General features: G+C 39.9%; 20 protein-coding genes and 1 long non-coding RNA gene across 57 annotated transcripts; 12 read left to right on the top strand and 9 right to left on the bottom strand.

The window, feature by feature from the left end:
• The first annotated feature begins 1,136 nt into the window (after window positions 1–1,136).
• Window positions 1,137–12,690, top strand: ints3 (integrator complex subunit 3). Its single transcript, XM_004073743.4, has 29 exons — window positions 1,137–1,220; window positions 1,982–2,065; window positions 2,246–2,329; window positions 2,405–2,518; window positions 2,602–2,686; window positions 2,769–2,835; window positions 2,933–3,074; window positions 3,156–3,285; window positions 3,582–3,679; window positions 3,783–3,974; window positions 4,057–4,144; window positions 4,876–4,955; window positions 5,039–5,130; window positions 5,213–5,319; window positions 5,479–5,598; window positions 5,779–5,908; window positions 5,996–6,050; window positions 7,027–7,130; window positions 7,202–7,366; window positions 7,448–7,601; window positions 9,130–9,198; window positions 9,279–9,354; window positions 10,416–10,529; window positions 10,645–10,693; window positions 10,774–10,941; window positions 11,046–11,146; window positions 11,231–11,303; window positions 11,651–11,807; window positions 11,893–12,690. Exons 1-29 carry the CDS (start codon window positions 1,137–1,139, stop codon window positions 11,968–11,970), a joined length of 3,060 nt encoding a protein of 1,019 aa, XP_004073791.1. The 3' UTR covers window positions 11,971–12,690.
• A 1,867-nt stretch (window positions 12,691–14,557) lies between these two features.
• Window positions 14,558–15,462, top strand: LOC101171924. The gene is made up of 2 exons (XM_004073744.3): window positions 14,558–14,665; window positions 14,753–15,462. The coding sequence occupies exon 2, from the start codon at window positions 14,757–14,759 to the stop codon at window positions 15,393–15,395; it is 639 nt and encodes a 212-aa protein (XP_004073792.1). The 5' UTR covers window positions 14,558–14,665; window positions 14,753–14,756; the 3' UTR covers window positions 15,396–15,462.
• A 1,270-nt stretch (window positions 15,463–16,732) lies between these two features.
• LOC101164986 (GON-4-like protein) lies at window positions 16,733–31,850 on the top strand. The gene is made up of 26 exons (XM_023959927.1): window positions 16,733–16,800; window positions 17,447–17,677; window positions 17,768–17,991; window positions 18,272–18,346; window positions 18,423–18,473; window positions 18,543–18,596; window positions 20,513–20,608; window positions 20,688–20,780; window positions 21,246–21,401; window positions 22,362–22,572; window positions 22,833–22,934; window positions 23,056–23,096; window positions 23,589–23,701; window positions 23,790–23,979; window positions 24,408–24,494; window positions 24,576–24,753; window positions 24,865–25,015; window positions 25,108–25,255; window positions 25,328–25,444; window positions 26,593–27,342; window positions 27,791–27,877; window positions 28,078–28,266; window positions 28,355–28,498; window positions 30,115–30,377; window positions 30,617–30,719; window positions 30,801–31,850. Exons 2-26 carry the CDS (start codon window positions 17,473–17,475, stop codon window positions 30,912–30,914), a joined length of 3,942 nt encoding a protein of 1,313 aa, XP_023815695.1. The 5' UTR covers window positions 16,733–16,800; window positions 17,447–17,472; the 3' UTR covers window positions 30,915–31,850.
• Window positions 31,851–32,798: 948 nt separating this feature from the next.
• On the top strand, window positions 32,799–36,862 carry LOC101165241 (protein disulfide-isomerase A3). Its single transcript, XM_011480709.2, has 13 exons — window positions 32,799–33,065; window positions 33,245–33,323; window positions 33,417–33,534; window positions 33,616–33,723; window positions 33,791–33,920; window positions 34,091–34,204; window positions 34,278–34,403; window positions 34,615–34,797; window positions 35,646–35,754; window positions 35,823–35,951; window positions 36,245–36,324; window positions 36,416–36,473; window positions 36,549–36,862. Exons 1-13 carry the CDS (start codon window positions 32,905–32,907, stop codon window positions 36,636–36,638), a joined length of 1,485 nt encoding a protein of 494 aa, XP_011479011.1. The 5' UTR covers window positions 32,799–32,904; the 3' UTR covers window positions 36,639–36,862.
• Window positions 36,863–37,742: 880 nt separating this feature from the next.
• On the top strand, window positions 37,743–44,826 carry cct3 (chaperonin containing TCP1 subunit 3). Its single transcript, XM_011480710.2, has 14 exons — window positions 37,743–37,860; window positions 38,995–39,056; window positions 39,591–39,641; window positions 39,749–39,811; window positions 39,911–40,007; window positions 40,097–40,214; window positions 42,530–42,716; window positions 42,801–42,950; window positions 43,022–43,154; window positions 43,640–43,721; window positions 43,797–43,977; window positions 44,060–44,305; window positions 44,408–44,539; window positions 44,621–44,826. Exons 1-14 carry the CDS (start codon window positions 37,833–37,835, stop codon window positions 44,702–44,704), a joined length of 1,614 nt encoding a protein of 537 aa, XP_011479012.1. The 5' UTR covers window positions 37,743–37,832; the 3' UTR covers window positions 44,705–44,826.
• A 960-nt stretch (window positions 44,827–45,786) lies between these two features.
• On the top strand, window positions 45,787–49,820 carry glmp (glycosylated lysosomal membrane protein). Its single transcript, XM_004073745.4, has 7 exons — window positions 45,787–46,075; window positions 46,945–47,109; window positions 47,683–47,781; window positions 47,859–48,023; window positions 48,105–48,323; window positions 48,398–48,666; window positions 48,736–49,820. Exons 1-7 carry the CDS (start codon window positions 45,965–45,967, stop codon window positions 48,908–48,910), a joined length of 1,203 nt encoding a protein of 400 aa, XP_004073793.2. The 5' UTR covers window positions 45,787–45,964; the 3' UTR covers window positions 48,911–49,820.
• A 374-nt stretch (window positions 49,821–50,194) lies between these two features.
• jtb (jumping translocation breakpoint) lies at window positions 50,195–53,219 on the bottom strand. 2 transcript variants are annotated; one of them, XM_023959591.1, is made up of 6 exons: window positions 53,022–53,219; window positions 52,394–52,664; window positions 52,091–52,131; window positions 51,922–52,004; window positions 51,639–51,718; window positions 50,195–50,892 (listed from the first exon to the last, which is right to left on the bottom strand). In XM_023959591.1, the coding sequence occupies exons 2-6, from the start codon at window positions 52,480–52,482 to the stop codon at window positions 50,736–50,738; spliced, it is 450 nt and encodes a 149-aa protein (XP_023815359.1). In that variant the 5' UTR covers window positions 52,483–52,664; window positions 53,022–53,219; the 3' UTR covers window positions 50,195–50,735. The 2 variants fall into 2 exon arrangements, with proteins under 2 accessions (XP_023815359.1, XP_023815358.1); XM_023959590.1 differs by having other exon boundaries at window positions 51,922–52,007; window positions 53,022–53,218.
• A 1,396-nt stretch (window positions 53,220–54,615) lies between these two features.
• Window positions 54,616–59,949, bottom strand: LOC111948156. 2 transcript variants are annotated; one of them, XR_002874076.1, is made up of 4 exons: window positions 59,840–59,949; window positions 56,701–56,870; window positions 55,020–55,133; window positions 54,616–54,947 (listed from the first exon to the last, which is right to left on the bottom strand). It is a non-coding gene; the product is annotated as an uncharacterized LOC111948156 (long non-coding RNA). The 2 variants fall into 2 exon arrangements; XR_002874075.1 differs by lacking the exon at window positions 59,840–59,949 and having other exon boundaries at window positions 56,701–57,521.
• On the top strand, window positions 59,388–100,463 carry LOC101165488 (regulating synaptic membrane exocytosis protein 2). Of its 15 annotated transcripts, none has more exons than XM_023959573.1 (41): window positions 59,388–59,619; window positions 59,885–60,062; window positions 65,982–66,014; window positions 66,133–66,234; window positions 66,591–66,801; window positions 68,335–68,510; window positions 70,075–70,255; window positions 70,343–70,577; window positions 70,653–70,931; window positions 75,030–75,094; window positions 75,196–75,315; window positions 75,397–75,496; window positions 76,843–76,966; window positions 77,039–77,085; window positions 77,177–77,265; window positions 77,350–77,385; window positions 78,759–78,889; window positions 78,964–79,135; window positions 79,233–79,392; window positions 79,507–79,524; window positions 81,476–81,544; window positions 83,164–83,299; window positions 84,173–84,280; window positions 86,381–86,431; window positions 86,527–86,589; window positions 86,665–86,724; window positions 88,639–88,748; window positions 88,964–88,993; window positions 91,074–91,832; window positions 92,329–92,370; window positions 92,511–92,549; window positions 93,395–93,421; window positions 94,301–94,323; window positions 94,409–94,506; window positions 95,063–95,215; window positions 96,201–96,385; window positions 97,206–97,341; window positions 97,479–97,591; window positions 98,245–98,346; window positions 99,052–99,191; window positions 99,275–100,463. In XM_023959573.1, the coding sequence occupies exons 2-41, from the start codon at window positions 59,896–59,898 to the stop codon at window positions 99,461–99,463; spliced, it is 5,079 nt and encodes a 1,692-aa protein (XP_023815341.1). In that variant the 5' UTR covers window positions 59,388–59,619; window positions 59,885–59,895; the 3' UTR covers window positions 99,464–100,463. The 15 variants fall into 15 exon arrangements, with proteins under 15 accessions (XP_023815341.1, XP_023815342.1, XP_023815352.1 ...); XM_023959574.1 differs by having other exon boundaries at window positions 75,199–75,315; XM_023959584.1 differs by lacking the exon at window positions 95,063–95,215.
• Window positions 100,464–103,035: 2,572 nt separating this feature from the next.
• On the bottom strand, window positions 103,036–114,879 carry lrp12 (LDL receptor related protein 12). Its single transcript, XM_004073932.4, has 11 exons — window positions 114,140–114,879; window positions 113,146–113,202; window positions 112,941–113,076; window positions 111,589–111,791; window positions 111,069–111,316; window positions 108,668–108,817; window positions 108,358–108,579; window positions 107,924–108,190; window positions 107,493–107,695; window positions 107,283–107,415; window positions 103,036–106,083 (listed from the first exon to the last, which is right to left on the bottom strand). The coding sequence occupies exons 1-11, from the start codon at window positions 114,192–114,194 to the stop codon at window positions 105,154–105,156; spliced, it is 2,604 nt and encodes an 867-aa protein (XP_004073980.1). The 5' UTR covers window positions 114,195–114,879; the 3' UTR covers window positions 103,036–105,153.
• A 1,837-nt stretch (window positions 114,880–116,716) lies between these two features.
• Window positions 116,717–120,688, bottom strand: wdyhv1 (WDYHV motif containing 1). Its single transcript, XM_004073748.3, has 6 exons — window positions 120,568–120,688; window positions 120,171–120,270; window positions 117,686–117,736; window positions 117,455–117,603; window positions 117,260–117,384; window positions 116,717–117,164 (listed from the first exon to the last, which is right to left on the bottom strand). Exons 1-6 carry the CDS (start codon window positions 120,639–120,641, stop codon window positions 117,025–117,027), a joined length of 639 nt encoding a protein of 212 aa, XP_004073796.1. The 5' UTR covers window positions 120,642–120,688; the 3' UTR covers window positions 116,717–117,024.
• A 2,885-nt stretch (window positions 120,689–123,573) lies between these two features.
• On the bottom strand, window positions 123,574–131,749 carry bop1 (block of proliferation 1). Its single transcript, XM_004073749.2, has 16 exons — window positions 131,578–131,749; window positions 130,984–131,184; window positions 130,814–130,909; window positions 130,288–130,442; window positions 130,094–130,211; window positions 128,487–128,588; window positions 128,203–128,415; window positions 127,966–128,127; window positions 127,814–127,894; window positions 126,599–126,668; window positions 126,072–126,204; window positions 125,801–125,984; window positions 125,431–125,722; window positions 125,272–125,356; window positions 125,090–125,197; window positions 123,574–123,912 (listed from the first exon to the last, which is right to left on the bottom strand). The coding sequence occupies exons 1-16, from the start codon at window positions 131,659–131,661 to the stop codon at window positions 123,759–123,761; spliced, it is 2,238 nt and encodes a 745-aa protein (XP_004073797.1). The 5' UTR covers window positions 131,662–131,749; the 3' UTR covers window positions 123,574–123,758.
• Window positions 131,750–135,375: 3,626 nt separating this feature from the next.
• Window positions 135,376–149,017, top strand: hsf1 (heat shock transcription factor 1). 3 transcript variants are annotated; one of them, XM_011480713.3, is made up of 15 exons: window positions 135,388–135,916; window positions 138,866–138,974; window positions 139,074–139,210; window positions 139,488–139,612; window positions 140,022–140,097; window positions 140,437–140,498; window positions 141,115–141,181; window positions 141,463–141,581; window positions 141,666–141,844; window positions 141,922–142,072; window positions 143,340–143,408; window positions 145,157–145,262; window positions 147,332–147,385; window positions 147,486–147,528; window positions 147,613–149,017. In XM_011480713.3, exons 1-15 carry the CDS (start codon window positions 135,791–135,793, stop codon window positions 147,798–147,800), a joined length of 1,611 nt encoding a protein of 536 aa, XP_011479015.1. In that variant the 5' UTR covers window positions 135,388–135,790; the 3' UTR covers window positions 147,801–149,017. The 3 variants fall into 3 exon arrangements, with proteins under 3 accessions (XP_023815376.1, XP_011479015.1, XP_011479016.1); XM_023959608.1 differs by having other exon boundaries at window positions 135,376–135,916; window positions 147,486–149,017; XM_011480714.3 differs by lacking the exon at window positions 143,340–143,408 and having other exon boundaries at window positions 135,389–135,916.
• A 1,166-nt stretch (window positions 149,018–150,183) lies between these two features.
• On the bottom strand, window positions 150,184–164,950 carry LOC110015893 (collagen alpha-2(I) chain). 15 transcript variants are annotated; one of them, XM_023959604.1, is made up of 30 exons: window positions 164,869–164,950; window positions 164,169–164,236; window positions 164,009–164,080; window positions 161,762–161,797; window positions 161,386–161,442; window positions 160,921–160,980; window positions 159,806–159,841; window positions 158,310–158,336; window positions 157,642–157,938; window positions 157,423–157,578; window positions 157,308–157,337; window positions 157,133–157,213; window positions 156,811–156,906; window positions 156,552–156,596; window positions 156,357–156,401; window positions 156,245–156,280; window positions 156,104–156,166; window positions 155,794–155,994; window positions 155,662–155,709; window positions 155,510–155,536; window positions 155,339–155,377; window positions 154,908–154,967; window positions 153,399–153,437; window positions 153,285–153,329; window positions 153,147–153,209; window positions 153,007–153,072; window positions 152,882–152,911; window positions 152,740–152,775; window positions 151,058–151,102; window positions 150,184–150,582 (listed from the first exon to the last, which is right to left on the bottom strand). In XM_023959604.1, exons 1-30 carry the CDS (start codon window positions 164,877–164,879, stop codon window positions 150,548–150,550), a joined length of 1,950 nt encoding a protein of 649 aa, XP_023815372.1. In that variant the 5' UTR covers window positions 164,880–164,950; the 3' UTR covers window positions 150,184–150,547. The 15 variants fall into 15 exon arrangements, with proteins under 15 accessions (XP_023815372.1, XP_023815371.1, XP_023815362.1 ...); XM_023959603.1 differs by having other exon boundaries at window positions 157,423–157,569; window positions 157,633–157,938; XM_023959594.1 differs by having other exon boundaries at window positions 157,423–157,938; window positions 161,386–161,439.
• Window positions 164,951–174,840: 9,890 nt separating this feature from the next.
• stm-l (starmaker-like protein) lies at window positions 174,841–186,147 on the bottom strand. Of its 4 annotated transcripts, none has more exons than XM_023959562.1 (30): window positions 186,048–186,147; window positions 185,139–185,197; window positions 184,769–184,783; window positions 184,581–184,613; window positions 184,434–184,469; window positions 184,136–184,171; window positions 183,976–184,020; window positions 183,830–183,865; window positions 182,995–183,027; window positions 182,884–182,916; window positions 182,768–182,800; window positions 182,010–182,033; window positions 181,903–181,935; window positions 181,730–181,765; window positions 181,625–181,657; window positions 181,506–181,541; window positions 181,367–181,399; window positions 181,145–181,186; window positions 180,903–180,935; window positions 180,780–180,815; window positions 180,654–180,686; window positions 180,457–180,483; window positions 180,229–180,258; window positions 179,698–179,739; window positions 179,007–179,042; window positions 178,712–178,747; window positions 177,687–178,181; window positions 177,330–177,383; window positions 177,042–177,091; window positions 174,841–175,284 (listed from the first exon to the last, which is right to left on the bottom strand). In XM_023959562.1, the coding sequence occupies exons 1-29, from the start codon at window positions 186,056–186,058 to the stop codon at window positions 177,081–177,083; spliced, it is 1,440 nt and encodes a 479-aa protein (XP_023815330.1). In that variant the 5' UTR covers window positions 186,059–186,147; the 3' UTR covers window positions 174,841–175,284; window positions 177,042–177,080.
• Window positions 186,148–200,209: 14,062 nt separating this feature from the next.
• Window positions 200,210–204,744, bottom strand: LOC101173316. The gene is made up of 10 exons (XM_004073750.4): window positions 204,618–204,744; window positions 204,205–204,266; window positions 204,083–204,109; window positions 203,977–204,009; window positions 203,098–203,130; window positions 201,745–201,777; window positions 201,550–201,582; window positions 201,367–201,396; window positions 201,224–201,265; window positions 200,210–200,895 (listed from the first exon to the last, which is right to left on the bottom strand). The coding sequence occupies exons 1-10, from the start codon at window positions 204,626–204,628 to the stop codon at window positions 200,681–200,683; spliced, it is 519 nt and encodes a 172-aa protein (XP_004073798.1). The 5' UTR covers window positions 204,629–204,744; the 3' UTR covers window positions 200,210–200,680.
• Window positions 204,745–213,026: 8,282 nt separating this feature from the next.
• Window positions 213,027–217,797, top strand: rnmt (RNA guanine-7 methyltransferase). Of its 2 annotated transcripts, none has more exons than XM_023959810.1 (11): window positions 213,027–213,117; window positions 213,595–213,751; window positions 213,836–213,965; window positions 214,047–214,172; window positions 215,262–215,377; window positions 215,457–215,638; window positions 216,821–216,985; window positions 217,065–217,182; window positions 217,257–217,358; window positions 217,440–217,473; window positions 217,586–217,797. In XM_023959810.1, the coding sequence occupies exons 2-11, from the start codon at window positions 213,602–213,604 to the stop codon at window positions 217,621–217,623; spliced, it is 1,161 nt and encodes a 386-aa protein (XP_023815578.1). In that variant the 5' UTR covers window positions 213,027–213,117; window positions 213,595–213,601; the 3' UTR covers window positions 217,624–217,797. The 2 variants fall into 2 exon arrangements, with proteins under 2 accessions (XP_023815578.1, XP_020562704.1); XM_020707045.2 differs by having other exon boundaries at window positions 213,051–213,121.
• An 11,470-nt stretch (window positions 217,798–229,267) lies between these two features.
• LOC101166480 (actin-binding Rho-activating protein) lies at window positions 229,268–236,045 on the top strand. The gene is made up of 2 exons (XM_004073935.4): window positions 229,268–230,580; window positions 233,142–236,045. The coding sequence occupies exons 1-2, from the start codon at window positions 229,838–229,840 to the stop codon at window positions 233,623–233,625; spliced, it is 1,227 nt and encodes a 408-aa protein (XP_004073983.2). The 5' UTR covers window positions 229,268–229,837; the 3' UTR covers window positions 233,626–236,045.
• A 1,305-nt stretch (window positions 236,046–237,350) lies between these two features.
• LOC111948245 (zymogen granule membrane protein 16-like) lies at window positions 237,351–241,479 on the top strand. The gene is made up of 2 exons (XM_023960283.1): window positions 237,351–237,727; window positions 241,288–241,479. Exons 1-2 carry the CDS (start codon window positions 237,486–237,488, stop codon window positions 241,301–241,303), a joined length of 258 nt encoding a protein of 85 aa, XP_023816051.1. The 5' UTR covers window positions 237,351–237,485; the 3' UTR covers window positions 241,304–241,479.
• Window positions 240,336–241,479, top strand: LOC101173797 (zymogen granule membrane protein 16). The gene is made up of 4 exons (XM_004073752.4): window positions 240,336–240,426; window positions 240,504–240,556; window positions 240,706–240,829; window positions 240,979–241,479. The coding sequence occupies exons 2-4, from the start codon at window positions 240,505–240,507 to the stop codon at window positions 241,301–241,303; spliced, it is 501 nt and encodes a 166-aa protein (XP_004073800.1). The 5' UTR covers window positions 240,336–240,426; window position 240,504; the 3' UTR covers window positions 241,304–241,479.
• An 8,571-nt stretch (window positions 241,480–250,050) lies between these two features.
• LOC101174033 (zymogen granule membrane protein 16-like) lies at window positions 250,051–252,189 on the bottom strand. Its single transcript, XM_004073753.4, has 4 exons — window positions 252,062–252,189; window positions 251,936–251,988; window positions 250,721–250,844; window positions 250,051–250,621 (listed from the first exon to the last, which is right to left on the bottom strand). Exons 2-4 carry the CDS (start codon window positions 251,985–251,987, stop codon window positions 250,312–250,314), a joined length of 486 nt encoding a protein of 161 aa, XP_004073801.1. The 5' UTR covers window position 251,988; window positions 252,062–252,189; the 3' UTR covers window positions 250,051–250,311.
• Window positions 252,190–253,160: the final 971 nt, after the last annotated feature.

Genomic DNA, 253,160 nt, shown 5'->3' on the forward strand with positions numbered 1-253,160 from the left:
ACTCAAACTTTATTCTACTCATTCCCAAACACTTTTTGAAAACTGTGTATCGCATCAAGTTAACTGGAGGTCAGTGAGCCAAACCAGATTATAAAGCAGAGATTTTAATTTTAAAGGACATTCAATGATTTAATGTGTGCCTTTGGTTAAAAAATTGCAACAAGGGTCACTGAATTATTTCTGAATTTATGTTGGTCGGTTTGATTTACACATTTCTGAGATTCACCACAAACAGTAAAATAAACAGGTTTTTTTTTTATTACTGCTGACATTACACTACCTGCATCTGCTGTATTGAGATAGTGCCTTTCATCTTGAAAGGAAGTCATGTAAACATATGTCAGAAGTTAAAATATTTAATATTTTGACAAAAAGACTATTTATTTCCACCATTTAAGCAAAATAAAAATAGTACTTCATTTATATTTATCATAACAGTAACTCATATTCATTTGTGTTCAGTGAAAAATTGAGCGTGCAGACTCCTGCCTTAGACCCAAACAATACAAATCTGATTGAATTAACAAGTAATCAGCAGAAACTGAAATATTTAACTGATTTATGGCTCATTTAAACGTATAATACAAGCATTATTACCTTTTTCTTCCTAAGAAATGTCAAAAAGTAATTAAAGATCTGACAGAACATAAATGTCATTGTAATCCGACATTATTTTGCTTGTCTTATGTCAATATTTCATCTTAATTTTGTGTTTCATTTTTGTAAACAACAGAAAGTTTTAACCATGCAGGTTGTTTTAAGAATCACACGCTAGGGATTGGCCCTAAATTTCCTTGCCGGCCATTGGATAGCACTCACGTCACTCAAAAAGTGAGTGATCTGATTGGTTCTTAGGCCATGGTTTCCTCTCAGTGCTTGTACCTGATCTGTGCGGATGTCCGTTATGTTACTGTGGTGGGACGGTGTCACGGAGTAGGATATACAGTCCCGGCTGTCTCCCAACAAGTTTTTAAAACCACATATTGTCAAGCGGAGCGATTTACATAGTTTGCGACCCTAGATGCGGCTCCAGACTGTCTGTTACACCGGCACAAACACTCATAACATTTCTGCGCCCGGCAGCAGTCCCTGCTTTCAACGGCTCCGCGGGGCCCGGTGAGGCGCGGCGGTAGCAGATGGAGCCTGCACCGGCAAAAGCGAAGCCACAGGGCCGGCTCCTAGTGTCCACCCAGCTGGACGCCAGAGACGAGTTGGAGGAGGTAGGCTTTATACGGCAAAGCAGCCAAAATAATATGAATTCACAAAAATAAACTAGAACTAAATTGAGAATATTTAAACAAAATGAAGTTTATTTACCGACCAGCAGCGGGTACAAAGACGTGATGGAACCATCAAGTGCACATTGCTAACATGCTAGCTAGCATGGCTAGCAGCTATATCTCTAGATAGCTGTGCCACAGCGCACGCTAACATTTTGTTGAGGTTACAATCTCAGTGTGGGGCAGTTACTGTGTGTGTCCGTGTTGAATTAGCTCTCAAATATGTTGTGTCGGTGACATGGAGCTCCAGAGTTCATACATGTTTAGCCTAGCTTGCTAATCGCACGTAAACATGAATAAAACCTACATGCCAGGTGCGCATGCGCGGTTTTTCATATGTCAGACTTGACAGTTGGTTTTATTTAATTTCTCTTGTTATACAGAGTATCTATGGGGTTATTGATTACGGAATAAGATCATTGAGCTCATAAACTAGTGTTTCTTCCTTGTGTGTGTGAATCAGTTTGATTTTGGTTTGACCTGACATGGCCTCAATATGTTTAATGAATAAACTGTGTGGTTTCATGTTAGTTTTTTGTTAGCTGCGTTAATATTTTTTTGCTTTTATTGTGTCATCATTTGTTGGTCAGGTTCGTAAGTTTCCGTATTGAAGGTTTGCTATTGTTTATTTATTTTTATTTTTTTACCCAGACTATTGTGTTTGTAATTGTTTTTGTTTATTTCTCCTTGTTTATATACAGAAATTGGAGCGCTGTGTGGTTATTGTCCAGGGTTTGACCAATGGACTCTCTGAGAGAGAAGCCAATGATGCACTTAATGCCAGCGTAAGGAAGAATTCTTTTTTTATTTCATTTAGCAGGAAAAATACAACCTTTATTATTAATCACTGTAATTATAAGACTGTTTTCTGCTATGAATTTTTATGACATAACCATATTAAATACCTCTTTTGCTGTGTGTTATGCATTTATTACGTTTTTCGTTTGGGTTTACCACTACTGCAGGTGTGTAAAGGTCAGCAGCAGCATGAAGAGGTGTGTCTGGGTTTGTTCACTCTCGTGCTCATAGAGGCATCTCAGGCCCAGAGGGTAAGTTTTAGTGGGATCTCTAGGAATCTTTTACATTCTTCTGACCCCCCTGTAACATTATTTTGTTCGTATCAGTGCTACAGAGACCTAACGCTTGTCAACAGAGATGGGATGAATGTAGTTTTGGGGAAAATCAACCAGATTCTGATGGAAAAGTTCCTTAAATTACAGGATACTCCTAGAACACAGGTAAACACAGGATTTCTCATGCAAGGTCTTCAAACTCAGATTTGATGTAGTAGCCATTACTGGGGATTTGGATATGTTTGCAGCTGGTGTGGCTGGTCAGAGAGCTGGTGAAGAGCGGAGTGATCGGAGCTGATGGTGTCATTATGACGCTCCTGAAGCAGATTGCAGGTCAGGCAGATTGCTGTTTATTTATTTATTTTTTTGATAGTTAAGTTCAGTGCAAAATAGTATCAATGTTTGCTGTTTTCAGGTGGTGACATCTCCACCAAGAACCTATGGTTGGCTGAAAATGTCCTTGACATCCTGCTGGATCAAAAGTAAACTTTTCCTGGCGTATATTCTCCTGAAATGTTTGTGGCTGTTACGTATCACCTGAAAATGCCCAAAAGTAACTGTGTATTCTGTTTTGTGAAGGGAATGGGTTTTGAAGAGTGGCATGCTAATAGCAATGTCGGTCTACACCTATCTGCGTCTGATTGTCGATCATGGATCCCCTAATTTGTTGCCTCTCCGCCAGAAAGAAGTTGACTTCTGCATCAGCATGCTAAGGGAAAAGGTACAAGGAGAATAGGGTATCTATATTGCACGTATTTATCTCCTGACTCCGAAACCCCTATTTGTTTGTGTGTCTGTGTAGTTCGTGGAGTGCCAGATCATTGGCAGAGATCTGGTTCGTCTTCTTCAGAATGTTGCCCGCATCCCAGAGATGGAGCTGCTGTGGAGAGACCTGCTTCACAACCCGCAAGTTCTCAGCCCTCAGTTCACAGGTAAACTCATGAGGTTTGCATGTTCTTCCCTTGATTGTGTGGGTTTTCTCTGGGCATTTCTACTTCCTCCCACACTCCAAAAACACGCTTCATGGGTTAATTGGTGACTTTAAATTGCCCCCAAGTGTGGTCTTGGCACAGAGTTGTGACCTTTTCAGGGTGTACCCTACTTTTATCCAACAGTAACTTGTTTGACTCCAGGATTCAGTGGGTTTTGAAGATGGATAGATGGAAGTTCCTCGCATTTTTATTTGTGTTTCCCTTAAGATAAAGTTCCGTCGGCATTCGTGTTGCAGGTATACTCCAGCTGCTGACGGCTCGGACCTCGAGAAAATTCCTGGCTTGTAGACTCACACCTGACATGGAGACAAAGCTGTTGTTCATGACCTCCAGGGTAAGACAATCCTTTCTGGTTTACGTCTCTAGCTGCATCTTTTCTCAGGCGTGTGTTCGTATTTGTGCCTTTGAGCTTGCTTGTTCTTCTGTCACCGCCTCAGGTGCGTTTTGGGCAGCAGAAGCGGTATCAGGACTGGTTTCAAAGACAGTACCTGTCCACTGCTGAAAGCCAGTCCCTTCGCTGCGATCTGATTCGATACATATGTGGTGTGGTCCATCCATCCAATGAGGTGTTGAGCTCAGATATTCTGCCACGCTGGGCGATCATTGGTTGGCTGCTTACTACCTGCACGGTAAAATGTCACAGAAAATAAACCTTAATCTTAAAGTTTCTGTTGTTTAAGGTCTGTTAGTAATAATCTTGTTTATTTGTAGTCAAACGTGGCTGCTTCTAATGCCAAGCTGGCCCTCTTTTATGACTGGCTCTTCTTCAACCCAGAGAAGGACAGCATCATGAATATAGGTAAGACGTGCACTCTGTTCTAAATCACATGACCAAAACACTGTTCCTTTCCTATTGAAACTAAAAGTGGCCTTTTAAATGACTCTGGAAGTCAGTACTGAACACAAAAATGGGTATGCTTTAATAATAGATCAAAAGGTGATCAGAGAGGGAATTAAATATGAACGTTTAGGTTAGGTGTACATACATACATACACACAGCATAGGACAGGTCTGCTGAGCAACAGTAAAATAAAGATTTCCTTATTTATCAAACTTTTTTTTTTAATGTATTTTCCTTTCCCCTTTGCAGGATTTATCAGACCAAAATAGTTTTAAGTGAAAGTGTAATGTGAACTACTAAATTCGTGTAACTTTTAGCTCTTATTAAATAAACTCTGATCCCTTGTTTTATCTCTGTTCACCTTTTGCAGTCTCGCTGTTACGTAGATTTTTTTGTGTGCAATCTAGCGTGCTTTTTTTTTCTTTTTCTTTTTTAACAGCCTATTAGGGCTGCACAATATGAGGAAAAATCGCGAATTGCGATATTACTGATCAATATTGCAATGGCGATATAAATTCCTATAAATTAACAAACAGCAAACACTGGCTCTCAGATACTCACAAGTTGTGTGTGTGTGTGCGTTGAACTTGCGGCCCAGCCTGAGCAAGACCCTGCCGTCAGTGGCCCCCAGGTAAATTGAGTTTGAGACCCCTGATCTAAACTAACTCTGTCATTGTTTTAATTTCAGAACCAGCCATTCTGGTGATGCATCACTCCATGAAGCCTCATCCTGCTATAACAGCCACGTTGCTGGACTTCATGTGCAGGGTAACATGAAATCTGACAGCCCCCAAAACCAGGCGTGCAATTCCTGCTGGTGCTTCAACTCTGCTCTTCCTCCATTTCAACAGATCATTCTACACTTTTATCCTCCGTTAGAGTCTCAGGTCCGTCAGGGCGTCTTCAACTCGCTCAACTTTATTATGGAAAAGAGAGTGCTGGCGTAAGAACAGAGGATCTTTCTTTTCACGCTGGGTTTTTTATTTAATTTACAAACCACTGACTGATCGTTTGTTTTTCCTCAGTCACCTAGCTCCGTTGTTCGACAATCCGAAGTTGGACAGAGAGCTTCGATCGATGCTTCGAGAAAGATTCCCCGAATTCTGCAGCCAGCCGTCCCCTCCCACTGAAGGTACCCCAGAAAAAGACAAAGCAACCAAAGCAAAACCACACAAGTGCCTCACAACATTTCACTGATCCATTTCACTGGTTGGCTACAGCGTGATGGATATTTGCCCTTTTGAGGAAGAAAATGCAGCTGAAAAAATAAAAACGTTCCTGTGTTTTGCAGTGAAGATGGAAGAGGCCGTCTCTATGGAAATGGAAAACCACGAGGGAGATAAGGATGAGGGTTGCTATGACAACACAGAAGCCACTTTTAGTGATGATGAGGAAGAAGTCAACAACAAAGGTAAACAAAATCAAAACTGAATTCTAAGACTTAATTCAAATATTTCAAAATGAATTTTTCAATATTGTTTATCATTACGGTTATATCTCATCTTAAAAAATGGTGAAGACACTTTATTATTATTATTTTTCTTTTAGTATCTGTATTTTCATTCAGTTCTGATTGTTTCTCAATGTGCAGGAAAGAAGCGGGAGTTTAGGTTCCCTCCAATCAAAGAGGCTGTGGTGGAAGAGCCCGCTGACATCACACCCTGGCTTGACCAGTTAGATGACACCATGAAGGAGAAGGTACAGCAGCTTCAGAAGACCAGGTGAGGCCTTGCTAAGAGGTCATACATGCAACATTATCAATGTGTGGGTTGATTCTACTGTTAGACAAAATACCATGTCGTCCTCAGTGACACCGAATCTCAGTGTGAAGTGATGCAGGAGATCGTGGATCTAATCTTGGAGGTAAGTTTCCATTGTGCTCTCATAAACAGAAGATATATTCATAACCATACACTTCTCATACATGAAACTGTGTCCTTGACACAACATACTAAACCTGCTATTACAAACCGGGTTGTTAAAGAGAACACAGAACTTAAATTTGACTATTAAATCAGGACAACCACCTTTTTTCAGTAAAGCTTAAACTTGATCTTAAAAGAGCAATTTTTGTTACCACTGGACAGGAGTACTTATAAATTGGTGGTTCCCAATCTTTTTAAGGCCACGGACCGGTTTAATGTCAGACGATATTTTCACGGCCTGTACAAGTCTGAAGCTGTTTCTGATTCTCTTTTTTTTAGCCTCAATTTTCCTTTAACTATTAAAGGTAACGTTTATATTCATCCTCTGTAAAATATCTGCAGTAAAATATCTGCAGCTTAAACTTTACTTATACTCTAGATTTCCTGTAGGAACCATTAAAATGTGATCTTGACTTTGCCATAACGGTCAATGTAGAAAAAATCAGCTTCAGCCTCGGGTGCGATGGATGGAAAACAAAACTGTTATTAAAACATATTTTCTAGAAGCATGAATCCACCGTTTAAGCAACTTTATTGGCAGCCTCCTTGTAACATTAGACAGCGGGTTGCTGTACATTATGTACTATAATTATGGCGTGTGGGAACAATTGTTGCCATATATCATTTTTGGAGCGAAGGTTTCTAGATTTTATCTGTTATATGCAGATTTCTTTTATTTTGAAGGTACGGCTCTTCTGTTTCTTCTTTGGATCGTTTGTTTTATGTTAACTTTGCTAGCTTGGGGGTTTCAATTTAGCGCACAGTGCTGCCGCCTTAAGAAAGGAACATTCTCGTAATTTAAGTTACAATTTTTTCAACAAAAAAAAACATGTTTTGTTTGTAAACTGAATGAAAACGTACATGTAACTCTTTTTAAAAAATGTTTCATTGGTGAATCACTCTGTGTTGTGCAGGAGGACTTTGATACAGAGCAGATGTCCGCTCTGGCTTCCTGTCTGTCTGAGCTGTTTAAAGAACATTTCCGTGGAGAAGTTCTGCCAGACGAGATCACAGAGGAGTAAGTCTACCCCCTCCACCTGAAACGTGTTGACCGCCTTCTGGCTCTGATCGCCCATCTGTCTCTCCCAGGTCCCTGGAGGAGTCTGTCTGTAAACCCTTCTGTCTGATATTCAGAAACTTAGTCACCATGCAGGAAGACAACAGTGGCTTCTCAGTGCTGTTAGATATGTTGGCAGAACTTTACCAGAAGCAGCCAAAGATTGGGTACCACCTGCTCTACTACCTAAAAGCCAGGTGACCTGGATTTATCATTTATAAACTAATCAGAACTCTCTGCGATAAACACAACTTAATCTAGATTTTCCGCTTCCACAGTAAAGCCGCGAATGGGAAGATGATGCTGTACGAGTCGTTTGCCCAGGCGACAGCTCTTGGAGACCTCCATACCTGCTTGATGATGGACATGAAGGCCTGTCAGGAGGACGATGTCCGACTGCTCTGCTACCTCACACCCTCCATTTACTCCGAGGTACAGAAACCCACCCCACCCCGCCGACATACCAGAAAATAAGTTTATGGTCCTTAATACGGACAGGTGATTGCCTTTCCCGCTCCTATAATCTTTTGATCTATTTTTAAAGTTTTCCAAAGGGTCTTTTAATTATGGTTATGTCTTTTTTTGTTTTTTTTTACTGGTTTGCTTTAGGACATAGTTTCTGCAGAGCGGCAATAGTTTGTTATAAATTCTCCTCTGAGTTGTTGACACAGAACAACACCTCCCTGTTGCTGAGAGCTCAAAGCAGGGAGCTTGCGGCCCACCCAGTGGATTTTCTGCATCACAATACGATCTTTTCCAAACTGCTTTCCCCCCCCTATCAGCTTCTGATTTGCGATTTTAGTAAAGGAATACTCAGAAATGCAATTTTAAGTTCAATTTTCTTAAAATATATCCCCCATCATAAAACATGTTAAAAACAACAAAAACACAAATTTTATTGGAGTGGGCCTTTAATAGGGATGTAACGATTCAATTCTTATCATAGTTTGTGGTTGCAGATGTGAATTACAGTTACGGGGAGAGAATAGTGTCATCCGTTTTGTGTTTGCGTAATTCTTGATTTGTAACTCATACGATACATTTTGTGCGTAACTTTATGTACTTGCAATTGTACAAAAATTACAGAATAAATCTACACACGCTCAACTTTAAATTACAACAACTTGAAACCAACTACACATGCAAATCTTTAAAAAGTAAACACGAAGCACCTGATGAACTCAAAATCACATTTGCGCACAAATCCGATTTCAGACTCTTTTCGCACCTTGAATAAAAAAACTTTAATGTTGTGTTTTTGATTTTAAAACGCACAAGTCAGATTGGACTATTTTCCCTCCAAACACAGTCGATCATGTTTCATTTTGAACAATCCGATTCGCTGACATAAAATCGATCCAAGTCGTCTTTAGCCAAAAATTCCACCAGTGTGACTCAGAGAGAAAGACCTGGTTCTGAACAGGTGAAGTTTTCCAGATTTTTGGATTTCATTCAGATAATCAAGTGTAAATTAAATGTGTCCAAACAAACAAGTATAAATGAATGAATGTCAAATCCGTTCACATTTTAGATTCCTAAAGTTCAGCCCACTGTTGTTTTTCTATCCAAAAAATCCAAAGGGAACATGCTTAGAACATTCTTGCACACTGTATGGTCACATGACTTTGCTAAATTCAGTGTTTCTACACAGTGGACTGGAATAATGGACTGATCAATTTTTGCTGACATCACATGTGTGTTGTCTGCTGTGATGCACTTGGTCATTTTTACATTAAAGTAAAATTAACCCACTGTAAGTCAATCCAACATTAATATAATCAATGTATTTTATTTTGAAATGATTTTTTATTGATACAGGTCAATTAGATTAACAACTTGCCTCAGACATATCGGTCTGATTGGGTTATAAATCGATTCATCGATTAATAGTCTCGATTGATTAATTTTTATTTTGCCTCCTTGCCACCGATCTCTAACCACGATCGTTATCGTTACTCAGTTTCCAGACGAGACGCTCCGAAGCGGCGAGTTGCTCAACATGATTGTAGCCGTTATCGACTCAACACAGGTAAAACCAAATGCAACCCCATTGAAGTGTTATAGCCTCTGACACATGTTGACACACTCATGCTGTCTGTCTGCTTGCAGTTACAGGAGCTGATGTGTCATGTGATGATGGGGAACCTTGTGATGTTCCGGAAAGATTCGGTTCTCAACATCCTCAGTAAGGACTGGTCAATTATTCTGTTTAAGTCGTCGTCACATGGACCCCTTCGGGGGGGTTGGATCCTATGGGGGGGCTGCAGGTTTTTGGGTTGGTCCGTGGAGGGTGATGGCGAAAAGCGCCTCCATCTTGGGGAGAGTGCAGGTGTGTCTTGCAGTTCCCTTGAAGCTCGTGCGGTCACCTCAAAGAACGTCATCGAAATGGAACGTACCACTGTCATGCGTGTGGTAAGGGCATCATGAAGTGTCCGTAACCCCAGATTTACACGGGTCCGTCTGCAGTGCATCTCCGTGACGTTGTGTGGGGAGTCCGTCTACATTTAGATTATTTTTAAACCTAATACTCAGTCCCTTAGTTTTTTGTTTTGTTTATTAGAATTATTTTTATGAACCTTTCCTGTTTACTGCATGCCGACCGTAGTCGTCAGCTTGGGGGAGCCGCTCGCCTGGTTCCAGCCCGCTTCTGGTTCAGACCTGCTCGCAAAAATACAACAGCTGGTGGACAGACGACCCAGAGAGGTTCTGCACGATGAGGATTTTATCCACATCTCATTCAACATGCACTGTCTTTTTAGAAGAACCTTCCATCCCATAAAAGGCTCTGTCCCGCGTTCACAGCCGCAGACACGCCCCCTCTGCCCAACTACGCTGCCCTCTCGCACATCCCCTGACGGTGTTAAAGGCACCAAGACAGTCTTGGAACATCATTGTTATTTTACAAAAGCACAGAGAGCCGCAGTACAGGGATAAATGAGCCGTAACCCTGACATAGGCGATGTAAGCATTCTGATTGAATAATAAACGTTCTGTAGTGTGTGTGTGTTTGTCTGTGCCAACGCAACGGAGACGCACCCCAGACAGACCATAGGAAATCAGCTTTTAGGCTGATTTAAGTTGCAGTACAGGTGATGCCGTCGTACGGCCTTATTACGCCTCACTCTAGTCGTTAATGAGGTGCGAGTGCTGGCTCCTTACTGACTTCGCCTAAATGCGTGTACGGGTGTACGTGTGACACGTTTCCTGTTTGGATTTCCTAACGTCCTTTGATATTTTTATCCACAGTTCAGTCTCTAGAATGGGAAACCTTTGAGCAGTACAGCACCTGGCAGTTGTTTCTGGCACACAGTATCCCCCTAGAAACCATCATCCCCATCCTGCAGCATGTCAAATACAAAGGTGAATCCTCAGAGATCTCACAGAAAGCCTCTGCAGTGTGTCTAAAACGGAAGAAAAATAAAAAGAAATTGTGTGTTGCTATCTAAAAGCTGTGTTTTGCGTATTTATTTTTCAGAACATCCAGAGGCCTTGTCCTGTTTGCTGTTGCAGCTGCGCAGAGAAAAGTACGTCTGGCAAAAACAAGCACGGGACAGGATTCCATTATTTCGGCTCTTGCAACACTTCTGTGTGTGTTTCATCCCAGGCCAAGTGAAGAAATGGTGAAGATGATCTTGAATCGCCCCTGTCACCCAGAGGACCAGTTCACCACCAGCATTCTCAGACACTGGGCATGCAAATACGACGAGACCCTGGCAGAGCACATCAAAGCCCAGCTGATCAAAAACAACAACCAGCCCCGCAAGAGACAAAGGTGAGGAAGAAAGGATGCGAAAAAAGAAGAGCTATGGACGAAAGAGGAGTCGGGTTTAGCTCTGGGAGGTGAAGATTTAGTCCAGTTTCTGTGTTTGTCTTCAGTTTACGCAGTTCGAGCAGTAAACTGGCTCAGCTGACACTGGAGCAGATCCTGGAGCACATGGACAACCTAAGACTCAGTCTCAGCAATACGAAAAACAACTGTAAGAGCACAAAAACACTGCACAAAATTACCACTCTAATGATATTTCTGTTCGAATCTGCAACTGTTGTTTTGTCTTTGGCAGTTTTTTCTCAGACTCCAATCCTTCAGGCACTTCAGCACGTTCAGGCCAGCTGTGATGAGGCTCATAAGATGAGGTGTCGCATGTACAAACACATCAGAAAACATGTTCTGCTCATGTATTTAATACACTCTCTGATGAAAAGGATGTTTTTAACGTGTTTTTCTGTTATTTTCCTGTTGATGGAGGACATATATTAAGAAAATTGAGCTCGAATTTGCATTTCTGAGTATTTCTGTATTAAATCGTCCCAAATAGAATCTCTTTAAAACTGCTTTCTTTCTTCTGCCCCTGATTCACAGTCATTTAAAAAAGGAAATACTCAGAAATGCAATTTTTTCTTACATGTTACATGTTACAAGAACATGTTAAAAACGCCATTTTCATCTAGCTGGGTCATTAACTAAGTCTGTGCTTTTCCAGATTCAGCGACTTATTCGCCCTCGCAGAGGAGTACGAGGACTCTCAGTCAAAACCTCCAAAGTCTCGACGGAAAGCTCCGGCCACATCTCCCCGCTCGCGGAAGGGAGTAGCTCCGCCCACCAACAACGAGGAGGAGAGCGTCTCCACCAGTGCCTCGGTGTGTTCTCCGTCCGCTTCGGTGCGGTCCGAGTCCCAATTTTATAGAAAAAGTCGGATTGTTTTTTAACAAACTTGTTTTTTAGGAGGAGGAGGACTCGAAGCCCAAAGCTCCTAAGAGGAAGCGGAAAGGCTCCTCGGCGGTTGGCTCGGACAGCGACTGATGGACGCTCCAACCTCTCGCATCCGCAGACACGGATCACCAGCCAGCCATCCACCCGCTCGACCACAGGAAGTGGCTCAAGCCAAGCTCAGAGACACTGCAGGCTTCGAATCCGTGACAAACTGATCTCCGTTTCCATGGAGACAATAGGACTGCCAACTGGACTTGGACCCAACAGGTCAAACGTCACTGTGTGGCTATTCTCCCATAATGCACTGGGATGGGACAACATGAACTCTGGAACCAAATGGACTAATTTTTAACAATGGACATGATTGCTACAGTGATGATGAGTGCACCCCCACCCCTTTTTTTTCCCTCTTTTCTTTATTGGGGGGGCTTCTGGGATCCTTGTTTTGGAGGATTCTCACTTCCTGCTGTTTTTAGCAGCTTATTTCCTATTAATCTCACCGCAGTAAAGCTCCACTTCTCTTGTTATATTATGTAAAGATGAATCTGTCATATAAAAACCGATGGTTTAAGGACGCCCTTCGTCTGTTACTTGGGGGACGGGGTGAAGGATGCCGCTGCCGCCGCCGCTCCCATCACCATGGCGCCATGATCCCTTGTGTCAAATGCAGTTCATGAACTTTTCTGACCTTTTGTTAAAACCCACTGAAGATTTGATGGACATAAAATATTTTTTGATACTCTGTGCATCTTTTACATCGTGACATTTAAGAGAAACTCACTCGCTGTAGTAAAATCAGAAAACATAGAAGAGCTTGTCAACATTTCTTTATACCCATGAAGCTTCTTCGAGTATCCCAGAATTTAAACTGTATTGTAAAATTGATTCATGCAGCACCATTTCACCGCTTTGTCCATAAAAATGAAAAGTTGAGCTGCAGCCTCTGACCAACATCACATCCTAATCCTGACCTTTTAGAACAGTTTCAAAGGGTAAAATAAAAATAATTTAACACTTATTCAATTACTTAAAGCTAGACTGTAACGACTATTTTCTGCTCAGTTATTTTCAGTTTCAAAGTCTTTCATACACATTTTGTTGACGTGTTTAAAGACAGTTAACTCTGGAGATGAGCTTCATGAAAGCATCTTTATTTTTACTGATAAAAGTTTCTGAAGCTTTTTTTAAGTTTGATAGCTCTCTAAAACTACACTCAGCCATAAAAGCGTAAAGAATAATAAGTTAATAATTGGAGGGGATGACTGGCTAAAGGGGATTTTTATCCTGGAAAACCCAATCGGTGAAATTTGACAACGGCTTTTTATAAAAATCTTCTTTTTTTTTTTGGCACTATTACTTGCAACAAAAAAGCAAAAATGTCGAATTAACTTTAAATACCCAGGGGTTAAAGTCCGTACTGATTAGGAAGCTGGAAAATTGGGTTTAACTGTTAAAATTCCATCCCGATCTATTTTCAAAGTGTTCCTAGTGGTCTTTTAATTATGGCTCTTTAGTTTTTAGCCTAAATCAAAAATTCTGTTTTGTTTTATAGTTTCTTTGAAACTGTAGAAGTTCATTAGAAATTCACATGTGGGTTGTGGGCGGGGCCTCACCCCACTTCCCCTCATTGTTACCTAGAGCTCTGTTTAGTCTTTTGGCGCGCACAACCAATTTTCTACGTCACAAATGCAGTTTTTTTTCCCCATCTTTTCCTGAATCATTACGATTTCTATCCCTCCACCTATTTCTTAACCCCAGGGGGTCAAGGGCTGCCGGAGTCTCGTCTCTATGGACAAACGTTGGAATGAGACTGGGGTCGACCCTCAACGGGTCTGTCGCAGGGCCAGAGGAAGCCGGAGTGCCCGGAGAAAACCAATGCATGGATGCAGAAAATATACAAAGGAGAACCGTCTCGCTGTGAGGCAAGGACGCTAACCACTTCACCGCCATGCAGCCCTCGCAGTGATTTGAATCAAAAAAATATTCAGAAATTTTCTTTCAGCTTAATTTTCTTCATGTATGTTGTGAATAATCAGAAAAATTCAAATTCAAACAAAGTGATGCATCTCCAAGGGGCAATTACTTTTACGCCACAAGAACATGTTAAAAACACCATCGGGGTGGGTCTTTAACTTGCACCAGGTTGAATTGGTTTCAGGGTCAGAATGGATCTTAGCAGGCTGCTAAACTGAACCCACTTAATCCTTTGAGGTTTTCTTCATCTGATGCAGGCATGTCCAAAGTCCGGCCAAAGTAGGCCAAATGCGGCCCCCGTGTTCACATTTCCACGGGCCGCTGGCTCCTTTCATAAAATCAATAACATGCGGCCCCCCAGCACTTTTATAAAAAACTGTATAGTTTGTTCATTGTGGTTGGCCAAATGAAAATTTCACATTCATCATGAAGAGGCACTATACCAGATGAGACGTGCTATCTACGACAAGCTATGATCGGTGTGAAAACTTGACAAACTGACAGGGATTTGGGGGAAAATATTTAGATCTAAAAGAAGAAATAAAAGGTATGTTAAAAACACTATCGGGCTGAATGGTTGGCCTTTACACATTTCCACCACACCAAATTTGGCCCTCCTTGAAAAAGTTTGGACACCCCTGATCCAATGTCAGCTGCAATTAGCTAGTATGAAGCCTCTGATTAGTGTTATATGAACCACCTGCTGCTTCTGTTATAAGAAAGTTCACTTGGAACCAGTAGCAACAGACTAAACTGGTTGTAGTGAGTTAAGGTGGATAGTTGAGCCTTTAAGAACTGATACTGAAGTCATGTAAGGTGCTTTATGTCATTAGGGCAAATATTTACGTTTATTAGTTCCTCTAAAGGTGAACTTTACATTTTGTCTCCTGTCCTCTAGCATCATGTCAGCAGTCAAATCCCGTGTGTCTCTCCGGTCTCTGGTTCTGACCCCGGAGCGTATTCCGAGCTTCATCAACCCTTTACGCAGTCCGCTCCTGGCATCCCCGCGCCTCCTCCTGAACTCTCCAGACCGGACCAGGTTACTGTCGGACTGTGATGACGGCGGATCTCCGCCAGCAAGCCAGCCCAACACCCCGACGAACCCCAGGGGGTCTAAGAGGTTTACGCTGCGCTTGCCTTCGCCTGCGTTCGGACGCGCCCGGAGCGCCACCGCTGCTCCAGCAGAGTGCGCAGACGTGGATGCCATAACCTGCGCAGCCATGTCGCTAACGCACATCCCTAAGGTGACCACACCTTATGGGTTCCGCGCGGTGCTGGCCACGAGTCCGTGCACCAACCGGCGGGAGTCCCTGTTCCATCGCCACAAACAGGTGAAAGTTACGGTCACGGAGGATGACGCGCAGACTCCAGCGACGCCGCGTCCCGCCACAGCTCCAGGAAGGTCTCTGGGGCCCCGGCTGCAGCCATTAAAGGCTCTCGGTCTGCAGGTGATGAACGAGCTGAAGAAACCCGTGGCCAGTCTGAAGGCTTTGGGTTCATCTCCACGGATGACTGCTGCCCCTGAGTCTCTGTCGGACTGATGCCGAGGGTTTATGGTGGTTTAACATATTTTAATATATTCTTCTATTAAACTGATTTAATCTGAAATTGTTTGGCATTGTTTTTCCTTTAAACAAATCTGGTGTCATTACATATTAACATTTTTGTAGGACATGAAGAAGGGGAAGCTAATAAAACCCTGACTCAAAAAAGCAAGTGACCTTTTAAAATGCTGAAGATTTAAATTCTTTGAACAACTTCTGACTTATTTTTGTGTGTGAAAATAAGGCAGAAACTGTTTTTATTTAAAGGATGCAAATGTTCTGGTCACCTTATTGCCTGGGGGGGCTAGAAATAAACTATTTAAATGTTATTGCCTTTTTTTTTAAAAGTCATTTACGCATTGATTTACTTTACGAAATATAACTACAAATTACTCGTAATTTGGATTTCGAAATCCTGAAAACGCAGTTCTCACATTAAAGGTCTCCGATTAATTCCTTCATTTTTAACACAGGAATTAAGATTTTTGTCCAGTTTGAACATGGCATTGCTGGATGCTTTGTCTAATATCTTATTAAAATTACAAACTTTAAAGGAAAAGTGGCTACATTTTTAAATCAAAACAAGACTGCTCGCTGCCCCACCACCCCATCAGGGCAGTAACCTCCTGCACCACACCCTACATATCTGTTCACTTTATTTTTGCACATACTTTTATATTTTTTTCAAACAATTTAACAGGTTTCAGTTTACTTTATTTACTTCATTTATTTGTTATGCTTTGAGTTACCAGTGCTGAGGGAACCACTGTTGCTGCTGCTGGAACCATCAAGTCAGGCCTCACACAACAATGCATGCCAGTCAGCAGAGGCCTTATATTCAGCAGGCAGCTTATTGGACTAAACCATCGCCCAGGGGACAAGACATTCGTTTGTGTTGCTTTGCTTTAGTTTCCATTTTGATGTTCTTTATTTTCATTCATTTGTGTTATGTTAATTTACCACAGGATGGGCATTAGTTTAGTCTGTTGTATTTTGTCTAAGTCTTTTGAAGTTCCCCCTTGTGTGTCTGATCAGCCACTATATTTGTTCCCTTGTGTTTCAATTAGGAAGTTCAGTTTAAGTAAGCTTGTTTGTCTGTTCAGTTGTCCTCTGTTGAATTTAAAGCTTGAGTTAATTTTGTTACTTTGACCTCTCAAGGGCCAATTTTTGCCCAATTACACGTTTCAAAAATAAATTTGAAAATTTTTGATAAAATTGTTTGCTGTCTTTGTCTTATACTGCTCGGTCCACCACAAAGACCTGACAAAATGGTGAAATGGAAAGAGAGAAAAAAATTTGAACAGTTTGTAAACTTCCGGTGACGTAATCAAACGTCTGTTTCGTCAGCCCTGCGACACCGGAAATGTAGTTCAGCCAACGGAATCGTCCGGTAGTTGTGGCGGTAAGTGTGTCCGCATTGGAAATGAGCGAAATCCTTGAAGTTTCCGTGAATCTTAGCAACACCGTGCTATAAAGACAGCTAACCAGAACATATTCTCCAGTGGGTCATTGGATACTGGACGAAGAAAGCTCTCATGCTAACGTTAGTTGCTAGCCGGGTTGGGGGGGGGGGGGGGGGTGCTCTCTTGGTTTGGGGATGCACACTGATGCACATGATCAGCAGGTCCTCTGACCGGACTGGAGAGCCCCAGAGCCGGCGCGAATTTAGCATCGCCTGCTAAACGACGCGAGCTAACAAACATAAGCTAACAACAGAGCAGCCGGTGGCTCGTGCCCACTTTGCAGATGCTTTTAGCACGTTTTTTCTTTTTGTCTTTTTCTTTGATTGGACCTTGTTTTGCCAGTGTGTCACATTGTTTAAGAAGGACCAGTTGAACGTTTTTATTTTTTTAAAGGTAATACATTTGATTTTAAGCTTAGTTCTATTCTTATTATTCGGAAAATACTTTAAATGCATTTATTTAGAGTAAACACAGATTTAAAGCATTAATTAGCATAATCTTTAAGACTTAAAGCTAAAACAGGTGAAACAAACTGCTTGACTTTGAGTTAAATTTATGGTTTTGTCTAATAACATCTTGGTGCAGGAGGGTGGAGGTCATGTTTCTCCAAAATGAACCCGGTACGCAAACGCCTCAGACTTAGCCCATCCCAAGCACAACTCAGGAGCAGCAGCGCCCCGAAGGCCTCCCCGTCTGACCCTCTTTCCAATGACGCCCCATCGCCTTCGGCTTCTGCTGGAGCCGGAACGGAAGAGGAGGAAGGGTACTTGTTGGTGGAGGAAGACACCGCTGACTCCAGCCTTGTCATCACCATGGGTAACTTACAGAAAACGCCCTTCTAACCACAACGTAAAGCTAATTACAGCTGTGCATTTGGACTGATGTCTGCATGTTTTTGTCTCTCAGAGGAAAGCCAGATGGAAGTGAAGATGCAGAGGAAGAAGCCGGCGAGGAAGAAGAGGAAGGCGCTGAATGAGGAGCCGCCTCAAGACAAAGTCAAGGCCTCGGAGACCGAAGAAGAGGAGGATACAGGGGTGGATGTGGAAATTGACAAACAGCTTGACCAGTCTTTGGAGACAAAGTCCAAACAGCACAACCTGACAGCTGTGAATGTCAAAAACATCATCCATGTAGGTTTCTCCCACCCCAAACTCAATGTTTTTTTCTTTCCTTGACCTTGAAGTTTTTAAAATATCTAAATCAGAGGTGAGCATGGTGAAAGTAAATTTATTTGCAGACACTGTGGTAAAACATCAAACGCAGCTCTTAATTCTGCTACACTACGGTAATGCACAATTGAGACCCTCAAGGATATATGAGTCTTCTTTTCTGATAAAATAAATGGACCTTTTTTGCAGAAACCCAGATATTTGACAGTTTTTTTCACTCATTTTGACTTCTGGTTCTCAGGAAGTGATCACCAACGAGCACGTAGTCGCCATGATGAAAGCGGCCATCAACGAGACCGAAGCTGTTCCTCCCTTTGTGAGTCTCCACCTTCACTGATGCCATTTAAAACCTCCTGTTTTGTATGATTTCAACGAGACTTTTCTTTGTTCAGGAGCCTAAAATGACTCGATCCAAGTTTAAAGAAGTTGTGGAGAAGGGAGTGGTGAGTGTGGAGTCTGTTATCTTTTAATTTACAACTGATTTGGTTCCTAAAGTGACTTTATCTTTCCAGGTGATTCCCACATGGAACATTTCTCCTATCAAAAAGAGCAGCGATGTCAACAAGGTAAAATAAACACACACAAAGACAGTTGTTTGTTCAGTTCAAGGGTCTGCAACCTGAAGCTCTGGAGCCTCCTGTGGCTCTTTTATCCCTTCATTGTGGCTCTTTGGCTTTAACGCAAAAGGCTAATGTTTTGAATAAATCACAGGTTTATAGTTTGGGTTAATTTCTTTAGTTAGGTTTATCATTTATATCATAGATAACTGACAAAAATGATGCTAATAGCTTTAATTTACTTTCAGAGTGGTTTTTTATTTATGCAATTTTTGTATATTATATATATATAGATTTAAAAAAAAATCTACAGATATTTTTCTGAAATTTCTCAGAATCACTTTATTTTTCAAATGTATAGATTAGGAAGCTTATGTTTACAGTCATAGTCAGTGATTGATTGTTTTCAGGTAAATGTTATTTTTGATAGGGAAACGTGCTGTTCCAAAGGGGAGCTGATGGTTTACAGTTATGTCCAACATTCAATAAATGGTCTGAATGATTTCAGTTATATTTATACTAAAGTTTTAAAGTGATACTTGTTTCTATGAGATCCTTTGCTGTGCCTCAAAAAAGGTCAAGTACAATATGATTGTCCAGTAAAAGAAAAGTTGTGCATTTCTAAAAATAAAATAAAAAATAAAAAGGAAATCTAAACTTTGTGTTACTGTAAACACCTAACTATCGGGGCAGCAATCAGCCACAGTTTCAGGAGAAATATCGGGATTGGCTGGAAAAAATTATACCGGCCCATCCCTTAAAAAAAAAAAAGACTCTAAGCCAATGCTGTGATGTTTTATTTTTTTATAGTAAAAGGTGAAAAAAAGACCAAACTCAGATTCTGAAAAATGTCATGATTGATTTATATTTTTTATTGAAGCAAATCTGCTGCAGATTTAGGTGGATCTTAGTTGACATTTATTTTGCGTCTTATTTTGAAAGGAACTTGTTTGTGCTGCTCTTAAAAGTAAAATAAATTTAAAAAAATTACATTTAGAAACACATAACTGTAACATATAACTAATTCAGATTTTCAAAATATTAAAAAAGCTACGTACATACTATAAACGAAAGACTTAAAGGCCACAAATTTGTATTTTCTAAACGGCAAAATAGAACTTTTGGGTTATGGTGCATAAAAAAACAGGCCCAAAGTGACTTTCAGCATTAAAGGTTGCAGACTCCAAGGTTAGACATTTTCCCTTTGTCAGCCAAATTGAAGTTTTTGCCTTGTTATTATTAATATTATTATTATTAATATTATTATTATTAGTCCTTTCAAGCAAGAGGACACACAGTTTTACCCTTAAGTGGGAATGGTTTCAGAGATCTCAAATCTTTTATTAATTAATAATATTTCTTTTTAATTAAAACGTTTTTTAATCAAAATTAAATTAAAATCTTTTAATTACATGTTCTGACGTAATCATGCTTTTTTAAGTTGTGAAAAATTCCTTAAAGGTTAAATTAAAGTTTCAAATGTACAATAAAAAAAGACCCAGTCAGATAAAAAAAAAATCATGTTTTTATCATCTTCCTGTGGCATTTTTCTAAAGAATCTTAGGCTCAAACTTCTTTCTTCTTTATTTTTGAGTATTTCTTAAATCAAATCTTTGGGAATCAGGAACAGACCAAAAAAAAGTCGGTTGAAAAAGGTTGAATTTTTTACGTAGATGCGGGCCACAAGCATCCTGCTCCGTGCCCACAGCTATGGCGAGGAGAAGTGGGGGCGGAGTTACTCAGCGCCACAACTGTATCCTAGAAAATGACTCGGGTTTTTTGATTTTGGCTAAAAACCGCATAATCATAATTAAAAAACCACCGGGAAGGCTTTGAAAAAAGATTAAAGATGATCAGAATTGGATTTAAAAATACATATTTTAAAGTTAAATTGTAAAAATTAATCTTTCTACTCTCATCTTCAGGCTCCTCAGTTTGTGGACATCCCATTAGATGAGGAGGACTCTTCGGATGAGGAGTATCGTCCAGATGAAGAAGACGAGGACGAGACCGCTGAAGATGTGAGGATTTTTGAACAGTGTGGATTATTGATCAGTTCCTAATGCTGATCAATAACTTTTTGGGCAATTTTACTATCAGACATTCCATGAAAGTGACATGGAAAGCACAGCGTCGTCTCCCAGGGGAAGTCGACTCAATCGAGGGGAGGAGGACAGCTGCAGCCCCTGGCAGGTGATGTTTGTCAAAAGATTTCAGACAAAAATCACAACCAGTTGAACTGTAAACAGTTTCATTTTATGACTTTATGAACATAGCTTTCAAATCAAGCAAGTCACTTCATAGTTTTTGCAGGGTAACATAATTATTTATTGTGAAAAACAGAAATCCTGCTTTTGGCCTGGACTTTTAATTTGAAAGGACTTGAAATAAGATAACTGTCAATATTTCAAGGATAAGACATAGTTTGATCATTAAAATGAAGCTGTAAAAGTTCTGTTATTCAGTCACTAAACTAAATGTTTTTGACTTTATAAAGTGAAAGAAAAAGCAGGAGGTTTTCCTGTTTTGGTATAAAATAACTCTATTGACCATCAAACTATTTAAGTATTTCAGGTTCTGTTCAAATAAAACTAAGGCGTGTGTTTGTAAAACCAATATTCTCGTTTTTTTTTTTTTTTTTTTTTTTTTACTCATCAGAGCTCTCGGGTTCAGTTAAGACGCTCAAAGTTGGGGTCAATGGGACCACCCCCTCCCCCCAAAACCCCGCCCCCCAAAGCGGTGACTGACAGCACCTTCCTGGAGAAGCTCCACGCAGTGGAAAAGGAGCTTGCAGACTGTTTGGAGCCCTACCAGGTAACCCCTAACTCTGTTCCACATCACAATCCTTCCTGTTCAGCTGGCACTTAAAGTCAGAAGGATAAAGATGCTGTCCTTAGTATAAAATAAGGAAACATTAGTTATTGGTTAACAATTTGTGTGTTTTATAAAGAGAGAAGCCTGTAAAGCTGTTTAACTGAGCATTTCTGCCTCACAATGTTTTATCTACCTATTTAGATGTGATGCAACACATGGATAGGATTGTTTTAGCTATGCAGTACGCTATTTTAAATGGTTAGCAGCTGCTAGAGTTTAAAAAATCAGTACAAAGGCTGCAGCACCACTTTATTTATTAACGATGGACATTCAGTCGTTTTTGCTATAGCGTTAAAACTGGACTTGAAAGTTAAACCATCTTAAAAATTTGGAGAGATTCAGGCTGTATTCAGACTTTTCCCCAAAAACAGATGTTCAGGCTTGGACTTGTAGGCTCAAAAACTTGTCTCTTTTGGTTTGGGATTTGAAAAAGAAAAAGAGATTGTTTTTTAATTTTATTTTAAATAAGAGTTAAATGGCGAGACAGCAGAATGACAGCTGCTAAGGGACCGTCTACAAACTGCTAGCCCTTGGAAAAAGTGACAATAAAAGAAAATCAACAATCTCTCCAAAACAACTGAAACCAATAAATATTTTCATTAATATGAGCTAATCATGAAAACTCATCATATTCAGCAAACAACAATGATTTTGGAAAGGAGTAATTTTAGGAATTTTTAATGGAGATATGAATCACATTTGATCAAAAATGTTGAATAGTTTTGGTGTTCAATGATAAAATAATGTGAATAAAATAAAAATAGGGGAAGCCTGGATCTGTTTTTTAACTCTGTTCATTTTTTAATGTGTTACAAAGTACCGGATCAGGAGGTTCTCAAAATCAAATACTTGAAATCCGATTGGGGTTGAAACCTAATCTCGCATGTTTGCCAACTCCAGCCGCTGGCGGAGTCAGAGGACGAGGCTGGCGTGATGGCATGTCGAACTCGCTCCAAGCGTCCTCTGAGGGATGTTCCGCTGGGCCAGCTGGAGGCCAAGCTCCGAGCTCCTGACATCACTCCCGACATGTACGACTCAAGCTCCGCCCCCGAGGACAGGGACTGGACGGATTGGCTGAGAAGCTTGATGAGTTCAGAAGTAGATAACGAAGGTGCATAAATCTCCCATTAATGAGACTTAACTTCCTTTTCAAGTGAATTTTTTTAATTGAATCTGCTTAATGATTTTGGGATGAGCCAATCCGTGTCTCCATCACTTAATCTTAACAAATTACTTAGAACCAGCGTCTAAAGGAGCATCCAGGAACTGAGCCGTCACCTTAAAACCAACAAGATCTTCTATCAAGTGTTATTTAGCAGCCAAACATTATGAGCTTATAGTTTAAAATGTTTATTAATGTCTCTCTTGCAGATGAATGTGATGATGAAGATGATCCAGAGTACAACTTTCTGGCAGACACTGACGAGCCAGATGTGGAAGATTACCGCGACGACAAGGCTGTCCGCATCACCAGTCAGTACTCACAAATACAAAAATCTGATTCTATTCACCATCCAACGCCATTTAAACACTGTTATTTGTTTAAATTGAAATGAATGTGGTTGATTTCTGAGAGCATTTCTCTGTCCTGCAGAGAAGGAGGTTAACGAGCTAATGGAAGAACTCTTTGAAACGGTACAAAAATCATTTTGTTCTGTAAAAGATGCGCAACTGTTATTGAACTTCCTCTGCAAATGAGGCGGACAAATACCAGGGACCAGATTCTGCTCTCCTTACTTCAAAGTTAGTCCCCCCACAATCTAGCGGATATGTTTTTAAAATCCCAAGTTGCGATTAAAAAGCCACAATGTGTTCGTGTCACAGACATGATCTGTTCTCCCACTTAAAAGATGTAATTTTCATCATAGGTAAACCTCAACTATGAGAGACATGGGAAAATAAATCCAGAAAATCACATGGTCTGATTTTTAAAGACTTGATTTGTAAATTATGGTGGAAAATAAGTACTGAATACTTTATTATATACACTTTGTTGGCAATGAGAGCAGTATTCTGTAAGTCTTCACAAGATTCTAAGAATAATAATACAATTATCATAGTTTTTTTAGATGTAAAATTAAATCTACATGTGCTAAACATAAGGAGTTTGTCTGTTCTTTGTGTTAGCTCAAAGAGGACCTGGCATCACAGGAAGTGGATGACGAAGGCCATGAGGAAGAGGAGGAACCACAAGAAGACAGACAAACTGTTCATTCACACCCCGCTCCGGACCCGCACACGTGTGTAGCACAACAGGACACAATGTCAGGCGGTTGTGTTTGTGTCTGATTCTTTTTTTTTTCTTTTTGGGGTGTGTGTTGATTTTAGAGAGGCGGTTGAGGCAGAGGCGGAGGAGGAATGGGTCCCAGGGCTACGTACGGTGAAGCAGCAACTGGCTTTTATCAGGAACCGACAGCAAACAAATGCACATTATCATAAATACTTCCAGTGTCCAGAACCGAACACACTGAAGTTGAACGCTCAGCAAAAGATGAGACTACAGCAGCAGCTGCAGCAGGTACATGGTTGTCCCAGGAGAAGGCAAAGCATTTTCCTTAAGACCCACTCCAATAAAATTGATGTTTTTTAAACATGTTCCTGTGGCATTTTTCTAAAGGGAAGATTAAGCTCAAAATGGCATTTTGGAGTATTTTTCAAATTCAAATAGTTGTGAATGAGAAGTGAAAAAGATCTGAAAAGTAGAGAATACTCAGGGGTGGGTTACAAGCTCTATGGTTTGAGTTCTCCACTGTGGGGAGGGGAAGGGAGGCAAATTTTCTGACCAACTCATAGAAACTGTCCTAGAAAACAACACAGGTTTAGGGATTTTGGCTCCAAACAGCGTAACCGTGGGAACGCTTTGAAGATAAACGAAAAGATGATCGGGGTGGGTCTTTAACGTAAAAACTATTTAAATGAATGATTATGTTTCCTTGTATTTGTCAGCATGTTCAGCTGCTGACTCAGATTCATCTGCTGTGTTTGCCTGTGGTCAAACTGCACAGTGAGGCTGAGACCACCAAACAGTTCCTGGTAACTCGCAGCCACCCGAAGATCGCCTGAAGCTTGTTGTTCAGACAGAAACTACCGCTAACGCATTGATCTGATTCTCAGTTTGAGTTGGACATGCTGGCTCAGGGCGGTGAGCTCATCCGATCTGCAGGCCAGCCCGGATTCTGCAGCGCTTTCAGAGCGTCCAATCTGCAGGGGGCGCTGGAGCTGCTGGAGGAGCTGCATCAGACTCCCATCAACTATGAACCGCAGCACCACCCGCCAGATGCCAGAGGATACAGTGAGTAACCAGACGACAGCAACTGGCTGTTCTGATGAGGCTCAAAGAAGAAAAAAACCTGGATCTTAGTAGTTTTGGTTTAGCCGACTCTTTCTGTCTTAATCTGCTCAGTGCGCTGTTTTCCCGTCATGCCTGCTGAGCTGGCCTGGCTTTTTGCAACCCGGCCGGTGTTCCTCTACCCAGAGCTGCTGCCGTGTGCCAGTCTGGATCCGGCGCTGTACTGCCCCCGCAGGACGGCAGCTTTCACTGCAGCTGAGGACTGGTAAGTTCAGAGATCAAAGTTTAAAGCCAAAGAAACTTTTTTTTCGGGGCCCAGAAGTATTTTTAAATAGTTGTGTATTTGTGTTTTACCAGCCTGCTGGTTCTTGGCCTCAGAAATATGGGAGGGTCATGTGACCCGCCTAAACTCGTGTCTCAGTTTCTGTTGAGGAAAACCGTGGTTCAGGTCCGAAGAAGAATCCTGCAGTGCTGCAGGCCCGGGTTTCCTGACAACATTGTCAAGGTAAAAAAAAGAAAAACAAAAAACACCTGAGTATAAGTCAGTGACCTGAAGCTGACTTTGAAATATTTGCAGGCTTTCAGGTATCAGCAGGTGTTGTGGCCAATGCCGGTTGCCTGTCATCCTGTGGATCCTGCAGAGCGACGCCCCCCTGTGGAGAGGGAGGAGAAGGTCTTGCCTCTGTGGCTTGTGGTATGACAGCTGTGTCTGGCGGTGGAAACATCATAAATTGAGTTTTTACTTAAAAGGCATTCAAATGTGCTTTTTTCTGAGCAAACAGGTCATTGTTTTCACTTTCATCATACAGCTTCAGTCTGACACCGACAAAATAAATATAAAAAACAGGATTTTTTTTATTTCTTAAAGTTGCAAACAGATTGAAAATCATTTCTCAGCATTCTCTACCATTATTGGTAGTGTTGCATGACAGTGTTGCCACCACAGTCAAGTTTGTAAAAAAAAGGCTGGGGTCCCTAAACGATGCTCAGACCGGTGCTTCAAAGAGCCAAAAGTGTGACAAAGCAGTGGGACATAGTAAAAGAGACAGTGTGAAGATGCTTTATTGAATTGCTTCTGACAGTCTGCATCTTTGGCTTCCCACACACTAAAGTAAAGGCATATTTCACCGCTCATCGCCATGACGACGGCCTTTTTTATTTCTTCCTTGGAGCATCGTATGCATTACTCCCATCCATAAGGTCCCAGAATTTGTATTTGGAAGTAAGGCAACACTTTAGTTCGCTTTGCATTTGGCATTTTTACTGAAGCTCCGCCTACCCACGCGGCATCGTCCATTCTTATGTGAGCCCGCCCACAATTGCTGGAAAGGTAACATAATTTGAGTTTCGGCACTCATCCTTAGTGATGAGTCTGACATTCACTAATAATCTTATTTCTCCTGTTTATTTCATTTATTTTATTATTTTTGTGGTTTCTTTATGCAGACGTGTCTCATCAGCAGCAACAGCCCCCCCCCCTCAAACAAAATAGTATATTTTTAAAGAAACTGTGACCACAAACCTGAGTAAATTTACAGACTGATGCAGACAGATGGTGTTATTGACCAGTTAAAAGCCATAAAAGAAATACCTGCATGTTACATCTGTCAAACATTTGTACATTTAAAATAAAAACCAATTTTATGTCACTGGTGAACTTCTCAGCTTAGAGATTTGAAGGATTTTGGTGCAAAACATTCATTTTTGCAAAAGCAACACTTATATATTTAGTTTAATTTGTTTACTCCTAGTAAAACTTTTGTTTATTAAAATGTGCAGAAAAGGTTTACATCTACTTCTGAGCATTTGGTAGATTGTAATTTTGTTTTTGTTTTTTCCTAGCGGAGCCTTCCCATCATCTATCTGTCAGTGAAACATGTCAACAGCCCGTCCGGCGCCATCCCAGAGGCCCCCGCCCCTTGCAGGAAAGGGAAACCCCGTCAGAGTCAGCTGGCCGTTCTGCGTTCTGCCTCTGTCACCTACAGCTTTCTCCCCGGATCCAAATACCCGCCGCGTCTACCTGCCAACCTGGACTTCAAACGAATCGGGTTTGTCTTGGTGCAGTCGCCGCTCCCCCCTCCCGTCCCCGACTCCTGCCCCCCGCCGGACAGCCCGACCAGCCCCTCTGTTTCCTCGCCAAGTCCTCCACGGGTCCTCCTTCACCGTCTACCTCTACCAAAGACCGACCCTTTCACGAACCTCACCCCCGTCTCCACGGAAACCACTGAAAAGATCAGAGGCCACGTACAGACGCTAGCCGGCCTGAGGAGAAGGTCGCCTCCTTCGTGTCGAGCTGCCGGGAAACCCGGTGGGAAGGAGATGAAAGCTTCTTCCTTCTTTCAGAAAAGCTCAACCGACGTCCTCAGAACCAACCCCAAAGACGGGAGCGAGGGAGGAGTGAAGGACCCAAACGCAATGTCCGAATGTTCCCCTGGTTCAGGGCGGAGCATCGATTCTCCTCATCCAGAGGGGGCGGAGTCAGAAAGTGAACATGAAGTGACTGTTACCTTGTCCAGATCAGGAAAAGAAGAGCACTGTGGAGATGGAGAGACGTCTTCCGATGAGTCCAGATCGTCTGTCATCCACATTCAGGTAAAACAGGTTTATTTTGCTAAACCAGAACCAAACATGGGCTCTCAGATAGACCTTTTTTTTTTTTTTTGCTCTTCAGCTTCAAAACAAACATTTCATCGGAAATTATTTCGCCAAAAATGTCCTTTTAGACGTTATGCAAACCTCAGTCACAAAGAATCAGCATCTTTTAGGTTGCTAGGGTGGCATTTTTTTCCTGTTTTTGATAAATATTACCAGCTTTGTGCTTTCAGAATAAAGTTGCAAAGAACTTCAGATTTTGTTAACAACAGTATGATCATTATACTGTGTAATCCGAAAAAACTGAGGCCAAAAATCCGCTTCAAATCGGATCTTTGGTTCTTATCGGTTAACTTATTGGACCTAACCTAAAGTTTAAATAAATCTGTCTTTAATTGAAACTTAAATACTTTTTCATTGGAAATGAAATGAATGACTCTGTCCTCAGGAGAAGCTCTCCTCAGAAGAAACGGAGGATGATGACGATCTGAGGGAATCTGAGGATCTGGTGTTTGCCCAGGATTATCTCCACAGAGTAAGAGAAATACTTTTTTTCACTTTCACCTCTTATTTTGACAGTTCTGACACGGCCAAAAAAAACAAAAAACCAAAAAATAAAGCATGTTATTTTATGTCCCATTTTTACATTCATACTGGTTCCAGTAATAACATAAATATGCCAATAATTCAGTGAGAATGTGCGTCATCTGTAACATTTTTCTGTCTTTCGGGCAGGTTTGTGAGGCAGTGCAGGGGTGTTCGAGCCTTGCTGAGCAGCTGTTACAGGTTTTGGATGAATTTTCTGCTGCGGGGGTTCTGGAAGTTCTGTACGGCAGGTTAAGCCGAGTCCTGCAGCCGTGGCCTCAGCTGCTCAAAGACTTTGCTGCCTTCCTGAACCACAAGCAGGCTCGCAAATGTGGACTGGTAGCTGCCATCACTCTCCCATGAAAGTCGCTGTGATTTAAATTCAGTGAACACAATTTTTAAAATAAATCTTGTTTTTCTCGGTCAGCTGTTTGAACAGCAGCTGTTTAAACGCAGCAGGCAGTTTTTACGGCGACTGGGGCGCACCCTCGGAGAGAGCTCATTCCTCTACCAGGAAGTGGTTTCTGTGCTGCAGGGATGCTCCGCCCCTTCATCTGAAGACATGGACAAGGTGATATAACTGAGATCAGTGGATCTTAGATTTAAACAAAACTTTTTAGACAGCTTTTACTTTGGTTTAGAATCCCCTCCAATCATCTTGAGCTCTTTTAAAAGCGTTTCCAGTGGTCTTTTAATTCTAATTATACCATGGTCCGGGTGAATACTCGATTCTGATTGGCTGAAGGGTGTACATTAAAAAGTGATATACCACAGTGATAACCACACGGTGAAAAAAGAAGTTCCGGTCACCTAGCTTAAATGTTTCGTATCACTGCGTCGGCTTCTTTAAAACAACCTTTTGCTTCATCATTTGAACAAAAACAAGCGGTAAGAGGTGAACTTTCTCTCTGAACTGATGCTTTATTCAACCTATCGGAAAGATCAGCATATATATATATATATATATCCCTGAATCTTGACTGCAGCGGTGGTGGGGTGCGACGTGGACTATTTGTTACGTAACAAATAGTCCGCTTTTTGTGAAAAAAGCTAACCAAATTGGAAACAAAACAAGAATAAAGGACTAAAAACTGGTTAATATGTATCGCTTTTGTAAGTGACCGTTGTATAAGCGGGTTAATGGCCTTCGAAGTGTGCATTATTACTTTTTAACGCACTTCACGGAAGTGCGTTAAAAAGTAATAATGCACACTTCGTCGGCCATCAACCCTTACATATCCTATCTCTAGCCAAAATCCCCATTGCTTAGACGTCCAACCTAAAGGCCCGTACACACCGGGAAGAATATTCGCCAGCGTTTTTCGCCACGTTTTTTGTGTTCACACCTAGGCGATTTTCGCTGACGATGAGCCGAGCGAACATGCAATTTCATTCCCTGACATTAGATGGCGCTTAATGTAAACAGAAATACTCCTGTACACAGGGTGGCGCTGCGCAACTTTACGCTTCTTGAAGTCCCTTTTCACACAGAAGAAGAGAGCAAGTATTTACGCTCTTGTCAGAATCAAACAAAGAAAACATGAATATTTCAAGCACCAGTTGCGCCAACTGTTGCTTGGTTCGGGGATATTTTAGAATGTCCGTCATTATTTCGTTGCGGTAGTGTAGACGCTACTTGGTGTCTATCTTCTTCGCTGGTATGTGTGCTCAGAAAGGCAGTTTTGTGTTTGAGCGCCCCCAAGTAGTGTTTTACTGTAACTTCAGAAGCTCCAGACACGTGTGCAAAAGCGCCACTCTCATTGGTCGAATAGATTTCGACGCGGCGCGTCAAACCAAAAAAACGAACCCGAGGCGTTTTTTAAAAAGTATCGCTTTGACGCGTGGCGTTTTTTCGCGTCGGTGTTCACACTAACGTTGGGGCCCTTTGTTTAGTCACGAGGCGTTAAACGTCGGCGAAAATCGCGGGTGAAATTCGTCCCGGTGTGAACAGGCCTTAACACAACCTGTGCAACAAGAATGGCGGGCAACAATTTAAATTTATTTTAAATTTATTTTATTATTATTATTTATTTTCTTTATACATGTCCTGCATCATCAGAAAAATGCCACAAGAACATGTAAAAAAAAATTTTTTTATCAGAGTGGGTCTTTAAGTTCCCAAAAAAAAAAGACACCCTTCAGACATTTAGAACTTAAGTCTTTAACTTCTGCTGCTTCTTCTCTCAGGTCGCGTCTCTGCTCAGTCACCATGCAGACTTGCAGGTAGAGGTCCGGGAGTTCTTCCAGCAGCTCCACATCTGCTCGTTGCCAACAGCAACCGGCTCTGAACCTGCTGATGTGGGCTGGGCGTCTCAGAGCAACGAACACTGCGATGGGAAACGGGTTGACTGTTGCTCAGAAGAGGACAGAGACCAGGAGGAGCAGCGAGCCGTTTGTGCCAAAAACAGTAAATTGACTTCCACTGGAGAGAAGGTCGTCGTTTGGACCCGGTGAGAGCCAAATGTTCTTCAGTAACTTGCAGGGATTGTGGGTGACGCTATTGGTGTTTCAGTGTTAAATGGAGGAACCTAAACGGAGGCAGCAGAGGGTTTAACATCTTAAAGCCTCTCTTAAAGCACCGAAAGTCATTATTCTTCCAGAAAGTTCTACATGTTAAAACCTCTATAAATGTATTTAAGGCATTTAGAAAACACAAAAAAGGCTCATCCATGCCATGTTGTTGTTTTAGCGAAGCAGACCGCACCATTCTAACAGCCTGCCAGCAGAAAGGAGCCAGTAGAAAAACTTTCAGACAGATTTCTGCTCAGCTGGGAAACAAAACGGTCCATCAGGTAAGAGAAAGCGGTTTCTCTTCAGAAGAACCTCAAATTTTATCCTCTTACGTTTGAGCTAACAGGTTGTTTTATTATCAGGTGCAACTTCGTTTCCAGGACTTGATGAAACTGTTTTACACCTCATCCCAAAAATCCACAGCTTGGTCTTCAAAGGGCCAGCCAGTCAACAAACCCGAAGCAGCTCCCGACTAATCCCGGACTAACCCCCAAGTGGATGCCTGGCCTGAAAGGGTCTGCTGCAGTGCTTTAAGGCTGCAGCTGTTAAGCTGCAGGGTCATTAAAAGCACTAACGGTGGATTTTGTTCCAGCAGAGTGTGCTCGACAGCTGTGTCACAGCCTTCAGAATCACTGCATCAGTGCAAGATTGAGCGTTCACAATCATGAGTGATTGTAGTTCAGCTCGGAATGACCGAGAAATGTTAAATCCCGATCCTGGTTCAGTGGAGCAACTCCGCGAATCCTTCAAATGAATGTGGCGGTTTTTCCTGTTCCTCTCACTGCAGCTGTTCAAAGGTTTTTCTGGTGAAATTTCAACATTTTTATTGATCTTCACAGAGTCCAAAGCCATTTTTTAAATTTTATTTATAATAATATATATTCAAGACAAATTTGTATTACATTTTTAGAAATTGTCTTCTTGGAAATGGGAAAAGATCTGATCTTTACCTCAAGAATTAAGACGATTTAAATAAAAAAGTAAATGAAACCAATTTGCATCTTTTAAAACATATGTCCTCACTAAGTGTGCCAAATGTTTAAGATGGGATAGGGGGAAGACCTTACAGTTTTAATTTCATCTGGAAGCCACAAGCAGCAATTTCTTGATGGTATCGACTATAATAAAATTATAACTGTTTTATTACACAAACTCCAGATGAATTAATCTTAAAATTTTTGAATTGCTCTTCACTAATTCTTGAAAAAAACTTTGACTTTACAGTTTTACTAGATGGATTCATGGAGTTTCATCCTGTGTGACAATAGCAAATGAAAAGACATTTATAATCAATGGGCATTTGTTTGTAATTTATCTCCTCTGACCTCAAAGATCTGGGATTTCACTGTGACAAATTGTCAAATATAAAAAAATAAAAAGTTGTTAGAGAAGTCTCAAAAACTTCTGCCTTACGTTGTGTTTACGCCCCAACATTTTTTCACCAGCTGAGCAGTCAATACTAAACTTGGTAATAGAACTAAGATTGGTAATATGCCCAATTTTTGTCTCACATTTTTCTTATTTAACCCTCTGAAGATTTAGTTTATCCAGGCAGCGGCTGCTGTCTGATGCTAATGACAATAGTAATACAAGAAATGCCTACATTGTTTTGTATACGCAATAAAAAGTTAAAAATATGTTTTGAAATGCAAAAAAAGCAGCTTAACACTTCAAATCATTCATAATAAAACATCAGAAAGACTTGTGTAAATTAATACTTTGTAAATGTTATAAAGGGTGCTCCAACATTCCATGAACGTTTTGGTTAAATGTTTGATTATTCATGTTGAATATAAACAAACAAAATTTGATTTCAATAAAAAAAATTGAAACAAACTATTTATTTTCAGTATTTTTATTTTGTTTATACATTTATATTTGCTTAAATTTGGGATTGGCAAGCATTTGGCCAATGAGAAGATTACATCACATGTTTCCTGGTGGACCAATAGGAAGCGCTCATTCCGGTTTCCTTCCATGATGTCCCGCCTTTCGTTTGACACCGGGGGAACGATGCTGTAGTTTTTTTAATATTGTTTTTATTTTAAATTTTTTTTGGTACATTATCAAACATAATTACAAGCTTTACACCCAATTTGTACGCGTAAAAAAAGGCGAATGCTGTAGTTACTATGGAGTTGACCGGATGCACAATGATGTGGTCTTCAAAATAAGAGCACAAAGTTGATTTTTCAATTTAAAAAAATTTGAATGTTTTGAGCCCCGTTCTTCGAAAATTCCCTATATGATTTCTTAAATAATTAAAAAAGATTTTTGTATTTTAGGTTAAATTAGCATATTTAAATCAAGGCATGTTTTTTTATTTTGAAAGTACTTACCGGAAAAAAACTTGTGTCGTTTTATTTTGTGTAGCTTTGTTTTTTTCCCGTCCAAATGACAGCTTCTCAATTCAGACTTCTCCTGTTATAGTTACCTGTAAGTCAGTGGGGCCCTCTGTTCTGCACAATGACGGCCGCGGTTGTGTTTTCTGCCGTGACGTTGGTGCTGCTGTCTTGCCCACCAGCAGCCGTGTCTTCCCGCAGGGATGTGGTCGAGCTCGGAGACGCAGACTTCGACTACCTGGCGACCGAGCATGAAACCATGCTTGTGAAATTTTACGCTCCATGGTAATAGAGCCATCTGTATATAATATATATTCTGTTTTATTTTAATTTGCAATAATCTGCTATATGTCTTCATATTTACCCTATAAAAACTATAAATTTCAATTTTTAGGGATGTGTCCTCCATTTTTACTTGAATGACATCTCTTTCTTACTTGTGATATTTTTCTGACTTCTTTAAGGTGTGGTCACTGTAAGAAACTGGCCCCAGAATTTGAAAAAGCAGCAAAAAAACTGAAAGGAATTGTTAAATTAGCAAAGGTAACCATATTGTCCCCTTCCTTAAATTTGTGGTTATTTTCACTTTGAACCTATATGGAAAAATATGCATTTCATCTTTCACCTCTCTGCCAGGTGGACTGCACTGCAAACTCAGAGACGTGTGGTCGTTTTGGAGTCACCGGTTATCCCACCTTAAAGATCTTTAGGTACGGCAAAGACTCTGCCTCATATGATGGACCTCGCACTGCAGGTATAACCCACAAACAAAAAAAAAGAAATAATAATAATATCAAACGAATCATAGAAAGAAATTGAGCTTATCTGTTGGTAGACGGGATCTATGAGGTCATGAGGAGGCAGACGGGTCCAGACTCGGTTCATCTGAAGAGTAAGGAGGATCTCCAGGCCTTCGTCAACAACTACGATGCCAGCATTGTTGGTAAGGCTGTTCCCTTTCATCGTGCCTTAGAATAAAAATGTTTTTACTTGTTTGTATTTCTTCTCAGGTGTTTTTCCCAGCTCTGAAGGCTCACGTCTGCCTGAATTCCTGAAGGCAGCCGGTCTGTTAAGAGATCAGTTCAGGTTTGCTCACATTACTGACCTGCAGGTAGCTGATGACCATAATGTGGACTCAGAGTGAGTAAACACATCAATAACTAAGAATTGGCTAAATGTTTGGTGTTTTGGTGATATTTATCTGTTAATAACTTGGCACTAATAACAAATCAGTTCCCTTAACTGCTGAGTTTATTCCAGTTAGTTTCTTGTTTCTGTCTCATGTTATTCAAATTTTTACACCTTTCCAGGTGTGTGTTACTGTTCAGACCTCCGCGGCTGGCCAGTGCCTTTGAAGATAGCGTCGTTGTCTTCAAAGATTATCTGACCATCAGTTCTTTGAGGCGCTTCCTCAGAGATCACCTGTAAGGCTTTGCCGTTTGGCTGATCGCGCGCTGACGGGCCGTTACCTCACTTCCTGTCTCTCCGTTTGTGTAGCTACGGTCTGTGTCCTCACATGACGTTGGAGAACAGAGATCGTCTGAGGGTGCGTGACCTGCTCACGGCGTACTACGACTTGGATTATCAGCACAATGTGCGAGGCTCCAACTACTGGAGGAATAGGTAACAGTCATGCCTATTATGGGTAAAGATGTTGTCTTTATGCTCCTTTTTTAAATATTAAGGACTTCCTTTACATTTCGTAGACATCACTGCTGCAAATTTACGCCTTAAATAGCTTCACATTTTTGCCCCGTTTGTGGCGAATTTGGTAAAAAGCAACGTTGAAAGTTGTAGCCTTTTAAAGCATTTTTTCCATGTGATTTGTTGCCAGAGTAATGAAAGTTGCATCCAAATATGCTGGGCGGAGCCTGATGTTCTCCGTAGCCAATAAGAAAGACTTCTTGATGGAGCTGGAGGAGGACTATGACCTGGGCACGTCAGATGCCGGCGATATGCCATTTGTCACCATCAGGACCAAGCTGGGTCAGAAATATGTCATGAGGGAGGAGTTCACGTAAGAGAACGGGTCAAAACTTTCACGATTTAGAGCAGTGATCCCCGACCTTATAATATTTTTGTGGCCTGTATGAGGCTGAAGTGGGCGTACAATTTTTTTTTTTTTAGTCTCCAGTTTAGGATCAAGTTTATCTTCATCTTTTGTAAAATATCTGCAGCTGCTTTAAACTTTATTTTTACACCAGATTTCCTTTAGGAACCATTGAAATAGGTTTCCCATAACTGTCAAAGTAGACGCTAAAAAATTAGACTCATCCGACTTTTGAGGTGTTACGGATAAATACAAGTTTGACTAAAAATTATATTTTCTAAAAATGATAATAAACATGAGTCCACCGTTTGAACAACTTTATTAGCAGCATCCTCGTAACATTAGACAGCCATAATAATAATATTATGGTCTGTGGGACCAACCGTCCCAATAAATCCATACTTGGAGTAAAGAATCCTGTTTTCTTTTATTTTGAAGTTGAAGGCCTTTTTCTTCCAAAAATTTTTGTTTTTTGTTAATTTTGTTAGCCTGGGGGTTTTAATTTGGCGGTCGATGCAGCGGCTTTAAGAAAGTAGCTGAGGGAGTTTTGACACCAAGCGAATTGCGTCAAGAATGAGTCGGATGTGGTGGAGAGGATCCAGTGGTTTTCAAAATAAAACTTCCTTCAGAATCAGATTATAAATAAAATAGAAAACGAGAAAGTTCATGTTTTTTTTCCTCTTCAGGGGAAAGGGGACTACAAATTTAGAGTTCCTGCTTCTAAAATCAACAGTATAATCTCATTTATAGAGTTATTTTTGTTTTGTTTTGTTCTGGACGTTTCAAGCGAGTGATTTGAGCGTTGGCTGTTTCAGGAGGGACGGTCAGTCGCTAGAGAGGTTTCTGGAAGATTATTTCGCCGGTCGTCTCAAACAGTACATAAAATCAGAGCCCATACCCGAGAAGAACTCTGCTGCTGTTAAGGTATAGCAAGCTACATTTTTTTAAACACTAGAACAGAAGGTCATCACCGTGTGCCCTCTCTTCTGCAGGTGGTTGTTGCCGAGTCCTTCAATGAAATCGTGAACGATCCAGATAAAGACGTCCTGATTCAGTTTTATTCTCCATCGTGTCCACATTGCAAAAAACTGGAGCCAATCTACAGAGAATTAGCTGAAACGGTATAAAGCATTGCTGTGTTGCTATTAGAAATCGATCAGACTAGTTTTTATTACTTTGCTTTTACTATTATTTTATTTGATCAATTTCAAAACCTTTTCCACTAAAGTAAAGTCTTTTTTGTGAAGTAGGTCTTTGTTTTTACCACAAGAAATGGAGCTTATACATGTACTTCTGTTATTTATTTATTTTTAATAAATTTCTGAATTTATTGGATCAAGTAAGCAAAATTAAAAATATAAGATTTGTTAGAGAATACAGAGAAGATTTTAACCCACCTTGTCTGTATTTCTAGCTGTATTCCGATCCTCACACTGTGATCGCCAAGATGAACGCTGTTGACAACGACATCCCGCTGGGTTATGACGTTCAAGGGTGAGGAAAGCTTTTTCTTATTTACTGCAGTCTTCAAACAACAACATTCACTCCATGTTTGTCGTTTTTTTTTTTTTTTTATTCCTCTCAGGTATCCCACAATCTATTTGGCTCCAGCAGGTAGAAAGGATAATCCTATTCGATACCAGGTAACTCATTTCTTTCCACTTGCAGCTGTCGGTTGATCTTTTTTGTCGTCTGAGAGTCCAGTGTTGTACTTCCAGGGTCCACGAGAGCTCAAGGAATTCCTAAATTTCCTGAAGCGGGAGTCGAGTCACAAACTCATGTCCAGCGGCTCCAGAGATGAACTCTGATTCAACGGCTCGGTAACTGACTTGCAGAAGACGGAGCTTCTTTTTGGGTTTGTACAGGAACCGCTAGAACATCTGGACCCGGACCAGGACTGCAAGAAGACGAACTTCGTTCCATCGGTTTCATTTGCCAACAGCAGTTTTCTTCCAACGATTATCCTACCACCTATTTGTATTCATGTCATCTATGCATTTCAAGTAAACTGTTTTATTTATTTGCATTTTTACAGAGAACACGATCATTTTTTAATTGTTATAACTTAATCTGTGGAATTTAAACTTTGAACATTTTTATTTATTTATAGATTTATTTATTTATTTATTTGAACTTGAGCCGAGGCAAACACTCAAAGTGAAGTTAATTGATATTTATTAAAAACTTAAATGTTCTTGCCCGAATAAAGCTCTTTTGGAAGTATTTGATATTATAACATTATTATTATTATGACATTAAATACATATTATTTTGTATTTTTAAATCACTATGTTAGGCACATTTTTAGTTGTCATGCTTTTGTAATACTGTGATTAAGGAAACTTTTGACACAAAAAGACGAAGGTTTGAATACATGTTTGGGTTAAATAATAAATAAATTGTAAGAAGTGAAACTCTTCTCTGAGGGTGGACATGGTATATTTAGTTTTTTGTTTTATGGAAGTCTTACAAAAGTATTTGCATATTCAATTATTAGATGAAGATTTTTCTAAACTGTGTTTTTTGAGGACCAAAACATGCATTAAGTTCATCAGTCCTTCTGCAAAGGGTTGCTCTGTATGTGATTTATCTCTAAAACTAATTAAAAATGATTTTTTTTAAATGCAGCCACAAGAAGAACTAATGTTTACAATGTTCAGTGTCGCATCAGTCAATGTTTTTGATTCCTTTAAACAGTCCCTAATTATAAGTATTGTAGATTTTTTATGTGCATTAAAATTTTCTAAATTTAATACAATTGATGTAGTTTTTTTTTTTACATGAAATTGTGAAAATTTGAAGCGTCTGATTGGTTTTCTCCATAAAAGGTGAAAGGTTTCATGTCATTCATTTTGTTCGAAGTGAGACATGTCAATCAAGTGGATACTCTTTGTTGATTGGTCGAACTCAAGAGGCACATCTTCCTCTTTTGTTGAGCCCCGCCCTCTCCCCGTGCCACCCAGAACCTTCCAGGCTGCTGAGGTTCGACTCCCGCTGTCAAAATGATGGGCCAGCAGGTTTTAGTGCTCAGTAAGTATCACATTTACGTTTTTTGTGTACCTTAGTCTTTTAAAAAGCACATTCGTTAGTGGTTGCCGCGGGCTGCAGCTCGGTCCGGGTTGTATCAATGAAGTTAGGAGTGGTTGGCTATCAGACAAAGCCGGCAGAAGCTAAACATGTGCTTGCTACGCCGTAAACCGCGAAGGGAGCTACCGCTGTTAGCATCTCCGGCTGTTTTCCTCTTGTCGGTCGGCTAGCAGCTCCACCCGAATACTCCCATCATCTTTAATTCCCTGTTTTGGAAGGCTAGCGCGCATGGAGATGCTAGGCTAGCTTAGCTAAATCAGTCCAGTTACTCAGCATGAATGTGCGGCTAAAAAGGCCAGCTAGCTAACATTTTGCTGCAGCATCCGTTTGAATATAAAGTTAACGCCAGGAAGTAAAAGTGCATTCTTTAAAACACCTTTTCTTCCCTGATGCAATGTATTGTTTAGATTTTGACTTAAGTTTTGGTTTAGTTGATCATTATTTTTGTTTTAGATAATTTTTAAGAGTAGTTTCATAAGGGGAAAAAAGAAAAAGACATAAAGACTTATGATCATCAAATCTATTTGACCTGTAAATTGATTAAATAATAAACTAAACATAAAAGAAATGTATGCTGTCAAATTGACATAACTGCTCCAAATCTAAAGCAGAAACATTTGCACTTATACAGTCCTCAGCAATGACGCATTAAATATAAGAAGAAAATTTATATATATTTACACCTCAATCATCTCGTAAGACACACTACGTTTCTCCATTTTTGGTATTATGAATAGAAAGGAGCAAAACTTTTTTATAAAGCAACACAGACCAGTTCTTATATAATGTATCAGTGAAAGCAGATTTGCTTTTGCGACTACGGTGGCCCTGAAGTTTAAAAGCAGCATTACAGACCTCTGAAGGGATATTCACAATTTATTCTAAAGTAAATCAAAATACTTTGTCATAACATTATTAAGCGTTGCTGTGTACGCTCAACGTTGTCCGTGCCCTCTACAGTTATTTATTGGTTGAATGTCATACATTGATATATATCAAACTGTTGAGTTTTATTTATAAATTCTGTTCAGATCTGAAGCTCATCTGATTTTTTTTTCTTCCTTTTTTTTCATAAAGACCAAAATGTGAAGAGGGAGTCGGGTCGTAAAGTTCAGACCGGGAACATCAGTGCTGCAAAGGTTGGTTCAGTTTGAAACATATTTCAAATGCTCCTAAAATCTGCTGGGTGTTCTGATTGGTTAGTGATACAATAGCTTAGTGAGTGATTGTTTGTTTGAAGTTGTCGGTTTATTTAACAGTTCAGCAAAATTCAAACCTGTCAAAAGGTTTTAATTATTTCTTAGCTTTTGTTTTTGTGTAGGAATGAATTTTTTAAACCTTTTGATTTATCCAAAAAAAACAGAAACGACAAAAAACTAAAGATAAGGAAGAAAAGCTATGTTGTGTCCATATTCTGACAGAAACTAAAACAAGCCTATGAATATATAATGAATCTGGGCTGACTTGTAAGGACAAAAGCAGTGCTGATGTGATTAAAAGCAGGTTTTTTTCCCCATGAAATGCTTCAACTTCAGTTGTTCTGGTAAATGAATTTAACTGTGTAATTGTTGGCTGGTTAGGGTCCCTCACATATTTTTTAACCAGTTTTTTTCTGTCTGTGATCTCTTCTTAGTTTGTTGTGCCTCAGGTGCTAACGTCTCTCTTTATTTCAGATGATTGCAGATGTCATCAGAACCTGCCTCGGACCTCGAGCCATGATGAAGGTCAGTTCAGCTCACCGTCTTCAACGCTTTCACGCACAATAACCCACAAAGAGTGTGTTTGTCTGTAGTCTGAGGCAATAACATGCGGTTTTTGCTGCTTTTCGTAGATGTTACTTGATCCTACAGGAGGAATTGTGATGACCAATGATGGAAACGCCATTCTTAGAGAGGTTAGATGGACAAAAAATGATGTTTTTCTGCTCAAAAATGTAACTTTTTAAAGTAAGTTGTGATGTTTATGTGTCTGACCCTTTTGTTTGTGGAAACAGATTCAGGTTCAGCATCCTGCAGCCAAGACCATGATTGAGATCAGCCGCACTCAGGATGAAGAGGTTGGAGATGGGACCACTTCTGTCATCATTCTGGGTAAGGAGATGTTCTTTTTTTTCTTCATTAATACATCTGACTGTTATCTGACTTGATCATTTGTAACTTTTTGTTTCCGTCTGCAACAGCTGGAGAGATGCTGTCCATAGCCGAGCATTTCCTTGAGCAGCAGATGCATCCAACCGTGATTATTAGTGCCTACAGACAGGCTCTGGAGGACATGCTTGAAGCTTTGAAGGAAGTCAGGTACACTCAGAACTGGACGATTTGTTTTAGCGAATATAGACATTTTTATTTCCCCATCTCTCTGCTCTCTCGCACTTCTGTTGTCTTGAGTAAAGTCGGCCCGCCGGTCTCTCGCACAGTGCAGATGTGAAAACAGCAGCAAGCAAAGAGGAGCTACTTCTTGCTGCTGGAAGTGCCCCCCCCCCTCCTAACTTGTGCTAGTTGCTTCAGTGAATCAGCTGAACATGTGACAATTTTTACCAGGATCCAGAAAGAACAGAACGTTTAATGAAAAGTGTTGATTTGAAGACAGCGGTGTCGTTACACACTGATGCTACGATGCTAAATGCTACGGTGCTATCATGCTATGATGCTGTGCTAAGGAGCTTTTCCGTGTGTCTCCTACATGTGATCACTGACCGGTTTGAAGTCAGACTATATTTTCAAGGAGCAAACTTTAAGACGTGGCGGATAAATCCAACAAAATTAACTTGTGGAACATTTAAAATATATATATTTTATAAATATAATGACAGACTGAAGCCAGTTTTTATGGAACTTTATTATTAGTGTCTTTGTAACGTTACAGAGGCGGAGTTGAGCTGGAAAAAGCCCCGCCTCCCCTCGTGAGAGCGCCGCGTCTTTACTGCCCATGGCAAGAATCCAAAACATGATCATCTTTTCAGTCTGTTTTTTTTATGATTCCATGTCAAAATGAATCAACTGGAGGCAGAATTAGGATTTTTTTTTTTTTTGTCGATCTGCTCCCCTTCAGTAAATCTGTCCTCGTTTTCTCAGCAGGTTTTTTTATTTGACCGTACAGTTGGTTCACCACAGGTGAAGACTGAAGACTGAAAGCCCTCTTCTCAGGGGGGCGATTTTCAGCAGGAAAACAGACACAACTCAACATTTCATAGACGGCGTGAAAACGGCAAAAGCAGAAGCAAAGATTGATTAAAAAAAATCAAAACGGAAGTTCCTCAGGAAAACATTTGTTTTTATCTGATGTTTTAATTATGTTGTCTTTCCATAAAATCATTTTTTAATATAACACCTATAGTTTTTCTTTCTAAAATATGGAATAATTTGGTTGGTAGAACTTTTTTTTTTTTCATTTATCAGCCAACTTGGCTGGTTAGTCAAAACTTAGATTTTGTTCTCTGGGTTTGTGACTTTAAACTTGGTGCATCAAACCAATCATTCATTCATCTTCTAAACCCGTTTTTGCCCCTTTCGGGGTCACGGGGCTGCTGGAGCCTATCCTGGCCACTCGTGGGTGAAGGCAGGGGACGTTATAGACAGGTCACCTGTCTGTCGCGGTGCCACAAATCAAACACCCACACAGACTCACATTCACACCTAGGTACAATTTAAAGTCACCAATTAACCTACGAAGAATGTTTTTGGGAGGAAGCCGGAGAAAACCCCCACATGCACGCACGGGGAGAACATGCGTCAAGCCACTCGCAGCAAAACAGTTTCAAGGCTGCTTCTACCAAATATGCTCTGCCGAGTGCGTTCTAGTATTTCTCTTTAGGAGGTGCTTAAGCTAGCGGTAGCTCCCAAAACATCTGCTGTATTGATTTCACAGTCAATGGAAACGCAGCCAGTGACAAATCTGTTTGATTTATGTAAAACAGAAGGAACATGAGCATTTTTGCTTTAAAAAAAAATTCTTGTATTTCTATGAACATATATAAAACAAATAAAATGAATAAATAAAAAACTAACATTATGATGGTAAATCTAATCAAAATCACCTTTGGTACAAAAACGTTTTACCTACTGCATGTAGGATGAAAACCCACCTTCCATCTCCTCTAGTCATCGTCCTGGTTCAACACAATGGTTTTCACAATACGAATGACTTTATTCACAAGTTCTAACAAAACACCAGTAAACAGCTAAAAACGATCGTTTTTTCTTTTCTTTTCCCATGATTCTCTAAAGTCACTGCCGCAAAACTCAATGCGGCTCATGAAACTACTGTAATATCAGTGCAAAGCTGCTTTTCTCAGAACCTGTTGGAATTGCATTAATTGGTTCAATTAGTTCAGAAAGGGTGTATCATATTCTGTCAATGGCAACAACTCCAGTCTTAAAGGGTTTAGTAATAGCATCCATAGTCTGGAGTGTTTTTGACTTTTTTTTTATTTATTTTTTTTTATAAATTGAATCCCTTATTCACATCAATTTCTTTCAAGACAGAACCATTTTTTTATTTTTGGTTGCAGGTGTAGTGGAGAAATGTATCCCGTTGAAATAATCTTTTTAATGAATATCACGGCTCAGGAGTAAATCTAAAGGCGTGTCTTAAAGAGTTGAACTTTCTGCAGCACTCCTGTGGACACATCAGATCGCTCCATGATGCTGAAGATCGTCAACTCTGCCATCAACACCAAGGCTCTATTCCGCTGGTCCGACCTGGCCTGCACCATCGCCCTGGACGCCGTCCGCACGGTGGAGCTGGAGGAGAATGGGCGCAAAGAAATCGACATCAAGAACTACGCCAAAGTAGAAAAGGTACTACCCTTGAATAACTTCATATCAAACAGGTGCGACTTTAAATGCGGTGAGTTACAAACGGCTTCCTCTGTGATCCTGCAGGTTCCGGGCGGGTTCATCGAGGACTCCTGTGTGCTGAAAGGCGTGATGATCAACAAGGACGTCACTCACCCCAAAATGAGACGGATGATCAAAAACCCCAGGATTGTGCTGCTGGACTGTTCTCTGGAGTACAAGAAAGGAGAGAGTCAGGTACAGTGCACTGGAGCTCGTGTCCTCAACGGCGCCGTGGTGCAGCGTTTGACCCGCCTGTTTGCCTCTAGACCGACATCGAGATCAGCAAGGAGGAGGACTTCTCCAGAATCCTGCAAATGGAAGAAGATTACATCCAGCAGATCTGTGAGGACATCGTCCGCCTCAAGCCAGACCTGATCTTCACTGAGAAGGGGATCTCAGGTTTGTCCACCTCAGAGCGGGAAGACATAGTCCACACAGAGGGATTGACAAATGTTCGAGTCCCACTTCGATTGTCTTTGGATCTGTTTTTAGGGAGTTCCCAGTGGTCTTTTAGTTAAGATTAGACTATTTCTAGCCAAAAAAATAAAAACGAGCACCGTTGGCAAAGAGCAACCCCGCCCACCTCTTCACTCCCAGTTACTGAAAGCTCTCAGCAGGGAGCTTCTACGTCACAAATACGATCTTTTTCAAGTGACCGTTTTATAATCTGCTCTCGATTCACAGCAATTTAAATTAAAAAAATGCTCAGAGATGCATATTTCAGACCAATTTTCTTGTTATATGTCCATCATCATCGGAAAAATGCCACAAGAACATGTTCAAAACACCATCGGAGTGGGATTTAAATACATTTGTTAAAATCGTCCATCCGTCTTGAAAATATTTGAAATAATTGGTTTAATTCTGACTTCTGGTCGTCTCAGATCTGGCCCAGCACTACCTGGTTAAAGCAAATATCACTGCAATTCGCCGCGTGAGGAAGACTGACAACAACCGCATCGCCAGGTACTTCGATTTCCGTCTTCTATCAGCGAACACGTCTGCAACGTGTCTGAACTCACCTGTTTGTTTGTTTTTCAGGGCCTGTGGAGCTCGCATTGTGAGCCGGACGGACGAGCTGCGTGAGGAGGATGTCGGCCTGGGAGCCGGACTGTTTGAGGTGAAGAAGATCGGAGACGAGTATTTCACCTTCATCACTGAGTGCAAAGATCCCAAAGCCTGCACCATCCTGCTGAGAGGAGCCAGCAAGGAGATCCTGGCGGTGAGGACACCACTGGCACGCAAAAGTTCCGATCGACCCGATTCATTCGCTTGGAGTTCACTCGCTCTGCTTCGGTTTACAGGAGGTGGAAAGGAACCTGCAGGACGCCATGCAAGTGTGCCGCAACGTGCTGCTCGACCCATTCCTGCTGCCCGGCGGGGGTGCGGTGGAGATGGCTGTGTCGAAGCGTCTGACGGAACGCTCGCGGGCCCTGACGGGGATTGAACAGTGGCCGTACCGGGCCGTGGCGCAGGCGCTGGAGGTCATCCCTCGGACGCTGATCCAGAACTGCGGAGCCTCCACTATCAGAGTGTTGACATCACTTCGGGTACAGAAAACACAAAATATCAACATCCTGTTGTTCCTTATGGCTTCGGGAGTTATATTTTTTTTATTTAAAAATTTTAAAAAAATTATATTTTTGGTTCAGGCGAAGCACACACAAGAAGGAAATGTGGGCTGGGGCATCAACGGGGAGAGCGGCTGTCTGACCGACATGTCAACTCTGGGAATCTGGGAGCCGCTGGCCGTCAAAGCTCAGACCTACAAGACGGCGGTTGAGGTAAGAGCGATCGGCGTGATGTTCGCCGATCGACAATGATGACCTCCGCCCTCACTGACGGGTCTGGGTTACGTTTTGCAGACCGCCATCTTGCTGCTGCGCATCGACGACATCGTTTCTGGTCACAAGAAGAAGGACAAGGCGGATGGCCAAGGAGCCGAGTAGATCCTCTGACGTCGACATTTCAACAGCCCAGTTGTGTGTGTGTGTGCGCATTTGTATGTGTGTGTGTGGGGACCAGGCGACTCACTTAAACTTAATAAACACAAAGTTAAGAGCTGGTTTCATTTTTGTGGTTGAAGATGTTTTTTTTTACAAGTTTGTGAATAGTTTGATCATACAAAACTTGGCTCATTGGATGATGTTTAATTGAGACACGTACATTAAGAGACAAAATATAAAAAGAATATACAAGAAATATCAGAAAAGCCTTAGAAATTCTCACCTCCTAGACCAAATTTATTACTGTTCCCTCAAATGAGAACACTTTCAGTTTTTATATCCATGCACACATCTAACTTCACAAATAAATGAATATACCCATAATCATTTAAAAACAAACACTCATTTGATTCCATGTAAATCTTAATCCCCAAATTTATAATCATAAATATTTAGATTTATTTTTATTTGTAAATGTTTATTAATATTTCCACATTTGTTCTTAAACTCCTTTATGTTTTTGGACAAGTGTAAGCTGGTTCTGCTCCACAGCCTAGGATTGCATTTTAGATTAATTACAGAATGTTAAAGGCAAACTTGATTTGTCAAATGAAAGAGTGGAATTTAATTATTCACTAATTCGTAAAAAAAAAAAAAAAAAAAAAAGGCCATCAAGGTTCTATATAGCATCATAAATAAGTTTTATGCTATTATTTAATATAGGCTAAGATCAAATACCCCAAGTTAAATAAAAATGTAATAATATAAACAGCTATAGGCTATAATATAATTTAAAAAATCTCTCCAAACACGATTTTGTTAACTCTAAGAAGCCAGTCAGATTTTTAGTTCATTTATTACTGAACTATTCACAAAAAGTTGTGTTCAAAAGAAAACGTATTTACATTTTTTTTATGACAGGGCAACCATTAGAAATATTTAAAAATGCGAAAGATAAAAGTTTTAGTTTTTCCCATCTCATATCAGAACTGCTGATTTGTCTAAATCTGTCACCGGAAATGATAAATTGTATTATTTTCATCTAGGTTTAGAGTATAGTTTTGTTTTTGATTGCCCAATACATGCTAACAATAATATGTAATCCAAATTCCCCGAATATTTTCGGTATGTGGGAAAAAAAAAGTCAAAACTCATTATTTATGACTGTTTCTTTAAGAAGGCTGGAGGGGGCGGGGCTTCTTAACGCTCAGCTGACATGAAGTGGAGGGTCATGTGACTCAACGCAGAACTTTCACAACAGTTATGGCGGCTGCAGGGACAATGATAGGCAACAGAGTTTTTGTTGTTTTGCTTATTTTACGGTTAAGTTTTTGCCCGTGTTTAGTTGGCGGGACAAACGAATATAAAAGACAGGTAAGACAGTAAAGCGTACCCGGAAGTTCTTTAATTTAGACCCTAATGTTCGACAAAAACCACGAAAAATAAACAGGAAGTGAAAGTTTTGATTACATTATCATATATCATGGCAAAAATGCCACTAATTCACGCCTAGAAATCGAAGTTTTCCTTTTGTGATATTCTTAGTTATATCAATTCATTTGTAGTTTTCAGCAATTTCTTCTATTGTTTGTGCTCTTTCATTTTGATTGCAGATTGAATGATTGGTTTTCCGAAAATATAACTTTGATCCTGATGTATTATTTTCATATGGCGATGTCCCTTAAAACTTGTTTTTTTGTACGCTTTAGTAATCAAAATTTTTATTCAAATGTTTTACTACCTTTCTTTCCTTGTTGTTTACTTTAAATGACGCTGATTAAAAAACGTTTTACCGTCTAAATGACCATTTGTAAATTCACCTTATAAGTTAAAAGGCTTTTGTTCTTTGCAAAAAAAGTTGCCATGTTTATTGCATTTTATCAGCTGAGATAATTTGCCTAAATAATTCTGAAATAATATTCAAAATAAGCTTGAATAAATATATTATAATTATCTTCGTTTGTAGTTAAGAAAATCAATAAAGGACTTTTACTTCGAAAATATTTGCTTTTTTTTTAGTTCTTGTATCCTTCAGGCTTTGTGAATATCACAGTCACGTGAAAATGTAAACTACTGTGAGATAAAATCTCTCAATCAGGATGGTTTACTTTGTGTTTATTTTCTGTGTCATAACAAAATTCAAATTACCCGATAAAATTCTATATTGAAGCAGACATGAATCTGCTGCATTTTCATTAATCTGCAGACAATCTTTTTGATTTTTCTCACCTGTGCTTATTCAGTTGACCCTGCAGTTGAACCCAAACTCAACATCAGTGCCACCTGGTGGTGACTTGCTGCATGTGCGAGCTGTGGGAGATAACGACACGCTGCATTTCCTGTGGTGCAGCCAGGGGGCGCCAACGTTGCTGATAGTTCACACCAACACAAGCAACTCTTTAGTTCAGGTTTGACAGTAGTGTATTTTTTTATGAAGTATTTGTAGTATTAATGATTAAATTAATGAACAAAAAATATACTTTCTATTTTTTCTTTCATCAAATCTCTACAAAATAGCAATTTCTTCACATTTTGATGCACAACTAAACAGTAAATTCTGTTTAGCAGCATTTGCATTCACTATAATCTGTAATTATTTAAATATATATATTTTTCTGTTTAATGAGAATTTACTTAAATGTATATTTGGGAGATAAATAATTTTTCTTTCAGTCATTAATGAAGCTATGATTATCCCTTGTGCTATCCTATGGGGTCCAGATGACCCAATTCTTACATTGACGTGTTCTCCCTACCATGACAGAGGTGGATACAGGTGAAGAGGATTTCATGTAATCCATGGACACCAGTGAAGATCACAAATCATTGAAGAAAAAAGGTTTAGCGCACTGTGTAGTGGGTCTAGATGACCCCAGTTCCAATGTCAAGTGCCTATGATTGCACAAGGGTTACAAGTTTTAAGAGGAATTGAACATCATAATAAGGTGTGTTTAATCTGCATTCATTTTTCGGTGCATTAGGTGAACTGGACTCAGTTTTTGAGCCGTAACGTCAGCGGTGGCCTCAGTGTGGAGCCGCAGAGCAGCATCCAGTACAGCATCGCCGTGGTTTTCAGTCGGGTCAGTTGGGAAATTCTGCTAGCTCAGGTCTCCATGGAAACGTTGGGTTTGCTTCATAAATCTGTTGTGTCCCTCAGCTGCTGGAGTATGACGACGCGAATGACACCGCCATGCCAGATTCCGACTTCTTCCCTCCTTACGAGCTCCAGAACCTGAACTGGAACCGCCTGGAACTATTCGACGCCAAAGCTCGGCTGTGCGGAGAAACCCCCGAGTTCGGGAACGGATCCCTCTGCCTGACGGTTTGAGGACACTTTTTAATTTCTATGTTAACAAAACTTAGAGAAGTATTCATTAATGTTTTGATGAATCGTTCCCTGCAGTTGTCTGTCTTTGACTCCGACGGGCGTGCAGAGTCTTGGCCCCGCCTCCTGCACTCAGCTAACTCCTCCCAGCTTGAGGTTTGGCTGCATGGTATCATGCCACGGTCGGCAAACTCTAGGTTCTTGCTGGAGATGCAGGCGGTGGGCGGAGACTTCCCTCTGAGCAGAGTGGATGTCCGCCAGTTCATTGACGACGAGTTCACGCCGTCAATTTTTAAGGTGACGTACCGGAGGAAACGTCAAACGTCAGAGTCGGAACCAAACATGGACAGCCTGTTCCCTTCACCCGTCAGGTGTCTCAGTGGGTGTCTCCTGTGAAGGGCGGCTCAGACGTGTCGGGTTACGTCCAGTGGAAGCCGGTGGCGTACCGCCAGTCCAACCCAGCCCTGGAGGACGCCACGCCATGCCGCTACTCGGACCCCCAGACTCAGGACGGAAACGCCACGGCAGCTTCTTCCGCCCTCATCCAAGCTTTCTTCTCCCAACCCAACATCACGGGGCTGAACGTGAGCTTTGGCCTGGCAGGAGAACCGTTCTACAACAGCACCAGGTTCCTCAGCTGGTGGGTTCCCTTCTGGTCAACCTTTAACCACGGGTCAGGGTCAGACGACAAACGCATCTTCTGTTTCAGGACGATGCTGGTGGGTGTCGGAGCTCCTCCCGTTGACACCTTCTCTCCGATTGTCCTCGCCATCATGGCCGTGGGTCTTGGGACTCCCATGATCCTCTTGCTGGTGGGCGGAGCCTTGGTTTGCCTCCATAAGAGGAGGCACGGCTCCCCGGCAACCTACCAGCCAATCAACTGATGGATGGAAGGACAGAGACTCTTTTAGAAATGGTTTAAAGACATTTTCTTGCGGGATTCATATTCCAGACTTTAGTCTCTAACCTGGAATAAGCAGAAAGCACCAGCAGGATAGTCTGACCTAAAAAGGATTATGGAACTTTAGGATCAAACTCTTAAATTTAAGGCAGTTTTTTGTGTTTGAATCGGAAATATTTGCCATTTAAAAATAATATATATATTTTTTTCTGTAAGATTTACGTTCTTGGTCAGCCGCTTGCTGATATTTTATTTTATTAGGAGGATTTGTTGCATTTTTTATATAATTAGATGCATTTATACAAACGTTCAGGGAGTTTTGATGATTAATTGTGCCAGTGTTTGTTTGCCAAGTGTTCTAGTTTGGCCATTACAAGTTCAAATTATCTTTTTTTTTTTGTTGTTGCCAAGGATCGAGGTTTATCAAAAACCATTTGATGATTTGAAAGCTGCCCAGCAGCTGATTGGCTCATATATTGTCTAAATAAATCGCTGAAAAATCTGTTTTTTTTGTTACTCTCAGACACATTTGTCCTGCTGGTTAGACAATTATTTTTTTGTTAAAGATAGATTTTCTTACACTAACGTTTTTATTTCAGCTGTAGTTTAGGTCATTTATCCTTCAACGAATAAGCAAAAAGAAGAAGCCAAGTCTGATAAACAAATGAAAGAGACATTTTAGGCTAAATTGTGTCCAAACTGGTAAAAGTATTTAGAAGTTAAGCCTCCCTCGTATTAAGTTATCAAGATATTTGTTTTGAGCTGCTGAGAAAAACAGGAAAAACCATTGAAATTAGCAAATACAAAATATTTGTAGAATTTTTGTGCTTAAAATCAGAATAAGTGCTTTTTTGCTACTTTACAAGGCAAAATAAAACCAAAGATTGACTTTCTGCCTTTTCTCAGTTCCCTTTTTTTTCATAAATCAGAATATTTTTCATTCCATTAACACAAAATTACATAAAACATGTATTTTCAGGTAATTGTCATCGAATTTCAGCTAAATAGGATCCATACATTTGAGCAACACAACCTTTTGTTTGTAAAACACCTGCAGAGACGTTTGACCTTCAGCTCTTGTAAGAATAATTTCGACAAAATGTTAATAAAGGCAAAAATACATTTAAAAGAAAACTTTTGGATTTAAAATAAAAGCTTAAATCAGAACAGAAACAAGGTGGTGGTTCTTCATTTCATAGTCACGTCCTGATTAAACTTAACCCGTCAGCCAATAACACCATCAGTGATCAATAAGTTGTTGACCGCATTCATTCATAAACAGTTTAATGGTGTGCAAACTCCGCCCACTTTCACAACAGCTCAGGTTTACAGCTTTTTTCCTTTAAGAACACCATTTTAAAATCATTATTTAAGGGTCAGAAATCTCAAGTTTCAGAATCCAAACATCGATTTCACTAAGTAACAAACCGTGTTTCTTTTTTTATTTTTTTTAATAAGCAGGAAGACATTTTTCTGTCTTATTTTAGCACAAAGTTGACCCCGAAAGTCCATCAGGCTGGGAGACGGTTGACGCAGAAGTTTCATTTGGTGTTTTGAAAGACAGCAAATACTGGATGAGACCTCATACAGGAATTTAAGGTGGACGATACAAGTAACTCCAACGGATGAAGCTGAAAGCGTCTGAGGATCCTGCAACAGTTCGCCATCCCATCGTCCAAATCTGCGTCTTTAAAGTCAACGTGAACAGCGTTTTGTCTTTCTGTCTCCGGTCATTGTTGCACACCTTCTGCTAAAAATACTGAGGAGAATTTAAAAAAAAAAAAAACAGTGGAGCAGCTCTCGAAGTCCTAGATGGATTCAATCTGCCGTCGGACTTTTTCAGAGGCCCGCCGATCGAGCTGGCGCTGACGGACGACCACGAGAGCCGCGAAGAAAGCTGTCAGCGCCATGGTGGCGGCTTCAAACTTCCAGAAGAGATGCTCCTCCATCGAAGCAGATCGACAACTGAAAAGAAGAAGACGGTTCATTCCTTAATCGTGAATAAATGAATCTAATCTTTTGGATGATTTCAGTTTCGTTTGTTTTTAATTATGCAAATGATCATTAACAGTTTAGATTTCAGAGTAAAAGCTGAGAGATTCATGCATTTTATCAGCTAGAGATTTTAAAGGATGATTTAAAACGGGAGTCTGCAACCTTCAACACTTAAAGACATCCGGGTTGATTTCTCAATGACCATAACCACCGCAGATGGGGGAAAAATGAGACACTGCTTTGTAGTTATGTTGTTTTTACTGTTATGATAATAATAAATGTACCTTTTTTTGGCATATACAGAACATAAAAGGAAAATTTCCTTTTTATCTAAATAATAAATTCTTTATAAGTTTTGATCTAGGTTTACATGACTTCCTTTCAAAATAAAAAGACATCCTGTATCACAGAATTATTTCAATCCAGGACAAACAAACTATAAACAGTTTACTTTACCATTTGTGGTGCATCTCAGTCAGAAATTTGTAAATCTAACAAACCAATTTTAAATTAGAGGTAATTACCGCCCCTGACCAAATTTCTCGGGGCATAAACAACTTCAAATCCTTGAAATTTTTTCAAAAGATTTCTAAAAAAGGTTTCTGAAAAACATTTTTTTCTTCAAGTAGATTGCCACAGTTGAGGGCTAAAAGATCCACTTGGAGCTCCAGAGTCTCAGATTGCAAACGTGGTTCCAGTAAGAATCCAGAACTGACCTTTTGTAGTCTTCCCTGCTGGATTTAGTGCAATTGATCCTCTCGACATATCCTGTTTGTTTGCATGCAAACTGTGTTTTCTAGAAAAACATACAAAAAACGATCGCTTTAGTAGAATTTCCATATAGAGTACACGTGTTAGAATCCCAACATGATCCGATGCTTTTAAATTATAAGTGTTGCAGATACAATAAATGGTAGAACAACATTTCTTTCAGTTTGATATAATATTATTAACATATGGGTCAAAAAAATCCAGCTGTATTCAATTCAAATAACTTACAGAGTGGAAGTCGCTGCAGGGTACGCACTCGTCCACCACGACAAACTCCTCCATGAGCCAGCAGGGAGTGGCCACGGGCTTCACTGCTGCCGCAGAGAACAATGCAACCATTTTCAGCGTTACATCATGAAACAAACAGTTATGGGTGACAAACATGGCTTAGCTTTACCTGCAGTTTTCTCTTCGTTAAGCAGCGCTGCTCCAAACACTCTAAAACCAAAACAACATGAGAAACAGTTAAGGCTACTGATGGACTGAATTTAAAGTTTAAATACAGTAAAAGTCTTCTATATTACTTTCAATCCACATTTGTTTTCTTCTGAATCAGATTCACCACAATCTGAGTAACAATTTACAAGGATAGTTCTCTATTTTAGCGGCTGTGTTTTCCCCCTATAAGCGTAAACCTCAACCTCAGATGAGACGCAGTTACCTCATCAGTTTGCCCTCTGACCCCAGCACACAGACTAACCTGAGAGACACCAGGCCCCAGAAAAGAGCGTGAAGGAGGAGGAACCGCGGCCGACAACAAGCAACCGGGATCCGACAGTCGCTCTCCATCAGTCTGCTTCTCCAGCTGGGTGGGACCACAGCCACCCTGAGTCTTCGCTTTGGGTCAGTGGTCTGTCCGGACTGGTTCTGGGCCTGCGAGCCCTTCTTTGGTTCACAGATGGGGTCCTGTTTGTCTGCTTACATGATGGTCAGACTGGGGGAATCGTTTTAAGGTAGCAGGAAGTTTACACCTGAAAGATGAAACAGTTCTGTCAATCAGTAAGTGATTATTGCATACAAATTATATTTTGGAATATATAACGTATTAAGATATAAAAGGTGAAGACAAACAGAGAAGTTAACAATAACAACCAGTCATTGATCCACCAAACTGGCTAACCCCCAAAACGGTAAATCCAGTTAACTTAATGTCATAAATGGAAACACACAAATTAGAGTCAACAAAAGACAAAATAACGTCATGTTTTCGAGATAGAAATCAATTTAATCTTTACAGACAACAGTCGTCTACTTACTACACTGTCTGGTTAGTAACCAACTAAGCTAGGCTAATATTAGCTCAGTTTAGCTAAACTCCGTCCACTCACCGTAATCCACTAAATCAACCGACATTCCGGAAGCTAGGAGACGTTTACAACAAGAAACTTGTTTATAACGAGCCGAGACTGAAACTAGTCGATAAATCTGATCCGCTTTGGTGGTTAAATGCAAAAACTGCCACCGGACCTGTTTACGGCCTCACGTCGATACAAAGACGTCACAAAACACAGGAAACTCTTCTGGTGTGGTTCTTTCAAAACAAGAGCACGTAAAGTCCTCCCTGGTGAGAAATGACTCACGTGTATAGTTTTGTCATAAACCAGTTAAAATTTTATTTTATTCTTATACATAAAAATAAACATATTTATCATTTGGGATTGCTCAAAAAACAACCAGAACAAGTTGCATAGTTTCATCATAAGAGTTTTCCTCCAAATAGTTCAAGGACTAAGTCAGTTGTTATTCGTAACCAGAATTTTTTTAATGAACAGTGTAAAATTTATCATTAGTTTGCGTCAGATTATACATTACTATCATAAATATTATTATTAATTTTTAGCCTAAAACAGCTAGAGCTATTTATTTTGAAATTCAGACACTTCCGCTGGCGGAAACTGTAAGGATTTTGTACGTATAAGATTTAATATACATGATAATTTATGCCCCGTATGTACAAACCATATTGAAACTCAAAAGTACCTCTTTCATGATTGTAATTTGGTTAAAATCTTCTGGAATGACTTATATGGGTGGCTTTCAACAAAGAAACTTAACCCCAACAATTTTATACCTGAACATTCAATTTGGGTGTATCAAAAGGTGTATCATATGTCTATGTTTTATTTATTACTTATAACCCTGTTTTATGATTTGATATTGTTTTCATCTGCTGCTTAGACTTTGTTCTAGTTTTCTATTTGTAAAGGCTAAACTGCCTTATGTTTTGGGATTGGAATGTTCCAAATGGAAAAAATGCGGTGTAATTCTGAATGATGTCAATTAAAAAAAAAAGGAATGTTGGCGGACGTTAAAGAGGCAGCCAGTAGTTTCATTCACAAGAAGAGACGATTCTCAAACATCAAACCATTTATTAATACATAACGAGATTTGTTTATATTTTAAATCAGTATAGTTTAGGAAAAACAAATATGCACAATAACTGTCCACTTTCATTTTATCAAAGTTCTAATGAAAAAAACATTATATTGTAAATCATCCACAGAGGGATACTGTGTATTTCAGCCTGTATCACCTCAGTTAACTGAAAGACTCACATGATCAAAAGTTAACCCGTGATTCAGAAATGACTAAACCTAAGATAACTAGTTAACCTAACAAGGTTTGTATCAACAAGGTATACACATGTAAACACTCACTTTTTATTTTAAACCGATAACCCTTTTGATTTCTGTATAAACACTTTCAATTAGCAAAATTTTCACTATGCGTCATTGTAAGTGACATTGTTAAGGGAATTCTGAGTATTTTATCATTTTGTCTTTAATTGTTTTAAGTCCACAAAGCCCTTTGCGTTAATGTTTTATGAAAAGTGTTTTATAAATAAAGTTTGATTTGATTTAAGAAACAATAATGAAAAGCTACATCATTTTTTTCTCGGTTTGGTTTATTAGTTCATTTCAAGCAATCAAAACAAGTAATCAAAAACCAACAACAACATAAAAATAAACAAATAAAAAAAAACAAGATTTATCAAACCTAATTCATTATAAAGCCATAAAAAAAACGGTATTCCTCTTGTTGAAAAACAAGTTATTGCATTTCCACACAGCTAAAAAGAAAAATTGCCTTTAGTATAACAGAAATGTCACATTTTTAAAATTATTTTTTATTTAGAGGCTGTGGAGAAAGAAATGTGAACACTTGGAATGCCGAGGGCAGCGACACACCTGTCCAGGTGAAATTTTCTGTCTTCTGTTCAAACTCCGACCCCAACAAAATTTCTCCATGTTGCACTGCAAAGGAAATATCTGTCAGATCTGATATGAAAGACAAAAAAAGGCAATAAAAACATTGCTAATCTCTACCAGGAGTGTGACTCTTCTTCTCTTCAGACGTCGACAGAGTCCAGGAAGCCGCAAGAAACCATTCTTCTTTACAGATGTGACAATGTTCAACCCAGACTTCACAGACACATTTTCCTAAAAAAAAAAGATAAAAATTTCATCATTTTATGGTTCTTTAGAGATGTTAAGATTTTAATCGGGATAGGCACAAATCTAAAGCCGACAACAATAACTTTTCTTAGAAAAAAAGGAGTTTGGCATCATCCAAAAAATTAATAAGGCTCTTTACAACAGGAAGCATTCAGAAAACACAACAAAAACTGCGTAATTTTGCAAAACAATGTAGATGCAACTTTATCTTCTGGTTTATTGAAACACAACCGATTGTTTTAGTTGTTTTGGATCGTCATGACAACAGCCTGGAATGATCAGAACCAGGGAAACATCATGTTTATTGTCACATTCTATGGAAGATGTGAGATGTTTTTTTTATTTTGTGCATTTTATCCAACCTTTCTATTTCAAGAATCCTTTACTCAGCTAAAAGTTAAAGTTTAAAAGTTAAAAGTAAAGTTTTCCTGAAAACTTTACAGACCAAAATCAAAAAACTCAATAAAGAAATATGTGGAAAACGTGTTTAATCTGACACTTTGGCCCCACTGTTCTAAAACTGTCACCACAACAAACTACAGTAATAAAGTTTTATCATAGAAGGCAAAATTAAAGTGTCACGGTCCAGAAAAAGAAGAAAACAACCCTCATATAAATTAGGAAAACAAGCACAAAAAGCCAGGTCTCTTTCTCTTTTTTTTTTTTTTTCACATGACCAGCGTCACAGAGGTTCTGCTGAAGCCCGTCCCAGTGCAGAAACCAATTAAAAACAGGGATCTTTCCCTGCTGGAAAGATGTGTCGCTAACAAGCTTCAATTAGAAAGAGTTATTGTACTTTTGAAGCAACAGAATCCCTCAGAAAGGCCATAACAGAAGGTCAACAGTTTTTTTCAGAAGACAAGCCAAGTTTATTTTATAATTAATTGCAGGATTTCTCAGGTCACCTCATTGCCAGGATGTTAGTATGTTTAAAGATGCTTGACTGAGGGTCTCATTGGGAGGCTGTGGATGCAGGGACAGTTTGGGGACGGCGTCTCAGGATGCAGAAGATGCTGTGCTCTCTCCAGAGCATCATCCATTGAGAGACAAGCTCAGTTTGTTGGCTCGTTCCATGCATTCATCCTAAAGTTTTTTTAAGACATTCTTGTTCTCCAATCTTAAAAAAAAAAAAAAGATTTTCCCAAAGAAATTTAAATTTTAGAGAAATGCTGGAGAGATATGCTGAAAAGAGCAGAAGAAATCCTTTAAAACTGGATCTTAGTGAACCAGAGATAGTATTATTCCATTTTGATGGTACATGTTTTAAGCCTTGACCTCCATCAACTAATCTTCTGATTATTATAAGCAGCTTGCCCTAACATTTTCAAAAGCATGAGTGGATGTTGAAATGAAGACGTTTTATAAATATTTGTGCAAAGGACACAAACTTAAAGGTTTAAACAAGTCCAAAGCAGATTCATTTGTTTATGTTTTAAGCATTTTGGCTGTTCAAAAAGGCTCAGAACAAAACTAAACCTGAATTTAACATCATTACAGTTGATGCTCTTTGTCAGCTTCAGGTCTTTGGTGTCTGTACCCTCAGCTGTCTCACCTGCAGCGTTGGCACAGCAGGAGTGAAGTCAGCCATCCTGCACGCCGCCCTCCACAGAAAAGCGCTGAGCAGAAGGAAAACCGCGCACGCCTTCAGCTTCATCTGTCGGTCGGCTGCTGGTCATCTGTCCTCTCATCGGGAAACAGCCGTCTGCGGGTTTACGCTTCCTCCTGGATGAAACAGACAAAACAAGCAAACTGACAATGCATTTCAGAGGAAAATAAAACAACAATAATCCTCTTAAGTCTGAATTATGCATCACATGATCACATGATGACATCACATTGATCCCTTCAGAGAGCTCGAGCCAACATGACATCCCTCAGAGGTAATGATAATCTGTTATCATGAAAAATTATTAAACTTTTGTGAATATGTTATTTTTCAATGCTGGAATAAATGGAAAATAACTTTTCTTAACCACGCTAAAGAGTCTTTTGTTGGAAAAAATAGTTTGTGTTAAAAGTTCTTAAAAAATGAATCAGATCGCTTGTTTAAATCACAGACTTAAGCTGCAGTGGGATGCTAGTTCAACATGCAAATGTAGAAGAATTGTCAGGGAGAGGACAGAAACTTAAAGCGTGAGTAAAAAGCATACACACACACAAGCACACATATATATGTATTTTTTAAGTAAAGGACAAATTCACAAAACAGAAAAAAAAGCAGGTACAAAATGTAGCTGACAGACAGAATCGTTCACAGATAAACTGGCTGGTTAGTTGTGAACATATATGCCATCTAACTGGTGTGAACAAATTATTTTCCAATATAAAACAGGAAGTACAAACATTCATTCATTTTCTGTACCGCTTTGTCCCTTTCGGGGTCACGGGGCTGCCGGAGCCTGTCCCGGCTACTTGGGCGTAGGCAGGGGATGCCCTGGACAGGTCGCCAGTCTGTCGCAGGGTAGAACATCCACAATCACACACCCATGCACTCACACTCACACCTATGGACAATTTAGAGTTGCCAATTAACCTATGAAGCATGTTTTTGGACAGTGGGAGGAAGCCGGAGATCCCGGAGAAAACCCACGCAGACACGGGGAGAACATGCAAACTCCACACAGAAAGGTCCCCCATTGATGTATTTTTCATGTCCCCCAGCCGGGACTTGAACCAGGGGCCTTCTTGCTGTGAGGCAAGAGCGCTAACCACTGCGCCACCGTGCAGCCCGGAAGTACAAACAACTTTTACAAATTCTGCCAATTAAAAAAAAAAAAAAAAAAAAAAAAAAAAAAGGCAAATTCTGCCAATAAAAAAAACATCTGTGTGTTTCCCTTCTTGTTCTCTGTGAATATCGATCCATCCATCCATCTTTTGAACCCACTGAATCCCTTTTAGGGACGTAGTGTTGCTGGAGCCTATCACAGTTACTGTTGGGTTCATCCTCAAATCAAATCAAATCAAACTTTATTTATAAAGCACTTTTTACATTAAAACAAAACAAAATAACTTGTGTAAATTCATAAAGAAGATAAAATAGATAAATAAATGCAAAATAAAATAAATAACTAAAATAATAAAGAAGTAAAAATTAGCTAACAGGCAGGTTGCTGGTCTGTTGCAGGGTAACACTCACCTGAGAAAAATTTAGAATCATCAGTTAGCGAAGCATATGAAGCACATTTGAAGCATGCAACTTTATGAGAGCAGCTTCGTTTTCCTTCTCCTTAATGCCAGAACCCTCTGCCCCTATTTCAGGCTGGAGCTCAGCCTCTGCAGCTCTTTTTCACTGACAATTACTGTGTGGATGCCAGAGGTAGGGCTGTGGATCGTTGCTCAGGTGCCGATCTGATTCGATTCATGAATCAAGCTCAGCAATTCACAGATCAAAGCACGATTCTTCGTTTTTAATATAATATATTTGTTGCATTACGCATGTATTTTTGCTGGATGTATGAAAAATAAAATTCTATGTATTAAATCACGTCATTTATACCTTTACTTAGAATTAAATAGTCAACAAAATTGATATAAACACAAAAATTTATATAAAAAAGGTGTTTGTCAATGTTGTTTATTTTCACTACACTCTGTTATATTCATAAATCAGCGAAATTAAGAAACCTTCTTATTAAGAAAGATTATTCTTTTGAGGCAGAACTTAGCAACAAATAACAGCAATTTTTTCCCCTGGAATTAGGGTAATTTCAGACAGCATCTGCAGTCACAATTAATTTCTGTGCACCCCATAACTGTAGCTCCAACTTAATGCAAGAAGTTTGGGTAAAGTATGGTCTAAAAAAGTAAACATTTGAATTTTTCTGTTTACAGACTGGTTATACCATGTTTGAACACTAGAGGGGGTATTATCCACGAACTCAGTTTCACGAATCCACAGATTTACAGGTTGGATTTAACGACTACATGTTTATTCTATTCTATTCTAATATATCTTATTCTATTCTATTCTATCTTATTCTATTCTATTCTATCTTATTCTTTTTGCTAAATTATTTAACATTTTCCTTCATGTTTAGGCTATAGGATTTCCCATAGTAATAATAATAAAAACTTTATTCAAATATTCAAACTCGGACGGATGAATGTGTTTGGTTGTATTTCTATCTTTGGCTGCTGGTCTATGTTTAGCCTCTGAGCCCCCCCCCCCTCCCCCCCCCCCCCCCCGCAACTCCACCACCACGGCCCCCACCCGTCAACGACCTGCTGATCTTTGTCGTACGTAACACCGTCACCGCGTGGCCCCGCCCCTTTTCCTATGGAGGATTTATTTATTTTCTCCTCCGTCTCCTCCGCTCACCCGCCAACCATTACCGCCGACACGACTCGTCGAACCGCGGCGGGACAGCGCCACAGCGGAGGAGGCGCGAAAGGATGAGCGGCGGGACGCAGAGCCGACCGGAGCCGCCGCCGCCGAGCACCGGAGGAGGCGACATGACTGCAGAATAAACAGGCAAGAAGACACCGCTGCGCCTGTCGGTGAAAAAGAGGGAGGGTGTGGATGATGCATGGATGATGAATGGATGAACGGATAGACCGGTTCATCATGCTGTGGTGGCGGGCGGACGCGCCGTCCGCGGGGCTCGCGCCGCGCCGCACGCGCACCTGGAGCAAGGAGGTGGACAAAATGTTACAGCGGCGCTGCCTCCCTTCCTCACCCCCCCATCACACACCGCCTCATCACCATTGATCTGACCGCCTGCATCCGTCTCTTCCAGCGGTTCCGAGGATGTCTCGAGCGGCCGGACCTGCGCCGCCCGCCGGGGCCGGGACTGGGACCGGGACCGGGTCAGAGCTGCCGGACCTGAGCCACCTGACCGAGGAGGAGCGGCGCATCATCCTGTCGGTCATGGAGCGACAGAAGAAGGAGGAGGAGAAGGAGCAGAGCATGCTGAAGTAAGCGGGGGCTCTTCAAGTCGTTTCCAAATTATATCACTAATAATAATAATAATAACAATAATAATAATAATAATAATAATAATAATAATAATAATAATAATAATAATGATTTCAAAATCAAATAAATGATTTATGACCTCTGACCCCTTTCTCCAGCTTTAATTAAAAGTGAACACATTTCTGATGAATATTTTCATTGACAGATTTGACAAGTTTTAATTTAAAAACAGGCTAAAATGACAAAGTTGGTTGATATCAAACAAAAAAGATGCCAATGTCAACTTTAGCTCAGATCATTGCTGCTGCAGAAAAATCACTCAAAGTTCACTGAAAGACAGAAGATGTCCTCTAAGTCTGCAGTTTGATGGAAAAATATCAAATTAAAGAGCCTCACCAATGACAATTGCGTTTTTAACGTCTACATGAAGAACATACGTGGACATACATGAAGAAAATTTAGCTAAAATTTGCATTTCGGAATACTTCCTTATTCAAATTGTTAGTAATCTGCAGTTTGATTAAAGAACATCTGAAGAAAATGGGCAAAATAATATCTATTCCAACAGAAATATTGTTTTGGGTGTTTCTGACTTGTACTTGTGACAGTTTTCTCCTAACGGAGGACATATATCAAGAAAATGAAGTGTAATATTGCATTTCTCAGTAGTTCCTTTTTCAAAACACTCTGAATCTGCAGTTTGGTGAAAGAACATCATGAGAAATTGGGAAAAATATCAAATGAAAAACCCACTCTGATGGAAAAGATTCTTTTTAGTGTTTTTAACATCTTCTTGTGGCATTTTTTCTGATGATGGAAAAAAAAATAGAGAAAAATAAGCATAAAATTGAATTTTTTTGAGTATTTCTTTATCCAAATCGTTGTGAATCAGGAGCAAATACATTTTTTTTTAGTTATGTAGAAAACCTCCACTCCATTCCGATGCATCACCTGCAGACAAATGGATCCATGTGGGTGGAGTAGCTGTTTCAGGATTCTCAGGTGTCCTTTAATGATGAGGTCATCAGCGTTCGCCTCACGGGACTGAAGCACCCACTCAGTTTGCTTGTGCTGTACCTCCTTTTTCTTGTGATTGTGACACCTGTGTTGTGCATCTCCTATTTTATTTATGTATATTTTGAGACAGTAGCCATTCATCCGGTGCTGTTGGAGCCCCAGGATCAGTGTTTTCCTGAGTGTCTTACTGCCATCTTGACTTTTTCTCACTGCTGAGCTCCTGTGGTCTTTTCCTACGGATGTTACACCGCGTACGTCTGTGTTTTCCTCGTCCGAGCCGGCACACGGCTCGAAACTGAACGGCTGGATAGCTCCAACGTCGCTCGCCATTTATGTTGCACCAGTAATGTTAGGTCAGAGCTTTGGGGGGCTGTAAGCTAGTGGGAGAGCGTGTGACAAGATTTTTGATGGCGTGCTAAAAACTCAGAGGTGAATTTTTGATGAACTTCTGCAGAAACTAGGTGCTAAAAAGACTCAGGTTTTTAGATTTTGGCTAAAAACATGATCCCATTTAAAAAAAAAACACTAGGAACGCTTTGAAAATAGATCAGAAGATGATCGCAGTGGCTCTTTAAGATATTTGGCGCCTACGATTGGCAAACTGGATGTTCCTCATAATTTGACAATAGCCTCCCAGGATCCAAAACAGGAGTAACTTTAAGCGATTTCTGTCTTTGTTGAGTATCTTTGTCCAATCCGCTCCTTCATCTGCAGGCTTTGGTAACTTAATTGTTTAATTAAGAGGCTTCTTGCAAACAAACACACTGGATTTCTTTTGGAATCAGACTGAATTCTCGTATTTTTTCTAACCCTTGTAGTCCGGGGCCTTTTTGGGCGTTTTTTTGTGATAATACTTGATGTCCAGATTTTTAGCTATAACCCTTGTTTCTTTAAAAAAAAAAAAAAAAAAAAGTATATATATATATATATATATATATACTTTTAAATACTTTTAATTTAAAAATCTTAATGCATTAGGCATCACATGATGAACTGCTATGCTTTAGTTATTGTGTTGTTCTGTTTAATGTTGTGTCGCAGACAAAGATTATTGTATATTTTAGACCAAATTGATGTTGACTGACTCCAATTCTTTGCCGCTTGAGATTTTGAAAGGGGTGCCACAGGGCTCAATCCTAGGACCCCATTTTTTGTTTTTTTTGCAACAATAAATTGTGGGATAATCTGCCACATGCTAAATAGATTTATACCAATGACACCACATTGAACTGCTGCCTTTCCTACATTAGCAAACGTTTGAGATGTTACAGTCTGCTTTTACTGTGGTTTAGTTCCTGAAACTATTATTAAATGTAGGTAAAATCAAGGTTATGGGATTTTAATTCACCTATTTGTAAAGGAACTAAGATTACACTCATACCAACTTACTGTGAGTTTATCATGTTTCTATATTTACATTTTATTTTTATTTTCCAAAAGCTTTCTGTTAAAAACTCATCTCCAACTCGCTCTTCAAGTCAAAGGCTTGTTTTTTAAATTGTAGTAATTTGCTTCTTCCTTGGAGTTTGTCAAACTTTTAGCTTTATATGATTTTAGGGATGTTTATTCATATATTATCATGCATCATATATGAATACTCTAGTTAAAATCTTTACTGTTTTATTATTGCAGCTGCTGTAACCCTTACGGCCGCTAGATGTCACTAAAGACAAACATTTAGACTTTCTTTCAGATTATTTTATTTTGAAGGTTGGAAAATTTCATTCTATATGTGAAAATAAATCTTGTTTATCACATTTTTTATTTTCTTTATTTTTATATGATGGAGAGATTTTTGGGGTTGTAGATTCAACATGAAACATTCAGAAGATGATTTATTAAAGATCGAAGCCGTTTTTGAAATCAGCAAAATGCTTTGGTTAAAAGCTAATTTCAAGAAAAAAAAAAAACACTTTGCCAAGAAGTAGTGTGGGTTTTCTGTGTTTTTTTTTTAATTTTTCCATCTTTTTAATCTAATTTCTGTCATTTATCTTGGTCTTGTCAGTGTTTTATGGTTTTTTAAAATGACTGTTTTCCAGTTATTTCCATCATGCCACATTTCTTGTCTTCTTTTTGTAATTGTTTTAACTATTTTTGGTTTTTTTAATTAAATTTTTTAGCTGCCGTTAATTGCTGCTACCCAAGATGCAATAAAGCCCAGAATAGTATAGCTCAATGACACCCAAGGGTTGGGTTGCACGGTGGTGTAGTGGCTAGCACCCTAGTTTTAAATGAAAACATGTTTCATAGGTTAATTGATGTCCTTAAATTGCAATGCCATGTTAACGTGAGAGATTCTGACCCTGTGACCCAGTGGCGCCTCCAGAAATTTTTCATGGGGGTGGCCAGTGGGGGGCCACATTAAATCTTGGGGTGGCACACAAAAACCATGAGCTATATTTTTAAAATTCATTCTACCAAACGTAGTAAAACAACCTTTAGAAAACCAACAGAAAGATAAATGCCTACTGATATTTTGTAGAACATGAACTTATAGTAGATACTACTAGTATAATAACTAATAGATACTAGTAGATACCATTAGTAGATACTACTACTGATTTATATTTATTTTTTTTTGTTTATATTTAATGCTTAGGTGTGTCTGCTTGGGGTGTTCGGCTCTTGACTGAGAGATATCTATAATGAACAAAAAATGAAATCTGTTGTTCTGAAATAATAATAAAAATATCATTCTAATTATTAATTATATCTGTAGACATTTCTATTCAGACTTATAATCATGAAATGTTTTTATTATTAGGGTAACATAATTCTAACTTCACCAGTTGGTCCAGGAACAGGTGGAGCCAATGCATATGCTGAGTTCTGCCTTGCTTCTCTGACCGATGATGCTGACTGTCCCTCCTCTGATGCCGTCTCATCTTTGTCTTCCTCATTCTCTTCTGTCATTCATGCTGCTCTGTCTCATCTTCCTCCTCCTCACTACTCCTCTGTTGCTCCCCTACCATCTCTTTCACTCCTTCTGCTGCACTTTTATTCTTAAAATAAGAATATATGTTCAATTTCTCTTCATTCTCTGAAAATGGACAGACACAAGCATCAACTAATGACTATAGGTAACTCTGTGCAAACAAAAACACATCAAAATGTTGCGGTAACACAACAACCAGTGCTTAAATAGTGCCATGAAAATGAGTGGCTTGTGACAGGGACATCCTTTTTTTACTTATTAATAAGAAGTAATGACACATCCACCGCCGCTGATGATGTGGCGTATTTGCACCAAGTATTTGCACACTGGGTTTACATGTTTTGCAGACCGCATGTTTTTACACCTTTGCAGCTGTGTTTATTTAATATTTAATATATATTTCTTTATTTAATAAGAATCTAATTTTTGATAATAATTTTTCATAATAATTTTCAGTGATATTTTTAATTATTTAATATAAATGTCATTTGTGATGTCCTTTATTGATGTTATATTATACAGATTATTTCTGAATGTCGTGTTGCTGCCACAGATAAATGAAATTTCCCCATTGTGGGATTAATAAAGTCATCTATCTATCTATCTATCTATCTATCTATCTATCTATCTATCTATCTATCTATCTATCTATCTATCTATCTATCTATCTATCTATTATCTATCTATCTATCTATCTATCTATCTATCTATCTATCTATCTATCTATCTATCTATCTATCTATCTATCTATCTATCTATCTATCTATCTATCTATCTATCTATCTATCTATCTATCTATCTATCTATCTATCTATCTATCTATCTATCTATCTATCTTATCTATCTATCTATCTATCTATCTATCTATCTATCTATCTATCTATCTATCTATCTATCTATCTATCTATCTATCTATCTATCTATCTATCTATCTATCTATCTATCTATCTATCTATCTATCTATCTATCTATCTATACAGATCTAAAGTACAGTAAACAGATTGTTAAAGACCCACGGAAAATATTTAACAGGAAAAGAAACGTAGCATTTTGGGATGTTTGATTGTGTGTGCGTGCGTGCGCTCTCGCGCGCACGCGTGTGTGTGCGTGCTGAAACCGGTGCTCGCGCGATGCAGGAAGAGAGGGGGGATAGCGCGTGTGAGGGTGTGGAGCGCATACACGCGCGGTCAGTCGCCGTTTTGGACTTAAGGAAAAAGTAATAAAGAAAGTTCATCTTTAGTGACTGAGACTGGTTCTTTTATCTGACCGGCCCGGAGGATCTGAGGGTTCGAACGCGGAAGTGAACCACGCGTCTTATTCATTCTGCGTCCAGCGGCTCCTCTGTAGATGTCTGCGCACTCAAAGGCAGCAGGGAGGGGAGGGGGTGAGGGCCGGTTTAGGTAATCAGAGCGATGTGCCAGCTTGCTGGCTGTGCATTTGGGATGAAACGCACAACTGATGCTACCACAGTTTATAGTGGCTACTGGGGTGTCCGTGGGGTGGCCACTGGGGTGGCCAGGTGTCGGAGAGGGGTGGCCGTGGCCACCCCTGGCCACCCCCTGGTGGCGCCACTGCTGTGACCTTCACGTTTAGCTGAAAATCAAGGTTCATTAGAGAGAACAGTTTGTTTTCGATGGCCTTTTTCAAATTTTGTTCAAAAAACACACTAAATCCTGCTATGATCAATGCTTTGCAGAGTCCTTTGCAACTAATTCTTGATATTCAAGCATAATATTGTGCAGCAGTCCAAGCGGAACTTCAGTTCCTAGTTGTATAGGTAAAAACTTACTGTGAAAGACTTCACAGACGTAAGAAAAGCAAAACCCTTCATATCACCAGCTCACCTCATCAGGGTTTTTTTTTTCATTTTTCTGACATTTTGTTGTTTAAGTTGATGTTTTTTTCTGTTCTGACATCACTTTTTGATTTTATTTCATCATCATCCTCACCGTGTGGGGTCCTGCAGGGATCAGGAGGAAGGGAAACCTCCCTCGGCGTTGTGAGTATCTGTGCAGCTGTCCCAAAACTCACCTGTTTTAACTGCTCTCCCTGAAAACTGCCCCTTTCCGTCCCCTTGGCCGCCCTGCGTCAGCTGACTGTCTGTGTTACCTGGACAGGTGGAATCCACTCTCAGGGTTCAGTCAGTTGGTCAATAACGTTGCTGCCAATGTGTCCGAGGTTCTGCAGGTTAAAAGTCCAACTGACAGCGAGTCGCAGACGTGAGTAAAAACCAGGAGTTGGATTGAGCTCAGGATGGTTTTAGCTGAGCCCAAAAACAAAGAAACCCGTAAAATTTTGCTTTTATCAAAAACTGAGTTGAGTTTATTCATGGAAATGCACATAAAAGGGTTCATATATTCGGGTTTTGCTATTCGAAACCAGAAAATAAAAAACTATCAGCCTTTTTTTTTTATCTGCCTCCAAAATCTATTAATTTTAACAAAATAATCCCACGTTTTGTGTAGTTCCTGCAAAATTACCAAAAAAAATAGCTGAGATCTGTCTGCCTCTTCAATCAGCCTAATCTGTATAATCTGACGTTTACATTTCTGATAATCTCTGTGCTCCTCCACAGAAAGTTACATCAGCAGTTCGAGATGTACAAAGACCAGGTGAAAAAGTTGGGGGAGGAGCCTCCGGTGGCTCACACGGCGAGGGCGGAGTCTCCCACCTGCGGCATCTGTCACAAGACCAAGTTTGCAGACGGCTGCGGCAGGGCCTGCTGTTACTGTCAGAGCCGCTTCTGCGCCCGCTGTGGGGGGCGTGTCTCCCTGAGAGCCAACAAGGTTTTTGATTAAATTACTTCTTCACAAAAGTTATTGCGTGGATTTTCTGCCAAAAAGCTTTTGAAGTCAAATAAAATCTCGCCGTTTGTTTAATTGATAATGAAGAAGCAACAAATAAGAAACTTTTAGGACTTTAAAAGAAAAGGATTTATAAATCTTTTTGGTCAAAATACCTGCAGTTTATAGTATTTTTTTCTTTACTTTTATTCAGTAAATTGCTTGTTGGATAGGCTCCAGCAACCTTGACCCAAAAGTGATGAAGAAAGTTCAGAAAATGGATAGATGGTTGGGCATTTTGGTAAATAACTGCAACCTCAATGTGTTCGTCAAACAGAAGGTCATCTTAGCTGGACTGATTGGCCCCTCCCCCTGTTTGTCAGAACAACCATTCTTGCTCTAATACTTTTGTTTTTCAACGTGTTCTTAATAATCCCCATTTTTTTCATTTTTTTTTTTCTGGAGCTCAAGTTATAAATCGACCAATCAGATGCCTTAATAAAAGTAGGTGGAGCCTGCTGACCCCCACCCAAGGTTCAAAACGTTTGATTGAAAGAGATTTTTTGTGTAGCCTGCTTTCAAGTGGTAGGGGTGTGGCTTTCCAACAAGCCCACTCCTGATTGGCGAGAGCGTTTGCCATAGAAACTATGACTCGGACCGGCTTAGACCAATCACTGCTTACTGACGATGTCTGGCTCCAACATCTTCTATGGGTGAAGTCAAACTCACTAGGTCCGGTTCTCTTATAAAGCCAATGAGTCGGACTAGGGATGTAGGGAAAAATCGATTCAGCGATATATCACGATATTTCTTTTCACACGTATCACGATATGTTGTCAGACTCTAGCCGATACACACCATTCAGTTGGACACCAGATGGAGCCCCACCCATATTGAGTAAGAAGCATTGATAGCTCAGTGAGATACTTTCTCTTCATCTGTATGACAAAGAAAACTGATTGTTTTGTATACAGATTTCAAAAAAGTAGTTTACCACAATGTGAATGAAAGTGGGAATATTTTCAGAAGCATGAGGCTAAAAAAGCAATTTTTTAAAATGTAAACTGATATTTTTCAAGGTCTCCTTTTTTTCCCGGAAGCCCCAAACGACTTTTTGGAATTTAGTTTTTTTTTTTCCAGTTTTCTCGTGAGAACAGCATCTACTGTCACGTTATCACGAGAAAAACAATTCTCATTATTTCTCGTTTCTTTAATCGTATTATCACAAGGATTTTTTTCTCATGGGATGACTTGATAGTAGATATCGTCATCACGAGAAAAACAAAAGCAAGGCCGGCCGCAGTTTGTACACCTTTCCTACTTAAAACTGTATTCTTAGCTGCTATAAATGTCCAATAAACCAAGAAAGGACATGCATTTGCTATCAAAACTTTATAAAAACACAATTTTTGCATCTTGTTTAATGTCTCTGCTTAAAGGTCTAAAGATAAAAACTGGATAATTATTCATTTTTGTAGCTTTTTTTTTTTTTTTTTGCTCGGTAACACAATATAACCAAACCCTTCTTTGTTTCAGGTGATGTGGGTGTGCAACGTTTGCAGAAAGCAGCAGGAGATCCTCACTCGGTCAGGGGAGTTCTACTCCAACACCTCACTGCTGTCTGTCGATCATGGCTCCCACGGGGCTCCCCACCCACAAACCCAGGGGCCTCCAGGGCCCAAGGCATCCCTCAGTAATGGAGCCATGGAGCAGTGAGTACAGAATTATTTAAAAAATTGATAAAATACTCATACATGAAAGTTTATTAGATCTATTATACACTTAAAAGCATAACCAGATTTTAAAGTAATTTTACTAAACACATAATATCTGACATTTATGAAATGACAGTAAGAGTTGCTAAATTATAACTGATTTAACCCTCAGTTGTGTCTGCAGGCAGAATAAGCGTCAACAAAACCTTAAAGGGGTATTTTCGGCATGCATTGGTCCTAATTAGATCACAAAACAAACACGTACACCCAACACACACACACCAGTCGCACCACACAATTCACATGGTGTACAGGCACCCGCAGTAATCAGATTAACAGAATAATAATCCAGCAGCTCACAAGGGATTACTGCTGTTGCCAAATACGGCATGCTAACAGACAAGGCTAACAGCAACGGATGTCACTTCCTGTGCGGGAGAGACCGTGGCTGAAGGGGGGGGAGTGGCTTCATGCAGTGTGGGCGGGGCATCCTCTGTGTTCCAGCTGCCTGCAATAAACCTGCTGAGTGTGTGCATTAATGTTTGTCAATGTGCCCTGTGTTGAACCGCCATGAAGCTGCAAACCTTTAAGATGACACGAAAACAGTAAGACGCACATATTTTTTTTTGTCTCTGTCAAAGGAATTTTAACATCATGTGTCATAATACATTTTGACTGGGTTTTAGCACGCACGCATGTAAGATGCTTCTGTATTTAAAGTTTGCGTTTCATGAGGCGGCACAACAAAGACGGTTGGGTTTAAAATGAGCAATTAGCTGCAATGAATTATTTTTCCCACTTATTGAACATCAAAGTGTTAGTTTTTCAAAGAAAAGTCATATTTTGATTGCAAAACTAATTTTATTCGCAAAAAGGTAGTAATAACCTAATAATTTTCAATGTGTACCTTTGTTTTCAAACATTGTAAACAGTGTTCATTGTTTTGCCCAATGACACTTTGGAAATGAACCGGCAATCTTGTGATTAGAGGTCAATCGCTGCACCACTATTACAGTAATAGAAACCTTTTCTATTTTTGTCATTCCAGTGCATATGAGATTGTAGATTTTCTCTATAATTACCAACAATGATTGTTTAATTTAAACTAATAGACAGTTTATTTATCCATGATTAGTAAATTATTCACAACATTTATAAGATCTGTTTGATTATCACTTTTTAAGAAAATTCAGAAATAAGTGTTTTCTTGTTAAAGATTTACTGTTTGCTGTTATTTATTGGGATTATTATTGTATCAGTAAAAGTAAAATATGACTTAATTAATTTGAAGCACCAGTTAATTTGTGCGATGTACACTAATATTTCTATGCAGAGATTTGTTTTAGTATTAATTTATTTAAAAAATAAGAATCAAAGTCATATGAAATAAACAAACACAAATATGAAACTTTTTTTGCTCCAAATGTCAGAAACAATGAGCAAGCTGACTTTAAGTATTATATATAACTGAATATTTAAGACCAAATAAGGAGAAAGGCGTGACCCGTATCTGATAAGCCCCTCCTCCACTCTCTAATGTTGTGTTTGTCGTTTTCGACAGGAGGCGGAGCCCCACTGGTCTGTATTTTGATGCTATGGCGGACAGGATGCCTCGCTCTCCCTCTGACCATGGCCTGGACCGCCGTGCTCGCTTACCGCATAGCTACCATGGCAACGGGGAGGAAGAGCTGCGAGCGAGCCGACGACCCATCAGAGATGGACGAGGCCGCTGGCACTCACAGGTGGGAGGAAGTCGTCATTTTTTTATTTAGATGTGTTTAATGTGTTGTTTTTGAGTTTAGGAAACGACTTTACCTTTTCTGGACTAGGACCACCCCCTGGACCAGGTTCTGGTCGACCGCGAGCTGCGGCGGCGGCAGGAGGAGGAGTTCCAGGCTCGCTACCGCAGCGATCCAAACTTAGCTCGATACCCAGTGAAGCCGCAGCCGAGCGAGGAGACCATGAGGATGCTGGCTCAGGTCGGTCGGGTGCGCCACCAGCGCCGCCACAGTGACGTGTCCTTAGCCACAGCTGAGCCTGAACACCTGGCTCTGAGGCACATAGGTAGGACAGGAATACCCCCCCTCAATTCCTCTGTTTTTTGACCACTCCCGGTCTGAGCCGTGGTTCCTCTCTCAGCCTCCCGTCAGAATCGGCCTCAGGGGCTGCTTGGCTCTGGAGGTCAGAGGTCATTATCTGTGGACCGGACGGTCAACCACATGAGCCCTACGTCCCCCCGCCGCAGCCCCCTGCCGCAGCAACACCTGGATCCCAGCTCCGCCCTCAAGAGGAAGCCGGCCGGAGACAACATGGCACAGAGAGGGTGCATGATGGGAAAGATGCATGTGATCGGCAGCTTCAGCAGCTCGGAGGAGGAGCTCGTGACGCCCGACTACACCAGCTGCGATGAACACGACAGTAAGTCGACTCAACCTGACCAACCTGACGGATGCAGATTCTCATAAATAAACGGTTCTATTTATTCCAGTTTAACTACGAGCCATCTGTAAGGAGAAAAAGGGGAACTGAATAGGCGAAACGTTTGACAAAAAACAGGATTGTGAAGTGAGAAAACTGGTGCCACACTGCTACAGAGGATTCAGGAAAACCAGTTCTGAACTGGAATAATAATAAACATAAAACCTAGTTTATGTTTTCTTTTATTAATTTATTTTCACCAAGTTTTTTTATGATTTATTCAAAAAAATCTCCTTTCATTCATCAAAAATGTTGCTATACTTGATAGAAACTCAGCCAAATCTGCTTTGATGAAAAACAATTAAAATAAAGCAGAAATTACACTTCAGGGACATAAAATTAGGTCATTTCGTTGCTTTTTTTAGCATTTTACATTGATCTGATGACAAAGGAAGCAGCTGAATAGTCACAGAGGTCATTTAAAAGGAAATATAGGAATATCAATTTCAGTTTAATTTTATTTATTTACTAATCTGTTTGCTCAGCTGTTGGACAGAACAAGTTAAAAAAATATATTTATTTATGTCCTCCATCATCAGGAAAATGTCCCAAAAACACAAATTTCATTGGAGTTCATCCATCTAGTGGTAGTGTGAGTGGTATATAACAAAAATCTTAACCTTTAGCTAGATAATTAGGTAAATAAGTAAAAGCCTGCGAATCATGCATATAGTCTCAATCCATAAATATAATTTTTTTGCATTTAGGATGCATTACTATACAGAAACAATTTCACTTTTTGGCCCAAAAAAATAATAATTCACTATTTTAAAAAATCTCAAAAATTTGTTGAAGTTAATTGTTATAATCTAATTTGGCTTTGCTGAGAATTTAAGTTCTATTTTTTTTATTTTGATATTTGAACAGTAAATATCAAAGGAAGCTTTGACTTCTGAAGCTGTAATTTTAAATTGTAAAAATATGATTGTTTTTTCATTTTTCATTGTGGTACATCAATCAATTAATACACCATTCAGTGCATGATTCATACACAAAAACAATAATTTCCAGTGACAATATGTATCACTACAAAATAAATAATAAATAAAATACAACCAATTAATTTGTAGCTGAATAAAAACTCAATAAAAACCAAAAAATATATTACAACAAGCATGTTAAAATGACTAAAACAAGAATAAATTGTAAAAAAATGTACCTACACATGATCATCAACTCAAAAAAGTGAATTTCGAAAAGGTAAAAGGTTTTCCAGGTAACATTTTCTGCTTTAAGAGATAATAAAAGAAAGAGAGAGTTGGATCTCAGAACTTTTTCTCTCCTTTCTAAATGAGCTCAGTGAGATTATCTTCTTACAGCAGAAGCTGGCTTCACCTCCAACCAGATTCACCTGCACTTCCTCCCTCTCACTCTAGAGGGCTTCACCGTGAACTCAAGCCTTCTAAAACCAGCTGGACCTCATTTTGGGAGCTCCTTGAAGTTCTTTATGGCTGCTTTCAGTCCAGGGACAGTTCTTTGGATTTGGTTGTTCCCATAACAACCATAAACTTTAACTGAGTTTTTAAAGATTTCTTATTGACCTGAAGGCTGCCAAACTCAGAGAAACCTTTCTCCTGGTCTTCCACCTTTACCTGTTCTGCTTGCCGCTGCTGATCACCTGGATCAGAACCTGGAACCATCAGGGAATCAGTCCAGTGATATCTTGAAGTGCGTTGTTGGGCCTCCATAATTTTTGTCTGATGTTGCCATCTTTCCTGGAGGTTCTGTTGTTGTTTTTGTTGTCTTCGTGTGGTTCTAAAATTCCAAACATTCTCCTTGTACTTGTGATATTATTTTCTGTCAGGTTTGTGAGTGAGAGTTCTGGCTTTACAACAGAGTTCTGAGATGAGAGGTTCTTGAAGGGAAAAGGATTGTGGGTTTTGGAGTTTCTTAAATCCCAGACGTGGTCCTCGGCTTTGTTCTCCATAACTCAGATCTGTCTGTGGTTCTGTCTGAAAGTTTTTGGATCATTTGCCTGAGCGCGTTCTGTCAGACGTGATGCAGCTGACGCGGGTTTTCCCTCAGGAAGTCAGGAATCATGCTGATGACTTAAGCTGCTGCTTCAGTGTCACAGGGTCAGAGATTATGAGCTCTGATTGGCTCAGAGGTCTCCTGGGCACTCCCCTTTCGTTCACAGCAGAAGTTCTGTGGTGGCCTGAAGATGCTTCGCTGACCGGGCTTCATCCACGAAAAAACTGGGGGAAATGATGCCGCCGTTCCAGGCATGATTGAGTCACCTGGGCTTTGGTTCTGGCTCGTCTTGACCATCAAATCACCGCCACTGCTCTCCTTCAATTGGATTAGGAGAGAAGAGTGTGGATTATCAGGAGTCGCACGGTGCAGGAAGCAGCACGATGGTGGACCATCCCTCAGCTATAACTCTGTGGACTCACCGAGGCCGGACGTGCCGCTCATCTGGAGTCTTGGTGGTTTCCTGTTAGGATGCAGGATTTCTGGGAAATTTGATTTTTTCATTATTATTTATTGCAGTGAAAAAATTAAATCTTGAATTTGAGAAGATTCCAGTTGAAGCATCTGTCTCGATAGAAACGTGAAAACCCCACACCAACAGCTGGTTCTGTTACTGTCAGATCAGCAGCAGGAAGATGGACTCTGGGTCTGGGAACAAGTAATCTCTTTACAGAGACTATGAACTACCTTACAACCTGCAAGCAGAGCTCAGAGCAAACCAAACTCCTGGATTTGGTGAGAGGGAAAGCCAAGAATCTCCTCTTCCTCCACTCAGTCCTGCTCTGATTTTTCATGGCGTCTTCACCAACCTGTGAGTATCTCAGAAGGTGCACAGGAAACCTGTCGGGAAGTTCAGAGCTTTGCGGGGCACATTTATTCTCTGAATGTGGATTTTTGAATGACAGGAAGTCTCACAGGTCACCTGCAGATTCAGATGCTCATTTCAGGTCTTACAGTTGTGTTTGTGTGACTCTTTTAGGTGACATTTTCTAGAAATGTTAAAGACCCACACTGGTTATCCGTTGATGTGTTGTCAAAGCATTCCCAGTGGTTTTCTAATTACGGTTTTGCCATTTTTAGCCAAAAATAAAAAGAAACGGTGTGGTTTTCTAATCTAGGTAATAGTGTTTTTGCAGACTGACAGGAGTTCATTAGAAGTCCACCACTGAGTTGTGGGCGGGACCGTTCCTCTCCCCATTACTGAGAGCTCTTTGTTTACATGCTCTCAGGCTAGCTTACAGCCCCTCACACCCCCAACCTAACATTAGCGGTGTAATAAAACTGGTGAGCATTATCGAAGCTATCCAGCTGTGCCTTTTGATCCAGATTCCAGCTCAGATGAGGAAAAACAAAGACGTTCATGGATCTATTAGTTAGTGTGCAAGTGGATACATCAGAATGGAGCAGAGCGGGGAGCAGGTGGCCCCGCCCAGCAGATTTTCAACGTCACAAATACAATTTTATTGGAGTGGGTCTTTAAATAACCGGTTGAAAAACAGGTTATAAAAATGAAGAAAAAAAATTCAATACAGTCATTTATTAAACACATTTGCAACTTTTTCGAGTTTCAAGGAGTTGAAAGTTTATTTACTATTTTAACGCTTCCTTTTGAAGTACAGTACTTCGAGGGCCAATTACATGGTATGTCTGTTGTACCTAATGGGTACTTACATAGTAGATGCTGTGTGTTTATATAGTACTATTTGCTTCATACTGATATGGTACCTACTGCGTTTTTAAATTATACCTACTTGGTATTCAATTTGGAGCAAGACATCATTTTTTTCGGTTATACTAGTTTCATTTGAACCTTTATTCTGAGTTAAAATAACCCTAAAAAAAGTTAGTCCCCCTTTTTTTTGTACAACTAGTTCCACATAAATATTCAGCAAGTACCCTGTAAGTACCCATAAGGTACAAAAAAGTACCATATAAATACCACCTAACTACCCTGAAAGTACTGTCCTGTTAAAGGAAGTGTTACCAATATTTTTTTTGTAGTCCTCATTCTGTGTTTAGACAGTTGGCAAAGGTCATGCGGGTTTGTTCTAATATTTTTTCTGCCAGGAGACATGGAGAGCCAATGGTGGGACCACAGCTCCTGGCATGGCGAGCCTCCCCCCATGTCTTTGGTGCGTTCCTACCACACACATCAGTACGATAGACACAAAAGCTGCATAAAGACAACAGAAATGAGAAAATATGAATTTTCTTTACTTTTGTCACTCATTAGCAGCCGGTGACGTGGCAACCATCCAAAGATGGCGAGCGCCTGATTGGTCGAATCGTTCTAAACAAACGGATGAAGGACGGGACGGTTCCTGCCGATACGGGAGCGCTGCTGGGGCTGAAGGTTCGACTCTTATTCCTTAAACGTTCCACGTGTTTTTGGAATCAGCTGGAGTGCCTTGCTCATGAGTTATGTCCACCTCAGGTTGTCGGGGGAAAGATGACGGAGTCTGGCCGCCTCTGTGCGTTCATCACGAAGGTGAAGAGAGGAAGTTTGGCCGACACCGTGGGACACCTGAGACCAGGTAAACTCCTGGAGGACTTTTGTGATTTTATTTGTGGTTTTGTTAATTTACTATCAATATTTATGTTACAAACGGATTTTCTAATGTGGCACATGGATGTATGAATAATCAAATAAAATGCAAATTAAAAATAGTGGGAATATAGAGTTTTTATGTGGGGAATAAAGCAATTTCAATAATGAGTGAAGGCTGATTACATCTCCAAGACTGAACAATTACATATAAAACATAAATAATGATGGTTTGTGACAGTCTGCATGGGTTCATATATATATATATATATATAGTACCAGAAAATAGTACCAGAAAAAAATCTTGTCCAATCAATTTTTTTTAATTCCACCTAAAACTGCAACTCCCAAAGCCCCGCCCCTTCACATGTGGTATTATTGAAAAGCCCCATACAGGTGTTAATTTAGTGGAATTCAGCGGTTTGAATATATACTTTGTTTAAAAATATCCTCTACAGAAGGGACATTTGCTTTGCTGGTAATCTGGACGTTAAAGGATCCAGAATGCATTGGGGTCATTTTTAAAACGCTTTAAGAGAGATTCAAACATTATTTTCTCACACAGACACCCAAAAAAACAAACAAAAAAAAACATCTTTGGGATTTACTGTAAAAAGTGAAACAAAAGTGGACAAAAGCAAATCTAGAGAAATGCAGACAAAAAGATTGTGGGCTTTATTTAAGCTCTCTCCAGCAAAAGTAAAGAAGTCACTCAAATGACTTTTATCTTTTTTTCCCCTCTGTCAACCAATTTATAGAAACTTGTAGTTCTGCTATACCACCCAAAAACTGAGATAAAGCTGATTTTATTTTTCTTTTTGTATTATCTTATCAACTGTTAAACAGTACTTTATGCCTCTAATTTATTAATTTTCTGTTTTTTACTACTGTAAAAAAAAGTCTACAGTTTTTATCATTTATTTTTCTAATTTTTAAACTGTTTTATTTTTACTTCTGACTTTTCGGCCAGATTACATTTTTAATAGAGATCCTGATCTTTAGCTGTTTAAATAAAGTTTAAATATTTAATAAAAAAAGTATAAATGTTGCTCTACCTGTTTTATTTCCTTAACATCAAATTGAAGGATGTTTCTTTGTAAAAATAGGCAGTTTGAACCCAAAAAAAACTATTAATTTAAAGACTTCCTGTTGGAATTGAAAATGATTGCCAATATTTGCTTTTGTTTTTGATTGGAATATTCAGTCACATCTTTAGAGTAATTTTTTCATTAGAAACACGAACTGAATTATGGGAAAAATCTCGTTTTAAAGCTAAATCCGGCTGATGGAGACAGTCATAGAAATGTTTCCTTCAAAAAAAAAAATGTTTTGCAGGGGATCAGGTTCTGGAGTGGAACGGCAGGGTTCTTCAGGGGGCCACATTTAATGAGGTCTACAACATCATCATGGAATCCAAACCAGAACCGCAGGTGGAGCTGGTGGTGTGTCGACCCATTGGGTGGGTTTCACTTCCCATTTGACATTTTAGAGACAAAAAGGGTTTGTCTCATTTGACTGTTGTGTTTTTCAGAAACACGTCCAGACCAGCAGACGGCTCACATGTTCACATGGACTCCAGTAAGTATTGCCCAAAACCTCCTAGATGCATTCAAAATTGGGAAATCGCATTCAACGCTTTTATTTCCGCGGTTGCGCTTCCTGTCTTCAGGTTCGAGCTCCTTTGAGTCTCAAAAAGTTGGTCCATCCATCTCCGTCACGTCTCCCATGAGCCCCAGCGTTCTGTCCGGACAGGTCTCTGTAAGTTTACCCAGAATGCAGTGCGCCACGAATGGTTCCCAGCCGTCCATTAACAGTGGTTTTGATGGCGGTGTGTGTTTTCAGGCTGTGAACAAGTGTCCTCTGGTTCCCAGAATTCAGGTAACCTGCAGACCAGAATGGAGAGAGCGTCTGCGTCCCGCGTTTGCTTGTTCTGCAGTTAGTTTAGTCAACAGGATGCAGAGAAATGTAGGATGTTAGTAGTGTGAGGAGATTTAGACTTTTAGAAATCCTGTTTTCATGTTTAAGATGGTATGGTGATTTCCTTATCGGCTAGTCTAGAGCAGTAGTCCCCAACCAGGACACGGACCGGTACAACATTTGGTATCAGGCAACAGAGAGAAAAAAAATCACAGCCTACCCCCCCCCCCCCCCCCCCATTTTATTTATAATCTGATTCTAAAGGAAGTTTTATTTTGAAAAACTACTTTCTCTCCACCCCATTGGACTCATTTTTGATGCATATTATTTCACTCGCTAAATAAAAACCTCAGAGCTTACAAAGTTAACCAAAAACAAACGTACTTTGGAAAATCATGTTTTTTGAGTATTTTACATTTGTTACAAGAGAACAAATGAATTGAATTTAAAATTAAACGTAAAGTTAAAGTCCCAAATGTGTTTCTCTCTGACCGACTTTGAAGGCTTGCTGTCCCGCGTTAACCAGAGAGGGTAAAAATAAAAACAAGAATAAAATCAGGGGACCTTTTTTAATCGTTGCCCCGCTGAAAGGAACTGTGGGGCGATTTGGTTCAGACGGGTACATCGTCCCACTGGACCTCAGATCGCGTCTGTACCGTTGATTTAACACAAGGAGATTTTGGCAACGGAGGCAATAAATAAACATAAAATATGGCTTTTAAAGACATTTAGGTTATGGGATATTGGTTAAAATATTCTTAATCATAATTAAAACACCACGTTTTTATTTTTAAAAAAAGGTCTTTGTTCAATTTGTTATGAATCGGGGGATGATGATATAATCCAGATAAAAAAAGTGCTTTTTTGTGATAATATAGTTAGAAAATAGACAGGGCGGGTCTATAAGGTCTTAAATGACCACTGGGAAAGCTTTTAAAATAGGTCAAAAGATGATCAGAGGGGGACTTTAAGGGAAACAAGAGACTAACGGGGAAAAAAATAAGCCCGTCCGTGAAAAAAATCTCTGACATGAAACCGGTCTGTGGCCTGACAGGTTGGAGACCGCTGCCTTAGATTCCTGCTTTGCTGTCAGGGATTCTTGTGTGGCTCATCACTGTTGGGCGTCTTTAAAACTGTTCATATTCTGCTGCATTCCTTGGTTTGTTCAGAAGGGCTTTCTTCTCCCTGGTGTTATTTTGATCTTTTGTTTATTTTCTAAGGCTTCTTTAGTGACCAAATCCGGTTTCTTCCTCTTCTCTGTACCTCTTTCTTGCCTCTTCTGCAGAGATCTGCTCTGACGTTCTGAGTTGTGATGATGATGTTTTTTTCCGTAGATAAAGCTGTGGTACGACAAAGTCGGTCATCAGCTCATCGTCACCATTCTTGGAGCCAAAGAACTTCCCGTTCGGGACGATGGACGACCCCGAAACCCCTATGTGAAGATCTACTTCCTTCCTGACAGAAGGTAAACTGACAGCCAGGGCTAGTTTTGGGTCAGAGCTTCTGTTCCCGGTTGATTAAAAGTCTTTCTGTCTGCAGCGATAAAAGCAAACGGAGGACAAAGACGGTGAAGAAGTCACTGGAACCTCGCTGGAACCAGACGTTCATGTACTCCCCGGTGCACCGTCGAGAGTTCAGAGAGCGGATGCTGGAGCTGACCGTGTGGGACCAGGCCCGGGTCAGAGAGGAGGAGAGCCAGTTCCTGGGAGAAGTGAGGACATGAAGAGCTTTGGAGGTCAAACGTTGCCGTGGTGGACGCCATTTCTGACTTTGTCTGCTGCTTTTTCTGTGCCGCCTCTCCGCATCAGGTCATGATCGAGCTGGAATCGGCCCTGCTGGACGACCAGCCTCACTGGTACAAACTGCAGCTTCACGACGTTTCCTCTCTTCCGCTGCCCAACGCCTCGCCGTACCCGCAGAGGAGAGGCCTGCAGGCCGAGCCGTCGCAGAGCAGCAGGAGGCTCCAGAGTGAGTGACGGCACGTCAGGCAGCCCGACCATTCCACGCCATCGGCTGTTTTATTCACTTTCAGTTCCGCATGTTCACTCTGTCGCCTTTTTCTTCTGTTTTACGCTTTGCCAGGCAAATATTATCACTCAGGTAAATACACCTGTGTGTGTGTGTGAGTGGCTCATGTCTTGTGAAGATGTCAGCTGTGCCATCATGCTCATTTTTATTTTATTTGCCTATCCTTTGCCATCTTTTTTCTGTGACATCTCTGTTGAATCTCCATTGAATTTATTAATCAAAAGCAGAGAAATGCCGAAATTAGATGAATTTAATCCATAATAGGGATTTTTTTAAAATCTGCTCACCAGAAAATATACTTTTAATTTATTAAGATTAAGATTGTATCTCATTGTATAGAAATAGTTAATTTATTTTAGAGGGATGGAACAACTGGTGTCCCACCTGACTGATGCAAGTCTCCAGATGTTTCGATTGATTAAAACTAACTTTTGTTTGCTTTGTTTGCTCTTGGATTGTGAACTGTAATCTGGCTTTTTAGATAGTTTGCTTTCTAGTGAAGGTGAAACATACAGTATGTCCATTCAATTAATAACTGTTCATGTTGTTTAGGAGCTAAAGAAAATGCAGAAGAAAAATTCAACCATGCACGAATTAAAGATGGAAAATGACTAAAAATGTAGAATATAATATAGGTTTGTTGATGGAGATGCAATAATAGGAGAGCTGAGGCAAGAAGGTAAAAAATTGGGGGAATCTGTCAATGAAAACCTAAAAAAGTAAATGCATTATTATTATAAAAAAGTAAAAAATACTGAATAAAAAATATAGTTTCCTTTTTCTTTTATGGAAAACTAGTGAATTAATAAGAAAAACAGGGGCACGCCTACATATTTTTCGATTTCACTACATTTAAATTATAAATGACATTTTTAAGGTAAAAAATGAAGCGTTCCACAGACGTTTTGTGTTAAAAACCCATTTAGCATAAAGTTAATGTGCAAAATTCAGATTAAAGTTAATTGCAATTCATTTATGACTTATCAAAGCTGTCATTTAAATGATTTCCACAAGTGCACTAATTCTTTGCTTTTTTTAACTACTGATGGCTTTGTTTTGTGAAAAATACAAAGTTTTATATGAATTTGTGATTCCCTAAGAATGTATGTTTTATTCTTTAATTATCAAAAATATATAGTTTATTTTTAGTGTATAGTTTTAATGACTTCTTTGCTTTAAGTGTTTTATATAGTTTTACCAAGTGTGTTAGTATTTGTTTTTTCTGAATGAAACCACAAATGCAGAGGGAGATATGAAATAAAAATAGAAATAAATCAGATTATGGATCTGAAATCAGTAAAATAAACAGTTGGGTCCAAAAAAGAGTCAGAGGTGAACAAAAAATGCAGAGGCCAAAATAGAGAAAATCAATTTACAGACTAACGGTAAACACAACTCAACACATGCAAACATCAAAAAGTTGCATTAAATACAAATAATTTAAGATAAATGCTCTCATCCTTACATAAACAGTATTTCAGGTTCATGTAGGAAACTTTTTGGATGAATTCTGCAAATTTAAAATTCGGTTACTCACGAAGTCAAAAACGTTATAAAGCTCTGCAATAGATCTAATAAAATATGATCTGTCACTTCTGAAAGTAATACATCAGTGTCCACTACACTCACATTGAGGTTTTAGATTCTTCAGACAGCCTTTAAGGTTCTTTGGAGGGAATCTGGGGAGTTTGGTGTTATAGAAAGATTGCAGATGGTTTTAAGTTGGGATAGATAGCAAACAGAAGTTTCCATGTTTGGTTAAGAGGTCAGTGAACGCATCACAGCACATCACATCAAAGTCTATCAGAAATATTCGCTCATAGATCAGACATAAAGATGTTTTAGAACAGACTGAACTTGTCTAGACTGTTGTCATTGAAGAAGAAGCTATCCGTTCCACGTTTGTAATCTGGTTGCTCAGTCTAACGGTTTCAGGTTTGCTGACCTTCCTTCAGGATTACAGACAAGCAGCTTACGGGCTTTAACATCTCGGCTCTGTGTCTCCACACCTCTCCCTCTGAAGGGTCCCAGAGAATCAGTGACAGCGAGTTCTCCGACTACGACTGCGAAGACGGCATCGGGGTAATATCAGGTAAAGTCCACGCCGCCGCCGCCGCCGCCGCCCTTCAGTGGTGAGACACCAAGAACGTAAACAAAGAACATATGAAGACATTCTAAAACATTCTAACGTGAGAAATGTTTGAACATTATGTAATATAAAACCATTTTTGGGGTTTTCCTAAGTGATTTTTATTAAAAAATTAAAGTATTAGTAAATTATATCAATTCCAACACGTTTTTAAATTGTCAGCTCTGAGAGGGATCTGTTGCTGATACAAACTGAGAACTGGAGCGAGTGAGTGTTCAGCACCAATACGTTTTGAAAAGCCACTACACTGTTCATCTGCTCCACCCGTCAGATCTACAACTGTTCATGAGGTTCGAGTTTCAGCCTCTCCATGCAGTTATTTTCTGTTTATTGTTTGTTAAAGAAGTCCCACTACAGTGTTCCCCTGCTTCTTCCTGGTTCTCATAGTGGGTATAGAAAGGAAAGCAGAACCAGTGGGGCGGCCGTGGTGCAGCGGTAGGCAATCGTACGATCATGGGTCAACCCATGATCGTAAGATTGCAGGTTCGATTCCCACATTGCACGCCTGTGTGTCGAAGTGTCCTTGGGCAAGACACTGAACCCCACCTTGCCTCTGGTGGGAGGCTGGCACCAGTGTTCGGCAGCGGAGCCGCCATCAGTGTGTGAATGTGTGTGTGCATGTGTGCATGGGTGAATGGGACTGTGACTGTAAAGCGCTTTGGGCTTTCATAAGAAGGTAGAAAGCGCTATATAAGTATACACCATTTACCATTACCATCAAATGTTGTCTGTGAAAATGATTTTAAAAATAATTCTTGAAGACCTAAAATTTAGTTTTCAAATACTTACTTTTTTTCACTTACTCCCATGTTATTTAAAAAAACCAAAACAAAAATTGAAAACCCTGTTCGGCCTCACTGTTTGAGTCCATGTCGCGATCTTTCTCCACAAAAAGCTCTATGATCTGTTGTAAACGTCTTTAGTTTAATGAGTCTCTCCCTCTCAATGTACAGATGGCCTTGGTCTGTTGCGAAACACTCAAATTAGCCGATTCAGGAATTGTGGAAAACGTGTCGAGTCGACTGAAAATGTATCTTTAACACGGATCAGTGGAAAATAGTAATTACTTAATGTACGTTTGGCTTTTTTTATATCACAACGACAGGCCTCACTTGAGGGACTCGGGTAGAAGTCTGAAGTCCAAATCCCCATGTTTCGGAGTTGTCTGTAAATGACCAAAACGTCTAGTTTTTGTGTGAAAATGTGTTTTCAGAGGAGCAGCCGAAATGATGGAGCAACCAGGAAAAGTTGCAAAAACCTGTAAAAAAATAACCCGTTAAACATTTATCCTCACAGATTCACTAATGATGATCAATTCAGTAAATATTTCCATCCAAGCGATAGCATACACGTGGATTTATACAGTAGTATGATTGTCTCTTTAAAATGTTCTTTTGCTGCAGCACTTATAGCGGTTCTTCTATCTTCCATGTTGCAGTTTGGCTTTAATTCCTGCAGTTCGTGAAACAACTGACCGAGTTGTCTGCTAAATGTGGATCGGCTCTGGATTACGCAGCAGCCCTAACAGCAAATCCTCCGCTTCTGTTTCTCTGTGTGTGCAGATTACAGACAAAATGGGCGGGACTTCCACAGCTCCACCCTGTCGGTGCCGGAGCAGGTGATTTCCTCCAATCACTGCTCCCGATCCGATCTGGTCAGGATGAGGTCACGGTCGCCGAGCCAGCCGCCTCCTCAGAGGTAAGCAGCAAATGAAGTTCAAGAAGCGGCGTGGAATCACGCCATGACTCAGGCAGAAGTTCCTGACAACAGCAAATTATTAATCTGATTAACAAAAACAATGTTAGATCACTATTAGGTGGGATAATAGGAGGGTAAACCAGACTAAACCTGAAATAAACTGGATTATATTAGAGAATGAAGCGCTGAATATTATTTTTGAAACATCACACAGAAATTAGGACTAATGAGGAGTAAGAGCATGTAATTTAAGATTTCCTTTAAAAAAAACAATACCCAAGAGCAAAAATAAAGAAAAAAATTCAAAAAACATTTAGTTATTAAGCAGAAAACTGGACTTTACCATAAAAGGTAAGGTTAACAACAAACTTAAATCCAGATGATGTGAGAATAAATGGAGATTATATGTGTCAAACAGGATATGCCATTTTATTGATCAATAGTCAATGCAGCATTGCAAAAACATACAAAGAGGCCTGGTGAGAATGGATGAGACGAGATTAAGTGAGATTAACGCAAGTGAGATGAGAGAGAGCTTGATGTGTTTGCATGAGATGAAATTAGATTATTTGGTTTACTACTGATCTTTACAATCCAATCTAATCCCATCCAATTTTATTTAACAATCACTTTGAATACAAACTGGATTGCTTCGTTCATAAATATGAATGAAAAAAGACAAAAGGGCTAAAGTTATGATACTTAGATACATCTTTTTGTCTTTTATTTAGCGTTTTTCACTCGTGTTTTTAAAATATGAAGTGGCATCTTCAGTTTGGCCTTTTTTCTACAAATTTTTCATTCTTTTTTACCAAAGTATTAATACTCTCAGTAACTCCTTCCTTCTTGTGACCTCTGACCTTTGGTTGCTAGCGGTAACCCGCTGTTGCCGTTGTACCGTGAGGATGCTGTACGGCTGCTGCGCGGCTCCAAGCTGAGCAGAACTTACTCTGATGTTTGTCAGTACAGCAGTCTGGACAGGTAACAGGGGCATCACATGGCAACACACCTGACCTGGGTCACCTGGACAGCAGCCAATCAGCCCGCATTCTCATTCTATTCAATAAAACGTCACCTTTGGCCACCTGGGAACTGTAAATAAGAGTCAGGACAAATGATTTAAGAACTTGTAACCAATACAAGCCCATAGAGACGACTATGGTTGTAATATTGGGCTATATAAATAAAATTCAATTGAATTGAACACAACAAAGTACAGTAAACCCTTGTTTTTCGCGGGGGTTACGTTCCAAAAAGTACCCGTGATAAGCAAAATCCGTGAAGTAGAAACCTTTATTTTTTTCTCACAATTATTATACAATTAAATACTCTATTATACATTGAAAAGATATAACAGACCCTTTTACAGGCTCAAACATTTGTTTCACAAATAAAGGTACTTTAGAAACATTTTTTTCAACAAATAACTTCTGTACTGTCAAAAAAATTTTAATCATCGATGTGAACAGAAGGCTTCAAATTGCGGAGATTAGCCCCGCCCACCGCGACCCGAGTAATTAGATTAAACGGAAGGAAATTTAAAATTATTATAAAAAAATACAAAGTACAGTCGGACAAATAGTGACTCAGGTCTATTTCACTGCTCTTCAAACTGAGCCGCTGCATCCTGACTCCACTCTGCAGTGTTTTCTTCTTTTGAAGCCCGCGGTGCAGCTGTGTTTGTTGTTCGGGGGAAGAACATAGTGATTGGCAGTTGTTGTCGCTCTTTTTTCTATGGGTTTTAGAGAAACTCAAAATTGCAAGAGAATTTGCACATACGTAATGTAAATTTGGCAAGCTGTTTTACGTACCTGTTCACTTTAAACTGCAACGTTATTGACGCGCAGGTAGAGAAGAAGCGGAGTGACTTTTTAGCCAATCAGAATGCAGAACACAATGCACAATGCAAATCCGTGAAGTAGCGAAACCGTGAAAAGTAAACCGCGTTATAGCAAGGGATCACTGTAATGGTAAGTGGGGTGCATTTCACAATAAACGAGTGATGGATTTAAAAATCTAAAAACTTGAGGCCCACCCTGAGATCAACAAAAGACTCTAGAAATGTGACCCTAGAACCTTCCTGGTTGATAGAGGTTGGGTTTGGGAGTCAGACCACCAATGCGCTCTGCCAGGGGATTGGTTGAATGAGAATATATGTCACAAAGCTCAGTTTGTGACAGTGATGGGACTTTAACAAACAATCAACATGGATGAGGTGAAACCAGAACCCAGGTCAGGTCAGGCAGGATGTTTTTGGACTGGGTGGAGCAGAGGAACAAGTGTAGGAGTATTTGGAAAACCTTTTTGTGCTAAACAGTCAGTGTTTTGGTATTATTACTGGAGTCAACTCCATTGACTGTATCTGAGAACTGGACTGAGTGACGCCTCCCCCCTGGCATTCCAAACAGGAAGTACCCTCTGGCTCCAAGAAGCCAAAATCTCATAGATTTCTATAGAGTCATTCTATTGGTCAGAAGAGCCATTCTTCCTCTGATACTTTTTTAAAAAATGTTCTTGATAATCCACATTTAATTTGTAGTTCAAATTGTAAACTGACCAATCGGAGGTCTCAAAAGTAGACGGAGGCTTCTGGCCCCCACCCCACGTCCAGCATTCAAAACATTTGATTGACAGATTTCTTGTAGTCTGCTTTCAAATGGTAGGGGTGTGGCCTTCCAACAAGCTCACTCCTGATTGGGTAGAGTTGTTGCCATAGGAACATGGAGTCAGAGTGACTTGGAGCGATCACTGGTTACTGACGTCGTTTGGCTTCAATATGTCGGCGTCTGTGTAATGGAAAAAATGGTAACTGAATTGACTTAATTTGGTTGGAGTTGGAGTGAACTATTTTCTATGGGTGACGTCCAGCCGGTCCAGCTCTTAAATACAGTACAGTTCATGGGTAACACTAGGTTAAACTGTAGTTGGCTCGCTGCTATCAATAATAGCTTTAGTTGAACTCCTCAGAGTTGTAGTGTCGCTTGTAGTTTAACAGAATTCAGTTTGTGTTGCAAGTTGTAGTAATTCTATATAGCATAGATTATAGACCTGGTTGTATCACCTGCGTCTGTGTGTACTCAGGAGGTCACTAAGGCGAATGTCTGTCGGCAACTCTCTGGATTCCTATGACAGGTACTGCAGCAGGAAGCTGGTTCAAGTCATGAGTCAAGACCAATAAGAGAACACAAATCTCCATCTTTGTTGTTTGTTTTTCTCTTGTGCGTAAGATACAATGGTTTGCACAACAAATGGACAAGCCATACAGTAAATGGACACTTTGATGACTACAGGTGAGGCTCAAGGACTCATGGGAAACGTAGTAGACTGGAAATCAGAGAATCGTGTGACACTCTTCTGTTCTTTAGTCAAGACGTCATCCCAGACTTTCCCTACGAGCCTGATGCTTTTGAGGAAGAACTGCTGAGGTAAACTTACAGACAGACCGCTGTGGTTGTAGAAGACAAAAGCTGTTGGTTATAGAGGTGTAGATCTAGAGGATGTAGATTGTAGAAAGTTGTATTCATTCTCATGGAGGTTCATTTGCGTACAGGTGTCTACAACACACATGGACTCTTTCCTTTTTTCTATTATCAGATTATCAATGGGCGGTTCTGAGTGCCTACAGTGCCTTATACCTCTGATTTACAGATTCCCAAATACAACCAGGTTACCTGGACGGTGAACTGACGGTGTAAAGGGGGGTTTCCTGTGACTCTGGGTGACTTTTTTTCCACGGTGACATGCAGGTACAGTCGCAGGATGGATCGAAGAGATTACTACACTCGCTCGCGCTCCGCAGACCAGAGAGCAATGGCTGACCGACCCATCTACTCGCGCTCACACTCCACTGACCGAGCGGGATCTTCGCAGCTGAGGTCTGGGCGCTCCGCGCCCCCATCGCCTGCCCTGATCAGGTTGGCGAGGCTGGCGAGCGATCCGAAACGTCTACTTCCTTCCGGAAGTTTACCACTACGTTTTTTTTTTCCCATCAGAATCCCATCACACCTCTAACCTTTTTTCTTTTTGCATGCCATCATTCCTGATGTTTTCCAGCATGTTTGCTTTTTCCTTTGGTGATTATTTGCAGGATTTCTTGCATGAAAAGTTCTTGTTGTTGCAGCTTAATTTCTGCATGTTTGCGTAAACTTTTACCTACATAGTTTGATGTTTAAATAGTAACTTAAAGGCTGTGTCACACACCCACTACGTACATTTAGCGCATTCTGCACGGATGAAAATTGGTCATATGTGAATGTAAGTGGAAACACGCAAAGAACACGTAAATATGTGTAGAACATGAACCGTGCGTGATTATTGCGCTGTTTATATGCAATTCAATTAGGATTTTTGTGTCAAATATGTAATTTAAATGTGACATGTTCGCCGTATACATGATATAAAAGTTATACATTGGTGGCACATGCGTAAAAAGTCTGTTAGACATATGTGGAACAGTAATGAAAGATACAAATTTGTGTATGCATCTCACAAAAATCACGCGTAATTGCGAAACATTTACGTAATAATCGCGTATAAACCAAGTAAAATACACATAAACGGCGTAATTCTCAACAGACCAAAAATTTTGACTGGCTTAGAACTGAATTCACGTCGAATCGACAAATGACGAACACAAGAAACATTTATGAATTACGTAAAGAACTCATGGATCACAAAAGACCAAAATTTCACACGTGGAAAATACAAAAAATTGTACATGGTGGCTGTGTGACACGGCCTTAAGACTTTAATGTTATTTTAATCTGAGGTGCTCCAACTCAAGGATGAGATGTTCAGAACAATCCTGCACTAAAAAGTGATGAGGTCAGATGACCTCCTCTGTTTTTCATTGGAGGTCTTACCTTAAATCCAGAGAGTCTTCCAGGTGCCGTGCAGAAGTACTTATAAGTTGAAATACTTATGGCACTGCATTAAAGCCTTTACTCTGATGAAATGTGTGAAGTGTATGTATATGAGTTTCTGGAATGGTTTCATTACAACTGTGAGAAAAACTTTTGTCTTCAGACGTTTAGGTAGTTTAGAACTCAACCCATTTTCATCTACAGAGAAGCCACGTGTGTTGTTGAGATCTGGAATGGACACGTTCTTAAAAAAATGCCATTTTTTATCACTTGACCAAAACTGTGCCAAACTATAGTCCGTGCTTTGTCCTATAGCACTGATAAAATGTCTTTTCCTGCTCTATTTAGCTCTGTAACCACAGAACATAACTTTGATTTCCAAGACCACCACAAGATCACCACTTTCATAACTTACATTTGACATTACTGTCATGGTTGTTTATTGTGCTGTTGTTGTTTTGTTTTTTTTCCCAACAGGGCAAATGCTCGAGGTGGATCCACCCTCACTAGTCCAACAGGAACGCCGGTCTGTGGCCGAAGAGGACGCCAACTTCCTGTTGTCCCACCAAAAGGAGCAGCAGACAGAAGTATGTTTGCAGGAAAAGTTGCTGACGTCTATTTCACCCTCTGCAGACTGCAAATGAGTCTTTAGAGATCAATCAGATCTTAAGTGTTTGCGAGCTTTATTGATGTTTGACATCAAAGAAACTGGCATTTTCACCAAGATCTTGCTGGTTTCATCCTGCGAGCATCCGGTGGAACCATAAAGGTGAAACCCCTAATAAATACTTCTTTCTTTCAGATGGGGAACCTTCTGACTTTGTTCAAACAGGTACAACTTTTTAGCACCCAAACCCTGTTTGCCTGCTAAGAGCCCAGAACTGTTGGGCTTATTTGGTCTTTGGATTAAAGAAAAGCCAGCAGTTTTGGGAAGAAAAAAAATACTTTTTTGCACAAGTAGTAGAATAACAGATGTTTTTGCCCCATCCTTTTAGACCAGATGTTTACATCAATCCGGCTGCTTTAAAACATTTAACCCTTGTGCTATCCTAGGCACTTTAACATTGGGAGTTGGGTCATCTAGACCCACTAGACCAGGGGTCGGCAACCTTTTTTACTCAAAGAGCCATTTGGGACCACCACTAATAAAAAAGAAAGCACCCGGAGCCACAACCCGTTTTGACATCATTATATATATTATGCATGTATATATTATTCAAAGGTGCCCATTACGTCTATCGTGATCGACCGGTCGATCTTCAATGACATGAGTGTTGATCGCGGGCCAGAAAAAAAAAAAAAGAAGTACTTCTTTAAAATCCACCAAAGTCCTCACTGAGAAGTACGGGACTTGATTGACATGTAGATTGGCCAATCGGACATCGTCTGAAGCATACGTCGCTGCAAATGCACATTATGTTCTTTAAAGGATGATGCCGCGTGTGGGAGGAGCTACTGGTTCTGGTCTGATCGCTGCATGGAGCGATGTGTTTATCAATGCATGGTAGACACTGAAAATGTGAAGAGATCAGGTTTATTATTTTGAAGAGTTCTACTTGGTAATCATGTTTCCATGTGTGAGTTCATAAAATCATCCCAGGGAAAGTCTCTGCTTCAACTCCTGCAGGGAAAGCCGCGTCTCAATCTGACACCCGTGTTTTCATCTCTCTGACAGAGTTTGAAGCCAAAGCCCCTCCTCCGCCTCTCTACCTGCTTTTCCTCTCTACCTGTTCACCTGTTCACATCCTCTGTAGCTGGGATTTGTTTCCCCAGCGCTCCTCAGTGTGTTCTACACAGAGAGCACAAAATACGGTAGTCGGGGCGCTCCAGCGCAGCACAAGGATGAAAGAGCCGGATGCAGGTTATAGCGGGGATACAGCGGGTTAAGCAAATGAATGGAAGAAGGCGGCCCGCTGAAGAAATATTCAATATTGTACACATTTTATTAGTAGTCTGAACTATCTTTTATTTAGAAAAATCTTTTATTTTATCAGTCCAGTACGAAAAAGAACATCAACAAAAGCTGTGTTGGGCAGTTTTTGGCTGGGTCTGGCGGTTTTCAGATGACTTTTCGGCTGGAAAACTGTGACTATCTGGCAACACTGGCGCGAACTCTCTGTCATCAGCGAGTTGGCCTCTGCCCCGCGGCACGTCAAGTTCCCGGCAGAAGATCGGAGTGTTTATTGAAGCCGCCCCGTGTGCCTCTTCCTGCTATCAGCTCTGCAGGTCTCGCCCAATAAATACGAGCTCATTACGAAGCTGTTTTTTACGTGGCTCGCGCTTCGTGCGGAGCCAGCAGCGCCTTTGAAATGCCATGAAAAATGAACAAACCAAAATAAAATTTAATTATTATAAAATACTCATTATTTTCCAAAGTCACAGGGAGCCACAACAGAAGGATGAAAGAGCCACATGTGGCTCCGGAGCCATGGGTTGCCGACCCCTGCACTAGACAGTGCGCTGAAACTTTTTTCTTCAATGATTTGTGATCTTCCCTGGTGTCCATGGATTACATGACATCTTTCCACCTTTATCCACCTTTGTCATGGTAGGGAGAACACGTCAATGTAAGGGTGGGGTCATCTAAGTTAGCACAAGGGTTAAACACATGTTCATTTTTGGCGATTAACTCTGGTTAAGCAGCTTGTTGATTTGTAAGCAGTTGCATATTAGTAGTAGTCAGAGTGTCCGTAGAAAAGTGACATCTTGGTACCTGAGGCTGATTTAAAAAAAATGTATCAAGCATTTCATTAGCTGACAAGCATTTCAATCTGCTGGATTTTAGTGTTCTGAGTAATCGCTAATATGTCATGCAGTACCTGTGTGTACAGACATTCACTCTTTCTCTGTTTTCATTCATGTCTCTCATATTTTTGTTTGTTTTTTATTTGAAATACTTTGCTTTCCATCAGTTTCGGCTTCGCTAGCCACAGGAGCGCCTGCCCCTTCAGTAGTTACTCCCACTCATCAAGCCCCGCCCCCTATGCACAGACAGGCGTCTCTTCCAGTCAGTCACCAACCTCCTCTGATACGTATACAGGGACCTCCTCCTCCTCCATCTGCCCAGGCCCACCCCCCTCCTGCATCTGTGCCTGCACCTGCACCATCAGCTACGCCTGCACCCACTCCTACATCTGTGCCTCGACCCGTCCCCTCGTTCCCACCTGTTAATGCACCTGTACATGCTGCACCTAAGCATGCACCTGCACCAACAACTGTAAATGGACCAACAACAGCAGCTCCACGTGCACCTGCACCTCTACGTGCACCTGCACCAACACCTGTAAATGTACCAACACCAGCACCTCAACCTGTACCTTCGCATGCACCTACACCAACACCTGTAAATGTAGCAACACTAGCACCTCAACATGCACCTGCACCAACACCTGCAAATGTACCAACCCCTTTACACGCACCTGCACCTTCACCTGCCCCAGTACCTGCAAATGCACCAATGCCTACATCTACACCCGTACATGCATCTGTCACTGCTCCAACATTAGCTCCTGTAGTTGCACACACTCCATCTCCAGTCCCTGCTCCAGCTCAGACGCCAGTCTCTACCGTTCAGTCTCCACCAACACCCATACCTGCCCCAACCCCTGTCGCTATGCCCACATTTGACCCTTCACCAGCCCCTTCACCGGTCCCACCCCCACAGACTCCAGGTGTGTACTTCTCGGTCCAAATGATACGTCTTTAATTTGCAGATAGACGTGTGTGTTTGTGTGTGTCTGCACAGCTGTTTTAGTTGTTTCTTTAGGGTCCGTTATGTTAACCTAATCTTGTTGAAACATTTCTATTGGAAATGGTTCTAATGTAGCTTGTAGTGGTTTGTTGATCGTCAGCATATAAAGTATAAAGTATGAGCTGTAAACAACCATGTTATTATTATTATTATATAGTTTTATAACATTTAATTGCCATCTGTCTTTGAAGATGCTGCAGAGAAAAAGCTAAAATACAGTTGTTTTTTGTTAAGTTCTCATGGAAGGAGTAGGTCGAAAAGTGGATTTTAGGAAACCCTTCTAACTTCATAGAAAAACATGTTCGTGTTTGTGTGTGTGTCTGTGTGTGTGTCAGGCATCAGTCATCATTCATATCGTTGATTCATTTGTATATATATCCCTGTCTTTCACATCATATCATCCCTGCTCATGTCAGATCCAGAAAGACGCTCAGCAACACCTGGAGGTACCAGAAAAGGCAAGTCCAGTTTTAGGTCGTAGCGTTCTGTAATCCTCTCAGGTGTCTAGGGGTTGGTAGGTGCTTGACTCAGAGCTGTGTGTCCTGAGCAGTGATGAACCTTCTTACTAGTCTGACTTGTCCCTGTTTGCACGGTTTAGAGGTCAAATGGGAGGACCAACAGAAGAAAACCGCTAATGGTATGGTAACACGTCAGCCCCGTGTCGTTTTCATGTCAAGGAGATGTGAAACTCTTAGTTCTGCATTTAGTTTAGGTACTAGCTACTTTAGAATGCCAATGATCGTAGGGTTACCCAGTGCCCCGTGGTTGTAATAGTACTTAAATATATTAGGAAGTCACGTAGTATTCCGATGTAGTCCTTTTCAGTGTCTTTAATTCGAGCTGATTAAAAAAAAAAAAAACTTGATTAAAGACCCACTCTGATCATCTTTTGATCTACTTTCAAAGCATCCCAGTGATGATGCCGTTTTTAGCTAAAATAAATAAAATCTGTTTCGTTTTCGAGGACATGGTTTCTGCAAAGCGGCAGTAGTTCATGAGAACTTCACCTCTGAGCTGTTGGCGGGACCGTTGATGCAGAGCAACCCCGCCCCTCTTCCCAGTTCCCACTTTGGAACGTATTTTCTACGTGATAAATAGGATCTTTTCACATCAATTTGAATAAAGAAAAACTCAGAAATGCAGTTTTAAAGAAAAAATGCCACAAGAACTTGTTAAAAACACCATTTTCTTCAGAGTGGATCTTTAACCTCCTGAAGGGAAATTTAAAGTATGTTGTAGATTATTTTATGAGATTCAACATTCAGCCCTTGCAGGTGGCTTTAGAAGTTATTATAGGCTAATTAAGCACAGTTTAGTTTCGTTTTTTCGACCTTCAGGACATTTGTATCATATGGATTTGAGAGCTGCTTACTTCCTATCCCTCCATATAGTTTAGATTGAATCTGTGGTTAATGTGAACTTGGTGACTGACCTCTTGTTGGGTTTATTTGTCTTCCTTTCCTCCTTGGTTGTCATATGAAGGAGAGGTGTTACCAGTGAGCAGAGAAGGTAGAGACGAGCTTTCTTCCACTTTAAGCCTTTTCTTTTATAGCAACTAAAAAGTTGGATCTCAAGTCTATGAAATTTCCTGTGTCATAGATGTCAGATAAGGAATTTATGAAAATTTGACACACTTTTATTCATGTTTTTTCCATCCTGCAGCTGCATCTTTCTAGTTTTCTCCTGATTTTGAATTGTTGGAGAACTTTTCATGTCTTTTTTTCTTGATGTTAACCCACTACAGTTTGTTGAGCAGCATTACACTTGATAGGGAGCATTTTTTTTACTTTGTAAAACAACTTTTTGGCTATAGAAACCCATTTGTGAGGAGAAAAATATATAACTTTGAATTCAACAACTAATTACCTAATAAATAGATTTTATTGAAAAAGGCTTTGCACATAAATGTTTAACATATTTTCATTCAAAAAGGACATTTGTTATTATTACTTAAGTGGAGATAAATGAGATTGAGACATGGATGTAATAAGAATGGTTGTTGTGAGGATGCAGAGGAGAGGGTTGGATGGAGTAAGATGCTAGGTTGTGGCGCCCCCTAAAGGAAGCAGCTGAAAAACAGAGAAAATAGTGGTTATTTTTATGATTTTAAGATTAATTTGGAAATGCAACAAACTAAACAAACAATAATGCAATTTATTTATCAAAATACTGTTTTAAAATTGTAATTATGAAGCACTTGCAATGTAATTTGTTTATTTGTGTTGTTGATCATCCAAAGGATTCATAGACTTTTTTAGGGATTGTACTTTATTTTGAAAAGATTGAAACTGATTCTGTGCTGAAAGTTCGCTCAAACTGACTGCATTGACAAAGATCACACGATCTGGCAACTTGTTGTTCTAAATTACCTCCTTTGTGTCTCTGCAGGTGTGATGAAAGACCCCACAAAGGTAGAGAAGCTTCACACGTCACTAGTTTCTACTGGCACACACCTTCTCACCCACCTGTGCTTTACCCCCCCCCCCCAAAAAACAGTTGAGAGACAGCCTCTCCTTCAAATCATCCGACAGCGATGTCAGCGACGTCTCCGCCATGTCAAACGCTTCGGACACCAGGTCTGCTCGCAAGTTGAGGTGAGGGAAGGTCCGAGTCCCTTTCAGTCCTAGCAGGCTGAAGGTTCATCCCATAAAGACACCAACAGGATTTTTCAACCATTATGAGAGATGTCCTGTGGGATAATATTCGATTTCACCTAATCGGTTTTTAAAACCATTTACAATTACCAATATAAAAGATCATAAAATACTTTTTTTCTTTGTGTTTATTTTATTTCTATCCAAGACACTGGGTTCAGAATGACGATTCTGCTCCAACTTTGGCCAATTGCTCTTATTTTGAAAAATGTTCGACCCATTAAACTGTCCCTGCCAATCATTCTTGGATATAATCATATGAATCAAACCAGTCAGACATGGTTAACGTCCTCACTGGTATTTCTTGGGATTTTTGTCAAGGAAAATAGGTTGAAAAACGCTGATCTGGTTCACTTTCTGCACGACTCATCTTCAATTTTAATCTCTGTGTTCGTTTGTTTGCATGCTTCCATCACGCTCCTTTTCATCTTTGCACGATTGTTTTCTGTCGTGCCTTGCATGTTTCTGTTTGCCCCGTCTTCACCACCTGAGACAGTCCGATGGAATCTGTGGAGGTCCCATCAGCAGAGGTGGTGGCAGGAGCAGAGGGAGCACAGGAGGTGGGGGGGGAGTCAGAGGGAAAGGCTCCTCTGCAGAAGAGCGAGTCAGTGGAGGAAGGACAGGAGGAGGAGGAGGCTGAGCCTGCAAAGTAAGATATTGTGGTCCCCCCCAAAGGCTGCCGTGTTCTTGTACTGTGATGATGGACCGCCTCTGTTCACCTGCTTGTTTCCATTGTGATCATGTGACCACTCTTCCCCCCAAAACTTGTCTTTATGCATCACGCTTGCAGATCTGAAGGCCGTGTCACACAGCCGCTACGTACATTTTGCACATATTGCTCGGATGAAAATTGCTCATACGTGAATATACGTGGAAAAAAAGAGAAAAGTTGTGGTCTTTTCATGAAATATTCACAGATGTATCACAAATGGACCACTTTAAAACCACAGAAGAAGTACAAATAAACCAGGCATAGAACAGATAAACCGCCCCGCAAGAGACCCTCACTCAGTATAGACTGCGACAGACATACAATACGCCAACCGTGCACATTATTGCGCTGTTTATATGCAATTCATTAGTGATTTGTAAGATTTACGTAATAATTGGGCATAAACTTCGTAATTCTCACCCGACCAAAGTTTTTGAGCAGCTCAAAACCCGTCGACCAAAAACCTCGACAGACATCTGTTGGACATCAACGAATGAAGAATGCAAGAAACACTTATGAAAGACGTAAATCACGCATGGATCACAAAAGAACGAAACATCATGCATGGAAAATGCACACATTGTATGTAGAGGCTGCCATAACTTCTATAACGCCTAAACATTTGATTATAGTTCTCCATTTTTACAAAGCTGGTTGAACTTTTTCTACACTCTGCAGCTCCAGGTTAAAGCAACATCTTCTATAAAGCCAATGTTTTAAATAAAAACTGTTTTCTCCAAGAAATACGATAAAAAAAAAAACGTTTTTTTTTTTATTTGTGTTATCTCTAAAGTAGCTCAGACGACATTTTCGGAAAAAGATCATTTTCTGAGTCACCACCAAACAGAAGCTGTGTCATGGTTCAACCAAAATAAAAAAAACTCAAAGTCAGATGGGTTTGACTTTTGTGGTTCCGTCACAGGCCTGCCTCAACGCCTGGAGCTCCTCTCGCCAAATCCTCCAGTGTTGGCGGTGAGATCTGCTCACTGGGGAGAAACGACGACGATGACGACGACAAAAAGCGGCGCTCGAGCTTCGGAGCGAGGATGATGGGAATGGTGGGACTGGGAAAAAAGAGCCAGAGCGCCTCTCAGCTCAACCCGGAAGGTCGGTCAAAGCTGTCGAAGTCTCCACTGGTATCGGTGTTACCCAAGGATCTGTTCTAGGCTTCGTGATATTTATGGCAGGGTTACCTTAGCTTTTTTTCCATGGACGGCCTTGTCCCTAATATTCTCTTTTCATCCCTAACTCTACCAAACCAATTTTTCTTGAATTAAATCTTTAAAAGTTTCATTGACCTTTGACCTTGGTAAAAGGGCACCATCTAAAAAACAAAACAAAAAAACCTTAGGACCAGCTAAGGGTCTCGAGCATCGTGGGGAAGTAACTTGGGGGGCCACGGATGTTGGTTTTTAGTTTGTTGATTTTTAACGGCGTTAGCGTAGCGAGTTCCCAAAAAGTGGATTCCCCTCTTGCTCCCACATTTTTCACCAAAATGTTGTGAAAATTATATGTATTACTCCTCGGTTCAAGCTGAACGAAACAATATGATAGTACAGTATGAACACATTAGGAGTGTGGGCGTGGTTAACAAAATCCTCAGTTGCCAAGGAAATCCAAAAATGTACTTTTGCTGATTCTTCTGAAAGTTACATGGATCTGTTTGTCTCTCCCAGGCGACCAAAAAATAAAATGGTTGCTATGGAAACAAAACTAACAGAAAAGCCACCATTTAGAAAATGAATTAGTCATGTGCAGCTCTGACTAAGGGGGCAGGGGCAGAAGGGCAGAATGAGGGGCGTGTGGCGAGGCTGGGTCGGGCCAAACAGTGCTGTTCATGGCTTTAATTTGATTTATTGCTGCTTTTTACATAAAAAAAAGACAACAGCAAACACTGATGAGGGCTTAAATATTGTTCTCCAAGCAGAAGAGGAGAAGAAGAAGAAAGTGATAAGACTTCCTGTCCAGAGAAGTGTGGAAACTGGGTTGGCCGTGGAGTTTAAATCTCGATTCACCCGACAGCCGAGTCGAGATCCTGACGCCGAAGACCCGAAACCTGGAGCGTAGGCATTCCGACTTTACCTCCTCTTTTTATCTGACTCTGTTTTTTAATGCCTTTCTCTCTTTATTCCCTTCATTTTTTTTCTCTCCTTTAATCTGCATTTTCTCTGTTACATTCGTTTCCCTGAACCCTCCTCAGTCTCATTTTCCCCGGAGTGAAGTTGGCGTCAGACAAACAGTTCACTGGCTTCCTGGAGGGATTAGGCCCCGCCCAGCTGGCTGGAAGGCAGACTCTAGCTACGCCCCCCATGGGTAAGAAATATGTTGATGTCTCTGTTTTTTTTTTACCTTATTGTAACGCTTATTTTCTTGATCCTTAATTTGAGAATTTTTTTACCTTTTAGGTTTTAAACATTAGATTTTAGGACATTTTTCTGCCAGTGCTTCTGGTTTTTGTAACTGCCATCTTTCTTATTATTATTTTATTGCAGTTATGCACATTAAAACATGTATTTTCCTTTTTTGAACCATTTTTTAAAATCTATGTTGGACTTTTTTCTAGAAGTCACATTTTGCAAGTCTGACAGTTTCTCACATCTTAATAATAATTTGCAGGTTTTTCTTTAAAATATATTTTTAGTCTGGACTATGTTTAAAAATTAGGCACAAAGACAAAAAGAAAAAGGCCAATATTTTATATTTCTCTTCAGAAAAAAATTATTTAAAATTTGTTTTGATCCAGAACAAAAACTATATGAAGGTTTTATACTCCTCTTTTCTATATGGAGCCTAAATAACCGAAGCATCACTTATTTGAAAAGCCTTTGTAGTTCCAGGAAACTCAAAATTCGCTGAGTTGCTCGATATAATTTCTTCATGTAAAAATATTGTTACTTTATGACACAAAAAGACCAGAAGTTGTCTCCAAAACGAATATGATTTTTGATTTGCTCTCTTTTGATCAGGGGACATCCAGATTGGGATGGTTTACAGGAAGGAGCGTCTGGATGTTGAGGTGATTCGTGCCCGCGGGCTTGTGGGTAAACAAGGCAACAAAAACACTCCAGGTAAGAGAAAATAACAGGTTGCTACTGTATCGTTTCAGTAGTGCACAAGGTATTGTTGTATCCTTCAATAGCTACAAAGGCTGATGAGCGTATAAGCTCCGCCCCTCACCTCTGGTGAGTGTCCACTGCTTCACGGCGGCAGCAGCTCTGGGATTCAATCGTCAGGTCTAGATGACCAATCAAGTGCAATTAAAAAAGTTATCTAGCAAATTATTATTTGAAAAGAAACAAAGACTGTCATCAAACCGATACTGTCTGTCCCAGCCACTGTTGGGCGAAGGTGGGCCACACCCTGGACAGGTCGCCAGTCTGTTGCTGAGCAACCAGTCACTCTCACATGCACACCAAGGGTCACTTTGGAGCAACCAATGCATGTTTTTAAACCATGTTTTTGGACTATGGGAGGAAGCCGGTGTGAGGCAAGAGCGCTAACCACTGCCCCACCGTACAGCCCAAGCAAAACAATCCCCAAGCTAAACTCCTCTGGAGCCGGATCAGCTAAAAAAAGGGGAGGACCAATACTGTTTTTCAGTATTAAATTCCACTTTTCAGGGTGACAACAGTCAATCACAATAAGTGCACCACCCAGTGGCCGAAAAGGGAATAGAATCCCACTTAATTTACTATAAATTATTGTACATAAATACGTTGCTTTTGTGAAGAAACGTATGTTTGCTGAGTCTGACTGGTGTGTCGTTTTGCCAGCTCCTTATGTGAAGGTTTATCTAATGGACAACGGGAAGTGTGTGTTGAAGAGGAGGACTCGCCTGGCGAGGAAAACCCTTGATCCTCTTTATCAGCAGCAGCTGCAGTTTGAGGAGAATCCTGAAGGAAAAGTGCTGCAGGTACGCGTCCGCTCATCTCATGCACGGTGCGCGGGCAGTATTTTGTGGCTAAAGTCCGCTGTGATGTCGCTGTGTCCCTGCAGATCATCGTCTGGGGCGACTACGGCCGCATGGACCACAAATCCTTCATGGGCGCGGCTCAGATCCTACTGGATGACTTGGACCTGTCCAACATGGTTATCGGCTGGTTTAAACTCTTTCCTGCCACCTCATTGGTGGACCCTGCCTTGGCCCCACTGACCAATAAGGAGACAGAGGGCGGCAAGTCGTAGCGTCTGGAGAAGGGACGGACTGCGTCGTCTCGGTTGAAAACGCCCAGGAGCAGGCAGGAGGGGACGTTGCTGAGCAGAGCCTCTGGTGGTCCTCCTGTGCTGCTGCATGCTGCATGATGATGATGATGATGTCATGTTGATGACGTAACAGTGCCATGATGAGGACGTCACCGGGAGCTGGAAGGGCGGAGGCGGCTCCATCCTTTGACCCAGTGCAGGCTGGGCCACGCAGCGAAAGATGCTTGGAAAAAGAAAGGCGGCGCCGAATGACCTCCAGGTGTCACCCAATCACAGCAGCTCCTCGGGAGTCACATGACTGTAAGAGGCATGTCCAAGACATAAAAAAAAAACTGTGGGTCCGGTCCAATAATCAGAAATCTCCTGTAGAAATCAATTTTTTTTAAATTTAATTTAATTTCTTTATATGTTGCTGTAAAACATCACGACGTGAAGGACAGACATGCGATGAAGCTGACGGTTCTGCAGAGGAGGAAGAGTCTCGGCTGCTCACCTTCACCTTAAACTTCTCATCGACCAGCTGGAGGGAAATAACTGAACGACACTTTGAATGTTCTAGTCTAAAGGAATTGTGGGACAGAAAATTTCTTTCCTTTCATAAAGGATGGTCCATCGGTTCCTTCATTAAAAGAGACAATTAAACAAAAACAAAAAAAGCACTGAAGTTCATTTCCTTTAGATGATTTAGGCTGTTTTACCAGCTTTCCTCGTAGCGCTCAGTTAGAAAGCTCCACTCATCTCATTTGACAGTAAAAAAGCCTCTTCGACTGGACCCTCGACCGTCACTTCATCGTTTCCATGAAGGTGCAGAAACATGGAGGCGTGTTTCTTTGTGTTTTTGCATGGAACAATGAAAAGATGAAAAAAAAGATCATTTGAGGCATCTGTAAAAAAAAAAGGGGGGGGGGGGACTATCCAAAAAGTCAGGAGAACATTAAAACATGAATATGACAAGCAGAAAAATAAAAGATTCTTTAAGGTTCTCTTTTGTTCTATTTCAGTAGCCTTGGTTTGGGCCGTGAAGTCTTTTTACGGTTGATCATGATTCATTCAGGCGTCGTGCTGCTCCGCCATTGCAGTGAATTGTTATTAAAGACCCACTCTGATCACCCTTTAATCTATTTTCAAAGAGTTCCCAGTGGTCTTTTAATTATGAATTAAGAAAATGACACAGATTTTTAAATGAATATGTCATGATCTTAATTTAACAACAGCTGTGAATGCTTTGACAATAAATCAAAGCTATAGTGTCTGTTCCTCTGCTCTTGCAAATGACAGTAACAGTGTTTCCTTTTCTTCTGAGCCGATATGATTTTTGAGGATGCAGTCCCTAAAAACAGTGATGGAATGACGGAAACGTGTGACGCTTCAAACATAGAATCCCGTTTCTTTCATGCTGATGTCGTCGTCAGTTACCTGCTGGTTAAGAACCGCCTCCTCCAGACGTCCCACTTTGTCCTGCGTGAAGACCGAAATCCAAAGCTTCTCCAGAACCTGTGCTTCTAAGTGCTGTTGAAGTATATCACCTTCAGATGTGACCAATAGTTTCTTTGACCTTAAATTTAAAATAAGAGCGTCATCTGTTAGCAGCGCTCTGACACAAACCCTTAACCCTTGTGCTATCTTGGATGACCCCACCCTTACATTGACGTGTTCTCCCTACCATGACAAAGGTGGATAAAGGTGGAAAGATTTCATGTAATCCATGGACACCAATTTAAACAGGAAAAAAAAGATGAGATGTTTAAAAAAGTTTTTTGAAACAGCGAGTTGAACGAAGAAGGTGGAAGACGTTCGGTTTACCTAGAAGAGCAAAAATGCTGATGAAGAAATTAAGAAATCAGGTTAAAAATTCTGCCAGGAAAAATGATAAAACTTTAAATTTAAAAGCGTCAAAATATATTTTTATGTCTGCATATTTGATATAGCATTATTAAATTACCATAAAGTATTTTTATTGCTCGTGCACTCCCACATGTCCCTAAACCAGAGAATCAAACCTGGATGTTTAAATTAAAAACCTAGAGACAGGTTACTTTGAGTACACTGTTCTTAGACATTCTGACAAAAGCCTGAACAAACGCAAAGAACAACTATAATTGTCAGAAAAACTTTTGAAAGTTGGATCAGTCACATATAAGGGTGAATTGGTGAGACGCAGGCGCGTTGTCAAGATTTTTCTCCCCAAATGCTGTGGACTGCCCAAGGAGCCTGTTTATGGGATAAATGTGCGCTGTGTGTGTGCAGCCTGAGTGTTATGAGTTCAGGAAATTAACCCTTGTCACTCTGAAAGAAAGTGTTTTTAACCCTTGTGCTATCCTATGACCCCACCCTTCCATTGACGTGTTCTCCCCACCATGACAAAGGTGGATAAAGGTGGAAAGATTTCATGTAATCCATGGACACCAGTGAAGATCACAAATCATTGAAGAAAAAAAGTTCAGAGCACTGTCAAGCGCGTCTAGATGACCCAACTCCCAACGTTAAAGTGCCTAGCACAAGGGTTACACAACAGTGTGTTGTTTGTGTGGACATCCTACAGGCACTGAGGTGTAGCGTGCACACCCTGTGCGTGCAGCATGTTTCTACGGTCAGTAAGCACCTAAACTCCGGCGTTAGAAGACCAAATGATGTCATCACCTGTACGCCATGGGTGTAACCTGCACAAGCCCTAAAAATACTCCACGACAGGGGTGGCGCTGTAACATTTCATCCCTTGTGCTATCCTAGGCAATTTAATATTGGGAGTTGACAGTGCTCTGAACCTTTTTTCCTTCAATGATTTGTGAACCTCACTGGTGTCCATGGATTACATGAAATCTTTCCACCTTTGTCGTAGGGAGAACACGTCAATGTAAGGGTGGGGTCATCCAAGATAGCAAAAGGGCTAAATTGGTAGCACAAATTTTAAATGAAAGGTTAAAATACATATTTCTGTTTTATTGCCGTTAAAAATGTTGCTTTTGTTATTTTTGCAATGCTTGAAGAAGCTTGTATTGATGATTTCTTTTTTTTTTTTTTATAAAGATACTGATATTGAATTAAAAAACTGAGGAACCAAGTGTGGGCGCAAAGCTTTTCGCTGGTGGTGCAGTTGCCCCCACTCGCCCCCTGTAGCTCCGCCCCTGCTTCATAATACACTTACCACAGGAGTGTCCAATTCCAGGCCCCCAGGGCCGGTGTCCAACATGTTTTCAACAGACCTACCATTGAAACAAACTCCATCCAGATAATCAGCAGCAAATGAGGCAAAGTTTCTGGAAAACCAGCAGGAGGCCGACCCTCGAAGCCTGGATTTGGACAACCTAGACTAACCACACGTACGACAATGGTATGTTCCATTTTTATGAAGTCCTTCCAGATAGCCAAACGAGCCCTATGGGGAACTAGAAGACACACCTGTACTCGCTGCCACCACTCTCTACAAGATGACCCAAAAGCCTGCAGCACCTGTACGGCGGGTTGAGGCGTGCATGGGACTAAAGCTTTCACAGAAATGCTAGAGATCAAGAAAGATCTTCTGTTTTCCCTCCAAAGACAAAAAAATGAGAAAGTTTCTGGAATCAATTCACTGAATGTGACCCTTTAATCTTTAGTGCAGTTTAGCCGTTGTTTTTTTTTTTTTTTTACTTTACAGACTCAAAAAACATCAAACAGGCTGAATCATGCAGGTCTGAAAAACATCTACACAACAGCAAAATTAACACAAGAACCATAAACATATTAATAATAAGAATAATAATAAATATACACAGTCACACTCGCACAAAGTCCGCTGAGTACCAAAAACAGTAACAAAGATCAGAAATACAGACATTTGAAAGGCTTCGGTCCAGGAAGGGGGAAACCGTCACAAAACAGGAACCACACGCTTCTTTTGCCGCCTGGTTCTGGTCCCAGTTCAGAACCTTCTCCTTAAAAATATTTCCTCAATGTTTCTCCTCATTGTTACTATTTTGTTTGTTTTAATTTGACTTCTTAAAGCTAATTTTCCTTTAGAACCAATTCAAACTAAGAAAAACCACTGAAGATGAAGAAGGAACCAGAACCTCAGCCAGAACACGCACCATGAAGAACCGATGCTCGACAAGGGTCATGTGACGAACGGATGAGGCCTGATAACGGAGTCAAAATGACTCCTTTTAGGTGTTAAATAAAAACATTTAGTTGTAAATTTAGTCTTTTGTGGAAAAGACGTGCATGTTTGCTTTTTAAACCAAATTTTAAAAAACGTGTTGTCGCAGACTGAAGCACTTTTCATCATCAATACGTTGTTTTATTCCTCAACACGTTAATAATTAGTAAAGGTCTGATATGTTTTATTACAAACATATCAATACAAAGAGCTGCATTAGCCTCTAGGATGGCAAACAGTTTCATAAAATGTTAAAAGCAGAAAAAACTCGTACCTAAACCCTACTTTTTGTGACGGCTGTCAGTAAAGAACCCCTTTTTACCCAAGTATAAATCCAATATATATTTAATATAAAGACCTAACTAACGAAGCAGCCCTGGAGCAGGCCTTGTGGCGCACTCTCATGGTCACATGACCCTTATCTTGTGTTTAAAACCGTTGTGTGACCTTTGACCCATAGCAGCTGACCTGGACTCCCACGGTTTTTGACGTGCAGTCTGCACTGCCGGGACTCCGTTGACGGACGTACCGATGTTTTGCTTACGCAAGGGGGAGGAAAAGCGGGGGTGGTGGTAAATGGATGAACCGGGGAAAGGGGGGGGGGGGGGGGGGGGGGCAATAGCTATGTCCGAATTCCCTCACTACTCCCAGTGCCCCAGATTTCAATGCAGTTCGGACGCATCCTTACTACTTTTTCCCCCCTGACAAATGTGACATCACCCATTTGCCGAAGTAAATACCTAATAAATTTGAACACTTTACGAAGATTTAGGAATCCTTCTTGTCTTAAAGATAAAAACCTAGTGATTTATTGAATATAAATGTACAGATGTTTTTATGACGTTTAAACGCAACATTTGTCAATCTAGTGAGCATTGATGCACACCGGTTTTTGCAGGGACTTCTGGGAAATTTCCAGCGCATTCCAGTTCCAAAATCCGAGATTTTGAAAATGTTGATTCGGACTATGGAACAAAAATGGCAATAGTCCCGTTTAGTGCACAAAGTAGTCAGGGAATTTGGACACAACCAATGACACGTTTCATGATCCTACCGTTCTACTTCAATCAGCGACAAGTCTTGACTGGTTTGTTCATCTTCACATCTATAAAAGCTAACCGTTGATCCAGCTAACATGCTAACATCTGTTAAAACGGGTTCAACTTTAGACCGCTGTAGTGGAAAGAGAAATGAAACATGTTGCACCGTAGTGTTAGTCGGAAAGCTGTGAGAAATGTCAGTGAGCATTTAAGACAAAGGATTAACTTGCTAGCAAGCTAAACGTACAGTACAGACCAAAATTTGGACACACCTTCCCATTCATTTGAATGAGAAGGTGTGCCCAAACCTTTGGTCTGTACTGTATGGCGCAAGGTAAGTTAATCGTGTAATTTAGCATGTTAGCTAGCAATTTGTAGGATAATGGGTAACAATGAACTGTTGAGATGACAGGTTAGTTAATTTGTTACCAATTGAAGGAGTCGACCGTCAAAAGGTATTCCTAAAAAGTTAGCATGTTAGCTGGCAGGCTAGCCCGTTAGCACAACAGAAGCAGCTCGTCATCACTGCTTTCCAGCTTGCCCATGGCCTCAAGACAAGCGTCGGGGATCTGAGCCGTGTGCACCATCCCGCAGTGTTCACAGCTTCCGTCCCGCCCCCCTCTACCACTGTGTCCACGGTTATGGTGGGGGGCGTGGCCTGCGGTGAAGGAAGGGTGCGGCTCCAACAGAGGCTGCTGCACATCACTGATCAAAGACGATGAGGAAGAGTCAGAGTCGGACACAGGGATGAGGAGCTCAACGTCCTCCTCTTCATCCCTGCCCCCTTGTCGCTCTGCTGCATCAGCACCATCGCCTCCTCTCTCCAGCTGGTGGAGAGGGCTGTGATTGGCCGGATTCTGCTGACTTTGGCTGGTTCTGGTCAAGGTCCTGGCAAGGCGATGCAGGTTCTGGGCCAAGCGGTGCAGGGCAGAACCTGATGGAGCTGGCGCCTCCAAAGAGTCCCTGTGACATTCTGGCTCTTGGCTGGATGTAACCACGGTTACCGCGCTGGAAGAAGGCGGAGCTTCTCGGGTCTGGTCGCGGTATCGGTCTGGTGTAACGGAGGTCGCGGGCACCGCCAGCGATACCACCGCCTCGACGGCAGCAGGTGGGGGTGTTTTGTGGGGGAGGGGGGCTACCGGCCCGCACACGGCGCCCACGCCTCGCTCCCTCCCCCGCTCACTCTCCGTGTCCGTGTCATCAGAGTCTGGAGACAGGAGGTCTGAGCCGGAACTGCCGGTGCTCCCAGAGCCGGTGCTGTCGTCTAGATCAGCGGAGACCAGAGCCAAGGAACCCGACCGACGGGACCGGGAAAACGTGAAAAGTCTGCGCCACAAGTTGCTATGGCGACCAGAGTACGGGAGTCTGAGGGAGGTGAAGCCGAGCTGGGAGCGAACAGCGAGGCGCAGATTTTCCAAGACCGAAGCCTGAGGGCAGAGATGGTAAAACAAGTATTTAACAGAGATATCAAATCCACTGCGACTCAAATCCAACAAACCCAATCTGTTTATTTGGTTTGATTTAAATTTCCTGTTTTATTAAATCTCTTTAAGAAGTAGTAGATGTGTTTGAGCCTGTTGGTTCTGGAAGTTCACATCCGAGTTGTGGGTGGGTACGTTGGAGCGGAGCAACATCACCCCCTTTCCTATCACCCATAACCGAGAGCTCTCTGTTTACAGCCTCTCCTTCTAGTTTACAGTCCCTCAGACCCCCAACTTAACATTACCGGTGTAACAAAACAGCGAGCAATATCAGAGCTAGGGCTGTACGATATGAGGAAAACTTGGGAAATGCGATATTAGTGATCAATATTGCGATGATGATATAAAGTATATTCTTTATCATCAGAAGAAGTATATTCTTCAAAAGAAAAGCCTGGACAGGTGCAATTACAGCACATGGTCCTCCTTCAAATTGCTCCAGCGCTGCAACTGCTCCAACTTGCGATAAATTAACAAATAGTAAAATCAACAAAAACATTTCCATTTCACGGCAAAAGTTTAAATTAAATAAGAGTCAAAATACCTTAAATTACACTCCAAACGACCCTCGTCTAATTAGGAGGGCAACAGCGCCATCTGATTGGTCAAATGCATAAAGTTGCCATAAGATTGTTTTAGCACATTTAAGGTTTACCATATATTGCGATTTTTGCCGACTTTTGCGATATGGATATTGCACAGCTTGAAATCGCGATAACGATAAATTTGCAATTAATTGTGCAGGCGTAGTCAGAGCTATCCAGCCGTACAGTTTAGATCCAGACTCCAGCTCAGACGAGAAAAACAATGACGTTCGTGGATCTATTTGTCTGCAGGTGGATGCATCAGAATGGAGCGGAGCAGGTAGCTTGTGGCCCCGCCCATCTTATTTTCTGTGTAACAAATGCAACATTTTTCACAATTTTTGACTAAAGAAATACTCGGACATCTTAATTTTCTTCTACTTTACATATGTCCTCCATCATCCGGAAAAGTTTTTATTGGTCTTTGACTGTGTTCCTTTGGATAGGAACTCTGATCGTGATGCTCTGCGCGGGGATCTACTCCCCATCTACGTTTTCGATGGGAGTTTCAGGTCAAATCATGTTTAGGTGAGTGAGTCACCTGTGGAAGGATTTCTGTACCTGAGTGCCAGAACAAACAGGGAAATCCTCCACGGGTGGGATCAGCCCCTGCGCTATTAGCTGCCCATAGGAGGGCGGGGCCTCCCTCCTCAGAAGCTCCGCCTCCACTCTGGACAGCTGGGTTTCGAATGACCTGCAATAAGGTTTTGAATTGGAGTTTAAACAGAAGCGGCTCAAATTTAACACCAAGGACACAAAGGCGTCTCTCACCTGCGTTCGAACATGCGCAGGGAGTAGAGCTTGCAGGTGCAGCCGAGGGCGATGACCAGCAGGAGGCCGCAGATGAGGCTGCCGATCACCGCGGCAGTGATGACCCGAGTGGGAACAATGACGGGGCAGCTGTCCTCATCGCTGCCGTCGCCACAGTCGTCCTGCGCGTCACAAACCCACGACTCAAAGACACAGCGGTTATTCTGCAGAAAGAAAAAGGGTTTGTTTGCATTTGGATGCATCTGAGATGAAAGCATCAGACTATGAACACAACCTTTCCAGAAATACTAATTTATGTCTTTTAGCCAGTCTGTTTGATCATTTCAAGATACAAATTTGTTGCAGAAAATTGTTATCATTAACCATTAAAAGAAAAAAAACCAAGACATTAAAGTCGGGCGGTTGCATGGCATCGGTCGCACTTTCAGTACCTTGCAGTGGAAGTTTCCGGGTTGACAGAAGAAGCAGTTCTTCTCATCCGAACCATTGGGGCAGTGGTTCTGGTAGTTGCAGCGGTCCGATCGGGGGTAACAGGCTCCATTTCTGGAGCAGGGGAACTCGTCCTCCTGACAGGACGAGCAGTTCAGCTCATCGCGTCCGTTGGGGCAGTGCCAGTAGCCGTCGCAGCGCTGCTGCTCCACGTAGCAGCCCCAGTTGCCCCCACAAGGAACCTCCCAGGGCAAACAGAAGCCCTCCACCTTTAAGAGAAAACCCCCCCCAAAAAAAATAAAAAGACAAACGTTTTCAGCTGCAAAAACGTTGGACTCTACTTCTGCAGAACAAAATGAGAAATCATGAGCACTGAAACATTGCTTATCTAAATGATAACATGCAGTAGAACACTGAGGGAAGAACGGCGGTCTACCTGATAGGTGACATTAAACCCCCTGGCGGTGTTGATTTTGTCGGCGTAGAAATGAACTCTTAGCTGACCCGAGGAGGAAACCACGGCGACTGGACTTCTGGAGTCGAAGGCAGTCAGCACGCGCAGGAGGCGACGGGGGTTCTCCTCCAGGCCGTCGTAGACCTTAACGTAATCGCCGTAGCCCGTCCCGTCTAGTTTGAAGTCTGTAAACCTCAGAATGACCTGGAAGGAGGAGACGCCGCTGATCCATTAAAGGATTTTAAAAGAACCGTTTCAGGCAGAAAACCCTGCATTTCTTTGGATTTGTTACCTTGCGGTGATCTCCGGTGTCTATCAGCCAGGTACAGTTGCTTCCTGGAGGGTAAAAATCTGGATAGTTTGGAGAACTGAAGGAACCATAGAAGTTCCGCAGCCATTCTCCACAGGTGGGAACATCACAGTCGATCTCATCACCGAGGTCCTGAAAAAACAACAACGGGAACAGATGTCAGGTCAAAGCAGCTCAACCACAGACTGGACCAGTGAATCCTAACCATTGACAGTATATAAGAACTGGACTGAGTGACCCTTCCCCCCTGGCGTTCCAAACAGGAAGTGGCACCAAAAAGCCTAAATCCGAGAGACTTCTATAGAGAAATAAACAGCTGTTACTCAGTCATTCTATTGGTCAGAAGAACCAATCCTGCTCTCTACTTCCTTTTTTTAACATGTCCTCATTTTTTTCACAATTTTCTTCTGTAGTTCAAGTTATTCAAGCTATAAACGGATCAATCAGATACCTGGATAAAGAAAGTGGAGCCTGCTGGTCCCCATGCCAAATGTTCAAAGTGTTTGATTGACACACTGGGTGTAGCCTGCTTTAAAGCAGTAGGGGGATGGCCTTCCAACAAACTCCCCCTTGATTGGTGAAACCGGTTTCCAAGGAAACAACAACTTAGACGGACTCGAACCAATCGCTGCTTAGAAGTGATGTCTGGCTCCAACATGGCAGCATTCACATTGAGATGAAAAAGAAAAAGTCGTCTGGATTGACTTCATTTTCTTGGAGCCGGAAGTAAGACCCACTCCGGTGAAAAGTTTGGTGTTTTCAACGTGTTTTTCTGGTTTTTTTCTAATGACAGAGAACATATGTGAAGAAAATTAAGCTTAAAATTTCATTTCTGCATATTTCTTGTAAAACAGCAGCAGACAAAAAAAGGCAGTTTAAAAATGGTTGCATTTGTTTTGCATAAAATATGCTGGGTGGACCATAAGCTCCCTGCATCAAGCTCTCAGAAATGGGGAGGGGAATGGGGGGCGGGGTTGCTCCACACTAATGGTCCCAACTGGAGGTAAACTCCTGTAGAAGCTATGTCCTAGAACAGAGGTTGGGAAGCTTTGGCTCGCGAGCCATATCTGGCTCTTTTGATGGCCGCATCTGGCTCGCAGACAAATCTTTAATTATTAAAAAAAAAAAAAAAGTTTCATTAGACCAGTCCATCTCGGGCGCGATGCAATGCCAGTTTATAACATATGGTCTCAATTCAGCGCCTAATGTATTGCGCATCAAAACCGTAAAACCGCGCATCAAATCCCCAAATCTGTAACGGCCTGAAAACTGTGAATTGCAGTCCCGGCAGATGTGCGCTCCCGTCTTTGAGAAGGAAAAGGGGAGGGGTAGTGGGCTCAGGCAGCAAGGTGAGCGGCGCTCTGATTAGAACACGCTGCCCGTCACACACCACACTGCAGCGTGCGAGTTTTGCTGTACTGACAATGTTTGGCTCCACGTCTGCATGTGAGGAGTCTGTCTCACATCTAAAGAACATTCAGACCTACGATCATGATTAACGGATGGAAGTCTCTACGCCTACATGAAGCTTAAACTCACCACGTATCAACCAGACTAGACCATCAGCAAAACCACCATGCAGCACCAGAAGTCACATTAACGGTAGGAAATACTCATCATTTATTAGCAACAGCATAAAGTAGCGTCCCTTTCCCACACTGAGCCACAGAGACTTTACCTCTTCTAAGATTCTTTATTCTGGTTACTGCAAGTCGTAACAAGCGCCGAACAATTTATCCAGCAACTCCTGAATCCCCCCAACTCACACTCTTTATAATCCCCTGTTCCCGCACCAGCCCTCCTATTTCCCTTATTCGGCTCATAGCTGAACCCTATTGGTCCAAACCTCAACGACAGGCTGAGCGACACAACTGAAGGGCCAATCAGCATCTCTGCTTGATGCGTTCAATGAACTCCGGAACTTAAAACGCGACCCAACAGCTGCCCAATTCAACTCAGTCTTCTACAATAACAATGTATTAAAAAAGAATCCACAGACTTATTGTACTTTAAAAGTTTTGAAATGACATCAAATGAACACATTCCCTTGTATTTTGAGTTTTAAACATATTGTAAGGCTCTCACGAAATTACATTTAAAAATATGTGGCGTTTATGCCTCTCTCTGCCAAAAAGGTTCCCGACCCCTGTCCTAGAATATACCTGTTTTTTTCAAATTTTGGCTAATAACTGCATAATTATATTTAAAAGACCACTGGGAACACTATGAAAATAGATAAAAAGATGATCCTAAAGAGTGAAAGTGTCGATTATACAGTCTGTGAGCATGCTGTATCTTTTGTCAGCAGTTGGGATTATAAACTGAGATGGATTTAACAGGATGGATGGCTTCGGTGGCTTCTGCAGTGAAACGCGCTCTGTACCTGGCAGTCAATGCTGCCGTCGCAGCGCAGGCTGTGGGGCAGACAGGTGTAGATGCGGGTGTAACGGGACAGGCAGGGGAACTGGTTCAGGCTGCACGGCTGGAATGAGAAGGAGGAATCCACACATAGCTCCTCGTCTGAGTTGTCGCCGCACTCGTCCATGGAGTTGCAGCGCCACCAGTCTGGGATGCACTTCCCATTGGAGCAATGGAACTGGTCCACATCGCAGCTAGTTGCTTCTGGCTTACCTGCAAAGAAAAGGGAATATTCGCAGCTACTTGGTAAAAGTTGAGTGAAAATGCTGTCTGTGTTTTCTGTGCGTCTCCCTTTTTTAGTCCTGGTTGGAAGGATTTGCATCCTCCTTTAATCCTGCATTACGTCACTAAATCACTTTGCCCAGTAAACAACTGTTATGCAACGTCAAGAAGGAGCGCCAGCTTATGGACGTCAGGTCAGAACAGGGAGGCTGTCAGTTCAAAGAACAGATGCACAGAGGACGAAGGTGGAGAGCCGTCCTCACCGGTGATGTAGGACAGTCTGAACCCTTTCCCCGTCAGGCTCTCATCCGAATGGAAGTGTATCCAGACGTGGTCCTGGGAGGTGATGTAGGGAGGTGGCAGTGAGGAGCCGCAGACACGAAGGCCGTCCAAACTCCTGTAGCTGCTTATGGACATCCAATCGGAGGTGCAACGATGGGAACCCTGAAGGTCAAAGTCCTGAAAACTTCAGAGGGAAAAATAGGAATCAAACGTTTAGCACGCCTCATTTTGAGCTTCTGCTAAGCTTCTAGTCATTATTAAGACTGAGTGGCTGTATTTGACAGCTTTTCTTTGCACAGATAAAAGCACACAGATATAAAAAGGCTAAAGATGTTTCTTTGAGTTATTTTTAAACATTAGCAGAAATAGAAACTTCCAGGGAGTTGTTGAAGAAGAGAATATAATCCAATAAACTAGCTTAAATGCTAGTTTATTGGATTCGACCCGGGTTGACTGCTCTTAAATGCTAGTTTTTTGCAACCTATCAAGTTTCAGAAACCCAGCTTCATTTAAAGTCAAAAGAAGTAAAAAATGAAAAATGTCGTGCGTCTTTCTTCATTGGATGCTTAAAAATTCAAATTTAAAGAGCCACTCTGAAAGAAAGTGTTTTTAACCCTTTTGCTATCTTAGATGATCCCACCCTTCCATTGACGTGTTCTCCCTACCATGACAAAGGTGGATAAAGGTGGAAAGATTTCATGTAATCCATGGACACCAGTGAAGATCACCAATCATTGAAGAAAAACGGTTCAGAGCACTGTCTAGTGGGTCAAGATGACCCAACTCCCAATGTTAAAGAGCCTAGGATATGTATCAGTGGCATTTTTTATTCCACATCAATGGTACCACCCATAATTTAGAAGTGAATTTCGAATGAACCCCTGTCGCTCTGCAGAATATGTCCACGACAATGACACAGGCTTCTTGTTGTTGCTTTAAAACAGTGTAATCATAATTAAAAGACCAGTGTGAGCAATTTGACAAAAGATGATCTTTATGGGTCTTTAAACATTTGCAGACATGAAAATGTTAAGAAATTAAGCAGAATTTTTTGTAAAAAAAAAATGGTGCTCAAATGCTTAAATTGTTAATTCTATAGACTATTATGTTTAATATTGTTTGATCATTTTAATCTTCACTTTATTTTTAAAAATCTTGATGATGTTTAACTTTTCTTTTTGCTAACTACCATATTGGCTTCTTTATTTAAAGTCAAATAAGTAAAATATTTTTTGTTTTCTAAAAGTCTTGTTTCTTTCTTCATTGGATATATAAAAAAATACAATTTTAAAATAAGAAAACCTTTCTGGCAAGAGCAAAACGCCCGTCTCACCTTACGGTGATGGAGTCTCCGGGGCGAGCTCTGATGATCCAGCTACAGTTCAGTCTGGTCGGGTACTGGAACGGCCAGCCGGGGCTGGTCACGATGCCGCTGGACGCCCGGAGGAGCTCGGCCACCTCGCTACAGGCTGAAAACAGAGAAAGACGTGCTCTTTTCTTTGACCAATACATTTAACTTGGAATGGATTTACACTCACCACTGGAAAAGCCAGATGCATAGACGTTGTCGTTCCTTTGAGAAGCAGCGGTGCATGCTGGGAAAAGCACATCAGAGAAACCATTAAATCTACAGGATTATTAAACGTGACAGTCTTTAGTATGACAACACATTTGAGGTTTTCTCCTCATTAATAATTTCTGACCAAAGCAGAAACATGATAAACTAATCCAGAAAGACATTTTTTTAAACTCAATCCCAGAAATGTTTATAAACAGCATTTATTAGAATAAAGAAAACTTGGAACCGCAGAGATTTGAACGCTTGTTTTTAGACATTCAGCAGGTTTGAAGTTGGTTAAACTTCTCCTGGCTCTACACCTTTCCAAGCTTTTCCCAAAATCAGCACAGTGGAGATTTTTTTGTTTCCTTAAGAGCTATGATTTAGAAATAGGGAATTATTTATCAAAATTTGTTGCTAGTTTCAGATTTTAAGATGTTTTATTGAACTCTTGTTTTCTAAAATGATTCATGTTAACTTATTACACTAGTTTCTTGCAATTCTGTAAATAAAATGAAAAATCAGGGACATAAAAACTAACTAATACAAACCAGTTGTTTAGACCTAGTAGAAAAATATGTTTGGCTGTATAACACCTAATTTGAAGTAAATCTAACAATTGACACCTTTAAGCGAATTTTTCCCTTTTTGAAAGCTTGTGTGGAAATCCTTGTTTCCAGATTTTGACATTATAGGATTTCTAGAGTAAAAATTATTTCTCCATGGACAGATCATTTTACCATTTTGTAGTGGTTTTCCTATTAAGATTAGTCCCTTTTCCCCTTAATTTTAGGCAACATCTTTTTACCGTGTGCTTACTGGTAAATCAGCTTTGTTAAAATAACTCAAAAATAATTTCCTAGATGTGTTTTAATTTGAAAAACTCAAAAACATGATGTATGTATATTTTAATATGGTCAAGGCTACTTTAAGGTCCACCTGAGTCCTGGTTCAATCAGGGTTGAAAGACTCACCTGATAGGATGAGCAGGTAGACGCCACTCAGCCTGCAGCTTAACCTGGGAGCCATAGTAACCCTGACGTCTCCGCCAGCTGTTTGGCTATTTTTTTTATGAATCTGTTGCAGATGAGGAGTCCAAGGTCACTGAATCGAGCGCCGCATCTCAGCTGACCGTGAAATGAGCTGATCTAAGATCCGCCTCATCAGAAAAAACGCTCTACCCTCCCCGCTGCGCTAGCCTGCGCAGCAAAACTGCCCTCACACCTTGAACCGTTTTCTGACGCAAACAAAGACATGGGAACTGTTAGCTGCGGATTTTCGGCTGTAAGCGTCAAATCGGCCCGGTCACGTGCGTCGGCTGACAGAGAAGCATCGCCGCTTTCACGCAACAACGCATAATGTGATTAAAGGGGGCAGCTAGCGCACACAAAGAGAATCTCTGGGCAATCGACCACCCCGAGCACCGATGAAGCATCCAAGCTAGCAGCCAGTCCGGCTGAGCCTCGCGCTAACACTGACCCGATGTAGCGACTACATGAACAACACAGTGAAGCCGAGAAAAGAGCAGTCAACCCGGGTCGAGCCGAAATAAAGCCCGATGATGGGACGGAGGCCAGCAAGCAGCTCCGTGCGCCCGCGCTACTCCATCTTCAACACTGGAGCTAACGGTTAGCTCCTCCGCCGGGCCGGCCGAACAACAACAGACGTCCACAACGGCAGAGAGAGAATTACATGGAGGCCCCGCCCACTGCGCGTGCCTGTGCGACGTCACGAATGAGGAGACACCCCCTCCCCGCCCACCAAATTGAAAGATCACGTGATCAGGGTTTTAAACTGTTAGCCTGGACAAAAACAAATTCAAAAAGTACATTTTAAATCACTCAGAAATGAAAAACAAACATGATTCGGATTACACTTAGTTTTAAAATGGTTGCTTTTCATTCTTTGTCTGATTTCAAATGTACGCATGGATTGGTGGTGAACTACATTCAGCATCGTATGTCTTTCCTTATACTGGAAGCTGATGGAGAAACTGAACAAAAGCACACAGCACGGCTCAATGTCCCACTTCTATAACAGCAGCACATATGTTGTTGCCCCATTGCCCCGCCTGAGCAGCAGCTGGAGCTCCTGTCAGCTGTCCCATTGTTGCTGTGACTTCGGGTTCAGCACCCCCATGTTTATAGGCGTCCCACACAAACCCCCGCCTCCACCCGTCCATCTGCTGCTGACACCCCCACCATCCTCCCCCCCAGTGTTATGCAGACTGGAAATGTCCAACAAGGTGCTGAGTTTTATTTTAGCATACTTATTTTTAGATCGGATATAATGTATTTTTTATGCATGTGCATAAAATAAACTCACCTCACATGAACATAAGTGTAGTTCCCCCCCCAGGGTCTCCTGATTTTCCATTTTTTTCCCCCAGTTTCCAAAGAATTCACACATTAAGGTGGTTTTAAATGACAAATGTAAATATGCCTGTTTGTCTCACATTACAATAAGAAGAAACTGACCAGCTGTCCCGAACATACCACCATGTCTGTCACTCTGGGACAGCTGGAATATACTCCGACACCCCCCACCCCCCACCCCCCAGGCTAAATATAATGGAGCAAGTATAGAAAAGTAGATTACGGCGATGTTTTTGTGAAGAGCTCTGATGACAAACAAGGTTTCTGGAAACCAACGTGAAAGCTTTTCTTATTTTATAGACTTTTTGCAAACTGTTGCAGAGAAACACGTGTTCTCTCTACCCTTACCTACAGTCAACAGAAAGCCTCAGTGAAGATTTCTAAAGATCTTTTCCTAAATTGCTTACATGAAGTTCTTGGAAAGGGAAAAGCAAAATAGATATACCAGTATATATATACATATATATATATCTTAGAAATGTGATGGGACAAAAGGTGTCCCTTTTTCAGATGCAAAGTATTCCAGAGTGCCTTCAAGTTTTGTTTATTTTAACAGTTTTGCTTCATCTGAAAAGGACATTTTGAACAAATAAATCCTTATTTGTTGCCTGCTCCAACAACAAAGGGCTAAAATACGAAATAATCATTTTTAAGGTCTCAGTAACCCTAACCGTAAGCAAGTGGGAACCTTAAATCTACACTTTGTGCTGATTATATTGTGTTGTTAATACACAATAAACTAAGATGACTGACAATTTTATACTAAATGTTATTGTTTTCACAAAAAACAATCATTTCAGATTAGTAATAAATCAATTTTGGACAAAATATTTAGGTTTTTTGCTTCTCTGACACTGATTAGTTTTTGTTCTGAATTGAAACAATTGAGATTAAATAATTTTATCTACTTTATGAAGTAAAGATGAGATAAAACTGTTGAAATTTCAATGTTTTAAAAACTTGTCTTGTGCAGCAGCTGATCCAGCAGATAAAAGCTAAAAGGCCTCTTGTGTTAGACTGATTTTCCTGTTTCAATAGGGGTTTATGAATCATTGCACTCAAGGAGTATATTTGTATAAACTCCTTTTGTATTTGAGGCTAAACTTCATTCATATTAATTATTTTTACAAACATTTGTTGTCTTTAATTCTTCTAAGAGTGTGGAAGTCAAGCTGCTCAGTTGTCTCAAAAAGTTTATTTTTGTAAACTTTTTACATAAAAATTTACAAAATTAGAAAAAACAGATCTGCTTCCATAGTTACCAGAAAACTATGCATTTACCCCTTAATCTGTACAGAATATTTACATTTATACTTTTCTTATGATGGAAAAGGATTTCACTGGGCCACATTTTCACAAACAAATGGAAGTCCTCAACAGTCTTTCCCTGTCAGGAGGCACTTTCACCTGCAGCTGGCTCCACCAGGTCTTTAGCAGGAAAATCCTTCTCCAACCTCAAGACCTGAAGCTACAACCAGCAGCTGCTACAACGCTGTAGTTGATGATGAAGCAGACGTAGAGGCAGCTTCTACAAACTTCAGCAGAAAGTGATCCAGAGTGTAAACGGTTCCCCAGCCGACGGCGGGGTTCATACTAATGAAGTCGTCCAGGTTCATCTTACTCTCTGAGGAGAAAATACACCGCAGATTAATGGTATCATTAACCATTCATAAGACGTGCTATATTAGGCCTGCTAATACAGGGGGACATTATCTTTACCAGCCGTAAAAATGGGGGGGTATGATGGGGGAGGCATCTTCCAGGTTCCATCAGAATTCCTCATGTGAGATCGATCGGACGCAAAGTTCAACAAGAAGCTGTTCGCAGGAACCACTCGCAACTTCCTGGCATAAAATCCGGGTTACTATGGTGTTTTATGGGTGCGTCACCAGTAGTCTGCTTTGCGTTTATTACCTGTGATACTCAGGTCTGAGGTTGCGGTCCGACCGGAGGGCCTGAGCTGCGTAGAGCCGCAGGCTGCAGGGAAACGGCAGCACCGAGTCCAGATCATAGATCACACTGTCTGACTTCACACCCACCTTCAGCAGGATCACGTGGTAGTCCTGCAACACAGAACGACAAAACCATTCATGGTCATTTGGAGATTCCCACAGCAACTTTCAAAGATGGAGGGGTCTGACACACCCAGATCACCGGCCGGTCGTCATGTCCGGACTTTTGTCTCCAAAGAGGAACCTAACGGAGAAAAGATAATGAACTTGAGTTTCAGATAAAGGAAGAAAGAGATTTACTTTCCAAAAAAAAGAGCCCTGCCCTGCGACACACAGAGGAACTGTACCCACACCTTCACCCAACAGTAGTTGGGATAGGCTCCAGCAACCACTTCGACCTCAAAACAGATTAAGCAGATTTAGAAAATTTATGGATAAATGACAGTGTGATGGCTTTTTTGTACATTTGGGTTTTCTCTCTCTATTTTCTTTTATATTTTCTGCTGGAGTGGGAGGTTTTCTGTCTTCCTTCTCCTCTGCCAGCTTTGATTGCACATTTGTGCCTAATTGTCCAGAGCACCAGACTGGGCAAGGATCTCCAGGGCAGAACATACATACAGGCTTTGTTCTTTGTACAGTATTTTCCACACTACAGGGCTCACCGGATTATCAAGCACAACATCAATGAATGGTCTATTTTGAGCATATGTCACATATAGAGCACACCGAACTACAAGGCAGATTAAGTGAGATTAAAGAGTCAGAGAAATGTCCGTCAGTCAGTCACGTTACTTTGCTTGCAGCACGTGGACAAAACAGACTGATAGCGCTAAAACAAACGTTACCGTGACTACGCTATCACACAACCTTTTTGGTAACCAAAAAAACAGTCCAACATCGCCACACATTAGCCGCGTGAGGGTATTCACAATAACACCCAACCTTGTTTGCAGCATAACTAATTAATAGATAGGGTGATCATGATTTTAAGACAAACTGTTGCTTTTTAAATAAAAAAATTAAGGGTTTTAAGTGTGCTTTATACTGCAAATATACAGTAATTTGGTTGTTTTTTTATTAAATAGTATTTCTTTTTCCTAAAATGGGGTGTAACATAAATTGGGGGCTTGTCCGGGATTTCTTTGGTTTTTGTAATGTACTGTGTGTAGTGGCCAGTTTTAGGGATTGCCTATTTGTTTGATGAACTTCTTTGTTTGGTTTGATTGACCGTTTTAGTGAGACGCTTTCACAACATTTGAGCGTTATATATTGGGTGCTCCCAAATTCGAAGTCTGCGTCCTTCAATGGCCGCAGTCTTCCCTGGCGATGTTACTCGGGTCCTTTGTTGAGCGGGTAGGTCAGATGTTAATGGCTGTGAATTTGGACGAGTCTAGCCTTTAGATAATTCCAGCCATTACATCAGTGAATGTCCTGTTGCCTAGCAACCGTGAGTCCCGAACAGGGAGGAGGAGTGAACCAGGCATGGAGCCATTGTTGTCAGAAAATATCCGGGTTCTACTGCTATGCATCTTGGGATATGGACAGCATAGAAGGGTACACCAGAGCAATCCTTGAAATCGGGTAAAAAGAAGGCTGTATTCGGTGGCCATATTTAAAGGACTTGTTGAATTTGGACAACATGTTACGTAAGCAGCCTTCAGATGCAGCCCAGGAAGAACACAGCCCTCCAATTTGGACACAATTAATGGAGTACAGTAAACCCTTGTTTTTCGCGGGGGTTACGTTCCAAAAAGAACCCGTGATAGGCAAAATCCGTGAAGTAGAAACCTTTTTTTTTAACAATTATTATACAATTAAATTCTCTATTATACATTGAAAAGAAAGAACAAACCGTTTTACAGGCTAAGGAATTGTTTCACAAATAAAAGTACTTTAGAAAAGGTTTTTCAACAAATATCTTCTGTATTGTACTGTCAAATAAGAATTTTAATCATCAATGTGAACAGAAGGCTTCAAATCGCGGAGATTAGCCCCGCCCACCGCGACCCGAGTATTTGGATTAAACGGGAAGATATTTAAAATGATTTTTAAAAAAATACAAAGTACGGTCAGACAAATAGTGACTCAGGTGTAATTCACTGCTCTTGAGCCGCTGCATCCTGACTCCGCTCTGCAGTCTCCCTTTGAAGCCCGCGGTGCAGCTGTGTTTGTTCGGGAGAAGAACATAGTGATAGGCAGTTGTTGTTGTCGCTCCTTTTTTTCATGGGTTATAGAGAAACTCGAAATTGCAAGATGATTTGCACGTATCTGTTGTAAATTTGGCACGCTGATTTACGTACGTGTACATATTAAACTGCAATGTTATTGACGCACAGGTAGAGAAGTGAAGTGACTTTTTAGCCAATCAGAATGCAGAACACAATGCACGATGCAAATCCGTGAAGTAGCGAAACCGTGAAAAGTAAACCGTGTTATAGCGAGGGATCACTGTAGCTGTATTTTGAAACTACCAGATGTTTTGCAAAAAGGATTTTTCTTTTTACAGAGAAGGCCTGTTATTTACTTTCAAATATTTCTTGAGACCACCTGAACCCTTGAGGGCTCGGTGCCCATCATTCTCAGTATGAGGTACTTTTTGAAATATTATTTTTAAAGCAAACATTTTGTTTATTCGATTGTCTTGTTAAGCCGTTTAAAATGTTTCCAGATCTTCTTACCGTTCTGGTGTCGTTAGAGATGAAAATTACAGCAAACTGGTCCAGTGGAACCATTTTCTGTGCTTGAATAAACTCACAGAGCTTCCAAACATTTTCCTCACTGAGAAAGTAAAGGAAAGCAGCATTAGCCACTCATTCACTTGATTAAAATGAACTATATTTCCCTGAAAATTCATTCAATCATTAATTAGACAGATGGCATTGAAATAACTCATTCACTATAACAGTTTTAAAAATGGGTATAACATTTAACAATGTAAACTGTGAATATCGATTAGCCGAGCGGATCCGCTTAGCATTTTGATGTTTTTCTTGACAATAAATGATTTATTGACACAAAACTAAAGACTGCAGGACAGTGGGCTGCTTTTCTGATTTGTTAAAACTTGGTTTTTACCAATAACAGCTGGTATAAACGCAGTTTTCCCGGCTTGGTATTACTTCCACACCTTTCTTTAACTGACCCTTCATGTCTGTAAGCTAACCGGAAAGAACCTCACCGAAAATACAGTACGTCACATCCGTCCTTTCAAACTAAAAGCCCATTCCTGTAGCGTTGATTTCACCAACTTTTTATTTTATTTTATTCTTATTGAACTTCAAAGGATGACACGTACACATTCACATAACTACAATAGAAAGATATAAAAAGAAAAAAGAATACAATACAAAGAAAAAATAAATAAATAACATTAGAATTGTAGCTCACACTAGGTATGGTCATACAACATGTGATCTTCAATGAAAATTGACAGTTTTATTGCATTTCTGTTTTTCTTGAATTCCAAGGATTTAAAATGTAAACAGATCTCTTTATGAAATGTATTGAATAATGATTTGATTTTAAAAAAATCTGCTCTCATTGATGAAGAATTTCCCAGAATTTAATAAAGTATCAAATGCCAAATCAAATAAATTATCACCAGAAAGTACTCACAACTGTAACGGAATAGAAATAGGAAAAGGAAACTTTGAGGAGCACCAACAAACACAATACTCCCAAAAACTGGTAACATATGTACATTCAAAAAACAGATGATCAAGTGATTTTATATTTATTAACAGTTATTTTCTTGAAAACCAAAACGTAAATGTAGCAGTTCCTTGCATGGGTATACTGCATTCATTGTTTAAAATGGGTTTCTTTGTATTTTGGAAAAATTGGGTTTTTAAAAAACTTTTTTGTGTAATGCTGGGACATAGAATGAGTTTTGTAGAATGTTGGAAACAGTTCTCCAACAAACAAAGAACGTATTACATAAGTTTGGAAGTTTTGAATTAACCAGTCGACAATCAAACAACAAAGATGGAAGCAGGAATTTTGCAGTCTTTGATTTTGGAAATGAATCTTTTTGAATTGAGTGGCAACTCAAACACCTCATCTAACACAGTATGTTAGGGAAGTTAGGGTCATGCTGCTGAAGGAAGCGACACACTGGAAGGTACTAAAAAAAGTGAGAGTGAGGCAGACAAAATTTGGAAGCAAGATCATTGAAGCTTGCAAATATACCGCTTAGGTACATGTCCTTAAAGTTGATTATACTGTACCTTAATCACTTCCCAAATCATGAATACGAAGTCTGTCTGACCAGGGAGAAAAAGGTGATTTTTGTGTATAGGACTAGTGGTAAGCACTTGAGTGAGTCCATACGTCTGTCTGAATTGAAACATAATTTTAAAGGTATTGGTAACTACTGGATTGTGTGTAATATAGTGTGAAATGACACAGGGGAGACTAGATCCAATTAGGGCTGTCAGAGTTTTTGTATTATAGGAGGAGGCTTCAAATCGATACCAGTTGATGTCATAAGCTTGGAGCCAATCTATCGTTTTTTGAACATTAGAGGCCCAGTAGTATTGGCACAGGTTTGGTAGGCCTAAGCCACCTTGATGCTTAGGTCTTTGTGATAATTTTAAACAGAGTCTTGGGGTCTTACCGCTCCAGATGAATGAAGAAAAGCTTTTGTCGACAGATTTAAAAAAAGATTTAGGGATGTAGAGGGGACGCACTGAAACAGGTAAAGGAATCTGGGAAGTATATTCATTATTATACTATTTACTTTCCCTGCAAGAGACTGGTTGAGAACTTCCCAGTTCTTCAGGTCTTTCTTAACCTTCTCCAGTAAGGCAAGGAAATTTTCTTGGTACAGACTTTGCATGTCTCTTGTGAAGTGTTGTGATACTTAAAACCGTTTCTGGACATCTGAAACGGTAAGGCATTGTCATGTCTTGTAATTGAAGTGCTAAGTTGTTGAGAGGGAAGCACTGAGTCATCAAATTTTTACGAGACTTTTTGTAAAATATTAATTTGTTCCTACATAAAATATACAGACAGATCCATATGGGAGTGTTGTGTGGGCTAAAATTATGTCTGAATAGGAGTTTCCAGTGCAGTAATGATCATCCATCAATGATTTCACCAACGTGCTTTAAAAACCTTCTTATATCCGCAAAGGAGTAATTAAATACAAATTTTTTATAAACTGTTCTGCACAAGTCAGGAAAAATGCATATTTCTTTATATAAATGTTAGATTTTTGTACAATATACAATACTGAAAGATAACAGGCACAAATAAAAATCATCTCAAGAACAGCTCTAATCTTACTGTAATAAATATTTTAAACATTAATAAAAAATGTTATTGCAGCTGCTGAAACTGCACTAAGTCTTTTTAAAAACTCACTGTATTATGTTTATAAGATGTATTTTTTAAGTGTATTTATTATAATTGCCCTTGTTTTGCAATTTTACCACTATAATTGTAAATACTTGTTTCAAAACGACTGATGCACCTTTTACTAGCTGTCAATAATTGTAATTGAGTAAATGCATTTTTATGAATGAATGATGCACTGACCAAACTTTCATAATGCCATTCCACAATGACAAAGTATGTTTATTTGTTATTTTTGTTGTTTATGTTGATCATCCATCCAGTTGTTTGTTTTTGGTGTGAACTTCATTACTTATGTCTGTATTTGAAAAAAAAAATGAAAAAAAGTTTTTACATGTTTTTTACAGTTTACATGTTTTGCAGACCACGTTTTTTACACTTTTGCAGCTGTATTTATTTAATGTTAAATATTTATTTAATATGAATGTCATTTCTGATGTCCTTTTTTGACGTTATATTATATAGATTATTTCTGGATGTTGTTTTTGCTGCCACAGATAAATGAAATTTTCCCATTGTGGTATTAATAAAGTCATCTAAATAACAAATAGTTTGATTAAAAATGAGTAATAATTTACCAGTATTATTGGAAGAATATGGGGAGTACTTCTCAAGTAATCTCATTACTGCAAACACTGTTAGATTTCTTGAAATGAACCACTACTACTTGATCAGATTAAACTGCTGTTTGAAGTGTAATGAATTATCAATCAAAACAGAAACCGCTAAGTAAGAATATTACTATTTATTAAACAAACACATTGATGATGCTAGAAATTACACATTTTCTGTAGTGGAGAAACAACAGACTATAATATTCCAGCTATGAAAATGGACAAATATTTTGAATTTCCTGCTAAAAAAAAGCAATCCCGTCTTTATTGTAGATCCGACACAATTGGAGAGGTTTTCTAGGTGAAAAGCCGGACTGTCGCATCAGCTCCCGAGGAGAAAATCCAGGGTTGTGTGGGATGAAACGTTACATCCAGAACCCCAAGGTCATGCGTGATCACATGACCTCTTAGGACTTTCACAGGAACGATGAGCGGGTTCTGAAGCAAATCGCTGAAAGAGGAAAGAAGAGTTCTATTAAACCTGCATGCATCAGAACGTCATTGAAAAGCATTATGTACACTGTATTAGTAAAAGTAAACGCTCATCTCTATTTACACTTTAATGACAATACATTAGCAACCAATAGAAAGATGTTGGTCCTGCTGCCATAAAACCTTTAACGGCCTTTTGTGTCATAAATGCAGCTGTACGGCCTAAAAAAACCCATATCTATGGAAGCATTTGTGTAGCATAGTTAAAAAGAAAAGTCAAAACCAGAAATGCTTTTTCATTTTCAAAATGAAGCTGCATTTTTTGACTCAAGATTAAAATGAAAAGGCAATCTGCCAAAATGCTTTTTCATTTTCTTCTTCAACACTGCTTATTCTGTCTAAGGCAGAAATGCTGCTACGTAGTCCTGAGAAGCTGTGTACAATCACCAGGAGAGCACAACCATCACAAAGCCCTCTCCTCTGCCGCTAACACAAAGCTCCACTGCTCCTAGCATGTGTCTCTTAGCAACCGGACACACGGAGAAAGCACTGACGTCATCGCCCCGCCTCCCCTCTGGAAATGCTTAGTCTAAGTTAATTCTGTGACGCTATTCGCAGGGGTTAAAATGAAAATGCAATCCCCTCTTTGCATTTTCATTTTAATTATGACACAGAATAAGCGGTTTTTAAGTAGAAATGAAAAAGCATTTTGAAATATTGCTTTTTCATTTTAATTTTGGGTCAATTGATGCAGTTACATTTTGAAAATGAAAAAGCATTTCTGTTAATCCATTTTAATTGTCAAATTAGACATTTCTAAAGGAATTTTGCTACACATTTACCAGAAAACTTATTCAGAATGAAATGTTAAATACCATTTTCTTCATCATTTTAATTAAGTGACAGAATACGCGATGTTGATGTAGAAAATGAAAAAGCATTTCTGGATTTGACGTTTCTTTTTAATTATGCTACATGACTGCTTCCATACATATCACGACGCTTTCTTTGCACTGATCTTAAGCTAACGTGAAGTTTGTGGGGCTTTAGATTGATAATTCTTCCACAAAGGTGTGGAGACAGTTTCCGACATGCTGCGATTTTATAAATTCCTGACCATTTAACATATAGGAATACCTGCATTTAAGTATTGACACTCCTGTCAATCATTTCACAGGCTTGTATTAAAGACTTACTTGTAAACGGTCCCGTGACAGACGATCACCGTCCCATCGTCAGAGGCTGAGGCGAACAACGGGTAACCTTTGTGAAAGGCCACGCTCCTCACTGCCTTCTTATGGTGTCTGCAGACAGGAAGTGATTATTGCATCTTTGTCATCAGTCTTGAATGGGACGAAATCCCCAAATGTGGACGTACCGTAGAACCTTGTATGGTTTTGTTGAGAGGTCTAGGTCAAACCAGCTCAGCTTACAGTCGTAACTCCCACAGATCACATGATCACCTGTGCAAAGACAGACAGGTGACATAAAGGCTCCATTCTGCTGTTTTTATGGGAGGATTTTAGACTCTACCTACCTCCAGGGTGGACTGCGATGTTAGAGATCCACTTGGAGTTGGCCTGAAGTTTTTTGGCCATTTCCTGTTTGACTAAGTTGTAGATCCTGACGTAGCGTTGCGTTGCCACGAAGAAGAAGGGCCTAATCGGGTGGAAGGCGACGCACTGAACAAGACCTTTGTTTTTCCTGAAAGGGTTCTGGCTCCGCCTCCGGCTCAGCTGGTGAATAAACACCTGCAGGTGACTGGAATGGTCTGGCATCACAGAGGCCAGGTAGTCTCCTTTAGCGTGCCACGTCACCTGATGGACGGCCTGGGAAACGAAAACCAACCAGTCAGTTCACCGGTTTGATCACGCGATAATTCCCGTCACTAATGTGGAATTTCTCACTTTGGGATGCTGGATTTTAAGATGGATCCCTTCCTTTAGCTCCTCCCCCTCTGTCTCAGACCAGACCACAGGTTGGGGACCTTCTGACGGGTTCTCCTCCTGGGAACCAGCAAGCAGCCGCTCCGATGAAGAGATGACCAGTTTGTCCCCCAGAGACGGAGACAAGATCAGGACCGTCGAGTCCCTGGAAGCAAAACACAAACAAACAAAAAATGTTGAGAAGAGAACATAAAACAAAAAAAATCAAAGGAAGAAACATGAAGATCCTTACACAGCAACAGCCAGCAGACACAAGGCCGGGTTTGGATTCCATGCCACGCTCTTTACGGCTCCGCCCACTTGGACAATCTTCATGCAGCGAGAGGAACAGACCTCCCAGAATCTGACAGAACCGTCATCACTACCTGTGCACACATTAAATAAACACTTTAATAACAGCTTTCAGTAAAAAATTTTAGACCAGAATCCTGCAAAATTCTATCAAGCCTGCGACTAAAACAAGTACTTATCCCTTGTTCAGAAGTTTGGTCCCTTTTGAAAAGTGTTGCATTTAGATCTTTCTTTTTGGCTTATAAGCACCATTTTCTGAGTTTTATTATATCCAGAAGACCTTATGTGATAAATATACCATGAAGAAAATGATCTTTTTAAATATGTTTAGAGTTCTCAAACCCATCTGTGATTGGGTAAAAAGTTTAGAATCCTGAAAGGAGCAATTTTAGAGATGTTGCTGTTATTATCATGACTAGAATAAAGATAAAAGTAAAAAAAAAAAAAAAAAATGCTGGCAGACATCACCTGATGCAAGCCACTGTCCGGATGGAGACACGCTGACGGAGCGAACCAGACTGCTGTGACCTCGATACACCTGAACACGGGTAAAAGCAGTAGGTCATGTAGCTCACATCGTGTCACGGATAAATTCAGCCAAGAATCAGAACTACGGAAGTGCAAAACACATCAACAAATTACTCCATCAAAAAGACATATTAAAGAGCATCACCCCCTCCTAAACCATGAAAACGAGTTGGTCCTCACATTGTGACATCACAAAGTGAGGAACAGCCCCTTCCAGGAAGAGTCTGAGCTGCCAGCCCCGCCCCAGGCTAACACCCACTTTCTCTGTGTCGGGTAAACACTTTCCTTTTATATTCACATCCATCTTTGCAAAATTTTAAATGTTTGTTTTCGTGGGCGAGACGCAGACACGCTGCCGAGGCCGAATCTAGGTTGACGTCATGAAATGGGCGGCGCCCACAAGGAGCGAAAGGGGGAGCCTCAGAGATCAAGTCGTCTTACTTCCAGGTAGGAAAATGAAAATGCCAAAATGACTCCTACGTCATTGAAAAAAACCTTCTTTAGTTTGCCAAAGGTAAAATATTATCATTTACTTTCCCCAAAAGTGATTTTTGGGAAACCACATTTGGGAAAACAAAAGTAATTTCCAGAAATCAATTTGAAATGTTTAAAAAAAAAATGAAACAAAATAAGAAACCAGAAAAGCTAGGTATTATGGGATTTGGCTGATTGGATGATGAGGTTTGAGTTTTGAAGAAGGAGGAAAGCAGAGGGATGTTTTTGCCTGAACTGTGGAGAGCGACACGGCAGGCTGCCAGGTACCTCGGCTCCATGGTAGCCTATTTGTTTTTGTGTTTTGTTGTTCTCTGGTTGATTTTTATGGAATTTTAGTGCTCTATATTATCACTTGTTTCTCCATCATGGGATCAATTTTTCTAACTTCCAGTTTAAGCGGTGTACAAACGTCATCATCCAATCAGTGACATCCCATAATACCTTTCCCAGCTTCTTATTTTCTTTCATTTTGATTACTGGGAATTACTTCTGTTTTCTGAGACGTTTCATTTTTTGGGCGAATTTTGTTCATCTTTTTAAAGCTTTTTATTATTCTTTTTAATCTTGAATGTGTCTTGGCACTGAGGGATTTGTTGATGTGATTTGTCCTTCAGGGCCACCGTACAGAACAGATCAGAGTGTTAGCGGTGCGTGACTCACCAGAGACTGTGTTGTTGGAAAAGGCTGCAAGTCCTTGGGTTTAGGGAGTTTGGGAATCAGATCTTCTGGATTCACGTTGACCTGCAGACAGTTTCGTATGAGAGAAGAGCTTCCATCTGTTAAGCAGGCGGGTTAGTTAATTAGTTAGTTACCCTCATCTTCCTCTGTCGGGGACACAGATAAAGATCCAGGCAGCGCTCAAACTTCTCATGGATGAACCGGGAATATGCTGGAACCTGACGGAGGCTGGAGAACTTCTTGGGAATAAATGGCAGCTTTCTGTCTTCGGGATCTTGTTGCTCCCACAGCGCTTTCTGTGGAACGGAGGCTCAAAGACTCATTTACTGAGAAACAATATGCCTTAAGTGGGACTTTGATTTGGCCCTCACCTCTTCTTCAGTGAACAGGTACTCGGGTGGGGGGTTGTAAGACTCCTCGTGACCAGGGAGGCGCAATTTGGGGGCCGGCAGGTGCATCCTGTGCTTCGCCAGAATGGACGAATCCTCATTGGCCCACAGGTCATAGTAGCGCTCTTTGCTGTCGTCCTGCACTCGTCTTGGTTTGATCCAGCCCATTTTTATGGCATGAACCAGTTTAGAAACCTTTAGACGGCAAAATAGATCAATGGTTAGGCGATAAAAGCAAATCTGCAGCATTCTTCTCACTTTGTTACCTTCTCCTTTTCAATCAGGGATGGTATGAAGCTCCGTTTGTCTGCAGGTCTGTTGGTGACTGGATGAATCATGACGTCGCTACTGAAGAACTCCACTGTTGGCTGAAGAAGACAAGGAGTCAAACTCAACAGCTGCTACTTCAAAGCTCATATATGTGGTTTCCACTCGGGATCAGCTTAAACTGAATGGAAAAAGGAGGGATGAGGAAGCACCAACAACAGACTGTCCTGGAGCAGATATGACATCACCATAACCTCTGTCTCTCAATGTCAATCATTTCCTGGTACCCAATGGGCTCAGAACTCCACCCCCACGTAAAATTGGGATAACTCAGAAAATTCTAAGTTGAAACTATAAATTGAGAACCGGAAAAAACCCACAAAAAAAAACCAGCAAGTGTGTCATTACTTTTCATTTGATAACAGTTTCAGGTTAAGTTTTTCTTAAAGTTAAGTTTAGAGTATTTCTTTAAATATAAACTATATATTTTTCAAGCTCACCGTTTTTCAAATGTTCAATATTTATTTCACGTTTACAGCATACGTTGAGGAGTTTAAAACTATTTCCGAATTTATAATTTGGATTTTTCGTTCACTTTAAGCTGCTCTTGATTTGACATTTGGAAGAAAAAAAACATTTTTTTCTTTTAGTAAAGACTAAATGTTGCCTCTATGATAATGATTACTGTTTATATATGCATACAGAGGTATGAATATATATAATAGTATATACATATATATTTTCACGTACATAAATATATAAACGGTTAAAATAGATGATGTCAATCTTGTCTGAACAGAAGACAAAACGTATTTCTCCGTCAGTACATATGGAACAGGTACAATGGTTAACCAGCTTTATGTCACAATAACCTAAAACTTCAGCTGATAGGTCATTTTAGACACTATCTTCCCTCTGGTTCTTCAAAGGCTGTGGGACATGTGGTCAAATTTGAGTTATTGCTTGTTTACTTTGTAGTTTTTTGCATATTTTTTGTCTTTTTAATTTGTTATGTTGTGACATATCTTAGATAGTTTCGTTTTTTTCGTTCACTCTTTTGACGCCACTTTGTCGCTACCGTGTTCCCTGCAGTCACTTTTTCCACCCCAATATAGTATTTTCTCCCACTGTTTTTAATCAGAGGCACTCTGGAATTTCGTTTAATTTCAAAATGTGTGCAGCTTGCGACTAAAAACAGACGTTTGTCAAAAAGATGTCAGAAATTTCATATGAATCTCTGGAAACTAAGCTTAACTGTTAGTCTGTCTGCTTTGTAAATTTTTCCAGATTGCACATCGATGACCAAAATACAATATCTCCTATCTGCAAATTGTTAGATTTTGAGTTTTTAGCATTAAATGCTGAGAACAAGGACAAATTCACATTTTAAGTGAATCTGCAAAAAAGTCTTATGACCCGAAAGTCACAAGACAAAAACCTCACATCACCATCGGCTGGAATATTTGAAACACATTTTTCTTGTTTCCTGAAAAAAAAAGATAGGTTTCAGGTAGGAGCATTTGTACTTAGGCTCATAAATACAGATTCCTCTGAAAATACCACAAAAAAAGCCAAAAATAAGGATGCAAAGCCTCCCTGAGCATACCTGGTACTCATTGAAGTTGATGTCTCCAAACTGCCCTCTCTGCAGTCGGTTGACCAGATCCACCTGCTCGTCTGACAGCACAATGTCTCTTCCCGTCTGCTTGTCGTGAACTGTCCTCCTGCACGCACAACCAAAACCGTTAGCGTTTCCTGTTTGAAACTGTAGAGGACGCGGAAATGCGCTGGCTAGCTGACCAGTAGTCAGGATTTTCCATTTTATCCAAGAATTCGTCCAGCTCATCCTTGTTCCTGATTGGCTTGAAAATCTTCTTTCCATCTAGATCGTAGCCAATGTGAGGGAAGTCTTTGTACCATTCCATGGGAATGTTGCCCACTGTGTTCCTGATGTCCTGCAGAAGAATCAGAACCAGCACATGAGAACCTTTTAGAATCCAACAGAAGAGTTCAAGCAAGGAAACAGGACAGAGGTATTTAAAGAAAAAAGGTGGTTTGCAAAACAAATAAGGTAAAACACAAACATGCATATAGAATTATACAATAATAGACTGTGTAAAGTAAGGTAGGTCCAGATCAGAGGGCAAGTGACAAGAAAAAAACAGACAAACTTTGTTCTAAAATAACCAATAAAATAAAAAAGGGTGATCAAACATCTACATGCAAGAAGCTGAGGACGTACAGGAAATTACTAGAAAAATAAAAAGCGAATAAAAGTGACAATCCGAGGAGATCACTAAAGAATCCCAGATGCCGCTACTCCTACCTCCTCATCCGAGGTGTCATGCTCATACTCATCTCCTTTCTTCTCTTGTTTTCCTTCAGTTGCTCCTTTCTTGTTTTTGTTGTTCTTCACTTTTGTCTGCAAATGCGACAGATTTTCAGAAGAACCATAATAATATCCGGTCGCAGTAAGTCCACAGCAGCAAACCTCACCTGCTGCCTCTGTTTATCCGGATCATCATTTGATCCATCAGCTTCCTCCACATCATCGGAACTTTTCTCTTCAACGTCTGACTCTTCATCCTCAGAGTCGCTCCCGGAATCCTCCAGTCCAGAAAATTGACTGTCCTCACTGTCTGACAGGTCATCGTCGTCTTCATCTTTCTCAGTAGCTTTGTTGTTGATATCAAAAAGCTGAAGACAAACACACACAATCACTGTTTATGGTTCAATTCCCCATAGATGTTTGGCTAATATTAGCATCCTGATTCATTGTATGTAAAGAAATTCCAAATTCTATGATGCTCTCACTGAACTCTATTCAGAAAACATACATTTAAAAATAAATCATGCGGTTTTTATATTGTATTCCTATAAGTCTGTTTATAAACAAACTATATGATATTTTCACCGCTTAACAGTTCGGTTGGGAAAATTTGTTATCAGCAATGTCAACGTTTTTAAAAGCTCCAGCCTGTTTTGATTTTGCTTATTTATTAGCATGCTAGCCGCTAACAAGCAAGTCCTAGCTAATTCACAGAGTAATTTCCCGCTTTTTCCCTCTAACAGTTAGATTGCGTTTCTCACTTCATCTTGCTCTTCTTCCTCCACTTCCTTCGTCTTCCTCTTCGTTTTCTCCCTGACTTTCTTCATTTCTGATCTCTGTTCCATGCTCTGCACGTTTTCCAGCTCCTGCTTCGCGGACCCACGTGGAAAACCCGCGGGGTCAGAGGTTATGCTGGCCGAGAAAAACGAGAAGACACGAAGGCAGCCTCCGCCCCCTATCGGTCAGATGTCTTCACTGCACGTCCGGCTGAACAATAATATTGTTCGTTGCAACCAATGAGTTATATCACTAGAGGAGACACGCCCGCTTTAGAAGCCTGGCCGTCGGTGGCGGAGCGCGACGCCATCTTGGTGAGGTCGACGACGCCCACATGACATTGATTTCTATTGATTTTAGTGGTGTCTAAGTAGCTTTTATAAACTGTATATATTTTTAGATTTAAATATATTTATACATATATATATAAATATATTATATTTTATGTATATAATATATATATATATATATATATATATATATATATATATATATATATATATATATATATATATAGATACATCATTTGTTGATGTTAAAGAAGAGAAACAGTCAGCCTTAAAAGCTCAAACTTGAATGAAAATGCATTGTTGCAGGACTTCTTACAAATAAAAAAATCAATAGTAAGTCAATACAAACAATAAATAACAATAAATAAATAACAAGTCAATAAAGAATAATAAAAATAATTATATTATTATTATTATTACTATTATTATTATTATTAATAATAATAATAATAATAATAATAATAATAATAATAATAATAATAATAATAATAATAATAATAATAATAATAATATTCAAAATAATATAGACAATAGGACAATAGATTTACCCTAAAAAAACAGTCTGGCCTCTTATCAAAATCTGTTTCCACAAATGTTTTGAACAGTCAGACTGTATTACTAGTTGGTACCACAGTGATCCATCTGGGTTAACTCTTTTTATAGCTAAGTCCCACTTTTTCCTTCAGTCTGAATCCATTGGAATCCTGCAAGAAAAGTTCAGTCACTGAGTCAGAAATGTTTAAATCTATATTACTATAATAGCCTAGTATGCTGTATACAGGTTTAGCAAAATAAAATCTACATTTATATTGACAGCAAAATAAATGTACATCATGCAGCATGTTGATAACAGCCCTGCAGCATCATGCATGTCAACATACGTTCTATTAATGAAGCCCCTGCAGCCTTAAAATAAAAAAAAATAAAATACTTACCTGTGAAATGATACACCTACCTCCTTCATGGACTCATTTATCTGATTTTGGCAGTTGAAATCCGCACAATGAACTGGCATTATGCAAAAAATGTGTTCACATGCATGCACTGCAGCAGTGACTTGACCTCACCAAGATGGCGGTGCTCTCCTCCCATGAGGAACCACGTGATGTCTCCTCTAGTGATATAACTCAATGGTTGCAACTGCCTAGGAGTGAGAAAACACAGTTTCCATCCATCCATCCATCCATCCATCCATCCATCCATCCATCCATCCATCCATCCATCCATCCATCCATCCATCCATCCATCCATCCATCCATAGTATGGCAGCAATTAAATTTAGCCTCAGTAATTATTTATTAACTTTTTTTGTTTATACTTTAAAAAACTCAAAGTTTTAAATCATAACCACCAAATAAATTGTTTGATTAGGAAAAACAAACTTTATTGTTTAGGTTAGATATTCCAACACAATGAATTTATATAAAATAGCACGCTGATCTGTATTACTGGCCTTTGCATCACTTGTTTTGCGAAATATATTTTTTCCCCTCAAAAATCGTTATTGAAGATATACAGGATCACAAAATCGAGTCAGCTTTAAAGTACACTGATAGAAAAATGAGTAACAAAATGTGCCAAGGGAACATAAAGAACAAAGGAAAAAAGAAAAGAAAAATGATTATAAAGAAGAGAATTGAAAGCAGTAAGTTGCTATTCTGTACATTTAAAAAATTCCAGGGTGTCAAAGGTTCTTATAGCTTTGGGGTTAGAATAAGATTTTGTTGTTCTGGTTTATTTGTTTAATTCAATAATAAAAAGTTTGAATAAGGCCTTTTTTTCCCAGAAAATTTGCATTTAAGAATATGAAATTTGGCTAGTATTATTAAAAGGTTAATTGAGTAGTATTCCTTTAATAATAAATTTTTAACATTTTAAAAACCAAATAATATATCTTTGTATATCAGATCAAATTATTTTTTAGAAATTTTACACTGAACAAAGAGGAAAAGTCTTTCCAGAAAGTTTCTCTTTGGGGGCATTTCCAGAATAGATGCGTGATTGTTTCAGTGTCTAATTTACAAAAGGAGCAGTTTCTATCAATGTCTATGTGTAGTGAGGATTTGGCTGTGTAGCATCTGCGAAGACGTTTGAAGCAAACATCTCAGGGTTTATTTGAAATAAAATATTTGGAGGACAAAGTCCAAACTTTCTTCCATTCATCTGGGGCAAATTTTCTCCAATAGTGGGTCACGTAGGGTACGACTGTAGGGATCTTATTTGTTTATTTCTTGTTGAATTTCTCATAGTAAAGCAGATCTTGCAAATATTGGTTTCAAATAAAGAGACTGAACGTGAGGGTAATGGGTGCACAAGACCTTTAAATAACATTATAATTCCTTCAGGAATAGCATCCATGACTATTGCAAATTCTTTTGGGGGTAACTGGAATATTATAAGTGATTCATTAGTGTTGTTTTTTTGCGAAGTATTTTTTCCCCAGCTTTATTGAACATAGCATTAACATACAAAATCCAACATCAAGGAATCAGACAGATCATCAGCAGTGGTAATCAATGCCATCATTCGAAGCTCATTAAATCACCTCAAGTAAAAATCTTATCAGAAATGTATCAAAAATAGAAATTGCTGATAGGAAAATAAAGTATCTTAAAATATATAAAAGGGGATTACAAAATAATAATAATATTGTTTACAATACAAAGTTTTCTTAGAGGAGGGGATTACCTATCAAACAAAAAAGCACAAATTGTTCCAGTGTTACTTACTTTGGGTGTGTTATCTTTTTTAATACATTCATAAAACTGAAATATCTCGATCTTAAATATAGTAAAATCGGGAGTTTTTTTTATTTATTTCTGCACTTATGCATGTAAAATTTGGATTGGAGAAGTAAAAAATTGATACTTTTTTCAACCTTTTTATCATCCGAATTAAAATATGTGAAGATTTGTTTCAAATTTAAAATAATGTTACAGTTAAATTTGATGTTTACAAAGCATTCTAATTGGTTCCAAAATTAACGGGAAAATTTACAAAAGTAGAAAAGGTGAAGAACTGATTCAGGGAAATAAATACAAAAACCACCATTATTTTCTATATTTGAGAATTTGGACATAACCATATTTGTGGGGTAAATGTTATGTAGATTTTTTTTTGGTGTATTTCTTTAACTTTGTTATTTATACAAAAATGTTTTGCGAAGTATTTTTTTTAACAATAATAATACTGTAGTGACGGCAAGGAAGCTCCTTAGGCGGCCGGTTGTTCAACAGCTCTTTATTGAGATTTCTGTATCTGATAACGGTCACAGCGTGACTAAACAGGCACAGCCAGCTACTACTAACTTCTGCGATGACGCGCACACACACTCTTCCACAGGTAGACCCCGCCCCCTCTCTCCATCAGTCACCCGCCCACCACTGATTGACACACACACAGTGGTCTAGCAACTGACAGAAAGAGGGGGGCGCCAGCCACCTGCAGCTCTGTCTAAACCCTGGGTCGTTACAATACATTTTATTTAAACTAAGAAGGAACATGCAAAACAATTATCTTAAAGGAATCCACATGGATGGACAAAACTTCAAATGTTTTGCGAAGTATTGCATTATGTATTGCGCTGTCGTGACGCAATCATCCTGCGACAACTAGAAAGCTGCGCAGTTGTTTGCTTTATCGGATTTGTCGGAATTTTCCACTACGGAGTTTGTTTAGAGGACTTTAAGAAGATATTATTGAAAAAACTGGAACTTGCTGGGTTCTGATTCAGAACAAGGGGTTTAGACGATCTAATTACACCACAGTGGGAGCTATTTTGGCAGTTTATTTGTTGTGTGTGTGGTCCTTGAAAATGGGATCTACGGTAGGCTAGCTGTTGTTAGCATCGTTAGCTCAGGTTAGCTAAAGAAAAAGTCCAATTGGGGTTTTTACTACCGTCGTTAGCATGGAATATACTGGAGGAGTTGGAGGAGGGGTGGTGGTGAGTGGAGGAAACGTCCCGGCGTTCTTAACAAAACTCTGGACTCTGGTGGAGGACCCCGAGACCGACCATCTCATCTGCTGGAGCCTGGTAATCACCTTAGCTTAGCCTTAGCCTAGCATATCCGAGGGAGCGCACGTAGTCGTCCACAGTTGATTCAAAGAACGCAGCCATAACCTGGAACTCAACTTAAAGTCTCGTTTTGTGTGTATTAAGATAAAGAATTACAGCTAATATACACAAACATACATCCTCATACTTTGTAATGTGTTGTATAAGTGTAATAAAAAATGTTATTAACCACACACGATTTAGACAATTACAACTACAACATTAAACATTAAAAGCAAAACCGTTCCAAGTGACATACAACTTCAAATAACAGTGGACTTTTATAAAGGCACAAATTTTAGGACAAAATGGTTAAAACTCACACATCGGTATACCCATAAACAGTGTCATGGAATTTCTCGTAGTTTAAAAAACCCAGTAACTTCAAAAGATAATCCTGCCGTGTACTGAATAAAACTACTACATATAAAATACCAATATATGTGAGATGTTCTAGGCAGCATAAGGTCTGTTTAAGCTTTCACTCCCAACTCGTTTCCCACAAGCTTGAAGTGTATGTTGGGATAAATATGGAAATATTAAAAAGAACATCTTTAAGCTAGCAAAACATTGAATATTCTTATGCGTTCGACTAACTATCTTATTTGTTCTTATTTTTGTTTCAGAACCATAGGTGTGAGAATGAATACCACTAAAATGTAATAAGAATGGACAGTTTGAACATTAGTTTCACTACGAAAGGTTTCTGTGTTTACATCTTTCACATACTTTCAGTTCAAACTTAGCTTTTTAAAAGTTATACATATTTCAAAAGTTATACATATGATCTCATATTGTGTGCTTATTAGGGCGACTATTTTAGCGGTAACCTATAACGTGACCAAGAAGAGCGCCTTGGCCGGCGTCAAGAGTGACATTGACGGATGGAACAGAGAATCGGGCAATTTTTCAAAGTAAAACATCTTTCAGATTCCGAAATAAATAAAACGGAAGTGATGTAAGTTATTTATTCTTTCTGTGCGGCCCGGTACCAAAGGACCCACGGACCGGTAGCGGACCGCTGCTCTAAACCACAAAAATTGTAGCCTCCTTGAAAACAAAATAGTGCAATTTTTTTCCAGTTGTAGCCACAAATTGAAAAAAGAATCATAGACCCACTCTGATAATATTTTGAGCTACTTGTTGAGCTTTTGTTTTATTTTTAGTGTTCCCAGTGCTCTTTTAATTAAGAGCTTGTCGTTATTTTATTTTGTTTTTTTGCCAAAATCTCAAAACCTGTGTTGATTTTGTTGGACATAGTTTCTGCCGAGCGGCAGGAATTCATTAAAAATTCGCCTCCGGGTTGGGTGGACGAGATGGGGGGCTTGTTGGCGTGAAGCGACCCCCCCCCCCCCCCCCCATTGCTAAGGCTACGTTCACACTGCAGGCTGAAACGACCCAATTCTGATTTTTTTGCCCCTATGCGAGCCAATTCCGATCTTTTCATGAGAGTCTGAACGACACAGATCCGATCTTTTCAAATGCGAACCCAGGCCACATGGGTATGCCGTCCTGATTCCGATCTTTTCAATTGCGACCGCCAGGCCACCTGAATCCGAATCGTACGTCATCGACACGCTACAAACGTCATCATTCTGCGTTGAAGTAGGCGGGAACGAGAATGTAAACATCAACCATGGTGGACGATGCGGCTGAGACCAGTCAGTGGAAGAGAAGCAGGTCACCGATTGATTATTATTTGGGGTGTTCGCTCTATTCAGGTCAAACTCCAGGGCTCTTATCGCAACTGGCCGGTTTTTGAAAAGATTTCCAGCGAAATGGCCGAGCGTTGTGTTGAACCTTCCCCGTGATGACTTTGTTCCTCTTTCCGACCGTGGTCAGAAGCGCGGCAGAGACCGGCTTCTCCAGGGCCGAAGGCGGATCCTCCTCCGGGGTTCACTTCCCCGTTCAGACACCCATATTCTCCAAAGAAGGCTAATAAAGAGTTAAAAGCATTTATTCATGGGGAAACCATCTTTTATTACCGTTCTCCTTCCTCCATAACACACAACATGAATGCGCCCCCACTGCCCCCCTCATTCCCACCTTTCTGCACGTGCTCTTCTTCTCTTCTCTCTTTACAAATACACAGACACACGCACGGCCATAGCACATACACATCCCCATTCCACAACAGTGGGTATGGACGATCCTGGCTCCAATGCCTTCTTAAAATGAGAAGATTGTAATTGTGCTGCTCCTTTGGGAAAATAAATGTAATAATACAAAAGAGCTCCGCTGTTGACAACACTGCTGTTGACATCCATTGTTAATGTTAGCTACTTCCGCAAACAACGAGTGTCGTCGTTCGCCGTTGAGTACTCTTCTGCGCATGCAGGTCTCGTTTGGGTTGTGTCACGGTCACACTGGAGATCACAAAAGTTCGGATTTACTAGGAAATGTGAACGGTCTTGCAAAAAAATCTGATTTTTTCCAAAAAATCCGATTGAGCATTAAGCCCTGCAGTGTGAACGTAGAGCTTTAATAAGTTTTTCTGTTTTACAAGCAGCATTTTGTTGTCTGATCCTGCTTCACAGCGAAAAAATGCACAGAAATCGCAATTTTAAGCTTCTTTTCCGAAAAAAAATATCCTCCATCATCAGAACCATGCCACGAAAACATGTTAAAAAACACCAAAGACACCATTTATATCAGAGTGGGTTTTTAAATCTACTGGGGATTTTTCCGTGCCGAGCTGCGCTTCCTGGAAACCTGACTCAGAGTGGTCAGTTTGATTTCAGGTGAGTTTGGTGAGTGGATCTCAACTCGCTGACTCTCTGACTGTAGACACCACATGGCAAGAACTATTTTAACAATCTGCCTATTTGGAGTAGAAATAATATCTGTCTGTTCGTGGCATTTGAATATTTAAACCACTAGTTTATGATTTAAATCATTTTAATAACTCGTGGTCTTGTTCTGTGTCAGAATGGAACCAGCTTCCATGTGTTCGATCAGTGCCGGTTCTCTAAAGAAGTCTTGCCGAAGTTCTTCAAGCACAACAACATGGCCAGCTTCATCCGACAGCTCAACATGTGTGAGTACCAGCGGGCGACTCTGCTCACCTCAACCGAGGATACAGATAAACGCTGGAATTACAGAAGCTGTTTGATGTTCTGTGTCTGTCTGTGGCCAGATGGTTTCCGTAAGGTTGTGCACATTGAGCAGGGCGGTTTGGTGAAACCAGAAAAAGACGACACAGAGTTCCAGCATCCGTTCTTCATCAGAGGACAAGAACACCTTCTGGAAAACATCAAACGCAAAGTCACTAATGTATGTGCCTGCAAAAGCACCCCAACAAGGCCAGATTTTAGGCTTTTGGGATCCAATAAAAGAAGTTTTTTTTAGCCTATTCTCATCTTAAATGCACACATTTATTATTCTCATAATCTTCATTGTAGGTTAACATCAAAAACATTCTGGATAGAAATCTAAAAATGAATAGAATGATTTAAAAAAAAAGTTGAACTTTGTGAAAATGGGAATTCTGGAGTTTTTCTTGGCCCCCTGGTCCACAGTGACAGTCCCCCTTTTTACCTGACCCTTGCAGGTCTCGTCGGTCCGTCATGATGATGTGAAACTCTGTGCTGATGACGTGAGCAAAATCCTGAACGATGTCCAGACAATGAAGGGAAAACAAGAAACCATCGACTCCAGGATTATCGCAATGAAACAGTAAGAACCAAAAAAAAAGCTCCCAGCTCTGCTCCATTCTGATGCACCCCCCTGCAGGTGGACGTCTTTGTTTTCTGGCAACTCGCTCCAAACTGTACAGCCGGATAGCTCCAATATTGCTCGTCATTCTGACTGCACCAGTAATGTTAGGCTGGATGTGTCAGGGGCTGTAAGCTAGCAGGAAAGAGTGTAAACTTTGATTTTATCTTTAAAACAGTGTAACTAAAATAATAAAAAAATAAACACTGGGAACGTGTTTAAAATTGATCAAAAGATGATGGGAGCAGGTCTTAAACTGTGAGTTGTGGTGGTCTTTTCCTGAAACTGCGTTGCTCCCCACATTCTCCCATTGTTTGGTCTCACTTTGTTGTCAGTCTCCTGACCTGTAAACTATGTTCCTGTGTTTCAGTGAGAACGAGGCTCTGTGGAGGGAAGTGGCCAGTCTGAGGCAGAAACATGCTCAGCAGCAGAAAGTTGTCAACAAGGTACAAACATGTAATCAAGGAGCACAGAGTAGAGGTGGCGTGTACGTGAAGTGTGGAGGAGCAGCCGTGTTTAGAGCTACATGCATTTGTCGTTGAATAGAAAATGTGGTTGTTGTTGTGCGTTTTGTGTTAAAACTGAGTGTTTCATCTTTCTGTGCACAAACACTGATTGGCAACCTTGTTTACATTGTGAACATCCACCCATCCTTGTATAGACTACAGTTAATTTTGATGGCGGGAAATGTAAATAGTCAGTGCATACGATTTTTAACACAATGCTAGCACGTTAGCATACACCTCGCTGCATCAATGCTATTTTTTCTCTCTCTCTCTCTGCAGTTGATCCAGTTTCTAGTGTCTCTTGTCCAGACCAACAGGATCATGGGAGTCAAGCGAAAAATGCAAGTTTAAATCTGAAATGGGACCATTGACTGTATATCAGAACTGGAGGGGAGTGAGTGTGGCGTCACCCTTAGAAAATGTCTTCAACAAAATTAAATCAATTCAGTCACCATTTTTTTTCGTGAGACGGACGCCGCCATGTTGGAGCCATACGTCGTCGGTAACCAGCCAGTTGGTCTGAACCAACATTTCTATGGCAACCACTCTGGCCAATCACGAGTGACTTTCTTGGAAGGCCACAACCCTATCACTTGAATCTGTCAGACGCTTGAAACATTAGACGTGAGACCAAAAAAAACCTTTATTTTAAGGCATCTGATTGGTCGGTTTGTAACTTGAAATGCAGAAAAAATATGTCAAGTCTACAGGATTTTGGCTTTTTGGAGCCAGTGGGTACTTCCTGTTTGGAACGCCAGGGGGGAGGGGGTCACTGAGTCCAGTTTTTATATACAGTCTTTGAATAGGACTTAACCTCTCAAGCATTTTAAGTTTTTCAGACACCAAAACATTAGGTTGAAGAAAAGGATTTACTAAAAGACGAAAAATGTTTTTAGTTTGTGCAGTTTTTGCATTTGCTGTGTTTGTTTACTCACCTTTTCTCCCCTCCACCTTTAGTCCTCTGATGCTGAACGACTCCAGCTCCACTCACTCCATACCGAAGTTCAGCCGTCCATACGTGCAGGTAACAGAGCCTACGTTTCTCTCTGAGTTCTCTCACATACCTGAACAACATGGCACTCCTGATGCTCAGAAACAGGTCAGAGGTCATGGGGTTAATGGAGGGCATCTCTTGTTTTGATTTAGTTGAAAACAGTTTTGTTGGTTAAAAATATATTAACCTTGCGTTGGTATACTTCTAAAGTTTTTTCTCACACTATTATCTAAGGAGATGTGAAGACAGCGGACGATCATGTGTTTTCTGTGGGGTGAGTCTTATTTAAGCTCCATCTTTTTCCTCTTCAGGCGGCAGCTAATCCCTTCTCAGCCGACTCTGCTCTGAGTTCTGGACCAATCATCTCAGACATAACAGAGCTGGCCACTTCTGCCTCAGACGACGTTGTCAGTGAGTGGATTAACCCAAAGTAAGCACCTGCAGATCATCCTCCCTTAAATGATCAGTCAGCGGTCAGTGAGGCGTCTCTAATCCCAGCCCTTCTGCTTTATAGGGAGAACGAATCTGTTAACATAAAGGAGGAGCCGTCCAGTCCGGAAGTGGAGGAAATACCCATTATCGAGGAAGAGCCAGTGCATGTGGAGACCCCCTTTTCACCCACCACCTTCATCAACTCCATACTTCAGGAAGAAGCACAGCCAGCAGCAGTTACCGCCACCCCCTCCCCAGCAGGCAAGCAGAGTGCAAGACTTAGTTGGATTTTCCTACATATGTTCCCTCGGACTGACCTAAGACTTTGTTTGTCGTAGCCGCTTCAGTTGTTGTAACAAGCCCCGCCTCCGCCGACCCTGTCCAGCCCTCCCCAGCCAGCCAGCCGTCTGCCCCCGTTACACCCCACAGCGCCGGTTCCGGCCCGGCCACGCCTCAGCAGAAGTGTCAGACAATCGCCTGCATCAACAGGTAAGTGTCACATCAGGCTCAAAGTGAGCCTGTGGCTTCACGCGTCTACAGCTGATCTTTGGGTGATTCTTGGACAGTAACCTCACAGCAGCAGCAGCTCTGACAGTTCCCTTAGAATCAATATTTCTGGTAGATGTTTCCTAACTTCCAAAAAAAACTGCTTCTTGCCCCAGTGACTTCAGTGTTTTTTCCGGCATTACAAAATCCCACATTTTTAGTCTGCAAATTCTGTATTACCGTATTTTCACGACTACAAGGCGCACTTAAAAGTCATACATTTTCTTCCGCCAGCAGGGGGCGCCCTATGAGGCATCGCGCCTGATGTGTAGTTGTGGGTCGTAGAAGAAGATGGAGTGAGGAAGGGAGAGAGATGTAAAGGCCAAGTGGAACATAACTGCAGTATTACTATTTGCAATTTAAGACTGTACCTGCTTCTTCTACATGATAACCTTCAATCTATCCAGTAAGGGAGGGGCATGAAGTGAAGCAGGTTGCTCAAAGAAGTTGACAAATTTTCAGCATAACAACATGATGGTCACTTCTCTTCACAGCCACCTAACTCAAGGTGTGGGAATAAACACTTCCCATGAGTCTTAGTGGCCATGGGCGGGGCTAAGGCCCGGGTCCCCCCACTTGTTAACAAGATGGCTGAGCACCTGTTTGAACTGCAGCTATCAGCTACGCAGAGGAAAAAAAAACTAACTCAGATTTGCTCCCACTGTTTTTTTTGTAAACACACATTAAGTGTGTGTGTGTGTGTGTGTGTGTGTGGCTTAAAGCTGCTGTTTTCGCCAGCGCATAGGAGGAGAAATGGAGACTGGCGGAGCGTGTGTGTGTGTGTGGGTATGTGTGTGCGCTGTGTGTCTTTAGCGCTTGTGTAGGATAAGGAGGAAGGGGGACAAGAGCGCGCAAGTGAGTGACCATTCAGTTTGTGTTATTCAGTTAGGGAGAACAGTAACAAAAAAAAAGGTTTCCTCTAAAGAACAGAGACTGGATGTTTTATGAACCCACTCTAGAAGCGCTGAGGGTCTGAACGGGGCGTTAACGTGCCCGGGCCTTAACACGCCTTTTGTATGTGTCAAAGACGGAAAAATCCCCCGTGACTGAGACTGCGACCTACCATCTGGTGCGCCCTATGGTCGTGAAAATACGGTATTTACAAATTGCTGTGTGAGGTAATCGTTGTTAGGATTACATTTTGTCACATCACATAAATGTCCCTTTGAAGCTTGTCGGTGTAATAAAAAAATGTTTGTGCTTCCCTCAGATTCCTCCCTCCCCCTGCAGGTGGACTCCCACCTGAGCTTTGGCGCATCGTACCGACACAACCTGACAAGTGAATCTTTAAAGGAATATCACAGACTGTGTTTAAAGGAGGAGAGTGGCACCTGGGACTGCAAAACGCAGTTTGGGTTTTTAGTCGTTGGTGCCTGTTATTGTGAAGAATATTAGCAGCAATTCATACTTTAGGTACCTTTTAAAAAGATCGTAAAATAAATAGCAGAGCCACAAACTAAATTATAGTCAATTGTCACTAAAGTTGGACACCTTTTTAGAGATCAAAGCTGATACAATTGCTTGTAAAAAATGGTTTTTAGGGCAGGATTTAAAGATCGGGAAAATAAATAATTCAAGGCTTCTAAAACAGATGGAACTATAAACCAAAGCTATTAAACACAAGGAGAAAAGAGGAGTAGATGAAGATGATTGGTTGTGTATTAATGAAAATGAATGGAACAAACTATGTTGTTTTATTTAGCAGTCGGAAAGCAGGTTGTTCATCAAACCCTTCAGGCTCTAAACCTAAAAGAAAAAAACTGGTTTAGTTTTGTCAAAGACAATTCCTCAGTGAGAAATAATCGCTTAATTTCTGTAAATCCATTAAAAAAAATTAAAGACCCAGTGAACATAGTGTTTTTGGTGTTTTTAACATATTCTTGTGGAATTTTTTCCAATGATGGAGGACAGATATTAAGCAAATTGAGGTTAAAACTGAATTTCTGAGTATTTCTATTGTCGAATTGTTGTGAATCAGAAGCAGATGAAAAAATGCAGGTTGTAAAATATCTTTTTTATCTAATGAATTATTGCCTCTTAGCAGAAATTATGACCTAGGAACAGATTTATTTATTATTTTTAAATTTTGGGGTAAAATCTACAAAATGAAGATTGAAAGACTACAGGAAACCCTTTGAAAATAGATCAAAAGATGATCAGAGTGGATCTTTAAAAGTTGTGCGGTTACAGAAAAGGGTTGGGTGTCATCTGCATAGAGTTGAACTTTCTTGTGATATCAGTATTTCTTAGAATGGAGGCTAAAATCATTGGAGAACTCAGGAGGTCAGTCAGGTTAAACTTTGTTGGGAACACGGACAGATTTGCTCCTGAAACCAGGATATTGCTGTTTTCACACGGGGAACAAGGTCGTCCAGAAGGAAGCTGAGAAACTGAGTCAGTGGTGTGGGTGTGGTTTGGAGTCTGTCGGGTGTTGAATTCTGGGTAAGGGCTGCCTTGTGATCAACTTAACTATTCCATCACCTATGCACAGACTTTTCACATATTCTCACAAGGATTCATTTCTTGCTGCTCCAAGTAACCGATAATTTCCAAACTACAGTAAGTCGTAATTTGACGCTGAATCGGGTCGCAGCAGCTGCACGTTTTCTTTTGGATACAGTCTCTGATGATTAAAGTCAACTAGAATGGGGTTCTGTTAATATGACTGGTGGAATTTACTTTTTTCTTTTTATCATCATGTGAGAGATCAGACCAGACTTTGTGCTTTTAGGTAGACCATCCAATGCCAGAATGTTTTAAAGATGATAAAGAAAAATCCCACGTTGAGGACTGATGTTCGAGTGTCTGCTGTTCTTTTTTGTTTTTTTGTGTTATTGTGATGCTTGTAATTTAGCTTTTTCTTTGTTTGACCAGGAGAGGTAAAAAAATTAAGAGACAAACGCGAATTTGGGCAGCTTTAGGAGACACATTGCTGGTTTGAATCAATGTTGACGAAAAGAAAAATGTAGAATAACACCAGACCGACTCTGAAAGCTAACGCTGATCCCCCTCCTGTCTGTCTCTCAGATCTGAACTTTCTGATCACGTCGACAATATTGACAACACTTTGGACAACCTTCAGACCATTTTAAACGCTCAGACCTTCACCTTCGACACCTCTCCACTCATGGAGGTCAGTATGGCCATCCCATATACTTTTGTTCATGCTAATATGATTATTCTCTTTGTTTTCTTTTTCTTCTCTTCTTCTTCTTTAAACTGCACAATAAATCGTGAACATATCATTATCGGGATATCGAGCTTTTTTGTTAGATGTATGTAGATGAGGGTCATTTGGAGTATAAGTAAAGTTATTTTGACTTTTATTTAAATTAAACTGTTGCAGTCAAATGGAAATCATGTTTTTCATTGTTTTGCTATTTGTTAATGTATTGCAAGTGATATCGTCATCGCGATATTGATCGCTAATATCGCGAGTTTTCCTCAAACTGATGTTTTATTTTCTGTTGTTTTCAGAAGAAAAACTGGTTTAATACACTAAAAACATAAGTGCACCTTTCACCTCCTTTCCTTTGGCGCGTATGCGGCTCAGCGGGAGTTGTGGTATTTACCATTAAAAAATGAAGTTTGTCACATCAGCTCTTCGTTCTCTTTGCTATGGATTGCAGTTGTTAAACATTGGTAACTAATTTGTTTTAGGAATTAGAAAAGTTAAGCTTTTTTATGGTCCTGCTAAACTCTGTGCTGGTTTAGATTCACTTTAAACGTTTCAGTATGTTTGTGTCGCCACTTTTGACAAACCAGTTCATCTGCAAAGTGAAGGTGAATCAGAGTTCAATAGGAATGCCAGTTTGTTGAAACAACAGCTGAACAGGAAAACAAAGTAAAACCTTAATATAAATGTAAAATCATTTGTCAAGATATTGAGGAAGTATGGTTTCATTTAAACCGATAGCAGCTATATTGTGTAATAAATGTAATCAAAAAGACTTTCACAATTCCACTTTAAAACAGTTTTTCCTTAGTTACCAAACCTTTATTTAAGATAAATACACATCTAAACAAAAAACAAACATATTTAAACAAATACACACATTTACACACACACACATTTAAACAAAAACACACATTTACACACACACACATTTAAACAAAAACACACATTTAAACAAAAACACACATTTACACATAAACACACACATTTAAACAAAAACACATTTACACATAAAATAACACACACAATATTACAACACGTTTCAACATAAACATGCATAACAAACAAACAAACAAGTCCCACCATCCTGTCACACACATTTGCTCTCTGCATTTCCTGCAGATGAACCGCGTCCAAAGGCCCTCACTGGGTGATGTTAATTGCTGATATGCTAATTGACCCATTACCATTGTTCATTCCCCTCCGGGAAGCGAAACCTGGATTCCTGCGTGGCAGCCTTCCACCTTACCAACCGAGCTACCCAGCCACTAAATAGGTCACAAATTTAGAAGTGCTTTTAAAGGGGCTCCGGCCAACTGATAACATGATAAAGAACTAAGCAGTTAGAAAATGACAGAGAGGGAGAGAAAGACCAATTTCTTTAGAGTAACCAGGTAATTGGTTACTCCTAATTGCCCCTAGGTGTGTGGCCCTGTGTGAGATGGGATGTACCCTGCCTTCACACACGAGTGTGTTGTTTTTCAATGTGTTTATGTTGTGTGTTTATATTTGAATGTGTGTATATGTATTTTTGTTTAAATGTGTGTTTTGTTTAAATTTGTGTTTATATCCTGCGCCTTTGTGTAAATGTGTGTTTGTTTATGTGTAGATGTGTGTTTTTGTTTAAATGTGTGCATGTTTATGTTGAAACATGTGTTTGTTATATTGTGTTTTTTACATGTAAATGTGTTTTTGTTTAAATGTGTATTTTTGTTTAAGTTTGTTTTTTGTATTAAACTAAAAGATAAATGTGTTTTGTTTAAATGTGTGAGCTTTTGTGTAAATGTGTATTTTTGTTTAAATGTGCGTGTGTTTATGTTGAAACGTGTGTTTGTCATAGTGTGTGTGTGTGTTAATGCGTAAATGTGGTTCAGTTAAAATATGTGTGTTCATGTTGTGTGTGTGTGTTAAAGTGTTTGTGTGTGTTCATGTGTTTACCAGTCTTTGTGTGTGTTGATGTCAAATCGTGTGTTCATGCTAAATTGCATGGGGTTGTGTTTCTGCTTTAATTGTGTGTTTGTGTTTAGTTCTTCAGCTCCTCTGGATCCACTGGAGACTTTGATCTGGACAGTTTGGACACTGTGAGTGTATTCAAAAACGTTACCTGGGTGGATGTTAGTCTGAACACCTGGACAGGTAAACATGGGAGTCGCATCTGTCTGATTTCACTTTTGCTTTCAGCTGCTTTCTGACGAAGCCCCCAAAGCGAGCGAAGGGGACACAGGTAACGCCCGCCCGCCCGCCCGCCGTCCTTCAGGTGAGACTCTGTATCTGCGTTGTCATGGTGACACCCGCCGTCTGCCTGCAGGGAAACAGCTGGTGCAGTACACCGCCACACCTGTCCAGGTGCCTGAAGCGGTGAGTTTGGAGGACGGGGTCGCTGACCTGCCGTCCCTCCTGGAGTTGGAGGCGGGGCCGTTCTTTGGCTCCGACACGCCGGCGGACGACCCACCTGACGTCCTGCTGAATCACACCCAACTGGACTCGAACCTCTGACACGATCAGGACTGTGAGGATCAACGACAGCAGCAATAGTGGCGACAACGTGGATCAGATGTAGATCACCGATTAGTGCAAAGGTCACGTTTTTATCATAAGGGTGTTATTGATTGATATTAATCCATTTCTATACTTGTTGGTTTTCTCTTTTAGATTTTTATTTCAGTTTGTTTTTTTCTTTTGCTTGTGCTTAGAGAGACAAAAAAATTAACACAATATTAAAAAAAAAAAAAAGAAGAAAATGACCTGTTCTGTGAAGTCACTCTTGACGGCGTGCCGCTCCATTCAGGTGCAGGCGTGGACGCCGTGACCAGGATCAGGTGACCCCGCCGTGCGCTTCTGTCCCTGTACCTTTGAGTAAGATTTTATTGCTTGTAATTGTTTTCACCTGTACAATTTAAATGAAGAGTGAAATATTTTTCAAAGAGTTTATTAAGAAGTGTTTGTTTTTTCTTCTTTTTCCTCCTGTCACCTCGGTTTCCATGGAAACGGCAGACCGATTCAGTCTTTTAGCCACTCTGACGATAAGACGACTTTCTTTGCCGTCCTCTGGATTTCTGTCGCCGCGTCTAACAGACGTCCTTTTTTTTTTTTTAAATTTCTTTTTTAGCGCTTTTCCATCTGCTTCCAGAACACGTAGGACGGAAAACGGCTAAAAAAAACAAACGTTTGGGCTTCTTCTGGAGATTCCCCCCTTCTGCTGCATCAGTATTAGCTCTAAATGCGACCCATCCAAACGAGTATCAGCATCTAAATAAGCTATTTGCTGGTTGCAGTATATTTTACTGATCGTTATGGCGCTTTCGTATCCAGATCTTTACGTTTCTACAAAGCTTACGTGGTTCAGTGTGTGTAGAGCCAGAGATGAAGACCTGAAAATGACTTCAGGGGATCAGGAGTCGCACTTCAGGAATAATTCCAGGCAATTCCATCTTAAAGACTATATTGAGATATAAACGACTCCTGATGTCCTGAAGTTATTTTACTGTCCAGGTGATCCAAAGGCTTGTCAGCTGCTACACAGAGATAAAGCATCTGTGATTTAATATATTTTGCAATTAATTTAAGAGGAAGCCATCTTTTTTATGAACCTGTCGCTCAGCTTTCTTCATGTCGGGGGAGAGGAGGAAAACGAAGACGGCCTGAAAACGGGATGAGATGTTAAACAGGTTGTTTGGATTGTAAACTTTGGTTCAATAAAATGCTTAAAACAGTTTGGTGGAAATGATCTTGTCCAAACCAATTAGTTAAAGAAAGAATCAATTATAAATACATAGGAAGTAAAAATGTTTATTGTTCAATAATGTTTATTAATATTTATGTCACAGGCTTTTAGATCTCTAAAAAAAAAAATCAATTTTACCAAAAATGTAGATTTTAAAATATTTTACTGAAGGTTATGAATAAAAACTATAAGTAAAAACTGGTAAATGGAGGTAACTTTGTGATTTTTTTCTTTTTCTTTTTAATTTTTTACTTTTACTAGGGCTGCATTTACTTGTAAAAGTGAGATATCATGGTTATTAAAAAGTGAATAATTTTTCTTGTACTTTAAAAAAGGATTTAATTGACAGGAAAGTTGAACCATGAAGAGTGAAGGCATCCTGTCAAACAGTTTGATTCTAGTGAACCGGAGTTATTAAACAAACTTTTTTCATAACTAATCAGTTTTAGGGACAAACTTGACTAATGTGCTTTTATACTTGACAAAGTAATTGACATGTATGACATCGAATTTTAATATCTATTGGATCAAAATGTTTTAAGCATCTTTGGTTAAAACATTTTGGTGTTAGAATTAGGACTTAGGACATAAAGAAAATGTGTTTTAAGGAGTTAAAGTGATTTGGACTGAAATATTGTAATATTAATAATAATCAATTTTATTTAAAGCGCCTTTTATGAAACCCAAGGACACTGTACAAACAAAGGTTAAAAATAAACATTAAAAGCACTATAAATAGAAAAGAATATGGTGCCCTTATTTTGAAATTTGATTCGCTATTCAAAATGCTTGATAATGTTTTGATAATTTGGTTTAATCAAAAAGAAAAAAAAATATTTTCTGTCAGGAAAACAATTTTGATTCATATTCAAATATTTTGCTAACTATTTTAATTATATGTAAAAAAAACTAATAGACTAACATTTTGACATTTTGCAGAGATTAGACAGAAAATCTGCATTTCATAAATGTAGAAACCTTGTGTTGGCTAACAATAAAAAATACCAGATGTATATTGAGCTGCATGTAAATCTTTAAATGTTTGTGCCTGTCATGAAAAATGTTTTCAAAATAAAGTGCATCATGAACGGTAAAAGGCTCAGACTTTGCTCACTTTGTGTCCAAAGTAAGCTTTAAAAAGACAAAAGAAAAAGGTTAATGTTCAAAATCAAGAGAAAAAAATAAAAGCCGGTTTTATTGTTGAATTTCAAAACCAAATTTTACAGCGACACCGATATAACATCCTGTATGATGGCGTGGAAGCAGGATCGCCAGACGGTCGACGTTCAGCTGGACTTTGGATTTCCTGCCCCTCTGAGAGATTCTCTAACACAAAATGTCTATAAACAACATTTTTAAATATTAAAAACAAAACAAAAAAGACAAGCAAAGTGACTTTGCCCTTTTGATGGGTGGGGTCTATAGCTAGTGGGAGGGGTCAGAACTCCTGGGCCATGTTGATTGGTCATGACACTGTAATTGGAAGCGCAAGAATCGAACTCGTGGCGTGATGTGGAAGTCAGCAGGTATCCTCCAGCTCCACATTTTCTGCACCTGAGACACAAAGAACCTTCAGTTTGTACTTTTAAGCAGATTCAGATTAAATCAGAATTTATTTATTTCATTTTTTTCATTTTTCATTATTTTTTATTTATTTCACAGAATGAATAAAGACTCTGGAATAAAGCCAGAAATTAAGATCAAAAGATCAAATCCAGAGATGGACAGGACTTTTTATGCACCAACATCAGCCATAAATTTGAAACTTACTATTTATTACTTAATATTTCAATCATGAAGGGATTTAAAAATATGAATTGTATGCAACTAATGGATAAAAGACTTTCTTAGCGTTTTTTCTGTTGTTTTTCTATCAAGGCAAAGAAAGCAAACCAGAGAAAACAGGAAGACACATTTGTGGGAAAACATCATTTGATTGCATAAAAGCAAAGTTGAAGAAACTCAAATATGGGACAATCCACATTAAAAGAGAGGAAACTGTAACATTTTAAAATAAAGAGTTACAAACCTTCAGGACCCTGACCAGACGGGTTGTACTGTTCAGTGACGGAACCTGCAGAGGACAAGCAGAACCAAGAAAAGAGAAATAACAAGCTTTCAGCACCTGATCTCAGGTCAAACAAGTCTGGATTCAGACTTTATTACAGACCCACTCAGATGAAAATGGGGTTTTTGGTGTTTTTAACACATTTTTGTGGCATTTTTGATGATGGAGGACCTTTATAAAGAAATATAAGATTAAAATTTCTGAGAATTTCTTTATTCAAATTGTTGTGATGAAAAAATGCACTTTGAATACTGTAGCTAAACTGTACGACGGGATAGCTCCAATATTGCTCGCCATTTTTGTTGCACTGGTAATATTTGGCGGCGGCTTTCATTCGTCAGTAAGGAATAGATGGCGCCATCACAAAATCTAGTGACAACTGGGCATCTACAAGGCAGTGGTAGTCAGCAGCAGCTCTGACTGGACGATATGTTAATGTCTCTGGACGGCGGCTGTCCAGTAACCCAGGGGTTTATACAGTAGGGGTGTGCATTGGCAAGAGTCTGACGATATTAAACGTTTCTCGATAAGCCTTTCATGATACGATATGTATCGCGATATTGTCATCTGGAGCCAATCTGGCAGCAGCATGGCACAGAGTTTGTGTTCAGTACCCATCCCAAAACACGAGTCAGGCACCGAAGGATATTCAAATAAAACCAAGTAAATATCGTCTTGACAGCAATTTTAACCCTTATGCTATCCTAGGCACTTTAACATTGGGATTTGGGTCATCTAGACCCACTAGACAGTTCTCTGAACCTTTTTTCTTCGATGATTTGTGAACCTCACTGGTGTCCATGGATTACATGAACTCTTTCCACCTTTATCCACCTTTGTCATGGTAGGGAGAACACGTCATCATCTAAGATAGCACAAGGGTTAAATAAGCATATTTAAGTATTATAAAATGAAATATTGCAATAAGTCCCCTAATTAATCTTTTCCTACACCCCAATTAACAGTTAAAAGTGCGGCATACTTTTTTTTTTCTTTGTTTTTTTAACTTGTCCTGTCCAACAACTAAGCCATTAGATGAGGCTGAAGGCCTTTTGTGTTGGACAGGTTTTACTGTTACAATAAGGGGTTTTGTACCTGGTAGCCAGGGTGTATATTTACATAAGCCCCTCTTTGTTTGTTTTATTATTTTTATTTATTTATTACATTTTGTGCTTTTATACATATATATATATATATATATATATATATATATATGTATTTTTTTCCCTCTTTTTCTCTTCTCTTTTTTTGTTTTGTTTTTAAAGTGGGCCATTCTGCCTGTCAGTGGACTGCCACTGCATAACCTCTAGAAAACAACGGGTTGTTCAGATTTTGACTAAAAACTGTATTATAATCAAAAGACCACTGGGAACGTTTTGAAAATGAATAAAAAGAAGATCAAAACCAGAAACCAAATATCATGACTTTTTTGGAGAATTCAAAGACCCCCAAACAATAATTTCACAAAGTGGGATTCAACTGGGCCTATATTGGTTCAATTGTCTTTCAGATTTGTCAAACTATTTTACTGAAGATATTTTAGATTTCTGAGCTGGTTTAAATTTAAAAACGACTTTTGTCTTCATGAACTCCCCCGTTGTAAAATCAGTTCCATGCATAATGTGAACAAATGTAAAACTTACCAGCCATCTGTGTGTGATCCGTGACAACCGGATGACCTGCACACAAAGACACACGCTGAAACCAAAACCTTCCTCCGTGTTGTTCCTCACAGAGAAACAAAGATGGACGGACTCCTGCACTGGTCCTCTGAGAAGAACTTACTGGAGTCAAAAGGAGTTCCTGTTGGATCTGCTGCAAGTACAAGCAAAGACAAAACAAGTCTGACCTTTGACCTGTGAGGGGGGGGGGGGGGGTCTGTGTCAGGTGTTCAGGAGAGTGAGTCTCACCTGTGCTCCTTCCTATGAAGTCTGCTGTTACTGTGATAAAGTCTGTGTGGGAGTAAATACCTGAAACTGACACAGTGAACAGAGTATTAGACAGGTGAACAGGCGAGGCTCACCTGGACTGTGCAGACAGTTAGACATACCTCCGCTCAGAGTGTGTGCGACTCCCACTGCAGATTCTGTGTGGAGGGCGCCGAGCGACGATTCTGCAACGCCACGTGACAGGAAGTAAAAAAAACAAACCCCACGGCTATATGTGGCGTCATGGCAACCGTCGCTACCTGTGGCTGTGACATCACGGGCCGGTTCCATCGTTGAAGCTGGATCTAGTCAGAGCAGACGGTCTGTTTCACATCCAGACGTTTGATCCATACGTCTCTCCTGACTCAACTTACCTGGTGAGTGAAGACGGGTCACTGACTCTGCGGCGCCGCCTAAGACAGGAATCGCCATCATTATCCATCTTTTCTTTGTTCTGTTTCATATTTATCACACCATTTATAATGGTTATTTCTTTTATGACTGGTTTAAACCATTGACTGTATATGAGACCTGGACTGATTGACCCCTCCTCCCTGGCATTCAAACAGGAAGTACCCGCTGGTACGTATTTGTGTATGTTTTTTTTATCTGTATTTGATGTTTTGTATATTGAGTGTTTGTGCAGGGGGGTGAAAGTACTTTTCTATGTGTGTAGGTTCTGTTCTTTTTTTAGGTGACCTGGATTGCTGCACTGAGGCCTTGTGGCCGCCCAGGATTGGAGGATGAGTGACTGGTGCTAGTGCTCAGGATTGGAGGGAGGAAGATTGATGGCTGAACGTGATTGGAGGATGGGACTTTAAAAACCTGGCATCTCTTTGGTCTTGGGCTGGAGTTTCTGTCGCCCCCCCTTCTTGGCAACTTGTATTAGGATTTTTGTTGTGTTTGTAGAGCAGTAGGGGTGAACTGCCATTTTTGTTTGACTGTTTTCTCCTGTTTTGGTTGGGGGTCAGGGAGACAGGTCAGACTCTGTCATTTCTTTTTACTTTGGTTTCTGGAAGGTCAGGTAGAGCATTTGACATTTGAGTTAGTTCTGTTTTGTTTATTATTTAGGCCTGTGTTCACCCTGACGTTTGATGCTCCTTTTTCTTTCCTTTTGTCACCTTTATATTTGGGACAATAAACCCTTATTTGTACAGAAATTGGTTTTGGCAGCTTTATTAAATTTGGTGGTTTTTGGGGGCTTACTTTTTGCATTTTGGGTCCTTTTCTTATTTTATTCTTCTTTATATTATGCCCCACACCCCTAGACATAGGGTGCCTAACAGGCTCCAAGAAGCCAAAATCACATAAACCTCTATAAAGCTATAAACAGCTATTATTACTCTGATTCCTATTAATCCTCCATCTTCCATGGCCAAAGCATCATTTGAAGATGTTTGTCAATTATTTTATCATTTTTTCAAGTGTGCAGATATAGACGGATGAGTAAATTCTTATACATTTATAAAGATTTATATTTTTAAACAGTTGGTACACGACTTTGGATTAAATGAACACCTGAGGACTTAAAGGTTCAAGGATGGTCTGGCGTCTGCAGGGTTGATGTGGAAGCCTAATTTCTGTCATTGGGAGGGATCCAACATGCATTTTAACTTTGTTTATATGAAATTGTAACCCGACAGTAACTCATATCTTCTTTTAGATGGCCACTACAGTCATCTCAGCGGTTCAGGATGAGGAGCATGAGTTCTAAGTTTAGTTCAGCGAGCATCATATCAGTTTACAGCCTCCAAACACTGGAGCCTCCAGGGTTTAATTTAACTTTAACCAACCCAGAAACATGAAACTTACTCAGCAGCTCTGCAGCGTTTCAGTTTGCTTTAAAGGCATTAAGTAAAAAAAAAAAAAAGCAAGAGCTCCACCTGTGAGATCTGTCTGCAGGCTCCCGAGGTCACTGGAGGTCGCCGCTCTGTCCGTCACCGCTGCAAGAAACAAAGATGTCAAACCTCAGAGTCTGTTCTGACCACAGGGGGAAGGTTCTGGAAACATCTCATTTACAGTGAGAGTAGGCAGAAAAAAGGAAATGCTAAACAGTTTTGGTCATAACAGTTCCAAAAAGGTGTTCTAGTTCATTTTGAGGTTAGTTCATCTAGTTCATCTAAAGGTGTTTCGGTGTAAACGCCATTTTCTCCCAATTTGTTGGTGGTATGAACTATAAGGATCACCAACAACTACAGTTGCAAATTAGTATTATTTCTATTATTACCTCTATCACGGTCTGTTTAGATCTCCATATATGTGCAATGTCCCTATCAAATAAGTAGATAAATAAAAAAAGAAACTCAGCTTTTACCTCCATTGTTGTCTGTCAGTAGAATCTGTCGTCCGTTTCCTGCACAACACGGAAACAAAGTCTAACGTTAAAGACAATGAGTAAAGAAAATGTCCTAAACGTTTATTCAGTCTAAAGCAGGAATTGCAGCTGCACCAATAAAAGCAAAAAAAAAAAAAGGAATAGTTTTACCATTATTATCTGCTGACTCAGCTTCTTCTGTGAGGACAAAAGCATCATTAGTGCAGTCAGGTGTGGAAATGCCAGCATAGAAAAAAAAGTAATACCATAGTGATAATTAAAACATCAAAGTGTGTGTTTTTTTAATTTTTAACTCAGTTTACCTGTCTGCTCTCTGAAAGCCCCGTTGTCCAGTGAGGAAGACAAGCCAGCTGCACAGGATGAGGAACAGACTTCAGTTTGCAGGTAACACTCAAAAGGTTCTGATTCTATTGAGGAGTTTTTTTTTCCTTCACCAGCAGAGAGGGAGGAGCCAGAAGCAGGTCTCAACAGGGAGTGGTCCGGTCCTGAAACGAAGGAGAAACCATCTGGACCTAACCGATCATTCGACAACGTTTGTTGATCAGGTCCTGAACCCGGTGAGGAGCCGCCTGGTCCCGGTTGGTCAACGGGCAGGGTGTGACCAGGACCTGAACTCAGAGAGGCGGAGCCAGGTCCTGATGGGTCAGCGCCGATGGCGCAGTTGAGGAAAAGAAAGGCAGAACAAACGTGACTCCTCTGGAATCAAAGCTCAGGTGCTGACACTGAAGGGGGCGGGGCCAGTACCTGCAGGTGGGTCCAGGATGTTTTTGTCTCCAAATGGAGCTTCTGTTACACCTGAACTGATCCCTGAAGGGAAACAAAGCTGTTCAATTAGACCTGAAGAGGTTTTATGCAAATTTATGCAAAAACGAGAAAACGACACACCTGTGGAGTCCAGGTGAGTGGGCGGGGTCTTCTGACCTGTTAGAGAAAAAGAGCATAAAAACTTAATAGCTGTTCTGCTTTAAAGCCCAACACAAAGGAAATCTGAGCAAACCTGGATCATGAGCACCTGTACTGAAATGATGGATCAAACCACCACCTGAAAGCAAAACAACAAAATCCCATTTCACTCATAAATACTCAAAAATTTCACTCATAAATAATTTGGTCCGAATAAACGAAAAGTGTTAAAAAAACATTAGCGGCTGTTATTTTAAGTAATAACTCTTTCATAATGAGTAATGATTACCCATAAGGCCTAGCAGATAGTCATGGCTGGATGGATCAATGATTCCTAAGTGTAAAATAAACCAGTCATGTCACCTTTAGGCTTGTGTTTTTATATTTTAAAGCATTTTATAGAGGAAATTCTCTTAAATATTGTAAAATTATTATATATATTTTCTAAAATTAATCACGTTAATTTAATAACATAGAGTTTTAATGGTAATAAAAGGTGCATCGCCACTGTATAATAACGATGAGAAAATTTAAGTTTTTATACCTACCAGTGTTCATTTCTCCAGCCGGAGACCCACCTGTGTGGCTCAGTTGTGAAACTCCACCTCCAAATGTTCCCAAGACCCCTGAAAAGTCAGCAGAACCTGTTCAAAAAAAGAAAAAGGAAAAAAAGAATCTGTGTTGGACCTGTTGGCCCCTCAAGAGGTCCGTTAGAGACAGACAGGAAATCAGAGGAAGGTCTACAGGAGTGGAGCCCCGTCAAAATAAAATACAGATGGAGACAAACTTTGGGGAAGAAAATAAGAAGGAAACAAAATATGCAAACAAAAAGACGAGTAAATGCAGATTTCAAAGCTGACCGATGCTCACCGGTCTGACTGTGGGCTCCAACCCCTTCTCCTCCTCCACCAACTCCTAGACCCCCTCCATTCAACAGCTTTTGTCCATTCACTTCACCATAAAAAGGATAAATAATTCAGATTACTCATTATGAACAGCTGCTCAGCTCATATAATAGTAACATTCGTTCTTTAAATATATCTACCATTAAACATGGAGTCGACTCGATCAGAGCCTGCAAGTCAAGAATAAGGGTTTTCTTTTAAACCTAGGATTTAAAACCAAACAGTTTTCATGCAGAAACGGTAGGAGATGTTTACCTAGATGAGTCTGACCTGCAGAAACATCTGAAAGATGAACTGCTGCAGCCCCAGAAGCTGAAGAACCTGCAGAATCCACAGAACCGGGAGATCCTGCAAAGCCAGGATGACCTGCAGATCCTGCTGAATCTACGGATCCTGCAGAACCTAGATGACCTGGAGATCCTGCAGACCCTGCTGGATCCACAGAGCCTGAAGATCCTGCAGAACCTAGATGACCTGGAGATCCTGCAGACCCTGCTGGATCCACAGAGCCTGAAGATCCTGCAGAACCTAGATGAACTGGAGATCCTGCAGACCCTGCTGGATCCACAGAGCCTGAAGATCCTGCAGAACCTAGATGACCTGGAGATCCTGCAGACCCTGCTGGATCCACAGAGCCTGAAGATCCTGCAGAACCTAGATGATCTGCAGAACCCGCAGATCCTGCTGAGCCAATAGAACCTGAAGATTCTACAGAACCTGGATAACCTGCAGAACCAACCGGACCAGTGGATCCTGCAGAACTTGCAGAACCTGACAGGAAAACAGGAAGAAAGTATTTAACAAACATGTTTTTTTAAATCATTTAACACGAAAAACAATAATAATAATAATAATAATAATAATGGATTGGATTTATCTGCGCTTTTCAAGACACCCAAAGTGCTTACATTGTGTCCATTATTCATTCACTCCTCATTCATACTTGGTGATGGTAAGCTACGGTTGTAGCCACAGCTGCCCTGGGGCAGACTGACAGAGGCGTGGCTGCCATTTCGCGCCTACGGCCCCTCTGACCATCACCGGGATCTACACAGTTTTCTTTCAACGTTCAACTGTGCAGCGATGCTACCAAAGATGGAAACTTTGTGAGAACGTGATGTCTGACGTGGGCTGACATTTACCTGAGGAGCTGCTCGGACCTCCAGCTGCTGGAATCAGAAACAGGTAAGTGCACATGACAGATGGTTTCAACGATCTACATGTCAAAGCGCTTAAACGCGTTTAAGGCCTGGATCACAAAGCAGGATACAGCTGAAGCTTTTGACGTTTAAACAGGGATTGACTCTGGATGGTAGCCATGTTACAGGTAACACATTCTCAATGGCCCGGAAACTTTAAGAGGAAGTTTTGGCTTTAATTCCTCCAAGGTCAAATGTGTGCATTATTAGATAGGCGTTTCTTTGATTGGGGGGAGGCTGGACCCCAATCATCGACTATATTGGAGCGAGTAAGTGTGACGTCACTCATAGAAAGCGCATGTCTGTGTGGGTAATACTCGACTTCGTTCAATTCATTTTGTGCGTAACTGTGTGATGAGAGCCGAGTGTACAAGTTAATACACAATTGCGTGCTTACACAAAATGCATTGTGTGAGTTACAAATCAGGAATTACGCACACACAAATCCGGCGAGACTTTTTTCCTTCCATAAAAATAGTTTACTTCCCACTTCGATGAAATAAAAATCAGTTTAGTCGCCGTTTTCTCACAACACGGGCTCCGTTGGTGCCAGATGTGTTCATTAAGCAGTGATTTGGGAGTCAATGTTTCTATGGCAACCACTCCCACTAGTCAGGATTAAGCTTGTTGGAAGGTCACACTCGTATAATTTGAAAGTGAGCCACACCAAATCTGTCAGGTGTTTTTAGCTTGAGGGCCAGCAGGCTCCGCCTACTTTTATTAAGGCATCTGATTGGCCAGTTTTTGACTTGAATAAGAAAACATCATGAAGAAGTTAAAAAAAGGTATCAGAGCACGAATGGTTCTTCTGGCGTCTATGGGATTGAAGTCTATGGGATTTTAGCTTCTTGGAGCCACTTCCTGTTTGGAATGCCAGTTGGGGGGGGGGGGGGGGGGTGTCACTCATTTAATGGACGCAACAAAACTGTCGCTTGACTTTTTGTCGCCCATACTCCTAACACTGGAGTCGGATGATAGAAACTTAATGTAAAATGGCCACGCCCCTTCCCTCGCCATTTTTGTTGCTATGTGTGACGTTATAAATAATCCATCCAGTCATTAGTGTCTGATGACGCAACTTTGTTGAGTTTTTGAGTCCCAGATCAGGATGTTTCTACTTAGGAAAGCTTTTTGTCTGACGGTCCATTCAGAGTTGGATATTTTCATCTGTCTGTGTTTGGGTTTTAAGTTTTATTTTGTAAAAAATATATGATATATTGTAATGATAATGAAATATAACTAACGTAAATGTGCAGCAAAATATAAAAGACAATTATTTTCACTTTGATGTCTTGTTTTTTTTGGATTGCTTTAAGGAGGATTTTATTTAAGAAAAGATTTATTTTTCTGTGCCGGACCGTTGAAAAGGCCATATTTGGTGCTTCTTGATAATAAAAAGGCAAATGTTGATGCTGCAAGAGCCAATGGATGAAATGTACCTGCTGAGTTGACAGAGAAAGCAGCTCCGTGAAGACCTGGGAAAACAAATGACAAAAGTAGGTAGTAAAAAGTAGAATAAAAGTCAAAATAAAGTATAAATATTGATAAAAAAACAATAAAAATTTATATTTTAGGCTATACAAGACTTAAAAACAAAAATGTCGATATTTTGTTGTAATTTAGCTGGCGTACTTGGAGAAAATGTACATCCTACTTTTTTCGGTGACTTTGCATTTAAAATAACAAGAATGTAAACGATAATGAGGATTTTATAGCTAATTTTTATTAATAGTACTTTAGTACTTTAGTATCCAATAAAAACAGTTTGTAGTATATTTACCAACACAAGAGTTAATATAAAAAGTATTTGATTTTTTTCAAACAAAAATCAAAACAAGCACCAAAAACTCTGAAAAATAGACCTTAATATTAATATATTACAGAGATTTGGCAAACTGAGAAAGTATGAGACCACATTTAGACATTTCTTTACTGATAAATATGACATATACATTTAAAATATAGGTAAAGTTATATGTAAACAGGAAATTTAACTCTGAAGGTTTATTTAAGTCTTAAGTCTTAAATCTAAATGTAAACATCAGATAAAAATGTTAAATATAAATCTAAATATTAATTGTAAATATCTAAAAGGTTGAAGCTTAATGTTTAGGATTTAGATATACGTTTAGACCTAACATTTACATTTATTATTTACATTTGACACTTGGATTTAACATTAAATTAACATTATTCTTTATTATTTAAATGTATGTTTTTTTAAGCAGCCTACATATTTATTATTGTTGTACATTTAATTTTAATTGTACTTTAAGAGAGATCTCATCTGAATGGGACTTTCTGGTAAAATAAAGGTTAAATCAAAATTAATAATAAAATAAAATAAAAATAGTAAATTGTGCACATATGGAAAGAAATTTCTAAATGTGGTAAAATGTTTAAGTCATTTTGATTGATTTTACATTTGGCGCCTCATAAACCAGAAACCGTCAAACTTTCATCAAAATCAGACAGAAAATCAACAACAAAAACCTCTGAAACGTTCTTCAATCTGCTTCACAGCATCACCTTAACCCTGCAGTTTTTCTGTTACCTGCAGAACTTCCTGCTACTCCGTCATTTGGTCCCATTCCCGCTGATGGACCACCGGAAACTGTCAACAGATCCAGAACCACACCGTTTGTTAAAACAACAAAAACGCTTTTAGTTTGTCACAAATTTAAACAAAATGTTCATTTTGATTCAAAAACCGGTGGGAGAAATCCAGAAAATCAGCTGCTACTCTGAACTCAAAATGTAAAGACCTTTCAGATTTATTTATTTTTAAAAGGGGTTTGACTTTCACAGGTGGGGCTGTGGCCCTAAACGCCGACCTGCTGCCACAATGCCAGACTTGTGTCTCCTTGCGTTTCTGGCCCAGAAAGTACAGGATGTGGACTAGACCGAATCGGGTTAGTCCTGGTTAGAATGCCGGCCAGTTAATCTGGATTAAACAGGAGACTGAACAGGAACAAACAGACTTTTTAGGAGCCCAAAAACCTGATCGGGGATGACTCACCTGAACCTCCGGCGGCTGCTACGGACGTGATGGTCTGCTGAGTGCCAAGATTACCTGCTGAAGGGGAGAAGGACGGGTTGGTTGGGGGAGGACAGAGGATCAAGTGTTCAACGTGAATAAAGAAAGCATCTGTTTCCATAGCGTTATTTGAAAAAAAAAAAACAAATCATCACTTAAATCCAATTTACTCAATAAGATGAACAAGAATGTTTATGAAAATAAAGAGATTCCACTTCAATAATTGGGTTATATTTTATTAGCAAAGCAAATACCGTTGGATCAACTTTAAAGATGCATTTTCCGGGGTTTAAATTAAATTTAACATGAATTTATGCAGGTTTATAGGGCAAAGTTATAGAGTGTTCTGGCCTCTCACCCTTAATCTTATGCTGACTCTGGGAGTCATCATCATCTGAAAAGAAAGAAACATCCAACATTTATTTGTCTAATTAAAAAAGTTTTAGTTTGACTTTAATACGTGAGAAAACCGATGTGTGTGTGTAATATTTAAAAGTCTTTATCATGAGTAGTTTATGCTGCTTTTATCACTATTATCTGTTGGTTTTGTTGATTTAATTCAGATTTGTGTCCTTTTTTATCCTTAATAGATCATTTTGCATTAAACAAGTTTCATTTTTTGCTATTTACTCTAATTTTTACAAAACACAGTTTGCAAAAACATGATCTTCTACTTTTTTCCTTCATTGGTGCTAAAATAAAATCTGTTTTTTTAACATTTAATATTGAAAACCATTAAAATGTAAAATAACTATTAGTAAAATCAGTTAAAATCTGTTTTGCATCTTAGCTGCTACTCAAACTTTTAAGGGTTTTGTTATTTTCAAAATTTTCCCCGGACAACAGATATATTGTACATTTTGAGGAATAAGTGTTTTTTTCTCATTGTTTCAGTCCAATAAATTTGAAAAACTGATATTATTTCAAGTTAATCTGTACGATTTGGTGTAGGTCAGAAGGTTAGAACAGGGATTTGATGAAGAAGTGTGTTAAAAACTAAACAACAGATTTCACCAGTTTTTGACATTGCAAACCAAAAAAGAGATCAGTGTTTCCAGGATTGTTATCATATGTGGTTTTCACATTAAAAGACCCACTTCATTCAGGCTGACAAAGCATGACTCAGCATTTTGAAGATGTTTTTTTCCCCCAGCATTTATTACAACATTTAAATAAATGTATGTAAAATAACTTTTTGGTAAATTTTGGTTAAAGTTAGGCAGTTTTTTTTCAATGTTTTTGTTTTGTTTAGATCAGACATTGTGTCTTAATACCAGCACTGTTGAAGTTTGAAATCAACCTTATGTCAAAAATCACAATAGAAATTATAAAAAAAAACTAAACATAAAACAATATTTCTATGTGTTTTAATTTCCTTCTTCTTTCTTTCATCCAGTTTATTGCATAAATGTACAGAGCGATTAACGATAGGACTTCTGGTCCTAACTTCCTAGACTATCAATGTTTATATAAATCCTTAATAAAACAATACATGCACACGTTTTTCAGTTTTAGCTTGACATTTACTTTGAAAAACCAGAAGCAAAAAACAGGAAGTGATGAAGCTTGAAGGAATTTTTCAACTTATGTTCAGATTTTTATGTTTTAATTTATGTTGTTTTATGACTATTTATTATTTTAACTGGTTTCTATTTGTCTTTTTTGTCAATGAGTTTTGGTGTTACGCACATTGAAAAAAGAGGGCATCTAAATAAAGTGTTTGACTGATGAAATACCAAAGATAAAAAAAAAAAAACCTAAACTGGACTTGAGTTTAAAAATGTTGTTTTTATATGACCTGTTATTATCAGATTAATGCAACCTTACAGTCAAGACACAAAGTATTGTATTAAAGTTATGTAAATAAAACATATAGCACAAATAAAAATATACTAGATTAAAATTATCTTAAGAATGTAATTTAAAAAATAAAATAATAAAAAAGTAAGTGCAGGCAAAGCAACAGACATGACAAAAAAGTAGGTTTTGGATTTGTGCAAACCTACTGAAGATGAGCAAGAGTCCAAACGTCTAAAGTCTAGACAAACCGCTGGCTTAATACCCAACAATTTACTAATAATCACAGAATCTTAAAAACCAAATGTTATCAATATTAGCAGCTGTGAATTACGTCATGATTTGCCATCATATCAATCAGTGAGATTACCCATGATTCCCTCTGCTGCCAGTGCATCCTTAGACTACGATCACACAATTATATATAATTGAAGCATTTAAAATTTAGAAATTATTTTACAATTAAAGGGATTTAATTCAAGCAAACTTTTATCGCTTAAGGATTATGGATACTTTCCCAAATGTTTAATTGACTGGATTAGGAAGCTTTTCCTATGTTTTTTAAGCTTTAGAATCCATGCATCTAAACATAAAAACACAAAGAAGTGAAGACTAAAATACAGAAAAATAACTCAAAAATACTGTTTTTGAGTGTTATTTAGGCTGAAAGGATGATAAAGGAGTTTGAGTTTTCAACAGAAATGCCACCATAGCTCCACTAGGGGGTGCTGTGGTCAACGTTAGTCAAATAAATCTTTTGTTGAGGAGTCTTAAAGTGCATCTGAAGAACATTTTTCCTCTGGCCTACCCTCCTCCTCCTCAGACAGCTCCCCCTCCACCTCCTCTGTGGCCTCTAGTTCAGCTTCTTCTCGCTCCTTCTCTGAAAAACACAACAGAAACTCTAATGTCCGCAAATTCCGACGCAACACCACAGGTAGGAGACAAAAAAAAAAAAGTAAAAGTTTTACCCTCAACAGGAGCCAAAGAGACTGTGGTTGCCAGGAAAATGGCCAATGACACGATCAGAAGGTTCCTTCTGTAAACACATGTCACTATAAACACCTGATTCTGCCGTTAGAAACACAACAAATTAAGCTGGGTTCTTACTGGAAAACCTGCAGTGAGTGAGCAAAAATAAATGTAAAGGTGAGTCGTAGTGTCAGGAAATGTGATTATTAGTACGATGGAAGCGGCAGAGAACAGTTTTAATGGTCATTGCTGTAACCTAGTTTGAGGATTTTAACAATTTAATTTAATTTTTAGTAATTTACTGACTGTCTGTGTTATTGCTGTTTCATCCTGTAATGTCTTTTATTTCTCTTTCTTAGTAGGTCTTGCCTTTTGCCAGGCCACAGTGGAAAATACGATTTTCTTTGTCTTGCATGGATTAATTAAGGGGAAATAAAATGAATGACAATAACACACACTGAAAGGCTTTTTTGGACATTGCTGCAGTCATGCTATGATAGAAAAAGACTATGGTGCAAGTATTTGCACATTAAACATCATTAAAAAAATAAGCATGCATGCACTAATATTTAAAAAGGTATATTGCTAACCAACAGTATCTGGAGCATCACGTTACTATGGCGATCAGTTGTACCCAAAGCATCACTAGAAAGAAGGCTTAGACTGACAGGAGTTAGCGATATAATGAGCGGTACTCACGGTGGCAGCATGCTGCTGTCTGACAGTTTTTGTGTTGAACTAAAGAGATGCAGCTGAAAAGCTGTTGCTCCTCCTTCAAACACTCACCTTTATAGACATGGAAAGAGGGGCGGGGCTGCTCATGCTGCCTCCAAAAACTACAAATGCTACCCAAAACATGGTGCAACTCTATCTATGAAGCCCCCAAACGCACACACAAACATACTGATCATTTGTGTACTCAGTTTGTTTGTTGCTGTTTTGGCTTCTGCACACACTCCTGACCTGAGACAACAATCCCAGCATGCTCCTTGTGACAGGCGTGAGTGTACCTGGATGCAGATTAATAAACAATAGCCTATATTTGCATTATTTATTGTATACATTGCATTAATAATTGGGTTCTTCAGGGTTGGGGAGCCATCAATATTTAGCAGAAAAAAGGAGGTTTCTCAGAACTTTGTGAGGTGGCAGTGACATTTATTCCTGCAGCTAAAAGTTTGTGTGCATGTCTGACTTATACTTGGTTTTTATAACATCCCTGTGGAAAAAAATAAAAAATCTTTTTTGTTGGTAATCGAAATGAAAAAAAATACACCAAAAAATTTCAAATACAATATACAAAGATCTCCAAACCATCAAAGAAGGAACCTTAATAGCTGATGATAAATAATGTCAGAGAAACATAACTTTTTTCATTTATTGGTAGTTAAAGTTTTTTATTTATTTATTGGTAGTTAAATTATGTTCACATTTGCAGTGAAAATAATAATCTTAAATGTTTGTAAATGCATAAACTTCCTTTAATAACTTGATTGTTAAAACGTCACAATAGTTACATACATCAAGTTTGATCATGTTCGGCCAAATCCATTCATAAGGATTATTGGTTGTTGATCTTTTTTTAGCTAAACCTTAAAAGTACAAAAATTTTGTCATATATAAAAAAATAGAAAAAAAAAACAAATTTTTGCCATGTGTTTTTGCTTTTGGAGCAACTTTGTGCTTTTATTTTGAAGGAGGGTCTTGAAACCAAAGCTTGGAGTTTTTTTTTTTTTTAATTAAAAGCTGAATCTGATATAAAGCACGCTTTTAAATAACAAATCCATTGAGTTTTTTTTCCTTTTCTGTTCACCTTAAACGTAACTTTGCTTTCCTACATGCCTCGCGTTTTATAGTCTTTTCCCTTCTTGCTTCATTTGTGAACCAGTCTGCTGTCAACTCATTAATTGTCCCGGCCTGCTCACATGTCCTGCAACAGCATCAACCTCTGTGGCTGCAGTTCATCTGTTCTGACTTTGAACCAAACATTTTCCAAAACAGAAAAAACTTACTTTTAACCAGAACCTTTAAAAAAAATCTCCAATTGTAACCTGCCCTGAATTAATGCATATTTGTTTCTAAAAATTAGTCATTTCTCTTGAATCTTTAAACTTGTAGTAGCCTCTCCAAAACGCCCACAAATATAAACTTTGTTTGCTCAATTTTGGCTTTTTTGCATTTCTTTAGGGTTTATTGAACTTTTGTTAAACTGCTCAACAACCCCGACTCCTGTTTATGACTCCAAACGTAACTGTTGTTTGTCAGAATAAAAATAAATGCAAATTAGGAAGACAGGAAGAGGTTTCAAAATGCTTTTTCATTACTTAAATCTACATCCAACAATATATTACATCTAAACACAAAGTACATTTATTTTTAAAATCAAAATAGATTTCTTGTTTTGTCTTCTGTCTTTTGGACGGATATTTTATTTTGAAATGTTGTTCAGATTTTAGCTTGAAATGTTTCAAGAAACAAATCAATTTTTCATAAATATATTTTTTGGGCAGGTTTTTACATCTGTTCAGTCTTGAAGCTTCTTGTGTTTGTGTTTAAGTTTGTGTGTATTTTCTTTGTGAACTACAAACAACACAAATGTAAATCCCCTATTTTATGCCTAAAAAAAAAGAATCTTTCTGAGCTGAGCTTCACAAATGAAATAAAAAGTGTTCATTTGGTTTTAGAGATCAAACGTAATCCTAAATAACTGTGTATTTTTAGACTGTACAGAAATAAAAAAAGAAGATCCTTTTCTGCTAAAAGGTCATTTTTTGAAGGACGAACGTCCTGGAAGGAAAACTGTAATCAGAGTTGAGATAAAGTCGGGACGTTCAGTGCTAGCGGTCAGCCAGTGGAGGGCACAGCTAACCTGCTAATCAGGAGTCACCTTTGCACGCATGAAGACGGACCAACAACATGTAATATGACGTGCACACCGCACCCACAAACACAGAGGAGCATCATTAGCACCTTCGGCCTGTTTTCTATGATGCAGATTTATCGGAGTGTCACTGCAAACTGTACCGCAGTAAATTCATTCTTGCAGATAACTGTCCATATCACACCTCCACCTCCCACAGTTCTTTCTGCCACCCCATCCTCTTAAGGTGATCGGGTTTCATTTGTAATTAACTTTTGGTAAAACAAGACGTCCATTGTTCTGCTGAAAAACGAGCCTGTGAAAGTCAGAGGACCGGGACATTTGGTGTAACCGAGCAAAAAACGCCTGATTATTTCAGTCAGAATATGAAGCCTTTATTGTCATTGTACATAATACAACAAAATTACTGCAGCCTTGAGGGATGATACTATAAATTTAAATCAAAATATGTACAAGTAACCAAAAAAATACAAGTATAAAAATAAAATTAAACGGAGTACAATAAAGTAAAGCATAAATAAATATTGTGTGTACTCCTATTTCACAAAATAAAACTATTTTTTTTACATATTTATTGAACATAAAAGCAAAAATGGCATCTACAAGAATCAAAAGGAGTATATTGAAGTTCTGTGTTATTTTATTTAGTGGAATAATGAAAAAAAAAGAGAGTTTTTAGTTCACAAACTTCTCTAAATATCTCTTTGCCATTTTTTCAGCCCTGTTGGATGAGTGGATGACTCACAGGAAAGAAAGTTGACTGCAAAGTAAAAGAACCTTTAAGCTGAACTTTGCAGTAGATCAGGAGACAAACTTTCTTCTGATGGCGCAGAAACTCAGGAAGGTAATCCCCCAAATTCCTCAAACTTCCCAACGAAAGTCTTGAGGATGTGGTGAAAGTTGAGGTTATGTCTGAACTCATACTCTCCATCCAGTACGATGGATTATACGATGGATTATAACACAATTCAGACACATTACCTCGCTCAAATAGAAACCTTATAATTATGAACATTTTTCGAAAACTACGAATCCACTATTTTTTGATTGTAAAAACTTGGATTAATCATAAGAAATTAATTTACATACATTTTTTAGCAATGCATCGTGGTCTATATTCGCCAATGGACACTGGGGTTGTGTCCGAATTCCTTCACCCCTGACTACTTTAGTGCACTATACAACTATACACGGCGTTCGCCATTTTCTCGGGGTGTCCGAATCTACAATTCCAAAATCCATTGCCCAAGAAATTTCCCAGAAGTCTCTACAACAAACCAGTGCCCATCGATGCTTGCCAGATTGGCGAATATAGACCACAATTTCTTACTTATTTATGAATGCATTGTATTTCAAAGATGAAAACTTTGTTTGATTGCAATGCATTCATAAATAGTCTTTGTAAAATGTTCGTATTTATTAGGATTTCACTTCGTGAAATCTGTGACTTCATATTTGCAGTTTAAAGTTAGTGTATGGTGTCCAAATTGCTGTTTAAGTCCAGGGCACTAGATATTCGCGCACTTCAGCATTTTTTAGTAGTTAGAGAGTAGAGAGGGAATTTGGACATAGCCACGTTTCTTGCAGAAACTTCTGGGAAATTTGCTAAGCACTGGATTTTGGAATTGCAGGCTATGTCCAAATTCCTTCACACGTAGTGCCCTATATAGCTCGTTCGCCATTTTGTTCGACTGTCCGAATCTACTATTCCAAAACCGAGTGCTCTAAAAATTTCCCAGATGTCTCTTCTAAAAACGTGGCTATGTCTGAATTTGACTAAATTCCCTCCCTGATCCATAACTACCAATAAAATATTTAGTGTGGGACTATTTAGAGCACAGAGGCTCATTAGATTGGCATATGTAGACCACAATGTTTACACAATGTAAACAATAGTTTTTCCAAAAAATTTATATATATTTATTTTATTTTTAACAAATTTTTGGGTCATACGGAGTCCAAATGAGCAGCTGCTGAAGTTTGGGTTTATTTATGGCAAATATCAGACCCTAAGGGTCCTAGTTACCATATCATGTGGAAATATTCCAACGGCTGTAAAAAATATCGAAAAGTTTTATTTGTTTTTAGGAGGAACTACCAAAATAAAGAAAATGAAACTAGAGCTTCATATTTAGGTTACATCTGATAAAAACCCATGAAAAGGAAAATTGTTTCCTCTAAGAAGGAAGGGGTTCATGTTCTTCTTCTTTTGGACCATGCTGCAGGTTCCAGTGAAGGCCTCACGTTTCTGTTGTCCAGTAGAAATGAGGTGGTGTTGCACTACATAAACAACCAAACACTGATTCATTAAACTGATTTCATAAGAGGATTTCTGTCACTTTTATGTCATTTTCTTGCTTTGTTTTCTGTTCAGACTATTTTCAGTTTTTCTGGTTTCCTTGTTTTCACACCAGGTTTCCATTATCAATCACCTCAGCTGCTTTGTGTTTGTCAATCCTCTTCATTTTATTTAAGAACGTGGTTCTCAGCTACTCTTATTTGGAGGATCTTATGTGTTTTTATGATTCAATTTTTTTTCTGGTTTTCTTTTAAAAATGAATAAAAGTCATGGTCTAGGCAGTTTCCTAAGCTAATTTCTGCCATCAGGCTGGTTAGTGATGGAGAGATGAGGCTTCATGAAACATTACAGCCTTTCATCCAACTAGTTCACTCCAGTACAAAGCTTCTTAAAGCATCATTTTCTCTAGTAGAACATCTACTAGACGCTAAAATCAGTTGGAATGAAACTGAAGTGTGTAGCATTTTTCAGAAAGACTGAATAAAAATAGTCAGAAAAATGTATATAAAACATTTATATTGTAGTGATGGCGGTATATGCAAATGAAAAAGCCTCAAACAAAAGTGGATTATAGGGGATTATTTTGTCCATGCACCGCTGTAAAAAGGAGAAAATAGAACAGGAGTATGACTTGGAAGATGAACATGCTAGTGTTCAGTGTCGCTATGTGTACTGTATGTGTTTTATTTGGTTAGGCCATGTAGCCCAAGGTTTGACAGTAAGCGACTGCCGGTTTTATTGTTAGCTTCAGCTGACATGGAGACACCCAGTGTGCAGAGAGACCTCTAATGAAAGGAGAATGGAGTTCTGCAGCTTTACTCCAATATGCCGCTAAACACAGTTGAGGGTCTGACTCCAGAGCAGAGTCTACCCCAGTCAAACACAACTAGCAACAGGTACCAAGAGCCTGGAATGAAAACATCCAAGTGGAAACAAGTGACTGCTGAAGATTTGTCGCAGCTTTTTACTGTGGTCATTATTTTTATCATTAATAATCATGCAAACAATAATCTAAGGCGTGGGTTACAATAATTATTGGATAAATATAAAGTTGGCTTTTTTATTTGCAGATTCTTTTTTATTTGCATCATTCTTGTTTATTTGAAACATTTTTTATTTGCAGCAGCATTTCTTTTTATTTGTAGGGTTTCTTTAATTTGCATTTGTTTTTATCTGCGACATTTTTTCATTTGGATCATCATTTCTTTTTATCTGCAGCACATTTTTTTATTTGCAGCATTTCTTTTTTTGCATCATCCTTTCTTTTTATCTGCAGGGTTTCTTTAATTTGTATAATATTTTTTGCAACATTTTTTATTCACAGCAGCATTTCTTTTTATTTGTAGAATCTTTTTTAAATTTTCATCATTTCTTTTTATTTGTTGGGCTTCTTTCATTTGCATCATAATTTCTTTGTTTGCAGCATTTATTTTTTTGCAATATCATTTCTTTTTATTTGCAGCAGTGTTTTTGCAGAGTTTCTTTTTTTTTTGCGCAGTTACTTCTTTTGCTGCGATGAAGGGTCTCACCTACCGTACAATTGGTTCCAAAAACAAAGAATTGGAGAGAGTCAAGTTAAACAAAAATGATTATACATGAAACATCAGCAATGTGTTTCATCTTTTTTGTTGGCCTTGTAATTTCTAATTGCTAATCTTTTCGCATATAGCAGCATTCTGAGAAGTTCTAGGACTCTGTGAGCAAAACTCATATGAAGGTTCTGGTCAGCCTAATGATTGATGAACAAATTGTACTTTACTCCCAATAAAACATGTTAAAACACTGAATGAGTAGCTAGATTATTTTTGGAGGTTTTAAAGTTCAAAAAAGCAGTTTGCATGAAGGTGATGAACCAGATGAAAGTCATTCACATTTTGTTCTCCAATGAATAGGAGGCAGCTTCAGTTTCAGGAGGAAAAAGGGTGGTTTGTTTCAGGCATTTTGCTTCAGTTTCACCTCAGTGAACCTCCAGAGCTGCAGCTCTTTGTGTGTCTGTGTGCGTGGAGCTAAGAGGATGTATAGAAAGGAAGCTTTATTAAAGTGCTAGAGAGCTGTAACGTAAAAGCTGCCAACATTCCTTGGAACTACATCCATAAACAGCCCCTCTCCTGCTTTTGCTTTCCCCCGACTTTCTTCCATTGTTTCACCATAGTCCAGGTGACCATGCAGACAATGAACATAATGTTCAATGTGGCAAAAATGTGGTTTCAAATAACATAAGCCATTAGGGATAAACAAATATTTTAGCTGTAGAAGCGAAGGGAGGGAATGTTTTAAAGCCTCAATTTTTCTGATTTATAATTAAAATGAACATTTTTGTGAGAATTAAATAAAAAATAAAAAATAAAACAGGGTAACTTACTCCCACCTGGTGGACAATAACGCCTCATCAGATATACTCAAATAAAAATCACTTCTTTGGTCTGACATAATCTCTTAAAGGGCTAAACAAAATATTCAGGCAGGAAATCTGGATCCTGTTAAATTTAAACTAAATTCCAGTCATTTAAAGCAATTATTTTGATCTACGAGTTACATTAATCAATTTAAAAAGTAGCTTTTGAAGTACACATTACCTATTATGGACTCTTTCTAGGGAGAATCTGTCATAGTTGAATGACAGTTTTCTTAACAGAAAACGATAATGACATGGAAAATTCTGCAGAAACCAGAGGTTTTCTGGGTCTTTTGGAAGCAAGCACACGTTTGTTTCTGGGAATCAGGCTACAAAGTTTAAATCTGTGTGTTGCTGGAAGTCCGGTAACCAGAACCATGCTGGAGCCCGGCTGGACTGTGGGACCTGGTCCAAAAGTGGAATTAAGGGCTCTTATAGGTGTAGTAGTCACATCCAACTCGGTTCTGAATGACTGGATCCCACCTGGACCTTTGATCCCGATGTCTGACTGAAACCAAGAGCTGTGGGACAGTCAGGGCACAAGTATTAGATTGAATTTTTAGAAATGATTAATCCGGAGATACAGGTTGACTGGGCTTAAACCAATGTAGTGATAGATTGTCAACCTGTTGGAAGTGCATGTTTTGTTTTATAGTAGATGGAGGCTCAGATTTATGAGCAGCATGAAGTAGAAATAGAAACTATGTGATTGGGAATCTTAACTGATCTTGATTTCTTCCAAAAATATACTTTTTTTTGTCCGACCAGTCATTAAATCCAAATATTTTGGTGCACAAGTTTATTTTGTTTATTTAATTAAAAGAAAAAACAGGTGAATGTGAAATACTCTCCTCTCTATTCAGGTGTGCGAGTCTCAGGTGAACTTCTCACAGATATCACCTCTGTGGAAAAACTCACATGGGCAAAGGTTTACTTTACATCACCCTCAAACACAAAGGCATGCACATACTTATATGTCAGGGTCCACTGAGTTGACCTTTCCTATTAGAGTCAGGGAGGACTCCATTAACCAATCAGGAGGACTTTTGAAACAGACACCCTTTATGTAGCAGGAAGTGTCCACTTCCCACTTCTCCATCATGTGTGTGTGTGTGTGTGTGTGTGTGTACTTGTATTTTTGAGTTGTGAGGACTGACCTAAGAAAGCTCACCAAAGCTTTGAGGACATCTGGAGTCTTGAGGACATTTTCTTTGACTTCTGAACTTTATAATATTTAGTTTTGAATCAAGCAGAAGTGAAATAATTTTGCTGTATGGAAAACTCACAGGATCCTTGAAAGATAAGAACATAGGTGTGCGTGGGGGGCCACTTAACCTTTGTTGACCTAGCAGGCTAGTTTTCACTTATCAGCCTGCCGAAACTCCATCCCATTAATCCCAGGACTTATTCTTCCACACAATCAGCCTGTGGCAGCAGGTAACCTGACTCCTCCCACCCCAACACACCTGTAAACCAGCTTTAGGGAGTCTGCCCTGGCTGCCTGAAAATGACCGCAGGTCTCAGACTCATTCAGGTTCAGGTCAACAGTCAAATGAGGTAGAAAAAGCATTTGTTGACAAGAAAAAATGTTGATTTGCTGGCAAAAAAGGGTGAAAACAATGAAATAACAAAAATAAAAAAACATGATCAAATCTTAGATTAGGTTTCAAACAACTGGAAAAATTAAAAAGTGTGTTTCACATCAACTGGCAAGCTACAGGACTGCATAACAGCTTAAACAAAATCAACATTTTTCAGGTGTGTCTTCTGAGCTTCCTGCTTTCTTTGTTACAACAGGGCTGATTCAGTTCATCATCTGTTTACTGAACTCTGCAAATGCTGGAAGATGATGCAGTCATGAATGTATGAGGAAGAAATTGTGCAAGAAAAGTTGAGTTGAACATGACGCTCCACTGAAGCAGGAAACATGTGGAGGAGCAGCAGCTGACTGGAAAACTTCAACATCAGGAATGGGGTTGAACCAGCTTTCTTTGTCTGTACAATGTTGTTAAGTTGATTGATGGAAAATGATGGACTGGAGTTTTGATCAAATCTTTTTTGGGTTGTCATTCAGTGTTCATGGAAATCTTATTTGCAAAATCTAATCTAACAAGCCTTATTCTAGAAGGTAACTTATGTGTAGAACTGGGGTCAGTAACACTTATGACATGACGCGCCAATTCCAAATCTTCTTCTTAACAACTGTGCCATCACCAACTTTAATGTAAATTCAATACAAAGACATACAAAATATTCAAAAGACGGTCGGTCGACGGGGTGAAGCTAACAACAACAATGGAGGTCATCCAGCAGCTCTTTTTTTTTCCCGCTTGGCTTGTGGTTCTTCGTAAATACTATGCATTCTATGTTGTTTGAGAGAAGATTGGCCAAGAGGGATACAGCCGCTTTCTTGGAGCTTTCTTTATTTGTGAAGACCTTCATTTAATCAACGGGCTTCAACTGTATCTGCGCCCTCACCGGTCCGTTCCATTCTTCTATGGACTTACATTCACGGTGACCCCATTATGGTACGATGTGATCCGGCTTAAATGGGTCCATCTTATAATGGAAGAGTTCGAAATACCGGACTGGTCTGGACCGGTATTAGATGCTTAGGGGAAACGAGGCAAACATGGCCGCCAAGCCGTCTTAAAACTTTCTTTGGAAATCCCCAACATGTGTATTTTAGCTTCACCCCAAAAAGGTTTTGCTCCCATCCTTATTTTTGTTACGCTTTTTCCTGCTGTGATGTCATCTTTTCTTGAGTGGGAATGGGGGTGGGGGTTCACTCTGCTCTAAGCTCATTTTCACCAGGTACTAGGTACATTGTTCATAATAAATAAAACGTTGACTATTGACAAAATATTTTTTAACTATTACAATTCAAGATTTTTGTTTGAAATTTCTTTTCTGTTGGGTGTTGGTGGTGGCCGGGGTAGGCTCCGGCAACCCCGTGACCCCGAAAGGGAATAAACGGTTAAGAAAATGAATGAATGTTGGGTGTTGGTCATAAAGTCTTTTTTTAATGAGGAATTCCTAGTATTAGCCAGTGAACTAGTGGAAAAGTGTGGAAGAGTGAAATAAAGACTCTGTGAGTTAAATAACAGTTCAAACTTTATTAGCCATTCCTTGTGTACAATTGTTGACTCTGGTATTCCCTCACATCCTTTAAAAATATTAATGTCTGTAAAGTAAACGATGGACTGTATGTACACATTCATGTGTGAAATCAGACACACAGAGCAGATCTGAGATCAGCAGCTTGTTTAATTTTTCTGCAGACAGACAGGCAGAAAGTTAGGTAGATTAGGTTAAAGGAGGCGTCAGGAAAGTGCGGCTAGAAGACTGGAGGACGGCAGGTGTCTCATACATTTTTCTGAGGACATCTAAAGGCAAGTTGAAACAAAATATGACGTACACATCAGGAACGAGCCTGGCAAGGCAAACAAACAGGAAGCTGGAGGTTGAAATTTAGATGCAGTTTTAGCTTCTTGTTGTCATGGCGTCTTTATTCCACCGTGGAGACCGTGGGGCTTGGTTCTGTCAGAAAACAAAAAATCAAAAACATTGTGTAGAGCAATAAAAGTGTGAATCTTGCTTAAAGTCCCACTCTGATCATCTTTTGATCTATTTTCAAAGCATTCTTAGTGGTCTTTTGATTATGATTATGCCATTTTTAGCCAAATTGAAAAAGCTTGTTTCTGCAGAGCGGCAATAGTGCATTAGAAAGTCAGCTCTAAGTTGTGGACTGTTGGCACAAAGCAACCCCGCCCGCCCCCTCTTCCCCTCTTTGTTGCTGAGAGCTCTCTGTTTACAGTCTCTTTTGCTAGCTTACTGCCCCTCAACCTAACATTAGCAGTGCAACAAAAAAAGCGAGCAATCTCAGTTTTGATTCAGACTCCAGTTCAGACAAGGAAAACAAAGACGTTCATGGGTCTATTTGTCTGCAGATGGATGCATCAGAATGGAGCAGAGCCCACCAGCGTATTTTCTACTTCACAAATACGATCTTTTTCAAATGGTTTTTTTGTCTGCTCCTGATTCTCAATGATTTGAATAGAGAAATATTCAGAAATTCATGTTTAAGCTCAAAAAGTTGTTTTATCGTGTTGTACTGTGAAGCACTTTGTGATTTTTATCTGGAAAGGTGCTATACAAATAAAGTTTATTATTATTATTATTATTATAATTTTCTTGTCCTCCATCATCAGAAAAATGCCAAAAGAACATGATGACACCATTTTCATTGAAGTGGGTCTTTGAACCCTTTTTTTCTTGTCTTTAAAGGCCCTACATCATGCAAAATCAACTTTTTTTAAGCTTTTAGTTGTATCAGAAAATCAATTTCCCCCCAAAAAAACAACAACCCAAAAGTGGTATTTTCACGCATTTCTGAGCATTCCTCTAAAAATCTAAGCACCAGCCCCTCCCAATCAATGCAAATAAGTGGGTCTTCCCAATGTGACTTTACAGAGTGGGGGACAGCCCTTTTCAGTCCGCGCTGCCAGCCCCGCGCCCAGGCTAACACACATGCCCACCTTCTCCACAAAGCTAGCGTCGATCGGCTAAACGCTTACATTTTATATGCGCAATATGCACATCCATCTTTAAAAAAGTTCGGAAGTTTTTTTTATTTTTTTGGGATAAAAGCAGACATGCTGCTGAGGCCGACTCATGAAATGGGTGGCACCCACATGAAGTGAGAGGCGGGGCCTCAGAGATCGAGTCGTCTTCCTTCCAGGTAGGACAATGAGCTGCAAAAATCACTCATATTTCATAATAAATGTGTTCTTTGGTGTGTCAAAGGTAATATATTATCATATATATCGACATAGTTTACTTTAAAAGCCTTAAGATGCATGATGTAGGCCCTTTAAATCACTCCAATATAAAACAGTATAGACTCAGGCTTTCCTACCAAGAATATTTTTCAAAAAACCTCCAAACAAACTGACTTTTCTCTTACAAAGAAAACCTAAAAACCTGAAAATGTTAATTTTAACACAGCCGCTGACTCTAGCTTAGCAAAAAGTACACCATTTGAGTGTAATACAAGTCTACTATACTACAAGTTTTTATACTATCTACAGTATATGTTGTAAACTTATTATGTTGCCATTTAACAAAAAATACTCAGCATATTTTTAATACTACACATTCATGGTCTTTAGTATACGTCCCATACCTATACTCAGGTATACCTAATAAAATAAACTTCAAGTGTACTGCTCTTTGCTGGGGAGAGACATTAAGAGAATTTGTCTTTTAGACTTCCGTCATGCTGTGTTTGTTTCTACCTGGTGTCGGTCTTCTTCCACAGTTCAGAGGCAGAGCGTTTACATCGCAGCTGTAAAAGCAAAGAAAAAACATCAAGTTCGAAGTTCGAAACTTTGAATTTACTCTGTTTAACCTCTTAAGTCTGTCTTTTCATTGCAAAGAAACCACTGACTTTACTTTGCCTCGTAATTTAGATGGTTCTCTAGTGGAAACCAGTTAAAAAAGTTAACCCTAGCAGAATTCTATTTGAAACAGAAGAACTTTTATTGTGAAATGGTGTCGTGTCATCATAAAACGAGAGCTTTTACCATCTGCAGGAGGGGTGGAGTTGTCGGGTTGGTCCAGCTGGTCAGAAGTTGTTTCTGAAAAATGAAAAAAAGCGCCTTGTGAATAAAACAGATTAAACTTTTTTATTTTAGTAAACATATAACCCAACTCTTATTTTTTAAAGATTTAACCTTATAAAAACATTTTTAAAAACATGGAATAATTTAAGATATTACAAAATTTCAAAACTTGTGATCACTTATTATTTTTAGGATTTTAATCTCAAACATTTACAAGATTGGGATTAAAAGTAAAATTTATATACTCATAATTGCTTTTTTGTTTTTTAAAAAACCTGCTTGCACATGTTTGAAACCCTGACAGATGTCACGTATTACCGTCAAACGAGCCCTTTTCGTCGCTCGTCTTTTTGTTTGCCTTCTCTTCTTCCTCCAGAGAGTCATCCATGCCCATTTCCTCCTCCCAGTCCGGCTCCTCCTCGCTCATGCTCAGGTCTTTCTTGTCACTGGCATCCTTCTCTTTATCTGCCTCATCTTTTTCATCGCTGTTCTCCTTCGCTGGCTGGTCCTCGTTGCTGTCCACCTGCTCTTTGTTCACCTCCACTTTCTCCTCCTCATCTTTTTCAATCATGACCCCCAAATCTTTTGCATCACCATCGGCCGCTTCCTCTTCCTCTTCGTCTTTATCGTCCTCTGCCCCCAGGTCGTCGTCCATCAGGTCAGCTTTTGAGGTCGTGCCATCGTCCTGGCTCTGAACTGCATCCTGGCCTTTGCTGTCGTCTTCTTTGCTGAGGTCTTGTGAGGATTGGTCGGACTCGTCTTCGCTGTCAGCGCCGGCGTCCTCAGATGCTGGGGCTGAAGTGCTCTTCTCTTCTGTAGGTTGTAGATATGAAACAGTAATAAATATTCTGATCCAAATCCAGAAAAAGATCAAAACGAGGTTAAAAATGCAGAATCAAACAAAAGGTTCCTGATTTTTAGCTGCTTCTATTCCCATTTTGAGTCTATTGTTAGCATAATGGAACCATATAGAGTGCATGTAAACTTTATTTATCATATATCGTCCTATTTTGTGTCTATTCTCAACAAGGAAAATAACATTTCCATTCGATTTTTAAAAAGAAAGAATTAGACCTGCTGCATATGTGTTATAAACGTGGTTTTTCAAATTAAAAGCCAATGGAAATTAGTCTGTATTCCATTTATCCTTTTTATTTTGGCTTCTTATCACAGGTTCCGTTATTAATTAATTTGATATGTTTAAATATTTAACTTCTGAGCTGAGAAGCTTAATATTTCTTTTTGCAAGCTTTTTCAGCAAAAGGCATCTACCTCTAAATGAAACATAAAACTTGACTTAATTTTAAGGTACACGTTTATCACGTGTCAGTCATAATATTCACCTTCACTTTGTTCGTCACTTTCCTCAAACATTTCATCTGCAGAGACAAAACATCAAGACAGAAGGAAATTATTAGTCACACAAAAACACCCCACAAAATTATGAAAAAATAATATCGATCCTATATGGAAATCTAAATGCAAAAAAGCAGGGAATCTAAGTTCATGTTAAAAAAATAATCAACTTAATAAATAATTTGTGCTAATTGTGGATCAAATTCAGTTTTCTTGTTGTGGTGTGTTTATTCTAACCATATAACACCGTTTGCAGCTGTTTTTGTGTATTTGGGTATTTACCGCTCTCAAGGGAGGCGCTGTCCTCAGCTCCTTTAACTAGAGCAAAAAAAAGACATTCAATTTTTCTTTTCTTACAGAAAAAATGCATTTAATATTCTGATAATCTTCAAAACAGAGTTTTTATGCAGTTTTCTTTGATAACAACACCAATAGTTCCATAAACAACATTTTCTGTATATTTTTTTAAGTATATTTTTGCACAGACAGAGAAAAATGGGCCAAAAGAAACATTTCAATTAGGGTAAGGACAAAGTAGGAAAAGTCTTAATTTACAAAAAATTTACCATATAGTTGCTCTTTCCTTTTTTTTTTTAATTTAAACATTACATTTAGCCTCAGCAGTGTTGACTGACCTGAAGACAAACTGGGTCACCGAATGACACAAAAACAGATACATTTTAATTTTTAGTGATGAATTGTTGTGATTCATGAAACCAAAATGGCAGCTTTCCGTCAGCACATGCATTTGGGAGGAGTTGAGATAAAAAAGTTGTATTTTTATTTAACCCTTTTGACTTTTAAAAGGCCTTCTGCTGCAGCTCATGATGCAGTTTTTCTTGCAGCTGTTATGCATCCATGTAATCCATCCAGCTGAATGCTTTTAATCTGTTGTTTTCTGATCCGCTCTTTTATTTAACAAAAATAAAACCAGTTTTGGGACATTTTCTGAGTTGTTTTTTGAAGTACTAACCGCTGTCAGTGGGACGCATGGACGACTCTTCACTTTTTTTATCTATACAGAGGGAAACAATGATGAGCAGATCAACTTACAGGCACAGAAAACTGCAATAATTGTCATAAAATGTGTTAAAAAAGTGATAAATCATGAAGGAAATGTGTTAAAAATGCAACTTAGGGACACATTCCCTACCTCTGATGTCATTAAACATATTAAGATGATTCCCTCTCGTAAGGATCTTATATCTTATTAATTAATCACAAAAAAGGGAGAGTAAAACACAATTTAAAGCTTGCAACCCATTTCCTCATTTGTTTGAAAGACGGGATTTTATTTCCTGTTAACTATTTTTACATCTATTTTCCTCGTTCCAGCAGAAGACAAAAGCTCAGAAATAACTCGACAGAAAAAGACTAAAGAGGAGAAGGAAGAAGGAAACCAAAAACCCGCAGACGAGATGTTACACGTCTAAAACTTTGTTGCGTAAATATAAAAAACAAACAAAAGGATTTGCAAAGGAAATTCTTCTGTTGATCTATTTACCTTTGTCCATCGACATCTCGTCACTTTGGTCTAAAAACACAAAATTAGCCAAAAAAAAGAAGCATTTCATTCATTCTAAAGACTTATATCACTTATGGACATATTAGTAGCTACATTTTAATACTTGTTTTATTAAGCTAAAAACAGTTAAATAGTATTTTTTTTACTTCAGTAATGATGTTTATTAAAAAACAAAATCAAAGTAAATCAGATATTTAGAGACGTTACCTTCAACCTCCTCAAAGGAGATTTTATCTGAGGAAATAAATCAACATTTTACGAAAAAAAAAACTTAAAATATTTCATAGATATCACATATTAGACATGTAATCTATCAAAATAAGACAAAAATTCACATTTAATCATTTACATGCATCTATATGGACATTTACATATTAGAAATAATGTTCTATTTTCCTCTTTACCTTCAGTATTGTTGGTTTTTGAGCCTCTTACTTCTGTGTTTGACACAAAAATCAAATGAGCCCAACGTTAAAGTCATTCGCAGATAAACGGAGCAGAATTCAGTTTGCCTGTCGAGCAGCACTGACCTGGAGAGGAGGACGTCTCCTCTGACTCTGAGACGGCTGACAGGTAAAAGCGACAGGTGAGCAGACAGGCAAGTTATAGCCAAGTAATAAAATTACAAGTAAATGAACCCAGAATCTGGTTACCTTCAGACACATCAGCGGAGTCTGAGGCTTCTTCTGAAAATACAACAAATACTGTGAGGCGGACGTTCATTGGAAGAGAGTTTTTTTAGGACTCATTTTGATTAAAAAAGCTAATTTGTTACTATAAATATCGATTACTCTGGATAAAGAGGCGCTGCCTTTTAGAGATTAGTCACACGGATGCTGAAGCGAACCTCTTCAGAGGCCCAAGCATCCCGATAAACGTGAGATTTTCTCCTTACCATCAGTTTCCTCTGCTGCTGAACTTTTGTCCTCACTTTTATCTGAAAGGAAAAGTGGGATTTCAGCTTTATGCACAGAATTCAACTAAAACGAGGAAACACCAAGCTAAAATGCACAAACAAGATTTATTTGACCCTTTTAAGTCCCATTTAAATCTGTAGATCCCTTCTCATACAATTTAAACAAGGAAAAAAACAGTGAAGCTTTTGACTAAAACTGACCTGCTGACTCTGTTTCTTTAGTCTCTGCTGTTTCTGCAGACGTCGGGTTGAAAACACAAAGGCAGGCAGGTAGGAAGGTCAGGTTACAATCAGGCTAAAAAGGATAAAAACCTCTGGAGACGATGAACCGACGGGTTACCTTGACTTGGCTCATCTGTAGAGTCTTGGCTGTCATCTGTGAGCAGAAAAAATACAACCAGGGATCATTAATTGGTTATCTCTACAGAAAAACCCCCAAAACTTTGAACTGAAACGGACCTGCTGAATCCAATTCCTCGCCCTCTGATGTTTCTGTAAACGCACAGACTGGTTAGAGTCGGCGGTTAACGAACACAGAGGAAGACGCAGAGCGAGCACACAAACCTTCACTTGGTTCATCTGTAGCGTCTGGGTTTTCAGCTGCAAAAACCAAAAAGTCATTAAAAAAAAATGATTATAAGATTTGTTCCAAACAAAACCAGACCGCTCTAAAATGTGAACGTAAAGTAATTAAATGAAAAAAGTCTAAAAAAAAAAAGCTTTTGGTCGACACTGACCTGTTTTCTCAGTGGTCTTGACCTCTGCAGCAGCTGTTAACCACACGACCACGCAGTTATTTACAGATTATCACACACACACTGAGGCCGGGGAAAAGACAGATTACCTTTAGATGTTTCTTTGGACTCATCTGTTAAAAAACAAACAAACGTTCACATCAGTCAAATGTAACAAGTAGAAATAAATCAAATCTGCAGAGATATTTGTATCTGTGTTCCGATAAGCCGCTGCTGACCTTAAAGGCTTAAATCATTAAAGGAAAAACTAAACATTTACTACAAAAGATGATTAAAAAACAAGATTAGCTTCATTTGATGTTTTAAACATTTATGTTACACAATTTCAAATTTTGTTTTTTTAGGATAAAACTAAGGTTTGTTGCTTATAAACAGTTTAATTAAAATTTAACAATCTATTTGGGAATTTCTGAGTTTCTGATGCAGATTTGTTTTTCCTTTGCACATTTTTTCTAATTTTATTCAGCTTTTATTAACACATATGTCCAAATCTGGGCAAATATTAAACATGAGCTTGTTTTTCTGAAGTGATTTCTTTAGCTGACTCCCTCTTGAGCATTTTAGGGTGTTTGGTTGTTTTCTTCTTGACAAAGGTCAAACTGCAGTAATTCTGTTTTTTTTTTTTTTTTCGCAAAACCGAAACTGCAAAAACTGAATCTTAAGGAAGTATAAAGATAATTGTTTCAAGAAATGTCCTAGTTTCTGTTTTGCAAGAAAAATCATCTAATCAATAACATTTTTTTCTGTTTTAGTTTAAGAAAACACGTCTTAGTTACTAGAAATGTGATTTTTTTTCTTTACTTATTCTAAATAATAAGGGGCCTTTTTTTAAAAACCGTCATCTCACCGTCAGAGTTCTTCATCGTGGAATCCTCCTCCTCTGCAAAGAAAAAAACGCAGCAGGTTGTAATGAACAAACACAAAAAACCCAAATTATTTAAAAGACGTTCCTCGAAGACTAACCTGTGGTGTCAGTTTGGTCATTTTCTGCTTTTTCTGCAGACACGTAAAGACACAAAGTCACAGGTGAACAAGCACACACAGGTGAACTCACCCATCAGACAGGTAAGGTACCTTCATCATGTTCAGTGGAGTCTTTGACGTTGTCTGTGGGATCAAAGAGAAAGCTGTTTTAATGACTTTTACTGGAAAAATAAAATCTTTTTATTTTTCTACTTTACATCATATTTCTAAGCAGAAGTTTTATTAGTGATGGTGAACGGTCTTGTCTTGAAAAACAGAATTGCTTGATTTAGAAAAACCGGAACCTTTTTTTGGATCTATAATGCAGTTTGACTGCATTTATTGACAGTAAACAAACATTTACTTTTTATTTTTAAGACACATCTATCTTAAAATGGGTATTTATAGTCTTTAAGACGACTATTATTAAGAATTCAGAACAGTTGGAGTGTTGTCGCTCCTCAAACAGGAATCATTTGGGGGGAAAGTGTTTAAAGATAAATACCTTAAATTAAAAACTTGTTATTAGAGCAATGCCCATTTGTTTGAAGACATGATATTTCCAATTACCAGAGGAATATATCCAAATATGATAATTTGGTCTTAATTTGGTTCTATTGGCAGATAAACATCCTTTTTATTTTATTTTATTTTATTTGTTTCAAGAATTTCTCAGAGCCCTAACAAATTTTCATGCTTTAGTCATTTCTGATTTATTTTAATCAACTGTTAGCTCTCACCTCTGACAAATGAAATATGTTGGTTTAGAATTAAAAAAGTAGTTATAAAACTTCTTACTATTCTTACAAACTTAGAAAAAAACTTTTTATTAGAGTTTTTAATTAAGCTTTCAACTAGACTTTTATTTTGTTAAATCAGGGGATCCTTTTCTTTTTGTAAAGTTATTTAAATACTTAAGTCATTTAAATAATTTTCTTCATCTTACCTTCAGATTTGTCCATCATAGATGCATCGCTGTTGTCTGAATCACACAAAGGAATCCAAGTTAAATTGCAAAATAATGATTTTGAAGCAGATACCTAAATGTTAGGATGTTTCTGTGTGTTTGGGTCTCGTAGAGTCTCATCTCACCCTCAGAGTTGTCCATCATAGACATTTCACTGTCAGATGAATCAGCTAGAAGACAAAAACACAAAAATTGTTCAGTAAAAAGAAAATCTGTCAGATTGGAACATAAATTGGTGCTAAATCTAAGTTTATTCGAAGAAGTGAACTTGAGGGTCACACCAACCTGAAGGTTCAGCTGTTCCACCTGCTTCTGTAACAGCTAAAAAAACACAAAACATGCTTTTACTTTGCTAAAAAAAACATGTTAGCAATGATATTATTTTATATAAATCCCATATATATATATATATATAAAAAAAAAAGGCCTAAAGGATGTAACCATAATGTGTTAGTGCTTTTACATCATGAAGAGGAAACGAGGAAGCAGAAATACACAAACACAAGTGAAGGAGCATCTGTGACACACAGGTAAACGGTCAGAGCTCCACTGACAGGTGAGTGGGATGTTTTACTGTGGATACCTGGCTCTTTTGTCCCAGCATCCCCTACATTCTTTCCTAAAAACACAACAAACACAAAATAAATAAAAAGAAGACAACAAATCCCATGAGTCTTTGGTGCTCCAGTCTGAGGGGAGGAGGGGTGGTGGTAGTCAGTGAGTAAATTACCGTCTAGATGTGCCAGCAGCTCCATAGCCCTCTCTGGAAACAGAACAAAAAGCTCAGGTTAAGTTCCTGTTGTAGTAACCACTGCAGCCTGTAGGGGGTGCTAACTGCACGTGACGTTGGATTTGAGTTTGGTGCAGAGAAATGCACTGATTGGTGAAAAAAAGAGCTTAAAAAATGATTATAATTACCATCATCAGATGCATCTTCAGTGAGAAAAAGAGGGGAAAAATAGAAACAGTTAGTTCTTGGGTCAAAACATATCAAAATAATGTATAATTTGGCAACTAAACAAAACTGTAATGACGTTTATATAACACAATCAAGGTAGCAAAAGCTTAAGGACTTTGACTTAGCTTTTTTTTTTACAGTATTTAAGGTTAATTTACAAAAGTTTAGATTTATGAAAATGTTTCAAGAATTAATCTAAAATTTCATGGTAAAAAGTTGGATTTATGCTTTTTTTTTTACACATTCCCTTCACAATAAAAGCTCCAAGTGATTGGTTGGCTCTACACAGATTCTATGCTGATGAGTCCTGATAAAGATATCAAGTCTTACTGTGGACTGGAGCTGCAAGGCAAACAGCAGCAAAGGCACACAGCAGCAACACAACACACCTAAAAAAACAACAACAACACACAAACAGATGGTGAAGGAGCAGTCAAATCCTCCATTTGATTGCAGCTTCTTTGAATGCAGTTTTGCCTTTTTTATCCAAATGTGATAAGAGGAAGAGGCGATCTAAAAGCTTTCCTTTCATGCCTTTGGAGGAACAGAACGCCCAGTTTGTCAATGTAGTCACAGAAATACGAGCAAACAAAAAAGTGGAGAGTCAGATGTTTTAAGCTTTGTGTCAACATCCGCTGTCCAAGTGTAAATAGTATAAAATCAAACACAAAGGGGCCGAATGTCAGCTGATAATTCTCAGGTGAGTTGGGTGGAGGCTGGATGAAATCAGCTTTCAATCTGAAGGGTTAAATGACTGTCTTTGTGTTTCTTGCACAGGAGGAAAAAAAAACACAAAGCGCCTCTTCTTTTCCAACGTATAGAGAGCTGGAAGAGAAAACCAGATCTTCAAAGGGGCCGTGAAATCTCCAGGAGCTGCATTTTCATCGAACTTTGATCCAGCGGAGCGACAATGGACAAAGAAGCCAAAACTCATTAAAATATATATGTCAAAGTTGCAGAAACACACATATCCTGTCTAAAATAAAACCAGAGGGTCACATAGGTGACTAAATCCAGAAAGGTCACATAATAGTATTAAGTCATCAGCGGTCATGAGGCCCAACACAACCATAGGTGTGAAACTTTCAACAAAACTCAACAATTTCAAGCTCCTCTGAGCTGCTTTTTGTGCACAATAAATTCAGAACGCAGAGTTACTGTAAAGAAAACTTCAATCTAGCTTGAGACGTCTCAACAGAACCGGTTTGGCGAAGAGTACAACCTCAGGAATCCACTCACCGGTGAAGCATGTCGATCTCAGCGGCTCAACAGGAAATAAACTTTAGTGAGAAGAAGCGTCTGTTGAGTTTCTGATCTGTGCCGGAGCCGGGCAGACGCCTTTTATAGCTTCTCTTCCTCCTCCCTCCCTTCCTCCCTCCCTCCCTCTTATCACTTGGGTGTCTTCACTTTAATCTTGTCTCTGATTTAATTATGTTTTGTGTCCAACAAGGGCAAAAAAGCTGTGTCAGCAGTGTTTTAGCATATTTTTTATGATTGAATTAATATTCAGACTTTTAGCAAACTGTTTGATCATTGCAGAAGGTTTCAAACCTCGCTTTTACACATATTTTAGCAGTTTTTTTTTGCTTCACACTTTCCAAACTTTTCTAAAATTAATCAAAAATATAGTAAATTATTATCGAAATGAGTCCGAATTCTTTTGCTCCAACCTCTTGACACTGGAGAAACTACATTTAAGACAAAAAAACTCACATTTTCCTGTGATTTTTCTTTAAATTTGTCATTTTGTTGTTCAAAACACGTCGACAAGTTACACTGGCATTCACAGTCTTGTTTTTGGAAACAAAAAAAATTACATTTATATTCTAAGGGCTCATTTTAAATTCTATGAGGGTTTATGAAAACAGACCAACTTGTGCTAAGATCTTATTCTCATTTTACACATTTAAATGAGTCATTTACATTTATTACATTGTCACTGAAATAAAAAAAACTACAATTAGGTTAATAAAAACTCAAAAAACAATAAACATTTACTCAAAACTAGTTAAACTATTTATTATTGGGCTTTTAAACACTCAGTTTAAAACAAATTTTTAACAGTTAGCTTTTTTAGCTTAATTTTCCCTTTTTGAATGCTCCTTTTTCTTATTAAGCAAAGGTGTTTGCTGCATGGACATCATTTTACTACTTTCTAGTGATTTTCTCTTAAGATTTGTGATCTTTTCCTATTTTAGACTACCTTGTTTGCGGTGACAGTTTTTTGTGGTTTTTGTAACGCAATAACACCCTGAAAATAATTGTACTGCTGTAAATGAACCTATTTTTAAAAGAAACTACTGATCGTGACCTTTTTTTAAAAACATCACCCCTCATCGGTTATGTTATTTCTTGTGTTTTGTGAATCTTATCTGTGATGTAAAGAGCAGTTATTTTAGATCACGACAGGATGAATAGGAAAATAAAGACTTAGCTTTCATTTAGACACTTTGTCTGTTAAGGTACCGTCAGACAGTCTGGTCATTTTGACATTAATCTGAATCGGAGTGGGAACACGCTTATCCCAATCTCCTGACGCACACTGTAATCTCACAAGGACGGAGTGTGCTGTTGACATCTTTACATGAATGTCCCGGCAGAAACACGGCATTGTGTGCTGCTGATTGACCTCAACCAGCCCTAAAATGTTGGGATGCTCAACAAGTAGAGAGCCAAATTCAACTTCCTGATTGATAAAATGCAGGAAATACAGTGAACTTTTATTCTGAAAAATTGAAAATAGTAGTGTTTGGTCATAGCAGTTATATCTAGTCATTCTAGATGTGATGCATGATTCATAATCATCATCAACCAAATGACTGTTCTTCAACAGGACGTCCCAGAGCAACATCAGCTGCTTTCAGAGGTGGTGCTTTTTCAAAATAAGAGTCTAAGTTGCAAAAAGAGGTAGCCTAAAATAGGAAAATGATTAAAGAAAAGTAGTAAAATGGTTCGTCCATATAACAAGTATTTTTTGTACTTAACAAGAAATATAATAAATATCAAAATCTAGAAACAATGAGTTCCACACAAGCAATAAAAACTGGAAAATTTAGCTAAAAAAGCTAACTGTTAGATAAAATTTCCTTTGAATTGAATGTTTTACAGCCCAATAATATGTCGATTTTTTGCTAGTTCTACAGAAATGGTTTGTATGTTTTTAATCTAATTGCAGTTCATTTTGATTAGTGACAAAAAACTAGTGTAAGAAGTGGAAATGACTCAATTATTAAAATGTGAACCAAATAAGAAGTTTAGTACAAATTGGCCCATCTTCATAAATCTTCATCAAATCTAAAGCTAGCACTCATTCTTAGAACATAAATCTACAATATTATCTCCAAAATAATGACAATGAACACCAGTTTAACATTTATAGAACTTTAAAATTAAATAGAACCAAAAAGTAAAGTTTATTTTTAATATTTTTAAATATTTGAATTTTTCTTTTGTCTAGAGTTTAAGGATTTGAAAATGATTAGAAAATGTCCTTATTTGTAGATGTCTCAAAGAAGAAAGATGTCGAAAAGAAAAGTAAAAATATCTTCAAACGAGGTTTGAAATCTTTGCAAGGATCAGATAGTTTGCAGTTTTTCTCTGTGATAGTTTGACAAATGTGTGCTGCCTCCAGACTCACAGATAACATGAACATACAAAAAAATTAAACAAAAGCTATAAATTGACAAAGTCTCTTGGATAAGAGGTGAAACGTTTTCTAACTTTAAAAACTAAATCCAGTTGACAGCCCACAAACCCACTACTATGATGGACTCAACCTGGATAAATAAGAGTCTTCATAGACAAAAGCTATAAAAAAAAAGTTACAATTCATTGGAATCTGTGATTCAGATCCTTTTGAATTCATCTCAGTTCAGTTTACAGCTTTCTTTCAAAATCACATCATCTCAGGGACTCACATTAAATCCAATTTCCAAATATACAACTTCATGACTTAAATAGGACTTTAGAATAAACATGAATACTGCTCCATTCATTCTGTTCCGAAAATGAATCTTAAGAAAGTAAAAAACTAAAAAATGTCTTATTTTCTCTCTTGCCAAGAAGAATCTTATCAGTTAAGTTTTTAAACATGGCTTAAGAAAACATATCTTAGTTGTAACATTTTTCATTATCTGCATTTTTCTTGCCCCATTAGATTGTTCTTCAAATTTGAAGACTTTTTTTTAAAAATCTTTAATAGTCCTAGGGGGCCGTCCTTTTTGCAGTTTCAGAATCCTCAGTTTGGATGGAATGATGTGTTAAAAATATTTACTCAACACATTGTGTTTCAGTAAATCTGCTGAACACTTTCCATAAAGACATCAAGGAAACGCCGCTGCTCTGACTGGAAGCAACAATCCCACACATGTGCGCACATGCATATGTGTGTGTGTGCTATGACATTTATGATGCTGATCTTTTAATAAACAGGTCTGACACAAGCCTGCAGTAACACAAACGGCTTAAGGAAATGCATTCTGCAAAAGAGGAAGCTTCTAATAGCCAACAAGCTTATCTAATATGACACAGACTGTTAATTCTAGAGGCTTTCTTACTGAAAAAGATGGATTTGTAGAGTGTAGGTAAAAAGCATCTATTCGGTTTTGGCTTTTCTGGCCGATGATGTGATTTGATGGATTTTTGGGATCTGAAACCCGGAAGGAGGAGACAGGTAAGTGGATAGGCGAGTAATAAAGATTTATTTTTCGAGCCGATGAGGTTTTGGAGTTGGCGTGGCTGGAGGCTCTGACGAAGCTATGACCGAGGCGAGGCCGGAGGTCTAGGTGTGGTTCGGAGTTCGTGGCGTGACTGGAGTTCTTGGTGAGTGGCGTGGCTGCAGAACTTGAGGGAATGAATTCCTCAGTGGATTCAGGAGGGTAGCTGCTGCTCGAGGTAGTGTCTGACTCGGGTGACTCTCGTGGCATGAAGTTCCTGAGGCAACAACAGAACAAGGTTAGCGAGAGAACAAGGCAACGGGACCAGACGTGAGTCTCAGAATGACTAGGCACCATCAGGGTTAACAAACTGGCGAAGAATGCCGGAGCTGGGTCTCCTTATGTAGAGCAGGTGGTTGAGGAGATGAGTAGTCACAGCTGGTGAGTCAGGAGCAGAGCAGAGCTGGGAGGGGGAGGAGAACTGACAGAGGCACCATGACAAAAAAGAAGTAAAAATGATGGAAACAAAGCCAAAGAGCCCAGTGTGACAGCAACCTCAAAAAAAAAACCCAGCTCATAATCTCCACACAGACCTTTTAGAACCTGATCCTTCATGATTTGACTAGAAAACACCTTGGTTGAAAATTTGATTACAGAAACACGCAAATATTCATTTGAAAACCAAATTTCCAGAACAACTTGAAGCCGTCCGCCTCTGACTGATCATCCAGGATGTGAAGAACTTTACAAAACTTGAGTTTGGCACAATGCTCAGAAAAGGTTTTTGACATCACAGAATGTCTCGTAATGTCTTTATACACAGAGATCCGTTACATTTAGTTTACCCCCTAATATTTGTGAGCAAAAGACACTCAATGTACCCAGAATCTAAATAAATGTCTCTTTTTGGGGCAGTGTTTGTTCAGTCAAGTGTTAAGACAGAGGGCTGGAAGAAGCAGAATCTCAGCAGAAATGTTTAGAGTGAACTCCGCCTTCACCCATCAGTCACTGGGATAGGCTCCAGCATCTCAGCGACATAAGCCAGTTTAGAAGATGGATAAATGCACGGATGCCTTCAGCCCTCCTTTCTTTCAGATCTTCCTTTACTTTACAGACCGTCAGGTCATGATTTGCTGGCTTGATGCCAAAACCCTCAGTAGTTGTGTTTCCATCGACTATAAGTGGATTTGCCATAATAAATGTGCCTGATAGAAACACAAACATTTAAAAAAAAACTCGCATTCCTCGAAAAAAGGTTTTTGTGCTTGGAGGAGGTGGTTTATAAGGCGTGTCGAAATTGACATATTTTACAAAACGGAAACACTGTATTCAAATGAAATGAGTCACGTGACCAACAACCGGATGGCGACGCGCTTCTTGGTGGGAACCGGCTGCCTTGGTCACTGCACAGCGGGCGCCACCAGAGTTCCCACAGCATCACACAGCTCATCAAAAGATAAGCGAGTGGAATTGTTGGATCCACAGCTCATCTGTAAAATCAATAATCACCTTTGAACGATTGAATGAACGACTAGCTTCTTCCCCAGGAGACGTGTCAACATCTCAGCTTTAGGTCGAGCAGTTGACTTTTGGGTTTTAAGTAGTGTAAAAAAGGTAGGTAGAAAAGAACAAAGTTACTCAAGTTACATCATTTTATCTAAAACTACTGCTGGGATGAGGGGACAGTCTCTGGTCTCTGGTCTTTTTACAAATTACATGACAAAATCTCAAAAGTACAGATTTTGTGTGTTTTTGTGAGGATTCTGCTCCTGGCTTAGGTTTTGTCAGTTGTGTTTGGATCATGTTCTGCTTTGGGTCACACCAGATTCATGCTGATGATCCTCCACAGCTGTTTTCGTTTAGGTAATGACCTTCAGTCTATTTAAGTGTCTGTTTTTTTTGGTTCTCCATCTGCTTTTTCACTCTTTTTTTTGTGTCCTCCATTGGTTTTCATGTTTAATTTTATTTATTAATTGTCTCTGTCAGCCAACAGTATCTCCTCCATTTTGGGTCCTACGCCAGCAGTTTCTGACAGTTTTTTGATATTAAAGTTTAGACTCTGTAGCATCATTCTTGCTGTGCAGCAGCAAGTGACCGGCTCTGCATCCTGCAGAATGCTTCTGCATGAAAAAGTGCAACTTCTCAGCCATTTTAGGAATCTGACAAAATCTTAATTCTGGTTTCATGCTTCATTTTTAGCATCTTTGCATAAAAATGAGGAAAATATTGGAGGAGAATCAGGTTGAACTAAAAGTTTGAACTTTTCTTTCCCCTTTGTGTTTAAATCAAACATTTAAAGATGCTAGTGGATTTATTTCTCATTTCTTTTATGTGCATGTTATTTTGGAACATGTTGCTTCTTAAAATCTGAACAGATCTATGCATTTTTTTTAAACTGTTAATATTTTGTTTCATTGTTTTACCAGTTATTTCATAGATTTAAGCTTCTCCAGTTAGTTATTCTTGACCTTTACATAGATTTACTAAACTTTTGACAGAAAAATTCCAACCTGTGAGTCTGTAGAGATCAGGGCTTTCAGGTCCCATGTGTCTGTTGTGAAAAAGTCCAGGTTAACGCAAATGACTCTCTGTATGTAGACAAAGACACCATAAATGACCAGAACGGCATTCAGAGATGATTGAAATGAGTCATTGTGTGTTCTTAGTCATTTATTTCATTGTCAGAATAACAATTATAGCTCTCAGGTTACGTTTTTTTTTTTTAAATCATTTAGTTTGTTTATATCACCTGCTGGGAAATCTTCAGGCTTTATGAAGCCAAAGGTTTGTTCAGAGGTTTTGTGCAAAAGAAAACTTGCACTAGATCTGCTCCTTGCTGGTATTTTTTTAATCTCCCTTTGTCTCTTTTGTGACTTTCCCAAAACTCCCAATTTTTAAAAAAACCCCAAAGCTTCAAAAACCTTCTGCTTTTTTTTAACTTTCTATGCGTTAAAGTAAGGATTAAGAACATACAAACCAAAAGGTATCCACTGGAGTAATTGTTAAGGTCAAAAAAGGACAAAAAGCAGTAAGAAAAGAGCAGATAAATCAGTCTTTTGTGTAAAAGCATGTGTGCAGAAGCATGCTAACAGCCTCTAATCAGGCTTGCATCACACCTCAGATTTTAGTTTAGGGAACCATAGTCGGACATGGAGCTCTGCTCTCTAATTTGTTTCTGAATACATGAATCAAGACCCAAATAATGTCCAAAATGGGATTATATAATATAATGGCTGTTTGGCTTTTATTTTTAAAGGATACGTTACTGTGTTATGATAAGGTAAACTGTAGTTTGCAGCTTTTATCTGCCTAAAATGGATTAACTTTCATTTTAGAACCACCGTCTATCTGATCAAACGCGTTCCTATTAATGCAAATTCACCTCAACTCTATGTTTTCAGGAAACATCCATTCTTTTGTTTAGGATTCTTCATTTCATTTTTGCTTATTTTCTGTCCTCCTGTCAAATTCACATCAGCTTTGAGATTTTAATCTTTGCTGCTTAAAAAACAATATTTACGCACACTGAACCTTTAAAATCTGTGATTTCTTTTTTTAGAATCTCCATTTTGTTTTATTTCTTTCCCTTAATCTAGTTCAACTTATGTATACTACAAATCATTTTAATTCACCACTTTCAGTTTTTTTAATAGTTGCCACTTCCTATATACGTATGTATTCATGGCTTTCTTCTGAAACAAATACAGAACAAAACTGAAGGCCTGATACTGGCACACATCTAACCTAAATCTGGACATGACCGGCTTTAGTCTGCATTCAAACTTGTGTTTTGTCTCTGTAGCGACTTGAAAGTGTTTTTTTTCTTTTTTTCTTTTGCTCGCATGACTCTGGTAACAGGGTGCCACAGTCTTCTGACCCAAGTGCACTAATAACAGAAATGTTATTTGCACATTTCAAGCAGCCTACGAGAGGAAGTGCCTGATTATTTTGAAGTGGATGCATCAGAACGGAGCAGAGCTGGGAGCTTGTGGCCCGCCCTGTCATGGTTTGGGTTTCCTTGTATTAGTTTTTGCTTCCCGTTTTGTTTTTTGTCATGTTTGAATTCTGTTTCCTGTTTTATTTTGAAAGGTTCCCCGCATGTCATGTTTTTGAGTTTTACTTCCCTGGTTCCAATCTGTCTGTATTTAAGTCTTGTCTCTGCCTTCCTCTTGGGGCTCGTCCATTAACGTCTCTTCCCTGGCTGGCATGGCCATGTCTGTCTTATGCAATGTTTTCAAGTTTTGCCCACAGTGAGTTTTGTTTTGTTACCCTGCTCTGCAGCGGCTTTTGTTAAATAAACCCCTTGCCCTGGAACCGTGTGCCTCCGTCTCTGCATTTTGGGTCCTTCACGCTCACCAGCCCTCCCATCCTGACACGCCCAACATTAAAGTATCTTAGTCCAGGAGTCCACTGCTTTCATCAAAGGCGGCGCCATTGCTGAACAGCACCTGGCAACGAGACGGGAGTCCGACAACGATGAGAGGGGACTCGGCATGTTTGATTCCGAAACTGCAGTTATTTAATTCAGTCACCAAATATAAGAACTTTGATAGATTGTTGGAGACGATTGATTAAAAATAATGTGAGTGGATAGTTAAATAAACTTCAACTAAACTCACTGTTTTGCTTTTGTTACCTTTTATGCGCCTTATAATAAGGTGCGCCTTGTGTGTGGCTTAAGTAAAGAAATAGACCCCCTAATTAAACTGCGCCTCGTAATATGGAATATTTCCTCACAAAAATTCTCGAGTGAATATTAAAAGAAGTAAAAATTTAAAGGCTAATTCATCATAAAACATGGTTCTGGCCAATTGATGTTGTTTATCTTTGTGGCTGTTCACAAATATTGGAAACCAGAATTAAACCTGGTTCAGGTGGCGTGAGTTAAACCCTGCAGTGATGTGTGCAGAACAGAGCTGAACATTCAGCCAGAATAGCGAAAATGCAAATCTATGTATATGCAGATTTTTTAAAAACTGTATTCAAAGCAGAAAATCTTGACAAAAAGAGAAGAGAAATCAGGAGTGAAGAAGGAAAATTCCCACAGAAATACCACAACAGTGATGAGACCATCGCCCTGAACACACAAAAAGTGATGTCTCACCATTTTCTGGAGGCTAAAGTACAATTATTAAAATAAATCTGATGTAATAGAGAATTTTCTGATTGTCTGGGATTTTTTCAGGAGTATGAAACAGTTTTTGCAGTCTTCTCCAAAGTATTGCCAGATTAAATTTTTAGAGTGTATTCAGACTGGACACATTTGTTTCACTTTAACCCTTGTGCTATCTTAGATGACCCCACCCTTACATTGACGTGTTCTCCCTACCATGACAAAGGTGGATAAAGGTGGAAAGATTTCATGTAATCCATGGACACCAGTGAAGATCACAAATCATTGAAGAAAAAAGGTTCAGAGCACTGTCTAGTGCAGAGGTGGGCACTGAGGGCCGCAGTCCTGCATGTTTTCCAGCATACCCTGCTCTGGCATGTTCTGATTGGCTGGACACACCTGAACCAGGTAATCAGCCATGAGTAGGGCAAGAGTATCTGGAAATCATGCAGACACACCGGCCCTCGAGGCCTGGAATTGCCCACCCCTGGTCTAGTGGGTCTACATGACCCAACTCCCAACGTTAAAGTGCCTAAGATAGCACAAGGGTCACAGTGCCGATAGCACAAGGGTTAAGTGAACTAAAGTTCGTTTCTCCCAATAATCCGCAACAAATTTTCAGCCTGAATTCCTCCAAGCGGATCCTGGTCCCTTTACCTGGAACCACTCTCTGACCCGTCTTTCGAGGTGGTCTCGATTTGTTTCCAACCAGACTGAGCTTGGGTTTGCCTGAATTCCCAAAAAAGATTGCAAAGTGTAGGACTGTTAAAATTTCTGCCTTTGCCCCGCCCTCGTAATTCATGGCCAATGACTGAAAAGATCTTCATTCACATGGTTTTGTTTACAAGCTTTGGTTCGAAACAGAAATGTCCATTTGACGGCAGTCTGAATACAGACCAAACGCAAAGGTTCAGGACTCGATCCGGACCAAACACCGATAAGAGGACTTGGTCCGGACCAACAGACTTCTCCAGTCTGAACACATCCTCAGATGAATTTCTTGATGGAGACTTTTTCAATTACCAAAGTGACAGTCCTTCTAAAACAGGAAAAGGTGAAGCAATTCAAAGAGAAGTGATGAAAGAAAAAAGTGGAGGTGGGAGGAGAGGTGAAGGGACGGGTGGAGAAGTTGGTGTCCTCTGTAAGTCAGATTAGGCTACTCCCCAAAAAGGGGGTGTTTACAAAAACTGTTTTTGTCAAAGATATTCAAACTACATTTTTAAACTTTTACCAATCATTCATGCATGCGTTTCCCCATAGTAAACAGCCTTTTTTTTAAAGTGGATTATTTTTTCTAAAGTAGCTAGGGGCAGATCTTTATATTAGCAGCAACTGAAAAATGGTTTCAGTTTCAAGGAAAACTCCAGAAGAGGAGGTGGTTTCAGTCAGTCTCCATGCCAGACTCTGTCCTTGTCTGTTGCTACCTTCAGTGATAACACTCTGCAAGCATGTGAGGAGGGAGCGCTGCTGTTTCACTGAAGCTTTGCTTTGTTTTTTTTTGTTTTTTTTTCAGTCTTGGCTGTTGTTTTGTTTCTGGAGCAACAAAGTTCAGCCCAACAAAAATCTACCAACAGTCACACACAAATACACGCTCTTAGCTCGAGTCCAACTAAGATTTAAACCTTGGGGGAAAAAAAGAAAGACGGAAACAGTTCAGAAGAGGGAGGGGAAGTTTGGGATCTAGAAGGATCCACCGTGAGTTCTCCGAACTCTGTGTGGCTCAAACAGGGGAGAAATATGATGGAGGCACTGCTTTCAGCAGCTGAGGATTCAGTTACAAGTTGACTGGGACTGTTAAAAGACAGATGGTCTTCTGTGCTGGGGAGTCCCTGAGCCAGAGTCTGTCTTAGACCCCCAACAAACAACAGCTTTGCACAACTCCTGTGTCGACAGTAAGTGCACAAAACTGTTTGGCCAACTAATTTAGTCTCAGAATTATTTGTTTGTACACATGTACACACTGGACCCATGATCTTTGGATGTCAAAATTTAAGCTTGATCTGGTGATGCCATGTCCTCCAAGCTTAACATCAAAAGGTTGAGGAAAAACAGAACATGAAAGGTAATTTTGGGTTGTTAACATGAATAACCAGCCTCTAGTGGTCATTTGACAAACTGCATTATCTGAAATAAACAAATAAGCCTGACTGTTGTGTAAAATCTCTGTTCACTCTAAATGAATTTTAACTTGAACTTTGCCAGGAGTTCACGTTAAATTCAGGTATTTTCTTACACATTAAAAGCATTATTAAGCCTTGTTGGTACTGGTCCGTCTGTTGCGTTACATTGATACAAAAAACAATAGAACAAAAAACAATAGAACATTCATTAATCAATCAGATTGGATCAGATTGGATGTGTGTCCAATCATGTGGAAACTTGTGTATCACGTGCACACCTCTTGCGTAAGGCAATTTGTGTGCGGTCAGTAAGGAGGCAGTACTCACACCTTACTAACAACTAGAGTGTGTTGTAAGGACACCGTACGACACCTACACCCGTACGTCATAAGTGTGAGCAACTTCCATTAGCCTTACGAATACTTTACGATAATGGTACGTTCCATTTTCATCAGATGGTTGAATGAGCCTTGAGGGAACTGCAAGATTAACCTGTGGTTCCATTAACCCTTGTGCTATCCTAGGCACTTTAACATTGGGAGTTGGGTCATCTAGACCCACTAGACCAGAGGTGGGCACTGAGGGCCGCATTCCTGCATGTTTTCCAGCATACCCTGCTCTGGCATGTTCTGATTGGCTGGACACACCTGAACCAGGTAATCATTCATGAGTAGGGCAAGACTATCTGGAAATCATGCAGACACACCGGCCCTCGAGGCCTGGAATTGCCCACCCCTGCACTAGACAGTGCGCTGAACCTTTTTTCTTCAATGATTTGTGATCTTCACTGGTGTCCATGGATTACATGAAATCTTTCCACCTTTATCCACCTTTGTCATGGTAGGGAGAACACGTCAATGTAAGGGTGGGGGTCATCTAAGATAGCACAAGGGTTAAAGTGCAGCTGCTCCTCCCTACAACCCTCCGGACCCAGACAACCGAAAACCCCAAAGTCGACCCCTGTATGGGTGCAAGTGGCCAAGTCACACGATCGCTTTATAACCCTCCAAATGACTGGTTAGGAGTGATGCATCCAAACCACAGTTTTCATTTTTTTTTTAACTTTATTTACTCAGTGGAGACTCATTAAGACAGTGATTGTGTTCACATTCACACCAAAGAGATGTTCAGTGCATCTTTATATTTGCTTATAGCTTGAAAGCAACAATTTGAGCCAAGGGCCTTGCTCAAAGGCACCCATTGAAACAAAGATTTCTGGGTCTCCGCTCCCTTCCAGGTATCAGTCTGTCATTACCAGCACAGTGACCCTCCAGCTTAAGGTCTATGTCCTTAACCGCAAGGCCTCAAGGTTGAGCTAAGTAGGCAGAGTGTGATGAGGAGGAAGCTGATGGTGGTGTTGTCTTTCCGGCTGCAGCTCCTATCAAGTAACAAGCTTCATGCCCCCCCCCTGGCAAATCACTCCTAGAGGATCCTCTCCTCCTGTGAGGCTGGTTTTCTTTGGCACAATCTCTGGATTTGGATCTTGCTGCCTCTTAACCATGGATTTTTCCCAGCCGCTGGGTCTCTCCGTCAGATGGATTTATGTTTTTTGTTATCTGGATATTGGATACTGAACCTTTTTGTCTTCGGGAACACTCCATCTCCATGGATATCATCAGGTGGATGTGCGGTCTTTTGGATGTTCTTGGGACAATTCTTCCTGCGACAGCTTCTGATTAAAAAGAAAAGAAAAGATCACCTGCTGTTTCTTTAGCAGCGTGGAAGTAATGGATCCAGTCTACATTTTACATCCTGACAGGTGCTTCATACTTTCTTTAGCTTTCTATACACTTGCATTTCCTTTGAGGGGTTGGAACACCATCACTCCCCAAATCTAACCACTAATTACAAGAAAAACCATAATACAGAGATCTCTTTAATATTTATTTATTTGAAGAGGCAGAGCACCTAAATAGGTAAATAGCCACAAAGATTTTGATGAAATTCTTTTCATCAAAATGTTGAAGGTTTGTTCACTCCTTCATTAGACTAAAGGTCATGTTTTATGCAGATGACATCCTTCCAAAACACAATCTGAAATATTCAGATTGTGGTTTTCTACAGCACAACTCGTACTACAACACACAAGGTCAAATGGATCTGACGAGAAGGAGCAAAAATAAAAGTCCATGGATTTATCCAACCAAATGGCGGCACAGGGCAGGACCTATCGTCACTGGAAACCTGAGCAGAACCACTCTTTTCTTTCACTTTCGGCTTCTCCCATCAGGGGTTGCCACGGCAAAACAACCCTCCCCTGAGGATGAGTCGCATGGTTAACTTGACAATGTTTTATATGCCAGATGCCCTTCCTGATGCAGCCCTCTCAATCCAACCGGGCTTGGGATTGGCACAGCAGCAGAGAAGGGAATAGGGAGCAGCCTGGAGTTGAACCCTGGTTTCACGGATGGAGGGTGCTGCAAACCAGCACGAGCTAAACCGGCCCCCCTGAGCAGAACCACTGATTCTTGTAAAAATGGGGAATAACGGTGTTCCTTTCCAGGACTGTGGTGAGCGTCTCAAGGTTGCCTCAGTGAATTAAAAGGCCTTTAGCTTCTTCAAATTTAGACTTTTTAGACTTACATTTAGTTTTCTTTCTAGCTCAGTAGCTTTATTGAACAGGTCGTCAACATCTAATCAAAGTCATTCTAAAGTCATTTGCTGATGGGTTTTTCTCAGCCCAGACATGATGAAGGGCTAATCCTGTCATTTTCATGCACTCTATGCTAATTCTTCTCATCTTTTCCTTGCGGCTTTTCCCTCCAGGGGTCGCCACAGCAAATAAGCTGTAACCCTTGTGCTATCTTAGATGACCCCACCCTTACATTGATGTGTTCTCCCTACCATGACAAAGGTGGATAAAGGTGGAAAGATTTCATGTAATCCATGGACACCAGTGAAGATCACAAATCATTGAAGAAAAAAGGTTCAGAGCACTGTCTAGTGGGTCTAGATGACCCAACTCCCAATGTTAAAGTGCCTAGGATAGCACAAGGGTTAAAAGGTCTGTTTATCACATTTGGTTTGGAAAAGATTTTACGTCTCCTGCTTTTCTTAACACAACCCTCTGTAGTGGTCTGGTTTTGGGACCGGCACAATGAGACTCTGTCTTGGCCCCCTTGTGGCTGGGTTACTCTAATGCTAATTAACATATTAAATAAAAGTTTCCTCTTCCTGCAGTTTTTGAGGAATGTTGCTTTATTAAGGAGTAAGGAAGTGGAAAATGGGAAAAACTGATGTTTTTCCAAATGGGTTTTGCACACGTCCTACAAAAACAATTCCTTTCATGAATTCTTAAACGGCTGCTTTTCTGTGAACGGAAGTGATCATTTGTGGAAGAAGATCGTATTAAAAACTCAGGGAGCTTTTGGCCAGCCCTTACGTCACCATCTTTATCAAACTGCAATTTTTTGACTGCTCAGAAAATACTCAGAAATTGAATTTTTAAGCTTAATTTTCTTACTTTGTCCTCAAAAATGCCACAAGAAGATGTTAATAACACCAAAAACACAGTTTTCATTGGAGTGGGTTAGGTTTACTTCATTTACAATAAGATGCAAATTCCAAACAGAGAAAAATATTGTGCCGTTTAAAGTATTTATATAGAAATAAAAGTTACAAAAAGTGATTAACTGAACAGGTTTAATACTCTGAGGTCTGCTGGAGTCACAAAAACCAAAACCCTCTTGGATTAAAATACTTAATCTGATAATAAAATGGCACAAAATTAATCGTTTGCAGTAGTTTTGACAAATCAACGCGACTCGCCGTCGTTTTTCTGAAATTATTTCCCGTCTAATGTTGTTTAAATCAGTCATACTGAACATGAGGGAATTCAAACATCAAAGCTCAGTGGCCAGACATCCGCGCCACCAATCACACGACCCAGGGTCGTGCAGGGTCAATGATGTGTTCATACAGTACATCAGGTGTGTGTCTCCATATGTGTGTGTGTTTGTGTCTCTGTGAGCACTGATGCTTGAGCTATATCTGCCGGCGGTTGGTCCTGGATCTTCTCTTGGATGTTCTGCTCCTCACCAAAGTTTTGGGCTGTGGGATGATGATTGGCTGCGATGGGAGTGCGGGGATTTGAATTATATGGGCGGGGCTGTTCTGGAGGTGGGCGGGGCCCTGAGGTTTGGCTGAGCGCGAGCTGGGCTTCTTCCTTCCTGCTTCTCCTGAGTCGTTGCTCTCGTCCTCTGCAGCACAAGCAGTGGGAGACAAACATTGCTCCTATTTTTTCATATTTTTTTATTTTAAACATTTAAGATACGCAAATATTAATCACTAAAGGTATTTGTTACTGACTTGATAAATTAAAGTGTAATTCTTAATGTAAACTATCTTACAGAGGCTTTTTGTTTAGATTTTGTCATACGATGACATCATTATTGTAATAATTGGGAATGCACATGAACAGAAACTAAGTTATATTATTCAATTCTGGTTACTGTGTTCAAAATCTGTTATTTATTATTTGTAGAAACACTGATGATAGGGTACAAAATTAGCATATTTTAGTCTTACCGTCCTCCTCCTCCACGCTGCTGGCAGAGGCCACAGCCGGCTCTGAAATCAACCAAGAATTTTCAAAATAAATCTGCTAGAATTCACTTTCACACATGTTTTTATTGGATGTCAAAACTGAAAATCCAAAGGTCTGCTCTCACCAGGTGCTGTCACCTGATCAGCTGACGGGGCTACAAAAAATAAAAGTAAATAATGGAATCAAAACAAAGAATGGGCATTTTTCAGATAAGTTCAAGCATGAGTGGATGTTTGGTTAAGAAGTGTAAGGCTGTGGACGGGTGGACAGGTTGATGGATGAGTGTAAGTGTGGGAGTTCTCCTCACGGTCTGCTGTCTCTGAATGGGAACTGCTGGGATCTGAAACAACACACAAACAGAGTTGTTGAACTTCTGTACAGGTGAGTCACAGAACCAAAGCCCTGATCCACCTGTAAACTACAGGTGAACAATGATCCACCACGTTTCCATTATACAGATGACACAGAAAAAGTTACCAGGTGGAAACTATCTTGTACCCACCTGAAGGTCCTTCTCCATAAACATGCGATTCATCTGGAAAAAGTAACATAAGACATAAGTGTAGTACATTTATGATAAATTACAAATATTTATTAGATATAAGAAATGAAAACAGAATCTGGAAAATTGTTTTTTCTTGTTTGCGACATATTTCAGTTTTTCAGAATAAAAGTCACTGGTTGAAAGATCACCAATGTCATTTCTTCAGCAGGATCGTGTTGGTCAGTCTAACTAACTAGTGTCATGGTTCACTCAAAGCTTAACCAGTGTCATTCTGGATGATTAAAACTTTAGCCAACTGTGACCCCTACTGTTGAAAGTTGGTGGGAGCTGTGCTTTTTCGTATCTTCATTTTTCAAAATTCTGTTTTTAAATCAAATTTTTAAACAAAGCGAAAGCAAAATAAAAACATTTTATTTGGACAAAAAATGTTAAACTGAAATAGAAAATAAAAATAATTGTTTGAACCACTGACTGATACTGATTTTTGCATCGGCTGTAAAAAAGTAATGAGATTATCTCATGAAAACGCATTTCATACACTTTCCCCCTAATTTTATTTGTTTTTTCCCTTTTGATTTTGAGTAACTATTTTAGATGTGGATTTTTGACACAAAAAATATACTGAATAACATTTTATTTACAAAATGATAAGCCATGATTGTACGTTTACACCAGGTGGACTTAAATGTATTATTTTGTCATAAAAATGCTAAGTGAAAAGCGTTAGAAAGTAAATGTATCATTTTTTTCAGACATTTATTTGGTTTGTAGGAACTCAGGTAACTTATACAAGCGATTTATAATTTATAGAAAAGTCATTTTCAATTTTGTACACTTCCAAGAGCTATTTTATTTTGAAAATAAACCAGGTTCATGGTGTTTCTAGGTCTGACTTCCTGCTGTTTTATCTGTTTCCTGCAGATGATTTGTTTCTAAAAAACAACTGGTTGAGAAAAATGTATTTTTTTTCCTGCGAATATTGGTGTTAATGCTCCAAACATCACTATTAAACAGTTTCTGGCAGACAAATGCTGCTTCCCTTTATCTGAAAAATGAACAGAAACAGCACTCAGTGTGCAAAAGAGTGAATTCATTAACCATATATGTCGCTAATTTAATCCATTTAATCCATGTAATATAGCACGTTTGAAAGGAAAATAATACTTAAAAATATATTTTCATACATCTGGAGATAAAATCAGGCATAAAGGGGTTAAAAACATCTCTATTTCAATTTTTCTTTTTCCAAATTTATAATACTAAAGTATGAATCTCAGTAGGTTCAACCTGTTTTTGTGCACATGGTGGTTCTCCATATATTGTTGTGATAAACGTGATCTGAAGTCTTACCAGGCTGATCCGCAGACACAACGTTCATGCTCTCTGCAACAACAAACACAACAGCTGAGTGAGAAAACCTGAAGGTCAGGCCTGCAGGCCATGATGCAACAGCACTATCATTTTTGAGGTTCTACTGGTTATTGAAGAAAATGATTGAACACTTTTAAATATTTGAAAAAATATGTTTTTCCCGAGGGTTTATGAATTGATTTAAGAATGTTACATTACTGTAATACCTGCAAAAAACTTCATTTTCAGTCAGACTAACAGATAACAAGACAGAAGACACACATTTTTTACTTTATTAAGTTAATTTGTAATTATTTTGTAATAGTACACCACAGTTTATTTTTCTAATTTCTTTTTGTTTTCTGAAATTCCTATAACACATCTGTAATTTTTTTAACTTTATAAAATAAGTAGTTCTTTTGTTATAGCATAACAATGCATTTCTCCATGTTGTTGCCACCGTTTTCTTTCATTTGATGTGAAATGAGAGACAAGGGTAACTTTCCACAGAAATCCATGTTATTAACAGATCTATATCATCTATTTCTTAATCAAACTCTACTTGACCTTTGTTAATAATCACTATATTTAATTACTTTAATGTGACCTTAAAAGTAAATTGCTTGCATTACTGCAAACATCTATTTGATTATTAGTAATGACACTGCTATTTTCTCCTTAAGTTTTTGTAGTCAACACCCTATTTTCTATCTCTGAAGCTTTTTCTTTGTGATTTTTTTGGGTATTGTTGTAAACCAACAAATATCTACATGTAATCCCAGCATTTAACCCACAATTCTATTCCAGTCTTTGATCAAGAACAGAGAACTTGTATTAATTGACAAACTTGAAACTCAGAGTGTGAGTTTTGGTCCTCACCTGTTGGAGATTCATCAGAAGTTGAGTCTTTATCTGACAAAAAGGCGAGACAGATTATAATTAGACATTAATAATATAAGTGATGAGAAGCAGAGAGGAGGTTTACCTGTCGATATGGCTTGTATTCCTGCATCTGGAAAGATCATAAAGGTGAATTAGGAAACAATGTGATCCCATGATGGGATGCTTTCATCCTAATTGATGTTGGGGGGATTATTTTTATCTCACCATTGGCGTCGTGGTCCCCCTTCACCAACAGAACAAACAAAGAGAATAGAAGAAATATGTTCCTGAAACACAAAGACAACATTTTAATTCATGGAAAAGACTCATTTTTCACTCAATCTTTTGCAATTGAAGAACAAAATTTCAGTAATTTTTGTATTTTTTGTTTTTGTTTTCAAGTTTATTTTCTTTGAAACAAAAACAAATGTTGAAACTTTTTCATTTTTAAGAAGTTATTGCTCCTCTTTGGCTTACATTTCTGCACCTTCTTTACACTTGAAGAGATGTTGATCACTTAAAAATCCCAAAGATTTCCTCTCCGTTTTCTCGTTTCGGAGTCATTTTTAGGTCTAAATCCTGTCTGCTGGAAAGTCTGCAGCACTTCATGGCCTTTACGGAGGAAAGGATGGACGTACCTGGTGAGCATGATGCTTTGAGGTCAGACGGGTCTCTGATCTGTTCAGCAGGCGGGCAGACAGGGGATCGCTCAGGCAGGCAGCCGACTGTTACAGTACTTCAGTATTGCACTGCAGAAATATTCTGGCCCCGAGCATCCGGTGGCGGTTTATATATCTGCCTAAATGCCAGCCGGCCAGAGGAAGGACTATAGTGTGTGCCGCTTAGTGTGTATTTGGTGTGTGTGTGTCCATGTGAGTTTCAGGTTTCCATGTTTAATGTCCAAAAGAAGGAAGAGAAGATAAAAAGTTCCTCTATATGAGAAAAGTAACCTTTGTGCTCCAATTAGAGGCTAGGATGAGACTTGAGGTGGATTTGGTGGAAATAAAAACAATGTCAAAATCATAAAATAATTTTATTTTTTAAACTCTAAGCCTTTCGATTCAATAATTATGAACTGTTATGGGTATGAGACGGTTCATTTTTGTCTATAATTTCTGTCAGAACGTGCAAAGTTTCCTCAACATCAAAGAAATATTGTGACCTCGGGCGAAACCTCAAAGTGGTCCTCACAATGGAGGAAGAAACAGCCCACGGTTTTTGTGGAATTTCCTGGCGACCTCACAGTCCAGGGAATCCCCTTCAAACAAACACACTCAGTGTGGACATTAGCCGCGGGTCGAGTTTCAGCGACTCAGATCCACCGATAGAACCCTCAGAATAATTAGAGCAGAACAATAACGATTCGCCTGGAACCAGATCCACTATAGGCCAGGAGAACTATAGACCAAAGCCAGCTCATATCTGATCCACAACACTGACCTCAATCAGCCAAAGAATGGATTGTACCACCTATCGAAACGGGTTTTCTCTCCGACGACTTTCAAAATGAGGCTGTGTCTGAGAGATGTATCGTATGGCAAACCTATACAGACTTTCACAGAGTCCACAGCGTGCGAATGAAGTTCACAACACATAGTCTTTACCATTGAGGATGCTCGTCAACACAACAGCGGATCGACTTGCACACTCACGGGGAACACAAGTGTTCATGTGTGAACATACGTGAGGCCGTAATGGAAAAAGCCGCTAAAGTGGATTGTGTCTCTGGAGACACGGACACACACTGTGATAATGGTAGTAAGGGGGTTTACAGAGGCAATTTTGTAGGTAAGGGGCTTTTTTTTTCAGGGGTTGTGTGGTATTTGTGTATCAAAGCCTCTTCTGTCCCACAATGTCTTTCTGTGTAAAAGGAGAATTGACTGAACGGGGCGAGGAGGCTTTTTAAAGCAGCGCTGCTTCATTCAGCCAATGCATCGACTTTGAAACTCTGTAAGGTCAGATTTACATGTTTATAGAGCTTCCATCCATTAATCAGTCCATCCTTTCAACCAGCCATCCCTCCAACCTCTGTATGTCTGAAAGCATCCCATAGGAGGATGTATAGACCCCATTCAAAAGAGGAGCGGACTGATTTGTCGCTTAAAACCTTCTTATAGGATTTGGATCCCCTGATGAAAAAAAGCAGCACACCTGGAATAAGCTGCCAGAACTCATTTTTTATTGCTTCTTTTATGGATTCAGCTCCCATGATGCATTAGACAACACTGAACGGTGTTAATGACATTAGCTGTGAGACCATAACTTAATGTTTAGACTCTAAGCATTGCCACATCATAGAAAACTCCTTACTGAGCTCTGTGAGTTACACTGTAGATTTACGTATTGCTTAGCATATTCATTAAAGACTATTAAAGGACCCACTCTGATGAAAATGGTGTTTTTGGTGTTATTAAAACGTTCTTGTAGCATTTTTCTGATGATGGAGGACATATATTAAGAAAATAAGGCACAAAATTGCATTTCTGAGTATCTCTTTACTCAAATTGCTGTGAATCGGGAGCCGATGACAAAATGCAGTATGAAAAAGTTCGTATTTTTTACCTAGAAAATCTTCTGGGCGGGCCACAAGCTCCCTGCTCCGCTCCATTCTGATGCATCCACTTGCAGACAGATACATTCATGTACGTCTTTGTTTTCCTCGTCTGAGCTGGAATCTGGATCTAAACTGGATGGTTCCAATGTTGCTCGCCCTTTTTGTTGCAGCAGTGATGTTAGGTCGGGGTTGTGAGGGGCTGTAAGCTAGTGGCATAAACAGCGCAATCATAACTAAAAGACCATTTGAAAATAGATCAACAGATCTACAAAAAAATGGGTTCTCTTTGAAAGTTGTCTCCTGGTTACATCGTTGGTCCTCTTTCCATCTGTTTGTAACAAGTAAACCAAAAAAAGAGTACATGTTACCAGTAGCTGTGCTGTTGTGTGTTCAGTCAAGTTACATGCGAGATTTTGGGCGGTAGGGTATTACGTGAACAGCACCAACAGGGTCCTTGTGCAGTCCACAGGATGTGGATGGTTGGAAAAAAAAAAGGAAACTCTGTACGACACGCCTGCTTCTCAACTACTTCACCCTTACTTACTTTTACGTGTTTTATGTGTTCACTTCGACCTGTAGCCCGCAGCATGCCCGTAGAGAAAAATGTTCATGAACATTTTCTATCTACGGTTCACCAGGTGCAGAGATTTGCAGTAGATATTTTGTGTGGACCGGCTGTGTGCCCCTGCAGATTTGCCCATTTTCCGTCCGCAGACAACCGGGTCTACGTAGAGGGGCAGTTCTGGCTAAGGCTTAAAGTACTGGCAGTGGCATTTGGACGCAGCTCAGAAAGAAAAGTTTGTGTGGGTTGTTCTTTACGGGGATTCAAGGTTCAGAGAAAGGGAACGATACGCTCGTCTGTACTGTTGGATCGACAGACAAAAAAAAGTGCAGTAGGAATTATTCATTATTCATTATTCAAGTTATGGACATCACACTAATCTGTTATTTCTAAAATCAAAGATTCTAAAACTTTTGGATCTAATAGAACACAGAATAATACAACTGATTGACAAAGCAAGACAGAATTTACCTGAAAATTTACAGTCAATGTTTCATGACAGATTGGGTGCAGGTATAGTCTGACAAAACAAAATAATTTTAAAGAACTCAAGGCACACATAATAAAAAGAGCTTTTGTACAGCAATATATGGAGTTAAGCTATGGAACAGTCTAAATGATGTGCTACGCTTGAACAACAGTACAAACACTGTACGTGTTTGTGTGTAGATCTTTGTGTGTGTATGATGATGCGGGCAGATGTTGATGACAATGAAAGGTATGTAAAGTCGGTGCTATGTGGGTTATACCGTATACACTTAAGGTAAATATATGTTAGGGGTAGGGTTGAAAAACTTTTAATTTCTTCTTACTCCATTTTGAACTATAAATTGATGATCTATATAAAAATGTTCCTTTGTTGGTTTCTTTTTTGTTGTTTTTATTGTTTTCTATGTATTGTTGGAAATAAATTTACAAAAAAACTCAACCACGCTGGCTCACTTTAAGAGAATAGGTAATGATATTAGGGATTTCTGTGGCATTTATTTTAAAAGTCATGAGTGTTTGGGATGTTTTTGAGATTATTCTTTCTCTTTCGGCTTTTCCCATCAGGGGTCGCCACAGCGAATCATCCTTTTCCACCTCACTCTATCATGAACATCTTCTATCCTAACATTAGCCAACTTCATGTCCTCTGTTAAGACATCCATATATCTCCTCTTTGGCCGTCCTCTTGCCCTCCGGCCAGGCAGCTCCATCTCCAACATCCTTCTACCAATGTATCCACTATCCCTCCTCTGAACATGTCCAAACCATCTCAGTCTGGCTTCTCTGACTTTGTCGCTAACACAGGCAACATGAGCCGTCCCTCTGATGTACTCGTTCCTTATCCTGTCTAACCTGGTCACTCCTAAGGAGAACCTCAACATCTTCATCTCTGCTACCTCCATCTCAGCCTCTTGTCTCTGTCTCACTGCTACCGTCTCTAACCCATAGAGCAGAGCTGGTCTCACCACTGTCTTGTACACCTTTCCTTTGAGTCTTGCTGGCACTCTTCTGTCACACAACACTCCTGACACTTTCCTCCAACCGCTCCAACCTGCCTGCACTCGCCTCTTCACCTCTTTTCCACACTCCCCATCACACTGAACTGTTGACCCCAAGTACTTAAACTCCTGCACCTTCTTCACCTCAGCCCCCTGTAACCTAACGCTTCTACCTTGATCCCTCTCGTTCAGACACATGTATTCTGTCTTACTACGACTGACCTTCATACCTCTTCTTTCCAGAGCAAACCTCCACCTCTCTAGCTGTTCCTCCACCTGCTCTCTACTCTCACTGCAAATTACAATGTCATCCGCAAACATCATTGTCCAGGGAGATTCCTGTCTTACCTCGTCTGTCAGCCTGTCCATCAGCATAGCAAACAAAAAAGGACTCAAAGCTGATCCTTGGTGTAGTCCCACCTCCACCTTGAACTCCTCTGTCTGACCTACAGCACATCTCACCACCGTCATACTTCTCTCATACATGTCCTGAACAACTCCGACATACTTCTCTGCCACTCCAGACGACCTCATACAGTACCACAGCTCCTCCCTCGGCACCCTGTCATACGCCTTCTCTAAATCTACGAACACACAATGCAGCTCCTTCTGACCTTCTCTGTACTTTTCCATCAACATTCTCAAAGCAAAAATGGCATCAGTGGTGCTCTTACGGGGCATGAAACCATACTGCTGCTCACAAATCTCCACCTTCTTCCTAAGCCTGGCTGCCACTACTCTTTCCCACAGCTTCATTGTGTGGCTCATCAACTTTATTCCTCTATAGCTGCTGCAGTTCTGCGTGTCACCCTTGTTCTTAAAGATCGGGACCAGAACGCTTCTCCTCCATTCCTCAGGCATCTTCTCACTCTCTAAAATCCTATTGAACAACCTTGTTAGAAATTCCACTGCTGTCTCTCCTAGGCACTTCCATACCTCCACAGGTACGTCATCAGGACCAACGGCCTTTCCGCTCTTCATCCTTTTCAGAGCCTTCCTAACCTCATCCTTTCCAATCTCTGCTACTTCCTGCTCCACAACAACCACATCTTCCTCCCTTCTTTCCCTGTCATTTTCCTCGTTCATCAGCTCCTCAAAATACTCCTTCCATCTTTTCTGTACACTCTCCTGGGTTGTTAGCACCTTTCCATCTCTGTCCTTAATCACCCTTATCTGTTGCACGTCCTTCCCATCACTGTCTCTCTGTCTGGCTAGCCTGTACAAGTCCTTCTCTCCTTCCTTTGTGTCTAACCTGTCATATAGCTCATCGTAAGCTTTCTGTTTGGCCTTTGCCACCTCTCTCTTCACTCTACGCTGCGCTTCCTTGTACTCCTGTCTACCTTCCTCAGTCCTTTCTACATCCCACTTCTTTTTAGCCAACCTCTTCCTCTGGACGCATTCCTGTACTTCCTCATTCCACCACCAAGTCTCTTTACCGTCTTTCCTCTTTCCAGATGACACACCTGTTTTTGAGATTATTCATGATTAGTTACTGCAAAAATGCTATTGTTTGTCTATAAAAATAAACAGTTAGTCCTGATAATCCAACGTTTTGCTCTGCAATGTTAGAAACCAACATTTCTATTTGAAAAAAAAAGCCCCTAGTGGTTATTTTGTGAACAGTGGTTTCTCTCTTTGTTGGAGCTTCAGCCTGGAAGTCAAGGAGTCTGCCCCAGGGCATAGCCTAACCCTTTTTGTAGAAAATTTTGGGAAAATCTCTAATATTGAATAATATATTTTTCATAATTACTGAACCTAACATTTTTATATTTAACGCTGATACATAAGGCTGAGATGCACTTTCTATGCTTGGTTTTGGGTGTATTGCTGCACTCTTTACATGCTTTTTTGCCTTGTATCTGATGTGTGAGTATTTTCCGGATACTTTGTATTTTTGATGTTCATTCCATCACTTTTTATGTTGAATAAATGAACTAAAGTAGCTTTAAATTTTTCTAGAATTAAATGTGGGATCAGATTTTTGTTAAACTTACGATTACTATTACTTGAAAAACAAATCAAGCACTACTGAGCAAAGCAACTGGGATAAATTTTAGGAGAAACTTTGTGTGAAACTTGATGTTTTAAAAACATAAAAACGTGTCTTCTCTCTAGGATTTATTGTATTGGATGTTTGGGCTTTTTTTGTTGGAATTCCGGCAGTTATTAGTTTCTGGATTGAGGAGGGCTGATCAGAGAAGTGGGTGGGTGAAGGTTCAGAATGATGGTGGTCAGGCTCAGCTTCTGCCAGCACAGTAATAAGTCTCATCTCTCGGATCGCAATCAGCAGTTAAAATTACAGACATACCAGACAGGATCACCGTATGAAAGCGATCCAGGATCTGCTGATATGAAACTGAAGCTCAGTGTGTCTGTCTGCATCTAGTCATACAGTCTGAAACCAACTGGCAGGATGCACTGGCTTTGTTCTTTATTTTTTTCTTCGTTTGGTCAATAGAAGATCATGCTTTTGCTTTACTTCCTGTTTTATTTTGAAACTGCTCCATATGTCTGCTTTGTTGAGATCTGCTTTTTGTCCACCAAAGACACATTTTTTATTATTGAATTTGTTTAGTTTATTAAACCCTTCAATATTATTACTCCTAAGACTAATTCTCACATAAAAGATCCACGTCTTTGTTCATTTTTGCTGTCTATAGATACTTGAAATGTAAAATAAGATGCTTTTCTTGCATAAATCAACAAAAGTTTAATATTTGTATTTGTTAACTGCCTTTTCAAACAAGTATTTGTTAAAAATGTCACTTTTCTTTAAACTTTACTGCAGGTACAGACACAGAAAATGGTCACTGCAATGTTAGCAACCACTCAGATGTTGTACTGGATTTCCCAAGACAACATAGTTTGAATTCAGATGATCCTATTTTATTTTTCCACCACTTTTGTTGGTGAAAAACTTTAGTTCTAATGTAAACCCATTCTGTTTCTTCCTCACTCCAGTCCAGTTTTGCCTTATAATCTCTTCAGGTTGATGCATTTGCAAAACTAGATCAAAGCAAGCGAGTTCACAGCTCTAAGATCGTAGCTAACATATTTTATAAACACAGAAACTCTTTAGTAATAAAGACAAACTATTACGCAGTTTGAATTGTCTGATTTTTAATTTCTTGTATCAGCATTTTGGTTCTTATACAAAACAAACAGTAATAGATCAATGCAAACCAAACAGACAAATAAAAGGCAAACCTGAAGAATGAAATTTTGTCTAAAATTTCCTTTAAACTAAATTTTTTTTTTACACACCAATAAAAAATAAAAATGAGCACAGTAAAACAAACAACACCGTCAAATTACTCAGTTACATATTAGATGTAATTTAAACTAGGGCAGCAAGTTACTGATGTACAAATGATGAAAGTGTAGGCTTTATGGTGGATGGAAAAATAAAAACAAATAAATAATGGAAATATATATACAAACAAAAAGAATATGATCAAACAAAATCTCAGTAAAATAGCAATTATGCTTCTGAATAATCTTTTTGATTACTTTGATTACTTACTTTAGGATTACTTGAGGAAAGTAACATGGTTTTTAAATCCTTGAATCTGTTGATATGCCCACACATTTTAAAGCCATACATTATAACTTAAAAACTAACGGTAGGCTATTATTCACTTGGATAACCAAATAATTAATCCACCATAAATAAGAACACTGCCACAATCTATCAAAAATATTTCAAGATTCTTGTTGTTTTGAGTTGTGTTTGTCCCAGCTGTGCCAGAGTTGCTGTTTCCTTAATTTGTTTGTGTTTTCATTCCATTTTCTCTAGCGCCACCTTTTCATTTTTGTAACATAATCTCTGACTGATGTTTCACCCTGACTTGATTTGTAAGTAGAATACAGATAAGCTATTACGAAACAAAGGAAAAATGGACATGTCCGTTTTTTAGAACAAACTCTGCCGTTATAATTTTTTGTTTGTTTTGTTGTGCTGTGGCTCCATATAAAGTATATTGATATTGTTTTTAGTCCATTTGGCATTCACAATTTTACTGAATAAGTTGATTATAAAGAAAAATTATTTTTTAAAACAGTAGAATAAAGAAAGAAAAATTAAAAGAGGAAGAAGAAGGAAAAAAAAGCTCAAAATGTTTTATTCATACCTCAAAATGGAAAAAAAGTACGGCCTAAGTTCATTTTATTAAAAAAAAATCGCAATAAAATTATATTAAGGGTTTAAATTGTATGCATAACAAGGGGTCAAGTCTACTATTGGACATATTCAAAAAATGAAATTGTGTCTAGGACCTCTTTTTACAAACATGTGAAAGTGTGAGTATTAGTGAGGATTATTTCATTTATTCATGTCAGCATTTTGCCATCTTACTTCTTTTATTTTTATTTTTTAACCTCAGTTATGTGTACTTGTTACATAGACATACGTTTGCAAATAAGGTTAAAAAATTAAAAAAAGAAGAAGAAAACAAAGTAGCCGGATAGGACGCAGGATTATGACGTAATCACAACCGGAAGTTGTCTTTCGTAAAGCGTCCTGTCTGCAGAGTGCTGTAAGTACGTACTTATCTTAAGCTCAAATATAGCTAAACGCCAAATAATACGTTCAATTTGAGACATTTTAGCTTTTGGACTTAGGTTGATGTAAAAAAAAAGAATTTTAACAAATGTTGCCGCTAACTGTATTTAAAAGAAAACAGCCCATAAGCTAACGTTAGCCGCTCACTTCCTAGTAGTACGTAACGATCACACAATGTTTTGTTTTCCCCTCATTCCTCGTTTTAGGTTACTCATTAGAAAACTTTAAAATTCAGTTGCTGCTAGCATTATAGCTACGCTCGATAATCTAAAAAGCTACGTCACTTATTAGGTTTTTGCCAAATCTGCACTTTGAAAAAATAAACTACTACTAATAAGAGCTTCTCTTTTTTGAAAACGCCCTATCTAACTGCAGTTTGGACCCATTTATGGGACAGTAATATCGTTGAAAAAAAATTGCAGAGACAAAGGATCTTCTTCTGTACTTATAGGATAAGGATGTCTGAACAAACAGAGACGACAAAGCAGGAGAATGAACAACAAGAAGGCAATGAAGGGAATCTTAGTGGGGAGGTAGTTCAGAAGGAAGTGGTGAAGAAGAGAGTCAGAGAAGATGAAGGTGATGATGAGTCACCCACCAAAAAACAGGTACAATTCTCCTCAGTTTCATTCAGCAGATCTGCATATGATGGAGCGATTGGCATTTGAATATAACAGGACGGTGTTCTTCAGGTTTCTGATCACGGTGTTAAGGTGGCGAGCCACTACAATAAGCTGCAGGAAGTTGGTCTGGCAGCTCGAAGTCGCAGCAGAATCTTCTTCATGAGAAACTTCAACAACTGGCTGAAGAGTGTCCTGATTGGTAACGATGATGACAGAGTGCTGAAGGTTTTTGGCTAAGACAATGTTTGCAAACAGGAATTGTTATTATTTTTGACGACAGGTGAGATTTTAGAGAAGGTGCGGAAGGCGGGGAACAGCCGGGTGTGTGTGCTGGATCTTGGTTGTGGAAAAGGTGGAGACTTATTGAAGTGGAGAAGAGGAGGAATCGATCACCTCGTCTGTGCAGGTAATCAGTTATGACTGACAAACTTTTTGGGATTTAGATTCAAATAGAGGTGTAACTATTCATTTTTATCAACGATTTGATTCACGTCATTATTTTTGGTCGACGATCCAATTCACCGTTGATTCTGGTTCCTTTTGAACGATCAGATTCACTCACTTAAAATCAATCCAGGACATCTTTAGCCAAAACTTCAACCAGTGTAAAAATTACCTGGATACTGAACAGTGACGTTTTCCAGACTCCTCGTATTTCTTGCAAGATAATTAAGTCTAAATGAAATATGTGTCCAAACAAACAAGTAAACAAGAATGAATGTCAAATCCATTTTAGTTTCCTAAAGTTCAGCCCATTATTGTTTTTCCACATTCAAACAATCCAAAGTGAACATTCTTAGAACATTCTAGCACACTGGATGGTCACATGTCTTTGCTAAAGTGTTTCCACACATTGGACTGGAATGATGGTCGATCAGTTTTTGCTGACCTTTGCTGACCTCTAAAGTCCCACTCCGATCATCTTTTGATCTCTTTTCAAAGCGTTCCCGGTGGCCTTTGCATTATTTCGCTTTTAACCTAAAAATCCAAAAACCTGTGTCGTTTTCAAGGACATAGTTCCTGCAGAGCGTCAGGAGTTCATTAGAGATTCAGTTGTGGGCAGGACCGTTGCCACAGAGCAACCCCGCCCCCTCTCCCTCTCCCTGTCGCTGAGAACTGTGAAGCTGGTAGCTTTTTGTCCGACCATTGTGTGTTTTCTAAGTCACAAATAAGCTCTTTTTCAAACTGTATTGTTTGTCTCCTGATTTATAGCTGTTTGAATAAAGAAAACACTCAGAAATGTAATTTTGAGCTCAATCTTCTTTATATATGTCCTTTATGATCAGAAAAATGTCACTGGAACATCTTAAATACAAAAAAATACACAATTTTCTCCGGAGTGGGTCTTTAAAGTGGGAACAACCAAGACAGAAAAAGACCACTTTTGTCATGTTCTCTTTTAAAATACTTAATTTCAAACTAAATCACGCTTTTGACGCTTTTACTTTACGTTGATCCATTTTGAAGACGGTTTTATGCTTTTCTGGTTCTCCAGACATAGCAGCCGTGTCTGTGGAGCAGTGCCAGAGCCGATACGATGAGATGAAAAGGAAAAGTTACTCCAACGAGAAAATCTTCAGCGCTCAGTTCATCACTGCCGACTGCTCAAAGGTACGACCTGCAAACCAAAGAGCATGCATGTCTCTGCTGTTCTACCCACAATCCCTTTCTCCTGATCCCTTTGTCCCAGGAGTCTTTGCCAGAGAAGCTGGACGACGCCGAGCTGATGTTCGACATCTGCAGCTGTCAGTTTGTGTATCACTACTCCTTCGAGAGCGAGCAGAAGGCCGACATGATGCTGAGGAACGCCTGTGAGCGTCTGAAGCCCGGAGGCTTCTTCATTGGAACGACGCCAGATGCCTATGAACTGGTGTAAGGAAAACATCCGTCTCTTTAGCACAACGCTGCTCCCTGCTGGTTTCCCACTTACAGGACACACTTTCCAGTCTCGTCCCTTCAAGTGTAGAGTTATGAATAATTGAATGAACGGTTTGTCATGTTGGCACCTCTTGGTTTGTTTGTCTCATCCCAATAATGGGCTGTAATCTTTGTCAGGCAAAGATAAGCTCAGATAAACAACACAATCACAGTTTTTTCACAATATTTTTTTACATTAATGAGCTACGGAATTCTAGGGTTTCGTTAAAAAAGGATGATAAATACAATTTTGAAGTATTTTAGCCTCAGTAGAATAATTTGAAATAAATACTGGGTTTTTGCTTTTTAAAATGTACAAACTTGTCATGTGTGGAACATGACAGATTAATGGTCTCTGCCCTTTTTCAGGCTACGGACAATATTCTCACAGAGTGGCCTGTACAAGGAGGAAGTTGGCGTCTAATTTTTTTAATTTTAATTCTTAATATTATATATACTCTTAATATTGCAGCTGATTTAAACTTTATTTGTTCACTACATTTCATGTCTGAACCGTAAAATGTGATCTAGATTTTCCCTTAACTCATAACTGTCAAAGTAGGAGCTAACGTCTGCGCCAACTTCAGTCTTGTTTGACTTTTAAGGTGCGACGGATTAAATAAAAAAGGTATTTTCTAAATATAATACTAAACACGAATCCACCATTTGAACAAAACTTTATTAGCAGCATCCTTGTGATGTTAGACAGCTAGTTGATGTATATTCCTCATTATTGTTGCGCTTTGTGAGAACAACTGTCACAATAAATCCACATTTGGAGTAAAGGTTCCTGGTTTTTGTCTGTTATGTCTTTTATTTTGAAGTCGCGGGCTCTTCTTCGGTTTTCTCTTTTCTGCTAAAGGAAATTTTCCAAATACAATTGTTTTTCGTTAACTTTACTAGCTTGGGGGTTTCAATTTAGCAGTCGGTGCGGGCGCTTTAAGAAAGTAGCATCAAGAATGAGTCGGACGTGGTGGAGAGAATCGAGCAGTTTTTCAAAATAAAGCTTTCTTCAGAATCAGATTATAAATAAAGCCACAAGGTCGTGTTTTTGTTCTGTAGCCTGGGGGTTGGGGACCACTGAGATAGAGTTTTGGACCTAAGCCATGTTTTTGCTGCTCTTCTCTGTTTTTGCAGTAAGCGCCTGGAAGCGTCGGACTCTCTGTCGTTTGGTAACGAGGTCTTCAAAGTTTCCTTCCAGTCCAAAGGCTCCTATCCTCTGTTTGGATGCCAGTACCACTTCAGCCTGGAGGAGGTCGTCGACGTTCCAGAGTTTCTCGTCTATTTTCCTCTTCTTGAGCAGTAAGTTCAGATTCGTTTGCACCCGGTGATCCATGCAGCGCCACCCGCCGTTAAACTCCCGTGATCTCCCGTGTCTCAGCATGGCGAAACGCTACAACATGCGTCTGGTGATGAAGCAGAGGTTCTCAGAGTTCTTCAAGGAGAAAGTGAGGAACGAGCAGCATCGCAGCCTGATGATGAAGATGATGGCCCTGGAGGTAAAAGGATCCGCCCATTTTGCCGCTAAATGACCTTTCGGTTCGTTGTCATCGTGCGAAATGTGCTCTTGTAGCCCTATCCCTGTGAGGATGGAGGTCAGCAGGCCACAGACGGCAAAGACGAATACGCCACTGCTCAAGAGCACTGCAAGAAGGCAGGCGTTAGACCTCCACTGGTGCGTATTCACTCGCCTCACGAGTTTTTTAGCAGCTTTTCGTCATCCTCTGCTCTGACCGTGTTGCACGTGTGTTTGCAGGGAACTCTGAGCCAATCTGAATGGGAAGCAACCAGTAAGTTTCAAAATAAAAGCTTTTTCAGACGTTCCGCGGTTAAACAATAACATCTGAGGGATGTTGGCATGGAAACTGATTACAAAGGCTTTGTTTCTGCTTTGCTTTCCAGGCATCTACTTGGTTTATGTGTTTCAGAAGATGTCCTGATCCTGAAAACAAGCTCCGCCCCTTCCCGTCATCTCACCTGTTTCCTCTTTTTGTAACCTTTTTCTGTTGTTCCGTTTAAGTTGTTTAAAAAAAAAAGCTATAGACTGTATAAGCTTTGTTGGTTAATTAAGTTTTGCCTCAAAATTTTTTTAATAAAAAAGGAAACAAAAGTCACGTTGCCTTAAAGATGTCATTTCACATTTTCCGCCCTTTTCGGGTCGTTTTAGAGGAAATGTGCCTCCAGAGTTTTCTGAGTGACATGTGCAAGCTCCGCCCACTCAGTGGAGAGGCGGAGCCTCATCTAATAAGAAATACTTCTTGATTGTAAATGTAACCCCTTGGCATCAGACAAGCCATCAGACTAACTGTGAGCACCTGGCCCCGCCCTTATTGTGAGAGGCCTGGTGTGTATATAAGTTCTTGGTCAGCTGGTGCACTTCCTGCTTGCTACTTCCTGCTTCCTGTTTCCTGTTGGCTGCTTCTTGCTCTCAGCTGTTGCTGCTGCTGTGGCCACACCAGGACGCCTAAAACATATTACGAATAATACGAACAAATACGAACATATTTGGACACCTCAGCATTTACCTTTGGACACTAACTAACCCCAAAGAGACCTGCTCATTGGTGAGTTTTTGCGGTCGCGACACTGAAACCAGAAAAAAGCTTTATCATAGTCACAGAGCTAAGCTAATGCTGCCTCACCTTTGAGACTTTGTTTTATTTAATGGTTCTTGTTTGGTTGTTTTAATTTAGTTGGCTGAATTCAAGCCGAAGCAATTTTGTTAAGTCGCTTTCCTCCTTTTGTGTTAATTGAACACTTTGAACTGTTACTTTTATTTCCATGATGCCAAAATGGCCACTGTCTTTGAATTAGATAATGGAATGAAAAACCATGTTGCGCAACATTTGAAATTTGAAAGTTTAATTTGTTTAAAATTATTCTACTTTGATTAATAATGGGATAAAATTAATTGGTAACTTCAGAGTACATTTTTGATTTAAAACTTTTATCCACTTACCTTGAACCTTGATATGGAATTGTTTGACTTGTGTACACACTTTGAATTCTATTTGAAACAGTTATTTGATTTTTTGATAAGAATATTGTTTCTCTTGTTTTTACTTTCTACAATGATGATTAATCTGACCTATCAGTATACCCAGTGAAATGACTGTGGCTTGTTTTTGTTCAATTCTTGATTTGTTTTTTCTGACCCTTTCTAGGTCAGGTTTTTGTTATGTATTCTTTGATCTACAACTTGATGGCGAGCTACCCAAATCTGAGATCCTGATACTTCCACCCTCAATAACAACTCCTCACCTGCAGCAAACCTCAACTACATCCCAACCAATAGACTTTTGGAAACCTCTCAATAGGACTCAGACCCATATCCCGGTTCCTTTTGTTGTTGTTCTTTTGTATTGTTTAAATGTCTATTTTCTGTTAATACAATCGATTGCCTTTTACTTTCATCGCTGTCTTGTTTTCATTTACATACTTTGGGCTCCCTGAGACGAATTCTGATTATTGCGTCTAGTCCCATAACCTGAGAAGCGTTACACTTGGCGAGCTAGCTAGGAGCCTTGGTGTGTAAATGTTTTCCTTCTAGTTTGTGTTAATTAAAAAAGAAAAACAAAGGAAAAAAACAATGGAGTTTGTGACACGATCTGGACTTAATGTTAATAAGTCTGTTTTGATTACAGGGGTAAAAAACACTAAGGCCGATAATGACGTTATTGACTGTTTGCGTAGTTACGGGAACCTAAGCCGTGTGTTGTACGTAAACGACCCCACGAGTGCACTACACAAAAACCTGATCGTTGAGTTTGCAGACGAAAATTCATACGCTGCTTTAGAGCCACTGTTGCCGCGCACTCATACATCGGCGAATGATGAGCTTGAGTTCCGCTTGACACCTCTAGCCTCCGAGTGTGTTGCCGCAGCAGACAGTAACAGCAGCCCCCCTGACTATCTGGCCGAATTGAAGAGGATTGCAGATCGGAGTGGCTGTGATTTCGACAATGTCCTGAAGTCGGTGATGACTCAGATCGGCCACCACTTGGATTCAGCAGCAGCAAAGAATATAAGTCTTAAGCATGAAGATGACTATGAGGATGATGACAGTGACGACGATGAAGAGGAAGCAAGAGGAGTTGACACTGGCTCAGAACAACCACAACCTGCACCACCTTTCCAGCAGGAGGCGCTATCCCGTCAGCCTAGAGCAAGGCAAAGAACGTCGCTGTCTCCTGACCAACTAAATCCACCCGAGGTCCAGAAGGTGGTTGTGGAACATGTGGTTCGGAACACTGACCTACTTTCATCTTTTCCACGTCTGCGACCCTTTTCGGGGAAAACACCCAAGCAAAGCAACGAAGCAGATTATGATTCCTGGCGTGGACAGATAGCTCTCCTACTGACTGATCCCAGCCTGTCTGCCCTGCAAGTCACCCGGAGGATCATGGAGAGCCTTCTTTCACCTGCAGCTGACCTGGTGAAGGGGCTAAAGCCAGACACGTTGCCAGCAGTGTTCCTCAATACCCTTGATGCAGCTTTTGGAACTGTTCAAGATGGAGAAGAACTGTTTGCCCAGTTCCTGAATACCCTCCAAATCCCTGGGGAACGACCATCTGCATACCTCCAGAGGCTGCAGCTAGCACTCAGTTCTGTTGTCAAGCAAGGGGGCGTTTCACCATCTGAAGTTGACAGACATCTTTTGAAACAGTTCTGCCGTGGGTGTTGGGACAATTCCTTGATTATGAAGCTGCAACTGGAACAACAAAAAACAAATCCACCCTCGTTTTCTGACCTGTTGCTTCAGCTCAGGACAGAAGAGGACAGACAACTTGCCAAGGAGTCATTGATGAAGCAACACATTGGTGCAGCTAAACAGAAAGCAACCATTCAATCCCACAGTGCCTGTTCATGTGGCCACAGTCCACCACCAAACAGAGAGCTGAAGGAGATGAAAGAACAACTCCAAAGACTCCAAAAGCAGATGTCACAGCTTCTGACCCGAAACCTGGCAGCAGAGTCCAAATCCACCACACGTCTCAAACCAAGTCCTCCTCAAAAGTCATCCACCAAGCCCAAGCCTTGGTATTGCTTCAACTGTGGAGAAGATGGTCACGTTTCTTCCACCTGCACCAACAGAGCCAATCCAATTCTGGTGCAACAGAAAAAGACACTGCTACGTCAAAAACAAGCCGCATGGGAAACCAAGCATCAGTTAAACTGAAGCCAGCTTCTGTGGTGGGACGCTCAGCAGCTGTTTTCCCAAAGAGTCCCAAAGAACCCCTGCAACTACCAAGAGGCCTAATCGGAACAAAGACTACTGGGGAAGTTAAAATAAACAATCATACAACTGTCTTCTTGATTCTGGTTCTCAAGTAACGACAATACCACATTCCTTCCATAAACCCCACCTCTCAGATCATATCATCAAACCAATCACAGATTTACTGGAAATCGAAGGTGCAAACGGGCAAGCCGTACCTTACCTAGGGTTCATTGAATTGAACTTGACCTTTCCAGCTGACCTCCTTGGTCAACCCATAAATGTTGATACTCTGGCACTCGTTGTACCAGATCAAAACCAGTCAAACCCTCAGATCCTCATAGGCACCAATACCTTAGATGTTGCCTATCACAAACATTACAAGACCAAGAAAAGATTTCAGCCTGCTGTTTCTGGTTATTCAGCTTTGTACAAGATCCTCCAACATCGCTCAAATTGCAACTCAAAAAGCCAAGTCACCCCTGTCACCCTGCGATCCAACCAGCCTCAAACTCTACTGGCTGGGCAAACCACTGTCATAGAGGGGAGCCTGGTCGCAAGGCTACAGGGTGAAAAGACTGTAATCATCGAGCATCCACAGTCCGGCTCTCTGCCTGGTGGTCTACTCGTGAAAAGCTGTCTTGTCAACCTGCCACAAAAACGGCCATGTCACCTGCCAGTTGTGGTGTGCAATGAGTCTGACCACCAAATCCAGATCCCTGCAGGAGCCCTAGTTGCGGAAGTCAGTTCGTTTCAGACTATAATTGCAAAAAAACAAAGCATCAAAGAACTGGATACAGCACAACATCCCCACCTGCAATATGATTTTGGAAAGTCACCCATATCTGCTGAATGGAGACAAAGGATAACCCAGAAGCTAAACAGCATCCCTGAGGTTTTCGCCACACATGACCTGGACTTTGGTAGAACCGGCAAAGTCAAGCATGAAATTAAGCTTGCAGACCCTACTCCATTCAAGCAAAGGTCCAGACCCATTCATCCTCAAGATATCGATGCCGTTAGAAAACACCTTCAAGATCTCCTCGAGTCCGGAATCATCCGTGAGTCTGAATCACCATTTGCATCCCCCATTGTTGTTGTTCGCAAAAAGGATGGGGGAGTGCGACTTTGCATCGATTACAGAAAGTTGAACCTCCAGACAATAAAAGATGCTTATGCCCTGCCTAAACTTGAAGATGCCTTCTCTGCCTTATCTGGATCAAAGTGGTTCTCTGTCCTGGACCTGAAATCTGGCTACTACCAGATAGAAATGGAGGAAAAGGACAAAGCAAAAACAGCGTTTGTGTGCCCTCTTGGGTTTTGGGAGTTTAACAGAATGCCACAAGGTGTGACAAATGCACCAAGCACTTTCCAGAGGCTCATGGAGAAGTGTATGGGAGATTTAAATTTGAAAGAAGTATTCGTCTTCATTGATGACATCATTGTGTTCGCACCCACCTTGGAGGAACATGAAGCACGACTCATGAGAGTTTTGAATAAACTAAAGGAGTTTGGCCTCAAACTCTCATTGGAGAAATGTGTGTTCTTCCAGACCGAAGTAAAATATCTCGGACATGTGGTGTCACAGGAGGGAGTTAAAACCGATCCTGACAAGATCTCCACACTCCTCACTTGGCCTGTCCCCAAGACCCTCAAAGAACTCAAATCCTTCCTTGGCTTTGTTGGATATTACAGACGGTTTGTTCAGGGATTCTCCACAATCACAAAGCCATTGCACGATCTTACCGCAGGGTATCCACCAACTCAAAAGAACATGAAACCACTGGTCAAACCAGGGGCCTATCTGGATCCTAAAGAGCCGTTTAGAGAACGGTGGACACCAATTTGCCAGCAAGCCTTCAACAAGATAATAGAAAAACTCACTACCGCCCCTGTCCTGGCCTTTGCAGATCCCCAAAAGCCATACACACTCCATACTGATGCCAGCTCAACTGGTTTGGGTGCAGTGTTAGACCAGAAACACGACGGAAATGACAGAGTTGTTGCCTACGCCAGCCGAGGACTCTCCAGAAGCGAAGCAAAGTATCCTGCCCACAAGCTGGAATTCCTGGCTCTCAAATGGGCAGTGACTGAGAAGTTTTACGACTATCTGTATGGTGCACAGTTCACTGTGGTCACAGACAGCAATCCTCTGACGTACATCCTGTCATCAGCCAAACTTGATGCTACCAGTTACCGATGGCTTTCTGCCTTGTCCACCTTTGACTTCAAGATTGTCTATCGGGCTGGCAAGCAAAATTTAGATGCTGATGGCCTGTCACGTCGACCGCACGAGCTGTCCAATGATGCTGTCTCTATCAAAGAACAAGAGCGAATCCAAAGATTTGCACAGCAACACCTAAAAATAGTCACCGCACTTGACCAGTCAACTACAAGAGCAATCTGTGATCGTCACCTGGTGTACAGCTCGTTCCCTGATCCTGCTCATGCCCTTGTTCTCTCAATATCTTCAAGTGTTGACAGCCTGCCTGATGGTTTCAAAGATGACACCCAGTTTGCCTCTTCTGCTCTCCCTCGACTCTCACTAGCTGATCTCGCAGCCAAGCAGCGAGCCGACCCAGTCATTGGACATGTGATTATTCAGCTTGAGCGGGGAGAAACACCACCCCCAGCTGTGAGGGGACAACTACCTGACCTGCCCTTCCTCCTCCGAGAAGTCAATAAATTGGAGCTCCATAACAACCTTCTGGTGAGGCGAAGGCAGGTTGGAGAGGACGTCACCTATCAGTTGGTACTGCCAGAAGAGTACAAACCTGTGGTCATGTATCAGCTACACAACCAAATGGGCCACTTAGGCATTGAGAGAACTTTAGATCTCATCCGTTCCCGGTTCTACTGGCCGAAGATGGCCATCGACATAGTGAACAAAATAAAGGGCTGTGAGAGGTGCATTAAACGTAAAACTCCACCAGAACGAGCTGCACCACTAGTCAACATCAAGACATCCCATCCTTTGGAACTTGTTTGCATGGACTTTCTATCTGTTGAACCAGATGGAAAAACAAAAGACATTCTAGTGATGACTGATCACTTCACCAAATATGCTGTAGCTGTGCCAACACCAAACCAGAAAGCCAGAACTGTCGCCAAATGCCTATGGGAAAACTTCTTCGTCCACTATGGGATCCCTGCAAAATTGCATAGTGACCAAGGCACAGACTTTGAATCCAAAACCATCCGTGAGCTCTGTGGTCTGGCTGGGATACAGAAAATAAGGACAACACCCTATCATCCAAGAGGAAATCCTGTGGAACGGTTCAACCGTACCCTATTGGACATGCTTGGTACACTCTCCGAACAGGAAAAGAAACACTGGAAAGATTATGCAAAAACCCTCGTTCACGCCTACAACTGCACAAAGAATGACGTAACCGGATTCTCACCCTATGAGTTAATGTTTGGCCGCCAACCCCGCCTACCGATAGATCTCGCTTTTGGGCTTCCCTTGAAAGAGGACCGATCACCCTCTTACAGGGAGTATGTTCAGAAGTTGACCTCCCATTTGGAGGAGAATAGACGGGCAGCCATCATTAATGCAGCAAAAGCCATGAAGAAAAACAAAGAGAGGTTTGATCGTCATGTCATAGCTGCAGATCTGGATGTTGGAGAAAGGGTCCTGGTCAGGAATGTGCGACAACGGGGAAAGCACAAGCTGGCGGACAAATGGGAACAATCAGTGTATATTGTTGTGAGTAAGGCCGGCCATCTACCAGTATACACCGTTCGACCAGAGCACTGTGATAAGCCGTTGAGGACATTACATAGAGACCTTCTCTTACCTTGTGCCTTCTCATCAATACCTCCAGGGGATCCAGTTTCCAGAAAGAAACCAATGAAGGACGACAGTTCTCCTGTGTTGCCTACACCACCTACTGCAACAGATTCCTCAGTGGATGAAGACGAACAGGTGTATATTCCATCACCTACTGAACCTGTGAGTTTCACCTCTACCTTTGTCTTACCTGCAGTACGTCAACCAGATCCTGCCACCCAATGTGAAACCCCTCTCCCAGCTCCACTGGCTGTCACTACCGCTGCTGATGTGGATGACAGTGAAAAGGGAGAGACTCAAGAGGATACTATCCCCCACCGGGAACTGGTGGGTGCTGTTGAATCTAGTCCCGCATCTGTGACATCGGATGCCAGCGGAGGTCCTGGAGCTGTGTCAGCCACAACACCAAAAACTCCTGGACCAGTGCAAAATGAAGCGGGACCAGCCTCATCAGTCGAATCTGTCCCAGTGTCGGCAGATCCTCCACAATTAAGGGAGGAGCCCACCTCGCCTATGACTTCTGAGTCGCACAGTCTGGAGGAGCCGCAAGTGCGAAGGGGACAACGTGTCAGAACACAACCAGTCCGCCTTCAGTATCAGAAACCGGGTAGACCCCTTTTACAAAGTATCCAGACCGTCCTCCATGGATTAAGCTCTGCCTTTTTCTTTGCCCTCCAGGATGATGAACAGCCTGCAGCATCATCCTGATGCACTCATCAGCCTGAGCAATTATCACATGAACGAGGACGTTCATGGGATAAGGGGGGGGAAGTGTAACCCCTTGGCATCAGACAAGCCATCAGACTAACTGTGAGCACCTGGCCCCGCCCTTATTGTGAGAGGCCTGGTGTGTATATAAGTTCTTGGTCAGCTGGTGCACTTCCTGCTTGCTGCTTGCTACTTCCTGCTTCCTGTTTCCTGCTTCCTGTTGGCTGCTTCTTGCTCTCAGCTGTTGCTGCTGCTGTGGCCACACCAGGACGCCTAAAACATATTACGAATAATACGAACAAATACGAACATATTTGGACACCTCAGCATTTACCTTTGGACACTAACTAACCCCAAAGAGACCTGCTCATTGGTGAGTTTTTGCGGTCGCGACACTGAAACCAGAAAAAAGCTTTATCATAGTCACAGAGCTAAGCTAATGCTGCCTCACCTTTGAGACTTTGTTTTATTTAATGGTTCTTGTTTGGTTGTTTTAATTTAGTTGGCTGAATTCAAGCCGAAGCAATTTTGTTAAGTCGCTTTCCTCCTTTTGTGTTAATTGAACACTTTGAACTGTTACTTTTATTTCCATGATGCCAAAATGGCCACTGTCTTTGAATTAGATAATGGAATGAAAAACCATGTTGCGCAACATTTGAAATTTGAAAGTTTAATTTGTTTAAAATTATTCTACTTCGATTAATAATGGGATAAAATTAATTGGTAACTTCAGAGTACATTTTTGATTTAAAACTTTTATCCACTTACCTTGAACCTTGATATGGAATTGTTTGACTTGTGTACACACTTTGAATTCTATTTGAAACAGTTATTTGATTTTTTGATAAGAATATTGTTTCTCTTGTTTTTACTTTCTACAATGATGATTAATCTGACCTATCAGTATACCCAGTGAAATGACTGTGGCTTGTTTTTGTTCAATTCTTGATTTGTTTTTTCTGACCCTTTCTAGGTCAGGTTTTTGTTATGTATTCTTTGATCTACAACTTGATGGCGAGCTACCCAAATCTGAGATCCTGATACTTCCACCCTCAATAACAACTCCTCACCTGCAGCAAACCTCAACTACATCCCAACCAATAGACTTTTGGAAACCTCTCAATAGGACTCAGACCCATATCCCGGTTCCTTTTGTTGTTGTTCTTTTGTATTGTTTAAATGTCTATTTTCTGTTAATACAATCGATTGCCTTTTACTTTCATCGCTGTCTTGTTTTCATTTACATACTTTGGGCTCCCTGAGACGAATTCTGATTATTGCGTCTAGTCCCATAACCTGAGAAGCGTTACATAAAGGTGGATTTAAACATTTAGAAATGACAAAAACCGGTCTTAACTTTTTTAATGTATTTATTTATTTCAAACACAAAATGAAAATAAACACAAGAGTTTAAAATAAACAGATAAAAGAAGACAGTGTGCTTGAAAAGGAGAAGGTAGAAGAGAAATCTTTTGTGATCCCACCCCTCTAAAATCTAAAATCCAGAAAAGATTTTTTGGGGGGGGAAATGTGTCCGGGTGCCAACGTTCTGCATTCTGCTCTACTTGAGCTGAAGTCCAACATTAGACTTAATTCCACAAAATATTTGTGTTTCTTACCATTCTACAAATTTGTATTTAGAATTTAAATTAGTTTGATTGGATAAACGAGTGCTAAAAATGGATTTCAATAAGGAAATATTAACACTGTGTTCATCCAGGAACCATCAATACTTTACATCAGTGAAGTCAGCATTACGCAACAATGCAGCGTTCATGAGGAATGCTGTCAGCCATGCATGCAGGATTGTGTTCTGGATCTATAAATAGCAAATAGAAGCTGCACATTTACTGTAACCACATTCCAAAGAAAGTTTTTGTTGCATTTTCAGACTGAATGAAGCTGCCTTCATGTGACTGACAGCTGCAGCTGCTAAGCTCTGTTTATAGAAGATCCACTAGATCTGCACTTTTAAATGAACGTATTCCTCACAAAAACACAAAATCTCACCAAGTTTTTTGTCTAGTTTCTAGTTTTAATAACTAAGTACACTTGATATCTACGTAGCCCTTGTCCTGACATGAAAAAATTAAATATATCTCGTTCCCACAAATTAATATCTTGTTCCCACAAGTTAATATTCCGTTCCCGCGAAATATATTTAGTTCCCTCAAAATAATTAATTTGTGCGAAAGAAATAATTATTCACGTCATAAGTCATTCATAAACACGGATTGCTGCTTCGCCTACCGGACTTAGCTCCTAGCTTCATAAACACTGATGTGAACAATAGTTGTATTTACAGCAGATTCCTTACATTTCTGTCTGTGTGTGTCTCATTACATTGCATAGAAGACACGGAGGATGTTTAGAGATCAGATTTATTTATTTTAAAAAGCACAAAAGCATCGATAATCACGTTTTCATGTCTGGGTTCATTCACATCCTGGGACGCTCTCCATCCATCCTGCTGCAAAAGCTGCTTTCTGCAGCTACTTCCGTGTCCCTGTGAGCATTCAACAGGGGTAAAATAAAAGCAAGAATGATCGATATATTATTGTTTCGAGTTTCAGGTTGACTTGAATCGGGGGCCTTCTTGACGTAAGGCAAGAGCACTAACCACTGTGCAGCCCTAAAACCCCTAAACTACTGTATAATAAAACAATTATAAAATGAAAAGTTCTGGAAAAATACTGCAGTTGTTATTTGTGGGTCTAGTGTTGCGCCTCTGAGGTTTTTGATGTTTTTAACAAGTTCTTGTGGCGTTTTTCTGATAATCGAGGACATACATCAGAAAAATTAGGCTTAAAATTACATTTCTGAGTATTTCTTTATTCCAGTGTTTTTCAAACTTTTTTGAGCCACGGCACACTTTAACCTTGACAAAAATCCCGCTGCACACCAGCATCCCAAAAAAAAAAAAAAAAAGGAGAAACTCTACAGATCTACAGCCCCTCCACAATCTCACATGCATTTTTGTGATAATTGTGGCTGAAAAAGTTGGAAGATGGAGCTGTTTTTTTATAAAAGATGTAATTAAAGTTAATTTAGAAGATTTAAAAATAGTTTGATGTGTGTTCGTTGTGGTTTCAAGATGTTTAACAAGGACTCATTGTGCGCTGAGACGCTGTCACTTTAACCCAATGCTTCATGGGAGATGTAGTGCGAACAGCCGCCGAACGCAGACAGACTCTCTTCTCTGAGCTTCATTGTGTTGTTCACTTGTTCCACGGTCTGACACCGGATTCTGTGGAAAGCTACACCGCTAAAGACGAGCTTTAGCTGGTATTTTTGTTAGAACTGAGAGACTTTATGAGCTGACTGTAAACAAGGACGTGAAGACTTTAACCACTTCTGATTGGTCAGACTGCTGACATGTGATTAAGCCTCCAAGAATGATTGATGGAGACCGTTAAAGGGGCGGGACTTTTCCTAATACAGCTGAAGCTACGGCTAAATCGCAGTACCGTCATTCTTATCAAAATGTCTTTAATAGAATCAAATAAACACAAAGAAAAAAGTCTTTTATGATCTCTCATGTTCCTAACTACTCATTGTTTTATCAGGGCCTGTTTGGATGAACACAGAGCTGATATCCTGGAGATGGGAAATGTTTTTAGATCAGTTAATGAAGGCAATTTCCCACGGCACACCAGACACTGGTTGAAAACACTGCTTTATTCAAATTATTGTAAGTCAGGAGTAGACAATAGAATTCTATTTTGAAAAAGACTGTATTTACAGACAAATAGATCCGTGAACGTCTTTGTTTTCCTCGTATCAGCTGGAATCTGAATCTAAACTGAACTGCTGGATAGCTTCAGTTTTCTCACTTTTTCTGTTGCAACGTTAATGTTAGGTTGGGGGTGTGAGGAGCTGTAAGCTAGCAGGAGATAGTGTAAAAGATGATTGATGGGAAGTTGGGGTGGGCGTGCTCAGCGCCAACGGTCACAACTCAGAAAAAAGAATTCTAAGGAACTAGTGCTGCTCTGCAGAAACGATGTCCTAGAAAATGACTGATTGTTTGATTGAAGCCACAAATGGCAGAACCATAATTATATTAAGTGTGGGACTTTAAAGAACTGTTTTGCTGTTTGGGCCACTGTTCAGCACCACTTTCCAACACAAAACCTCAAAAGGTCACCTGAAAGTGGGAGTCAGCTCAGGAGGTGGGTTTGGAGTGTCCTCGCCAGCGCCTGTGCACTCACTCCAGTCACGACCCCCTTGGCCTGTTCACCTCTAATTACATGTTCATCTGGGATGAAACATGAGTGTGGGGGGGGTGATCCGTGTCACAGAAAGACGATCGGGTCGGGTCGGTGCACGGCCTGGGATGACTCAAATACTTTCCACCATCATGTTGGGGGTCTGCTTTCGGCAGCAAAAGGTGCCAGCGTACAGAAAGCAGCAGCTGGGACGAGGAAGATGAGTCTCCATGAGCGAATCTGAGCAACAAATAAACATGTCTGAGGAAAAAAATGGCCAAAGGAAACCTTCCAGTAACAAGAACATTCGGAAGCTTCGGGCGGCTGGCGTGGTGTGCAGCCTGACGAGCAGCTGGCAGCAGTGGGTGTCTGACAGTGAGAAGAAGCAGGCCGGCGAGCCCAGCGGCTGGGCTCCCCCTTTGCTGGAAGAGCAAGCAGCAAAACCCAAGACATGGTTTCCAAGGAAACCACCTCCTACTCAAACCCAGAAAATGTCTGAGAGTCTTGTGGCCCAAACCCAGAATCCTCAGGGGTCATCCAACAGCGGCGAAGTCAAGAACTCAAGCCAACCTTGTGTCAAAACAAAGCAGGCGGTGAAGACTGCGAGCCTTCAGGAGAAAGGGGCAAGCATCGGACCCCTGACCGAGACGATGAAGAGGGAGTCTCTGCCATCGGGCGAGGAGATCGATAAGCTGCTGAGGAGGAAAAGCTCCCCGACACGCCAGAGGAAGTGCTCCAACATGGTGTCCTCTCTGACCAAAAGCTGGAAGCAGATGGAGAGCGAGCAAAGGCTTTCTAAAGACGAAGGAGGACCAGCGGAGGAACACAAACGCGGGGCAGAGCAGGAGAGCAGGGATGCGGGGTCGGAGAAATCACATGTGGCAGATGCTCAAACACGCGTGACAAACATTTCTGAGGACGTGAACCACTCTGACGAGGAGGCAGTGAGGATAAAAAGACCCCAGGTGTCGACGTGAGTACGGGTGTTATCCTAATACCCTCACTCCTTGGAGTGTTTAAATCTACAATTCCAAAATCCAGCGCCTTGGAAATTTCCCAGAAGTCTCTGCGAAAAACCTGTGTGTATAGATGCTCGCTAGATTGGCAAATCATTTATTTTATAAAAAGTCTTCGTAAAATGTTCATATTTTTTAGGCTTTGACTTCAGTAAACCAGGGGCGTCATATTTACATGATAAAAAAATTGAGAGCATGTGTCTGAATTACTATTAAAATCCAGGGAACTGGATATTAGTTGGGGAGTATTGAGGGAATTTGGACTTAGCCATGGTTTTTTCATGAGACGTGATTTAGCAACTTCTTGTAAAATTATCCAAAGAAGTTCCGCCGTACTCACGTTTCTGAGAAAAAATTAGCTTTTGGCTTCCTTAACATGTTTAGGGATGCCAAGGTTGAGCGTTTACACGCATTTACCTTGAGTGACAGCTGTAACAATGCAGCCCGGAGGGCAGGAATGTTTTCGGCTGAACGCCATCACACCCCATGCAGATACATGATGTAACTCATACAGGTGAAACTTTTTCTTTTAAAGGAATCATATTTTTTGTTTCCTTAGTCTGTTAATGTCGACTTAAAAATAGAACCCACTGTGTTTTGGTTATTAAAGTCTTAAGCCTAATGTTCATCAGGTCTGGGATTGTTTTGGGCTTTCGGATAAAAAAAGAAAATCTGCCATCAAGTCATTTCTGCGCCGTCAGTGTCAGATTGTTTATGTATTCTGTCCCACTGCCGTCCTGGACAGAGGTTCCTGATTGTTTTTCACAATTTTTCTTTCTTACTGCACCTTTGGGCGAAAAGTTTTGCCCTCCGCACAAACTTAAAAAGTCACCCGGTGAAAAACGATGACATCAACGGAGGCAAGACGTCAAAAAGAAAATGAATGGGGCCAAAATCTCTTATAATAAATAATAATAATAAATTTTATTTGTATAGCGCTTTAAATGGCACACAAAGACGCTTTACAACACATGAGCAAAAACAGTTAATAAGAACAGAGCGAATACAATAAAAATATTAATAAAAACATAGAAGACAGATTAAAGATTAAAAGCTATTTTAAAAAGATGAGTTTTAAGTGATTTTTTTTTTTAAAAACTGGGAGGTCAGTGCAGTCTCTGAGATGTTGGGGCAGAATGTTCCATAGGGTTGGAGCAGCAATGGAGAAGGCTCTGTCTCCCCAATTTCGACGCTTGGTCCGACAGGGGAGAGACAGAAGGTTAGCATCGGACGAGCGCAGAGAGCGGGAAGGGGTGTGACGCTGGAGGAGATTGGTGAGATATGGTGGGGCAAAAAATGTGCAAAAAATGTTATTTTTAAATTAAAAATCTACTAACAAAACCAAAACACACGTCGGTGATGTTCAAATGAAGTGTTAAAATGATCTTGTGGCGACAGGACCTACGGCTTAATGGCCATTTTATGGCAAAGTGTAAAAATTTTGCGATTTAACAAATTTTCACGCAAAATGGGAAAAAAACTTTGAGTGATTTTTTTAATGAAATTTTACACACTGCCAGCTCAAGACCAGCTATTGACTGAATATATAGATCTGGACATAGAAAGTGAGAGGTCATCCAAAGTAAATGAGTTACTTCTGGCTCCAACCAAACAAAGTAAATTCAGTCGCCATTTTTTGCGATACGTTCGTCGACGTGTTGGAACCAGATGTCCTCAGTCAGCCGTGAATGATCCGTGTTGGTCGTAGTCTAGTTTTCTGTCCCTCCAATCAGTAGTGAGCATGTTAGAAGGCCACACCCCTTTCCCTGAAAGCAGACATGGGAGAATCTGTCAATCAAACCCTTCAAACATTCGAGGCAAGGCCGCCTACTTTTATTGAGGCATCTGATTGGTCAATTTCTAATTTAAATAACTTGAACTAAAAATATAACAATTAGCCAGAATATGTTAAAAAGGTGTTGTCGAGCAAGAATGGTTATCCTAGAAAAAATATAAAGATTGAGTAATAGCTGTTTATACTCAATAGAAATGGATGGGATTTCGGCTTTTTAGGACCAGCAGGTACTTCCTGTTTGGAATGTGAGGGGGGAGGGGTCACTCAGTCTAGTTCTCATATACTCCTCGGACATCACTGGGAAGCTACTTTGGAAAAAAAAGTTGGTAGATGAACAGTGTTACCGTGGCAAGCTCACAAAATTGGGTTTTCACCATTGCTTGTGTATTCTTCATCAAAATCTTTTGAAAATGTAGCACAATAATCCTTGACTCAAGCTGATTGAAACTATATGACATGTAAAGATATCAGGAATGGTTAACGATAAACCTCTGTTGCCAAGGAAGTACAAAAGTTTACTTTCGCAGATTCTTCTAAAGTAGCACAGACCTATTCGACACCCCCAGGCAACACAAACATTGAATCGTTGCTATGGAGATAAAACGAAAGCCAATTTAAAAAAAGTGTTGTTTTGTTGTGTCGTGCCTTAAGCCCATACAACGCTGCTCACAGCTTAAATTCAGAAAGATTTTTTCTTTTAATGTTTTCCAATGTGTCCTCTAGGTACAAAAAAGACACTGAAGACGCCAACAAGATCAACGCCTTCTCCAAGAAATACAGCGCCGTGGGAAACCTCAAGAGCCGCTGGCAGAACTGGGCCGTCGAGCACACGGTTAACCAGAAGTTGAACCCTTTCAGCGAATACTTTGACTACGACTACTCCATGTCGCTGCGCCTCCAGAAAGGCCAGGAGGGTTACGGACGTCCCAAGGAGGGAACCAAGACGGCGGAGAGGGCGAAACGAGCCGAGCAGCACATCCACCGGGAGATAGACGACATGTGCTACGTGATCCGGACCATGGCAGAGCCGGGTCCGGACGGAAAGACGCGGGTCACGTTTGGACAGCTGTTTGACAGATACGTCCGGATCTCTGATAAGGTGGTGGGGATCCTGATGAGGGCCAGGAAACACGGGAAAGTGGCTTTTGATGGGGAGATGCTGTGGCAGGGCCAGGATGATGGAGTGATCATTACTCTACTGGTGTGACATTATGGTCTGTTTATGTCATTCTTTTTTTTTTTACAAACTGTTGCCTCTCTGACCTCATTTTTGGACATGGGTGGATGGAGTTCTGATACTATGCAGCAGACAAATTACATGAAGATGTCTGTTAACACATCGGTGTGGATTCTCAGTCATGATAAAAAGAGAAGTTCTAAAAAATTCAACTCAGAAAATATTGTCCAACTGAATTATTTAGAACGTCAGAAAACACAGTTTCTGCGTTTTTTTGTTTTTTATAGTTTGAACACTTTTAACTGTTATTTGTTCACATTTAAAATGTCTTGCTGATGATTTACTAAATTCTGGCGTGGCTGCATGGTGGTGTAGTGGTCAGCGCTCTCACCTTACAGCAAAAAGGGCCTGGTTGAAATCCCAGCTGGGCCCTTTCTGCGTAGAGTTTGTATGTTGTAAATATTTGGCTTTTCTCCAGACACAGTCCAAAACCATGCTTCATAGGTTAATTGGTGTCTCTCAAATGTCCCAAGCTGGGAGTGTGCTGACCTGCAACAGACTGGTGGCCTGTCTCCTGCCTTTGCCCAACAGTAGCTGGGATAGGCTCCAGCAACCTTGTCACCTATAAAGGGATTTAGCAAGTTCTGAAAATGGATGGATGGATGTTTAAAATCCAGAAAAGAATCACAATTAAGTCACAATTAGGAAAATAAAAATAAAAATGTCACTTGCATTGAATAAAAATATTAAACTCAATCCTGAAGCAGACAACAGCAAAATGACCGGTTTAAAGCTGAGATACGCTGAGATTCCATTGAAAACACCAAAAGAATGAGTTGTAACTCAGTAATGTGCAACTAATTCTTGATTTTGATCAGGATCTTTGGTGAAACTTTTCAGTAAATTTGTTTTCACTTCAGAAATAGTTTTCTGAAAAACCAAAGGTACTAAAAGTCCTTCATAGTATAAAGGGATTTTGGGCAAACAGAACTTCTTTTGGATGCTGGTACATTTTTTGCTGTGCCGTCATACCGGATTGTCCTCTGAAATGCTATTGTTAACTTTGTGTATATGATCTAAAACCTAATTTTTAAATCACAGAAGCAGACGAAAGGAGCCGGACTCGTGCTGGTAAAGTTTTGAATGGAACACATATGTAGAGCTGATGTGCAATAATTTAGCAAGAAAAGACGGCCAATTGAACATTTCTTTAGGAGGACAAAACAGCCGATGTTCAAGGAAACCAATCAAACTCCATCAGAAAAAAAGAATAAATATTATATGCAAACCGAAAGATCCATGAAAACAAAATAAAAAGTAAAATGAGATAAACATTTTTGCACATTTTCATTAAAGGAGACTTTTAAAGCAGATAAAACATGTAAAAAAATCTTGAAACAAAAGGTGATTCTTGAATGTTGACAGCTCTCCAAGTTATGCATCATTCATGTCACGCATGATGTGTTATCTTTGCCCGTCATGCTATTTTCTGCAAAGCACACCTTCCTTGCTTTACAGTAAATCACACTTAGATCTGAGAAAGTATGTTGCTTCTGATCAGCCTTCTCGACTTTTAGTCAAATTAGATCATCTCTCTGCATGTTGCTATTCATTCAAATGAAGAACCAAATCAAATCAGCATCCTTGACCTTCAATGGAATATATTCTGTCATCAAAAAAAAAGTAAAGCATGAAAGAAAAACACATTTCTATGTTTTTGTGGCGTCATATTTGTGCACAGGAGTGCTTTAAAAAAATCCTGTCTGTGAGGTTTCACTTTCCTTCACATGAGTAGACTTTTGTAAGACAGAAAAGAGTATTTAATCTCACGTAGATCTTGCAAAAGTGACTTGGCAGACATTAGCTTCTGACGTGACTCGCAGTACCGGTTTACTGCTGCTTCAACTGAACACATGTACTCCTTTAGTTTAATGTATTGGTTCCAAAATATTGGTAGAATACAAAAATAAAAGAGGTTTATTTTCTTCAATTGAGGTAATTTGTTGTTTAAATGTAATAACATTTGTTTAAACCTTTTTAGACATGCACCTGAAATCTCGGTGATACGTGATAGATTATACTCAAATTGACCTAACATATATTACCCAGAGTTCCATGCTAGTGAACCAGGACTTTGTGCAAAATGAACGATTGGAAGAGGACTACTCCACTTGTATTCTGACTGGTGAGGAACCTAATTAGACACCCGAATCCTCACTAAAACACATATGAATCTAAGACAAGAAGACAGGGAGACGTATCTTCATCCCTAGGATTTGAGATAGCAGCTAAGCTCCAGTGAGCAAAAGAAATAGGGAGCACTTGAGGAGGAGGAGGGTTGGACCATTCCTCACTGTTCTCCACACTGAGTGAACTTGTTGGCATCACTGATGTTACGGCTCCCAATGGATGACCAGTGCAAGAGCAGCAAACGGCAACAGTGAACCTAATGATTTTTTTTTTTTTTTTTTTACTTTGTCTGTCCAACAGCTGGGCAGGCAGATGAGAGCTGAGGGCCTCTTGTGTTGGACATATTTTACTTTAACAAGAGGGGTTATTAATCTTCAGACAAACCAGAGGTATGTCTGAATAAACCCCTTTTGTAATTGAGGCCAAACTTTATTAATTTCAATCATGTTTGTAAATCTTTGGTGTTGGACCGGACGGAAAAGGAAAGAAGGGAAGAAGAGAGAGGGATGTTAGAGAGAGGGGGGGGGGGGATAATAGGAGGGGGGGGGGGATAAGACCATGAAGCAGCATAAAGCAACAAGTTTACTGGTTGTTAATCATTACGGTAAGGTTCAAATGTAGTACAAAAAGGGCGGGGCCTGTTCACACACACTCAAATGTTATCAACACACCTGCTGGCTGAAAAAAATGTCCACATGTCAACATGTACACAAAACAGATAGTGTTCACACACGCATACTTATGCCTTTAAACCAACTAGTGTGAAATCTTTCATTCATTCAATCATGCAAACTGTTAGTGCAAAGGTGAGCTAACACCTGTGCTCAGGTGAGTGTTTATGTTTTTCTAAAATGGACAGTGGAATGTGAAAAGAGGAAGGAGAGTGCTCAGCCATCCCCACACCAAGACCCCCACCGCAGCAGCAGCGGCAGCCGGAACCCCCAACGCCACACGGCAGCAGGCAGGGAACAACCGCCCCCCGGGCGACCCAGTCCGCCACCCAACCCAGGGTTGACTGTATCTGAGAATTAGAATTAGACTGAGTGACCCCTCCGGTGTTTCAAACAGGGAGTACCTTTCCAAATCAACCAAAAGACCTCAACTGAGAAATTGACAGCTACATGTATTACCTATTGATGCCTCAATAGGAAAAGGCAGTGCCCGCTGGCCCCCTCCTCCACTGTTTGAAACGTTTGACGGATTTCGTGTAGCCCGCGTTCAAGGGGTAGGGGTACAGCTTTACAGCAAGCTCACTCCTGATTTGCAGGATTGGTTGACTCAGCCCGACACGGACCGATTAATGAGCTATGTTGTCAATGAAAGCCGTTGATTGGCAGAAGGTCAGTATGACAAAAGATCAAAACATTTAATTTTTGGTTTTCTTCAAAATGCATCGTGACGGTCCAACTTTGAGCGGAAACGCTCACCTGATATGCCTTGATCATTCAAAACCGTACCGCCCAGTGGAAACTAGTCTTTAGATAATCTACCAACGTTTTGCGTGTTAAAGATTGGTTTGTCAGGATCTAGGGGCTTTTTTTGGCCTTCATGGCCCAAAGTAGCATTTACGTTTCGTTTCTCTAGTTGACTTTAAAACCTAGTTTATTTATAATTGTTCCCTATCGTTCAACAGCGTCCAGTTCCGCTATGGATACTCGTGGTCTAATATTGCTGGCTACACATATGGAACCCCCCTGGAAATGGAGCTGTACAACGGCGAAGCCATCATCCAGATTTCTGGAAAGTACGCCCACTACCTGCAGACCATAACATTCGTCACAAACCGAGGTCGCTCCCTGTTTGTGGGTCAGCCTTCGGGTACTTCCTTCAACATGTACCCCGAACACGAGGGGACGGAGCTGGTCTTCATCAGCGGACAGGTGCACGGAGGCCTCACCGGTCTGGGAGCCCACTGGGCGGTGGTGGATCCCACCTTCAACACCACTGCAGCACACTAAGTGACTAAACCTATACAGGTTCAGTTTCTTTTTCGGAAACTGTTTTCGTCCATCTTTTGTACCGAACATTTTCCATCCTGGGTCACAAAGTTTGATCAAGCCCAGCTGTGTTTTTGGCAACGAAAAGCAGATAATTTTCTTTTTATTCTGTATAATGAAAATCAATAATTACTAAACCAGAAAAAGAACATGAGCCTGTTATGTTTTTGATTTTGCGCAGAGCAGTTTTCTTTTGTTTGAGTACTGGTATTACTTTACAATAACAATCAATCAATTTGTAATTTAAGACTAAAGTTGGTCTTAGATAATGAAAAATAAAAAAGTCATCATTCCAACCCAACTTTCTGTTTTTTATTTATAGTTTTCACAAATTTGGCAACTCCCCAGAGACTGTTTAATATTGTGAAACATCAACACCAAGATTTCAAATACCTCAATTAATTGTTTTCCCTCTCTTTGCACGTTTCTCAAAGACTTTACTAAACTACAATAAGATCCGGTGTTAACTCCATCAAATCTGTCAATGACAGTCAAAGTCTGACGTCAAACAATCAGTTGAAAACCATAAAACTCACACAGGGAGGTTAAATTTGACCAAATTTCAGTTGAGTTTAAAGCTGAAGAATGTGTCGTGGGAAGACTTTGAAAGACTGATAGCGTCGGAGTCCGTCTGTTCCAGTGAGGAAGTTCTTTTGAACGTCTGGAACAGAAAGGACGCAGTCGCCTCTCAGTGTTCGGCGTTGGAATTTCTGGATGATGGTGTGCTGATGGAGATCAGACAGGTAACTTGGTCCAAGGCCAGATGTTTATTTAAAACCAACTCAAAAGTCTTGAAATGGATTCTTTCACTTACAGAAATCAAACCGGAGGAACAGGATTTCAGTTGCAGGCGCGAGTTGGAAGTTGAGTTGCAGCTGAGGGAAGAACAACTGGCAGACTCAGTGTAAGAGTACAAGTAAAGACTGGTTGTTATGAAGGTGTGGATTATTTTTTTTTTACTTGTCCTGTGCTGTCCAACAGCTGAGCAGACAGATAGGAGCTGAAGGCGTTGAACATATTTTACTGTTACAAAAGGGGGTTGTGGATCTTCAAACACACTGGGTGTGTATTTGTATAAACCCCTTTTGTAATTTAGGCTAAACTTTATTTATATTGATTACATTTGTATCATTTTTTTTTTGTTGGACCAGAAGGAAAAGAAGAAGAGGAAAGACGGGAGGTGTGTTAGAGACAGGGGGTAAGGGGGAAAAGGGGAGTTAAGGAAATCTGGAGTATGACTACAGAAGTGGTGGTGGTGGGGGTGGTGGTCATGTAGCAGCATGATGCTGGAGGGTTATCATCATTACTGGTGTAAATGTTAGTCAAAAGGGGGCGGGGCCTCTTCACACAGACATACCTGTTGGCTCCAAGAATCTTCACATGCAATGATGTCAACGTGTACTCAACACAACTACAGTTCACACACAGGCACACATGCATGTAAACCAACACATGTAAAGCATTTCATTCTGTCAGACATACTACAGTATTTGTGCAAAGGTGAGCTGACTCCTGTGCTCAGGTGGGTGTTTGTTCTACTGAGGTGGATGATGGAATGTAAAAGGAGGGAGGGTGCCCGACCGTCCTCACACCAAGACCCCCGCCAAAGTGCTAGCCGTAGCCAGGGCCCCCCAACGCTGACATCATTTAACAGATAGAGGGAATCTGCCGGCCAGGCAATCCTGTCAGACACATGGACCTAGCAGGACCGCCATAGGGGCCTCCAACACCAAAGAGCAGCCAGGAGAGGATAGCCCTCTGCAGGACTGTCGCGGGGTCCCGCCGGGAAATGATGCAGAGGAGCCAAGGTAGGAGCGTTCTTTCTTTATTCAAGATCAATGACCCCTTCACTAGGTCCACGCAAGGCACAACAGGTCATGTCACCTCCGTCACTCTCCCTTTTCACTACCTGGGACACTTCCTTTTGACCTCTACGCCCCTCCTACTGGGCGTTGCTATTCATTAGGCCACAGGTAAGGTCACAGGAAACAGTCTTATACATAAAATAAATACATGATGTGGGTCCCATCACCATCTGGCGGTGCCACACTGTCACAAGGACACCACCCCCAAAGAGTCCCCCCATCCCCAGACGAGCAGCCCACCACCATCCATGGGTAACAGGCCTCACCAACCCCAGGCACAGGCCAGGGCCCTCCCAAGCGAGATCCGCTCTAGGCAACCACCGTCCCAGCCCACAGGAGGTCGGGAAGAGAGCAAGGCAGGGGCCGCCCACCTCCGTCCATGAGGAAAAAGCTGCTTCAAAATTCCAAAATGCAGGTGAGTTGAAAGTAAACATCGAACAGCTGACAATGAGGAAGTGGTCGCCTTCTAGCAAATTGTGAGAGGTTCTTCTGCCAGCTGTTTGGAGTGTCCCATGACTATTACCAAGGAGACACAGAAAAGGTAGACCTCATATAAAGTTATTTCATTGTGTTCATCTAATCTGAATCTTTTATTAATGCCTTTCAGGAAGTAGCAAAGATTTTATTTTTGTCTTTCGAACATCTGAAATTCCTGTCATTCTTTAAACTTAAGCTCCTCCCACACGCCACTACTATAAAGAACCAGGATGACGAGCTGTGGTTTAGTCTTGCAGACAAAGACTGGCTGTGCACTGAGGAGAGCATAAACATTTAGACAGGTAAAGTTAACAATCTTTATGCCACTGTTTATAGTTTATGCAAAAGTCAAATAATCTCTAAAAATGTTTTTTCACAGAATGTTTTTCTTTGCCTTCTTGACTCTTCTCGCAACCTGTGCTGCGACTGAATGTGAGTAAACAAGGAAACTACAAACTTGTCCTTAAACAAAATGATATATTTTTTATTTGCTCAGCAATGCTTTGAATTATTTGTACTTTGTTCAAAAACATCTTCATTCGTTGGGTCTTCTTCTAACTTTTGGTTCTTTTCTCTCACAGTCCTGCCCCTGTACTCGTACTCTACATCAGTGGGGTCGGGCAGCGGCAGCTCATACTCCATAACCGGCCAGGGAAGAATCACTGCCGTCAGAGTCTGGGAGTACTATTATGGCCACATATATGGGTAAATATAAAATAACCTATGATTGCTTAAACACTACTATCCGCAGAGACTGGTTGCTGTTTCATTTGTGATCAATGGAGCATTCTGTGCAGCTGAGATTTCATTTTAAGTGTGGAAAAAAACTCTATTCTTTTCTCATTTTCAATCAGCGTCCAGTTCAGATATGGATACTCGTGGTCTAGCGTTGCTGGCTACATATATGGAGCCCCCCTGGAAATGGAGCTGTACGACGGTGAAGCCATCATCCAGATTTCTGGAAAGTACGCTCACTACCTGCAGTCCATAATTTTCGTCACAAACCGAGGTCGCTCCCTGCAAGCCGGGCAGCCTTCAGGCTCTTCCTTCAACATGTACCCCGAACACGAGGGGACGGAGCTGGTCTTCATCAGCGGACAGGTGCACGGAGGCCTCACCGGTCTGGGAGCCCACTGGGCGGTGGTGGATCCCACCTTCAACACCACTGCAGCACACTAAGTCGCAAACTTTTAAAATTTTTGGATTTAATCCAAGAGATGGCCTTTAACCTTGTGTGGAGATGATTTTTATTCAGATATATACTCACGTAAAAATGTAAAAAGAATCAGTAATTTCTTAGCTCCATTTTGTCCCAAAATGTAAAGCGTGGTTGTTTGAATAAATTGTAAAAAGTGTTTTGCAATGTTGGTGTGATTCTTTTTCATTTCGGTGTTTCTGCTCAGGCCTCGAAACTGTAAAAGCAGATTCTATATGTACAAAACAAATAAAAAAATATTTAAAGAGAACATCCAAGCTTTTCCTTTTTCTTTATGTTGAGCAAAATCCTAACTGACACTAAGACACTCAGCGTTTAAGCAGGTTTAGCTACAACGAAAGACAATGAAAAACTCAGTAAGTAAAAAACCTCTGTAAAGCACAGTGGGGGAAGTATGATGGTTAGGTATTACCGTACAGTCCTAGGGTAAAAACTAAAAATGATTATCACTGACAAAAAATGAACTGTGTGAGTCGGCCTTTCTCTACAGACACATAAACACGCACTTCAAATTGGTACGAATTGTAGGATTAATGCATCTATTCAGTTTTTGTACCTTTGCTAGCTTTTGCTAATGAAAGAACCAGAGTTCACCTGAGGTCAGATTTATTCAATTTCAACAGGAAAAAAAAATAGTTTTTTCAAAAAGAGCAGTTTTACACTTTGTGGCGGTGGCTTGTTATCTCATAAATCTGATGTCAGCACTTTCAATAAGGTTAATGCAGGACTTTTATTTTGCTCTTTAGAATGTGTTCTTTTGAACAGGTTGATCTGGTTAACAGGAGTGACGGAAAAAGATAAGGTAAGAACAATTCTCACAGGTGGACATCCTCGTTCCTGGTTCTCACCTGCCGTGGTTCACCATTTCCATCCTCCTTCACATTTCTCTGCCCGCTTCGCCTCAGATTACGTTTGTGTAAAAGTCAGTCAGCTGGGATTCGCCTCAATACAGGTAGTCAAAGCTCTGAAAGACGTACTAAGGTGACTTGTATGAAAGAAACCTGCACATTTGGTTTGGTTACAAACCATAAATGTTCTATAATTGATTAAATACAGAATCAGAATGTAACTAGAATGTAACTTTAAAAGTCCAGACGTGACTGACAGTGACTTACCAGATCTTTCTTCTAAATATTTTAACTTGCTTCCTTAAAGGTCTATTTGAATGGAAATGTTAAATGTTCTATAATTGATTATGGTAAATACAGAATCTTATTCATCATAAATTTTGTGCTTTAAGCTTTTAGAAACTGTAGTCCAAGTAGTCAGTGTGTCAGTGTAAAGCTGTAAGGGCACACAGGTGTTCGCACAAAATATCAAGGTCAAAAACTTCTCAGTCAACCTGTAGAGCCAAAATGTTCATGTAGACCAGGGGTCGGGAACCTATGGCTCGCGAGCCATATATGGCTCTTTTGATGGTCACATGTGGCTCGCAGACAAATCTTTAATTATAGTTTCTTTTTTTTTTTCATTAGACCAGTCCTTCTCGGGCGCGATGCGATGCCAGAGGCGCGCAGTAGTAGCGGTGCTTGGAGAGAAAAATCTGTGCCAGCACTATAAGTTCACAATTGTCTATTATTTCACAGAGTTTGTTCCACCCGGAAACCTGTGAATTGCCGTGCCCAAAACTGCGCTCCCGTCTCTGAGAAAGAGCGCGCAGTTGCGGGGACGGGATGTGTGAGGAAGAAAGAAGAGGGTGGGGGGGTTGCGGGGACCGGCAGCAGGTGAATCGCGCAGGGATTATAAAAACGTAAAACCCGCTGCCCGTCACTCACTGCAGCGTGTGAGTGTGTGTTTGGCTCCCCGTCTGCATGTGATCAGTCTTTGTCACATCTACAGAACATTCAGACCTACGATCACGTTTAAAGTCTCAACGCCTGCATGAAGCAGAAACTCACCACGTATCAACCAGACTAGACCATCAGCAAAACTACCACGAGAAATACTCATCATTTATTAGCAACAGCATAACAATGTTATTAAAAAGAATCCACAGACTTATTGTACTTTAAAAATGTTGAAATTACATCAAATAAACACATTCATTTGTATATTTAGTTTTGAATATATTGTCGCGGACGGAGTTGGACTGGGTGGCTGTTGGGCCGCGTTATAAGTTCTGGAGTTCATTGAAGCAAAGATCTGATTGGCTCTCAGTTCTGTCGCTCAGCCTGCTGTTAGGTAGTTTGGACCAATGGGGTTCAGCCATGGGCCGAATAATGGAAATGGGAGGGCTGAGGCGGCAGTGAAGGAATATAAAGTTGGGAGAAGCGCTGTCGTCTCGTCTCGGCGGGAGAGATTCAGGAGTTGCTGAATTAATTGTACGGCGTTTGTTGCGGTCTACAGTAACCAGAATAAAGAACCCTAAAAGAGGTTGAGTCTCCGTGCCTCAGTGTGGAAAAGAGATACCACATTATTGCATGGCTCTTTCGAAATTACATTTAAAAATATGTGGCGTTTATGGCTCTCTTGGCCAAAAAGGTTCCCGACCCCTGATGTAGACTGACCAAAAAAATAAATGCAACACTTTTGTTATTGCTCCTATTTTTTATGGTATGAACTCAAAGATGTGAAACATTTTGCACATACACAAAATAATTAGTTCCCTGAAATATTGTTCACAAATCTGTCTAAATCTGTGATAGCGAGCACTTCTCCTCTGCCAAGACAATCCATCCCACCTCACAGGTGTGCCATATCAAGATGCTGATTAGACAGCATGATTATTGCACAGGTGTGCCTTAGACTGGCCACAAGAAAAGGCCACTCTGAAATCTTCAGTTTTGTTTTATTGAGGGTGTTAGGGGACTCAGACAACCAGTCAGTATCTGGTGTGACCACCATTTGCCTCATGAAGTGCGACACATCTCCTTCGCATAGAGTTGATCAGGTTGTCTATTGTGGCCTGTGGAATGTTGGTCCACTCTCCTTCAATGGCTGTGTGAAGTTGCTGGATATTGGCAGGAACTGGAACACGCTGTCGTATACGCCGATCCAGAGCATCCCAAACATTCTCAATGGGTGACATGTTCGGTGAGTATGCTGGCCATGCAAGAACTGGGATGTTTTCAAATTCCAAGAATTGTGTACAGATCCTTGCAACATGAGGCCGTGCATTATCATGCTGCAACATGAGGTGATGTTGTTGGATGTACGGCACAACAATGGGCCCAGGATCTCGTCACGGTATCTCTGTGCATTCAAAATGTCATCAATGAAATGCACCTGTGTTCGTCGCCCATAACATATGCCTGCCCATACCATAACCCCACCACCACCATGGGCTACTCGATCCAGAACACTGACATCAGAAAGCCACACACGCTGTCTGCCATCTGCCCTGAACAGTGTAAACTGGGATTCATCCGTGAAGAGAACACCTCTCCAATGTGCCAGACGCCATCGCATGTGAGCATTTGCCCACTCAAGTCGGTTATGACGACGAACTGGAGTGAGGTCGAGACCTCGATGAAGACGACGAGCATGCAGATGAGCTCCCCTGAGACGGTTTCTGACAGTTTGTGCAGAAATTCTGTGGTTGTGCAAAACGATTGTTTCAGCAGCTGTCCGAGTGGCTGGTCTCAGACGTCCTTGGAGGTGGACAGGCTGGATGTGGAGGTCTTGGGCTGGTGTGGTTACACGTCGTCTGCGGTTGTGAGGCCGGTTGGATGTGCTGCCAAATTCTTGGAAACGCCTTTGGAGACGGCTTATGGTGGAGAAATGGACATTCAATTCCCTAGCAACAGCTCTGATGGACATTCCTGCTATCAGCATGCCAATTGCACGCTCCCTCAAAACTTGCGACATCTGTGGCATTGTGCTGTGTGATACAACTGAAGATTTCAGAGTGGCCTTTTCTTGTGGCCAGTCTAAGGCACACCTGTGCAATAATCATGCTGTCTAATCAGCATCTTGATATGGCACACCTGTGAGGTGGGATGGATTGTCTTGGCAAAGGAGAAGTGCTCACTATCACAGATTTAGACAGATTTGTGAACAATATTTCAGAGAACTCGTTATATTGTGTATGTGGAAAATGTTTCACATCTTTGGGTTCATTCCATAAAAAATGGGAGCAATAACAAAAGTGTTGCGTTTATATTTTTGGTCAGTGTACAATTTATTTTGTGCAAGTGACAGGTCGTAGAGAGCATTTATACAACACGTAAGGGTAAGTGGACTGCACAAGGAGCCAGAGAGTCCTGTTCTCATGCAGCTTGACTGTTAGGCTGCGTTCACGTTGCCCTCGGCAACGCGCGTTTATGCGACCACTTTCATTTATGTAAACACACGTAAATGCACTTTTTGGGCTTCCGTGTTCAAACCTCGCACAATCACAAGTAGCTACGCATAATTTTAAGGCAGTTTTCGGGCTCTACATACAAAATGCACGGCCACTGAATACGCAATCACAGATAAATCAGTTGAATTTTGATCAGTCAGGGACTTGGATTTGGTAGTGACCTGTGGCTGACGTCCCTTTTATTTCACAGACATGCCAAACTTTTTAAAAGCCCCAAATCTGAATTAATTCCTTACCCCAACATTTAGCCCTCCAAGCAGAGAGGGAAAAATGGCCTCTTCAAATCCAAACATCGCTACCACTCGATGATGTCATGAATATTCGCCGCTCATCTACGTTAACGCATAGCTGCCAACACTCGCAATATGTATAATGTCGACACCTATAGGCATTGTCACATTCAAATAATTATAAATGAAACTTAAAAAACCATACATAATAAACAAAAACAGGAATGCTGCTGAAAAGGCCGGTTATTCAGGAAGCTCTTAAAAAAAACAAAGAGGCTCTATTCAAACAAAACAAACTAAAGCTAAATCTTTTTTATCTTTTTCCAGAGGATTAATTCTGTGGAAATCTGAAACATTCCTGTTTTTCTAAAGTATAATTTAATATCCTTGTTTCAAGTTTCATTTTTAATTTTTGTTATATATATATTTATAAAAACAGAAATGAAAAAAACTTCTCAAGCAAAAACAAACTCTAATACTATTTTCTGTCACTCTCATTTTTATTTATATATTTTAGGCTATTTTTCATTCTATTGATCACTTTTTGATAAACTTTCCTTAAAATTTGATATATTCCATTAAATTTCATAGAAAAAAAAGGTTTGAAGATCCAACAAACACTTATGTGTAAATAATATTTAATTACAAATTAGAAATAGGAAAAGCTTCCTTAAATTAATTAATATCATTTGGGGTTGCACTTTGAGCTTATTTTAACAATTAAAACCACAATGATCAAATTCTGGCTTAAGTCCTTGCTGGTTTCTGACTCCTGTTCATGATGACCAGGACAAATCTTTCACCATCAGCATAACATGGTGGAAGTCTAATCATGATCAGTGAAGAAATTGTTGCAAGACTTCCTTGTAGAAAACTGGAATGTAGCTTTAAAAGTCCAGACGTGACTTACAGTAACTTCCCAGATCTTTCTTCTAAATATTTTAACTTGCTTCCTTAAAGGTCTATTTGAATGGAAAGTTTTATTTTTAGAACTGCTGAAGACAAACAAGTGGAAATTCCTGCATCCTTTAGCACAACATTTACATCTAAAGTCATCCTTTATTCAGAATCATTTGTTTTATACGGAGCCCGTGTCCTGACATGGAAAAATTAAAATAGATCTCATTCCCACAATTTAACATTGTAATAATTATTTACGTCATGAGCCATTCATAAACAGGAATATGCTCTCCGTCCTGCCGCAAAAGCCGCTTTCAGTGGTAACTTCCGTGTCTCTGTGACCCACAGTCGTTCAAAAAAGGAAAAATAAAAACAAGAATGATCAATTTATTATTGTCTCAATGAATATAAGAAAAATATCATAAGATTTAGGATGCCCGAGCTTGCTGCTTTGCCATACCATAGCGATTCACCGGACATAGCTCCTAGCTCAGCCGCGGAGCTCTTTTGCTTGTCATCCTGGCATTCGGGCAGCTGCGGCATGGGATATTATAGTTTAGTCGATAGTTAAATCAGTAGATATTATAGAGTTGAATAGGAATAACAATATTCAGGACTTGTCTTTTATTAACATACTCTAAAGCAGTCACTTTACATCCAAAGGCTAGTAGACTACATGCTACGTAGCCAATCGTTTGCCCTGTTGTTACACTACAGTTAGAGGGACACGGTGATTGGTCGAGATGCATTATGAGGTATGTGTGATGCATGATGGGATACGTAGCATGTATCCTAACTAGCCTTGGGATGTAAAGTGACTGTTAACAAGTATGATGCTTTTGTAGAGCTTTTTAAAATAAATAAATCTGATCTCTAAACATCCTCCATGTCTTTCATGCAATGTAATGAGACACACACAGACAGAAATGTGAAAGTATCTGCTGTGAATCCAACTATTGTTCACATCCGTGTTTATGAAGCTAGGAGCTATGGCTGGTAGTAAATTATTATTTCGTTCGCACAAATTAATTAATTCGTTGGAACGGAATATTATTTTGTGGGAACAAGATATTAACTTGTGGGAACAACAAGATATTCATTTGTGGGAGCCCGTAGTTTTACCATAATGGAGAAACAAAATAAAGTAAAACTGAACTCTACAAAGATTGTATAAAGAAAAGATGCTTCACTCTCCAAAATGATGACTTCCATGGTTTAGTGAAGGATTAGTTTTTGTTTTTTAGGACTTAATCCTGTTCTTTTTTTTCAATCAACCCCTCTTCTCCCAGGCAGGTGAGGCCATTGCTGCTTTTCCTGAGGAGCACAGACTTTTGGTTGTCTTTGGTGATTCTTCTGGCTTGTTTAAAGCAGCACTTTTCACTATGCAGCTGCTTTGAACAGGACTGAATCTGTCTGTTTCTGTTTGCATGAGGTTTCTTTCATGAGGTCCTGAAAAAGATGATTTGAGAAAACAAAAACTTTTTATTTTTAGACTTTATTTTTCATTATTTAATAATTTGGCACACACTGCAGCTTCTGGTGTTACATTTCAGGAACTCTTCTCATTGCATAATTCAAAATCCCGTCTTTTACGTCAGCATGACAATTATGACGCATGTTATTACACTTTTACATTGAAACCTCTTCCTCTTTCATCTCAGTACTTCCTGTTGATACTTTATTTTCTTTTAAAGCTTTCTCAAAGTTTTTGGAGTTTGGACAACAAATTTTCAAAGTACTGAATAATAAAAGTAATCCATTGAAAACAGACTTTCCAGGGGAACAATGGAAACGTATTTTTGGTTAAATATAGCAGACATGAGGAAAATTCTCCAGACAAAAATCTTCCAAAAACTACACGTCCCAATTACAACTACCCCTTTAGATTTGGTATCACTGAAAAGCCCCAAATGTCCAAATGCATTCAGTGGTTGGGAGATATTTAGATTTAAAATTAGGTTTAGACATTTGCAGTGCTGGTAGTCAGGAGGATTTTGCTTTTTTGTCAAATGCTAACAGAGGGCATGGTTTACTCTAGTAACAGAAGTTTGATTGAAATTGTGATTTAAATGTCACTCATTGTGTCTTTTTTTTTAAATCTAAAGATGATGTTAGTTCTCTTTGTTGGATAGGATCAGGAGGAACAGATTCATGGAGATAAATTCAGGGAAGCAGATGGAAATGGTTTGGACTTGTTGGGAGGAGGAATTGTGATGATTTTGGTGAAAGGATGCTGATGTTGAAGCTACCGGGAGGTTCGTGGATGTAGAGAAGGAGGATATGAGGATGGTTGGTGTGAGGAAGCAGAGGAAGAGGGTTAGACGGAGGCAGATTTAGTCCACTGTGACTCCAAAACGCAGCAGCCAACATGAAGACAGAAAGACTTTTCAGGTCTTAAACAAATTTGTAATTTACAGAGAAATGATGACAATAAAAATGTCAACAAAATGCCCAATGTTTGTCCAAGAGACTGAAGATTAGAATAAAGCGTTGCCACACAGATTTTACTGAAGTTCCGTTATATAATCAATACTTTTACTTGAAACTGAGTTTTTATTTGAAAACAAAACAGTACTTTTACTTTGGAAACCATGTTTGTAGTCTCTCCAACACTGTCAGTAGTTCTTGTTGGTAAACTGACAAACACAAAACAGTGTTGTCAGAAAATTTAGATAAAGGCCACGTTTTTTCATTGCATCGAATCGAATTAAATTAAATTAAGTTAAATCAAATCTGAAGAATTCAGTTTGGACCAGATCAGGCCAGACTAGCTCAAATCAAATCCAATCAAATCAAATCCAATCAAATCAAATCAAATCCAATCAAATCAAATCAAATCAAATCAAATCAAATCAAATCAAATCAAATCAGATCAAATCAAATCAAATCAAATCAAATCAAATCAAAGCCAATCAAATTAAATACTTATTAATTACTTTGGAATACTTGATTGTAGTCTTTCCATCCTTGTCAGTAGTTTTTTTTGCCAAACTGACAAACACAAAACAGGCGACATTTTGTCATCGAATTGAATCGAATCAAATCGAATCAAATCAATCTCTATTTACATAGAACTTTTAATGCAAAGTAACACAAATTCACTTGCAAGTTTACATAGGGTTATGGTTAAACCTATGGTCAGTTTGGTTCTTTTTACTTTGAATAATATAGCATTCCAATTTATCATTAATGAAAAGAAAGTTGTATTTATTGTTTAAATATTCTATTCTATCCCCATTTGCAAGTCTTAACCTTAAGTTTCATTAAAGAAAAGCAATCACACACAAGTCATTTATTGTTGATGGTGTTACGTTTTAATCAGGTTTGAGATGATTTTTTTGAGAAAATCAATATATATAATCTATTTACTTGACAGTAATCACAGGGCAAAACGACTAAGCATAAACCAACAAACAAATAGGCAACTGAAATTTTGAAAATCTGAAATATTTTACATGATTTCTTTAGCAGTAAATTCCAGTTTAACGTACAGATGCTGAAACGTCAGAGTTTAAAAAGTCATCAAATATCTTTTTCTTCAATCTGCGTTTGGATCAACCACGGCCCAGTGAGCTCCCAGGGAGGTGATGGGTCCAGCGTGGCGCCCGCTGATAAAGACCAGCTCCGCCCTACTGTGTTTGGGGTACATGTTGAAGGAGTTTCCTGAAGGCTGCCCCGCCTGCACGAAGCGGCCGCGGTTCGTGGTGAAAACCACGTACTGCAGGTAGTTGGAATACTTTCCAGAAATCTGGACGATGGCTTCGCCTTTATACAGCTGTATTTCCATGGGGGCGCCAGACAAGTACCCAGCGACGTCTGACCAGACGTACCCATATCGGAACTGGATGCTGATGAAGATGAGGAAAAACGTGAGATGAGGATCAAGGAACAGTCTGAAAATGCTTTGAAAATGCTTTTCGGGGAGTTTTTGTCTGAAACGTACGTACCCCGTCACATAGTTGCTATAGGTTTCCCAAATCCTGATGGCTGTGATTCTTCCCATTCCAGTGAGGGTGTATGAGGAGCCGCTTCCTGAACCCACGTCGGGGGAGTACGAGTACTCAGGCCCTTCTGTGTGTGTGTGTGTGTGTGTGTGTGTGTGGGGGGGGGGGGGGGGGGGGGGGGGGCAGGCAGGTATCATTTAACAAATGGATGCAGCAAAAATCTGTATGATCCCAGAATCCAGGCTCCAGAAATTCTCTCTAGGTCCAGTTTTAAGTTTACACTTTTAAAAGACAGAGCTACCTCAAAGGCCCTCTGTCATGCTTTCTGTATTACCTTTAGCACACTAAAGAACAAATTCTTATTTAAATATTAGTTATTTATGCAGCTCACTTTTCAACATTTTTACAACTCAATCTCTGAGGCTCCGCCTTTCGCTCCTTGTGGGTATCGCCCATTACATGACGTCAACCTAGCCTCCTCTGCACAGTGTTCCGCTCATTTTTGTGGATTCAGGAATTGCATGAACGGATCAAAAATACCGCTTTGGGGTTGTTTTTAGTGAGGAATTAACATCATAATAAACTAAGCTCTAAAAAGCTAATATTGGCCTTTTAATCTCATTAAGATACAAAGGCCTATTTCTAGACAATACATTTTGTGAAGTCATTTATTCTTAAAAACATTCTATTTCTAGAAACTATTGAAAAGTTTTTTTACTTTAAACAATATTTTTAAGCAGAAGTTTTATCTGTAAAGGGTTTCAAGATGATTTTGGGATATTGGAAGCATTTTTTTTTTACTCCCAATAAAAAACAAATTCATTTAACAACAGCAGGAGAGACGTTTAACAGCAAACACACATGCAGACATCATTTATGAAAGAAAAATGGTATTTAAAGGAGGGATTCTAGTTTTACTTTAAGATGATTGTGGTCTATAAAATAGGATAGTTGGACTGTTGTAGCGCTTAAAAGAAGATGTATTCTACTACTTTAAAGACATGGAACTATTTTTGAGCAAAACTCACTTTATTTAAGACCAGTTAGCTACCTAAATATGAGTGTTTATAGCTAATTTCTAACTTTGTCTTAAAAGGGCAGAACATCACTTAGGATATTAGGAAATCTTTTGAAGACTACTTGTTGTACGTACAGATAATTTTTTACCTACAACAAAGAAAAAACATTGTTTTAAGAAGAACATCTTCAAATCCTTACCACTGGCTGCAGCAGAAACTGCCAGAAGAGCGAAGAGCACGGCCGACAGCATCCTGGAACGGACAGATGTTATTTTTTTCACTCTGCACATCAACAGTAAGACAGAAAAGGATTTTTTTTCCTCACTTCTCCAAAACAGATGGTTGTCTCTGCAGTCGAACGCGTCAGCCTGTGTCAGCTCAGCCCTTCAGAGTGACAGCCAGGAGACGGTTACCTACCTTGTTCACCTATGCTGGTGCCTTCTCATTGGATGTGTTGAAACCATTGACGGAAGTGTTACCAAGAAAAAGTGGGAGGAGCTTACTATCCAGCTGGTTATCCAGCAACATTCCAGAGATGTTTTCAACCAGGAAGCAGAAGTTTATTTCTATTTACATTACCGTCATGTCAGTTGACAAAGCCTGACAGGAGTTACTGACAATTAAGTGTAGAAAAACTTCTTTCTCCAGGTTTTACTTGTTTTTTTATATACAAATTCAACCTGTATATAGTTTAAAACTAAATAAAGAAGGAAGAACTACTGTAGGGTATAATGTGACAAATAGCTAATAAGTTAGGGTTAGGGTATTAATGCTTAAATTCTTCTCATGGAAAATCAGTTTTTCAGGTAAACATGGTCTAAATCTCATCTATTACAGTTTCTCAGTGATGTATATTGTTGTTACGTAGCTTCAACTTTTGCTCTTTTTAGAGAAGCTTTAACACTCAGAACATAAAATACATGGAAATAAATAGAAACACTTCTGTGTTCTTTGCTTTTTTAGGGGCCAGATTGGACTCAAATTGCGCAGGATGAAGTCAAAGGTTTAAAGCGAAATAAAGGAAAGGAAATAACAAAGAAAACAAATGAACACAGTCTCCTGTTGTTGTCGACATGATTACATCCAAACATATTTCTATGTCACCTGCTGGTCACTTGTTGTTCACCTTGCAGCCACAGTGAATCAGCTTTCACTGATCCACACAGTTCGGCGTTTTTTTTTTTAACAGAAACCCTGTATTTTGTCCAGGCTGGGGACCGAGGGACCCAGACTTGAACCCCCTTGTGATGGACTGTAGCTCAAAGGGTCTTGGTTAAGGATCCACACTGGACGAAGTTCATCGCACTCCATGTGAAACGCTCATTTCCCATGAGCCAGTTCTACTAGCAGCCAACTGGGCCATCCAGCTGCTCCATCTGCTGGTTACCGGTACTTGTATCGACAAATATTAAAATTACGATTGT

The sequence above is a fragment of the Oryzias latipes genome, chromosome 11, assembly GCF_002234675.1.
Source record: "Oryzias latipes chromosome 11, ASM223467v1".
NCBI lineage: Eukaryota > Metazoa > Chordata > Actinopteri > Beloniformes > Adrianichthyidae > Oryzias > Oryzias latipes.

Bases quoted from the DNA above. Each gene is read 5' to 3' on its own strand.
- LOC101164986 (XM_023959927.1), top strand. From the start codon at position 17,473: ATGAACCCGGTACGCAAACGCCTCAGACTTAGCCCATCCCAAGCACAA. The intron at 25,445-26,592 runs GTATGACAGCTG...GTTTTTTCCTAG, and splicing joins TCTTGCCTCTGTGGCTTGTG to CGGAGCCTTCCCATCATCTA. The intron at 27,878-28,077 runs GTAAGAGAAATA...TCTTTCGGGCAG, and splicing joins CCCAGGATTATCTCCACAGA to GTTTGTGAGGCAGTGCAGGG.
- wdyhv1 (XM_004073748.3), bottom strand. From the start codon at position 120,641: ATGAAGGGTCAGTTAAAGAAAGGTGTGGAAGTAATACCAAGCCGGGAA. The intron at 117,737-120,170 runs GTAAGAAGATCT...TTTCTCCGTTAG, and splicing joins TCTCTAACGACACCAGAACG to GTTCCTCTTTGGAGACAAAA. The intron at 117,165-117,259 runs GTAAAGATAATG...TTTTCTCCTCAG, and splicing joins CCCCCCCATTTTTACGGCTG to AGAGTAAGATGAACCTGGAC.
- glmp (XM_004073745.4), top strand. From the start codon at position 45,965: ATGGCGGCTGCAGGGACAATGATAGGCAACAGAGTTTTTGTTGTTTTG. The intron at 47,110-47,682 runs GTTTGACAGTAG...TCGGTGCATTAG, and splicing joins CAAGCAACTCTTTAGTTCAG to GTGAACTGGACTCAGTTTTT. The intron at 47,782-47,858 runs GTCAGTTGGGAA...TGTGTCCCTCAG, and splicing joins TCGCCGTGGTTTTCAGTCGG to CTGCTGGAGTATGACGACGC.
- lrp12 (XM_004073932.4), bottom strand. From the start codon at position 114,194: ATGGCTCCCAGGTTAAGCTGCAGGCTGAGTGGCGTCTACCTGCTCATC. The intron at 111,792-112,940 runs GTGAGACGGGCG...TTCCCTCTGAAG, and splicing joins GGAGACTCCATCACCGTAAG to TTTTCAGGACTTTGACCTTC. The intron at 107,696-107,923 runs GTACTGAAAGTG...TTCTTTCTGCAG, and splicing joins CCGGAAACTTCCACTGCAAG to AATAACCGCTGTGTCTTTGA.
- cct3 (XM_011480710.2), top strand. From the start codon at position 37,833: ATGATGGGCCAGCAGGTTTTAGTGCTCA. The intron at 39,057-39,590 runs GTTGGTTCAGTT...TCTTTATTTCAG, and splicing joins GGAACATCAGTGCTGCAAAG to ATGATTGCAGATGTCATCAG. The intron at 44,306-44,407 runs GTACAGAAAACA...TTTTTGGTTCAG, and splicing joins GAGTGTTGACATCACTTCGG to GCGAAGCACACACAAGAAGG.
- LOC101173316 (XM_004073750.4), bottom strand. The intron at 204,010-204,082 runs GTAAACCTCCTC...CCTTTTTGTCAG, and splicing joins AATACAAGCCATATCGACAG to ATAAAGACTCAACTTCTGAT. The intron at 201,397-201,549 runs GTGAGGAGAACT...TATTTTTTGTAG, and splicing joins CCATTCAGAGACAGCAGACC to CCCCGTCAGCTGATCAGGTG.
- ints3 (XM_004073743.4), top strand. From the start codon at position 1,137: ATGGAGCCTGCACCGGCAAAAGCGAAGCCACAGGGCCGGCTCCTAGTG. The intron at 5,909-5,995 runs GTGAGGCCTTGC...TGTCGTCCTCAG, and splicing joins CAGCAGCTTCAGAAGACCAG to TGACACCGAATCTCAGTGTG. The intron at 9,199-9,278 runs GTAAAACCAAAT...GTCTGCTTGCAG, and splicing joins CCGTTATCGACTCAACACAG to TTACAGGAGCTGATGTGTCA.
- LOC110015893 (XM_023959592.1), bottom strand. The intron at 155,537-155,661 runs GTAAACTGAGTT...TTGTCCTCACAG, and splicing joins GGCTTTCAGAGAGCAGACAG to AAGAAGCTGAGTCAGCAGAT. The intron at 153,438-154,907 runs GTGGAGCTCTTG...TTCCTGTCTTAG, and splicing joins CCTGCAGACAGATCTCACAG to GCGGCGCCGCAGAGTCAGTG.
- bop1 (XM_004073749.2), bottom strand. From the start codon at position 131,661: ATGGAACAGAGATCAGAAATGAAGAAAGTCAGGGAGAAAACGAAGAGG. The intron at 125,985-126,071 runs GTAAGGATCTTC...TTTTGCTTCCAG, and splicing joins TGTCTGCTGGCTGTTGCTGT to GGACTCGACGGTCCTGATCT. The intron at 125,357-125,430 runs GTAGGTAGAGTC...GTCTTTGCACAG, and splicing joins CATCGCAGTCCACCCTGGAG to GTGATCATGTGATCTGTGGG.
- LOC101174033 (XM_004073753.4), bottom strand. From the start codon at position 251,987: ATGCTGTCGGCCGTGCTCTTCGCTCTTCTGGCAGTTTCTGCTGCAGCC. The intron at 250,845-251,935 runs GTAAGGATTTGA...ACACACACACAG, and splicing joins AGTTTCTGCTGCAGCCAGTG to AAGGGCCTGAGTACTCGTAC. The intron at 250,622-250,720 runs GTACGTACGTTT...CATCTTCATCAG, and splicing joins TATAGCAACTATGTGACGGG to CATCCAGTTCCGATATGGGT.
- jtb (XM_023959590.1), bottom strand. From the start codon at position 52,482: ATGGAGAGCGACTGTCGGATCCCGGTTGCTTGTTGTCGGCCGCGGTTC. The intron at 52,008-52,090 runs GTAAAGCTAAGC...TCTCTGCGGCAG, and splicing joins TAACGAAGAGAAAACTGCAG to CAGTGAAGCCCGTGGCCACT. The intron at 50,893-51,638 runs GTCAGTTCTGGA...TCTTCTTTTCAG, and splicing joins AGCAGGGAAGACTACAAAAG to TTGTCGATCTGCTTCGATGG.
- LOC101173797 (XM_004073752.4), top strand. From the start codon at position 240,505: ATGTTTTTCTTTGCCTTCTTGACTCTTCTCGCAACCTGTGCTGCGACT. The intron at 240,557-240,705 runs GTGAGTAAACAA...TTTCTCTCACAG, and splicing joins AACCTGTGCTGCGACTGAAT to TCCTGCCCCTGTACTCGTAC. The intron at 240,830-240,978 runs GTAAATATAAAA...ATTTTCAATCAG, and splicing joins TATTATGGCCACATATATGG to CGTCCAGTTCAGATATGGAT.
- LOC101165241 (XM_011480709.2), top strand. From the start codon at position 32,905: ATGACGGCCGCGGTTGTGTTTTCTGCCGTGACGTTGGTGCTGCTGTCT. The intron at 33,066-33,244 runs GTAATAGAGCCA...GACTTCTTTAAG, and splicing joins GTGAAATTTTACGCTCCATG to GTGTGGTCACTGTAAGAAAC. The intron at 34,205-34,277 runs GTAAGGCTTTGC...CCGTTTGTGTAG, and splicing joins CGCTTCCTCAGAGATCACCT to CTACGGTCTGTGTCCTCACA.
- hsf1 (XM_023959608.1), top strand. From the start codon at position 135,791: ATGGAATATACTGGAGGAGTTGGAGGAGGGGTGGTGGTGAGTGGAGGA. The intron at 142,073-143,339 runs GTAAGTGTCACA...TGCTTCCCTCAG, and splicing joins ACAATCGCCTGCATCAACAG to ATTCCTCCCTCCCCCTGCAG. The intron at 145,263-147,331 runs GTCAGTATGGCC...GTTTGTGTTTAG, and splicing joins ACACCTCTCCACTCATGGAG to TTCTTCAGCTCCTCTGGATC.
- LOC111948245 (XM_023960283.1), top strand. From the start codon at position 237,486: ATGGAGCTGTACAACGGCGAAGCCATCATCCAGATTTCTGGAAAGTAC.
- LOC101165488 (XM_023959573.1), top strand. From the start codon at position 59,896: ATGTCTCGAGCGGCCGGACCTGCGCCGCCCGCCGGGGCCGGGACTGGG. The intron at 81,545-83,163 runs GTAAAGTCCACG...CTGTGTGTGCAG, and splicing joins CGGCATCGGGGTAATATCAG to ATTACAGACAAAATGGGCGG. The intron at 96,386-97,205 runs GTCGGTCAAAGC...TTCTCCAAGCAG, and splicing joins CTCTCAGCTCAACCCGGAAG to AAGAGGAGAAGAAGAAGAAA.
- stm-l (XM_023959562.1), bottom strand. The intron at 183,866-183,975 runs GTGAGATGAGAC...TGTGTGATTCAG, and splicing joins TATGATGGACAACTCTGAGG to ACAACAGCGATGCATCTATG. The intron at 179,043-179,697 runs GTTAGTACTTCA...TTTTTGCTCTAG, and splicing joins CATGCGTCCCACTGACAGCG to TTAAAGGAGCTGAGGACAGC.
- LOC101166480 (XM_004073935.4), top strand. From the start codon at position 229,838: ATGAGCGAATCTGAGCAACAAATAAACATGTCTGAGGAAAAAAATGGC. The intron at 230,581-233,141 runs GTGAGTACGGGT...TGTGTCCTCTAG, and splicing joins AAAAGACCCCAGGTGTCGAC to GTACAAAAAAGACACTGAAG.
- LOC101171924 (XM_004073744.3), top strand. From the start codon at position 14,757: ATGTCAGCAGTCAAATCCCGTGTGTCTCTCCGGTCTCTGGTTCTGACC.
- rnmt (XM_023959810.1), top strand. From the start codon at position 213,602: ATGTCTGAACAAACAGAGACGACAAAGCAGGAGAATGAACAACAAGAA. The intron at 213,752-213,835 runs GTACAATTCTCC...GGTGTTCTTCAG, and splicing joins AGTCACCCACCAAAAAACAG to GTTTCTGATCACGGTGTTAA. The intron at 217,474-217,585 runs GTAAGTTTCAAA...TTTGCTTTCCAG, and splicing joins ATCTGAATGGGAAGCAACCA to GCATCTACTTGGTTTATGTG.